Here is a 283,738-nt window from a genome sequence, read left to right on the forward strand (position 1 = left end):
GCGCTCTTGTATTTAGATATATATATATATAGCTAAACTACCAGCCACAAAAATAAATCGCAGACTGTACGTACAACAGCCTTTACGACGATATTGAGGCTAATCACGATCCATAAAGGTGAGTCACTAATAAAACCCGACGTACTCTTCCAAGGGAGATAATTTCTAATAAGGGAAATAAATACTTTTTAAGGAAAATTACCAAAATTTTTAGGACGATTCAGATACTTTGAGATTAATTTATTGACCGTTGCATTATCAAATTGTATATATTACTAATTGAATATGTTGTTGATATTGTGAAACGAATTTAAATGATCTATTGCCCATGAAGGAAACATCCAATTAGGTAAATGGTGTCCAATCAAGGTAAGTTACGACCCAACAAGATAACTTATGAAATTTGCACATTGTTCAAGTTAAGACTAACTCGGGCTAAATTACACTCCGATTAGGTAAGTTAACTAGTAAATATGGACGAGACGTTTTTAAACTTTATCAATGTTTTGAGGATCTCCTGCACTCCTACTGATTAAACTTGACAGGGAATAAATTTTTCCTAAAAAAAGTTACCCAATTAGTCCTAAATATTTAGTACAGATGTCAATTCTTAGCCCTAAAAACTTTTCAATTTTGCAAATTTACTCCCAAACCTTTATGCAAAATTTCAATAGTCTTTTCGGCCAATTTTTACCAAAAACCATTGACATAGCAATCTAATCATTGCCGGCATAGCACACCATCTTATCACCGGTTTCCGTGAAAAATTGGCCAAATGGATTTCATTAAAGTTATGCATACAAATTTAAGATTAAATTGACATATGTATAATTTGTTTATGCTTGATTTGAAAATTTTCCTTGGAATCTGATAAGTGAGATTTCGAGTAAATGTATAGGTAACCTTCTTCTATTCGAAGAAATGATTCATCGAAATAATGAGTCATTTTCAAGAGGTAGCAACTTTCTTCTATTTTAAGGAACCTATATACAACTCACATGTTGATATTACAACAACCTCAATAGACTAGGGAAAATTATAATACAAGTTCCACCTAAGAATTCATTGTGGTCCAATCCTCTATTTATTCCCATTTACTTCACCGTAACCTATATACAACACACATGTAGATCTTACGACAACCTTAATAGACTTCGGAAAATTATAATACAAGTTCCACCTAAGAATTCATTGTGGTCCAATCCTCTATTTATTCCCATTTACCTCACCGACTTCTCTATTGCATTGCAATGCTTGGTCGGCGCCTTAAACCAAACACTTTAATAATGGACAAGTTAGACCTCTATCCCATTCGAACTCTTTATCAAGCTATGGAAAAAAAAAAAAAAAAAGCTTCTCTATTGCTTTTGGGAAAAAACATCACAACAATTTGCTCTATTTTTTTCTTCTAAGTGTTGTTGGGAACTTACTACTGTTCCATCAGGTGAGGTAGTTTCCTTCCAAGAAAAATACTACAAAAAATCCTAAACTTATTACACTTATGTCAATTCAATTTTAAACTTTTTAATCATGTCAATTGAGTCATAAATCTTTTGATAATTTAGCGATATAGTCTATTCAGCCAATTTCAATTGAAAATCGACAACGTGAATGCCAAGCATAGTGTTGACGTGAATAATTTTTAAAAACATTTTTAAGTCTTCTTTTCTTTTCTTTCTATCTTTTTTTTTTCTAACCCCATCCTCGATGGCTACTGGCAAGGGCCTTCAGGGCAAGTCGAGCCCTCATCCAGATCTAGGTTAGGGCCACAACGTCTTCACCTAGGTCCAAGCGGAGGCTTGACTCACTCTCGCTTGTGGCTAGCAAGGGCAACAATGCCCTCGACCAAACTAAGCGAGGGTCGCAAGTCCTTGCTTGTGAACGGGGATGGTAGGCTGGCCCAAAATTGTAAAAAAAAAAAAAAAAAAAAATGATTTACAAAAAAATCTTCCATGGATAAAAACAATAATTGTAAATTAGGAGAAGTCAACTTTTCTTTTTAATAAAAAGGAAATCTCTTTTCATATCTAACCATCAAATAAAGAAAAACTAAATTTTCCTCAAAAATGATTTTTGTAAAAAATATTTTATATCATAAAATTTTCAACGAAATAAATATTCCCCATATTTGTATCGCCGTTAACAACATCTGATAGTCTGGCAAGGGGACGAGAAATATATATTTGGGGAACCACACAATTAAGGAAAATAGGCCAAATAAAAACGAGAAAAGCAAATTAATTTTACCCGATTTGGTTTCTTTTTATCTTTCTTGAGGTCCGCACGTCCGGCCCGTCATTGTGACACTTTCCTGAGCCTTGTCCTTCTCGCACGACAGACACTGCGCGACAGTTTGCTTGAGGTGGGGATCCAAAACGTATGCACCAGCATGCTAGAATCGCGTACGAGAGAGGGACCTACTGCGCACTACTAATGGACGATCACTTATTAGATTAATGGCGTTCACTAGTAAATTGATGAAGTTAGGAAGAACCATATCATTAGTTGACCTACTTATGAACATGTGCGCACAATAGATACACAAAAGTGTCAGCGTACCAATGCCCAATTCAACATTGTCATTTTATGAACTTAATAAATTCGCAATATGCAAGGAAATTTTATTGATTGGGACATGGATTCGGCATCGTGGGGGTGTCCAGTTGATGTGATCTTGCAAAGAATTCACGTGAGATTGTACATCAAGGGACCTACTTTCCATTACCAAGGGCAATTGGTAAAGTGGCTCATACGCAAAGGTCTATCTTGAATTTACCGCATTATTGCGCAATAAGCATCTATCCTTGATCCAAAGTTCAACCTGCTTATTTCATGCCACGTCGAGTTACCAAGGATGATATAAGCTCACACTCCATATGATACAATGACTACCAAGAGAGTCACGGGTTCAAGGTAGAAGTTATACCTGCAGAGGCACGAACTTGATGCATAACAGGAATGAGGGCCATTCACTGCCAAACTGCTGATCAGAATCAAACTGCTTCCTGCTCCATGCATCTTTCAACTACTCTGGTTTAAACTATGGCCAAAACACACAGAATATAAGGAAAAAGCAGACTGCAAGAGCGTTGGTAATCTTCCCTTCCTCTGTAGTTGATCCAATGAAAAATTAGTACTGTATAAACGCTCATAATACATGGACCCAAAACAATTGTTAAGGCCACAACTTCCAACAGTCATCAATTTCATCATCATGTTTAGTCCATAAAGACATGCTTCTGTTGAGTAACCCATCTAAAATATACATCGTCACCTTGAAAAAACCCCAGCAACGGGATAGAGTATAAAGCAGCAACTGCTGCAAGACCTTGTCTATGACCTTTGCTAATTTGTATCACGGAAAGTTAGTGAACTAAGATGCTAAAGAAGACGATCTTCAAATTTATGTTGTGACCAGTAGATATGCAAGGCCTTTTAGATATTCAACGATTTCAGATCCCCCGAGCTTTGAACTTCCAAATACTCTGTCAACAAATGTAATAGGAACCTGCAGATTGATTAAAACATGAATCAGAAGAGGTAATGTAAACATGAAATGGTGCCATGCAATTTACTTGATTAGCTTGGCAGATATATCTCAATTTCGATTAAGTTCTGGTTGTAAAGAGTAACCGTGCATGACAACACAACAGAGACAAGGATGAGAAGGCAAGAAGATGATGCGTTCCACAATACAAGAAAGGTGTCAGTAATACATGCATTGTTCGAACTTCAAAACTTAAAACATCAAACAGTTTAAGTGGACCAAAGTGAAACCGTCAAATTGGAATACTAGAACAGTCTGCATGTATAAATGGTAGGTAGTGGATCAGACAACTAGCTTATACTTTAAAAGGAGGCACATGCTTTTTTATAAATAAAAAAGAAGAAGCTTCATCGTTCAAAGAAGTAAGGTAGTCGTATAAAGTACCTCTTCAATATGGTATCCTTTTCTAGAGGCCCTAACAATCATCTCCATCTGGAACACATAGCCCTTGCTGACGCAGGAGTTAATAAGATCTTCAAGAACTGATTTCCGATAGAGACTTGGAAATATAAACAAACTATTAGTTCCCTCATTATGCAATATAATTTCAGCTGCTGACAATGAAGACAAGAATTTCGTGTACTTCCTACATCTATTATTCTAATCACCTACCGGAAAGATCCAGTTAAATCAGATACTCCAGGCCATAGAAATGTCTGAGCTAGCACATTGGCTCCCCTGCTAGTGAGTTTACGCATAAGATTCCATCCATGCACACCCCCACCTTTAACGTACCGAGTCCCGGTAACTATGCTCGCACCAGTTTCCTGCTGTTTCCTAATAAACATGACGAAGAAAATGACTTAGGAGGATTTCACCAATGTACAAGCATTGGTAGGCATGAGAGCAATGCAAAAGTTTGAGCAAGTTCCTTACTTGATGAAACTCGGCAAATATTTGGGCTGCATAACCAGACCAAACAGATCAGAGAGAGATGAGAAGGGAAAGGAGGAAGGGAAGGAAAGGAAATAGTATTCAAAATGAACGACGGATACTTTATCCAGAGAAAATAACAAAGAGATCCAAACTTAGGCAATTCATCGCCCTGCCATATCCCTACGGTAGCAAGGATAATCGGGAATAATTACCCCACATATGGGTCTCATATTGATACTACAAGGAATGCAATCATGCTATTTCAACAATCAAGACATCTGCCTAGTCTTTGCATGACATCTGTTAAGTATGATAAATCTCTGAAAAAGCCACAAGAACTCCCTCAAAGTTTGAGTCAGAAAGAATGTCCAACCAGAGCTTTGAGACTAAAGTTGATGAATGAAAAGGCATTGTACTATCTACCTAACATTGGCATTCATCCAAAATCCACATTTCAGTGGACATAGCCATGTCCCTCCCTCGATGGAAAAGAGTGGAAGATGAGATTTCCCACCATAATGAACTTCCAATTCTATATGAATGGATTGCGCATACTTACATGGTGAGACAAATCAGCATCCATGATCACAACAAAATTGCCAGATGCATGCTTCAAACCATGACGATAAGCCGTTCCTGAAATTAAACTTACATCAGACCCAAATCCCTTGTACACAGAAGATATGTAGAGTGCCATAGACTCGTCAACTCACCTAAACCGAGCTTCCTAGGCCTTGCTCTTAAAAGCTGCACCAAATAACAACCCGAAAGTAGAAGAGTAAATTAGCAAACAGCAAAACAACCAATCAAATCGAAGCCGAAGTTATCATCCAACGAGTCGAACTTACAATCCTGTCGTCGCCATACACTTGCTGCAACTGTTTAACAATGTCTTGAGTACCATCCGGACTTCCATCATCGACGATGATGATCTCGAAATCGACATCTCTGTATCGGGCAGGAAAGAAAATGCTACAAGATCATCATCACAATCAAGTACGAATTTTTCTTCTTCTTTTTTTCGGGCCAATAATGACACATTTTTTTCCGACTTCTGAAAAACTTGGTTGTGAACATCGAAAACCCAAATTCACGGTCAAAATCCTAACACACTTACTTAAAAAGGAAAGAAAGAACCAAAAACAAAAAACAAAAAAACAAGCCGAACGCCTTTCGGCGCGCCACGATTACACCCACGAACAAGCGCATTGAAATCAACAATCCGCCATCACTCCTCAATGCAGCTACACAACCGGAGCCCATCCGATTGGAGAAAAAGAAAACACGATGTATCCACCCCAAAAGAGAAGACAAAAAACAGAACGGAGCGAAGGAGCAAATAAGTGAGGAGCGCGCGCCCGACGCGCGAGAATCCCGATCGGAAGGGAAGAGCGTTTCGTTACCGGAGATGCTTGAAGACGAGGTAAACGATGAGGGCGATGTTGAGGCGCTCGTTGTAGGTGGGCACTATCAAGCTGTACTTGTCGCCGGCCCCTCCTTCCGGCCGGACGTCCTCCATTGACGAGCAGGATCGGCGGACCTCGAGCTTTGATCCCTCTCGCGAACGACGCGGAAGATGCTTTCAGATCGTCGATCTCTGCCTCGAGCGCGGCTTTGACTCCGCCGTCGGGTTATTCGCCTCCGTCGAAAGTGGTGGCGTCTTTGTCAATTTCAGGGGGCGACGGGTACTGCGGTGTTCGGCCCATGGGCCGTGTTCATCGAAATTGGGCCGGTTTCGGCCCAATACCGTGTGCCTCTCCATTGCAGCTTTTGCCATGAACCCGTGAAACTTTCGATATTATGAGTTCATACCACAAAAAAATTCGAACCCATACAACTATGATAATTTAACCTAACAGCTATGACAAATTTATCCTCCATAAATTTCCGTTAAATTATACTAATACTACAAAAAAATCACATATCGATACACATGTAATAAAAATAAGGTAAAATTCCAAACCGGTACACTTGTCAACCGTCATGTGTCATCCAACTCAAAGAATTTAACAATAAAATTTAATGAAAACTAACTAAAGATAAATTTATCATAAGTGTACTAATTTTGTGCTTATTAATTTGGAGTAAATTTTCACCAAAATACCAATTTGAGATTTTTTATGATGATTAATACCAATATATTATCTTTGATAAAAAGTAGCGATACAAGTTTTTCATAGTTTTCTGTTATTACGATCATTATTCAGTATTACTCCAGAAGTGGCTAAGAAATAATAATTATTTTATTTATATGCAAGAGGTAACTTGAAAGTTAATTAAATAAATAAAAACCAAATGTCTCCAGTATTTCAAAGTTTCTATTGGCGTTGGGGACAAACTTGATTTATTACCTCGCAAATTGGTTAAAATTAGAAAACCGATTGATCGCGTATTTATATGCATAATCGATTGGATTCAATATGCAATTATTACTTCCAAATTTGATACCCATCTTCAACCTTGATCGGCACAGCCAACAAGCGAAAACCAAGGTTCAAATAAGGAAAGACTAATAGTGAATACATATCTTTAATGTAAAATCTACTTGATTTACATTAGAAAATCGTAAGATTTTATGAAATGAAACCATGTATCATGGCTCAAATCCATATTCAATCCAATTTCCCATAAAAACAGTTGAGAATTAAATTCAATTTGTTTTATTATTTTCGTATCCAAAATAGTGCAAAACCCGAGGACGAGGAAGAGCCTAGTATGCGATCGTTCCCTTCTCGGGGATAAGATCGAATCGGAGTTTCCTTAGGTAGCTATTGACCTATGATTATCCAAACTTCCAGAAATGATAATGATTATTCCCATGAGCAGTAGTTCTCTTCCAACTTTGAGACGCAGGACATGGCGAAGCACCTACCGGAACCTACCAGAACCCAAATCACCTCGACCGGAACCTCTAGGAAACAAACTCAACCCCAGCAAGAACCAACGGAGCTCAGCTCAGAGCCTAATTTTCTTTGAATGTCCTTCGACAGATTTTGACCGTGTTAAACACATTTATATAACATTTATATATATATACAATATACATATGTATGTGTACACACACATATATATATATACATATATTGCATCACTACATGCTAGGGCAAAAAGAAAAAGATGTCGGCCGCTGTCGGCCGCTTACTTACACACATAACAACTGCACTAGGCAAAGCCGGCAGGATTATGAAGGCTACCTACAGTATATGAGATTTGCGAGAAGATTGCACGCGCTGCGCTCTCAATCGTCTGATGTCCCCTCTCCAAAATCCACTTCATAATCTCTCATGGCCTTTGGATCAATGTCATCATCCTTCTCTTCTAGACGCAACATTAACTCTTCCAAATCCGCCTGCCTCGCCACGACATCGGTCATAACCGAATCGTCCGCCTCCTCAACTGTGTCTGGGTCATTCTCTTGGAGGTCAATGTCTTCTAGACTTTCATCAACCCGATAATAAGCCTGTAAAAAAAGATTAAACCAGCATTAAGCAAAGGCTACATATAGCACCGTCTACGTGATGGCAGAACAATCAGTGCTGGTGAAGCAGAAAACAAATGAAATAAATGAGGCGAGTCCTTTTAGGGGGGAAAGAAATTCTGTTTGTTCCCTGCTAGATACCTACTACCTAGTGAGTCACTTAATTGTCAAGGGAGGCTAATAGCTAAGCACTTAGCAAATTAGAAGCCTCCCCATGCCAACTCAATATCGACTACCTCATCAAAAACAGCGAATCTGTGATATACTAATTAGTTCATGTCGCTTTAAAAAGTGACGAGTGATCATATCCATAATCATCTTCAACATATATGGGTTACTGCTGCTTGTAATTATTAAATCATGACATTGATGAACAATATTGCACCCAGCTTCAAATTCTTCCTGGAGAAGTTCAGAAGAAAGTTGACCAGGTATTTACACTGAACATAACGGATTTATACATTTTGGATTAGAAAACGAACTTAAAATAGTTTGTACATACCACACAAGTCTGTGCCGGCGACAGTACTTTGAATGAGTTGGGACGATTATTGAAGTTTGTTTCAGGCACTCCAGGTATTCCTTCAGGACAAGTAAAATGGTCGAAACCATGCCCCACCTGCACGAAGCAAGCCACAGATGTACACAGGAAAAAGAAAGAAATGAGAATTGCCGGAGTCTCATCATGAGTGAGGCAGAACAAACAGAAAAACATAATTAAACATCTTGAAGTAACCAGACTGATTGTGGCCATTGGAATTAACAAAAGTTTTGGGCATGCAATCTTCTGTGTTGGAAGACCAAAGTAACCAATTAGGAACTACAAAATAGAAATCTCAACAGCATAGACCACAAAACTAAATCAGAAGATGTACAACTACATCAGTCTCACACATCTAAATATTCCACATGCCCTCACGTTTTAGTAGGCCATACTTGCCACCTGTCTACATCTGAGTTTGACGATAATTTACAAGCAATGAATTACCAACTGCCCACAGTAATTCCTCTCGATTGCTTTAGCTGCTTAAGTGAAGAACTTAAGTTGCAGTTATGCCACTACCTCGAGGGAAGTAGGGAATGCAGAGCTGACAGCACCAAATGACAGATTAGTAATCTGTGAATTTCATCCAAAGATCCACATTTACAAAATATATTCCTTCAACTTTTCTTTGACTCGTACACCAAAAAGGAAACCTACAAATCTTCTTCTTGTTTTTATTTACAATTTTGTTTATTTAAAAGGCACTAACAAAAGAACCAAGTCATATATAATTGGAGTAACTTAAAGTGTTTTATTAATTATACTTCTTCAGAAAAAATTACAAAAGCGAGCCTAATACTCAAGTATAAGTTACATCTTCCAACAACCATTCACTTGGTTATTCTTTGCCACTACTAAATGTGAAGATAATAACATCCATCTTAGATACTTGCAATGTTCAGATATTTAAATCTAAGTAATAGATTCGAAGCAAAGCATATCATGGCTCCTATCATGCGACTGCAAATGAGCAAAAGAATAGAACACAGAAAAAGCCAATCCCTAGGAATAATTTTACACTCATAAAATCAAGTGGGATTTCTTCCTGCAGCCCTGTCACAGAAACACCACTGCCCCAAGCATAAGGCAATGTTACATCTTCTGTTTCATGCACTTCGATGGCCAATTCCAAGTTACAAATCCCCAATTAAGAAAACAAAAGAGGTAAAATTAAAGACATGCAAATTGCCTATATCTATTCACAACTGCTGATTTAAAAGCTTGACTCATTCCAAGCTGAATCGATAGGTCCTGAAACTAGTGGCTGCTATGGACTGGAGTTGAGATCTGGAATAAGAAGGCAAGAAATTCCATACCCTTCCATGCCCACCAAAATCCCAAGCATCACTGTCCAGTGCAACTCTATACTTCCCCGGCAGGTCACACCCGACTTTGTACCTGAATATTCCAGCTCACTAATTTAGAATGTTCTACAAAATTGCAATCAATAAACAAGGGCGGCGTCTTTAAACTGTCTCAGAAAAGGAGTCAGTATTTTTCTAGAAAGGACAAGATAAAATACCCATCGTATGTATTCTCTGGATGGAAGTTGAAAACGAAAACCAAATCTCCATGCTCAAAGACAATAACCTGTCAAGTGGACAATCGATAAATGCTACTCAGAAAACGATGGGGACTCACATGAATTAGTTAGGGCAACACTTCAAGAATGTACTTATAGACAAAGCATACAATAACAGGCTAGACAAAAAAGTGCCATCGCCTCTGCCCAACCAACCCCTATGCCTTTAAACTAATCATCCTAAAAATTGCTCTTAAAATTAAGCACTTTCAAGGAAGATATTCTGCTCTATACACCTCTGATCTCAGTGGTATCAAATTGAGAATCAACAAAATATTCCTTCCGCTAATATTAAGGGTAAAATCAATTTATGTTTTTCCAAATTCTTACATACCTTATCTTCCTCATTTGTGCTGCTCACAATCTGCTTTGTTGATGCAAGAATTGAGAATTTTTCATCCAGCAAATTCATTGCCCGGTCAAATGCATTCATGAACTAAAAACCAAGAAAAAAGATAGCAAGGACATGTCAGGATTTATAGACAGAACACAAATGGTTATGACCTAATAAATAACAATAAATGAGAGTATTGTATACAGCTCTTATGTCGTAGTCAGGATGAGCACTGTTCTCACTTGTGGCATATTTCAATGTATTTTGCAGCAAATGTCCATCTCAATATTCAAAACCAGCATAAGGAAACACTAAGGAACTCGCTTTAGTTATTTGAAATCATCAAGTACAAATGATTGATATGATGTGCAATCATGCGTATATAAGCAATTTTTAGTGGTAAAAGTCAAATGTAACAATGAACATTCCTTAACTTTCAGTCAAAGAAACTGCCAGTGATAGTGCAAGCTGCCAAGAACAAAGACAATCAAAATAAGACCTCAAACCTTATATCTCAGGTGTTCTGCATCCACTAAGTTCCACTGGCGTCTGCATTTGTCATAACTCCAATTATTACCTTCTCTTGGAAAGTCAATCCAGTCCGGATGGCCAAACTGTCAGAAATAGTAAGTGAATACTTTAGGGATGTGAAAACTTGAAAACCAACATCAACCCAAAAAGAGAGATTAAAACTGTTAAGCAATTTTTACTCTAAGGCATAAGTTATTAGGTCAAGAAGGGTCACATGTATATAAAGCTAGACAAACATTGTAGATAAGCGATGTGGGTAATTGTCATGCCCTCTCAATGCAAACTGGACAGATGATGGCACCAGGAATTGACACAAAGAATAATACAGATGAAGCACCATATAACAGTTAATCGGGCGTGAAGAAATCAAAACTTGGCTTTGGTACCATACTAGGCACGCCACCCAAAAACTCAAGTGATTATGTCATGTTTGGTACGTTGTAGTCATCTAGGAAAGGGAAGTTGATTCCGTAAGCAACCTCAATTCCTCCATTTGGTACCTCTAGGTGGAATCAAATTGCCCATTCCCGCAGATTCTCGATTCTTGCACTTTGCAGGAATCAGCGTTCTGCTACCACACCAATGGAATGATGATTCCTTGGCTCAAAAATTGAGGGAAAAAGATTGTTGCCCGTCTCATGTCCCAATATTTGCTTTGTCATGCCATAAGCATCCCTTCATTTTGTTTTTCTTTTTCTTTTTAAAAGACATGAATCCCAGTAAACCAATTATTGATATGAAAATAAATTTATTAAATTAAACATATTTATAATTATGGCTACTCTAATTTTTATAGTTTTTGGGAATTATTTAGTTTATTAAGATTTATACTAATACTCTATAAAATATAACATAACCTTGAATAAAATAATACATGATATAATCTTAATTTACAATAAAGAAATTAATGATGTTGTTTTAATGTATATGTTTTTTTATCATGTTGAAGTGGTAAATTATTTCATAATTAAGTTACAATTGTACTCCACTATAACAAAATTCTAAATTCAGAAAATGCAATTACATTATAAAAATTAAAATTGAAATTGCAAAATCCACATCCATTCCACTTCCATTACAATTAAATAGAAGAATTTTCATTCCATTCCATTCTGGTATAAAACCAAACAAAGATCAGTGAATCATCACTCCATCTTCATATCATTCTATTCCATTTGTTCTTCATTTCATTTTCTCATTTGATTCCATAACGTCATAGCACACACAACATAAGAGAAAGGAGGGTGACATGCAAATAAGGTGCAAACAACCACCAGCCCAGTAGACAGGCAACATAAAATAATTAAAGAATACAAAGAAAGAGAATGTTATCATACAATCTCAGCTCAATTTTGGGCATGAGGTATCAACCTAGTGGTCCACCATTAGGTCTTGAATTTGATTGTTAACTTTTACTTTCTCCCTATTTCTCCATATGAAATGCTTTTGATCTCCAAAGCTTTTAGTTCAAAATTCTTCCTATATGTTTCTGGAAAGAACTTTTTGCAGAGAATAAAGGTTCACTATTTAGCCCACATTAATAAAGTGGATTTGTTGCTTAGTCTTTGTCAAGGCTCTTGATCAACTTTCTAGCATACTCTTTCTTCCTTCTTCTTTCTTCAGCAAAATTTGAATTAATAAAGAATGTGTAAGCTTGATTCTATGGTTATGCATCCTGAATAATTTATAAGAAGGTTAGAGTTAGCAATGACTAGTCAGAAGGCAGCCAGAGAACTAACCTCATTTCCCATAAAATTCAGGTAACCTTCACCCCCTAATGCCATTGTGATAAAATGTATCATCTGAAAGAACAAAATAACAAAGGTTATCAACAGCCACACAAGCGGTCTGAATGTTTAATATTGTGCAATCGACTTCTGTTAACTTTTGGCAGGTACCGAAACATAATAGTACAGCAAATATTAAGAGAAAACTCAATTTTCATGCTTAGCCATGATTGGTCTCAAGATAAATATTCAAATCAAACCACAAGTGCCAGCCACATCAAGCTAGGGTACTAAAAGAACCTAATTGTTAATCATCACTAGGATCCTATTTAGACAGACCTTGTGAAGCGCAAGCCCCCGCTCAACAGAAGGAGATGCATCCGTTAAACAAGACATACCAGAGTACATCTCTTTATCCATCAAGAGAAACGCAATTGTCTTGTCACCAACTATGGCCTGAAAAATACAAGAGTTAGAACGGTATTCATATGCAATGAAGAAGGTCCTACCAATTTCGGACTAGAATTCAAAGTAGATGGCAAAGCAAATAGCTACTGAGGAATAGATCAAGAAAAGGAGGAGCACTCATGCCTGGTCATGACTCTCAGCATATGATATGCACTTTTCACTATATCTCCTATTCGTCAAACTCCATGATATTTCTTTCATAGACCACTCTTCATCTTTCTTGTTCTTCAAGTAATCAATCCACCTGTCAGGGATGGCCATTGCCAAGCGGTAGTCGAAACCTACTCCCCCTTCAGAGACTGGTCGGCCAAGTCCAGGCATACCAGATACATCTTCAGCAATAACAGTTGCATCAGGCAAAATATTATGGATCAGGCAATTGGCTAGCATTAGGTAGACAACAGCATCAACATCTGTTGCCTCACTGAAGTATTCACCATAATTTCCAGTAAACGCCATATTGATCCCATGGTGATGGTACAACATTGAAGTTACTCCATCGAACCGAAAGCCATCAAATTGATACTCTTCAAGCCACCACCTCAAGTTGGATAGCAGGAACCGAAGAACTTCCCAGTTGGCATAGTTAAATAGTCTGCTATCCCACAACTTATGATAGCCACGATCTCCTGTATGGAAGTATGACTCTTGTGAGCTTTGGCCAATGTCAAATCCATTGAGTCCATCAGTGACATTATTACTTGCATGGCTGTGAACAACATCCATCAACACCCGCAAACCTAAGCTATGAGCTTTATCAATAAGATACTTTAGGTCTTCAGGTGTTCCTGATCTACTGCTTACAGCAAAAAAATTGGTGACGTGATAGCCAAATGATCCATAGTATGAATGTTCCATTACAGCCATCAACTGAACAGTATTGTAGTTGTTAGCCCAAATTCGAGGTAAAACATCATCAGCAAACTCTCTGTATGAATTAACACGAGGCTCTGAGCTACTCATTCCAACATGAGCCTCATATATGCGTGGGGCATCTGGTTTTGGAGGACGGGGGTACTTGAATTGATACCTGAAAAGTAAAAGAAGCATAGTTGACAACTCATCATGTATGTGGCGTTAAGTTGAAGAACATAAATCACAAGGCACACTTTCTTCAGGAATCTCAGAACAAGATGGAGGAAGCTATGCCACATTGAAAAACCATAAAAATGCAACGAATCTGAGCTAAGCTTAATTTTATTTTTTTTAATCTCTAGGAAAAGCATGAATGTATGCCATGTTGTCACCTTTCCGAGGGTGGCGGGTCCCAATAAACGCCATCATATGGTGCTGCAAAGCTGGAAGGCTCCACAATTGCATATTTAATCCAAGCAGGTATCCGATCAATCCAAACTCCATTACCAGGCTTGAAACGAAATTTGACCCTTGAATTGTGAGGGATTGCTGGTACCCCATTTATATCAGGAACTTTGATAGTCCACACACCAAATTGATTCTTTTCCATGTTGTGGTTAGAGCCATCCCATCCATTGAAATCTCCTACCAGTTGCGCTTCCCTACATAAGCGGAAAATAGCTTCGTTCCAGAGAAATCAATTGATAGAACACATTATCCTCAAGAAACTAGCAAAATAGCTAGGACTTACTGAGCAGCTGGTGCCCACTCGCGGTACACTATATCACCATCTTCACGGTTAAATCCAAAACTTAAATAACCTATAATGGACAAGGCGAGGACAAAAGCTTTGGAACATGAGGGAAAGGCAGTCAAAAGTTCAATGACACATTACTTTTGTTTAATGCCGTTTGAGAAAGCATATTTGGCATATTTGGTTTAGTTTGTTCAAGCATAATCAGGACTATCCACATGTAGCAGCAGTCAGAAACTGAATTACCAAAAACTGGTTATTGTTTTTGCCATAGTAAGAAGTAGAACTTGACAAGGTACAAGTACAATCATCAACCGCATACATCACCTTTTGCAAATTCTTCAAGACCAACCTCATGCTTTTCAAAGAGCTTTTTTTGATCCACATATCTTTTCACTCTATATTTAAAGTGATCTCTGAATGGTTCCAAGCCTGGATCAACATTTAGGATGCCAATCCTTTCAATTTCATCCTCTATTGGAGTCATTGTTGAGCTGTCATCTGTTAAGACCCCTAAAATTTTGGGATTACGGTCTGCCTGATTCAGAAAGAAATTGCATCATGTCATTATTCATCAGGACTGCAAGAAAAGTGAAAGCAAATGTGTTATGTGACCAATGCATTAAACATCACGTCTTCACCAATCCCCGGAGTCCCATGCTCTACAAATAGCTTCTTAGAACCATCTTTTCATGGAAATAAATAGTTCATTTAAGTCTTTCTTATAGTCCATAGAATATCCAAAAGGCAAGACAGCACTTCCTCTTTCAATAAATAGGCATGCATACCCTCCCCTGTCTCTGAACTCGTGATGGAAAATGGAGCTTGTGGCGCCTAAATAATTGAGAAGACTGGCTGAAAACTCCGCCAAATTGCCGGTTGGCAACCGTCCTGCTATTTCTGGAGGTCTGTCACGGATCAAAAAATACATGTCAGCTTACATTACAAATATCAGATTGATAAGACCCTGATGAATAACAAATAGAATCATGAAAAATACAAACTAAAAAAACACAAAGTACTTAAGAAGAGACTACATTTCAGATTTCCAATCTAACTGGACCTCTTAAAGCACTCCACCATCTCACTGGATCACAAGTCCTGCCCATCCAACTGGGACCTTATAATTACTGAGTCAGCAGGCCCTGAGGGTGCCTCCCAGGGAAATTGTCTTCACTGGGACAGCACATGATGACCACGTCACCTAAGACACAGTCTGGTACAACGTCTTGACCAACTCAACAATCCCTTTGGTTTTCTAAAATCCAACGCCAAAGGTAATTTTCTTCACCGGGACCCAAATTCATGATGACCCTTCCTAAGGCGTAGTAGTCCAATATTGGATCTTAACCAACTTGACAACCCTCATTTTAGAAGTCCTCATTTTAATCATACAGTGCTTCTGGACAGATTGATTGCCCAGGCCACATATGAAGTACCATTATTGCATTACAACGACCCCCCAAAAAGTTCCTAACTTACTATCACCCGCAAGAATAAGTGCATATGAAGATAAAGAATGGGGTTTCTCCAACAGTTTCAGTTCCGCAGAACAAGAAATACGCTGATTTGATGCCTAAAGCACTTTGTCCACGTGATCTTACCATCCACCCCCATTGGCATAGCATCCTTCTCAGGCAAACAAAGTGCTTTAGGCATAAGATTATCGAAGGAACACCAGATCAACCAAAACGCTCTAACCTATTCATAGAGTTCAGCCACCACAATCTGAACTCATGTAAGGCGCGACCCCCTCAAAAGAATTGGCCAAAAAAAAAAAAAAAAAAAAAAAAAGCTAACTGTTTCTTCCTCAGGACAAGCCTCTCGGAGCTGAACCCCATCTCCGGAACGCGGCCTTCGAGTCGAGCTCCCAGCTCGGTCAGGCAGTAAAACACATAGACTGACCAAGAATGGAAAGAAAGGTCGCGATCGCACTCCTCTCCGACGCCAAACCCCGCGAAGGGAAAATGAAAAAAGAGGCAAAAAGCACCGATTGAAGCCGCCACAACGAGTTCCATCCCGACCGCAGAGGAGCAAGTCGAAAAACAGTACGCGCGTCAGCTCGACAGAACGGACGGGAAAATCACCTGCGCGCATTGCGTCCTCGAGGAAGGCGACGAAGATCCCACCGCAGGAGGGACCGAAGCGAAGCCGCAAGAACTGTACATTCTCTCTCTCTCTCTCTGCGTGATATCTTCCTGGCTTTTCTGCTGTCTGTCGAGAGCAAAGCCAAGCGAGAAGCGCCCCCCCGCTAACCCGTTAAAAAAGGACGCCCAGCGAGAGAAGCGTAACGGAACGGGGCGGGACCCGCCGTCCCAACGTGATCCGTTCCCGTCCCTGTCAGCTATTCTTTTCCTCCCCGACGAGGAAGCGAGGCGCCCCCACCTCCTCATCGACGCCTCGCACGTGGCCGACACGTGCGGTCGCGTATTTTGCTCTCGCTGCGATGGCCCCCGCACGTGACGGGACGCTGGTGCGACGGCTGGCGAGGCGAGCGTGATTGATCGTACATCGACGGTGCTGGCCCCGCCACGTGTAAGGGCGTGCACGGCCGATTGAAAATGAAAAATGTGCTGTCCCAAACTGGAAGGATCATCTTTACTTGTGCTGTACGGAGAGCACTTGCGAGGGATCTTACTTGCGGATTCTTGAGATTTTCAAAATTATCGATCGCGATGGGAGGCATCTGAAAATGAAAAATAATGCATGTGCTGGCGAAGCCATCACTTCGAGTAGCACTACTAAGTAAGATGAATTATTCAACACCACGAACAAAAGCCGCCAATATTGACGATTCCTCCTTATTTACTGTAATAAGAAAGGTATATGGATTGTACCAATCTTAACAAGATAAGTGGATCATAGAAGATCAAGTCTAGCGAAAAGAGAAGTGCGATCATTTACTTTCGCGAATAAGAAAAGTGCAGTGCTTCGACTTTCTTGTCACTTTTATGAAACTTGAATATGAACTGAAAATCACTTAAAAGAATGTACTTCGAATCCTACTAGTGCTTCGACTTTCTTATCACTTTTATGAAACTTGAATATGAACCGAGAACCTCTGGAATAAAAATATACTTCGAATCTCGTTACGTTCGTGAACGAGAAAGTTACCAAAAAAAGAGATTTTGACTCTCGCATTGTTAATGTGAACCTTTGAAACAACTTGTACATGTAATTATGAACGAACAAAGAGCAAGATCAACTTCTTTCACAGACGACCAACCGGTTTTCTTTTGTTCCAATCGACACACTTCCACATATTGCTAGTTGCTATACATATATGGAGTTTTTTTTTTTTTTTTTTTTGGTCAATATACATATATGAAGTTTACAGGGCTAATAATTCTACATCTGTAAAGATCAATTACCAGAAACTAGCATGTATTTACAGGGCTGCTGTGCTAAGGTTTGCTAACAAGCCACACAAATAAATTATCTACAAGTGACAAAAGCCCTTTGAATAGAAGAGCACCGATATCTTTTGCCAGCCAACACATCCAAAGAAGGCCATCATCACTCAAAAATCCAACCACATACTATAATACTCACAAGTCATCGGGGAGATGACGCCCCCAGGTGCACAATTGGCTATTTGCGGGCACACACCGCAAGGTATTGAAGCCATTGCCCCAACTCTCGGTTCCTTCGTGGCATCGGGCGACCTCCTACACTTATAACACATCCTACCGGTCGGGACAGAAGCAAACTCCCCCAGTCCATTGCTCCTCATCTCAATCACGTCATTGTCCAAAATCAATGCCCTGACGATCTCACCAATCTCTTGACTAGAGCAGTCATTCTTCAGGACCCTCGACCTCCGGACGGCGTTCGCAACCATGTCCACTGTTGCAATCTTCATATTCCGGATGTGCTTCAGGCACTGGTCCTTAAGGAAGTCGATGAACTCAGTGTCGAGGGTCCCTTGGTCATACCACTTCCCGCCAGTGATCTCTGAGGAGGGCTCAAACTCGGAGGCAAGGAAGTGCTTTCGGCTCTTGGACCAGACAGTGACAACCTCCTTGATCAGGCCTTTGCTGCAGAGGGACTTGAGAGACTTGTCTACGACGTTGTTAGGGAGGCTAGTCTCCCGCTTCATGTCCCTCGACCAGATGCCCAAGTCTTGCTTGCTCTGGATCAGATTGTAGACGATCTTCTCTTGCTCGGTCATGGACAGAGCAGGAACTTTTGAGTCCGGACGCTTCCTTTTTCCCATTGCCGTCACTGAATAGAGAGAGAGCGCACACATAAAAGTTCATGACATTATCGAAATAGTGAAGTCTTAACCAGACAAGAACATAGCTTCCTCCAGTTCCAAAATAGATTAACATGCCAATAATAGATAATTTACAAAGCATATGTCAGTAACTGGGAAAAGAGTTTGCTTATAGCTTCGATCCAAAATGGAACAACCAAGGGGAAAAGTCAAAGAACATTAATCGCTAGCTCAAAAGCGCCATTGGATATTAATCACAAAAAAAAAATTGAAGCAAAGGCAATGAGATATAGGAAACCAAATAGAACGAACAACAACAGAAACATTATAAACCACAGATGCCGACGCATTGGCCACTGTTCAGAGACAAGGAAAAAGTGCAATTTTAGTCCTACACCCCGTAATATAAAAGCTAATCAGAAAAAGTGCAGACAGGAGTTACTGTTCAACCAAGATCTTGGCAGGAAAACCCTTCATCAATCAAGTACAAAGTCATGAAATGTACAAATTAAACTGACCATGCGACATTGTCTTTGATCATTGATTCATAAGCGAAACGAACCGCAAAACATAGACAAAAGAACACATTGACAAAGCGTGGCTCAAGAAAAATGTGTTCCTTTTCTCTTCGTTTGTCTTTTTCTTAAAGTTTTTTCAATAAAATTTCAGATTTTCCTTTTCAATTTTTTTAATTTAATTTAAATAAATTTTGAAAAAATAATAAAAATGAACGTTTGAGGTTAAAAATGAACTTTTGTCTAAATGAAATAAACATAAACACATTGCCGGTGGAGCGCTTCCACCATTGTCACCCATCACCAAAAGGGTCGACAACCTTCACAACTTTGGGCAAAGGTGGTCAGCCCTTACTAGCCCAAGCAAACGCACCCAGATCTAGGCCACGTCAATACTCGCCCGAGCCTAGTGAGGCCATCCTTCGCCTAGGGTTGGCGTCACCCAAATCTAGGCGCCTTCGTCTAGGCACAGTGATAGGCGCAGTGGCAAAAGTGCCCCATCAATTAGCCTACATCCCTTTCTCTTCTTCTTTTTTTTTTTAGTTTTGTTTTTTAATAAATTTTCAGATTTTCTTTTTTATTTTTTAATCTAATTTAAATAAGATTTGATTAAAAAATAATAAAAATGACACATAGGAGAGAAAAATTAATTTTAAGATGCTAACTTACCCGACAAGGAATTTCACTACCTTAGGACCGTTATAGTTACGGCCGCCGTTCACCTAAAATCTTTGGCATAGAGTTAACCGATGCTTATTCCCCGGATACCGTCATTGCTTCTTCTCCGGAAAAGTTCACGACCCGTGGGCCTTCTACCTCCGCGCGGCATTGCTCCGGCAAGCTTTCCCCATTGCGGAAAATTCCCCACCGCTGCCTCCCGTAGGAGTCCGGGCCATGTCTCGGTCCCAGTGTGGCCGATCATCCTCTCGAACCAGCTACGATCATCGCCTTGGTAAGCTATTGCCTCTAACATTTTTCGTTAGTTAAATTGATAATGTTAGCAAAAGGACTTGATTGCATCAATTTTACAAGTTTTAAGACTTGATTTCATTTTTTGAATATTTTATGGCTCAACCGCACTTTCATAATAAGTTTGGGACTTTTACTTGCACTTATCCCTTTCTTTCTATTTGTCTTTTCATTTAGAAAAAATGTTTATTTCACATTTAAGTTGCTTAGTAAAGGCAAATGATTAATAAATTAATTACCAATTAACTTGGCTAAAAATTGCACGATTCGCTCCTCCAAATTAATATTCTCAAAATATAGATAGATAAATATAAATAAAACTCGAAAATTAAATAAATAAATATTAAATATTTTATTAAAATTATTTAAGTAATTATCTACGTCATATTGCTATGCATGTTTAATTTGGTCTTCCAAATTAATTTCGAATAATAGTGGTCTTCCAAATTAATTTCGAATAATAGTGGTCTTCCAAATTAATTTCGAATAATAGATCTCTATGTAAACGATGCTTAAGAAGTATTTCTATAATTTTGAAAATGTTAACTAACATCATGCCATAATGGGATAAATATAGGTTTTTACAGATATTAAATTACAAAAGAACATTAAGAGAAAAGTGTTTAGAAAGAAACTCTAGAAGAGAATGTGCTTTAATTTCTCGAATATTGGGTGATATAAATGAGGGCAACATCTTTAGACTTCATTCAGTCGTCTGAATTCATATTAAAATATGATAGGATAAAGGGAATATGAAGTCCTCTATATATTCTTGGATTGTAAAAATATCCCATCATATGTTTGGTACAATTTAGGATAGGATTTGAAATCATTGAAGAAAAATCGTTAAAATTTTTTGAAAATATACAACCTAAAATAAAATTGAAAATCTTTAAAAATCTTTGAAAATCCCATCTTCCACTAACGCCTTACTCAAACCCTTCCAACCCCGTATCTAGGAAGTCGACCTCAGAGCATAATGACTCAACCAACACGAGTTCGCATAAATCTAGGATAGCCTAATGAATGACAGGATGCACTTCTTGTGGGTCATTCAATCGGACTCCATCGCCAAAGAAGGCGGGTGAACAACCGGCTCGTAAGTCACATGTGAAAGGGCAAGCTCGACATTAAGGACATATGCAATTGGGTGGAAAGGATGATCTATGCAAATATAGCACGACATCATCTTTGGACCCCCTTTCACCTTACTCGTCGAAACACAATTGCCGGCCAGAAGTGATGACCAGCGTGGTCAAAGTCAATAATGATAATGCTGAGGTCAGAAGTGACAGACAACTATTTTGGTGGTGTCCTTGGACTTTTTCAAAAGCTGGTCTCAGAATCACCACTTCCGCAATTAGAATAAGCAAGGACGGAGCTAGCAAGTGACAATTGGCCAAGGGGGCCTTAGGCCACCTCGAAAGGCATGAGCCGCATGTAGGGAGACCCACACATATGGTTGCAGCTATAGTCAAAACTGAACCTAGACTAATTGCGTAATGTTGACCGCACCACTAGGAGTAGAAGCCCGAAGCCGTATAAAGGCAATTCATCTAAGGCAAGTCCTTTAAATGCCAGTGAAGCAATCTCTAATGCGTCACTCTATCACTCTATTAAAAAGATAATAAGAATTGTTAAGTCATATTTTAAATTTTATATTCGACATGGGTTTACCCCACCCCCTAAGCCAAATTTCTTATTTGGCATTTTATCTGGATGTATTTAGGTTTATCTATTTTAGATAATTTGTTATCCTATCTTGACTCAAATTCAAACTCCTAAATGCAAGCTTATATATAGAGTTTTATTCTTTTAAATTATGTTCAATCGTATTTACTACTATCTACTCTATTAAATGTAAGACTATTAAATATCTTAAATACAAATATACATTTTCAAGTAGTTTAAGAATTATTTTGTTTCCTAGGATCATTTCTTGGTACTTCGAGTCTTGAGAATCTTGGCAATGTAACATTGTCCCCCACCCAATTGAGTGACACTCTCAACGGTCTCAAACCAAAGTCTTTCACTTTCCCAATCACATCCTTCTCTTCGAATGTCAGTTTTCTCAAACATCAACAATTCTTCATTTTCCAATGCCACTCAATCTTTCCTTTCTCGACTTGACGAGTTCATGGCACTTTTTTTTTTTTTGGTCAATCCTACTCAATTCTTACTATACACTCACTCTCAGACTTTTGCAATGCCTCTTACAGGGCGTGGGAGTCAAAACTGTTAGGGAAATCCCTTATGATGTTTTGAAGATGACAAAATAAATCAAAGGCTACTAACATGTTTAATGGTTAAGTAATAGACCATGCAGATGATAGAACATGTAAAGGATATTGTTAAAGTGTGAAGACAACCAGAAAACTGAACGTAACACATGTCCAAAGTATATTCTGAAGATTTCCAGACTTCTGTGTCAAAGTCTGAAGACTGTCAGACTTTAGTATCAAAGTCTGTTCTACATCAGAAGTCTGCTCATTTTGACAAATTCTAGATTGAACGTGAATGATGAACCAGAAGACGACTCTATCTTTGGCCGAACTGAGAAGACAGACTCTATGTTGGCCGAACTTATTCATACGGTGTTCAGACCTTAAAGCTAAATCTGTTCGAAGCGCAATATGTTCGACTCGGATTGCAAAGTCTATCGCACTCGCACTCAGATTGTAAAGTCTATGGCTCTCGACTTTACATCCGCACTCAACGAACGTAACTCAAGCCCAATCATATAACGGCTAGTGATCTAGTTTGAATTCCACATCAAGATTGATTTGATTGACGATTGGATCTTGAAGACAAGAACTTTCTATACGAAGAAACTTTACTTATGGAAACCAAGATTCCGTTTGTATGGGCGATCGGAATCAATTTGGGATTTTACCTTTGTCACTCAACGGCTACCAAATCTTCTAGATACGAGCTGTCCAATGGGTATATTGGAAGACGATCCTCAAGATACTGTCCAACGGGTAGTTTGGAAGTGGAGGAGTATTTAAGGAGATGAAGGACCGATGAGCAAGTAAGAGATAGAGCGTAGAATTCATAATTCCAAAGTCTGAGCGACCTTCGATTATACACTTGTCTTTGGAGAGCTTAAACGTTTGTGATTGTGAGAAAAATACCAAAAGAGTGACATAGTGAGATAGTGTGATCTACTAAGTGTTTGCACTCGAAGTTGTAATCTCTTATTGATTGCATAGTGGAATCCAGCCAAGAAGGTTGTTAGCGTGGGAAAGTGGACGTAGGCTTGGATTAAGCCGAACCACTATAAATATTGTGTTCTTATTCTCTTCCTTAACTCCTTTGTTTGAAGTTTATTTTATTCCGCATATATTTGCCAAGATTTATTTTAAACACATATTCACCCCCTCTAGATGTTCATACTAGCACTCTCAATTGGTATCAGAGCCTGTATACTCACTTTGTTTGAAATGTTTTACTTCAGAGTTAAAGATCCATGGCTAGTATCTTGGCACCAGGACTTATGGAGGGACAAAGCAACACAAGGCCACCATATTTTGATAGAAAGGAATACGACGTGTGGAAGAACAAAATGAAAGCATTCCTAAGATCCAGAGATCCCTTGCAATGGGATGTTGTGGAAAGAGGAATCAACCCCATTGCTGCATCTATATCAAATAAGAATGGCAAAGACAAAGAAACCAAACTCCCCGCTCCTATGTCTCGAACGGAGATGTCCAAAAGAGAGCTCTTGATGCGAAAGCAATTTATTCTTTATATTGCGCTTTGTCTCCTGCTAAATATAACATAATATCTTCATGTGAAACAGCAAAAGAAGTTTGGGATAAACTTCATGTTACATATGAAGGGACCGATCGTGTAAAAGAGACAAAAGTAAACTTCCTGCTCGGCAAGTACGAATCCTTCAAGATGAAGCAAGGAGAGTCGATTGGAGATATGTTCGATCGTTTTACAGAAATTGTAAACGGTTTGACACATCAAGGTTAGCCTATTTCTTCTCCAACGAAGGTCAACAAACTCCTGCGAGGTCTCTCAAAAGATTGGAACCATGTCAAGACCTCAATCCGGGAGACTCAAAGGATTATGCCACTCTCCGTTGATAAATTGATTGGCACTCTTCAATCCTACGAAGTGGAACAACTCAACGATGAAGATCCCGAAGGTAAGAAGTCCATCGCTTTAATATCTAATGCTGTTTTTGATGAAACAGACTCAGAAAATGACTTGGACGACGAAGAACTTGCTTTTATGATCAAGAAATTAAAAAAGTCGAGTAGAAAAGGAAGCAAATTCAATGGAAGAAGACAATACCAGCAGAATGGACAGAAAAGAATAATGAAAGAAGATGATGAGCAAGAAAATATATGTTTGACAGCACATTCAAAATTTGAGTCTAACTCATTACGTACTCGGAATCAAAGTCGATTCGAACTGCACTCGAATCCGATGAGGAAATCAAGGTAAGTCATTCAGCAATTCCTTTCAAAGTTTCAAAATATATAAATGAGCTTTGTTCAAATCTCAAATCTTCTCTTAAAAGAATCTTCGAACTTAAAAGGAAAATTTTCGGCTTAGGCAACAGGATATTTCTCAAAAGAAAAGTTTGAAATTTTGCAAAAAGATTTTCTACAAACAAAAGAAAGTCGAGATTTACTTGTCAAAGAAAATAATTCTTTAAAGAAAGAATTTTCAAATATTTCGACAAAATTTTCAAATGGTTCAAAAACATTAGAGCATATTCTTTCTATACAAGTACCTTACTATAATAAGTCGGGACTTGGTTTCAATAAGGAAAGATATTTTCTAATTGATTTTCCTAAAGTCAATGAGAGACTTAAACAAAGACCTTCAAAGGCATTTTACAAAAATCATTTTCAAAAAGTGTTTATAAAACCTGTTGGTCGAAATGCCCTCAAATGTTCAAATTGTGGAGATTCAAAACACTTTGTAAAAGATTGTCCTAAAGTCTGGAGACCTATTAAGAAAAATTTGGTAAAAATAACATATTCTACTAACTCTCATGGACCCAAGAAAAATGGGTACCAAAGAAAAGATGAGTTGTTTTTTGGGGATATAAAGAAGAAAGAAGAAAGAGGATTTGGTAAGGAATTTTTATTCTCAATTTGATTTAGGCAATAATTCTGATATTTGATATATCCTTGGTTGATTGAGATTTTATAATGATCATATTCCTTGATTTGTTTTATTAAAGAAAGAATCGCATGATTTGTTTTTGTGATTTGAGATTTAATTTGATATGTGTGATCATTTTTGATATCATGCTTAAAGACAAATTAATTTATTTGGTTTGATTTTATACTCTCAGATTTAATCATATTTTGCTAAGTGAAAATATGTTTTTACGTGATGATGCAAAATATTCTTAGATATTCAAGAATTTTATTCTCTATGTTTTTATCGTACCATGACTAAGTGAGAATTTATTTTTCAAAATATCATTGTGCATAATATTCTTTCTTTGAATACTTTGTTACGATGAATTAAGAAAGAATATTTGATTATGGAGATTTTCTATTTTACTCTAACATCAAGGAAGGATCCAAATTGATGGATACCAAAAATGGAAATGAGTTGATTGCAGGAAATTCAATAAGGCAAGAATGATTGCGAATCTATGCAAATTTTGGTGCAATCAGAAAAATATCTCCTACAAAGATTGGTAATATTTTTTTTAATCAATGGTATATTTGAAACATATACCATGGGTAAGAGAACATTTTTCATCCTACTTTGCAAATCTCTACGTGCATTTTGGATGATTGTTTATTATATTGCAAATATCTTTTGTCATAAATATAAGGTATTGCAATTTTGGCACGTGACAGAAATATCTATTTTCCTTTTGCAAAATGCATATCTGAAATTTATGCTCAAGGAAATATCTTTGATCTCGAAAGATATTACTGCATATTCATGGATATTCTTGCTATATTCTTAGAAGATATATTATATCTAGCAAGTTTGATCCGCAAATCAAAGGAAGATATTACGTGACATTTTTGCAAAGATTATTATCTGTTATATAAGAATTTGCAGGTCACAAAAGAATCTTCCATATGGATTTTGGAAAACTCAATCAGAAAATTATGGAGATTCTATACTATCTTTTGGAAGTTCAAAAATTCTATTCCTTGTGCAAAGTTTTTGCAAATTGTTGAAGAAATCCCTTATGTGTCGTACGGAAGTTTGTTAAGTTGATGCAGATTGAATTCGAGATGAGCTTGATTGAAGAAAATAATTTTTTGCCTCGAATTTCAAAATGCAAGTGATCGTTGCGGATGTTCACAAGCAACAATTGTTTCTATTCGCAAATGTTGTCATGATCACAGGGGGAGAAAGCAAATCCAAAAGAAAAGGAAAAGAATCGTGATCATCTCAAAAAAGGCAACAAATTGAGGGGAAGCATTGATCAATTATGGAAAATTCTTTTTGGATTGATTGTGATCTTATTATGGATGGAAGGAAAGGTAAATGTGTCAGAATTTATTCTAAAAAATCCGGTTAGTGCATCTTTTATTACCTTTTGTCATTAACAAATCTCTTATTGATATTATCATTTTATCATGACGAAAAGGATAAATGAATTTTATGATGCATCCGTGATTTTTATTGAATGTTTGCTGATATATATATGATCGAAGTGAGCTATATTGCATATCTTCAATATTCGATTTACTTTATAAAAGCTTATTTTTGGAAATTATGCAAGACATATTTGTTATCATTCTCTATGTGATACTTTTTCCATCATAATCGCTTTTTGATTATGACAAAAAGGGGGAGAAGATATGAATATGCATATGTGAAGATTGGTTGATATTATTTATTGCATAATATTGAGCTGCGATTATTTTTCTATATATTGTTATGCTCAATTTATTTGCTATCTTCTGATATCCTTTGATTTAAATTAATATTTTTAAAAGCATGTTTACAAATCTGCATATTCAGAGATTGTTTTGTCATCATCAAAAATGGGGAGATTATTAGGGAAATCCCTTATGATGTTTTGAAGATGACAAAATAAATCAAAGGCTACTAACATGTTTAATGGTTAAGTAATAGACCATGCAGATGATAGAACATGTAAAGGATATTGTTAAAGTGTGAAGACAACCAGAAAACTGAACGTAACACATGTCCAAAGTATATTCTGAAGATTTCCAGACTTCTGTGTCAAAGTCTGAAGACTGCCAGACTTTAATGTCAAAGTCTGTTCTACATCGTGTCTGCTCATTCCGACAAATTCCCGCATCGAACGTGAATGATGAACCGGAAGACGGACTCTATGCTAAAGCCGAACTAGAAGACAGACTCTATGTTGGAGCTGAACTTATTCGGACGATGTTCGAGACCTTAAAGCTAAATCTGTTCGAAGCGAATATGTTCAGACTTAGATTGCAAAGTCTATTGCACTCGACTCGGATTGTAAAGTCTATGGCTCTCAGACTTTACATCCAGACTCAACAGAACGTAACTCAAGCCCAATCATATAACGGCTAGTGATCTAGTTTGAATTCCACATCAAGATTGATTTGATTGACGATTGGATCTTGAAGACAAGAACTTTCTATACGAATAAGCTTTACTTATGGAAACCAAGATTCCGTTTGTATGGGCGATCGGAATCAATTTGGGATTTTACCTTTGTCACTCAACGGCTACCAAATCTTCTAGATACAGAGCTGTCCAATGGGTATATTGGAAGACGATCCTCAAGATACTGTCCAACGGGTAGTTTGGAAGTGGAGGAATATTTAAGGAGATGAAGGACCGATGAGCAAGTAAGAGATAGAGCGTAGAATTTATAATTCCAAAGTCTGAGCGACCTTCGATTATACACTTGTCTTTGGAGAGCTTAAACGTTTGTGATCGTGAGAGAAATACCAAAAGAGTGACATAGTGAGATAGTGTGATCTACTAAGTGTTTGCACTCGAAGTTGTAATCTCTTGTTGATTGCATAGTGGAATCCAAACAAGAAGGTCAAGCGTGGGAAAGTGGACGTAGGCTTGGATTAAGCCGAACCACTATAAATCTTGTGTTCTTATTCTCTTCCTTAACTCCTTTGTTTGAAGTTTATTTTATTTCGCATATATTTGCCAAGATTTATTTTAAACACATATTCACCCCCTCTAGGTGTTCATACTAGCACTCTCAGAAACCCGAGTCGAAACCCACTCTTGAAAAAAGCACATGGATCGGCCACCCTTCCAACATGGAAATGGGAGGTGAGGGGTTCAAATCCTCATCTTCTCAGGAGGGATGGGGTGGGGACGCGTAAGTTTCATGACACTTGAATCCCAACTCATTCCACCAGCAACTCCTTTGGTACAGCCATTTCCATGTTGCTTAGCAAGCTTTCCACTTTTGAAAAAAGCACATGGATCGGCATCTCACTTTGAGTTGGCTTAGGTAGTCCAAACTCCACCTTTGACTCCTCCAAAAGTTGTGGTTTTGACTTGTCCATAGGCTCCTCAACTTTTGGCTTTCATCCACAAGTCTTAACATAAAAATACTCTAGCTCCATCAACCCAAAGATCAAAGGTGCCAACGATAGGCATTTTGGGTTAGTAATAACAATTGACTTGGTTTTCATGTCGATCATGGCATTAGCACTATCAAAGAATTTCAAACTCAAAATAAGATCATATTCATCAAGGAGAACTATCTCGATGGAGAAATTGTCCCTCCAATCACCAATGTATAGTTCCACGTTATAAGCAATGCGAACGGCTAGTACATCATCCAAGTTGACTATCTTGAACCGATATCCGATCGGTTCCACCTAAAGTCCCGAACTCTTTGCCACTTCACTTGACATTCAATGCACTCATGTCAACCAAGGCATAGAGTTTTGTATTACTAATATTAACTTCCCCAAATGGCAAACTTGACCTAGAAGGCTTCTTAGGTGGAGCTTGAATCTTTATAGAGTGAAAAATTTTACGGTTCCAAGCCACACTTCTCTTTTCTCTTGCTTTGCTTTTTCGTCTTCCACTATGGCGAACAATGTCCTAAGTTTGTTCCTGTTTGGACAATCTTGGGTTCAATGGGACTGTCATGAGAGAGGTAGGGGGACGATGGTGACTTCTTTTCCCTCTCTTTAAGGAAGTCACCTTGGGGTCATTTTCAATTTTGGTTGGGTTGTTTGAAAGTCCCTCCTCCCCGTGATCTTTCTTGTCATTCTCTTCAACCATGATTGATTTCACCTTCTTCATCTTCATCACGGTGACAATCCGTTCTCCACCAATTTCCTTTGGACTTGAAAGACTTGGGTTTGGTGAAGTTGGCAAGAGACCCGACTATAGTATATGCCTTTGAGATGCTTCAAACTTCCTATTGTTTGGGCTTGAGTTGGGCCCAAGGCTTGAAGCCATCCACAAATGCCATGAGAGCTTCCTCCTCCCCTAACTTGGGATTTGGAGTTTGAACTCAGTAAACTCCTTCACATACTCCCACACCATGCCTTTTTGTTCAAGGGATAAGTTTGCTGCGAAACTCTTGTTGGGCGAACTCGGGAAAGAGGTAATCCCATAATTCTTTGACAAAATCATCCCACATGTTGGTGGAATTGACACCTCACTTGGTCTCATCACACCTATACTCCTCCAAGAGTCATCAGTAGTTATCAAATCTATTGCCATCTAACATAAGGCTATTGGATGAAATGACAAAGATGTTGAGAAAAAGATGGCTTCGCCTAAATGAATTCCACCGAGCATGGCATTATCGGTCAAGGAACATAGAAACCTTTCTTACCTAGGCTATTTCATCTTGAATGCCAATAGCATCAAAGTATTATTCCCTTCTCCAAATGAAATTGTCCACCTCTTTAGCTAACCAATTGCCTTTGAACTCCATGAGCTTCAGTACATTCACCTTGTGAGTCACTTGAATAGCTATGACACATTTCAATATATTAGTCTTGCACAAGACTAGTTTGGCCTTGAGCTCTTGGAACTCTAACTTCAAAACTTTGACCTTGGTTTTGTGGGAGTTGTTCTCTTTAAGCTCTAGGAATTCCATCTTCAAAGCCTCGATTATGATCTCGAGGGATTTGTCCTTCAAGTGTAAGAGGGCCATGGATTGATTCACAATGGTCGTCAATTGAAAGCAAGGCGTCTCCTTGACCTCATCCATTCGCCCTTTGACCTTATCAAGTCCATCCACAAACTCCACCATGGCAACCTTCATTCTAGCGAACCTTTCCTCAAGAGTCAAAATGACATCTGTTGAGATGGTCTTGGCTCTATAGCAGGTCTCCTTCTCTTGGGTGACCTTCTCTTAGGGAGCCTCGCCAACAATGGCAACAGAGACGTCCTCTTGGTTCAATATTCTTTTGACCACTTGGTTTTTTCCTTGATATCTTTGGACAAACTCTATTCTACTCGTGATATCTTTGGACAAACTCTATTCTACTCGTGCTCTAATACCATTTGTCATGGGCCGATGCTTACGATCAAGACAATGCGGCAACTTTGGCTTCTTTTTATTCGTTGGGTTGCCTAAGTTTAAGCTTTTTCTCAATGATCAATCACTGAGTCACTAACTCACTCTGATCATAGAGAGAGAACATGTTTAGATAGAGAGGAGAGAATGTACATTATTGCTCAAAATGTTGGGTAAGACAAATAAAGGGAAAAGCACCCATTTATGTGTGTGGCAAAATCTACCCTTCTTAACAACCTTCTACCCCATCAAATATAAAATTACCATCTACCTCATTAAATATCTTAAATATAAATATACATTTTAAGAAGTAGTTCAAAACTTATTCCGTTACCTAGAATCATTTCTTGATACTTGGACTTGAGAACCTCAGCACCATGACGCATACATATGATTCAGACATTCGAGAAGAAAGGTGTCGAAGATGAACTCGCGTCTATCTTCTCCCTAGAAGATGAGCCAACCTCAAAAGACACGGGTGCCGTCCAAGCACTACCACAGACCAGTGATGATCCTGATAGGGGTATATTTTTCATCTCTCCAGAAGTCCCAATCCCGAAAAATCCAAAGTATACAGTTAGCCCCCCATGTTCCAGTACAAAGTTTCCGGTCCAAATATGACAGACCAATCTCTGGAGTCGCGTTTTTATCTTTGATCAGAAGATTCTTCCAGAACCATTCCGGGAACCATTCACCAAATATTTCAGCGATATCAAGAAAAGTCCTTACTACTTGCCTAATGGGCAACCATTAAAATTCAGTGTTTCTTCCAGTGCTCCTTCACTAGCAAAAACCTCGGTTCTCCATCACCTGATCGGGACACTGTTATACATACTATTGTCCCGTGGAATTCGTTTCGAAGGACAATGGAAACCATGGCATTCGAAGACGTTATCTCATCCAGCAACACAAACTGGGCCCAACTGCTCAAATTCTAATGGATGCTTGTGTCGATTCCCAAACTGAATTTCTCTAGGAACGTCCTAATCATGGTGGAAAAGCTCTGAATTCTTAATTGGTTTTCCTTTCAAGATGAATGAAGTCATCAATCCCACGAAAGCGAGTCGTAGGGAGATAAAATCCATACCATGCACACGTTCCTTAGAAAGAGTGTGATGAATTAGTCCGGTAACGGTTAATTGAACCATCAGATTCCCAGTGGACATGTGAAGCTTTCTACATCAAGGAAAGAGCTGAGACTAGAGGAAAGATGAGGCTTGTCAATAATTATTAGCCGCTCAAATCATTTTCTACAAGTCGACAAGTTTCTTCAGCCAATTGAAAGGCGTTCTTAAGTCTTTCCCACGCAAAGGTGTACTACAAATTGGACCTAAGGTAGGATTTTGTCAACTTGAAATTCATCCAGAGAAAAGATTTAAACCAGGCTTCTGTACCCCAAATCAACATTTTTTATGGACTATTCTCCATTTTAGTTTCAAAACTGCCTGTCACTATTTCACAAAGGCATGCACAAAAATTTCTCAACCCATCATGACCAATGCTTTTATTTAAATTGATGATATCCTACTATTCGGCCCTCATGAAGAATCTCACTGCATATTACTGGAAACAGTATGCATAATCTCATGCTATAGTATGACATCATGTTTAAAAAAGTACTTGCTCAAAATGAATTTGTATGTCCTGGGTATGCACTAGAAAAATGGATCATACCGCCCAGGTGAGCACATTGCTAAGGAATTATAACAATTCCTTAATGAGAACCTTGCTTATAATTAAATGCAGCAACTCCTTCATATTGTCAATCACCTAAGGGGTTTTGCTTATGCATCCATTACAGAAGCATCCGAAGAACAATTTGCCTCCATGGCCAAGGGACCAAACTAGGACCGCACAACAACTGAAGGAGAAGGGGATTGCGGATTCACCTCCAAGGGCATTTCTTGCAGACATATGCTAGTGATAAGAACCGAGATGCTATTCTCCTTAAGAAGTTAGTGGGAAGGGACAGCATTTACGGTCATAAGAGTGGAAGATTTTCGCTGGCAAGAACCGCATATGGGGACAAAAGGAAATTCCTAGAACCCTTTCGTGTGATGTTGATAGCACATCCATTTCTGAAGTCTCAATCGCAGTAACGAGCAGAGACTCATTTATTAGGTCGAGCTTTGACAAGACCCAGGCTAGCTTTCTTATCCCAAGCAAGGGAATCCAGTTTGCGCTTATCCTCGCTGGTCCCCAAAGGAAAAATCAGAGGTGCTTTTAATTTGAAGTTCAGTCTCCATTTCTCCCTGATTTTCCTCACTAACCAAACTTCGATTGCATAAAGTAAGAAAAAGAGAAAAATCGTACGTGGTAACAACCAAGAATCGTTTTAATTCTGTTGCGAGGAGATCAACTATGGTGACCTGCCGCCTCTTAGGTTGGCCTAAAGGTATAGAACAAAGCATTGGCAAGCTCACTGAATCGTTTCCACGATAACATTTACCTGAACATGCAATTTTTATAACTCAGTAGGCAGATACGATCTCCGGGAGGTTGAATTCTGATGCCACAACCACTAGGAATGAGCTCCGACCACATTGATCATTTGTTCAAGTGTTCTCACTTTTAAACTCATTGAAACCACTGGAATGTCGGCCAAAAAGAACAGAACAAATGCTATGGAGCGGCAATCACAACCGCTTGATGGGAACACCCGGTAAAAGCTGTTCATCTGTTTGACTTTGCTAATATTCAAGATGTCCAAACACATGGCATGAATGACACGATGAAACCACTCAGTTCCGTGTGAGATGAGGCTATCCCCCAGTGGACAATTATACAAGTCCAGCACCATCTTTTTTTTTTGGGGAAGGGGGTGGTTTTATTCATTTATCTACAAGAAACACGCCTGCAGACACATTAGTCCCCATCACTTCAGCGGAAATAGCCATAGAGCTCCAAGAAGCAAATGGAGAAGTTCCAGGGGTTTGATGCACCGGTCGTGGGACCAGTCAAAACAAACCTAAAGTATCTAAAAGGAAGGAGAGCATTAAGGCCGGTTATGGGCCACGACGCAAACTGCCCAGGCTTGCAGATGGTCTGGTCGTTATCATGTGCTCTCAAGTCTGTCCACGAGTTCCCATCCACAGAGCCCTGGAATTTGTCATAAAATGATTTCTTGTTCTGTTTTATTAATATCTCATCCTAATGCAACAGGTGGCAATTTGCTTCGAGATAAATGGACAGATCTTTCAAGGATGCCAATATCAAGATCGGAAGCAAAAGTAAGGAGCCCTGACTTCAACTACAGCATAAGGCCCAGATAAGATGCAACCAGTATGTCATTCGTGCTGTATGCATGCATGATGCCCGCTATAATTGGAAGTTATAATACTTACCTGAAGTTTCCAGGACCTCATGTATGCCCTTGAGCCATCCTGTCTGAGGGTGTAATAGTTGCACATTAGCTGCATCAGGAAAACATTCAAATATTGACTGATATGACAAACTGTCAAAGAATTCCCTGATATCTTCTTAATTATTAGTATTGGAGGTGTTTTTTGATGACGAATTTTGCTAAAATAAATGGATTAGTTGACCATTAAGTGATTTCACTTGTCATGGTACTTACACCTTAATTAAAAGGATATTAAGATAATTATGCAACAAGCACTTTAATTATTAACTCCTTCCCCATTTCCTCACTTTCAATTACCACTTCTCTCTTTCTCCCCTTTTCTTGATAGCATGAAAAGCTATCAAGAAAAGGTCTGCGATACAGACTAGAACTGTTGTCCATGACTGAAATAGACTGCATGTTCCATTGCACAGAATTGTGAACAATTACATCAGTTAGTAGGTGGCAAATTTGCTCTATTACCTATTCCATTAGAAATCACAGATCCCTTTTCTTTTTGGGTGCTCGGATTACACAGTGATGCAAGTAATCAATGAAATCTCCTGCACCCCACCTTCTGTCCTAAAAACACATTCTCGAATGAAAATCAACTCTAACTTGATTATTCATACAATTAGCTGCTACTACATATTAAGCCTCAAAATGAATCACTTTTTATGTTAACCCTCAAGCTAGAGTCCTCTTGCTCTAATATCTAAAGCTTATATAAGAACCTGACCCTGGACAACATGCTAAAGGTATAAAATCATATACAAGAAAAAAGATACTAGTATAACCTGATGATCTTCGCCAATGTCTACCATCCACCATGAGCAGTTATGTCCATCTTCTATCCGAGGCCCAGCGAAAGATGTACCCTACAGAAGAAAGTTAATCTTAGATACCTAAATAAACTAATATTAATGAAGTTTCAGATACAAACTGACTTAAAAAGAAAAAAAGGAGAACCTGAAAATTTCTTGAGACCAAAACTTTTGGATCAGTATATCTTGAAATGGGGCTACTAGCGGTAATAAAAATCCTCTGCATGTTGGAAACGAACATAAGCAATATTCGGAAAGTGGTCTATCTGGTAGAGAGAAAACTGAGGCATTAGGCAATTCACCTTTGCAATGACAGGATTGACCCACTGATGTTCCCCATATGACGTGCCCGCAAAGTACATGACCCCATTGCTGTCACCATCACTTATGTGTTGAAGTTCCTTAAAACTAGATCGCCTATGTTGGAATCTGACAAATTTGAAGAATTCTATTTTAGTGGGAAATCTTATTACATGAAAATGTATAAGTTGACCAATGTATCGACTCATGGAGTGGGAGAGTATCATAACTCACAAGTGTTCATAGTCCACACATTTGATGGTTAGGTGAATTTTGATATTTCTTTTATTCTTTTTCTTTTTGCAAGCGATCCTTTAAAAGTTTCAAAAACTTGCAAAGAATGCCATATAAAAGAAAACTAAAAGAAGCATATATTTAAGGTCCTATAGAAAGCTTAAAAATCTTTTTTTAAGGTGGGGGGACAAAAAAAAATAGCTTATAAAAAAAAATTATAAACCATGTATGGCACCAAGCAATTGTATAAGCCCATCTAATTAACTAAATTCAACTAAATCAATTTTGTTTCTACTTAAAAATGCAAATACGCATGTGTTTGCAGGCATGTGTGTAATGCTTCATGCACACGCACCCATTTCAGAGGAAAAAAAAATGGAGCAATTTTCTTTAGAACGAAAAATCTTTAGAAGATTTAGAAGGTTTTACATTGTTGAATATTTTAAAGAAAAACAATTAAGGGGTGCAAAAATCTACCGTGCATAGCACAGGTTCTATATTAGTAATATTCTCTTGTTGAACAGCATGTAGTTAACGAGGAAACTTTATTTATAATGAAGTTTGAAACAGGGCATAGCTTTAAAAGGATAAATATGAGCTTTGTCCATCAAGTGCTCCAACATTGAATAGAGATGACCAGGGTGAAAACCACGCCAACACCACATCTCCAAATTAGATTTAATAGGCAAGAATATGGGTTTTGTCGATCAAGTGCTCCAACTATGAATGGAGATGACCAAGGCGAAACCATGCTGACACCACATCAAGGAACCTTTTGTAATATAACAATGCAATCCTCAAATGACGGGAAGCACAAACACCAAGTGATGCGGATTGCACCAATCTAAAAGTGAATTCCTCGGTATTTCGACTTATAGAATTAACAAAGCAATTCTACCCAGAATATGAACATAAGACACTTTCCTCCCAGGGCGAAAGCACTTGCTAGACACCTCAACTTGAGAGAAGGATATATCTAAACAGAGTTTCCGGTCCTAAGAAAAAAAATCTTACAAGATTCCATTTTTTTTTTCTTTCCTTCTCAGCAATAAGCTGAAGAGCGTTTGCTTTGAAGTTCTTCTGATACATTCTTGCAAAAAGTTATCTAAACCAACAGTACAGCAATTTGATGACTATTACCTTTTGTCAGTCCCTATATTTGCCAACCCCATTTCTGTATGGTTGAGGGCCTCCGTGACCTACATCATTGAGAGCATTTGGAAAAAGAGAAGGAATTATATGGAAGGAAATTCGTGAAGTGATAGAGACAATGGCACGTCCATTCATAGTATGAAGGTCATGCTTTTTTCCCCACAAATAACACTAACAAAATGAATGAATTGCTTACAAGATTGCCAAGAATAGGAATGCGTTTGCTGAGGTTGCTCATCTTCAACTGCAATACAATCATGAAAGCATTGTGTGAAAATAAGGTTCTCGCATTGAGAGCGAACAGAGACTAAATCTCTAAGTCCAGGCCCTACGCACCTTCTTAAGCAATGCACGTGGTAACAAGGCAAATCGCACAAAGGGCAACAAATCATTTAGTAAGTGAAGCCTGTCAGAAAAATTGACTTCAGGTGTTAAAGGGTTCATGAGCTCGTCCACCGCTTCCCAACCAAGTAATTTCTTTGCCTCCATGCACCACATTAAAATTGCATTGAGAACCCTCTCTTCAGACGTCACAGTCAAGTCTGGATGCTGCAAGGTTTATTCCCTTAGTTAGAGACATTCAACTTTTATCAGACAAACATAAGCAAAAGAGGATATTTTATGGCCCCAAAGCTTCTCGGAGAAAGTTGGCTATTTGTCCAATCTAAATCCACAAGAAGAAGCAACTTCTCACCTATTTCCATCATTGATGACCCCTAAAACTTTATTATGTCAAGTTAATGTATTACGTTGATGACCGCTGCTGAACTAATTACTCTAGTCGCATAAGGGCAGTGGCTGACAAAGAAAGCATTGAAGTTACGCGTGACCTTGTTTCTCAGTCTACTCAGGAAGTACCAAAAAGAACTTACGCGTGACCTTGTTTCTCAGTAGGTAGTAAAGCACAGACTAGACAATCCACACTGTTATCACATATCTTCCATGCATTTCTCTCCATGTTGATCTCTATCACCTCATGAAGTACTATTTGCCTTTGTTTATCAGATTTAAAAAAGCAGAGGAGTTGCGCATTGATGGGGACAACCATCCAGAAAGCTGCACTGACCTGAATAATATGGCTAAAAGTTGTGTCATCTAACAAGATAAAGTCCATGCTCGCTGTTGTACAATAATCAAAGTGTGTAGCGAAATTTCTCTTGCTTGTTTCTTCAATAAGCTTACAAGATGGGATCATCGAAACAGCTTGGAGGATGGGACATATTGAGTCCTGCAACAAAGTTCAATAGTTAGCTTAAATAGCTACAGCCCTATTACAGAGCCAAAATTGTCTGCTTCCTCGTCCATTAAACTTGTGCATAATAGTAAAACTCTTGATGTATGACCATCTTCCAATAGGAGAACTCCATCCCTGCAGATAATATGTACACGAGAGGTGTTAATATCTTATGATTCAATCAACATAGGGATCTCTTCTTTCTTTACAGAGCCTGATACCCGCAAGTCACTTCCCCGTTCTTTCAAATTCAAATCATACACGTGGCATAAATAACTGTGACAAACAAAATAATCAATTTAACAGATAGACCAACAGAACCATATGACTATATAAAGATTGACAAGCAGCTACCTCAGAGAGCCATTCTAAAAGTAATTTGCAGCACTCCTGATGAAGTAGGGTGATTCCAAACTGATCAGCCAGTAAAAGCAGCTGGAGTAATAAGTTCCCAGAATTTGGACCATCTTCCATATTAATTTCGCCACTATACATGAAGTTGACCATATAACTGAATGCTTCTGGTGATACATCCTTCAAGCAAATCTCTAAGGATTTGGTCTCAGCCATTCCATTGGTGAACATCTGTCAACAGCAAGCCTCTGTTAAATCTTATTAAAGGACAGGATAAAATTTCAAGTCACCCCTAATATTAATCTAGACTCAAAACAAAAGGGTACCTATTAAAGTTTAAGCATTTTGCTTCACTTCAGACAAAGGAGCACGTTAAACATTCTTTTGCATCCATTCAGGAAACAATAAGTTGCCAGCATTACTATACATATTTCTGCACAGTCGCCCTTTTCCTATGACAACTTTAGCCATGCTAACTCACATGCACTCGCTTTTCTTCATTTCAATATTCATCCCCACCCTTATAGTCAACCAACGTGACACATTTCAATGGCTACCAAACTTTAGAAGCATTCAATTAAGTGAATACTGTAGGCTCATAGAAAGAAATCCAAGACAGACGAATCAACATGACAACTGTCGTAGTCAATTGGAGGACTTTTATCTAATAACACATTTCTCCCAATAAATGGAACAAAAGTAACTTTCCTTCATATGAAAAGATAAAGCTTGTTCTCATCATAGAACTCGACAGATTTTAGAACTTAAGTGAGGCTGACAAAAGAAAAAATTTAAAGAGGAAGAAAGGCAATAGAGTTATGCTCACCTTTGCAAATGGGATGCTCCACAAACTAAGAATAATTTTATGTGCCTGGGCAGCTGAACGATTACCATCAATGTTGATTTTTACATCACTATGTTCACCAGTTATAGGCAACTGTTTGAGCTTCTTAATGTAGACTGGGAGCCCAAAGGGGAAAACTGTAGAATGGGGCCTTGAGCTTGGATATGATAACTCCACATTCTTACCAGAGTTAAACAATTTTTTATTTGACTTAAAACGATCCATCATTTCCTGACACTGCTTAACCAGGGGCAGCACCTCAAATTGTAAGGCTAGTGCCATCAGAGAACCAAGCTCAGACTCTGCAGCCTAAATCCATCAGCAAGAATTAATTTGAGTTATCTGGTAAAGCTAAAAATTCCATAAATATGCCTTTCAAAAGCTCTATTGGCTGTACTAATCATGCAAAAACAAAGAAAAGAAAAAAGGAAAAAAAGAAGATAATTCCAAGGATTCACATTCACAAGGCAAAAAAACTTCCAATATGAAGGTGCCCTACTGGACAGGAGTCTTTAAAATAAAATCTTGCTATCTCAAAAGAGTCCCCTGACACATGATAGTAATCCTAGTGAATAGTGAAGTCCGTCCTGCTGAGGAGCACCCTCTGCCTGAACGGGTCGCACATCCAGTTTCATTAACCATTGACCGCAATGATTTTAAAAACATGCCAACTCATACTTCTTTATTGGCTGGATATCATGCTGGATCATATTTAACAGAGAACATGAGACATAAATATTGGAAGTTAATGCATTTGGGCAGATTTGGTTAGCAATTATACCTGTGTATGTCCGGTGTACACATACTGAAGAAGAGAATGCAGGATAGGATATTCAACATCTCGGAGAAAAATAACATCACTTGATGAACAAGAACTTAAGTTACCACAGATACCCAAGATGACCCGGTGAGCAGGGACACGCTTTTCATCCTCTCCAACGATAAAATTCACATCAGACAGTTCTGGGCTCTCCAGAAAATTTTCTAGTCCCCACTTCTCATAATCCGAACATTCTTCTCCCAATTCCTCATCATCTTTCCCCTCCTCCCCTTTGTGCTCACTCCAATCCACCTGCTTCCAGAGTGAGATGGGATGTTGTGTTAATGGCAAGACACTGACATTCCTATATCCAACATGCTTGTCCCAGCTGCTAAGCCCAACATACCGAACACTGCGATTCGGGTTGGTGTCCAGCCACTGGAAAACCAGATTCTGAAAAGGGTACCGACCCTGGCCAACGCTGATCAGCCCGTCATATATGCTGATCCAGTAGCTCTGAAACGCCGAAGAGCTGCAAAGGGCCATGCCCGCCTCATCCACGGCGGTTTTCCCATCCACCTCAATCTTGAAACGGCGGTTCCTGTGACTGCCAAGAATCACCGTATAGTGAGGACTGTTGTCCCTCTTGTAATGGTAGTGCTGGCTGCCGACGTTCTCCCGGAACACCACGGTCACATCATTGCGGGCGGAGGCTTCGAAAGCAACACAACCCCTCCCGGCTTCCCGGAACATCAAATCCTCGCTCCAAGCACACTCGAAGGGCGCCACTCTCACGAACTTCTTCTCCTTCTCCGCCATTCCTCCTTCCTGAAAGACAGCACCTTTACCTCTTCACTAACTCCACCCTTCCTCAAACAAAAATCCCAAATGAACATATATATATATATATATATATACGGACAAACCCGAGCAACTAAAGCAAAAAAAAAAAACCAACAAATTCATGATTGATAACAGTACAATCGCCTATGCGTCCACCACAAACGCCACGGGATTTTTCCTGTTCAGGACCTCGCCGTCGGACGTGGTCCCAGAAGCCACTAGAAACCTCTCCCACTTGACGCCGGGAAGAAAGATCCAAACCCACCACGTCCTCCACCGCATCCTCGCCCAACAACACCATCCGGACCCGAAGATATCCTCCACGAAAACCGACAAAACTCGTAGGAAAAAAAAAAAAAACAACAATAATGACAACAAAAGTGCGATCGAAATCGCCACGCACGCGCGGGATCGGGAACTCCAACATCGCAAGAAAACGCACGGCCCAGGTTGCCTCACCTGGCCCGCCCCACCGCTCGAGAAGGCCACGCGTCGCTGGGGACAGATGCTGCTCCGATCGAGCCGGGCCGCGGCGGCCAATGGCGGAGAGCGACGGCGACGATCGAAATCGATCGAGGGAGGAAATTGACAGAACTGGCTTTTGGGACTTTGCTCCTTCGGCTACACCGCAAAGAATCGCACTACAAGATTAGATATTGGAAGTCTTGCAACGAAGGACATGATGACTTTATGATCTTAGATACTTGAACTCTGTATGTCATGGGATCTGAATTTTAATTTATTTAATGTGATTTTTTTAAAATATATATAATTAATATAATCTCTAAATTATAATATTATTTTAAATTTTTTATATATTTAATCTCAAACAATGATATTAAATATTTCCATATCGTATTAGATAAATTAAAAATTCATTAATGATATTGATATTCATCTCATTTTCTCAAAATTAAAATCTAATTCAATTTCAATTATTTCAATTGAGCAAGAAGTCAAAGTGCTAATTAAATTAAGTAACTACAAAAAGATTATAAAAAAAAATTATTCTCGCATGATAAGATTCGCATATTTGGAAGGAATTATAAATTTTACCGTATTTAATAATGATCGAGCTGCATGTACAAGAATTTTTACAGAAAAAAATGTGACGACTTTAAAGTGGAAATTTCATCGGTCGGACCAAACATCAATTATTTTTTAATCATCAAAAATTTATTGGAATTTCATTTTCATGACTACGTGTGAAATTTTGGCGCGTAGCTGATAGGGATGACGATGCCAGCTAAGCTAATGGGAGCAAGTTGGAGATATTTCTTGGAGGCTTCTGGGGGTAATCAGGAGCCGATCTCCTGACTATTTTTTCCTGGCTTTCGTGGACGGATGTGGACAGCCAGATTTGGCACGCTTCACATGGACGGACGGCAGGCAACGACACGGCAGGACCGATGAAGACGGCACCATTGTCGATTTGTCAAGAAAGCTCTTGCTTCGATCATCCGCCTCGATTTTACAAGACACCCATCAAATAGGATGAGTATTAACCCTACCTTAATTGTAATCTAGGTGAAATTGAGTATTTCGATCGGATCCTAAGTTTTATGAGACCTATTTCGTCGATTTTATTCCCGTAACAAAATATATTTTACCAAACGATATATTTCAGCTTTTATTAAAGGAGATTCAGGTTCCGTGTCGATCCGAATAGAAAATAATAAAATACAGATGTTATTTCCAATCTTCGTGTTACAACATTGACAATCGATGACTTGTTAATCATCACAACATCTGGTTCTAACCTATGTTGGACTTTAATTAACAACATAGCTTAGGGATAATTTGGTACAAAGTTGGAATTTAATTAACAACAATGCCCCTGGATAAGAATACAACGTCGAAATTTAATCAATGATGATGAGCTCATGGTACAATATCGGAATTTAATTAACGATGCTACACCAAGATGTAGACACTTATCAAAATCTAATCAACGGCGAGCTATGAAACTAAAGTGCAATAAAGTAAAGACAAAGTAAAGGCATTTGATATGTTACTCGGAGACTTCTTTGTTGGATGACTCACGGTATTTATAAAGCAATGTGATAACCATCGAACAATTATTTGTTCCTTAGTAACCATCCCTGATCTCTTCACATGTTCCTCTGTCTTCCTACTATCATTCACAATTGCCTTGATCGTTGCTCTTGATTAGTCAATTGTGGTTGCATGACTTGGTCATTGAGTAATAACTGCTCCTTGACTTTGCGCGGTCCTTTGTACGTCCGATTATTCACACTCAAATTTTGATGTCAATACTACTCAAATTTAGTAGCCATGGCATTATTCCGATATTTGGACACATGGTAATTCCTTCTCTTATTGTCAAATCATATGCTTCCATTCACAGGTTCATCGACACTTGGTCAAACTTCCTTGCAGGTCTTATCTTTTCCTTTGTTCTCATGACTAACACGTGAATTGTTACCATTTTATCTTCGTGACCGACATGTGATAATATGGGTAACTTTGGGTGTCAACATAATCATACCTCGATAAATTTTATGCGGTAAAAGTGCAACTGGATGTTAAAATCTACAACAATTACAATCGAATGCTAATTTTATCCAATTGATGCAATCGGGTACTTTTGTTATCTCTATCTAATCTGAATAATGGAAATTCTTTGAATGTATTTTGAGAGCATATGTGGCGCTGATGTGTTGCCGAATATGCACCACATCGAGAAAAGGTAAACATTGGGGAAAAAAACAAAAACAAAAATCTAACGACAAAACTAGAGGTGGAGCGGAGCTGGGTGGGAGTAAGGGACTCTTATCGGTGATGGCCCCGCCACCTTAACTTTTTGGGCAAATGTTCAGTATTGGAACCCTAATCCTATACATGCTCAACAAGAGAATTTTTAGGATGTATGTTCTCCTCGGAAAATATATTTACCACGCCAGATGAAAAATTATGAGACTCAATATTGAAAAGGCCAAAAGTAAGAAAATATCTTTAGTGAGTTTAATTAAAAGGTGTCGTAGTAAGATATTAGAACGGAACCCTCTCAGTATTATGTGATTGAGGACGGACCACATGAAAGTTGGTGGGCCTATAATGACCTGGTTCAACTAGGATAGGAATTGATTGCCAAGGCAAAAAAAACCCAAACAATGAGCACTTCTTAGCAAGCTTCGAAAATACCGAAGGGAAAGGAATGAAATTGAATTGTACACCAAACATGGGAAGGTTTTTCCAAGATTATATAGATCAAACCGGAATTACGTCAGAGGATATGCTTTTTGGATATAACAATATTGTTTAGCATTGAAACTTAAATGTGAAGTATGCTTAGGTGAAAAATACTATCAAGATAAGTGACCTAATGTCAAAATGACAAAAAAAAAAAAGAGTTGGTATAGAACAAGCTTAAGTAGACAACATCTCAAGGAAGTTAATTTAAGAGCGTCATATCATCGATCTTGGATCCTAGGGTTTAAAATCTTTGATGCAAACAATCATCTTCATGTCACGGCCACGATCAACTGTGCTCTTCATCTTCTTTGTCGACGCCAGCCCTTTCACCTTATGGAATCTTGCAGTGCGATCCTGTTGTCCAAACAATAGCTTCAGATTGGTGGCAGATGATCCCCTTTCACCTTATTGAATCTTGAAGTTCTTTCTCGACAGTATGCCTTTCGTAAACTTACAGCCAAGAAGTTTATTAGACTTCAATCTTCGTGCGGGTCAGGAGCTTTTCGACTTGATTGAATCTTCAAGTCATTCACCTTTTATACCCGTGCGAGTAAGGAGACTTGGGGGCATGGATTTCATCTTCAAATCTTTCACCTTTTTATACTTTGTACAAGTCAGGAGACTTAGGTCTTGAATTGTATCTTCATATTATAATTAGCAATGAGGGTTGCCCCCAAACATTCATGAACTTCTCCAGCTTTTAGTTTCACCACCATCCAAGATTTCAGGTGAAGGAGTCTTGACTTATATTTGGACATTGTGCGGATCAACGGGTTTCATGAAGTAGACCGTTTATACACATGTCGAGAGTGTTCAATTTCATTTGAATTTATGAGTGTTGCATGCGGATGGTTTAGATTCGTGTCAAGATGTCTTTGATTTCATTTGAATTTGCAGGCATTTAATGCTTATGTCGAAGCATCATCTTTTTCACTGCATATGTAGCTAAGTGTCTTGACTTTGTGCCCCTTCACGGAAAGAAAGTCCCAATCAGAACCGTGTCCCTTTTGCGGGCGGATGTAGCTAAGTGTCTAACTCTATTGGTCAAAGTTTCCAGGCGTTGGGGCCAGTGATTTTTTGCACGCACATGAAACAACCCAACAAAAGGAAAGGATGCCTCTCGGAGCATTTGAGAATGATTCAAGATGCACGAAGGGAAACTCTCAAGTACAGTTTTTCTCTTTTTCTCTTTGGGGGTGGGGGGGAGGAGGAGCCCGACAGTCCCCCCACCGACTTGGCCCCACCCATCCCAACCAGGGGTATGCTGGGATTTAGCATGAATGCCCATATCTAGGAGCCTAAAATTTCATATGAACTTTTTTAGGCCTTTCAAATTTGTGCCGAAGAACTTTGATGCATACAGTTTAGACTTTGATCGAGTATCGTCCTTTTTCACAACATGGGTAGTTGTTTATGCTCGTATTAAGGAGCATTACATTTTTCCCCGGAAAGAGATGGTTTAGGTTCATAATTAGAAGGATGACATTTCAGACTTCGCGAAATTCTCAATGCCCCTTGTTCAACTGAATTCTTCAATTCTTTGAAAAAGTCTCAGCCACATTATACCTAGAATAATATGCCCCTCTCAAGAATTTTCCTCAGGATGATCAACATTTTGTCATGACCATGATACAGAAAAGTCATCGTTTATGCAGCAGCAGATTGTTGATCTACAGTACTGAGTCCTGACATTCTTGAACAGCTGTTGAGGATCGAAATAAGAAACAGCTGCAGAGGTCAAGCCTTTGAAATGTTTTAGAAAATTAGTGGTGATTGTTGCCACGATGAAAGAACGTTGTCTGCTCGGAGTCGGAACTCAAGATCCTTGCTGTGAGTAGTATCCTAGACCACACCGTATTGTGTAAGTACCAGTATGTATGTGCATGTGCATCCATTTTATGTACCTATATCTTTTTATGTGCCAGTGACTACATGCCGTATTGTGGCTACATGTATAAGTGCAGGCATGTGCATGCGCATCCATTCCACTGAAGGGAAATCAACTTCGAATGAGAATAACCAATAAACAGAAAGCTTTTGTCTGTTGACACTGCTCAGCACTGAAAGTAATCAGGCATGACATATGTTCATAGGTCATAAGAACAGAGTTAGCAGTTTAACTAGATTTGACCCAAAAATCTTTGTGAACAGACCAAGGAACACAGAGCGGTATATAAAGAACGAAGACCAGCAGTATATTGAGCCCACTAGCAAATCATCATCACTGACAAGAAATGACATTCGATGAATAAATGCAACTAAGGAACAGTGTCAACAAACAACAGCTACAAACTGTCAGTTTTAGATAAAATGCTGAAATGAATTAACATAAAATAAGTTCAAGGGATGTTATTGCTAGTAAGATCGTCATTGACACTATGTATGTGTCTATCTGGTTGAGCCTGAAGGGAACTCAACTTCGAATGAGAAGAACCAATAAACAGAAAGCTGTTGTCTGTTGACACTGCTCAGCACTGAAAGTAACCAGGCATGACATATGTTCATAGGTCATAAGAACAGAGTTAGAAGTTTAACTAGATTTGACCCAAAAATCTTTGTGAACAGACCAAGGAACACAGAGCGGTATATAAAGAACGAAGACCAGCATTATATTGAGCCCACTAGCAAATCATCATCACTGACAAGTAATGACATTCGATGAATAAATGCAACTAAGGAACAGTGTCAACAAACAACAGCTACAAACTGTCAGTTTTAGATAAAATGCTGAAATGAATTAACATAAAATAAGTTCAAGGGATGTTATTGCTAGTAACATCATCATTGGCAACAATGAAAATCGATGAATAAATGCAACTAAGGAACAGTGTCAACAAACAACAGCTATCCACTGTCAGGTGCAAATAAAACGCTGAAATGAATCGGCATCATATATGTTCAAGGGATACAAGGAATGAATCACCATCATATGTTCAGATAAAACGCTGAAATGAATCAGCTATACACACACTCGCAGGGCAACTTATGTTGCTATATTTTTAAGCCCCCCACCCTGGCCCAAAAGTCAGTTTTTTATGTTTGATTTAGGCAAGGTACACAACGACACACGCAACCCACTACAAACGGAAGTCCAAGAGAAAGTTAGCAGGCTCAGTTCTCGCAGCATGACCAAACTTGGATGTGCTATACTTCCGGTGCACACCAGTGAGCTTCCCCGATCCAGCCCTCTGATGGAAAGTCACCATCAATCTGGCGCATTCCCTACAAAGAATGCAGAACCCCCCAATCACAAATTGCTTGAAATAGAAAGCTCAACAAAAACCAAGCCATCTCAAGGTGTGGAAGAAGGAAAAACTAAGTAACTTACAGAAGCTGTTCTTCTGAGTAGCTGGTGTGCCATTCACATGTTGTACTCCACTGTTTAGTTCCGGTAATTGTACTCAGAGCAGTGTAGATTGCAGAAGCAGCTAATAAAGAGGGTGGGAACTTCAGCATGTCATATTCAACCAGGGAAAGCTCGATGATGAAGAATGACAAGAGCTCGAGCTGGTTTAAAAAATATAATTCTTATTAAAATAAATTATATAAGAGAAAGATGTCAATAATGCAGGTCAAATTCAACAAACATGAATTCATTATAAACCTTCTTGTCAGATTGAGCGGCTTTAAGAAATCTCCTCATGAAAACATAAGGAGTAGGCACTGACATGTTAAAGTGCAAAGTATTCACCATCAACCGCTCCTGCAGGTAAATCAAAATTCACCATCAGTTAAGGTCACACACTTAATTTTATTCAGAATGGATTTTATAGATTATTTAATTCAGTTTACCATTTCTAGAACTTCTTTCCTGCTATAAGCCCTGTCTGAAATCAGAATGAGATCCTCCACTACTGGAACTGAGACCTCTTCATATTTGCATGCCAGAAGCATGGCTGTTACCCCTACTAGCTGGAGTTTTTTCTTCACTACAGGTTGAACAGCTAAGAATCTATCGATGAGATTGACCGTAAGATACAAGGTCTCATCCATCAATTCAAACTTGTAATGAACCTGTTACTTATAAAATATCAGTATGTTACTTCATATATACCAGCTAATAATCCAACTCTTACCACTCTTTCAGAGCGTGTAAGCACTTAGACTCACCTCAATCAGCCAGTCAATTAGTATACCTCTCATCCGCTCATTAATATCCTGCTGCCGATCCATGTAGTTTGGGGGAACGCAACTAGAAGCCTGCATGATAAGAAACCAGTCAATAATGCGCCAAAAGTCAGAATCTCTGTTATTGTCCTAACTTACATGCATTGACCCCAGCATTATCCGCTAGCAATTATGCAAATGGTAATTATTTTTTATCATTTTTTCATTTCCTACACGTCCGAAAAACTTTAAAGCGTGAGTACATGATAGCAAGCATTTTCATGATGACTATAAAATAATTTCTTCACGGTATTTCCACATTCAAAGCAGAAAACAATCATATACCAGAGAAAGAAAGGTCATAATTCATCATCTCAATCGTAAAGTCTAATCTAAGCCAGTGTTAAAAAGATTTTATCAACTCAGCTTTCTCATAGAATTTGCAATTGACCCCCAGCATTATCCGCTAGCAATTATGCAAATGGTAATTATTTTTTATCATTTTTTCATTTCCTACACGCCCGAAAAACTTTAAAGCAAGCATTTTCATGGTGACTATAAAATAATTTCTTCACTGTATTTCCACATTCGAAGCAGAAAACAATCATATACCAGAGAAAGAAAGGTCATAATTTATCTCAATCGTAAAATCTAATCTAAGCCAGTGTTAAAAAGATTTTATCACCTCAGCTTTCTTATAGAATTTGTATATGTCATCTGAAGCAGAAAAACTTCAATATATACCAGCGCAGCAAAAGTGATAATCCGCCTCAATCATAAAGCCTACGCATCTAAGTGAGAAGTGAAAAGATTTTAACACCTCGGCTTTCTGATAGAACATGTATAGGTCATCAATGTACTCAACAACAGCCAACTGGTTCTCTTTATCACCGCTGTCAATGTCCGTGACAGGTTCTTCAGCTACATCTTCCATCTCAACCTCCTCCTGCAAGCAAGTACAAGTTGTATTGTGGGTCTTTCTAGCAGTAAATCAATGCTAATCTGTTAGAGGATGACGATATATATCCATACCATCCGATCAATTTCTTCTAACATTGCTTCGGTGTGTTGCACAAACATTGGCACCGGAAAGTCATCAGCCATCTTGTCGTCATCCACATCTAAGATGGCACAATCTTCAGATTTGCTGGGATTTGAGACTGATTGGGTCGTCCTCTTGTTCTCCTGGTAATTCTTTAACCGTGAGCCTCTTTAACATGAGCATCGTCACACAAAACAACAACAGACTAGACTTTACAAACCACAGAAACGGTATACCTCAGGTCTAAGTTGCTGCTTGTAAGCCATCTGAGCAGCAAACTGCCTAAACAATTAGCAATTTATGAAAGCTTAAGTCAAATGTGACAAGTTCTCAGGTCTATAAACCAAAAGAATCATTGAAAAGTCAGATGCTAACCTAGTAATTGGCCGATGAGCAGCGTTGAGGAGATCGTTTTCAGAGTTGACATTTTTTCTGAATGCAGTAAAGAACTCGAAAAATTAAGACTCGACAAAGTGCGGAAGCAACATGGATCATCAAAGAACTCTTATCCATGTTAATCTTTACTGCGAAAACATATTGAATCCCAGAAGCCCAATAAGGAAAACAGAATCAGTCCAAGAATTTAGGGTTCCAAAGAATTACTCGGACAAGACCCTTTTGTTGACCGCGCATGGATAAGGAGGAGCCCCGATGATGTTGCTGTTGATGTTGCTCAGAGCTCGTCTCTGCTGAACATTCCCCGCCCCCATCTTCCCCGCTCCGACCCGCAAGCCCTCTATCAATCCATCCCCCGAAACCAAGAAAATCACGTTAGGATTTCTAAAGACTACTCAAACATTCCAATTAAAGAAGAAGATTTTCGAGCACCCAGAAAGAAACATGCGAAATTGGAGGTCGCCCGTCATCGGGATCACGTACCTTGAACGTGCGCACCTCCGACAACGCCCGGGTTGTTCTCGTCCGATCCGGCCATCTCTGCCTGCCCACAACAAGACCCATCGATCATCACCCATTCAATGTTCAAGTACCCAATCGACGAGACGAAGAACCAAAAGAAATTTTTTTTTTTAAAAAAAAAAGGGGAAGAGCCCCTCCCCGTAAAAGACGCGAATTTGAAATCGAAGTCCCGAAAGAAACACACGATCAAAAAGAACCCAACAAAGAATCGAAGATCAGAGAGCACGGGCGCGTCAAGAACCGAGATCAGAGCACACAAAACAGAGACCCACCCACCTCCTTCGAAATCACGATCTCCCGCTCCTCCCCCTCCCGAAGCCGAAGACGAACCAGCCCTCCCGGAGATCAGCAGCAGAGAGAGATTCCCCCGAAACCCTCCATCAAAATTTCAGTACCGCCCGGTCTGCGGCCGCTTCTCTCACTACTACACAGTCGTCGTCTCTTCTTCTGATTTGGGGGAAAAGGAGAGAGAGAGAGAGTGTGTGGGGGAGTAGTGAAACTGCACAAGCGAAATAGAGACGCAAACTGCGGATATATGTCCGCACATGATTATCCCTCCCTCTCTCTCTCTCTCTAACGGCTAGTGAGGATCAGCCGTCCGATTCGATCTCGATGCCCTCCCCTTTCCAACGGCTATATGCATGTGCTTTCAAAAAAACGATTACCCTTAGTATAGACGGTGTAGTGAAACTGCACTACTACACAGTCGTTTCTTCTTCTGATTTGGGGGAAAAAGGAGAGAAACAGAGAGAGTGTGTGTGTTTGGGGAGTAGTAAAACTGCACAAGCGAAATTAGAGACGCAAACCGCAGATATATCTCCCGCACATGATTATCCCTCCCTCCCTCTCTCTACAAGAGAAACTTTAAACGCAATGGCTAGTGAGCATCAACAGTCCGATTTGATCTCGGTGGAACAGTCATGTTCCTTCCGAACGTAGAGGCCCCTTTCCAATGGCTACCTCCGCATGTGCTTTCAAAATAACGAATTCCCTTATCTCTTTACAGAGAAGCTTTAAACGCAACAGCTAATGAGCATCAGTAGTTCGATTTGATCTCGATGGAATGGTCGCATTCCTTCCGAACGTAGAGGCCCCTTTCCAACAGCTACCTCCGCATGTGCTTTCAAAAAAACGAATTCCCTTAATATTTTTTTTTTTGGGGGTTGGGGTTGGGGGTGGTTTAGTCTTATATATTAATTTCACTTTAGGGTTGAAATAAAGGATGGGATGAGATGATGGGGTTTTTCTTTAATGCCGGGTCCACGTTTCTGGATGTAGGCTTTCATTTAATGTTGGGGAAATACAAGGCCTCCTGAGGGGTAGGTGGCGGCTTTTGATTGGGCATTGACGATGGCGATGACACGGGCATGTGATTTTATCACTCATGAGCGTTTGGGTCCATAAGGCTCCCTTGCTGTTGAGGCGCCTCACTTGGTTACTTAGGTCAGGTGTATTAGCACTAATGTGTCATTTTATCTTGCACGTTGACATTCAAACTTGACGTGGCGGGTCGAAAAATTAAGGTTCTTTTGCTTGGTTGTGCATCCGTCCGTTGATTCTATTTATTGATGAGATGTTAAAGGAAAAAGATCTATGAATAAAATGTGTTCTAAGAATCGGAAAAATTATACTAGAAAATGACGTTGATTTATTGCCTTACAATCACAGGCTTAATGGCATGTACAAATTTATGACGTATGAATAATGGAAATGTGAGTTTAACTTGTTAGCGATGCTTTTAATGTTGCAAATCGCCATAGATAGTAAGTACGGTTTTGAGATCACAGTCACACATTTTATATAAGAAAATAATGATTTATATTGCAGTTTCGTCCAAACATTTTGAAAATTGGAAATGATTATCCAAGAGTGTATCTAACTATTTTCACCACACGACATGGAGAAACCGTCGGATGAGCATTTAAAATAAAGTTATTGATTAGGGGTGCAATCAATTCAAGCTACTCATCAACTACTCATGCTGAAATCGCGCCTATTTAAGATCAAATCGGTTTTTTTTTTCGGGGGGGAACTCGAGTAGCTTGTCGAACTAAGTTCGAGTCTAAAGATGCTCCACTTGAGTGGCCTACAAGTCTGACCAAGTATCTCATATACATTTCTGATTTTGGCGACACGTAAAGCTAAACCATGTAATTACCTTTTTGGCTTCATTTGTTTCGTAGAAAATAAATTTCAGAATATGTTTTTCAAATTTTTTGGCATTCGATTTATATAAAATAAACTAGTCAGGAAATATCAACAAAAAAAGGTCTTCTAAAATAGGGAAAAAAATTTCACTTTTTAAGTAAGGGAAAATATTTTTCATAACTTCTTTCGTCTTACTTGCTTTCACCAAATACCTTTTCCTCTTTTCTTTTTTCTTTTTGTTTTGTTTTTGTACTTTTTCTTCTTCCTTGGCCAATCGCTAGTCACTGCAGTGGCTAACAATCGACCACGGGCGAGCTCAAGCCTCGCCACAAGCCAGTGAGGTTCAAGCTCTGCACATTTTGACGAAGTCGAGCCTCGCCATCCTGTGAAATGCTCCACCTCACTTAATCGAACTGGAAGAAGAAAAAGAAGAAAAAAAGAAAGAAAAATAATTAAAAATTGATTTTAAAAAATAAAATAATAAAAAATTATTGAAAGAATTGCATTAACAAAAAGATTTCCATATCAAACGGTAGAAAATATTTTATAGTTTATTTTCAAATTTTAGCATAACCCAAAAAAAAATTGTCATTTTCCTGAAAAATGGCTTCCTATGAACATTTTCAAAAGTGCCACATTTTTTCCCGAAACGAAAAAAAATAAAAAATAAAACCTAAATCTATATTTCAGTCAAAAGTGGACCTCTTCTCATTTATCAAACATTCCTAATTTGCTCTTATGTTAAATAATAGAAAGTCCAAACAAGACGTAAGAACACTTCTTCATTAATTTTCTCACTTCATCCGCTCACATGGATGATAATTCATTTTCTTCCTCCACACAATCACCCATCTGTGCACTCGCATAGTGCGTGCGCGATTACTAGAATCGGCTAGTGTGTATTGAACTGAGTCGAGCTCAAGTATGTTGAATTTTGTATCGAGCAAAGTTTAATAGGGAAAGATGTACTTGCTCTTATGTACAATTTATTGATTTTCGTAGTATCCAACTATGCTGTAATTGAGAAATATCAATTGGTAAGATAATTTTACTAACTTTAATATGTATAAACGAATTTAAATTAGCACATAAGTTGTTATTTGAGATTGGCAGTGAAAAATGGGTAGACATAGTGTACATTGGGTGAGATTGATGTACCCCCGAAAAGCATACAAGGCAGTTAGCAAAAGTGAAAATTCACTGAGTTAAGATTACTTCGCCATTCTACAATTCTTGCTAATGATTTTGGTGGTTTTATGATATTTTCCTGACTTATCGGCATTTGGAACGAACACCAACTTTCCTATTTATTTACTGGAATGTAAAATCATTTTAATCATCCATATCAAGCCATTTGTCCCTCACTTAAATCCCCACATGCTCTTAATTTATGTCATTGAATCTAACCCCCAAAACGATACCATTCATAACATCCTGCCCATTAATGCTTAATTTGATTGCAATTCAAATCAAGACTCCTCGTTTGTGCACCTACTTTGTCAATCCAGATCTCTCTTTCCAAACCTCATCCTCAACTATTTTACCGAATTCCACTTCTTCAAATCTCGCCTATCTAAAGAACCCAAGTTCTGGGGGCTGATCACAGTTTTTTAAAATAGTTAGGTTATTTTTAAAAATAACGATAAGTAGTTAGGTTATTTTTAGAAATAGTTGCTTAATCTCAACAATTATCTAACGAAATAAAGTTGGACTTAATTGTGTATTTAATTTAAAACAGGGGTTGTTTTGATAATTTTCTAAAATATGTGGCACGTCCATAGTGCAAATATAATACTCATATGTATTAGATTGCAAATGAATGGCTTTTGGTATTTAATTCAATTAATATGTCTTGATTAAGTGAAGAATGGAAGTTAGGGGTAAAACTTGTAAAATATGAATTTTTATTAATTATGTAATTCTAATAATATGAAATTATAAGAATTTAGTTATAATTTCGATGATTGGGGTGAATCTAATTAAGATGTGGTCTTAGAAATGAAATTTATACGAGTTAGATAATTGCCAAAAAAGTCTTAAACCTTTTGTCTTTGTGCCAATTTAGTTCTAAAATTTTTTTGGTGCCGATTTAGTCTTAAACTTTTTTTTTACGTTGTGTCAATTTAGTCCTTTCCGGCCAATTTTGGTCGGATTTTATGACTGACGCCGACCGGCGACGTAGCTTTGATCGGCGCGATGAAGACAACTTTTAATAATATTTTAATATTTTTAATTTTTTTTTATTTTTCTTTATTTTTATTTATTTTTCTTCTCTCTTCTTCCTCCAGTAGGGTCACTGGACCTCGGCAACAGCCGACAAGGTTGAGGTCAACCTCGCCGGCCACCTCGCTAGTGGCCGTGAGGGCGGCCCTGTGCTAGGTGGGTGAGGCTCACCCTCACCGGATCTGGTGAGGTTGAGCCTCGCCCGACAGATCACTATCGTAGGGGAAAACCAGGCGAAAATCTGGGGCCGGAGCCGCACGACCGAGGACACCCCCAAGCTCTCGTAAAACCCTAGAGACAATGACAACGAACGGAGGGAGGAAATTTATAAGGCGAGATTGGAAACGGAGCGGGGAGAGCTAGCCTCGCACCGAGCTGGCGGGCTTGCCCTCGCCGGCCCTCAAGGCTTGGGCGGCAAGGCTCGCCCTCACGGCCACCGGCGAGGTGGCCGGCGAGGTTGACCTTAGCCTCGTCGGCCGTTGTCTCTAGCTGGTTACTAAGGTCCGGCAACCGGCTGGAGGAAGAAGAGGGAAGAAAAAAAGAAAAAAAAATTCTAAAATATTAAAATATTATTGAAAGTTGTCTACGTCAGCGCCGATCAACTCATGTCAGCCGGCTAGCATCCAGTCAGTAAAATCCGGTCAAAATCGGCTAGAAATGACTGAATTGGCACAACGTAAAAATGTTTATGACTAAATCAGCACAAAGACAAAAGGTTTATGACTTTTTTGACACTTTTCCTGTTAATTAAGTCATTGAAGATTTGTTTGTAAAGGTTAAATAAACCTAAATGACAAATACACTCTCTTCCTTTACAAAGAAACTTTAAACGCAACGGCTAGTGAGTGCGAGCCGCCCGATTCGATCCCGGTGGAATGGTCGCGTTCCTTCCAAACCTAGAGGCCCCTTTCCAACAGCTACCTCCGCATGTGCTTTCAAAAAAAAGGGATTCCCTTAATATATTTTTTTGGGGTTGGGAGGTGGTTTAGGGTGCACATGGCAACATTTCTATTTTGGAAAACTATTTCTTTTCAGAAATAGTTTTTTTTTTTTTTCTATTTCAGCTCCGGGGAACAATTTCTAAGTAAAATAAGGTAGTTGGTAATTATATAAAGTTTCTATTCTTGGAATAGAAAAAGAATAGAAATGCGTTTCGTAAAAATTTATAAATTTTTGTATTTATTTATTTTTTCTTCTTATTCACGGACCATCGACCACCGACCATCGACCGTCGACCACCGCCACATGACTGCTGCACAATCGTCGCACGACCGCCGCACAACCGCCAACCGTTGCCGCCAACCACCACCGCAGGAGGGGGCAGTGGCCGATGAGCCGTGGGCGGCGGTCCTTCAACAATGACGGTCGGTAGTTGTAAGACAGTAGGCAGCGATCGTGTGGCGATTGGCAATGGCAAGCTGCTGGCGAACGGTGGCGGTCGGCCGCCGGTGGCCTATGAGTGACGGCTAGTGGGCTATGAGTAGCAGTAACTGTCGCCGGCGGTCAACTACTAACGATGGTCGCGGGCGACAAGAGGTGGCCGACGGTTGGTAGGCAACCGGCGGTGGCCGCAACAACAAAGAAGAACAAAAGAAAAATATAAAAGAAAAAAAAACTTATATCTAGAAATTATTCTCGGAAACAAAAAGTTACTTTTTTTTTTTGTTTTTTGTTTTTGTTCAAAATCTATTCTCTAGCCACTTTTTAATTCCGGGGAATAGAAAAATAAATTGGTATTATCAAACATATTTATATTCCTTTTTTGTTCCGAGGAAAAAAAAAGAACATAAATTTGAATAAATATAAACGTTACCATATAGGCCCTTAGTCTTATATCTTAATTTCACTTTAGGGTTGAAATAAAGGATGGGATGAGAAAACCTAAATATAAACGTTACCATATAGGCCCTTAGTCTTATATCTTAATTTCACTTTAGGGTTGAAATAAAGGATGGGATGAGAAAACGGGGTTTTTTTCGTTTTTTTTTTTAATGCCTGGTCCACGTTTCTAGATGTAGGCTTTCAATTAATGTTGGGGAAATACAAGGCCTCCTAAGGGGTAGGGGGCGGTTGTCGATTGGGCATTGAGTATGGCAATGACACGGGCATGTGATTTTATCACTCATGAGCTTTCATGTCAGTGATGCCATGTCATGGATATCTTTGCCACGGCCTATTCACTAGAGGGTGAACTCACTCATATGAGTATGTGTAGAAGACTCAGAAAAAAGATAGAAGTTATACCATCTAAAACATGTCTTCACAAGGTTAAGAGGACATAAATTCATGTGGTTCACATACGAGATGATATGACTTGTGTAACCTGATAGGATTTTAGTAGCCTAATATGAGAATGAATATTGAATAGCCATCATTTTACAGTTTGTACAATGGTGTATGTATGTGATGTAGGACACCCATAATAGATGGGTTTGAGGTATGGCAAAGAGTGTTTATGAGTGATAATGACAATATCTCGTTAGTTGAAATGAGTCCTGACCAATAACGAGTAGGGATTAAGTATTTACCTATATTAGGGAGCTACTATGAGGTATTCGTGCATCATGCAATTATTTCATTTTTATTACGTTTCTTTATGTGTATTTGAGTGTTATTTTTTTTTTTTTTGGTTAGAAATGTCTAGTGTTAAATTGAATGTCCACTTATTTTATCAATTTTTATTCATTGCACTCATAACTATAATCATTCATCCATGACACAGAGTATAATATGTTAGATAAACCTATATTAGTTAATTTCCCTATTAAAAATCACATTCGTGCTAGGTAGATCTCCTATTTTGGATGTTGAACTTTGATTTACTGAGCTTAAATCCATTCCAAAATAGTTTACACATTAGTCAAGTTTGGAGCGAAAGGATATTTAGATTGGCATTTTGGAAAGAACTAAATAAGAGTGCAGCAAAAGTAAGATTATATGTTCGGTCAGTACTAGAACTTTTGATTATGTATAGTAATAATAAAAACTGCGTAAATCATTTGAGGCTCAATTATTTATTAATTTGAGTTTCAATTTGGGTGGAAAATTTAGGTTGTGACTTGATCACCAAGTAGCATAGAAATGAAACCTCTTGGGGGCAAATGTAAAACAAAATCGCTAGCCAATTTACATCAGAATTTCCTTATTTATACACATGTAAAAATCTTATACTATCAAAATGTCAAAATAGATCTCGCACATGAAAAATAAGATTCTTTGCAAAAGAAGTCTACTTGGATTATTTATAACGCACTTGAAGAAAACAACAATTTTGCTTGAAAAATTTCCATTGCCATAAGTATATTTATACGCATGTACGCGATGCATACGATACATTGAGAGCTACCACTTCCAAAACTTTTCTTGTTTTATTTTTTTCCCCTGAAATCCGCAAAATTTTTAATCCCAGGCCGGTCCGTGAGTACGCAGTTTAACGTGGAGTCCAGTCTTCAATGATCTGACCAGTCACCATGGTCAAACTGACAACAGAGAATTTCTTTTGGTGACAAAACTGACAATGGAGATTAATCATATGGTCGTTTTTGCAATTTCTTCATTTTTTTTTTCTGCTGAGGGAACACAGTACGACGTTACTCTCTAATTAATTGTTCCATTTGAATGTTTAGGTACGGTCGAATATTCATGGATGAACTTGTCATATAAAAAAAAAAAAAACCCATCGAAGAGCATAAAATAAATCTCAACACTCAAATTTTGAAAAGTTATTCAAAAAGTCCTAAACTTATTCTATTTTTTTCAATTTAATCATAACCTTCAAGTATGTTAATTGAATTATAAATCTTTTCACTTTTTATCAATTGAGTTCATATGGTCAATTTGATTAGAAATCACCTACATAGACACCAACTTTCTTATGTGACGCAATTGGCGATAACATGAACATTTTTTAAGAATTTTTATATTTTTTTATCTCTCCTAAATTTTTGGGGTTTTTTTTTTCTTTGGCCTTAGGCTAGTGATGGTCACCGACCAACCCTTGTCAACCACAGGAGGGCCGAGACACCCTCGCCACCCAAAGCATGAGTGTTATGGCCCTTGCCTAGGGTAGCGATGGCATCAAGCAAGGTGAGGGCCACGACGCCCTCGCCTAGTGCCAATAAAGGTTGTTGGCCCAAATCCAAGAAAAGATAAAGAAAAGAAAAGAAAAACAAAAAATTATAAAAAATTTGAAAAATATTAAAATATTATTACAAAATTCACATTAGTGCCGGCCGTGTCACATATAATGATTGAACATAGCCGGTGTTCACATCAGCAATTTCCGACCAAAATTAGCCAAATAAACTTAATTAGTAAAAGGTAAAAAGATTTAGAAATCAATTGGTATAATTGAAAATTTTAGAATTTAAAACTGAATTAATAAAAATGCAATAGATTTAAGACTTTTTGGATAATTTTCCTCTCAAATTATTAGTTTTTCTCTCTTGCCTAACCCCTTTTCCTTACCCTTTTTTCGAATATGAAAAAGGGTGAAAATCTTTTTTTTTTCCTTTTACTGCATGGCCTATTAATATTAAGTGACACTATAGATCAAAACAACTCACATAAATATTGACTAATTTCCAGGGCCAATTTTGTCTGATAGGGTGAGATTGAAATGGTCGATTTCCATATCCAAACTTGACTTGAATATAACAAGTTCACTTTTTTAAGAAAATGCATGTTGATACCATAAGAACAATTTATGTTTACTTTTTTTTTGTTTTCAAAAAAGGTCTCCTTTCCTTAAACCTTCATTACAAGAGATGGTCCCAAAGAATTGAAAGAGGATTAGTAGTATAACTACAAGAGAGATTTTTCTTTTTGTGAGCCCTAGCAATCCAATCCACCACTTAATTTGCTTCTCTTTTATAGTGGTTATTTGAAATTACTTAAAACGGACCTTTAATTTCTTGCATTCGATGATAACTATAAACGGGCCACCTCCCACGAGCACAGATTGTAATCTTTGAGTGGGCTTATACTTTTAGCTAGCCTAACTCCAAAGTAAAGAAGAGTTCGAATTTAGCTGAAAAAACAAAGTGTTTTCAAACAAGCAAGGGTTTCAATCTGCTCAACTGGACTTGCTTGGACTTGCATCGCGAAACCACGTACACTACACTCCCAGTTTCATCCCCGGCGACACTTCCCACGATCTGCCTGTCCATTAGAGGCCCATCAACGTTGATCTTCATTCGGTGGGTTCCAAATCTCAGGTAAGAGTTCCTGCTGCTGGGAGCTACTGTACTTATAAATATTGTAATTTTTTTTTTATTTTATTTGGGTCTGTAAGCTATTGTGCTTTGAACGAAATAATTATCTTGAGTAATATAATTAGTCTGGTGAGGTTTTGAGGCACCGGCAACGAAATCTCAAATTTGAAGATCTAATTAAGTATTATCTCAAATTTGTCTTAAATCCTATTTAGTTTATTTTTTATTAGACTCCAGACTCATTCAACACATGAAAGCTGATAACAATCTTATTGAGCGTCAAGGGATAAAATTCCAATTAACTCAGCTACCCATCATATATCCCAATTTAATATTCCCTAAGCTGATCGGTTTCAGGGTAAGCCTATCTCTAAACCTATAACTACCGGTTCCAAATTTGAAATTAGAAACCGGCTCACTTTTTATTTTGTTAAAAAAAAAATTATGCTCTTGTAAGAAAAAAAAAAAAAAATAGAAGTGGCTGCACCATTTCGCTGCAAACACATATGTTGGCTACAAAAAGCATTTCTTTTTTTCTTTACAAAAGAAGCTTTAAAATCGGTTCAACTTGAGAGCCGAACCAATAGAATCGGCTCAGATTAGTTCCCAGGTAGAATTGGCGGTTCCGACCTTTGAACTAATTCTGGGTTTGCATGACCAAAAACTGGATTGGTCTGATCCATTTTCCAAATTGAACTGGACGTGATGCTCTATCATATCGTTCACAATGAAAACAATTATAATGTCAACGGCACTTCCTCTCAAGATCCTTCTAGTTGCAATAACAAAGGTATAAAAACACACAGATACACGCGCACGTGACTCAATATGGATCTTGAAAGCACCACATCTAGAGTTTTTGTATGACATCAATAAAAATAGTTTCTTGAGGTTATTAGCCAATTTTTCCGTCTTCTTCCAATTCGTCAATTATTCGAAAAACTATTCCTTTTTAAGATTAATTACCAAGTCAGTCTTAATCTATAATGCGGATAGCATTTAGTTTATACTTTATGATTTTATCAATATAATGATAAACCTTTGAGTGAAATTTTAACGTAACCATTTTAATTAATTGCTGCTAGAAACCACAAACACGACGCCAAATCATTGTTGGCCAGCCTGCACGCACACTAACCTAGATATGTCCTACGTGAATCACCACGTCGGCAATTTCCAACGATAATTGATCTAAATAACTAGGATGGATTTTCATGCAAATGTTAAAGATTTACGGTGGCAATTGGAAAGTTCAAAACTAAATTGGCATATGTACAATAGGTTTATGACTAAATTGATGCTTTTTTCATTAATTCTTACACTTGTTAATTAACAACTTCATGACATTGAACTTTTCTGCCTTACCCATATTTAAATTAGTTGCATATGACAAATGCCGTGCTTTTATTTTTAGTTTTTTTGTTCATCAAAGCCCGAGACTCGTTAAACTCAACAACACATTCGCTTTATGAAGGGAAATCAACCGCTCAAAACTGCTTGCTGCGTAGGAAAAATCTGTCTCCATTACATAGCTCCTAGCCAAGCCACAGGCAACGGAGCTTCTAAAAATAACCAACTTTTGAATTGCGTCCAAGTAAGCCGCGAAACAGAATAACTAACTTTCAAAAACCCCTTCCTATATTCAGTTTCCCGGACGCCTATCGCCTTTTGCGAATCGAATGCTCCGAAATTCCCGGCAAAGCATTGCGCGCATCGAAAAGACACGAACACCGAATCGGTCGAACTCGAAAAGAGGAAGGATTTCGATGCAAGAATTAGGTTTAGGGTTTGGTTTCTGCGTTATCGATCCCTCTCTTCTCCTCGATCCTTCTCCATCTGGATTCTCGATCGCGTTCGGTTAGTAACAAGGGCGAAAGGACGCGATCCCGATTTCGCCATTCGATAATTGGAGCCGCGAAGTCTTTAGAGAGGAAGCGTCCGGGGCTCGACATGTATTGATTTGGGAATGGTAATGGATGGAGAGAGATTGGGAGGCGAGGCTGGAGGAGAGGCCGTGGAGGAAGAGAATGCCCCCGACGAGTCGGTGTCCCCTGACGAGACCAACGTGCTCCAAGAGATTGTGGCTGTGATTGAGTCCGCGGCACAGCTCGGGGATTACCGCCGGACTCAGAGGAAAGAATGTTACAGCCTCGTGAGGCGACTGAAGCTCTTGTTGCCTCTCGTTGAAGAGATCCGAGATCACGACGAGCCAATCTCGGAGACCGGCATCAAGGCCCTTTGGAACGTGAAGAAGGCGACCAGTTTGGCGAAGAAGCTCTTGAAAATATGCAATGAAGGGAGCAAAATTTACCTGGTTAGAGAAATTTGATTGTATGAAACTTGAGGCTAGTTGGCAATACACGAATCGAATCTTAGGGCTTTCGTCTTATGAAATCGCGCCGTTGGTTTCAGGCATTGGAGAGCGAGGCGGTCAAGGTTAAATTTCAAAAGGTTTACGAAAGATTGACGCGAGCTCTTGACGCTTTGCCATATGATCGGCTCGGGATCTCCGATGAAGTTAATGAACAGGTATTATCTCTTGATTCTGACCAAAATGCTGTTCTTGATGCCTCTAATCGGTCCTCTGGGTACCCAGTAACGCAAGCTATCATCGTCCTTCGGTAGGTGTTTGCTCAGTTTATCTTTTGAAATTCGATGATTAAGTCATCGCGCAGTCGTTTATCGTGGGACACATATTTTATCAGATGCAGTTGATGATCATGCAACTTAGAAGGGCAAAGAGAAGAACGGATACGCAAGACATCGAGCTCGCAATGGATTTGATGGTCGTGTTCTCCAAAAATGAAGACCGCAACTTAGACAGTGCGATCTTTGAAAGGCTTGCGAAGAAGCTGGATCTGCACGCTCCGAAGGACCTGAAGAACGAGACTCTAGCCGTGAGGAAGCTCGTCAAAGAGAGGGGGGGCCCGACCACGGAGAGCATCCAGCAAATCATCGATCTCCTAAACAAGTTCAAGCAAACGGCGGGCGTCGAAGTCACCAACATCCTTGAGGAACCGACCATGCCTTACAAGATGCTCGAGAAATTGCCATCCTTGGTGATCCCTCACGAGTTCCTCTGTCCGATCACGCTTGAGATCATGACCGATCCCGTCATTGTTGCCTCCGGACAGGTGAGTCTTTGATGGGCTAAACCGAAGCACCCTTCTTCATTGGAATAGTGTCAATCCAAGTGTCCACTTCGAGATTGCGCATATGAGTACACAAGATGTAACTGAGGCCGCATTTTTTAGCAGATTTTTAAGTTTAAAAGTTGCAATCCCCTTGATTTCAGATGAGCATGGCATATATTGATAATTGAAGATCGATACATTACTTAATATCTAGCACTAAATTCTGGCTTGATTTCCATCAGACCTACGAGAGAGAAAGCATACAAAAGTGGTTGGATTCAAATCATCGGACCTGTCCCAAAACTCGGCAAACTCTGGCTCACCTGTCTTTGGCGCCGAATTATGCCCTTAAGAACCTTATCATCCAGTGGTGCGAGAAGAACAACTTTCAGCTCCCCAAGAAACACGTCGTCTTGGAGTCCGATAACTCTGACCCCGAACAGAGAGAAGAGATTCAATCCCTGATCGAGGTCTTGTCGTTCAGCCAACTGGAGGAACAGCGGAAGGCCGTCATCAAGTTACGTATGCTCTCGAAGGAGAACCCCGAGAACCGAGTCCTAATTGCTGAATCCTCAGGAATCCCACCATTAGTGCATCTCTTATCTTATCCGGACTCGAAAATCCAAGAGCATGCTGTGACAGCTCTCTTGAACCTATCTATTGATGAGGCCAACAAGAAAAGTATAGCTAACGAGGGCGCGATTCCAGCCATTATAGACATATTGCGCAAGGGGACGACCGAGGCTAGAGAGAACTCGGCAGCTTGTCTATTTAGCTTATCTATGGTTGACGAAAACAAGATCACGGTGGGATTATCTAACGGCATACCTCCTCTTGTAGAACTATTGCAGAATGGGACAATTAGAGGCAAGAAAGATGCTGCGACGGCATTGTTTAATTTGTCTCTCAACCAGATGAATAAGGACAGGGCCATCGAGGCCGGGATCGTGCCACCTTTGCTTCAATTACTCAAGGACAGGCATTTAGAGATGGTCGATGAGGCCCTATCAATCTTGTTGCTTCTTGTGTCGCATCCGACCGGGCGCCAGGAGATTGGGCAGCTCTCGTTCATCAAGACCCTAGTTGAGTTCATCAAGGACGGACTCCAAAGAACAAAGAGTGTGCAACCTCAGTTCTTCTTGAACTGGGTTCAAGCAACTCGAACTTCTTGTTGACGGCACTCCAGTTTGGCGTCTACGAGCATTTGGTTGAGATTGCAAGGAGCGGCACGAGGAGAGCCCAGAGGAAGGCAGCTTCAGTACAGCAGCTTATGAGAAAGTATGAACAAATTCCTTGAAGTGTCGAAATTTGATATTCCGGTTCTGCAAACATTCTTTCTTACCCTGTTAGGATCGAAATTAGCGTTCAGATTGAGTGGGACTTGAGAGGAAGATGGTGCTCACTAGTATGAGCAAGCGAATGCATATGATTGTCGTTATATTTGCTAACCGGAAACCACGTACATTATCTATCAGCAGTACCCTTTCTGACTATCGGATGTGTTGCCAAATCCTAAGCCTTTGCTTTCTTCCGTAAATCTGTTCTTCAAATAGTTTCATTTCTGATCATTTTTGTCAACTATGCTTCAATTTCGGTGGTGACACCAGTCTTGCGTTGCACAGTTTTTCCTCCCCATAAAGCTTGGAAAACATCTGATGTCCGACGTTGAGGACAACACATCAATGAGAGTGCACTGTCTGCCTCGGCAATGTGCTACCTCTGAAATGGATCGAGAGTTGTCGACTGTGGTCTTGTCGAACGTTCAGCTTAATCAGTCGATTGATGAAATCAGCTGAATGAATGTATATTTTCTGTGTAGTGCATCTGAAAGGCCAAACTCTTTATTCTTTGAAGTTACCTCCTTGTGATCGAAAAATCCAGATTCTTCTGCCTTTCATGCTGCTGTTCACAGACAAAGTTCTGTTCATTTAATTTGGAGTTTGGTGAGCAAAAAGATCCTCTTCTCGCTTTTAAAGGTCGATAAATATTTTTTATTTGGCGAATGAGGACATAGCTTAAGCTTACTAATTGACTTGGCAGTTTCTTCTCGACTAGAAAATAACTTCAGTAATTTGTCACTTTTTCACACCAACTGCAAAATTTCTTTAAGCCAGAATTATCCTTTTTAATTGGCATATGTCAGTGACCACTCGTGCCACATAATCCTAGTCGTTTTGATCCCTTCTCTGTTGCTGTCGAATAACTCAAATTCGCTGTGAGAGAGAGAGAGAGACGGGCAATTGGTTCATGACAATTCGTGGATAGAATAAGGCCTGGTTTGTTTCGCTGATAACATTTTCGGGGAAAACATATTCTTCATTTTCCAGCATTTGGATTTGCTTAGAAAAATGAGTTAATGAAAAATGTTTACTTAATATCATAAAAGGTTTTTTGAGAAAAAGAATTTTCCTGTCAAAATTTAAATTGAGAAAATTAATTTTCTTTTTAAAAAATAAAAAATCAATTTCAAAGATATTACTAGATAGTGGTGCCTAAGCTAGAAACTCTGCGCTTAGGCATGGGAATATCAACACTTGTTCCTAGGCCCTTGGCAATAGGATCGACCTCGAGACACTAGTGTTTGTGCCTAGGACACCAAGCCCGAACAATATTGGGCTAAGTTTAGTCCTCAGCACCCATACCCAAGTCCATCGAGACCAGACCCTGAATCCTAATGCCCATACCCTAGTCCACCAAGGTTGGACCCAAGACTCTCGTGCCCATGTCTCTAGCCCCCTACACCCGCCCTTGGTCCATCAATGTCAAGCCTAGGCTCGAGTGCTAGGATTGGGGTTTGACCTCGATGGACTCTGGCATGGGCGCCAAGGTCCCAAGCCTAACCTCAATGGACCCAAATTCGAGCATAGGGGACCAAGCCAAGGTGCCGAGTTCAAGGCCCATTCAATGCCCAATGCCTAATCATAATGGACTTGATATTGGAGTCTTGGTCTTAGGCATGGGTCCAGCTGAGGCCCAACGCTAGGCACTCAAGCTTGCCTTTATAGATTGGGTTGTGAGCTAGGCACGGCCACCGAGTTCTTTGGCCCCGTTTCAATGGATCCAAGACCAGTGTCCATGCTCATGCCCAAGAATCATGGATCCAAACTTGAGACCTCGATGCTCGTGCCAAGTTCCTTAATTATCCTTGCGCAAGTCATTAGCGCCCAGAAAATGGATGGCTATTTAGGAAAATCAAATAAGATTTCCAAACCAAATGATGGAAAATATTTTTCAATTCATTTTCAGATCTCAATCAAACACTAAAAAATATTATCTTTACAAAAAAATTATTTTCCAGCAGACTTTTTTTTTTAAATGTCATATTTTTCATGAAACAAATTCAACATGAACTAAAGTAATTCTCCATAATTCACAAAGCATTCTATTTGAGGGTTGCAAGACTAACATCATGTCGTTAAAATATATGGCCGTCTTAACTCAAACAACATTAAAAAAAAAAAACTTATACTTTATACTATAAAGGCAAGGAAGTGTTATGGCTTAGTAATATGCTAAAGGAGTGAATAGGTTATATATTGCAATCTGATAAATTTTTGCGTACTAAGTAGAAATAGTTGATATAAATAAATTGATATATGCAAGAATAAACCGTTAATATTGAGTTTGATGCTTCTATCAAATAGTTAAAGTTAGATGCACGCAGATTTATAGTGATACAGTTTAAATCAAATCCATCTCTACCATCCTTGACTAACAACTACCAACAAAGCAGAATTTCACTATTAGCTCTTTTAAGTCGTAATAATTGTAGCTTGCACTGCTTCTGTCCAAAATTGATAGATTGCACTAGCAAGTTACACGCACTACTACTACACTTGTACACTTCTCACAAGCTACAATTAGTGTATAACTTTAGTAAGTGATTCAATTGATGACAGAATTTCTAAAGTGTTGTTGTAATTCTCATGGCTCGTCTCTATCTAGTTTGGCTTGCATTGTTCCCTTTTAGTTGTCAATCTCCAAGTTGACCATTGAATGATTTTTGAGATAATCAATTTAGCTGCTGTAGATAGCAACGAAATCATCAAAAATCCATTCGCCCATTCAAAACAAATCTTCCGGTAATCTTGTTGCTTCCAACAATAAAAACAACATATAAGGAAATAATCCTTGTCCATTTGTGTAATGGATGATTGATTAATTTCTCCTCGGAGTGAATGAATGTGCAATTCCAAACTTGTAACTAGCTGTCAAATCTTTACATGTGCAATAATGGGGAAAGCAATATCCGAGTATTTGTTGTTTTTTTTTTTTGGTCGATAATAGTGCTTCATACTTTCATTAAAACCACCGAGCTTTACAAGATAAGTTAGAGTCATAACATAAGATAGACAAAAGGGGGCGGGTGGTTCGCGCTACCAATTGGAAGGAAGAGATTTATGGCGTAGTGCCTTTGCAATCCAATATGCGGCATGATTTACCTCTCTCGGACAAAAGGAAACAGTTGCTAATGGTAATTGGGCCAAGATGGCTTTGCATTCCTGTACCTAGTCTTGGACGGCCCAAGAAGCATTTTCGCAGCCCAAAATTGAGTTTACAATCGTGCAGCTGTCACTTTCGCAAAGAACTCTTCTGTTCAGTTCGTGTACTTTCCTCACATGAAGAGTTGTTCTCTCTTTCAGCATCTTCAAGCCATGAAACAGGGCTAGGGTTTCCGCTTGTAAGGGTGAAGACGCATAGATCTCTTTGGTGAACCCATCTATCAAGGTACTGTTGGAATCACGAAGAATTCAAGCAATTGAGCTGGTCGAGTCAATGTCTGTCCACGAATGTCAACATTCATCTTTAGATCTAGCGATTTTGGTGCCGTCCAGGTTGCAGGTAAGGGTTCCTTTTCCCTCAACACAGATCGATTCCTCGGGTTCCATCGCTAATAGGTGTTCTTTTGTGCTGAAGCCATGTCAATCAGGGCCTCGGGTTGGGCTGTTGTTTTCAGGAACACGAAGTTGTTCCTATTTTTCTAGACTTACCAGAGAACCTCAACGACCAGTTCAGTCTGGGACGTGCGTCTTTGCTACAAGGTATTCCGCCACCCATTTGTCCATTATGGTAGCCGAAAGTGTGCTGTGGCTGAGATTTAGTCGGGGATCTGACCAAACCTTCTGGGCTTTTTTTGCAGTGAAAGAAGATATGCTCGACTGTCTCGAGGAATTTGGAGCAAAGAGGGCATAACGGGTCAGGTAAAATCTTTCGCTGGTAGAGCTTTTCTTTGGTTGGTAGGGCATCCTGACAGAGGCTCCAGAGAAAGATTCTCAATTTGGGGGGGATTGACAGGTTCCACAGGCTTGTCCATAGGTTGCGAGGGGGCTAGTAGGAGGATGAAGCCACCGTTACGTCTGTATTAAGGAGGCGTCATTGACTCTGTTATAACCACTTTTGATTGTATATTACCCGCTATTGTTGCTTGTCCAGATCAACTTATCTGCCTTTGGCTGTTGTGCAATAGGAATAGAGAGAATTTCGTTGATTGTTTGCTGTTCAAATAAGTGATTTAATAGCAGCTCTTTCCACTCTTTCCTTTCCTCATCAATTAAATCAGCGACTAAATGAGGGTCTTCTCCGTTTTTGGTCCGCTGAGTATTCCTTGTGAGAGCCAATGATCTTGACGGATATGAATGGATTTCCCGTCACCCATGATCCATTTTAAGTCTGGTGCTATGGCGTCACGTTCCATAAGAACGCTTTGCCATCCCCAGGAAGGGCGGGGACCTCTGTTTGCTTTCCAATAAGTCTCCGTGAGGAAAATATAATCCTTTCAGGATTTGGATCCATAAAGTTGAAGGGGATTGGGATAGTCGCCAGTTGCTTTCTCAACATAGCTTTATTGAACGAAATTAAATCTTTAAAACCTAATCCGCCTCGATCTTTTTTGGATTTCAGAATCTCCCATTTTTTCCAATGCATGCTGTTCTTGGCTTCATTTTGCCTCCACTAAAATGTTGCAATTCGTTTCTCAATTGCCCTGCAAATTGATACAAGTATCTTGAAGATTGACATGGCGTATTACAGCAGTGCTTACACAACAGTTTTGACCAAGATTTCTTTCCCAGCTTTTGACAGGTATTTTTATTTCCATCCTGCTAACTTCATGTTCACTTTTGCCAAAATCCATGCGAACATGTCTTTTTTGGTTTGGCCCCAGTCTGATGGTAGTCCTAGGTATTTCCCAGTTCTGTCAATAGTTGGCACTCGCAATTCTTGGGTCATATTCTGTTTTAAATCCTATGGACAACCATTACTGAAGAACATGCCTGACTTATTTAAGTTAATTGATTGACCCATCGCATAATAGTATTGATTTAGTATAGCCGCTAAACTCTAACATTCTCTAACCGTCCTATCCATAAAGAAAATAGCATCATCAGCAAACAACAGATGAGTTAACGTAGGGCAATACCTGTTTAATTTGATCCCTTTGATGTTGCCATCTGCCGGGCGTTGTATATTATCCATGAGAGTGTGTTGGCCATCACGATGAATAAGTAGGGAGAGAGGGGATCACCTTGTCTTATACCACGTGTAGGACGAAACAACTCATTTGCTCTCCATTAACTTTCACATTTAGAGAAACCGTAGAAATGCATTGCATAATCAAATGAATCCAAGTGAGCTGAAAATCCCATCTTTAACATACTCATACGGAGAAACTCCCACTCCACTCTATCATACGCTTTTTGCATGTCCAGTTTCAATATAGCCTGGAATTTTCGGTTCCTCTTTTTTATCCTCATTTGATGCAACACTTCTTAAACAATTAGTATATTGTCCTGGATTTGGGATCCATGAACAAAAACACTTTGTTCTTGTGAGATGATCTGTAGGAGCCATTGTTTTAATCGATTTGCCATGACCTTCGAAATAATTTTATAGTTGAAATTGTAGAGGCCGATTGGTTGGAACTGGCTAATATGCTCTAGATTTTTAATTTTTGGTATTAGGACAATGAAAGTCTGGTTAAGAATAGGATCGAACTGACCTGATTGAAAACATTGCTGGACCATATCCATGACATCCCTTTTGATTTCATCCCAAAAATGTTGATAGAATTGCCTATTCAGACCATCTGGTCCTGGGGCCTTTAGGGAACCAAGCTGAAAAATAGCTTCTTTTACCTCCTCCTCAGTTAAATCAGCCATCAATAATTGGTTCATCTCCATTGTTACTACTGTTGGGCAGTGATTTAAGATGAGCTGGATGTTCCTTGGTCCCATCAAGTCGTAGAGAGATCGGAAGTAGTCCGTAACGTGCTGCTTAAGCGCCTTGGGATCCCTGGTCTAGTGCTGTTCGTAAATCTTCAACATGATTAGTTTGTCCCTTTGTCTCCTCTGAATTGTAGTTGCATGGAAATACTTCGTGTTTTTATCACCCCATTTGAGCCAAGTTATACGGAACTGTAGTCCCCAGTACATCTCTTCTTGCCTCCATAGATGATCAATGTTCGCCTTTATCGTCTGAATTTCTGCTTTACTGGATTCTTTAGAGTTACAATTTGTTAGATCCGTTAGGCGCTGCTTGGGCTCTTTGATTTGATATGTATTGGAAAATTTCTTTTTGCTCCATTCCACTAGAGCCTCTCTTGCTTCTTGCTGAATCTTTTGTGACATGCTTCTGTTATCTTGGTGAGTTGCAGCCCAAGCATTCTTAATGACATCCATACATTCCTCCTCATCTAACCAGTAAGCTTCAAATCTGAATTCACGTTTTCTTTTGCCATGACCAGGGTGTAAAGAGAGGAGGAGGGGGCTGTGGTCCGACCCCACCGCTGCTAATGCCAAGATTTCAGCATTTAGGAAGGTGATTTGCCATTCCATTGTGCAAACTGCTTTGTCTAAATGCTTTTTTACTAAATCTTCCCATTCTCTATTGTTAGTCCATGTAAACATACAGCCTTTGCTGTCAATCTCCATTAGTGAGCTTTGATAATAATCTTCCCATTCTCTATTGAGTTTGCCTTCCTTCTCCTGAACAATAAGTATATCCCTAGGGCATCATTAAAATCTCTCATACAAAGCCACGGTAAGTGATTGGTTGCATGAAAACATCTTAGTTGTTGCCATAATTGAAGTCTATCTTGGTAGCTTGTTGGAGCATAAAGGAATGTTATCCTCATTAGTTTGCCACTTCGGGGGTCATCACATTCCATATCTATGAAATAGTTTGAACTGCAACTCACTTTCACTTGAATCTCTTCATTCCACAGGAGAGCGAGTCCGCCTACAAGTCCTGTTGGTTGTACCAAAAAAGACTGCTGATAGTTAAGTCTCCTCCTTACCCTTTTCACCATAGATACTTTATTTTTAGTTTCCATCAAGAATACCACAGCAGGCCTTTCCAGAGCCATTAAAGCTCTAAGCTCTTGGAATGTCAGGGGGTTGCCCAGCCCTTAACAGTTCCAACTCAAGATCCTCATGATGTCGCCGATGACTTATTAGGGCTAGCCACCAAAGCCCAATCATTTCTTTATTTCACCTGCTGGATAGGAGTGTCTAGTAACTCCATGTCTTCTATCATTAACAAGCTTGATTCCTCGATCTTCTTCTATTTTTTTACTCTAATAAGCTTTGGCCCCTTCCTGGTGGAGCCTCTTGTGCCGTCCCGCCTTATGAATAGATATAAGGGCTGTTTTCCTGTTGCTGATTTTTATGCTATGGTTCGCATATCTTCTGCTCTATTTTCAAATGATGATGGATTTTCTGCCCTCTTTTTGCTTCGATTAGGTCCGGCCCAAGTCCGTCTCGAAAGAGGAGTTTCTTACTCCTCGACTCTAGGTTAGGTGCTACTATGCCATAAAACGCTTCCTAGTGAGGGCTTTTATCTCTTACCTCTGCTTTAAGCCATGATCCATTTTCCCTACCTTGTTTGCTGCCCATTCCGACTGTTTATAGGGTATTTCTTCACTTGATCAATAACAATTTTCTTAACTCAACCCACGCTTTTTGGCGCCCATATGAGTCCCAATTTTCAAGGGGCTGAGTCTAATTCAACGGTTTAGCATTGCTATCAACTTTCCGCCTATTTTGCTTCATCGGCATATACTTCCTCCGAATCCACCTAGGAGGCGGGTCGAGAATATGGACCCGAGAAATCACACGAGAAATCGTATTTCCAAATTTCAGTTTCTCAAAACAAGTCCATGGACCAGAATTTAGCACTCGCTCTTTATCTTCGTTTGATTCAAACATGAAGGAGAAAAACCCAGGTTCTTTTTGGGTTATTACAACCGCATCTAGTTTCCAAGCCTTCTTCAACTTGTTTACATCCTAGAAGTTTCCCAAAGTCCATCCTTGCTCCTTAAATCTCACTTGATCAATAACAATTTTCTTAGCTTGATATGAGCGGTAGCTTCTATCAACTTTCCGCCATTCTTCCGTAGACCTGTTCACCTATTGGTTTCTCCAAGTCCTCACGCATTTTCTGCTCTCTTAGATCCAAAGTGATTCTTTCAAGCACTTCAAATAGGATTTATCAATTGATGCCACTTGAGCACAAGGAACATTTTGCAAGATTTTGTTAGATTAAATCCTTGGAGATTTTCTCAATAGGAAGCAATCCTATTATGCAGCTCCAAATCCTTTCTTGCCAAATATAGTGGATAGATCCACCCTAAGCAAGTTTTAAGAGAGAATTAATAAAAGAGCAACCTTTTAGATGCTGAAAAACCCAATCAAAAATCCATTGCCATCCTTCTACAACTCTTTGAACCCCACTCAAGCTCAAGCACTGACCCTAAACCTCTTTAGAGAAGAAGGATCATTCACAGAACAAACGTTACCTTAGCTCTGTAGCTGAACCACATAAAACATGAGATATTTATGTCACGCTCCGAACCTCGAGCGCGCGCACATCCCTCGGGGATCAGTAAAAATTGTGACATTCTCAGGACATGTCGTCAACCCAATCAATTATGCACATGCGGAAACGAATTAACTAATCCCCTGACAACAATAGACATGTGATAGAAAAGTAGGACAACCAATTTCAAATCAAACACACTTTTATAAACAATTTGATTTACACATAGAGGCCAACTCTAAGATCTATATACAGGAGGTCTATCTCCAAGCAGAACTACTGAGCCACCATGCTCTTAACCCTTCCGCCTCAAGCTCCAAGTTTTTCACACTAAGGACCTAAAAATAGCAACTCATGACGGGGTGAGATATAAATCTAAGCGAATTCAAGCCCTAAACCCTAATTAGGAAGATAATACACCTAGAGGTAGCCTATACACACAACCAATGAGACTTACCTCGTCTCAGTTCTTTCCTGCACATTAATACAGTTCGTAAAACATATGCATATACTCAATGCACTCATCAATTGGAACATCTCACTATCAAACCAATCAAATATAGGAGTCTCGATTATAAGGCCAAATCGTTATGACACTTATCATACCGTGCCACACAATTTTATCCTATAATCAAGCGCGGCTAAATCACTCAATCAAGCAATACATAAGAGTCTCGATTATAAGGCCAAATCGTTATGCCACGTCCCATTCCGAGTCACACAATTTTCTCCCATAATCAGGTGCAGGTAAATCATATTGGTGGTTCAATCTACACTCTATATTCACTCTCAATATTCAAATTCCCAATTCAACTCAACATCTCCACTCAATAATCCGACTCCACGTTCCAACTCAATACTCAAAACCAGACTCAAGGTTCTAGAGATGCCCCCTCCTCACGAAGTTCCAATATCGTGTGACACTTAGTCCCTGACTACAATCAGCAATAGCTCGAGGTACTAGAGGTGGCTTCCACGAAGTTACACTCTTAGTTCTCGACTATCATAAGCAATAGCTCAAGGTACTAAAGGTGGCTCCCACGAAATCACGTTGTTGTATAGCACTTAGTTTTTGGCCACGAAAAACACTAGTACAAGGTTCTAGAGGTAACTCACACAAAATCTCGCTATCATGTAGCACTTCTTTCTTGACTATGCATGACAGTACTACAAGGCTTCTAGAGATGGCTCCCATGTAACTCAAGTTACCATGTAGCCCTTAAACCTTGATTACAATAAGCAACGGTACAAGGTACTAGAGGTGGCTCACACAAGATTTCATTATCGTGTAGCACTTAGTTGTTTACCGGCCCACAACCCATTGGGTTCCCTCAACACAACACATGTCACATTAACTTTCAATAGTCATCTTGCCTTGACTATAAACTATCACACGATTATTCAATCACGGCCAAGGGCATTGTGCTTTGCACTTAAATGCCTCAACTAAAATAACGGCTTGGTATATTTTCTTCATATTAAAAACACTGGTAAAAATTATCGTGTATGGGTACATGATCAATTTGAACCAGAAATGATCAATTTGAACCAGAAAAATTGATATCCTCCCATTTAAAATCCCGCTATTTGATATGGTCTTTAAAACCATTTTCGATGTCAAAACCCAACACCCGTGATTTTCTAATTAAATATCAAAATTTCACAATTTTGGAATAAATAACCAAAATTTCAATCACCACTCAATTTGCACAAATAAGCACTCAATTGTATAAACTAAGTACATCATTGCAATTAGCACTAAGTTTCGGTCACCGGCTATCCCGATATAATTTTCGGAAAATAATTAAATAATTAAATAAATACCAAAATCAATTAAATAATTCAATTTAAATACAATAAATACCAACTTAGGCTGGAAATGCTAATCTAACCACCTAAACGGGTCTAGAAAATTTTTGAACCTATCTAGATAAATTGTACAATCTAATTAGCTCCTAATTAAACCGTTCTAACCACATAACATGCACAATTGAATAATAAAATCATTAATCCATTTTAACTAACCATATAATCTCATCTTAAGCTAAACTAATCACCCATTAAGCATAATTAATACCTTAATGAGAGTTTAGTGCATAAACTCACTAGTTTAGCGCGAAAATTGGTTCACGGCGATGGCGGCACGATAGTGGCCAAAACTTGGGCCTTCGGTGGCGCCAAAGGAGGCTCAAACCAGGCCAAAAAATGGCCCGCAATGCTCACAATTGTTCTTTGGTCTTGAAGGGGGTTCTTTGGTCGTGGGTTGGCTCAGTTGATCGGAGCTGCAACATGCAATGGAAGCTTGGCAGGGGCACGGCTACTGACTCTGTGGCCACGGATGAAGGGGGATGGAGCTTGCTGAGTCAACTTTGGAGAAGCTTCACTGGGGTTTGACTCAGTGGAGGATACGTGGACGTTGCTGCTGGAAGGGAAACGACGTGAGGAGGGCGGTTTGTTCGCTAAGTTGATTCGGTGGAGTGGGCAGACGTGGGCTGGGGTTGCTGAAGCTTGGAGAGGCGGATGGGCTGGACATGCATGGGCTGCACGGTCAAGCGAAGAAGAGGATAGAAGTGGAGGGAGCTCATGGGTTGACTAGTGGTGTGAGTTGTTAGGCTTGATTCGTTAGGGGTGGAGACATGAGGAAGGGAAATTGGGATGGTCGGTCGAAGATGGGGTAGGAAAAAGGAGCTGGCACGCGGCAAGGGCAGATGAAGAGTGAATGAGCTGAACTTAGCAAACGAAAAATGAAAGAGACGCGAAGCGACTGGTTTCGGTGAGGATGGAGTTCACACGAAAAAGAAAGGGTAGCTGGCCTTGGCATGCGAGAGAAACCGCGGATGGGGGGTGGGGAGAGTCAACAAGAAATATCTACTCAATTAATGTTTGGTAACTCAATTTGGATAGCAAAATAGCCATTTCCCTTACACAACCGAATTTCTTTCCTTTTTCTGAAATGTCCGAATTTCAATTTCTTAACAAATCTCTCTAATTTGATGGCCAAATTGTTGAGGAGGGTGCCCATGCTAATGTCCACACTTGCCTTTATAAATTAGTCCTTTTGGTAGGCCAAAAATCCACTTGAAAATGGCCAATTGAATTTCCTTTCTTTTTCGAATTGTCTGAAATTGATTTTCCATAAAATCCTGGGCTCGCCGAAAATTCTTTGAGGGATGAGTCGACGTTTCTAAAATAAATCATGACACGCCAGAACTTTCGATTCCTAAAACCGGGTTCAATTTCGTGTTTAATTTCAACCGGACGCGATTTTAGTATAACCTAACATTCTAGGTAGTTTTTAAGAATTTTAGTGCAATTGACCTGTGATTGATTATTTTCGAACCATATTGTATATCTTCGACACATTAGTGACTCTCGGTTATCGTAAAAATCTCGAGATTTCAAATACGGACACAGGGCACTAAAATAACAAAAAAATCGATCTAGTGCCGATTGATAAGAATTTTGCAATTATGTGGAATCACCCACACTTAATCACATGGTTTTGTCAAATTTGACCTATCTCCGATCTCTAATTGATTTTTAACTATGCTGTAGTGACCCTTGAAGATTAGCACAGTCGAGCAGTCGATTCCTGATTGAATTTTCAAGTTGATCGTATTTATATTTCTTAACGGCTTCACCCGATAAGCTAGTTATCTCATAAGTGGTCAATTCAGAGAAAAGAACTATAGGCACATCGATGAAAAGCTCATTTCATTTAATCGAAAGTGGGGTTTGAAAATTAGGATGTCACAATTTACGGGCTTCCACTTACACAACCTGTCAAAAGTCAACAACTTAATTAGAATGGTCTTCTCGACTATAAAAGCAAACTTTGGCACATTAAAATTTAAACCATATTAATTTGTGCCATGGAACTTGAGGCCTCCTCTCTCTAACCAACATCTATATACCTACATTAGTAAAAACCTAGAAGAGGATCCTAAAAATATCACACGATCTGCAGTTGAGGAACAAGGCATTAAGCCGTTACACAATGCAGCCTGAATATCAATAAGAGAATCAGATCGAGCTGAGGGCTAAAACTAGGCATCGTTTATATTAACAGAAAAAACTTTAGTATGTGGTGATAAGAGTCATAGATGATCCTAGGTTGAAAAACCTTTGAAAGAACAACCAAATGATGCAAATTAGCACGCTAAAATGAGGTTTGGTTGCCTTCTCAAGGCATAAGTATTATGATGCTTAAGATTAACAACCTAGATAGATTTTGAGCAAACAACATCCAATCCAGGCGATCCAAATAGAGTCTGATTGCAAAAGCAACTTGAAATTTTTTTCAAAGAGACGGGTAGTGTTCCAAAACCCAAGTTTTCCAAGGCCTAAGCCACCTTCACATTTTAAAAGACAAACATCATTCCATATCACTACAAGAATCAGGTCCTCCCCTTCAAAAGGAAAGCAATAGACTTACTCTTCGCAATTTTAATAATTTTGTTTCAAAGGATAAATAAGTGATAGTAGAAGTTGATGAGGCTATAAATCTCTAAATTAATCAGAAGCCTGAGTGCATAACTTTCAAACAATCACTTAAGTATTATAACTTTCAAAAAATATTCAACCAAGTGCCAAAAATCCAACTTGACTTAGCACTTATGGTGATTTTTTTTTTTAATTATGGTTCTCAAAAGATCGATTAAAAATTTATATGGCACTCAAGCGAAAGTCATAAATAAGTTATGACACTCACATGATCGAAAACAATTTATGACACTAAAAAGATCATCATACGAAAGTTACAACACTTGTGGTGTTCTTTTCCCATGTATTTGGATGCAAATGATATATTTTTAAGTTACACTAATGATAATGTTTGTACATTTGAACCAAGAGTTCATGAAAATATGTCTTGTTATTCTAATTCTAGCACAACATTTTGGGTAATTAACAAAGTTATGCAAGAAGTGGATGAGTCAATAATTGTTTCTAAAATGAGTTGAAAGGTTCATGTGCTGATGATAATGAGGAACTAGTGCTACTGCTCTCACGAAATAATCATATAGATTAAAATCAAAAATCTAAAGCACCAAATTCAAAATATACATGATTACCAAAGAGTTAAGAGATACAAATGAAGTCATCTTAAGAATCAAATTCTTGGAGATACTGGAAAAGAGGTTAGGATCGGGTCGTCATTTAAAGAGTAAGTTTGTAGAGCAACCACCATATTCAAAGATCCAAGTAGGATCAACATGTATCAAGTCAAAAAAGCACTTTACGGACTCAAACAAAGGTTAAGAATATGGTATGAAAAGCAAAGTATTTTTATTGTTGATAATGAGTTTGAGAAAGGTAAAGTCGACCTAACTTTGTCCATAAAGATAAAAGATTATGATATTTGTTGATTCAAATATACGTTGACGACATCATCTTTGAATCCACTAATAAGCTACTTTGCAAAAAATTTATCAATATCATGAAGAGTAAATCAAAAATGAGGATGATGGGAGAACTGAATTTCTTTCTTAATTACAAGTCAAACAAAACAAAGCTGGTAGTTTCATATTCCAAGAAAAATATTTGAGGATGAGTGAAGAAGTTTGGGATGGAAAGTTACAAGAAAATTGATATACCACCAATCAAAGCTAACACTATTGCATGCTGCTAATGATGATCTTAAGAAGTGATAGTGCGTACATAGAGGGAGCAACACTATTCTTGTTAATAGCTCATATCAATTGTTAAAATATTGTTTCTCGAATGCCAGATACCCCAAGTATCAAAACTTGGTATGGGTAGACATTTAATCGCTAAAACTTCCAACAGGTACACTTAAGTTCCAAATTTTAGAAGAAATGAACACTTAAATGCCAATAGTAAGAATTTCTAGCCAAACCGCTAACGTGACTTTTTTTCAATGAGAATTTAAATAATGCAGCATTTCTTCTTCTTTTTTTTAAATTATCCACATGGCGCTAACGTGGTTAAATAAAACAAAACGACTTTGTTTTAGTCCAAATTTGATTTTTAATATAAATATTAAATAAATTAAATTAAAAATTAGATTTAAAAAAAACAATGGGTAGCAAGTCAGCGAGGGCCTCTATGGCGCTTACTATCGCTGTCCCACCATCGCCGAAAAGGGTTGGCAACGGTGGGGCGAGAGTCAACCAAGGTTGCCAAGCCTCAACTAGGGTCAATGATGGCCCTTGGCCCAATTTTGGGGGAGTATTGATGACCCTCGCTCGACCTGGGGGAGGGCCGCAACTCTTCACCGCAAATTTGGGCTAGGGTCACCACTAGCCTTCGTTTGCAATTGGTCAAGTTTGCCAACCACTAGATGGGGCTTAGCGACTCTCACCCCACCGTTGTCGGCCCTTTCCGATGATGATGGGGCGGCTGCAACAAGGGCCTTAAAGGCATTAATTGAATTACTTTTTTTCTATTATTTAATTTTTAATTTAATTTAATTTAATTTAATAAATATTTACATTAAAAATCAAATTTGAGGGCAAAACAACGTATTTTGTGATAGGCATTGCTAAGTGAACATTATAGTGAGTTAGATAGACTATTTTTATTATTTTTTTAATGCCACGTCGAATTTTCGGCATGTCTCGCCAAAATGGGCACTTAAGTGCCGATTTTTTTTTTTTTTAAATGTACTTCAGTATACCTTTTGGAAGTTTTGACACTTAGAGTATGTTTATGCTATGGTTTCTCAATGCTTATTTTTTAATAGAATTTAATTTTAATATACTTTTATTTGTCTCTTCTACATCATCATGAATTATGATTGTCTTTGTTATTACTTCGTGCTTATCATTATGTAGGGACTCCAAAATCTACTTATGTGTAAATTGTTGAAATAATATGAACCTATTAAGCAAATATGTATATCTCTTTGCAATATGATATTTTTCATTATGACAATGGTTAGTATACCCTGAAAAACCTCAAACTAGTATACCCGTAATAAATTTATCCCAACCAATCTTAAAAAACCTTAAACTAGTACACTTGTGACAAATTTACCCTAAACTAATTTATTCGACCATCAAAAACCATAAACTGATACATTTATGACAAATATACCCTCCGTTAAATTATATTAATAACACAAAAAATCACAAAAATTATATAACTATAACAAATGGAGGATAAAATCTCAAACCGGTACACTAGTCAACTATAATATGTTATTCAATTTAGTAATTTGACAGTAAAATTTAACGAAAACTAACAAAAGGTAAATTTGTTACAACTATACTAGTTTGAAGTAAATTTTTCAAAAGTATACTAGTTTGGGGTTTTTGGAGGTCAAAAAATTAATTTTTGGTAAATTTATCACAAGTGTACCGATTTAGGATTTTTCAAGCTATTAACCCTTATGACAAAAAGAGAAAGGATAATCGTATGTATCTATATTCCTTGATATATATTTATATATATATTTAATAATGCATATGATGTTTGATCTATTAGACATGAGCTAATGCACTTCTTTTTTCTTCACCTAAGTATGTCGAATATGTTGTTTATAGAAATTGTATTTCATGTCTAATATTTGCAATGAAGATTGTGTGAAAATAAGCTGACTTGTATATACATTATTAGAGCTTTTTCATTATGACAAATTGGGGGAGAGGTTTCATGGAAATATAAATGTGTTTAAATGAGTATTAGTTCACATGATAAATGTTTATTCCTATTTAAAATTCATGTTATTAGGTGACTTGTGTAAAAGTATGAGCTATTGTTAATTCTTATTATTTTGCTCATTGTTTCTACTTACTATAACCCGATTATATTCATTGAACGTCTTGATATCTAGAGATTGCATTAATTGCTTACAATGCCTATATAAGCAAATTTGTTTATTTTTCACACATAAAATTCAATATATTTTATTGCATGTCAAGATATTTACATATTTAGAGATTGTTTTGTTATCATTAAAAATAGGGAGATTATTGGGAAAATCCTTTATGTTGTTTTGAAGATAACAAAATAATAAAAGGCTATTAATGTGTGTGTTTATAGTACCAAGTAATATATGCACAATCCAATATAAAAATGATGTCATAATTAGCACCACTTGGTTCTCATATAATTTGCCGATATTAATGGATCACTATCGATTTTAAGAATGAAAAATATATTTGGCGTCAAGATGTCTACAAGCTAGAAAAACCTTGAGACAAGGCGAACAGAAATATGATTAAGGTGAACAATTCAGAAAGAATAGGGAAATTCGTGATGACTTCGAGGTACCAAAATCTAGTGAGTAGTTAGATAGAGCTGGTAATTGTGAACAAATCTAAAATGAGAATGTTCTGTAAAGCTTGAAAGAACCAAGGTGAATAGCGTGATAGAGTTATAAGCACCAATACACTTGGAAGATTAGAAAATAGAAGATCATATGGTTATTAGAAATAGCAAATTGTTATCAAGAGTGGTTACCGGTATTAAAGAGGTGGAGACGTGAGACGTCCTCTTTCCAACCTCAATTTGGGTAAAACAGGATCAGAGTTGATTAGAAGTAGTTTTGGGATTAATGAGCAGGAGACAAACTCTAACAAAAGTACATAATGACTATTTTGGAAAATCACCTTCTCAGAGAGATGTTGCCGATGTTAAAGAGTCATTCTAATAGTTTTGAGCAATACTCTACTACTAAAGATAGTAGAACCAATAGCTACTTGAGTGTTTGAATGGGGAACGATCATTTGAGGATGGATGACTATATATTCAATACAAGAGAAGTAGTTGGATTGGTTGAAAATGAACAAAACAAATCTCATGCTTTGAGTGTTCTTCTTTATTCTATATTTTGTTGTTAGTTGTTGTGTATTCAAGATGTCAATGTATGTATGGTGTTAGTGTTTGTAATCAATGATAAGAGAAAGTGTGCAAATGGGATAGTAGTACGTGAGTCTTGACAGAGTAATCTATTGGAAATGCCGTACTTGTTAATTTTAATTTCTTTTGAAGATTACTAATGGATTCAAACCTTACTATGGTAGTTAGTGTTGAAAATGGATGTAGTCTTTAGGATAAAACCAAACCACTATATATCTTATTGCAATATGTTCAATTTCCTCATTATTAGCTTTGTTAGTTTATTATCTTTACCATCCGTTGATCATCAACACATACGCTCGATATCTATACTACTGCTGTTTGAAGTTTAACTTGTCATTTTCCACCAGAGCTTCATAATTCCCACACACTCTATTCACCCCATCTAAGTTGGGTTGTTAGCTCCAACATGTGTAAGATTTAAATAAAGAATGTCAAAATTTAAATTTGAATTTACATATAAAAAGAACTTTTTGAACAAAAATTATTGTTTTATTGGTCAAAATGGAAGAACAAAAGAGTTGGCATGTTTGGTTTCCCATCCATATGTCCTACTCTTTAGTTTTATATAAGGACATGAAATTTTGAGATACAAAATTATATCTAAAAGAAAAAAAAGAGTGTTATTTGTGTAAATAAAAAAAATCATTTTTCAACAAATCATTGTTTGCTTTCTTCTCCCCATTTACCTCTCCCTCTCTCTCCTCATCCACTCCCTCTCCCTTTTTGACTTCTCTGCTCCTCTCTCTCTCTCTCTCTCATTACATTTCATCTTATTATTTCATTTTCAAATCTTTATCTAATCCTCCACCAACTCTTCTCTTTAATCTCTATCCTCCCTCTCATCTTCTCTCACCCTCCCTCCCTCCCCTCTCAATTATTGCATTTCTTGTGTTCTTTCTCTTTCTCACTTTCTCTCTCCTCTCAATTATTACAAATCCAGAAGCCAAGTTGCTCATGAACATTATTGATACTAATCACCTCGAAGAGAAAATTTCCACTGATAGAGTCACAAATATCCAAAAAAATCAGCTTTGATGATTCCTCGAGGAGAAATACCAACTCTTTGGTAATGTTCTATCAATTCATAGGCAAGAAGTACATTTCTTGTGTTCTTTCTCTTTCTCTGTCTCTCCCCTCAATTATTACAAGTCCAAGAACCAAGTTGCTCATGGACATTAACAACACTTATCACCTCGAAGAGAAAAATTTTCCTCTAATAGAGTCAGAAATATCCAAAAAATCAGCTTTGATCATTCCTCTAGGAGAAATACCAGCCCTTTGGTGTTCTATCAATTCATAGGCAAGAAGTACATTTCTTGTCTTCTTTCTCTTTCTCTCTCTTCTCTCAATTATTACAAGTCCAGGAGCCGAGTTGACATCAATGATACTTGTCACCTCAGAGAGACAATTTTCTCTAATGAAGTCAAAAATATCCAAAATATCAGAGCTTTGTCATTCCTCTAGAAGAAATACCAGGCCTTTGGTAATTTTCTATCAAATCAGAGGCAAGAAGTGCATTGTCAAGAGAATGTTTCTTTGCTAGAACGACATCATAAGTGGACTTAATGTACTTGACAAAATCAACACAGATAAAAAAATATTCAAGTAAGAAACTTCGAATGTAACCAAAAGAATGAATTCACGTGAAATTGACTTTGTGAAACTAAAAAGACTTCAAGTCTTGACCTTAAATGAATTTATTGGAGCTCTCATGACTGAAATAGCAACTAGTCAAGTGAAAAATCCATTGCATATAAAGTTGACTATTTCCATGTAGATTTCGAAGGATCGTCCTCCAACAACGATGACAATGAGGATGTGCTCCGTCGATCCAAGAATGACTCGCAAAGAAAAAGAACTCAAAAGGCTTGGGCACACGAAAGCTAATTAAAACAGCATGATATTTCGCAAAAAGAGGAACTTGAGTGTCTAAGGAAAGAACTTACTTCGGTTAAAAAGAACAAAATCTTCTTCAAAAGGAAAGTGTTTTCCTTAACGAAGAAATTTCAAAGAATTGTGAATTTCTCTTTCTTTTAGATGAAAAACTTTGACTTGTTGTGCTTAATATCTTTATCTTCATTTTGTGCTTCGTTTCATTCAGAATTTATTTATCTTGATGTGGCGAGTTCTATAACTTTACATAGTTGGTCATGCCAGGAATATTATTTAAACTAAATTTGATTGTTTCGATTTCTAATCAAGATAGGACTGGATACAGAGATTTTACTATATCATATTCATTGTTTAATATTTGCAGTAACAAAGTTGAATATATTCATATATATATATATATATATATATATATATATATATATATATATATATAGTTTAATATAAATGATATATCAATATAAATTAACCATAAATTTTACAAATGGATATGGTAAAATCTCTCACGACAATTTTGTCTACTTTATTTTTATTGTCTTTTTTATTATTTTTAACTCTTTTTTAATTAATTTTTATTTCTTTCTTCCCCTTTCATCATTCTCTATTAAAATTTTAGTATATAGAAAACTGTACTAATATACCTAAAATACTAAAGCACCTAAAATATGTAATAAATATATATTTATGTATTGAATTTATATTATAAGATAGAAGTAAATTTGAATATATAAATAAAAATGAGATTAAATTGAAAACCAAATTGTTATTTTTTGTTATTTTGAATTTCTCATATTATAATTCAAATGTTATTACAATATATTTATATTGAAATATAATTTTAACAAATGTTGTTATTTGAGAATCATAACTTTTCTGTTATGGATATTAGAAATCATATTCACATTTATCTCACATCCCCATGGGATAATTTTATACGGCTTATATCCCCATTATATCCGATTATATCCTATCTTGAGCAGGCGCCAAACGCAAGATAGAATAAATTTTATCATATCTTGTATTTTATTCTAATCTCCAAACACTGCCTCATCAACAAATAATTTGCAATGGTCCAATTCTAACAAGTCAACACTCTTTCGAGGCAACATTCTTAATTGACTCATCTCATATTAGCATACGCAATATCACTTTTTGATTCTTTATGCATTTCACATATAATGCATGATCATGGATTGATTTTGTGCGATTTTGTGAGAATCTGTTGATTCGAAAAAAATATTTTGTTTTGGATGATTTTGCTATAATTTAATCTATTAGTTTGTGTTTTCCTAATTTTTTTTTCAAGAATATAATTGTTCATGAAAATATCAAACTTTAAATTCGCAGTTCACTAAACAATGGATAGGATAAGATACAAGAATATCCGACTTTAAATCCGTAGCTCACCAAATAATGGATAGGATATGAAGAAATCCCTGGATTTCTTATCCTATCATATCCAGTCTTATCCAATCTAAAAATATGGACAACCAAACGCAGCCTAAGAGTCTAATGCAATTTGATGGATTCTGAGATGGGATCAATAGAATAAGAAAGATTGGTTGATATCTTGCTTTGGAAAGAAACAATTCAGATTATGGGACAACTCAAAGATTTTATACTCTCTAATATGTCATGTGCTGCAAAGTGAAAGTCTTTTTCAAAGAAAATATTGTTGAATTATGCATACCATTAGCATGACAAACTTTTTAAACACTCTTATCATCATGATACTGTGGAAAGAATCCTTGGGCATTTAGAGAGATATCATGTTTTGATTTCAGCAAAAGAAAGGATCCAAGAAGGTGGTACCAGAAAGAAATGAGCTCATTGTACGTGCTTGCAAAAGAAGCTTGATTGCAAATCTATGCAAATCTTAAAACTATTTGAAAATGATCTCGATCGAGGATTTCTGAACAGGAGAAATATACTCTAAACATACACCTTGGATAAAAGAATCAAAGTTTTATGTTTATCACCACAAGCCGACGTACCAAAAATCCTATTAGTTAAATCAGTAATTGATATCAAAATCAATTAAATGCTACCCTAGCCAAGACTCGACTAAGTTAAGGTTAACTACAATTTTTTTTTTTTTTTTTCCGATTAAGCAAATAAGGCATTGGAATCCTTACTGAGTTTTACGAAACAAATTATTCAAATATTTTTTCAAGTGAGCGAATAAGGGGCATTTAAATCCTTACTGGATTTTATGAAACGGAATTGATCCAACTTGTTAGTTATTTGAAACGCGCACGTAATTTCCTCTATTTTTCTCTCTTTAGAAGCTCTCTCTCTCTCTCTCTCTCTCTCTCTCTCTCTCTCTCTCTCAATTTTTTAGGATAAGTACATTGGAAATATGAAATATTAAAACTTATCACGAAAGTGGAATTAGATTTTAAAATTTTTAAAAAGTGTAATTCAGTCATAAAACTTGTCAATTTTATGCAATCATATCTTAAAACTCATTTGTCAAGTTATATGGGAGTTAATGGAATGACTTGATTACATCGACTTGATATGTTTTATTAATCGATTATTTTTTTAAAAATTTTAAGGCCCAATTATATTTTCATGATAAATTTTAAAAATTTCATTAAACTCATCATTAATTTTGTCTTCCCATTTTTGGCCTCTCCCAACAAGACACTCTCTCCTCTCTTATTTCTTTCTGTCGACATCTCTCCCTCTCTCTTTCAACTTGCTGGTCCAACTCTCCCTCTAACATCTCTCTCTTGTACTATGTTGCCTCTCCTTATTTGATTAGTCTCCAACCCTCTCTTGTCATCTCTCTGTCCCTCTCTCTCACTATCACCCAATATTTTCTCCTCACTCTCTCTCTCTCTCCCCTCTCAATTATTACATTTATTTGTCTTTTCTCTCCCTCTTTCTCCCTTCTCAATTATTACAAATCCACGAGACAAGATGCTCATGGTATCAACTCTTGATCATTCATGATATTCTTATGACCTCAAAAAGAATATCTCCTCTGATAACATCAACTTTGTCTTCTCTCTTTCCCTCTTTCTCCCCTCTCAAATATTACAAATCCATGAGACAAGATGCTCATGATGTTTAAATAAAATAAAATTGATTATTAGATGATGATTGCTGGATGAGAAACCTACAAGCATTGAAGGAGCCATAAAAACTTTATGGCTGGCTGCATGGATTTGAAGAATGGAAGTTATTGAAGACTTTTGTTACTTTATTGTGCATTTTGAATGTGTTTATGATTACGTGTATGAGGTTGTTTTATTTTAGTTATTAAATTCACATCGTTGACATTTGTGGGTTGTTATGTAATCATTGGTGTTTGTAAACTTCAATTCCTATATAAAGGGATGAAGTCAGGAGTTGTGAATCAAGCCACAAGCCATAGTCCACAAAGGCACAAATAAGAGAAAACATTCTCAATAAAAATTTCTCCCTCAAATTTCTAGTGTTCTTATTCCAAGTTTCCAAAGTTTATTGTTATTCTTTTGGTTCCAACATTTGGTATCAGAGCTAAAAATGGCATCCACCAGTTCTGTTCAATTGCAACTTCCAAAGTTGAACGGAAAGAATTTCAATAATTGGTATGTCCAGATGAAAGTTCTTTTCAAATCGCAAGATTTGTGGAATCTAGTGGAGAATGGCTCTACTAAAGTGGTTGATGCTAAAGCATTCGATGCTTTAAGAAAGGAGGAGAAAGATTTTTTGGTAGAGTTCAGGAAGAAAGATCAAAAAGCATTGTTTATGATCTTTCAATCCGTAGAGGGGAAGTTATATTTGAAAAAATATCAAGGGTGGAGACCACGAAAGCAGTGTGGGATATTTTACAACAATCCTACAAAGGTGATGATTGCGTCAAATGGATGCGGCTTCAAACACTTCGAGGTGATTTTGAGTCTTTATAGATGAATGACTATGAATCAATCTCAGTGTACTTTGATCGCATGCAAACCATTGTTAACCAACTGGGGGTTAATGGTGAAGAACTCCAAGATGTTCGAATCATGGAAAAGATCTTGAGGTCTTTGACTGAAAGATTTGACTACGTAGTCGTGGCGATCAAAGAAGCGCAAGATGTGTCAACTATGACGTTGGAGTAGTTGATGGGTTCAATATACTCACATGAGCAAAGAATGAACAAAAGTCTATCAGTTCGAATTCTGAGCAAGCATTGCAAAGTCAGGTCGATTAATCAAGTCAAGGGAGCCATCAAGCTAGCCGAGATCATGGAGGTGGTCGAGGACGCGGACGTGGAAATTTCAATTCCATTGGAAAATATAAAACATGTGACAAATCAAAGGTCAAGTGTTTTAGATGTAACAAATTCGGACATTACAAATCCGAATGTCAAGCAAAGGTGGCATATGAGCAGGTGGAACAGGCGCATACCATTAATGCTGAGGAAAACGTGGTGCTAGCATGCAAGACGGATGACTCAAGCATCATGGACACCAACCTTTGGTACCTTGATACCGGGTGCAGTAATCATATGACTAGCTGAAAGGAGTTATTCTCACACTTGGACGAGACGGTTCGCAATGAAGTTAATTTTGGGAATAAATCCAAAGTTCTCGTAATGGGCAAAGCTGACGTTAATATCAACTCAAAAGATGGTATTGTAGATATTTATTTTGTGCTAGGACTTTTTTGGAACTTATTAAGTGTTGGGCAACTTTCTGAAAGAGGCCAAAAAGTCCACATTGAAAATGGAGTTTGCACTATTATGCATGTAAACAATAAATTGATCACAACAATGCAGATGACAAAGAACAAGATGTTCCCTCTTACTCTTAAGACAAAGAATCTTTTGAACTTTCAAGCGGTGATGAAAGATAGCAACTAGTTGTGGCATCTTTGATTTGGTCATTTAAATTTTCGTGGACTAAAATTACTGGTCCAGAAAAAGATGGTGACCAGCATGCCTTTGATTGACATTCCAGATCACCCATGCGAAGGATGTCTTGTTGGAAAACAACATCGAGAATCCTTTCCAATTGGAAAAGCCATAAGAGCAAAACAACCTTTGGAGTTGGTACATACAGACATATGTGGCCCTATTGAGGTGGAATCATTCACACAAAAAAGGTATACATTAATTTTTGTGGATGATTTTACCAGAGAAACATGGGCATATTTTCTTAGAGAAAAATCTAAAGCTTTTTCAAAGTTTAAAGAATTTAAAGTCTATGTTGAAAAGTATAGTGGCTTTATTTTAATGATGTTGAGATCAGATGGAGGGGGAGAATTCACTTAGAATGAATTTGATAAATACTGTAAAATTCATGGAGTGAAACGTCAATTGACCGCCAGCTATACTCCTCAACAAAATGGTATAGTAGAAAAAAAGAATAGGCAATATTTGAAATGGCAAGAAGTATGCTAAAGGCTAAAAATATGCCCAAGAACTTTTGGGCAAAAGCTGTTGCGTGTACTGTATTTTTGCTAAACAGGTGTCCAACAAGGAGTGTTCTTGGAAGAACACCGGAAGAGGCTAAGAGCGGCAACAAGCCAGATGTTTCATTCCTACGAGTATTTGGGTGTGTAGCATATCCTCATATACCAGATGAACAGAGGAAAAAATTAGATGACAAAAGCCAAAAGTGCATCTTCATTGGCTACAGTGACATGACTAAGGGTTATAAGCTATATAATCTAGTCACTGAGAAAGTTATCATCAGCAGGGATGTCCAGTTTCTTGAAGATGAAGCCTGGGACTAGAACCAGAAGATTGACAAGAAAAGCATCACCATTGAAGATGAATCATTGGCGGGAGAGACAAAAAAATCTTCAACTGAAGATCCATCATTTTTCTTAGTAGTTCAATTTCTTCACCAAGAGTAGTTTCAGAACCATCGATACGTCGTTCACAGCAATTGCGGGAGACGCCATCAATATTCAAGGATTATGTAATCACGAGAGATGGTGATAGTGATAATGAAGGAATCACTAATGGAACTATGATAAATTTTTGTTTATTTGCATAATGTGACCTGATATCCTATAATGATGCAACAATAGATGAGAAGTATATCCAAGCAATGGATGAAGAAATCCACTCCATTGAAAATAATGACACATGGGAGCTAACTTCACTACTACCTGGTAAGAAGCCCATTGGTGTCAAGTGGGTGTACAAGACGAAGTACAAGCCAGGTGGTTTGGTGGACCGATATAAAGATAGGCTAGTTGTAAAAGGCTACAAGCAAAAGCTAGGTATTGATTATTTTGAAGTATTTGCACCAGTGGCTCGAATGGATACCATTCGGATGATTTTAGCACTCACAACTCAAAATCGTTGGAAGATCCACTAAATGGATGTGAAATTAGCGTTTCTTAATGGTGTTCTTGAAGAGGAAGTCTACGTGGAGCAACCACGGGGTTATGAGAAGAAAGGGCATGAAATTCAAGTTTATAAACTAAAGAAAGCATTGTATGGGCTAAAACAGGCACTTCGAGCATGGTACACAAGAATTGACACATACCTGTTAGAGCATGGTTTTCAAAAATGCCCATATGAGCCTATATTGTATATCAAGTCAAACACTAACGGTGACATAATAGTTGTGTGCCTTTATGTTGATGATTTGATATTTACAGGGAGTTGTGAAGAGATGTTTGTTGAATTCAAGGAGGCTATGACTAGTCATTTCGAGATGACAGATTTAGGATTAATGTCCTATTTTCTAGGCCTTGAAGTGAAGCAGAAAATGATGATGTATTTATTTCACAGCAGAAATATGCTAATGATATTCTAAAGCAATTCAAGATGGAATTGCTTAAACCAATACGAACTCCCATAACAGAACGGTTGGAGTTGAATAAAGAAGGAATCGGTGAAGTGAACCTCACTTATTTCAAAAGCATTGTTGGCAATTTAAGATATTTGGCTTCTACAATGCCAAATATTCCTTATGGTGGGAATTATTAGTCGATTTATGGAAAAACCATACCAATCACATCTGCAAGCAGCAAAAAGAATTATACGGTATGTTAGTGGAACTCGTGATCATGGGATTTTATATTCTCATACTGACAATTTCAGTTTGGTGGGATACACAAACAGTGATTGGACAGGTGATACTGAGACTCGAAAGAATACTTCTGGATATACTTTTTTTCTCGAATCAGGAGTAAATTATTGGTCCTCGAAAAAACAACAAGTTGTTGCATTCTCGACCGCTGAAGCAGAATACATAGCGTTAGCTTCGGCGACATGTCAAGCAATATGGCTTCGTAGGATGCTATGTGAATTGATGCATGAATAGGCAGGTCCTACGAAAATAATGTGTGATAACAAATCGACTATGGCTTTGGCCAAGAATCTTTTTTTTCATGGCAGGAGCAAACACATCGATGTCAAGTATCACTATATTTGCGAGCAAGTCAAAGATTGCGAAATTGCGCTTAACTTCTACAAATCAAAAGATCAGATTGCAGATATTTTGACTAAACCATTGAAGGCAGATTCATTTGAAAAATTGAAGATGATGCTTGGAGTTGTTGAATTCCAAAATCAATTTTAAGGAAGGCTGTTTAAATAAAATAAAATTGATTAACCAATGACAATTGCTGGATGAGAAACTTGCAAGCATTGAAGGAGCCATAAAAACTATATGGTAGGCTGCATGGATTTGAAGAATGGAAGTTATTGAAAACTTCCGTTACTTTATTGTGCGTTTTGATTGTGTTTATGATTACGTGTATGAGGCTATTTTGTTTTAGTCATTAAATTCTCATCATTGACTTTTGTGGGTTGTTATGTAATCATTAGCGTTTGTAAACTTCAATTCATATATAAAGGAATGAAGTCGTGAGTTCTAACTCAAGCCACAAGCCATAGTCCACGAAGACACAAATAAGAGAAAGCATTCTCAATAAAAATTTCTCCCTCAAATTTCTAGTGTTCTTATTCCAAGTTTCCAAAGTTTATTGTCATTCTTTTGGTTCCAACACATGATATCAGCTGTTGATCATTCTTGATATTCTTATCACCTCCAAATTTCAAGTGGACGTCTCCATCCAAAGGCGTGGAGAGAGTCCGACTAGCTCTAGTGGAGCAACGTCTCCATCCAACCAATCGAACTCGCTATCGAAGATGACGTTGGAGACACAAAGCAAGTTGTTGAAACGAATTGTTCAAGATAACGATGGAGTGAGAGAGAGATATCACAATGAAGCGGAGGTAAATTGATGTTTTGAAAAGTTCATTATCATTGCAATCAGGATGTATTGATTCCCGCCAGTCACAACACTATTCGTAGTTAGTAGTCACAGATCGGGACACGCTTGTTACAGCACTGTTAATAGTCGTAGCTTGGAAAATGTTAGTCATGATAATGAAGATAACAATGGAGAGAGATCTAAATTAGAAGATCTTCTCGAGCTTAGAAAAAGATAATTTTTTGAGAGAAAATATTGCTCTTTGCAGAAAAGGCATATAAATAAGCATTTTAGGTGTAAGATGGGTCGAAAATTATCAAATCAAATTGACCTAATTTAATCCGTTTCGATCCATTCTCATATAATATATAACTAACAACTCATACTCAAACTGACCATATTATTAAAACACTTTCATATTTAAACTAATTTATGAAAAATCATATCCATACTAAGTGAAAATGCAGTGAATAAGCATAAGATCTAATGAAGAAAGAACTAGCAATAAGTGAAGATTAAATAAGTGTAAACTCACTTAATATTAATATTATTTTGAATTTTTGAATTTTAAATTTATTTATTAAATATAACTAATTTATATAAAAACTCGAAGCTTCATGTAAAAATCTAACTTTTTACGGAGTTAGATATAGAGAACAAGACGTCAAATGGAGGTTTGAAAAGTCATGAAACCATGGTGAATTGGACGCACCGATACCTGCCAACAGAAATAATATATATAACACGGAAATGGAGAGGCGAAGCAGTAGACGGACACACTCCCACTTCTGTCTCGCCACCATTACTAGCTTCAAAGCCCAAATCTTAGTTTTGTGCTCGCTTCGTCATCTCTGCCTCTTGCCATGGATCCGTACAAGGTACCGATCGGTTCATCTTCTCCGCTTCGACTGTTGATCTTTCTTCCATCTTCGCCCGCGGCAGAAATTATCTTTCCCTTTTTCGTTATCCGATCCGTTGATCATATACTGTATTTACGTTAATGGAACCGAGATCTCCCCAATGCTTGTTTGTTTTCGCTTCATCTCCTGTTTGGTAGAAGAAGAGCGCTCCCTGTTGGGACGTTGATGGCTACGGTTCTGTTTCATCGATTTTTTTATCGCCCGCATGCCGACTTTGCAAAATGCTGATATGTTTTTGCTGCTAAACGTGGATGTCGCAGTATCGCCCGTCCAGCGCTTACGATTCCAGCTTTTGGACAACCAACTACGGTGCTCCCGTCTGGAACAATGACTCATCGCTGACTGTTGGAACTAGAGGTAGTATCGCCATTACGGATCTCCAAGTTGTTTTCTTTATCGAAAATAATGATAATTCGATGCTCATCGTGCATGCGTAGATAGTGCTTGCACTCGAACCGGAATATTTTTTTACGTTGCCTTTCTGTTTTGCTTCATGCGTGTGATTAATTCGTGGTTTGTGGTTTTTTATTCTTGATATAATCATTTGAGTACGTCTTATAGAAAACGTGCATGAGGCTCTCGACTGCATCAATGGGTTCTTTTTATTTTTGTGTTTTGGTGAGTTCGAGGTGTGTACACGCCTTCAACGAATCTGAACTTCTAGGTTATGTAACAGTTTAAGGGCAAAAGCCACCAAAAACGTAAAACTATGCTCACTGAGATATATTTATTCTAAATTTTCTTGTGACACCAAAAATCCAAAATGTGAACATGAATGACATATTTACTTACGTGGACTATAAAAGCTCTGACTACATGGACTTCAAAAAGCAAACGGAGTCATCTAACTTAAGTGAAATTAACTAAAACATCATATGATAGAACTTTGATGGAAATTAAATATATGAGATGTACACAAGTTCGATGTTTTTATGTCAAGAGAAAAAGTTTAGATAAATATATCACAGTGAATGTAGTTTGAGATTTTTAATATCACAAAAAAACTCAGGTGTAATATGTCGCAATGGACATAAGGTTTTTATCGTTTTTTTTTCTCAATATAAAGTATAACTCTACAATTTTTCACTTTTTGTGTTCTTCAGCAACTTGTGACAGGAAGGAAAAATATCGTAGTTCTCTTTTTTTGATAATCTAGAGGCAGGCACGATTGTGGAAACTCGACCCCTAGGCCTTTTTGGGCCGTGAGGGGACCCTGACCCACAGCCGAAGAACCTTGTAGTTATATTAGCTGGTCGCAGGAGTATCCTTCTTGGCTCTTCTTGTGCTCTATACGGACATCGTAGTGAAGACACGAAGCTTAACCATCGTCTAAAAGGAGTTTTCTTTCATTTTACAGGTCCGATTCTCCTGGAGGACTACCATCTGTTGGAGAAACTTGCCAACTTCGAGAGAGAGAGGATTCCTGAGCGGGTGGTCCATGCACGGGGAGCCAGCGCGAAAGGGTTCTTCGAGGTCACCCACGACATCTCTCACTTGACCTGTGCTGATTTCCTCCGGGCTCCTGGAGTCCAGACGCCCGTCATCGTCCGTTTCTCCACCGTCATCCACGAGCGCGGCAGCCCTGAAACCCTCAGGGACCCTCGTGGTTTTGCAGTGAAGTTCTACACCAGAGAGGTAACGAGATGATCACAAGCTTTGAATTCTGCAAATTCCATGTTCTTCGACTTTTTTGTTGTTATTGCTTGGAACGTGTATCTGTTTAACTGACTACGCAGGTACTGTGCTTGGCATTTGTGATTCGGGCAGTGTCTTTGACTCTTTGGGAGCGTATGCTCTAAAGCCTGTGCCGTATAGCCACGTGATGATGGAATTTTTCTTTTTCTTTTTTTGGTCAGATGATGGAATTTATTTCGACACTTTGACATGACTAGTTGAAGATGACCTCATCGGAGGGCTGTAAAACAAAGAGTTTAAGGAATAATGACACCTGATATCATAATTTTTATATGTCGCTTACGTGGATATTATAAATTTTTTTCTGGCCACCTAAATATCATAATTTTTATAAAAAAAATTAAGTATATTATGACTTTTTTTTTATCACTTAAATGCTATTATTTCTATAAAAAAAAAAAAACGTCAACTATAGTGTCATAAATTTCAATCAATTACTTAAGTGCCAAAATATTTTTAAAATATTTACTTAGATATCAAAAATCTAACATGGCATTATGAATGTTTTTAAAAATATAATGCCACTTAAGTGATCGAAAAAAAGAAGAAGAAGTTATAGTACTCAATTAAGCATCATATATAAATTATGGCATTCAAGTGATAAAAAATTATGATATTTAAGTGAATGCCACACAAAATTCACGATTCTTATAATGTCCTTTTTTTAATTAAAATAAAAGAGAAAGCTGAACATCAAAATACAGACAAGTTGTCTCTCTTCACACTATTGCATTGTCTCGCGTTTCTCTTCTCTTCTTTGATGATTGATTTTATTTCGGCACTTCGATGTGACTAGTTGAAGATGAATATTTATCAAAGGGCTGTAATAGAAGGTTCATTTCAAATAAGAGAGAAGTCAAGACATCAAAACATAACTAGTATCTCTTCACGTAATTGCGCTGTTTCGCGCTTCTCTTCTTTCCTCCTTTCACCGTTCGGCTTTTTTCTCTAAACGCAGGGAAACTTTGATCTGGTGGGGATTAATTTCCCAGTCTTCTTCATTCGCGATGCAATGAAATTCCCGGACGCGATCCATGCGTTCAAGCCGAACCCGAAGTCTAACATCCAGGAGATGTGGAGAATCATCGACTTCCTCTCCCACCAGCCCGAGAGTCTGTCCACGTTCGCATGGTTCTTCGATGATGTCGGCATTCCTCAGGACTACAGGCACATGGAAGGATTCGGCGTGCACGCTTTCACCTTCATCAACAAGGCCGGAAAGACGAATTACGTGAAATTCCACTGGAAGCCGACTTGCGGGGTGAAGTGCTTGCTGGAGGAGGAGGCGATCCGCATTGGAGGATCGAACCACAGCCATGCGACCAAGGATCTTTACGACTCGATCGCTGCTGGCAACTACCCGGAGTGGAAGCTCTACATCCAAGTGATGGATCCTGCTCTTGAAGACAGCTTCGACTTCGATCCGCTGGATATGACAAAGATATGGCCTGAGGACATCTTGCCTCTGCAACCAGTAGGCCGCTTGGTGCTGAACCAAAACGTCGATAACTTCTTCGCTGAGAATGAACAGCTTGCGTTTAACCCAGCTTTTGTGGTCCCTGGCATCTATTTCTCCAATGATAAGCTTCTCCAAGCTCGGATTTTCGCCTATTCCGATACTCACCGATATCGCCTTGGACCAAACTACCTTCAACTCCCCGTTAATGCTCCCAAGTGCGCTCATCACAACAACCACCATGATGGTTTCATGAATTTCATGCACAGGGATGAAGAGGTAATAATCTTTATTTTTCTGTTTGCTCAATAACGGCGCTGAGAATGAACGTGCCTCTAGCATGACCTAATAACATGTTTTTAGCTGGTTGTACAGAGATCTGAATTAGCTATAGTAGTCTATTGATGCAACGCTCAACTCGACTCAGTTTGTTTTTTGAAAAAAAGGAAGAACTAACGATGTCATTCATCCATGATGCTGATTCGCAGATAAATTATTTTCCTTCGAAATTTGATCCCGTTCGCCATGCAGAAAGGTACCCGATACCGTCTCAAATCGTGACTGGAAAGCGAGAAAGGGTAAGTTTATGGAGTCTATGCATTTATATCAAAAACGACTCTTACAACATGTTCGTGCCTCCAGGATACCAAGTAAAAGAACGGGAATTGTATGCATGGTATTATTAAATCTATTTTGTGTCGATGATTGAGGGGCGGGCTTGGTAAGGGCTAAAGCAGTTCAGACTCAGCAGAGAATGCCAGAAGAAATAATTACACGCTTGCGATAAAGGCCCGCCCGCATAACAATGGTTATCTGTAGCAAGTCGAAAGAGGCATTGCAGCAGTGGTGCTTCTGTTTGGACCTTAGATAAAATTGATGTGATTCAATTTCTGGTGTGCCGTTGCGATCGTTATGGTGCTATGATCGTTGGCTTTTACAGACTAAGCTAAGAACTTACAAATGAGGAAAGGAATAAGTTAAAACTACAGAAGATAAGTCAATGTTTTCGTGGCTTGAAAATGTAGCTCTCGGGGTTCGCCTTTGTTAAATTATTGATCCAATTTTCTAGAAACTTCAAGATAAATATGAGCTAGAAAATTCAAGAAAAACTCTAGAAGACTCTATAGAATTATCTCTGAGAATGGTAGAGATATTTGCCTTAAAAAAGCCTATTTTTCTAGAAAAAAAAATTGTAAAAGAAACTCCTAGAAGATGGGCTAGGTCAGTGGAGTGTCCCTATAAATAGGGAAGGAGGGGGGAGCGTAAAAAGGCAGAGCAAAAGGTAAGCTCCTTCCCTTCCTTTGTACTTTGTACTAGGGGTGAGCAGCGGTTTAGGTCGACTGGACCGACCCCAGACCGACTCCCGACCGCCCAACCCCGCCTGGGTCTGGTCCGGTTCCCAAGGGACGGGTCGGTCCTTGGTCCTGAAATTCCCGGGACCAACACCGCGCGGATTGGTCCTCGGTCCTAGAGTTTTAGGCCCATTAACCCCTGGACCAACCCCGTATATTATATTATATTATTTATAATTCTTTATATATTCAAACCTAAGTAAAATGTCTATTATATTATATTATATTGAGATGTTCTATCAATAGCACTAATAGTAATTTCAATTTAAAACTTTTGTTAAGTATTAATTATGTGTCGTTTGTTTTGTTTTCAAGTGTTTAGAAGTTCAAGTGAATTAACAAGATGTGAAGTTATATATTCATGGTTTATATTAAGTATTTTAAACTTTTTATGATTTAATTGCTTTTCAATTTGTGTTAAATGGTAGAAGTTTTTGAAGAGTAGAGTAGTACTGCAGTTTCTACGGTGATTTGTTAGTCAATTGGTGTGAAGCTCATTTTTTGGTTGAGTAGACTCTACATGATCAAATGCTAGTCAAGTGGTGCGAAGCTCATTTTTTTGGTTGAGTAAACTCTACATGATCGGAAAAAGCTTTTGCATATGGTGTTATAAATATTAAAGATAGATGATTACAAGAACTTTCCATCTTGTCCCATATCTCGATGAGCGGTTAGCGGATATGAAATTTCTATTATTGTGTCATCTTAAATTTGCTAAATATGTATTGGTATTTTATAATTTAGTTGCACAATATCGTATTGTTGATGGATCATGGATGCGTAATTTGAATTTGTAGGTTTGCTTTTTTAGGAAGTATAAAAATAAGACGAAAAAATTATCGATTGTCCTCCGGGTTGACTAACCGGACCGAACCCATTGGGTCGGTCCGGTCCTGGTCCTGTGCTCACAGGGTCTGGTCCTTTTCCTAAAAATGAGAATGAGGACCGACACCGTAGACGGGCTTGGTCTAGGGTTAGGGGTGCCCATCAACCTTGGACCATGCTCACCCCTACTTTGTACTACAACTAAATAAAAAAAAAAGCTTTCTTTTGTTGTTCCCTTGTGTTCCCTTGCTGCAAATTATTTTCTTACCCATATTGTTCTTTCCTTAGCCCTCTTGAAAGTTCACACACAAAACACACTTGCACACACATCAAACACACGCTTCCGCAAATACCAACAGCCTTGGATTAGATATCTGTGCTGCTAGTATTCATCTGTACGTGAACTTACTGGTTATGCAGGTCATTATTGAGAAGGAGAACAACTTCAAGCAGGCAGGAGAGAGATACCGATCCTGGGCGCCGGACAGGTACCTTTTGACCACTGTCTCCTGAGCCGATGTGCAATTTACTTGGTCACTCAATTGTCTTTCGACTTTGTCGCCAGGCAAGAGCGTTTCATTAACCGCTGGATCAAGGCATTGTCTGAACCCCGCGTCACCCACGAGCATCGCTCCATCTGGATCTCTTACTGGACTCAGGTGAGCCATCACTATTCGCCCGGTTTGCTTCCTTTCATGGTACCGAAATTTGTTTATACTGATGGACCATGACGCATCTTCACCGCAGGCTGACAAATCGATCGGCCAGAAGCTTGCTTCCCGCCTCAGCGCGCGACCGAGCATGTGAATGCCAAGACGGGGCGATTCCGGCATAAGTGGCACCTGGATGCGGGAGCCGGAAGAAGCATGAAAGCTAAGTGCCGGCATATCTGTTAGCTGTTGCTATACTGTAATACTAAGAGGGATCTCAGAGTCGTTCTCTTTACCAAAGATATGTAATTATGCGCTAGTCGTGCATTTATAGATAGCACTTGCACTTCAAAGGGGGCATTTGTTTCTTTTCTCGTTCTAACTTTTGTCGACCTTCCTTTGTTGCTTTATCCGTGCGATCAATTCAGGGTTTTTGGTCATTTTAGAATTGATTTTAACTATTTTTATGCGTTATTGATGAAAAAAGGCGACTCGATTTTTTATCATCCCTGACTATAATAAAATCTCATGATTTGCAGCGATAACTTGGTATATCTACTATATGACCATTAACTAAAATATGTCTCTGGTTAAATATTTGGCGGGCTTGAGGAATAGTTGAAGCCATACCCGATCGGAAAAAGAAGATTTATGTCTTGTAAGTAGACCTCTCATTAGAAGTCATAAATCCATTTCTTAACCCATATTTCATGGGTTGTTATATGGGTTAGATATATTTAATAAATGGATCATAAAAGAGTTTGGAATGGTAAAACCCAAAACTATATGGGTGTTAGATAGGTTCTTGACTTACTTAGACCCAACTCATCTTTATAACCCTCTCATGCCCTCACTCTTGCTCTATGCTCTCACCTCAGTTTTGGTTATGAGTTTTCCTAAATTAGGTTAGGTATGGAAGTATTTTGGCATATGGATCGGGTCACAAAAATTATATCGCATGGAAATTGGTCAATTTGGGTTGGGTCATTTTCAACTTGACCCATCTGGCCGACAAATATTTTGACCGACTGCACAGTTAACTCTAGACATTTTATTTTGTTTTCTTAGGTCTGCAGTTTATGTGCTAGTGTCTTGACTGCATCGATTGTTCATTTTATGTTTGTGTTTTGGTGAAGTCAAGATGTTTGCTGAATTGCTGTGTACTACTCCGATGAATCTTGGTTTTTGACACTTCTATTTAAAGTACAACTCTGTAAAATCTCTCTTTTGAGTTCTCCAGCAGCGTATAACAGAAAGGAAACAGACTATTTGATCATTTCCATTTCTTGGGCAATAAGCAGTTTGGAGAAAATGATCTTTTTCCTTTCCAGTGTGGTTCTTCGGCTGAACTTTAGTTTTTTTTTTATTGTTTTTATTGTTTTTATTGTTACCATTGAGAAACACTATAGGCATTCTTAGAAAAGCGTCATCTTTCTCTATTCAACATAACAAACTTCTGCTTTTAATGAACATTTGCTAGGCCAAGCATTTTTTTTGGAAAATTGTTTTTATTGTTACCATTGAGAAACACTATACGCATTCTTTCAGAAAAGCGTCGTCTTTCTCTATTCAAAACATAACAAACTTTTTTGGAATGGATTCAAAAACCAAAACCAAAAACCAAAAAACCCTTTATGAAGCTTTGCTCAATGGTTATGACATGGGAAATTGCTAGGCCAAGCATTTTTTGCATTCTTGCTGATATCAGATTCTGCTTTTTCAACTTTGATTTAACCCTAACCAAAAAAAAATATCAAACTAATAAATAAATAAATAAATAAACCCCGATCCAAATGCAAAAGTGTCATGGCACAAGAGTGGCGTACAAGATTTTGTTATAGCTAACATGTCTATGGTCCACACAAACCTCTTGAGGCCTAGATTGATCGAGCTGACAATGCATAGAAAAATATGCTAGAAAATGCAATAGTTTTTATTTGACAATCCAGAGGCATAGTCATGGACACTCAACTACCTATCCTGCAAGTGAACTGTTTGTAATCAATGATAAGAGAAAGTGTGCAAATGTGATAGTAGTACGTGAGTCTTGGTAGAGTGATCTATTGGAAATGCTGTACTTGTTAATTTTAATTTTTTTTGAAGATTATTAGTGGATTCAAACCTTACTATGGCGGTTAGTGTTGAAAGTGAATGTAGTTTTTAGGATAAAACCAAACCACTATATATCTTGTTGCAATATGTTCAATTTCCTCATTATTAGCTTTATTATTTTATTATCTTTATCTTTCATCAAGATTACTAGTAGATTCAAACCCGGTTTTCCCGGTTCCAGGGGACCGGTTCCGGTTCCGACTTTTTCTGGGATGGAACCGGTTAGTGTTGAAAGTGGATGTATGTTCTTGACTTGTATGTGATGTTCTAGTTGAAGTTTGGCTTCGGCCTCTAAATGAAAGTTGTAAACTTGGAGTATAACAAAAATTTGGGACAAAACAACAAGTATATAAATCATTATTCTTTGGAAAGACTGGATCTGGAGATTTTGGGACTAACCCTTGATGAATGCATGGACTGTAAGGCAATATTTTTGTCGAAATTTCACTTCGTTTTCTTAACAAAAGTTGTAAATCACATCCTGAGGTACAACATATAAAAAATTAGCTTTATTAGTTTATTTTATCTTTACCTATCTGTTCACATAGTCATCAGCACATTTAATCGTTTCTCTGTGCAATCTGATATCTTGTAATATATATTTCTTTTGTACTTCTTTTGAAATGTGTTCTGCATGAAATATTTCTTCATTTTTCTATTTCATTTCTTCCTAATTTCGAATTTTAACTTTTAACCAAAAAATGTTTCAAAAACTGTCATCTTCCTTTTTAATCAAGAGCTTCATGAAACTTGTGCCTCTAGGTCTTAAATACAATCTTTCATTTTCACATTTAAGGGTTTAATCCAAAACTTGTATCTAACATTCTTGTTCTAGTGGGTTGTTAGCTAATTATATTATATTATCCAACATGTGTAAGATTTAAATAAAGAAGGTCAAAATTTAAATTTGAATTTAAATAAAAAGACTTTTCAAATAAAAATTTCACCCCATCTAAGTTTTATTGGATTTAATAAAGAATGTCAAAATTTAAATTTGAATTTAAATACAAAAGACTTTTCAAATAAAAATTATTGTTTTATTGGTTGAAAAGGGAGAACAAAAGAGCTGGCATGTTTGGTTTCCCATCCATATGTCCTACTCTTTAGTTTTATATAAGGACATGAAATTTTGAGATGCAAAATTATATCTAAAAGAAAAATAGAGTGTTATTTGTGTAAATAAAAAAAAAAATCATTTTTCAACAAATCATTGTTTTTCCACTTTGCTTTCTTCTCTTCATTTACCTCTCCCTCTCTCTCCTCCTCCACTCCCTCTCCCTTTTTGACTTCTCCACTCCTCTCTCTCTCTCTCTCTCTCTCATTACATTTCATCTTATTATTTCATTTTCAAATCTTTATCTAATCCTCCACCGACTCTTCTTTTTAATTTCTATCATCCCTCTCATCTTCTCTCACCCTCCCTCCCTCCCCTCTCAATTATTGCATTTCTTGTGTTCTTTCTCTTTCTCGCTCTCTCTCTCTCTCTCTCAATTATTACAAATCCAGGAGCCAAGTTGCTCATGAACATTATTGATACTAATCACCTCGAAGAGAAAATTTCCAATAATAAAGTCAGAAATATCCAAAAAATTAGCTTTGATGATTCCTCGAGGAAAGATACCAACTCTTTGGTAATGTTCTATCAATTCATAGGCAAGAAGTACATTTCTTGTGTTCTTTCTCTTTCTCTGTCTCTCCTCTCAATTATTACAAGCCAAGAACCAAGTTGCTCATGGACATTAACGACACTTATCAACTCGAAGAGAAAAATTTTCCTCTGATGGAATCAGAAATATCCAAAAAATCAGCTCTGATCATTCCTCTGGGAGAAATACCAGCCCTCTGGTGTTCTATCAATTCATAGGCAAGACGTACATTTCTTGCCTTCTTTCTCTTTCTCTCTCTTCTCTCAATTATTACAAGTCCAGGAGCCGAGTTGACATCAATGATACTGTCAGCTGAAAGAGAAAATTTTCTCTATTAAGGTTTGAAATATCCAAAATATCATTCCTCTAGAAGAAATACCAGCCCTTTGGCAATTTTCTATCAAATCAGAGGCAAGAAGTGCATTGTCAAGAGAATCTTTCTTTGCTAGAACGACATCATACGTGGACTTAATGTACTTGACAAAATCTACACAGATAAAAGATATTAAAGTAAGAAACTTCGAATGTGACCAAAATAATGAATTCACGTGAAATTGACTTTGTGAAACTAAAAGACTTCTAGTCTTGACCTTAAATTAACTTATTGGAGCTCTCATGACTGAAATTGAATCCAACAACTAGTCAAGTAAAAAATCCATTGCATAGAAAGTTGACTATTTCCATGTAGATTTCGAAGGATTATCCTCCAACAACGATGACAATGAGGATGTGCTCCGTCGGTCCAAGAATGACTCGCAAAGAAAAAGAACTCAAAAGGCTTGGGCACACGAAACCTAATTAAAACAGCATGATATTTTGCAAAAAGAGGAACTTGAGTGTCTAAGGAAAGAACTTACTTCGGTTAAAAAGAACAAAATCTTCTTCAAACACTAAGTGTTTTCCTTAACGAAGAAATTTCAAAGAATTGTGAATTTCTCTTTCTTTTAGATGAAAGACTTTGACTTGTTGTGCTTAATATTTTATATCTTCATTTTGTGCTTCGTTTCATTCGGAGTTTATTTATCTTGATGTGGCAAGTTTTATAACTTTACATAGTTGGTCATGCGAGGAATATCATTTAAGTTACATTTGATGGTTCGGATTTCTAATCTAGATATGGAGATTTTGCTATATCATATTCAGTGTTTGGTGTTTACAGCAATAAAATCAAATATATTCATATCATATTATATGTAGTTGGGTATAAATGACATATCAATATAAATGAACCATAAATTTTATAAACGGATATAATAAAAATCTCTAACGACAATTTTGTCTACTTTAATTTTATTTTCTTTCTTCCCCTTCCATCATTCTCTATTAAAATTTTATTGAATAGAAAACTACACTAATATACCTAAAATACTAAAACACCTAAAATATGTAATAAATATATATTTATATATTGAATTTATATTACAAGATAGAAGTAAATTTGAATATATAAATAAAAATAAGATAAAATTGAAAACCAAATTGTTATTTTTTGTTATTTTTAATTTCTTATATTAGGATTCATATATTATTTATAATGAAATATAATTTTAAATTTGTTAGTCTAAGAAAGTTGTTATTTGATAAACATAACTTTCCTATTATGGATATTAGAAATCATATCCATATTTATCTCACGTCCTCATGGAATAATTTTATCCGGTCTATATCCCTCTTGTATCCGATTATATCCTATCTTTAGTAGGTACCAAACACAAGTTAAGATATATAAAAAAAAAAAAAAAATTCATAACTTGTATTTTATCCTAACCTCCAAACGCTACCTTAAGGAATAGGAGTCTAATGCAATTCGATGGATTCTAAGATGGGATGAATAGAATAAGAAAGATTGGTTGATATCTTGCTTTGGAAAGAAACAATAAATATTATGGGACAGCAACTCAAAGATTTTATACTCTCTAATATGTCAGGTGCTGCAAAGTGAAAATATTTTTTAAAGAAAATATTGTTGAATTATGCATATCATTAGCATGACAAACTTTTTAAATACTTATCATGATGATACTGTGGAAAGAATCCTTGGGCATCTAGAGCGATATCATATTTTGATTTCAACAAACGAAAGGATCCAAGAAGGTGGGTACCAAAAAGAAATGAGCTCATTGTACGTGCTTGTGCAAAATAAGCTTGATTGCAAATCTATGCAAATCTTTAAACTATTTGAAAATGATCTCGATTGAGGATTTCTGAACATGAGAGATATATTCTAAACATACACCTTGGACAAAAGAATCAAATTTTTATATTTATCACCACAAGCCAACGTACGAAAAATCCTATTAGTTAAATGAGTAATTGATATCAAAATCGATTAAATGCACGTAATTCCCACTATTTCTTGGAATCCTCAAATATTTTTTCAAGTCTTTAAATCTCTCAAATTTTTTGTTAGGATAAGTACATTGGGATAATACATTGGAAATATTAAAACATTATCACGAAAGTGAAATTAAGTTTTAAAATTTCAAAAAAATGCAACCAACTCTTAGAACTCGTCACAAAAGTGCAATTCAATCATAAAATTTATCAATTTTGTGCAATCATATCTTAAAACTCACTTGTTAAATTATGTGAGAATTAATGGAATGACTTAATTACACAAACTTGATACGTTTTATTAATAAATTATATTTTTTAAAAAAATTAAAGTTTAATTATGTTTTCGTGATAAATTTTAAAAATTTCATTAAGTTTATCATTAATTTTTGTCTTTCCATTTTTGGCCTCCACCGACAAGGACAGACACTATCCTCTCTTATTTCTTTCTGTCGTCATCTCTCCCTCTCTCTCTTTCAACTTGCGGGTCCGAGTCTGCCTCTCCTTATTTGACTCCTTTCCAACCCTCTCTTGTCATCTCTCTCTCTCTCTCTCCCCCCTCTCAATTATTACATTTCTTTGTCTTCTCTCTCCCCTCTTCTCCCCTCTCAATTATTACAAATCCACGAGACAAGTTGCTCATGGTATCAGCTTTTGAACATTCTTAATATTCTTATCCCCTCAAAAAAGAATATCCCCTCTGATAATATCAACTTTCCTCATTCCTCTAGGACATCACACCACACAAGCCCTATGGGTAATTCCCCACCAAATCTTAGGGCAAGAAGTACATCATCAGATATAATTCTGCCTTCAGCAAACGCAGCATTGCTTATAAAATTAGGTAAAAAAAAACTGTTTCGATCTATTGGCTAAGACCTAGGGATACACGGGACGGAAGTCTTACGTATGGGATACCGGAGACGAGTATATATCGCCACTTACCTTCAAAGTACATCAAAAAGGTTCGGCACCATTATGATACAATCGTAAAATGACTAGTATTTTATTCGAAATATCTACCTTTTCTCAAAGAGCCGTGTATGGAAATATTCTGAGAAACTTGGTCCAATTAATCAAACGAAATATGGAAGATAAACCCCGGAGACACAAAGTAGTTGATCAACACGCACCCTCTTCAATCTCGCCATCCATCATCTTCATCAGCCAAGTTGGACTCTAGTAGATTAGCTTGATCCGTCATCTTATAAAATACTAAAGTTGCGTTCGTTTCACGAAAAAATGAATACTCTGAAAAGTATATTTCAAAAAATGATTACTTCTATTACTTTCAAAAATTAATGAATGAAGAAAATTTTCATCTTCCACAAAAGTATTTAGATATAAATTATTGAATTGACTAATTATTTTGAGAGATATAAATGATCATTTTTAGAAAAATGTTTTCCAGATTATTCATTTTCCTTTGAACAAATAAAGCCTAGATAAGATCACTAGAAATTGCATATCCCTAATTCTTATTTCCTCTTGATCACATCTTAATTCTTGTCCGAGAGACCGAATCATATCATCAACGTATTCACAATTCGATGGTAATCGATTGCTGAGGTTCCATTTGTTTTGCATAAAATTGATGTTTTGGAAAACATTTTTTCGAAAAATAATCATTTGTATCATTTACATGAATAAATGAATAAAAAATTATTATTATCATCCTTGAAAATATTTAGATGATTGTCGATCATGAGCATATTTTTTATTAATTAATTATTTTAAATGATACAAATAATTACTTTAGTATTGTTTTTTTCATAGAATAATTAGAGCGTTAACCAAGATAAGCAGGACTCTCTCTACAGTGAGAATCAGAAGGTACACATTACACGACAAGTGAAAATTTTAAAAATCGTTTGTGTCGTTGTCCCCATCGAAAATAACCATGGCCCCTCGAGTAGAACACCAAAAGGTCATTGGGCACGCAGCCTAATGATACAATTTAAAAATCGTTTGTGTCGTTGTCCCTCATCGAAAATAATCATGTCCCCGTCAAAAATTTTCATCTTCTACTAATATATTTAGATATAAATTATTGAATTAGCTAATTATTTTAAGGGATATAGACGATCATTTTTAAAAAAATAATTTTCAGATCATTCATTTTTCGTGGAACAAATGAAGCCTAGAAATGATCACTAGAACTTGCATATCCCTAATTCTTATTTTCTCTTGATCATATCTTAATTCCTATCTCGGAGACCGAATCATATTCCATTTGTTTAGCATAAAATGGATGATTCTGATCATTGATTTTGCTTGTAGGAATAAATAAATAAAAATTATTATAATCATCCTCGAAAATATTTATTATCTAAATAATAAGAATATCTTTGATTAATTAATCATTTTAAGTCGTGATATAAATGATTATTTTTAAAAATACATTAAAAATATTTATTTTTTACGAAATAAATAGAGCGTCGTGCAAAATGCACGCGATAAGTTACAATTTAAAAATCGATTGTGTCGTTGTCCCCGTCGAAAATAAGCACGGCCCCTCGAGCAGAACACCAGAAAAGTCACGGGGCACGCGGCCCAATGGTAAGGGGAATCGGGGATGGGACGCCGGTGCGGCGCACTTCCGAGGTGGGACCCGGAAGAACAGTGGTGTGGCTAAGATCGGGTCCGGGCCCGCCTGAGCTGGCTCCGATATTTTCGCTTCCCAAGCACCCCCACACATCCGTCCACCCACTTATACGGGGCGCGGATCGGGACAAGAGATCTGGCCCTCACGTGGCGGGGCCCTACAAAGACAATTCTTCACGTGCTCTGCTTTTTGCGGTGGTTGGGAGATGGGAGGAGTCGCGAGCGGGGCCCGCGCTGGATTTCCCCCGATTACAAGGGATAAGGAATAATACGGTGGGCCCCACACGCACGGCATACTTGAATTATCAACTTCGCTAATCAAAATCTTTTTCTTTTTTAAATCCGGTCTCGCCTTACGTGTGCGGGGCCGCGGTGGTTGCCTCGCCAATCCGTAGTCTTTGGTCGTAGCACGTGTCGTCGTTTTGTTCCCCACTTTGGTTCGGCCGTCGCTATTATTTTTCCTTCCTTTTTCTTTGGGGGGGTTGTTTTCCTGTTCTGACGCCGTCTCCGACGGCGGCTTTCCCCGTTAGTCGCATGATTGCACTCGCCGCTTCCTCCCAGCAACTTCTTCGGATTGATTGTTATATCTTGCTCCACTAAGTAAATCTTGCAATTCGTACGACCTTTTATATTTGACATGAATTTATATTAAATTAGTATAATCTATAACAAATTTACCCTCCATTTATTCTCGTTAAATTTTATTATCAACAAACATGATCGTTGATAGATATATTGATTTTAAATTTTACCTCCATATTTATCATGGATGTATTAATTTTATGAATTTCGTGATATTAATTTAATTTAAAAATATATATTTATTATAAATATATCAATTTTGGACTTTTCACGATATTAATTCTTTTTAAAATCTTGACAAACTAGAATTTTCACAAAACTTAGATATTAACACTTATTTTCATTTTTTTATAAAAGGTTTTGATTGGGTTCAATCCAACATGTCATGGAAAAAGGGGAGAGGGGGGATGAAAATCTGAATACTTTAATAAATTTTTGAAGCTTTCGTGAGAGAATCTTTCGTGATTTTTCCCCCCTTTTTCACAATGTTACAGACGGAGCATAATCCCGTTGAAAAAGCTGGACCACGATGTTTTGTCCATTCCAATCCACTGAGCCAGAGTTTAATAAGAAAAGATATGGCAGTATGATTATTAAATTTGGCCACGTGAAGCGAAAAACAGAAGCGTTAGTTCTATCTTCTCCACTCTTCTTATAGTCCAACTTGCTCAGGATCTCCAAGAAGATGGAGAAAGTAGAGCTGGTCGCCTTATCTTCTACTCCGTGGGGTCAAATTTAACAATCACATTGCCATCTTTCTTCGTTGTAAATTTTGGCTCAATAGACTAGATTGGACGAACATCTAGGTGCAACTTTTCCAAAAAAGTCATTTCGAACAACTATAAGAGAAAAGGAAACATAATGCTTTTTTACAAAATCTTAGGGGTGAGTGATTTCGAGTTCCATCCATAATTCACCTGGAACCTACCCATCTAAATAAGTTTTTTAATTTTTGAAACCCGAAACCTAACCTATCACAAGTTTCATAAGGTTTCACTCGTACTCTTAATTTAATGATTATAATTAATCATCTCTAATGACTATTATTTTCTACAATAAGTCTCAGTCATGGATAAAATTGGAAATGAAAACCCAAACTCATAGTTTCATATTATACATTCATCTATTAACGCCATAAAAATGCTACAGGACCACGCAAAGGCATATGACAAAAAAACATAAAGATTTGTTTCAGGTTCTTCGGAACTTACCCAATTTAGAACCTATTTTACATATCGTAAAATTTAAAAGTTCTTAAGCTTCCAATTCTACTCTGAAATCATATTCACCAGCGTTACAAAATGGTGCAAAAGAGACTAAAATGCAAATTAAAAAAAATAAAAAATTCAAAGCAAAGGTTTTCATTTATGACGAGGCGCATTTTGTTAATATCATACTGGGTAAGAATGCTTTTATTGAAGGTTTATTTATTTTTATTTTTTGTCAAACAATTGAAGCTTAATAGCTATGGAAAAATTGTAGAAGCACTCCATCGTATTTGCAGGTATAATTATCCAAAACATGTCATCTCGAACATCATTCTAAACGTTGACGTGTTATCATACTTCATCAATTTCAGCGTATTTCATGATAAGAAAAGGACAAATGCAGTTTGTATCGTTATGTAGTTTCATGGTTTGTTAAATTCAAGAGGTGTATCGACAAGTGGGGATAAAATACAACAAACCTCCGAAAAATTTCAAGCGGACGTCTCCATCCGAAGGCTTGGAAAGAGTCCGACTAGCTCGAGTGGAGCAACGTCTCCATCCAACTAATCGAAGTCGCTATCGAAGCAAGTTGTTCAAACGAATTATTCAAGATAACGATAAAGAGAGAGAGAGATATCACAGTGAAGCGGAGGTAAATTGATGTTTTGAAAAGTCTCATTATCATAGTAATCAGGACGGATTGATTTCCGCCAATCACGGCATCCATTCGTAATTAGTAGTCATAGATCGGGATATATTTGTTACGACATTGTTAATAGTCGTAGCTCGGAAAATATTAGTCATGATAATGAAGATAACGATGGAGAGAGATCTAAATTATAATATCTTCTCAAGCTTAGAAAAAAAGAAGTTTTTTTAGAGAAAATGTTACTCTTTGCATAAAAGGCATCTAAATAAGCATTTTGGGTAAGATGGGTCGAAAATTATCAAATCAAATTGACCTAATCTAATCCGTTTCCATCTATTCTCATATAATATGTAATTAACAACTCATACTCAAACTAACCCATATTGTTAAAGCACTTGAAGAAGCACAAGATCTAACGAAAGAAGAACTAGCAATAAGTGAGAATTAAATAAATTATAAACCCATTTAATACTCACATTATTTTGAATTTATTTATTAAATATATTTATTTCATATAATAACTTAAAACTTCAGTAAAAATCTAACTTTTTACGGAATTAGATAGAGAGTACAAGACGTCAAATGGAGGCTTGAAAAGTCATGAGACGATGGTGAACTGGACGTACCGGCACCTGCCAACAGAAATAATATATATAACTCGGAAACGGAGAGGCGAAGCAGTAGACGGGCACACTCCCACTTCTGTCTCGCCACCATTACTAGCTTCAAAGCCCAGATCTCAGTTTCGTGCTCTCTTCGTCATCTCTGCCTCTTGCCATGGATCCGTACAAGGTACCGATCGCTTCATCTTCTCCGCTTCGACTGTCGATCTTTCTTCCATCTTCGCCAGCGGCAGAAATTATCTTTCCCTTTTTCGATCTCCGATCCGTTGATCATATACTGTATTTACGTTAATGGAACCGAGATCTCCCCAGTGCTTGTTTGTTTTCGCTTCATTTCCTGTTTGGTAGAAGAAGAGCGCTCCCTGTTGGGACGTTCATGATGCTACGGCTCTGTTTCGTCGATTTATCTCATCGCCGGCATGCCGACTTTGCAAAATGCTGATGTGTTTTTGCTGCTAAACGTGGATGTCGCAGTATCGCCCGTCCAGCGCTTACGATTCCAGCTTTTGGACAACCAACTACGGTGCTCCCGTCTGGAACAATGACTCATCGCTGACTGTTGGAACTAGAGGTAGTATCGCCATTACGGATCTCTGAGTTGTTTTCTTTATCGAAAATAATGATAATTCGATGCTCATCGTGCATGCGTAGATAGTGCTTGCACTCGAACCGGAATATTTTTACGTTGCCTTTCTGTTTTGCTTCATGCGTGTGATTAATACGTGGTTTGTGGTTTTTTATTCTTGATATAATCATTTGAGCACGTTCTTATAAAAAAAAACGTGCACGAGGCTCTCGACTGCATCAATGGGTTCTTTTTATTTTTGTGTTTTGGTGAGTTCGAGGTGTGTACACGCCTTCAACGAATCTAAACTTTTAGGTTTTGTAACAGTTTAAGGGAAAAAGCCACCAAGAAGGGAAAACTATGCCCACTAAGACATATTTATTCACAAAATATTTTCTTGTGACACCAAAAATCCAAAATGTAAACATGTATGACATATTTACTTACACGGACTGTTAAAACTCTGACTACATAGACTTCAAAAAGCAAACGGAGTCACCTAACTTAAGTGAAATTAACTAAAACATCATATGATAGAACTTTGATGGAAAGTAAATGTATCATATATACACAAGTTCGATATTTTTATGTCACAAGAAAAAGATTAGATAAATATATATAGTTTGAGATTTTTCATATCACAAAAAAAAACTCGGGCTTAATATGTTGCAATGGACATAAAGGTTTTTATAGTTTTTTTTCTCGATATTAAAGTATAACTCTACAATTTTTCACTTTTTGTGTTCTTCAGCAACTTGTGACAGGAAGGAAAAATATCGTAGTTCTCTTTTTTTGATAATCTAGAGGCAGGCACGATTGTGGAAACTCGACCCCTAGGCCTTTTTGGGCCGTGAGGGGACCCTGACCCACAGCAGAAGAACCTTGTAGTGATATTAGCTGGTCGCAGGAGTATCCTTTTTGGCTCTACTTGTGCTCTACGCGGACATCGTAGTGAAGACACGGAGCTTAACCGTCATCTAAAAGGAGATTTCTTTCATTTTACAGGTCCGATTCTCCTGGAGGACTACCATCTGATTGAGAAACTTGCCAACTTCGAGAGAGAGAGGATTCCTGAGCGGGTGGTCCATGCACGGGGAGCCAGCGCGAAAGGGTTCTTCGAGGTCACCCACGACATCTCTCACTTGACCTGTGCTGATTTCCTCCGGGCTCCTGGAGTCCAGACGCCCGTCATCGTCCGTTTCTCCACCGTCATCCACGAGCGCGGCAGCCCCGAAACCCTCAGGGACCCTCGTGGTTTTGCAGTGAAGTTCTACACCAGAGAGGTAACGAGATGATCACAAGCCTTGAAATCTGCAAATTCCATGTTCTTCGGCTTTTTTATTATTATGATTGCTTGGAACGTGTATCTGTTTAACTGACTATGCAGGCACTGTGCTTGGCTTTTGTGATTCGGGCAGCGTCTTTGTGCGCGTATGCTCTAAAGCCCGTGCCGAATAGCCACGTGATGATGGATTTTATTTTGACACTTTGACATGACTAGTTGACGATAACCTTACCGGAGGGCTGTAAAACAAAGAGCTTATTTTAAGGAATAATGTAACCTAGATCGCTTACTTGAGTACCATAAATTTTTTTCTGATCACCTAAATATCATAATTTTTATAAAAAAAAAAAGTTCAGTATATTATGACTTTTTTTTTATCACTTAAAGGCCATTATTTCTATAAAAAAAATGTTTATTATAGCATCATAAATTTCAATCAATCACTTAAGTGCCAAAATACTTTTAAAACATGTACTTAGATGCCAAAGATCTAACGTGGCATTGCACTTAAGATGAATGTTTTAAAAAATGTAATGTCACTTAAGTGATCGAAAAAAAAAAGTTATATCACTTAACTAAGTATCATATGTAAATTATAGTATTTAAGTGATAAAAAAATTATGATTTTTAAGTGAATGCCACACAAAATCACGGTACTTATAATGTCATTTTTTTTTTATTTAAAATAAAAGAGAAAGCTGAACATCAAAACACAAACAAGTAGTCTCTCCACATAATTGTATTGTCTCACGTTTCTCTTCTTTTCTTTCATAATTTTTATTTCGACACTTCGATGTGACTAGTTGAAGATGAATTTTTATCGAAGGGCTGTAATAGAGAGGTTCATTTCAAGTAAGAGAGAAGCCGAGACATCAAAACATAACTAGTATCTCTTCACGTAATTGTGCTGTTTCGCGCTTCTCTTCTTTCCTCCTTTCACCATTCGTTTTTTTTTTCTTCTGAACGCAGGGAAACTTTGATCTGGTGGGGAACAATTTCCCAGTCTTCTTCGTTCGCGATGCAATGAAATTCCCGGACGCGATCCATGCGTTCAAGCCGAACCCGAAGTCGAACATCCAGGAGATGTGGAGAATCATCGATTTCTTCTCCCACCAGCCCGAGAGTCTGTCCACGTTCGCGTGGTTCTTCGATGATGTTGGCATTCCTCAGGACTACAGGCACATGGAGGGATTCGGTGTGCACGCTTTCACCTTCATCAACAAGACCGGAAAGACGAATTACGTTAAATTCCACTGGAAGCCAACTTGCGGGGTGAAGTGCTTGCTGGAGGAGGAGGCGATCCTCATTGGAGGATCGAACCACAGCCATGCGACCAAGGATCTTTATGACTCGATCGCTGCTGGCAACTACCCGGAGTGGAAGCTCTACATCCAAGTGATGGATCCAGCTCTTGAAGACAGCTTCGACTTCGATCCGCTGGATATGACGAAGGAATGGCCTGAGGACATCTTGCCTCTGCAACCAGTAGGCCGCTTGGTGCTGAACAAAAACGTCGATAACTTCTTCGCTGAGAATGAGCAGCTTGCGTTTAACCCAGCATTTGTGGTCCCTGGCATCTATTACTCCAATGATAAGCTTCTCCAAGCTCGGATTTTCGCCTATTCCGATACTCACCGATATCGCCTTGGACCAAACTACCTTCAACTCCCCGTTAATGCTCCCAAGTGCGCTCATCACAACAACCACCATGATGGTTTCATGAATATCATGCACAGGGATGAAGAGGTAATGATCTTTATTTTTCTGTTTGCTCAATAACGGCGCTGAGAATGAACGTGCCTCTAGCATGACCTAATAACATGTTTTTAGCGGCTTGTACAGAGATCTGAATTGGCTATAGTAGTCTATTGATGTAACGCTCGACTCGAATCAGTTTGTTTTTTGATAAAAAAGAAAGAACTAACGATGTCATTTATCTATGATGCTGATTTGCAGATAAATTATTTCCCTTCGAAATTTGATCCCGTTCGCCATGCAGAAAGGTACCCGATACCGTCTCAAATCGTGACTGGAAAGCGAGAAAAGGTAAGTTTACGGAGTCTATGCATTTATATAAAAAACGACTCTTAAAAAACATGTTCCTGCCTCCAGGATACCAAGTAAAAGAACGGGAATTGTATGCATGGTATTAGTAAATCTATTTTGCGTCGATGATTGAGGGGCGGGCTTGGTAAAGGTTAAAGCAGGTCGGACTCAGCAGAGAATGCCAGAAGAAATAATTACACGCCTGCGATGAAGGCCCGCCCGCGTAACAATGGTTAATCTGTGGCAAGTCGAAGGGCATTGCGGCAGTGGTGCTTCTGTTTGGACCTTAGATAAAATTGATGTAGTTCAATTTCTGGCGTGCCGTTGCGATGATTATGGTGCTATGATCGTTGGCTCTTACAGACTAAGCTAAGAACTTACAAATGAGGAAGGGAATAAGTTAAAACTACAGAAGAGAAGTCGATGTTTTCGTGGCTTGAAAATGTAGCTCTCGGGGTTCGCCTTGGATTGGATATCTGTGCTGCTAGTATTAATCTGTATGTGAACTTACTGGTTATGCAGGTCATTATTGAGAAGGAGAACAACTTCAAGCAGCCAGGAGAGAGATACCGATCCTGGGCGCCGGACAGGTACCTTTTGACCACTGTCTCCTGAGTCGATGTGCAATTTACTTGGTCACTCAATTGTCTTTCGACTTTGTCGCCAGGCAAGAGCGTTTCATTAACCGCTGGATCAAGGCATTGACTGAACCCCGTGTCACCCACGAGCATCGCTCCATCTGGATCTCTTACTGGACTCAGGTGAGCTATCACTATTCGCCCGGTTTGCTTCCTTTCATGGTACCGAAATTTGTTTATACTGATGGCCTATGACGCATCTTCACTGCAGGCTGACAAATCGCTCGGCCAGAAGCTTGCTTCCCGCCTCAGCGCACGACCGAGCATGTAAATGCCACGAGGGGGCGATTCCGGCATAAGCGGCACCTGGACGCGGGAGCCGGAAGAAGCATGAAAGCTAAGTGCCGGCATGTCTGTTTGCTGTTGGTATACTGTAATACTAAGAAGAATCTTCTGTGTGGATGCATGTGAATTGCTTTACTGCTTTGGAAGGAGCATAGAAAGCTGTTTTAAGCGTTCTGCTGTACTGTAACACGAGAGATCGTGTCACGCAACTCTTTCACCTGATGTTTCTACTCCAATAAAGGCCGCCATTTTACCTTGCTTGCTAGCTCTTTTGGCTGTGAACTTCAATCTCATCATATAGCATAGCAGCATGCCCCCCGTCGAATCTTCGGCATCATCAGTACATGATTTTTATCGGTTTCTCTAAGGAGGGAACCGACCCTTTAAGGTCTCGGGAATTTTTCTGATCCACCGAACGGCACGTGGAGAATCTACTCATGATCCGATTCCTCTTATCGGTCGTTCATGCTGTAGAAAGGCGCTAACAAACCGAGGGAAAAAAAAAGAAAGAGAGAAAATTTTCTATTTCCGGACGAGTAGTTATTTTAGTCGTTTGGCCTGATTTAGAAAAGTCAACTCTTCCCAAACCTTTTATTGGGGTTTATCAGCCTAGTATGCTAGAAGACAATGACTTTCCTCCGGGCAGGATCCCAACACTAAAAGCACTATGGCTGGAAAGCTCAATAGGGCCGCTATTCCGTGTTTCTTCCCCTCATTTGCCTGTAAATAGCTTATGGGGAGAAGATACCCTGGAATGACATGTTCAGGATGGAGCAGTTTTCAGTTTGGCCTGATTTAGAAAAGCTTTTATTAGAGGGTAACGAACGGTTTACTTTTATTTGGGACAGATAATTAACAGATGCTCTATTTTTTAGAAATTATTTATGACGTAGATCGTGATAAGAATAGAACGATGAGGATAACGACGAGCGAAGAGAGAGATCCTATATAACACACGCCCTCCCGGGGTCACCATCACCATCATCATCATCATCATCATCATCAGTTTCGAAGCCGAGCTCGAGTACCTCGTCGATAACGCTCACCTCCTCCGCCGATCCCCGCCGTCTCTCCGTCGTCTCTAGGCCGCCGACCGCCATGGACCCGTACAAGGTATCGATTGGCCCTTTTCCCCTTTCCCGCTTCGAATCGTCGGATCTTCCGATCTTCGCGGGCGGTGAAATTCTTTTTGTCCCTTACGTTTTGCGATACTTCTGATGGGGCTGATCTTCGCTGATCGAGCGGGAATTTTCAAGTTTTTTCGCGTCTGTAAAGCTCGATTCGTTTCCTAGTTTCCGAGTACTTGGAGAAAGAGTACTCCCTGTTGGGATCCATTAGGGAATTGTTCGTGCTAGGGCTCTGTTTCGTCGATCGTCGGATCTTTATCAATCGCACATGACCGTTGCTAAATTGTTGATGTTTCCGCTGCGAATTGTGGATGTCGCAGTATCGTCCGTCGAGCGCTCACGATTCCAGCTTCTGGACGACCAACTCCGGCGCCCCTGTCTGGAACAATAACGCATCCCTGACGGTTGGAACTAGAGGTACGATTACCTCTACGGATCTCAGAGCTGTTTTCTTTACCAAAAGATATGTAATTCTACGCTAGTTGCACTTCAAAGGGGGCGTTTGTTAAACTTTTGCTTTTAATGGTTATGACATGGGAAATTGCTAGGCCAAGCACTTTTTGCGTTCTTGCTGATATCAGACTCTGCTTTGTCAACTTTGATTCCCCCAACCCCCCCCAAAAAAAAAAAAAAAAAAAAAAAACTCTTGAGGCCTAGATTGATCAAGCTGACAATGCATAGAAAAATATGATAGAAAATGCAGTAATTTTTATTTCACAATCCAGAGGCACAGTCGTGGACACTCAGCTACCTGTCCTGCAAATGAACTGGTTCAGTGCAGGCCTCTTTGGCCTATGTATGTGTCCCTCACCCAAAACAGAAAAATGTTAACAGTAATTTAGCTTATCTCGGAGGCATACTTTTTGTTATCCTTAAGCTTTCCGAACATATTTGTCAAGATACAAAGCTTAACAGCATTTAAACGAAATTTTCTTTTATTTACAGGTCCTGTTCTCCTCGAGGATTATCATCTGTTGGAGAAAATTGCCAATTTCGATAGAGAGAGAATACCTGAGCGGGTGGTCCATGCCAGGGGAGCGAGCGCAAAAGGATTTTTCGAGGTCACTCACGATATCTCTCAGTTGACATGTGCTGATTTTCTTCGGGCTCCAGGAGTTCAGACACCTGTAATTGTCCGTTTCTCCACTGTCATCCATGAGCGTGGCAGCCCTGAAACCCTTAGGGACCCTCGAGGTTTTGCAGTAAAGTTTTACACCAGAGAGGTATGAGATGATTGCATGTTTTAGAATCTGCAAATTTATTCTTTTCATCTTCCTTTGTTGACCAGAAGTGTATTTAGTTTACCGATGATCCAGATACGGTGTAGAATTCAGTAGAGTGTTGGTGTCTGTGCTTTAAATCCATGCAGTTCTTAACCATGTGATGATGGATTTTATCTTGACACTTCAACATGATTAGTTGAAGATGACTTTATCAAAGAGCTGTAATACAAAATTTTATTTCAATTACAAGAGAAGTCAGAACATCAAAATAGAATTAGTGTTTCTTCACGTAATTGTGTGGTTTCTCATTTTTCTTCTTTTCTTTGACCATTTGTTTTTCTGAATGCAGGGAAACTTTGATCTGGTGGGAAACAATTTCCCTGTCTTTTTTGTTCGCGATGGTATGAAATTTCCAGACATGGTCCATGCTCTTAAACCCAACCCGAAGTCTCACATCCAGGAGAACTGGAGAATAGTTGACTTCTTCTCCCACCATCCTGAGAGTTTGCACATGTTTTCCTTCCTCTTCGATGACGTTGGTGTTCCTCAAGACTACAGACACATGGAAGGATTTGGGGTTAATACTTACACCTTACTTAACGAGTCTGGAAAGGCACATTATGTGAAATTTCACTGGAAACCAACTTGTGGAGTGAAGTCTTTGCTGGAGGAGGAGGCAATACGTGTTGGAGGATCAAATCACAGTCATGCGACTAAGGATCTTTATGACTCGATTGCTGCTGGCAATTACCCAGAGTGGCAACTCTACATCCAAGTTATAGATCCTGATCATGAAGACAAATTTGACTTTGATCCACTTGATGTGACAAAAATATGGCCTGAGGACATCGTGCCTCTGCAACCAGTAGGCCGCTTGGTGTTGAATAAGAACATCGATAACTTCTTTGCGGAAAATGAACAACTAGCATTTTGCCCTGCAATTGTGGTCCCTGGTGTCTATTACTCTGATGATAAGCTGCTCCAAAGTCGGATTTTCTCCTATGCTGATACTCAGAGACACCGCCTTGGACCAAATTATCTTCAACTCCCTGTTAATGCTCCTAAGTGCACTCATCACAACAATCACCATGAAGGTTTAATGAATTTCATGCACAGGGATGAAGAGGTAATGATCTTTATTTTCTGTTTGCTTGATAGCGGGCTGGGAACAAATATGCCACAAGCATGACCTAATAACATATTCTTAGCTGGTTGTAATTGAATTGGCTACAGTAGCCTATCGATGCAACTGACCCGGTCGAATCAGTTTGTTTTTATTTTTTTTTAAATGAGGAACTAATGATGTGGTGTATCCATGATGCTGATTTGTAGGTAAATTATTTCCCTTCAAGGTTTGATTCTGTTCGTCATGCAGAAAAGTTTCCCATACCTCCTCCAGTCTTGAATGGAAAGCGAGATAGGGTAAGTTTCTGGGCCTACCTTGTGCATTTATATCAACATTGACTCTTAAAACATGGGCCCGCCTCTAGGAGAAATAATTAACACTTGCGTTGAAGTTGTACATTACGATAGTTAATCTGTGGCAAGTTGAAAGGCATTGTGGTGCTGCTGTTTTCTGTTTGGACTTTGGATAAAATTGATTTAACTCAAATTCCGTTGTGCTGGTGCAATGATCCTGGTGATATCATCCAGCACATTTTCTTCTGCTAGTCTCTCATGTACAAAATTGCCTTTGAGATCGTCCCTACTTGTCCTCAGGGCAATGACAACTCCTTAAAACGACCACTTTATTGAAATGAGGGGGAGTGTAGTAGCTCCGCTGAATTTTTAGACTAAGCTTAAAACTAAGAAAAGAAGGAGCAAGATGTTATAACTAGAAAAGAGATTCTCTGGCTAGAAAAATGAATTTCTTGGGGTTTGCCTTGGATTGGATATTCTGCTGCTGGTATTCATCTCTATGTGAACTTACTGATCATGCAGTGCATGATTGAGAAGGAGAACAACTTTAAGCAACCGGGAGAGAGATATCGATCCTGGGCACCGGACAGGTACCTTTCAACCATTGTCTCCCGAGTAGATGTGTAATTTACTGGTCGCTCATGTGTTTCAAATTTGTCGCCAGGCAAGAGCGGTTTATTGGCCGCTGGGTTGAGGCATTATCTGATCCCCGGGTTACCCAGGAGATCCGCTCCATCTGGATCTCTTACTGGACTCAGGTAAGCTATAAGTATTCACCCCTTTTGCTTTATCCAATGCTACCACAATTTGTTTAGTGTTGTTACCTGGAAATTGAGAACGTCTGTCTAGAACATGCTCAAATGATCATATGCTGATGGCCTACGATGCATTTTTGCTACAGGCTGACAAATCGCTTGGTCAGAAGATAGCTTCTTGCCTCAATGTGCGGCCAAGCATGTGAAAGCGATTAGTGGGGTGATTGGAGGGGCAAGCTGCCTGTTGCTACTTCTTGAAGGAGCATAAAAGCCAGTGTCGGCATGTCTGTTTACTATGATATACTGTAATACTATAGGGGAACTGCGACTCTCCGAGTGGATGTTTCTAATGTAATAAGGTCCATTCGCCGACCAAAAATAAATAAATAAATAAAGGCTGCCATTTTACTTGCTAGCTCATTGCTTGTGAACTTTGATTTCATTGCGACAATTCTCTCCCACTTCGTTCAAATGGTCACATCATTAATCTGTTGAATCTTTGAGATTATCATTATATGATTCAAAGGCTTCATTGAGGAGGAATCAAAATATGCTATGCATGCTTGGGCGATCTTAGAGAGTGTTTATTGATTTATACATTTATATTTATAAAGAAGAAGAAAAGAGAGACGTTTTCATGACGGTGATTGGGCGACTTTCTTTAAGCATGAAATCAGATCTTACGTTGGGGGCAGTGATTGGATTAAGGGGAATTGGTTCTAGATATTCTCCAGTTTCAAAATGGTATCGGGAACCGGAGTGGAAGGATTGGGTCCTAAAATTGGGAAATGGGACTAACCAATTGGTCCTAAGTTTCAAAATGGTATCGGAAACCGGATCGGAAAGATTAGGTCCCAAAATTGGGAAATGGGACTAGACTAATTGATCCTAGGATTAGTTCCGATTTCGATCTAGTATAGTGGAACTAGTTACTTTTTTTTTTTTGTATTACTTGATTCTATATGTTATGAAGAAATAATTAAAAAAAAATTAAAAAAAAAAAAAGCTGATTATTTTTACTTGATTCTATATGTTATGAAAGAAAAAAAAACTGGTTATTTTTATTTGTGAAGGTTTCATTAATTTCATGCACAGGGATGAAGAGGTAATGACCTTTATTCGTCATTTGCTCAATGACAAGCTGAGGCCGAACATGCCACAAGCATGACCTCATAAATATTTTTGGCTGGTTGTACAGGGTATTATACTGTCTATAGTAGCCTATCAATACGACACCTCGTATCAATTTGGTTTTTCATTCGAAGGAAGAACTAGCAACATGGTGTATCCACGATGCTGATTAGCAGGTAAATTATTTCCCTTCAAGTTTCGATCCTGTTCGTCATGCTGCAAGGTTTCCCCCACCTCCTCCAATCTTAAATGGAAAGCGAGATAGGGTTAAGTTTCTGGATTAACCCTGTGCAGTTATATTGGCTCTTGAAACATGTTCCAGCCTCCAGGATATTGAGTAAGAAGGGGAAATTGTATGCATGGCGTTACTACGTCTATTATCGACATGATTGTGGATGCTGGTCTGAGTAGGCTCGGTAAATGTTAAAGCAGTGCAGGCTCAGCCGGGAATGCCAGAAGAAATAATTACCTACTTGCAGTAAAGTCATGCATAACAATGGTTAATTTGTGGCAAGTTGAAAGCCATTGTGGTAGTGGTGCTTCTGTTTGGACTACAGATAAAATTGATTCAATTCAATTTCTAGTGTGCTGTTGTGGTGATTATGGTGATACTGTCGCTGTTTTTCTTTTTGTTACTTTGAAAGGTGCCACGGGATATGAATTCCAAATTGGGCCTTTTCTTCTGCTAGTCTGTTATGTACAAACATTACCTTTAAGATTGTCACCATGCGTCCTCAGTACAATGACAACTCTATATTATGACCACGTTATCGAAATGAAGGGGGAGTGTAGTAGCATCGTTATTTTTTCGACTGAGCTAAAAACTAAGATATGAGGAAGGAAAGAAGATTAAACTAAAAAAGATAACTTGATGTTTCTCTGACTAGAGAAATGTTTTTCTTGGGTTTTGCCTTGGATTGGATATGCGTGCTACTTGTGTTCATTGACCGTTGTTTCCTTAGTAGATGTGCAGTTTACTGGACACTCAAATGTGTTTCAACTTTGTCACCGGGCAAGAGCGGTTTTCTGGCCTCTGGGTTGAGGCATTATCTGACCCCCGTGTTACCCACGAGCTCCGCTCCATCTGGATCTCTTACTGGGCTCAGGTGAGCTATAATTATTTGCCAATTTGCTTTCTCCGATTCTACAGAAATTTGTTCAGTGTTTACCTTGAATTTGAGAATGCATGTCTAAAACATGCTCTACGATGGTATGCTAATGGCCTATGATGCACCTCTGCTACACGCTGACAAATCGCCTGGTGAGAAGCTAGCTTCTCGTCTCAATGCCCGACCAAGTATGTGAATTCAGAGAGCTTGTTGCTACTTTGGAATAAGAATAAAAAGCCAAGTGTCGACATGTTTGTCTGCCGTGCTATATCGTAATTCTAAGAGGAGAGCTTGTCATGCAACTCTTTGACCTGAGGTTTCCAATCCAATAAGGGCTGCCATTTTACTTGTTAGCTTATTGCCTATGAACTTCAATTTCATTATTGGCTAATATGAACTTGAGTTGGAATAGCAACATGTCTCTCCCTCTTCATTAAACAGTTATTTCATCGATCTGTCAACTCGCTGGGGAATTCTTAGATCTTTCTCATGGTATTAATATATGATTTGTAGGCTTTTCTCTAAGGGGGAATCAAAATATTCTATGCATGCTTGGGAGATTATGGACTATATATGGGTAAAATGATACTTTGCTTCATTAATTAACAAGGAGGAGGAAAAAGAAAAGAGGGAAACGGCCGTGATAGCTTTCTGGCAACTCTCTTTTTAGCATGAAATCTTAACCTATTATGGGGGTCGTGGTTGGACTATCTCTTTTTGGCTTAATATTCGTCTTCTCCGCCTCTTTATAACGTGATCTCATTAAAAAAAAAAAAAAAAAAATCTTAAATTAGTCCTGAACTTTTTTATAATTTTCCAAGGCATCCTTCCGACTTAAATGTCGATGCAATATTGGCAGTTATACACGGTCCCATCGGCATATGAAGTGGAATTTTATTAGTGAACCTACATACTTTTCTATAATTTTTTTTTTCTTTTTGCTTCTTCTTTTCTACTTTTCTACGTTCATCTTCTTCTGGTACAACTTACAAGCCAATGCAAATACCGACCACCCGACTTGGCCACTGACACCGTCAGGGAGAGACGAAGCAACAACCCGAGGACCGCCATTATGACTCTACCTAGGGTTGTGCAACCGGACCGGATATATCCGGTTCCCGGACCGGCCCACCTGGAAAATAGGGTCGAGAACCGGTTCCCGTTGAAACCGGTCCGGGAACCAGTTCCCAAAATTCGGAACCGATTTAAACCGGTCCAAGAACAGGTTCTGAGTGATTACCCACCCGAAAACTGGTTCCCGGATCGGTTTTGGAACCGATTCCTGGACTCGTTTTGTAAATAGAGGTCTAAAATCCTTTTTTTCCCCTCGATTTCTATTCTCACTCTCGCAATCACACGATGTTTTTCCTCTTAACTTTTTCAAACACGCATGGCACTCCTCATTTGTCATTCCTCTTGCTCACTTGCTTCCCTCCCTCACCGACTCCCTCTCGCACCGTCCAATGGACGGACAGTGTTTGCCACTATCAAATTCTTGTGTATCACATGGATTGGCTCACCTAATTTATCTTTTGAATGAGGAGTTATGCTTGCATAAATGAGTAGCTTCATGTAGTAGTTGTGAGAATAAGACTAATATTAGACCCACGTTTGTTGCTAACTCTTTGCATTATGATTTTATTTATTATAATTAGCCTTGTGGATCCTTAATTTTTTGTTTAGTAACAAAGTTCATCTATTTATTTATTACAAGTGTTTAATGTCTCAATATAAATTAGGAGAATTACGTTATTTTCTTGCATATTAATATAAAATTCGAAATCGTATAGAATATCGGGAGATTGCAAAATAGGTTCCAGTGGAAATAGAGTTGACCCTAGAACCAAATCAGAAAAACAAGCTGGGTCGGGTATAGGGTCCAATACAAATAAGGTCTGGTATAGAGTCTAGAAAAGAGGAACTGGTTATAACAAGGTCGGGTATAAGGTCCAAGTCTAGACCCTACCCACCCTAGACCCGATCACCCCTAGTATCTACAATATGAAGAATACCACTTACGTTGATTTGCATTAGGCTTCAACTTGAATATTTCATATCAGTCTCATATTGATCAGTGGATTAGATTTGCGTTGGCAAAACGAGTTAAAGTTCTCCAACTGATTTTCAACCCAGCATCTCTGGAGGATTTAATGAATAATCGTGACCCGAGTCACTTGTCATAACTCTTAGGCCGGGAGACACTTATGGATGCTAATGTAGGGTGTTCACAACGGGCTTCATATCTAAATAATTTTGCCTTTAGCCCTTCTAGTTCTTGGCATGTTGGCTTGAGGTATCTTGAAGACTCACCTTGCATTGAATCACTATAGAGGGAGAACTCATTGAGCAATTGCTTGCCAATTGTCCAGTTCTAGAGCGATTGACTTTGCACGATGCTTTTGCTTTGGATAGGCTAAGAGTTTCTGGCTGATCATTGAAGTTGAAATACTTGCTCATAGCATGTTGTGCCGATCTTGAATGCGTTGAGATTTTTGACACAAATCTTGCATCCTTCACTATCATGGGAATGGATATTCCAATGTGTTTGGACAAGCTCCCCTTTTGTCTGAGATGTCTATTATAGGATCTAGCTGTGGGTTTGTGCATGCAGCCTTGTCTTTTCTTTCGAGTATTTCTTGTCTACGGATAGGGGTGTACAACCGGATCGGGTCAACCCGGTTCCCGGATCGCCCACCCGAAAAAAAAACCGGTTCGGTTGAAACCGGTTCTCGGACCGGTTCCAACAACTCAACCCTGTTTGAACCGGTCCGGGAACCGATTCCGAGGGATTACCCACCTGGAACCGGTTCGATCGAACCAATTTGGGAACCGGTTGGAGAACCGGTTAAGCCACCCCCAAAAACAAAACGCGTAACCCTAATTTCTATCTTTACCTCTCTCTCTCACAAGTCTCACCCCCTTCGCGAAGCTGCTGCTGCTTCTCCGCCTGAGCCCCATCCTTCGCGAAGCTAGGCACCACCGCCGCTGCTTCTCCGCCTGAGCCCCGTCCCTTCACGAAGCTGCTGCTGCTTCTCCGCCTGAGCCCTGTCCTTCGCGAAGCTGGGCGCCACTGCCAGAAGCCGAGCCCCTGCTTCTGCCCTACAGCAACTCCAACGTCACCCACCCGCCTTCTATCCTCACCCACGAGATCTGCTTCTGTCCTCAGCGTCGCCCGCTCGCCCGCCGTCTGTCCGCAACCTGCAGCCAAGACTCCTCCGCCGACGCCTGCACCCGCAGTCGCACCTTTGCTCGCCCGTGCCTCCCTTTGCCCGAGCGCTGATCCCGGTTCCATCCAACGCCGCCTCTACCGCTCTCGTCGCACCCCTCACACTCGCACCACCGCCTCACGGTAACAACTTGACTGAGCTAAGCAAGTTCAATGTTTCCTTTAATCCATTGATATATGGCATGATCCCCTCAACAGGGCAGTTAGGTACGTTTGAGATAGAGTCCTTCCTCAGCGACCCTCTATTGGTCCTTTAGTCTTTCCCTAATTGAACACTCCATCCACCGCCAAATCACATGAGATTAGGCCAGAAGAAGCCTCTGAAGTTTAGGGTATTTATGGTACTCTTTGCTCTGGCTGTTGCTTTCTTATCATTCGGGATCTTATCATTCATACTTTTCTCGTCTGTCAAGAGCCCGCTTGACTTACCTGAATACCTAGTAGAAGAAATAAAGTCTTCACTAGGTATTGTTCAGAAGAATTTAGATAAAATTATTCTTGGAGCACACATCAGATTGCATACCTTTTTTCAGTCCAGATACTCTGATTTTGGGGGTAGGATAGTAACGATGTTCTAAACATGACATGAATTTGGACCTAGGATAGCGACAATCTCAGTATCATCAAATTTGAAGCTGAGAATATATGTGCTGCACACATGGGTTGGTGTGACAATCCCCCTTATTTTAGCCCCTTAGGTACTTTTTTAGACTAAGGTAATCACTTGGCAGGTTTGACATACTGGCATATTCAACAGAATACTACTATAGCAAGTTCTACTTTTAAATTGTTTGTGTGCAAGAATTTTTGCATCTAATATGTATACTTCATTACATTATCTACAGGTACATATCCTCAGCAATATAACATTTCGCTCGAGAATCTTGGAGAGACAAGTTCTACTCTCTTTCTTTTCCTTTTCTAGTGATGTTATGAGGTACAAATTATTTGCTACAACGGTGGATGTGCTTATGCCGATCGATATAAGTGTTAAACGCTTTATTTTAAATATGAGTGTTGTACATCAATTTTTGCAAAACATGTTCCAATATAAACAAGGTTGACCCTGTTCCCGGACCGGAAAAACAAAGTGGGTCGAAAACAGGGTCCAGGTCTAGACCCTACCCACCCTAGACCCGATCACCCCTATCTGCAGATTCTCAAACTTGACTATATTACTCTCTCTCTCTCTCTCTCTCTCTCTCTCTCTCTCTCATAAAACTTGCCTATCTGTCAACTGCCTAAATTGCCAAGTTTCAAGCAATTGAAAGTGAGCGTTCAAGGATATGGAAGCCTACTTCCATTCACTCCCGTGATCAAGGCATGTCCTTCCTTTCGAAGTTTTGTGTTTGAGGTGGGATTTTAGCCTCATTCAAATCTCCATCTATTTAGACATTAGACAAATGTAGGAGGATAGAATATAATAAACCAAGCCACTATTGAATCCTATTCAAGTCTCAGCTTCTAGGTGAGTCATTGGGACATCACGTGATTAGTATGTAGGGGTGAGCGGTTCCAGGTTCCGGTTCGGTTCCGTCCGGAACCTGGAACCTACCCTCAGGTACAAGTTCTTCATTTTTTGGAACTTGGAACCTACCCTATCACAGGTTCTAGGGTCGGTTCCAAGTTCCAACAAGTTCTTTTTTTTTTCTTTTCTTTTTAAGAACTATAACGAAAAAGGAAAAAGACAAAACTCCTATGGAATTTAAAATCCACATTACCATTTGCTAAACCCAAAGGAAAAAGGCAGAACTTAAATTTGGATCAACCTCCCTATTTGATTCCTATATTACAGAGTTGATCAAACCAGAATGTGATACATAAATAACTGCTCATTAAAGTTATTGATCATATGAAGTATTTCGACAGCAAAGCATCTCAAAATTTAATGGTTTGGACCAACAATCCCCAATGAAGATGTAGGATAGGCAAAAGACACATGAATTCACAAACTGAAGTATACTAAATAGCATAACAAGCAGAAGCAACCAGCCCAACAGCAAGTTAGATATCTTTTATTTGCACAAGAGTTTTCATAACCAGTAGCCAAAAACTTTACCATGTTAGTTTGCTTAACAATGAGTATATACATTGTTAAGCAACGTAAGAATGTTGTTGCTGCTCCATCAAACATTGCAAGATCTTGCCCTGCTCCATCACGCATTGTGGGGGCTTGCGTTGACATGCCTTCAACGAGGAAGTTGGTTTTCTTTGTGCCCTGTCAATGGAGGAATGGGACCTTGTTAGACATTCGAAACCAAAAACCTAGCAAAACTTTTACATCCTTCTCATATTATGCATCGGATTGGTTTTTATGTGTTAGCAGCTCCTTATTTTGCTAATTCTCTGTATTGAGTTAATCTTTTGTGCACATCGGCGCCCACACCTGTTCAACACCGATTCGACCACATCCCCAAAACCATCAACCGGTCTATGAAAACCATCGACCACTTGAGCTCCGCTCAAGCTCCAACCTTTCTACCCGTAGACACGAAAATCAGACAAAATAAAGAAAACCAGATAAAGATACCCACAAAACAGACACAGAGAGAGAGCTTACGTAGAAGAGGTCAAGGAGGACTTGATCGGGAAGTAGGGATAGATCGGAGAAGCGGGCGAGGTTGAGGACGGCCGACGGTGGAACAACAGCAGCGTCGCGGCCCCCCAGTAGGTCGTCATTGGGACACAGCACGCGCGACGGTGAGAGCTGGCAACATTGTCAAATCGGGCAATGGCAAAAACGGTCGCATCGCGTCAAACCAAGCGAGGCAAAGAAGAGAAACGGTCGTCTTCCTTCTCTCTCCCCTCTTCCTCCCGTCTCGCGCCACGTTAAGGCCCTCCCTCATATGGCAATCCAGCTCAGGAGCGGCTCGCTCCTCCTCCTCCTCCTCATCGCCGTCCTCATCATCATCATCATCGCCACCCTTCTCCCTCATCCCTTTTGGCAGTTCTCTCTTTAATGACCTTCCTCACTTTGCAAGTCTGAAACCGGCAACCGTGTTAGCACCCACCCACCCACCACCCTTCCTCCGCTTTGTCTCACTCCCCTTTCCCTTCTCTCCGCCCTCGCATTCGCAATCGCTCCATCCGCCACCCTAGAGCAAAGGAAGGGACACAAAAAAAACAAAAAACAAGAACCACCACGCCCTGAACCCTAAGAGCCTGAGACTCCCACAATGCGCAGGGCCATGGATTTTGACCTGAACATCGTCGACCAATGTGGGGTCATCGGTGACTCGGGGGTGGAGCGTTGTAGAGGAAATAGGAAGAAGGGACAACGAAGAAGAGAAGAAAAATTAGGGTTGAGCGAAGCAGAGGAAATAGAAAGAAGGGAAAGTGGAGAAGAGAAGAAAAATCAGGTTTCTATGAAGGGTACTCCCAGTCTCGGTTCCAGTTCCAATTTCGGTTCCAGTTCCTAGTGATCCGGAACCGGAATGGGAACCAGGAACCATCGGTTCCGTGAAAAATGGAACCGAGAATCGAACCGACCACTCAAGAACCGAGAATCAAACCGGACCCTCCAATGCGATTCTCCAGTTCCCGATTCTACCCGGGAATCGTGCTCAGCCCTAGTATTTACTTGATGTGACAATCAAGCGTGCATACTTTTTTTGGCAAATTCTCTCTTCCACTAGCATTCTCCAATCCATCAATATCTTATGGTGATCAATAATATAAGGCATTCTTCTTTTTCACAATTGATGTGGTTGTCAAAGATGCTATGCGGGTAGAGAGAATTGAAAAGAGTTGTTATACCTTCCCATATGTACCTAAAGGAGGTTGAATTTTACAACAATTACGGTTGACCTTGTGATCATGCACTGGTGAATTACCTTGTTGAGAATGCCATTGCTTTGGAGAAGTTAGTGGTGAATCCCTGTGAAGAAGCATATTTCCCGGATGGGATGAAAAGACTGAAGGAACCTAGAGAATGTGCTCTGCAACAGCTCAAGGGAAAGTTACCTTCTAGAATTGAGCTGGTGATTAATTAACAAACCATAGCATCATTCACGTGGCATCCACAGAGCTGTTATGCATTGTTTTGATTCTACAACCTCTTCACTTCTTTAAAGTTAGTTTTTCAACTGCGGATATATGTTTGTTTATTAATTATTTGTCACTCTTGATTTTTTTTAGCTGGATTTATAAGTTGCGTAATAGCTCTTCTACATTTTTAAAGGACATGGAATGCGGCAAGGCCGTGAATAATGGATGTTTCCGGTTTGGTTTATGGTTGAACTTCCTCGTGTGTTTCTACTTTTTGAAGTTACAATTACAAGTTTACATCATCAATAAGATCAATTCTCCATTCAATAAAACCCCATAATTCTGCCCAACATCCAATGTAATCTTCCATACACAAGATTGGACACAAAAAAGTCTTTTTTTTTAATTTAGAAAAGCCCCACAAGTCAATGCGAGGCTGATTAGCATGGTCTTAATCTTCGCTTGTTAAAGGAAATTTGTGACTTTTACCACTTCGTGGTTTTCAAAGTGTGGTCCTCTCAGACAACACCGCGATTATATGCTAACTCTAATGTTTGCAACATTAGGCCTATCATCATTCTTGAGTAACATGAACAAAACAATAATACATATCACAAATGGCAAAATCATTGCTAATATCTGATAGTGATCTTCTAAGTTCCAAGTCAACATCAATTGCTCCATTAGTATATCTTGCTGCAATTCATGATCAGATCAATCAAGCACGACCAAGAATCCAAAAGGTCAAGCAAAGCACAAGAAAGTTCGAAAATTGACATGCAACTCAACAACCAATTACACAAATTGAACGGGGAAAGGAATGCCCTTTTCCGATGATCGCATCATATCAAATAGACATAACACTTGAAGACTTCGAACGGGACCAGCTCGACAGGTTGTGGTTTGTCGGTGCCCTCCGAGCTCTACTAATCCTTTAAGTTCATTGGTTTAATGTTGTCTATTCGCTTTCTTTTTACGTGGGTTTCGCGCAGAGTAGAAAAATCGAGGGACTCATGTTAGGTAAATATGATGATATGGGGTGGAGGATTGTTGGATAAGAGACTGCATTGTCAGTCGTAAAAAACTAAAAAACAAGTTTCGAGACTAGAGGTGGCTATTGATCTGCCACCACAAGTCCGAAAGTCAATATGCAGACTCCCAGAAATGCCCGCAAACTAGAACCATCAAAGATTAGCCGAGAAAAGGGCACTTCCCGCTACGAGCGAAAAGTAAAAAGAAAGTAGGACCTTTGAGGTCAGGCTTAAATTCAGCCTGGTCAGCTTATCGGATTGAACTGCTTCAAGGAGTTGAGGTGAATAGAGAGATGCAGCAGTTCGAGTAAATCATACAAATAGGATTCGAAAAGAAAAATCATATACACAAAAGACAAAGCTGTTCTCAGATATACAAGCATATTTCTCTTCATTAGTTTTTTTGTGTAATATAATTTTCATATTTTTTTTTTTGGTCAGAATCCTTATCCATGGTTAAAAAAGATATAGCTGATTAGGAAGTTACCTTGTTAATCACAAGTCAAGGAAAGTTCCATCATGTGCCATTGTTCCTGTTGAAAAACAAATTCCTAATAATCAATCGAACCGATACCTGAATGATCAAATACCAAAAACGAAAACGCGGAAATGTGCCCGGAAACATGTTATACCGATTAAAGGCATATCACGGAGTCGAACATACCTTGATTGCCACAGATTAAGTACCATCACAATTTTGAGGAATTCTTTGAAGCCCTAGTTTTGTTCGTCAAGAGAGAGGCGTACTATTTCAAAGGGGGAAAAACAGATAAACGTATTTCTCTTCTAAAGATGCAATTATACTTCTTATTTTCACCCTTTTTTATTTTTTTTATTTTATATATATTACAGTAACTGCACTCTTTTGTGGGCGTTTCACTTACGGGCCGAGTTTTGGCCTAACATGGGTGGATGGGCTTAAGTTGGCCCATCTAATAAAAATAAAAATAAAAATAAAAAACCATCAGTTCCTATGGCAGTTCCATTCCCTGAAATTGTCACAGGAGATTCATCAACTCTCACAACTAAGTTGCGAGTATCGACTTGTGAAATTATATGGAGAAGATTTTCAATTCAACGCAAGAAGATTTTCATTTCAATGCAAGAGTAGATTTTTTTTTCTGTTTTTGACCGAGATTCTAGCATTTCTTTTATTTAAAAAAAAAAAAAAAGAGAACGGACTAGGCAAAAAGCAGTAGGCAAAAAAGAAATAGTAATATTAATAGGACTAGGACTAGAGTAACAGCAAGAAGAGGGTCCGACCAAAGAAAGGAAAAAAAAAATAGCAGGACTACTGGTCGTAGTAGACTAGAGTGAGAGCGTAAGGCACCGATCGAACGAGTAAAACTATAAAAATAAAATAAACTACTGCCTAGTAGCCAGTAGTAATTGCAGTAGCGGCAGACTACTCAATAGTAAGAACAATACTACTAGCTGTAGCTGCATCTACATTACCAGCTAGCCGAGCAGGTAGGGTAAAACGATAAACCGTATTTGTTAAGTACAAATTTGCACCTAAAACCTTGTGCATGGACGTCTTGATTGATGGGGCCAACTCAACAAACACCTTGACTTGTTCCAATTGGCCGTGATTCTGAAAATATGCCGGCATCATTTTCATAAATGCCTTGGCATCCTCCACATTATGGAGAACCAAGCACGTTGATTTTTAACTTCTTGGATGGTCTCATTCGGAGCCTTCTCAGCCTCTTCAAAAAGTTTCTATGATGCACCCTTTCCGCTTCTCTGAAAAAATAAAGAGAAACAAATAAGAAATCATTAAAAAATTCCAAAAAAAAAGAATAAATAAACTCATGATATTGTCAACTTCTGTTGATACCGCGTCGAATTTCTTTGTGTGCTAAGATATTCATCATTCTGGACATGAAGTCTTGTGCCGAGCTCCATTTCGATGGGGAGAGAGGCTGAGACAAAGAGAGGTAGAGTAGGGGTCGGGAGAGAGGCTGAGACAGAGAGAGGTAGAGTAAGGGTCGATGGAGGACGAGGTGTATATATATATACATGGAGGACATAGAGGATGTGTGTGGAGTTGAGCCGTTGGACCATATTTTTTTTGGGGGGTTACCCCGCACATGGCTTGCACACGCCAGCGCAAACCTTTAACGCATGCACCAACGAGACCGTTTCTTCTAGCCACGCGTCTAGCGACCCCTACAGCAGGCCACTTGTCGTTTTTCTCGTCTCAACGATAACTATGACCCTACACTATCATAAAAACGAGATTTGATTCACTTTAAAATCAAAAGGGGAGGCGAACAGTAGGGGTGTTGGGATTTCCGTCCCCGAGAGTCCGATGGCGGCGTTTCTTGAAATTTCAACCAAAAGCAATTTATAAACATGAACAATGATCGGGAAACATGAACATCATTACTCTGATACCAATGTTGGGAACAAATTCCTAATAATCGATTGAACCGATATTCAAACGATCGAATACCAAAAACAAAAAAACATCTTATACTAATCAAAGGCATATTACGGAGTCAGACACACCTTGATTGCCACATATTAAGTACCGTCGCAGTTTTGAGGAATTCTTTGAAGCTTATGTTCGTCAAGAGAGAGGCGTACTATTTCAAAGGGAGAAAAACAAAGAAACGTATTTCTCTTCTAAAGACGCAATTGTACTTCTTATTTTCACCCTTTTTTTTATTTTTTTATTTTATATATATTACAGTAACTACACTCTTTTGTGGGCCTTTCACTTATGGGCCAGTTTTGGCCCAACATGGGTGGACGGGCTTAAGTTGGCCCATCTAATATAAAAATAAAAATAAAAATCATCAGCTCCTATGGTAGTTCCATTCCCTGAAATTGTCACAGGAACTCTCACAACTAAGTTGCGAGTATCGACTCGTGAAATTATATGGAGAAGATTTTCATTTCAACGCAAGAGTAGATTTCTTTTTTCTATTTTTGACCAAGATTTCAGCGTTTCTTTTATTAAAAAAAAAAACAAAGAACAGAACAGAACTAGGCAAAAAGCAGTAGGTAGAAAAGAAATAGTAATATTAATAGGACTAGGACTAGAGTAAACAACAAGAAGAGAGTCCAACCAAAGAAAGGAAAAGAAAAGAAAAAAACAGCAGGACTACTGGTCGTAGTAGACTAGAGTGAGAGGGTACCGTAAGGCACCGACCGAACGAGTAAAACTATAAAAATAAAATAAACTACTGCCCAATAGCCGTAGTAATTGCAGTAGCAACAGACTACTCAGTAGTACGAACAATACTACTAGCTGTAGCTACATCTGCATTACCAGCTGGGGTAAAACAATAAACCGTATTTATTAATTTGCTCCTAAAACCTTGTGCATGGATGTCTTGATTGACGGGGCAGCTCAGCAAACACCTTGACTTGTTCCATTTGGCCGCGATTCTGAAAATATGCCAACATCATTTTCATAAATGCCTTGGCTTCCTCCACATTATGGAGAAACAGGGCTCGTTGATTTTTCACTTATTGGACAGTCTCATTCAGAGCCTTTTCAGCCTCTTCAAAAAGTCTTATGTGATGCGCCATTTCTGCTTCTTTGAAAAAAATAAATATAAACATATAGGAAATTATTTAAAAATTCCAAAAAAAAAAGAATAAATAAACTCACGATATTGTCAGCTTCTATTGATACCACGTCCAATTTCTTTGCGTGCTAAGATATTCATCATTCCGGACATGAAGTTTTGCGCCAAGCTCCATTTCGATGGGGAGAGAGGCCGAGATAGAGACAGGTAGAGTAAGGGTCGATAGAGGACGAGGTGTATATATATATATGGAGGGCACAGAGGATGTGTGTGGAGTTGAGCCGTTGGACCATTTTTTTTTATGGGGTACCCCGCACATGGGGTGCACGCACCTGCGCAAACCTTTAATGCACGCACCGACGAGACTGTTTCTTCTGGCCGCACGTCTAGCAACCCCTAGCGGCGGGCCACTTGTCGTTTTTATCGTCTCAACGATAACTACAACCCTACACTATTATAAAAACGAGTTTTGATTCACCAAAAATCAAAAAGGGGAGGCGAACAGTAATGGGTGTTAGGATTTCCATCCCCGAGCGTCTGTTGTCGGTGTTTCTTGAAATTTCAACCAAAAGCAATTTATAAACATCAATAGTGATCGGGAAACATGAACAGCATTACTCTCATAACAATGTTGGGAACAAATTCCTAATAATCGATTGAACCGATACTCGAACGATCAAATATCAAAAACAAAATGCAGAAACTTGCCCGAAAAAATGTTATACCAATCAAAGGCATATCACGGAGTTGGACATACCTTGATTGCAACATATTAAGTACCGTTGCAGTTTTGAGGAATTCTTTGAAGCCCTGACTCCGTTCGTCGAGAGAGGCACGTACTGTTTCAAAGGGGAAAAGTAGAGAAACATATTTCCCTTCTGAAGAGGCAACTGTACTTCTTATTTCCCCATTTTTTATTTTTTTTATTTTATATATATTTCAATAACTGCATTCTTTTGTAGGCCCTTCACTTACGGGGGTTAACCCTGCACGGGGCTTGCATACTCTAGCGGTTGCTAGGGCGCGTGGGGTGCATGCGCCTACGCAAACCTTCAACGCACATGCCGACAAGACCGTTTCTTATGGCCGCGCGTGGCGGCTCGTCTGGCAACCCCTAGCAGTGGGCCACTCGTCGTTTTTCTCGTCTCAATGAGAACTACGACCCTACACTATCATTAAAATGAGTTTTGATTCATCGAAAATCAAAAAGGGGAGGCTAACAGTAGGGGGTGTCGAGATTTCCATCCCTGAGTGTCTAATGGTGGCATTTTTTTAATTTCAACCTAACTAAATTTATAAACATCAACAATGATTGGAAACATGAACAACATTCATCTCATACCAATGTTGGGAACAAATTCCTAATAATTGATCGAACCACTACTCAAACGATCGAATACCAAAAACAAAAACGCATTAACGTGGCCGAAAACATGTTATACCGATCAAAGGCATATCACGGAGTCAGACATACCTTAATTGCCACAGATTAAGTACAGTTGCAGTTTTGAGGAATTCTTTGAAGCCCTAGTTTCGTATGTCAAGAGAGGCACGTACTGTTTCAAATGGGGAAAAATAGAAAAACATATTTCTCTTCTGAAGACACAATTGTACTTCTTATTTTCACCATTTTTTTTTTATAAATATTATAGTAACTACACTCTTTTGTGGGCCTTTCACTTACGGGCCGGGTTTTGCAACATGGGTGATGGGCTTAAGTTGGCCCATCTAATATAAAAAAACCATAAGTTCCTATGGCAATTCCATTCGCCGAAATTGTCACAAGAGATTCATCAACTCTCGCAACTAAGTTGCGAGTATTGACTCGTGAAATTATACGGAGATGATTTTCATTTCAGCACAAGAGGAGATTTCTTTTTCCGTTTTTGACCGAGATTTCAGCATTTCTTTTATTAAGAGAGAGAGAGAGAGAGAAGAACTAGGCAAAAAGCAGAAGGCAGAAAAGAAATAGTAGTATTAATAGGACTAGGACTAGAGTAATAGCAGGACTACTGGTCATAGTAGACTAGAGAGAGGGTACCGCAAGGCACCGACCGAACAATAAAACTATAAAAATAAAATAAACTACTACCCAATAGCCAGTAGTAATTGCAGTAGTACTACTAGTTGTAGCTGCATATGCATTACCAGCTGGCAGGGCAGGTGGGGTAAAACGATAAACAGTAATTGTTAAGTACAAATTTGCATCTAAAACCTTGTGCATGGACATCTTGATTGACGGGGCCAACTCAGTAAACACCTTGACTTGTTCCAATTGGCCGCGATTCTAAAAATATGCTGACATCATTTTCATAATGCCTTGGCATCCTCCACATTATGGAGAACTAGGGCACGTTGATTTTTCACTTCTTGGATAGTTTCATTTAGAGCCTTCTCAGCCTCTTCAAAAAGTCTTCTGTGATGCACCCTTTCCGCTTCTCTGAAAAAATAAATATAAACAAATAATAAATCATTGAAAAAAATTCCAAAAAAAAATGAATAAATAAACTCACAATATTGTCAGCTTCTGTTGATATCACGTCAAATTTCTTTGTGTGCTAAGATATTCATCGTTCCGGACATGAAGTCTTGCGCCGAGCTCCATTTCGATGGGGAGAGAGGCTAAGACAAAGAGAGGTGGAGTAGGGGTCGAGAGAGAGGTTGAGACATAGAGAGATAGAGTAAGGGTCGATGGAGGACGAGGTGTGTATATATATACATGGAGGACATGGAGGATGTGTGTGGAGTTGAGCCGTTGGACCATGATTTTTTGTGTGTGGGGGGGAGGGGCGTGTTACCCCCGCACGTGGCTTGCATGTGCCTAAGGTTGACCATTTCTTCTAGCCACGTGTGGCGGCGCGTCTAGCGACCCCTGGCAGCAGGCCACTTGTCGGTTTTCTCGTCTCAACAATAACTACGACCCTACACTATCTTAAAAATGAGTTTTGATTCACCGAAAATCAAAAAGGGGAGGCGAATAGTAGGGGTGTCGGGATTTCCATCCTCGAGCGTCTGATGGCGGCATTTCTTGAAATTTCAACCAAAAGTAATTTATAAACATCAACGGTGATCAAGAAACATGAACAGCATCGCTCTGATACCAATTTTGGGAAACAAATTCCTACTAATCGATCGAACCGATACTCAAACGATCAAATACCAAAAACAAAAACACAGAAACATGTCCGAAAACATGTTATACCGATCAAAAGCATATCACGGAGTTGGACATACCTTGATTGCCACAAATTAAGTACTGTCACAATTTTGAGGAATTCTTTGAAGCTAGTTCCGTTCGTCGAGAGAGGCGCATATGGTTTCATAGGAGGAGAAACAGAGAAACGTATTGCTCTTTTGAAGACGCAATTGTACTTCTTATTTTCCCCCTTTTTATTTTGTTTTATTTTATATATATTACAGTAATTGGCACTCTTTTGTGGGCCTTTCACTTACGGGCCAAGTTTTGGCCCAACATGGGTGGACATGGGCTTAAGTTGGCCCATCTAATAAATAAATAAAAACCATCAATTCCTATGGCAATTCCATTCCCCAAAATTGTCACAGGAGATTCATCAACTCTCGCAATTAAGTTGCGAGTATAGACTCGAGAAATTATATGGAGAAGATTTTCATTTCAATGCAAGAGTAGATTTCATTTTCTGTTTTTGACCGAGATTCCAGCATTTCTTTTTATTAAAAGAGAGAGAGAGAGAGAGAGATAACTAGGCAAAAAGCAGTAGGCATAAAAGAAATAGTAGTATTAATAGGACTAGGACTAGAGTAACAGCAAGAAGAGGGTCCGATCAAAGAAAGGAAAAGAAAAATAATAACAAGACTACTGGTTGTAGTAGACTAGAGGGTATCGCAAGGCTCCGACCGAATGAGTAAAACTATAAAAATAAAATAAACTACTGCCCAGTAGACAGTAGTAATTGTAGTAGCAGTAGCCAGTAGTAATTGTAGTAGTAATAGCCAATAGTAATTGCAGTAGCGGCAGACTACTCAGTACGAATAGTACTACTAGCTATAGCTGCATCTGCATTACCAGCTGGTGGAGCAAGTGGGGTAAAACGATAAACCATATTTTTAAGTACAAATTTACACCTAAAACCTTGTGCATGGACGTCTTGATTGACAGGGCCAACTCAGCAAACACCTTGACTTGTTCCAATTGGCCACGATTCTGAAAATATGCCGGCATCATTTTCATAAATGCCTTGGCATCCTCCACATTATGGAGAACCAGGACACGTTGATTTTTCACTTCTTGGATAGTCTCATTCAGAGACTTGTCAGCCTCTTCAAAAAGTCTTCTATGATGCTCCCTTTCCACTTCTTTGAAAAAATAAATATAAACATATAGGAAATCATTAAAAAATTTCCAAAAAAAGAAGAAAAAGAATAAATAAACTCACAATATTGTCAACTTATGTTGATACCGCGTCAATTTCTTTGTTTGCTAAGATATTCATCGTTCCGGACATGAAGTCTTGCGCCAAGCTCCATTTCGATGGGGAGAGAGGCTGAGACAAAGAGAGGTGGAGTAGGGGTCGGGAGAGAGAGAGGCTGAGACAGAGAGAGGTAGAGTAAGGGTCGATGGAGGACGAGGTGTGTATATATATACATGGAGGACATAGAGGATGTGTGTGGAGTTGAGCCAGTGATTTTTTTTTTTTTTTTTTTTTGGGGGGGTTATTACCTTGCACGTGGCTTGCACACGCCTGAGGTTGCCAGGGGCGTGGGGTGCATGCACCTACACAAACCTTTAAAGCACGCGCCGACAAGACGGTTTCTTTTGGCTGCATGTGGCGGCGCATCTAGCAACCCTTGGCAGCGGGCCAATTGTCGTTTTACTCATCTCAATGATAACTACAACCCTATACTATCATAAAAACGAGTTTTGATTCACCGAAAATCAAAAAGGGGAGGCAAACAATAGGGGGTGTTGGGATTTCCGTCCCCGAGCATCCGATGGCGGCGTTTCTTGAAATTTCAACCAAAAGCAATTTATAAACATCAACAATGATCGGGAAACATGGACAGCATTACTCTGATACCAATTTTGGGAATAAATTCTTAATAATCGATTGAACCAATACTCGAACGATCGTTGGCTGGGTCCACCTTCATGTGGGGCCTAGCCAGCATTAAAAAAAAAAAAAGAACAAAAGAAAAGAAAAAGAATAAAAGAAGGGAGTTATCGTACGTGGTGTGTGTGTCCAAAGAGAGGAGAGAGAAAAACCAGAAAAGAAAACTGCAGCGAAGGAGAAAGAGAAGAGAGGAAGAGTGCTGCAACTTTGCGGCTTTGATTCGAAGGCCAAATATTGTCGGAATCGGCTCAAATTTCAGTATGTTGTTCGTGAGACCGAGGGCTACGAGTTGATGGTTTTTGTTCGTCGAGAACCATCTCCAAATTCTCCAGTTGCAGTTAAGGTTTTCTTGCTCCAAACTTGTTTGTCTACCTATGTGGTGAGAAGAAGAGGATTGTAATGTTGATGTTGAGACTCTAGTGTGTGACTAGAGAAGAGTACTTTGTGTATCCTGCTATTCTTGATGATTAGTGGATGTTTTTAGGCGGTCCGTGGTTTTTCCCGCATCGGGTTTTCCACGTTAAATCCTTGGTGTCGTTATTTGCTTTGTCTACTTATCATTTCGGCGTTATATTTGCATTTTGTGAGGCTATACATTGCTGGTTGTTGCTAGGGGTTAAGAAAATTTTAATTGATTTAGCTTCGGGGGAGAAATCGATCCTGGATTGAGTTTGGCCGTGGTGAATTGTTGTACCCGGGTTCTCCCCAACAAGTGGTATCAGAGCACGGTTGAATTTTAGTGTTAAATGGAAGAAACCAGCAGCACCATGTTTAAGTTAAATGCCTTGAATTATTCTATTTGGAAGCCTCGGATGGAAGATGTGTTATATTGCAAAGACTTATTTGATCCTATTGAGGGTGATGAAGCCAAAGGAGATAAGGAAGACAAAGAATGGGAGAGAATGAATCGGAAAACAGTTGGGTTTATCCGACAATGGATTGATGATAGTGTTTTTCATCATGTCGCTCAAGAAACGAGGGCAGACACTTTGTGGAAGAAATTACAAGATCTTTATGAGAGAAAAACTCCACAAAATAAAGCTCTTCTAGTTAAGCGACTTGTGAATTTGAGATATAAGGAGGGGAGTAACATGGCGGAACACTTGAGTGAATTTCAAGATGTTGTAAATCAATTGACAAATCTTGAGATTGATCTTGGTGATGAATTGCAGTCATGCTTATTACTTGGTACTCTTCCTGATAGTTGGGATACCTTGGTTGTGGCATTAAATAACTCGGCTCCTTTTGGTGTGCTTTCTATGAGTATGGTTAAAGAAAGCTTGTTCAATGAAGAAACAAGAAGAAAAGGCTTGAATTATGCCTCTACATCGGATGCTCTTGTTATAGAAAACAGGGGGAGAAGTCAATCAAGAAGGTTTCAAAGAAATGATACCCGGGGCAAGTCAAGAGGAAGGTCGAAATCAAGACCGAGGAGGAGTGTCAAGTGTTATAATTGCGGCAAAATGGGACATTATGCAAAAGAGTGTTGGTTGCCAAAGAGAGATAGATTCCATGATAGAAATGGAGATCAAAAGAAAGAAGAGAAACAAGCTACAACGACGGTTGTATCTGATGGCGATATTGTGTTTGTATGTGATGACGGATATGTGAATTTTGCATGCCAAGACTCTATGTGGGTTGTTGATTCCGCAGCTTCTTTTCATGTCACCTCACGGCGTGATTACTTTGCTTCTTATCGCAGCGGCGACTTTGGTTGCATAAGGATGGGAAATAGTGATGTTTCCAAGGTTATTGGCATGGGAGATGTTTATTTGAAAACCGATGTCGGATGTAATTTGCTTTTGAAAAATGTGAGACATGTTCCGGATATTCGACTTCACTTGATCTCTACGGGTGCCTTGGATGATGATGGTTATTGTAATTCATTCTTTGATGGCAAATGGAAGTTGACTAAAGGTTCCATGGTAGTGGCAAAAGGTAAGAAGACAGGCTCTCACTACACCATGCAAGCTGACTTGATTAAAGAAGAGGTAAATGCAGTGGAGGATTCCTTGGTTGATTTATGGCATATGAGGTTGGGTCATCTTAGCAAGAAATGACTTGAAACTCTTGCTAGAAAGAACCTTTTACCTTTGAAAGAGAAAATCTAAAGGAATGCACTCATTGTCGACTGGTAAGCAACATAGATTCTCATTTCAGAGTTCCTCTCCACACGGGAAATTAAATGTACTTGATTTAGTTCACACCGATGTTTGTTGCATGGATGCTAGAACTCTTGGAGGTGCATTATACTTTGTGACATTTATTGATGACTGTTCTAGAAAAGTGTGGGCTATTGCTTTGAAATCTAAAGATCAGGTACTTGAGGCTTTCAAGCAATTTCATGTCAATGTGGAAAGAGAAACCGGGAAGAAGCTGAAATGTGTTCGGGCTGACAACGGTGGTGAATATAGAGGCCCATTTGAACACTATTGCAGGGATTATGGTATCAAGCTTGAGAAGACTGTTCCAAAAACACCACAGCATAATGGAGTGGCAGAGAGAATGAACCGGACAATTAATGATCAAATTCGGTGTATGCTTTCTCATGCGAAGTTGCCTAAGTCATTTTGGGGTGAAGCGATGAGAACAGCAGTAGATTTGATAAATCTTTCTCCATCGGTTCCTCTTAAGGGGGATGTTCCGCAAAGAGTTTGGAGTGGCAAAGATGTCTCCTACAGCCATCTAAAAGTGTTCGATTGTCGGGCATTTGTGCATGTTCCAAGAGATGAAAGATCCAAGCTTGATGACAAGTCTAAATAATGTATCTTCTTAGGTTATGGACATGAAGAGTTTGGCTACGAGGTTATGGGATCCAGGTTGCAAAGAAAGTCATTAGAAGTCGAGATGTGGTGTTTTGTGAGTATCAAACTATTAAAGACATTGACAAGGTGGAGAGATCAAAGAATACAGCTCAACGTTCAGTTAGTTTCAGCCCAAATCCTTCTAATGTTGATAGAAATTATGGGGGATAAGTGCAAGGAAGTCATGAAGATGGTGAGTCCTCACATAATGTTGATTCTTCAGCTGACACAAGTGAAATAGCTAAGGAAGAGCAATTTATCCTACCTCAAGTTAGAAGATCTGAAAGAGAGCGTAGGCCTTCTCAAAAATATTTGCCACATGAGTATGTGTTACTCACTGATGCAGGGGAGCCAGAAACTTATGAAAAGGCTATATCATGTGAAAGAAAGAATGAATGGCATGAAGCCATGCAAGAGGAGCTTAAATCCTTGCATGAGAACCACACATTTGAATTGGTGAGGTTGCCTTAGGGTAAGAGAACACTCACAAATAAGTGGGTGTATAAGTTAAAGACGGAAGAAAATAGTTTACAACCATGATACAAGGCTAGACTTGTTGTGAAGGGCTTTCGTAAAAAAGAAGAGCATAAACTTTGAAGAGATTTTTTCACCGTTGGAGAGATGTCTTCTATTCGAGTTGTTCTTGGGTTGGCCGCCAGTTTAAATTTAGAAATTGAACAACTTGATGTAAAGACGGCTTTTCTTCATGGAGACTTAAAAGAAGAGATATATATGGAGCAATCGAAGGGTTTTTGAAGTTGAAGGCAAGGAGCACCTTGTATGTAGATTGAGGAAAAGCTTATATGGTCTCAAGCAAGCGCCAAGCCAATGGTATATGAAGTTTGAATCATTCATGGAAGAACAAGGATACGGTAAGACAAATTCCAATTCTTGTGTTTTTATGAAAAGATTCTCAAATAATGATTTTCTTATTCTCCTACTTTATGTGGATGATATGTTGATTGTCGGGCATGATGCCAAGAAAATCAAGAGTTTGAAAAATGAGTTGAGTAAAGCTTTTGCAATGAAAGACCTAGGCCTGGCTAAGCAAATCTTAGGCATGAGAATTACTCGTGATAGGAAGAATAAGAAACTGCGGTTATCTCAAGAGAAGTATATTGAGAAGGTGCTTGAAAGATTCAACATGAGCACATGTAAACCGGTGAGTACTCCACTTGCAGGCCATTTCAAGTTGAGTAGTAATGAGTGTCCTTCAAGTGAGAAAGAGAAGGTTGAGATGATGAAAATTCCTTATGCATCGGCCGTGGGTAGTTTGATGTACGCCATGGTTTGTACAAGATCGGATATTGCTCATGCAGTTGGTGTTGTGAGTAGATTTCTCTCTAATCCAGGTAAGGAGCATTGGACTGCTGTTAAATGGATTTTGAGATATCTTAGAGGCACTTCTACACTTTGCTTGTGCTATGGAAATGCAAAACCTGAGTTGAGTGGCTTCTCGGATGCTGACTATGCCGGTGATGTTGATTCCCGAAAATCCACATTGGGTTTTATAATAATCTTTGCAGGGGGAGCTGTTTCATGGCAATCGAGATTGCAAAAATGTACCGCTTTGTCTACAACTGAAGCGGAGTATATTGCTATTACCGAAGGAGGTAAAGAACTTTTGTGGATGCAAAAATTCCTACAAGAGTTGGGCTTGAAGTAAGAGAAGTTTGTTCTATATTGCGATAGCATGAGTGCCATCCATCTTAGCAAGAATCCGGTGTTTCATTCAAGATCGAAGCATGTTGATGTGAAGTATCATTGGATCCGAGAAAAGCTAGAAGAGAAGCTCTTCCTACTTGAGAAAGTTCATACCGACAACAATAAGTCCGACATGATGACCAAAGCCTTGCCCGTGATGAAGCTTGATGCTTGTAGAAGAAAAGCGGGCATGACAAATCTTCCCACATGAGGTGGAGGGGAGATTTGTTGGCTGGGTCCACCTTCATGTGGGGCCCAGCCAGCATTAAAAAAAAAAGAACAAAAGAAAAGAAAAAGAATAAAAAGAAGGGGAGTTATCGTACGTGGTGTGTGCGTCCAAAGAGAAGAGAGAGAAAAACCAGAAAAGAAAACTGCAGCAAAGGAGAAAGAGAAGAGAGGAAGAGTGCTGCAACTTTGCGGCTTTGATTCGAAGGCCAAATATTGTCGGAATCGGCTCAAATTTCAGTATGTTGTTCGTGAGACCGAGGGCTACGAGTTGATGGTTTTTGTTCATCGAGAACCGTCTCCAAATTCTCCAGTTGCGGTTAAGGTTTTCTTGCTCCAAACTTGTTTATCTACCTATGTGGTGAGAAGAAGATGATTGTAATGTTGATATTGAGACTCTAGTGTGTGACTAGAGAAGAGTACTTTGTGTATCCTGCTATTCTTGGTGATTAGTGGATGTTTTTGGGCGGTCCGTGGTTTTCCCGCATCGGGTTTTCACGTTAAATCCTTGGTGTCGTTATTTGCTTTGTCTACTTATCATTTCGGCGTTATATTTGCATTTTGTGAGGCTATACATTGCTGGTTGTTGCTGGGGGTTAAGAAAATTTTAATTGATTTAGCTTCGGGGGAGAAATTGATCCTAGATTGAGTTTGGCCGTGGTGAATTGTTGTACCCGGGTTCTCCCCAACACGATCGAATACCAAAAACGAAAATGCAGAAACGTGCCCGAAAACATGTTATACCGTCGAATACCAAAAACGAAAATGCAGAAACGTGCCCGAAAACATGTTATACCGATCAAAGGCATATCACGGAGTCGGATATACCTTGGTTGCCACAGATTAAGTACCGTTTTTGAGGAATTCTTTGAAGCCCTGGTTCCGTTAGTCGAACCTAAGATAGATCTTAGGTCCTAGATCATGTGTGACTTTAAATCCAAGGTCACGCCTTAGATTCGAGGCCATGTGACCTTAGGTTCGAGGTCATGCGACCTGAAATTTGAGGTAATGAGACTTGGAACTGGACATGGTGATCTTAATCGAGCCGGGGAAGAGAGATGCAGGGAGATGATTGTTTCAAGCACAGCGAACGCGATTACGACCTGGCCGACGGCAAGGCAACGGCCCTACCAAGCGTGGTTGAAGGTCATATAGGTCTGAGATTTTGTCGAAGATTCCCATGGAGGAAGGCGCGGAGAACTTGACAGCCTTAATTGAGGGAATTTCATTGATTCTTGGTTGTTTCCGGTCATATCGAATCGATTTGGGGTTTTAGAATGTTGATTTCCTTGATTAAGATCCGGAGTCGCGGCGGCCGTGACTGAAAGTCCCCGAGAGGGCTGGGCCATTTTCCAGATTCGGCGTTCGACACATTTCCAGTTTAAGGATCGTGTTTTTATCTGGTGTTAACGGAAAGAAATGAAAAAGAAAAGGGGTAAGAAAAAGGAAATGGGAAGAGGGGAAATGGTGAAAGAGGAAAATATATATTATAAAAATAAAAAGGGGTAAGCGCAAACTTGTCAACAAAGCACAATTAAATCTTATAGTTTGTCAAAAAGCGCAATTGAATCTTAAAATTAATCAAATTGATTTAATCAAGTCCTTTTGTTGATTACACTTTTGAAAGTTTTAGGACTTAATTACATTTTTGTAAGAAATTTTAGGACTCATTTACACTTTTTGAAAATTTTATGATTTAATTTCATTTTCGCGATAAGTTTTAGGATTTCTAATTCATTAATTTCAAAGTATAATATCTAAAAATCTGTTTCAAGTAAGTAAACCATGTCAGATGTTTGTGGTCCACATACAACCACCGCCGCTAACTGGATCTATTTCTAATCGAAATCGGCCGAAATGACTATATTGATAAATCATTAAAAGGGTGATCGTTGAATTGACAATATTAAAAAAAAAAAATTAAGACTAACTTGACATATGCATAATAGGTTTAAAAATGTTTTGGTGATTGCATGCCGTCTTGTCATATCCTATCCCTCCAAGTAAGGAGCGCGACCTATAGATTTTTGCATGGAACTTATTATTGGTTGTTTGTTTGTAAAACAAGTCCTGCATAAGAAAGTTATGAGAAGATGGACCATTTTATAAGTGTGAATTTTTTTAATGTGTTCAAAGAAAGAGTTGGGATGTGGGTTAAACCCCACAACATCCATGTGCAGGTCTGTAAATAATTGAGCAGCCATTAGGCACACTTACTACTTCATTTTTATTTTATTAGCACTAACCCAATTATTTTATTTTATTTCGTACAGTTATCTTACTAACATTTATTAGTTGAAAGGTTATTTTTTGTTTATTAAATATCTTTGGAAATTATGAAATTCAGAATTTTATTTTTTAAAAATATTTTTTTATTATTCCGAATTTTTATGTGTCCTTTTAGGATAACTTTTGAAATTATACTTATTTAGTTTACAACTTTCCTAAAAGGTTTCATTTGTTCATTTTATAATCTTTCCTAAATGGTTGCCTTTGTTCACTTTGCATCTTCTTCTAAAGAAAAACCTTTTAGGCTGCGTTTGGTAGTCCGGGATTTGAGTCTGGATAGGATAATTTGTTATCCTATCCAATGTTTGGGAATGTCCACCGGATCGGACAAACCTGGATACATCCGAATAAAATGCCGGATAAAAAATCCAGGGGAGGGGGTGGGATAAGCCCGAATTGGATAAGAATTTTTTTTTTTTTTAAGGAAAGAAAGAACTTAACAAAAAGAGAAGATATCATAAGCATCTACGTCAAATGGATGCCTCCGTCTCTCCGATTCATTGTCAGCCCTCTTCTTCCACTTCTTCTCCCATCTTCGCATCTCGCCGTTTTCAATGGTGGCCACAATTCCTAGATCTGGGGCTTTTCCATGGCATTTAATTAATTGAATTTTCTATTTTTTAATTTTATAATTTAATTGAATATCATATTTATTTTTTAATCTTATCCTGAAGTGCGCCAAACACTTGATAAAGATATGTCCACCTTTATTATCCAGTGGATTAAATATCCTACTTGCCTATCCTATCCCGATTATTCTTCAAGATTGGTATACAAATATATGTGTGTGTGTGTGTGTGTTAGTTTTTGGCATGAACAAGTATCAAATTATTTCAAGTCTTTTTTTCAAAATTACAACCATCATTTCAATTATTTTTAAGAAAAACCCCAATAGATACTAAAATTGTCATCTAATATTCTCATTTGAAATTTTATTGTATCTTATAGGATATATGCGATAATCATTAATAACAAATAAATCCTTAAAAAAAATGATATTGCGCCTCAAAGCCGTCTTGATTGCTCTATCTAATTTGAATTTATATTTTTCAACACTTATCTAATCATAGCTGTGATAAACCCAAGACCACAAGAACCGGCTGAAAAACATTTTGATTTCAACGGAAAGACAACGGCTAAATCGAAATTCCTAGGTGCCGTAGATGGGTTCACTCGAAAACTCCACCGTGTCTTCATGTTTGTCCGGTCCTGTATGATTTGACTCCTGGCCCCATTTCTCCATGTATCTCAAGAAAAAGGCACTCGAAAAGGAGCATTTTGCATCATCAACCCTGAAAGAAACAATGAGATTTGGGAAAAGAGACACCACAAGTAAGACAGAATTGCTTTAAGACCTACCCTACCCAACCCACCTTACAATGTGATATGCATCGAAAATCAAACCCCCTCTCTCTATTTTGCCTTTTCATTTTATTTTATTTTCACCACCATTATCAAGAAAACTAAGGCCCGCCTGAAAGATTGGTTTACCAAAAAGAGTCCATCAATATCCTATTCTTCCATCTTTTGCCATTTGATTATGCACAACTTGCCTTTTAAGTCCTGTTAATTGATCCAGTTTCCAGTCGATGTCACTCGAAAGGATAAGACTCATTGCATTTTCTTCTGCTAGTATGTTATGTATAACTTTGCCTTTGAGATTGTCATTACTTGTCCTCATTGCAATAACGACTCTTTACTACGACCACACTATTGAAGTGACGCGGTAGTGTAGTAACACCACTAAATTTTAAGACTAAGCTTAAAACTAAGTAATGAGGAAGGAACGATGTTATAACTAGAAAAGAGATTCTCTGGCTAGAAAAATCTAGTTATTGGTGTCTGCCTTGGATTCAATATTTCTGCTGCTGGTATTCATCTCTATATGAACTTATTGGTTAAGCTGTGCATCATAGAGAAGGAGAAAAACTCCAAGCAACCAGGAGAGAGATACCGATCATGGGCACGGGACAGGTACCTTTTGACCATTGTTTGCAGATGTGCAATTTACCTGGTCACTCAATGTGTTTCAACTTTTTCAGCAGGCAAGAGCGGTTTATTTGCCGTTGGGTTGAGGCATTATCTGACCCTCGCGTTACCCATGAGCTCCGCTCCATCTGGATTTCTAACTGGACTCAGGTGAGCTACAACCATTCGCCCTTTTTGCTTTCTCCGATGCCACCGAAATACGTTTAGTGTAGTTATCTGGAAATTGAGAACGTCTGTCTAGAACATGCTCAAATAATGATATGCTGATGGCCCGTGATGCATCTTTGCTACAGGCTGACAAATTGCTTGGTCAGAAGCTGGCTCTCGTCTCAATGTGCGGCCAAGTATGCGAAAGCGAAGGGAGGGGTGATTCCAGGCGGAAGCTGTGAATATCGAGAGCCTGTTGCTACTTATGAAGGAGCATATAAGCTGAGTGTTGGCATGTTCGTTTGCTGTGGTATTACTGTAATACTAGATGAGAACTTGCTTAGCTTATTTGCCTATGAACTTCGATATCACTGCAGTATGTCTCTCCCTCTTTTACTTCATTAATCTGTCAATTTATAAGGGAAATTGTTTTTTTTTTTTTTTTTTGGGTGAAAATAAGATATGTACAGATTTTGCCTAAAAAGAATACAAAGGAGGAAGCCCGGCACCTACAAAAACAGACACTCAAGATGACAAGAGTCAAAAAAGAATGTAAGGGTGCCGTAATTCCCAAGAGAGACTAACCGGAAAAACAAAAACAAGAAACAAAAGACTAACACACAATAGCAAGAGAACCTCCATCAATCAAAGATAGAAAGAGGTAAATCCCAGCTTTGTTGAAGTTTTCTATTCTTGGGAATGTCCGGGACATGCTTAAAGGTCATCGCCTTGTCATTAATAGCCTTCTGGAGGTGCATCCTCATCGACGGAAGGAAGAGGGTCTGATTTCAAAATATGATATTATTTTGCTCTTTCCACATAATATAGCAAAGAGCTCTAGAAGAGAAATTGTTGAATCTTTGATATTATCATTATTTGATATGGGCTTCTCTAAGGGGGGGAATCAAGATATTCCATGCATGCTGAGGAGATCCTAGAATCTTTAAATATAAAATGATACTTAGCTTATTAATAAACGACAAGAAGGAGGAAGAAGAAGAAAAAGAGAGAAACAGTCATGTTAGCGACCGTCAGCTTTCTTTAAACACGAAATCGGATCATACTCTATGGTTGGGGCTGAACTGTTCCTCTTCTCTGCCTCTTTAGCAAGTAATCCCCCCCCTCCTTTCTTTCGTGTGAGGGTAAGAAATCATAATAAACAAAAAAAAAAATCTATATTATATCTAAGGCTTAGCAGAAAAATCCTCATGCATTGAAATGTCAATTTCGGTGAAGGCTCACTTTAATTGCTGTGCACTCTCTTCAATTCTTACGCAAGCAGGATTGGTATTCATTAATCGTGCTCGTGCCATATCAATGTAAGGGTATACTATAAAAATAGATCGGTTCAATATGATTTGAAGATTAATGAATTGACACAATATATATGTATAACACCATTGACTAACGGATCAACACGGTCACATGACCTACTATGATAAAAAAAAAAAAAATCAATCGGCCAACACAAAATCAGTTCACTTATACAAACCTGATAGGGAATATCCTAATTTTTCCATAAAATTTATCTACAAGTTGCAATAATTTGTTGAAAAAATATTATCAAATCAAATTGAGCGTATTCATCAATTTAATATTAATAGTGACAACCATGGAAAAGATAATATTTTTAGCAAGTCATGTCTAAACGAATCACACACAATATTAACCTGTCAATTTAAACCGAGTCGTATAGGTAAATTTCATGTCTGTATGATTGAATATGAATATGACACTATTACTAATCATGTCTTAATCTAAACACAATTAACCTTAGTCAAAATCCGTTAATTTCATGCCGTCTTATCATATTACGAGCAAAAATCGTCATTGCCTCGTCATTGCCTCCTGGTTAGTGGCAGCGTACATATGTTCGTGGAACTCGTCTAATCAACGATTGTGATAGGCCAAAAACACAAAAGCCGGCCGAAATTTTTTTGCTTTTTTTTTTAGGGGAAACAACGGATAAATCAAAATTCCTCGCCGTCTGAGGGATCACTCCGGAACTCGACAGTGTGCCTTCATTTTTTGTCTGGTCCCATGGGATTTGATTCCCCGGCCACATTTTGTCCCATGCGTCGATAAAGAAAAAGGCACTCGAAAAGGAGCATCATTGCACCATCAACCCTGAAAGAAACAATGAGATTTAGAATTGCAGAGACCCCAAGCGAAGAATGTTGCTTTAGACCTACCCTACCCACCTGGAAATAGAATGTGATGCGCATCGACAATCAAACCCCTCTCCATTTTGCCTTTTCATTTTTCAATTTTCACCAACACAATCAAGAAACACTAAGGCCCACTTGAAGGATTGGTTGCCAAAAAGAGTCCATCAATGATCAAATTCTTTCATCTTTTGCCAAAGTCCCGTTATCATCTGATTTCCAGTCAATGAAGCTTTTCTTAATTAGCAGCCCATTGCTTTTCATTGTTTCTCTAAAGGGTAAGATTCATTTCCACATATTTAATATTCAAAAGGTGATCGACATCGTCAACGGTAGAGCGATCAAAATCGAAATCGAACCACCGGATGTGGAGAATTGCATTTCATTAAGAAAATAAGTTCGTAATCATGAGGTCACACTCAGATATAAAGAAATAGTGCCGTAATAATATTGAATTCTAATTCTAAGTTGAATGAGTGGATGGATCAGATTCCCAGGACATCTTCTTACAGGGAGATATTAAAATATTCTTTGAAATTTCCTGAGCAGAGAAAGAGGAAAATTCCATTGGTCGATCTTGAGGTACACACCTTTCATTGTCAACATCTCCTTTTTCTTTTTCTTCTTCAAGGACATATGAAAGCTACGGTTGGAACTTTTTTCTTCCTTTTACCCGAAGGGGGTAAAGGTGAGGTGCACCGCATAAGAGGAAGGATCTGATGATGGCTGACCAGCGATACAGATTCCATCTTTGTCGAAAACAGGTGGGGGAAAAAGGTGGGCCTGCAGGCTCTTTCTTCAATCTTTATCCATCTGCTGGAAGAAGGATTCTGAAACAGTGAAACCGGGGGGAGCAAAAGAATTTGAGAAAGAAGAAAACACGGGATCCTGTTTAAAGAAAGACCCGTGCAACTAGTACATGTCCTTTGTCACTCTCTCTCCCTCCCTCTCTCTCTCTCTCTCCCCCGTATATAAAGGTTTTGCGTTTGGTTGCCGGAAATGGGGATCTAAACTGGCACGACACGTCCAAAGTCATTCCTTTTGGGGCATTCTGATTCCACCGTATAAAAATAGCACATCACCAGCATCAACAAGGTGATGTTCATCCTCTCTCTCTCTCTCTCTCTCTCTCTTGGGGGGCCGTGAGTTGACTAAGTTATAGCGGGTAATCCAAAGTCCAAAGAGGGCTTGCTTCGTATGTGGGGTCGCACCTCAGAGAGTTGGAGAATCTTGGGCTCACACAATAGCCAAGAATTCGTAGTGCGTTTCGAGATGCAGATGATTACTATGGCCTAAAGAGAGGTTCTTTCTTGTGCAGGGCATATCGCAGCTTGCCACGTACGGGCTCTCTTACAACTCCCTCTCTTTTCCTCCTTTTCTATCAGATGGGATCTTGATTTTGCAAGAGTTTCTTGGTTGAGAGTACTTGAGGAGACCAGGTAAAAAAAGAAAACCGAAGAAAAAAATTTTCGGTTGCCCTGGCGAGAATCTCCAGGAATCTTTCTTCATAGTGTGAGTTGCTTCTCTCTGTTTAATTTCGTTCTGTTTGAGCTGTCAATTCTGTTTATGTTGTGATTCATGGGGCTAGTCTGTGTTTTGGATGGTTGGTGACGTGTCTGCTGTGGTTGTTTGAGTCCTCGATTATGTTTGTGGAGAGCAGGAAAATTGAATCTCTCTTGTTTATTATTAATAGAGCTTAAATCAAATGATAGTAAATCAGCGAATTACTTCCGGAGAATATGTGGAAAAATGGCCTTATCTTCCTGTTTGTTTCAATCCTTGTGATTCGCCACTTGAACGTTGTGACAGACCAAACACTTTATGAACCCAAGTTTTTCTCTCTTGTATCGATAACAGCTTCATTTATTCAAGATTCTCCCCAACTTGGCTCCTGCAGCACATGCATAAGATAGAAGCATTTATCTTCGTTTGGCTGGTAAATTCAAGCTACAATCTGTTGACATTGAATGTTCTTGGGCTTATCTTAGCTGAAAGGCCATTTCCTGCTCATTTCAGATGGAATAACATCTAGATATCTTCAGTGTCACAGAAAAAAAAAAAAAAAAAAAAAATGGAGGACACTGTCTTCTCACCAATCCCAATGCCCAGCACAGCCCCGGAATCCGCCATGGATGTCGACTACATGGATGAACTGTTGCTAGAAGGATGCTGGTTGGAGACTGTGAATGGATCTGAATTCCTCCAACAGAGCCCTCCCAGTTTTGGTGCCTTCTTTGACTCCCCATGTCAATGGTCTGCTCTAGAGAATATTGAGTGCAATTCCAGCCCCAACCAGCTTCAAAAGAACAACCAAGAGTTGATGCAAACACCATTGCATCCTGGAGATTCTCCTATGGAAGAAGGCCAAACAAAACCTCTCGATAATCCTCAGTCTCTGAGTGTTGTTGAGTGTTCTAGTCGGTCAGATAAACATGTCAATGAAGGATCTGATTTAAGAAGAAGGTGGTGGATTGGGCCAAGGGTGAGTTCAGGTTCAACAAGTTCTGTGATGAATAGGTTGATCCATTCTCTTGATCAAATTCGAGATTTGACGAAAGATAAGGATGTCCTCATCCAGGTATGGGTGCCTGTAAATAGAGGCGACAGACATTTTCTCACAACCAATGACCAGCCCTTTTCACTTAATCCTAGCAGCAAGAGACTTTCAAAGTACAGGGAAATATCAGTGAATTATCAGTTTTCGGCCAAGGAGGATTCCAAGGAATTGATGGGATTACCCAGTCGTGTATTTTTGGGGAAGATTCCTGAATGGACTCCCGATGTCCGCTTCTTCAGAAGTGACGAGTATGCCAGGGTTGATCATGCTCAGCATTTCGATGTCCGGGGAACTCTTGCCCTTCCTATCTTTGAACAAGGGAGCAGGACTTGCTTGGGTGTTATTGAAGTTGTGATGACAACCCAGAAAATCCAGTATCGGCCTGAAATTCAAAGCGTTTGCAAGGCACTAGAGGTTTGTCGAATCCTTTTCCTTGCATTACCTAAATTTTCATTGTGCACTGATTAAATGAAAATCGCCAAGGGTACCTTTCCTAGTAGCTTTCTGCACTGATTCAAAGCCACTTGTTTCATAATGAATTTGAAGAGGCTTTCTCAGATAACAAAGATCCCTGTCTTGATATATGAATCCATAGGTAGGAATCTTCTGTCATGTTTGCTTATATTTTTTAAATACGTTGCTGGAGTGATGCTTTATATGCTTATCAAATAATACAGTGCTATTTGAGATCACAGATCAATTAAAGGAAGCTGCACTCTATTTAGGAAAAGAACTGTCTTCTGTCAGTGTCGTGTAGATTCTAATTATAAGACAGTTTTAGAACATATTCACAATTTTGTTACTTAATCTTATTGTTATTAAAATATTAACGCACTCGTGGGATTTTGGTGCCTTGTGGAATTTTCATGATACACAATTGTTATGTTGAGAAGATTTTCATTTCTCAAAAGGGAGTTATAGTTGATTGATGATAATGAATATTTCCCCATTCTGATCTCTGTACTAATGGCTATACGTTCTGGACCTTGAAATTCAGTATTCGTTTTGGAAAGTCTTGGTTTTCATAAGTTGTGAGACATGAGTTCAGTTTTATATATTCAGAGAAAAGCAGGATATTTCAGCTGTCATTACCTTACCAGTTTCCTTTGCAACGGCAATCTTACTTGGTTTGTGTTTTGATTTGCATCATCTCATACAAGAGTATAAGAGCAAATCCTCTTTTCCACGGTTGTCCGGTTTCTTATTCCATTAGTTAGATTGTTCAGAACTCTATCCACTTTGCGAAATTATACTTTTAATCGGAGTCATTCCAGAACTATTGATCTTTTCCCGTTAACCTTTTCTTACTGAAATAATTGTTTCCACCTCAGGCTTTTGATCTTAGAAGCTCTGAAGTATTCGGCAATCTCAGTGAAGAGGTAATTGGATGACTTCGAGCATGGTAATCTTCTTGATGAGACAATACAGTTTTCTTTTGACACCGTGGTTGAACACCTTTTGTTCTCCATTCAGTCACACTGGAAATCATATGAAGCCGCAATACCCGAGATTCGTGAAGTCTTAAGATCCGCCTGCGAGACACATGGATTACCGCTAGCCCAGACGTGGGTCCCATGTAGCCAACAAGGTAAAGGAGGTTGTAGGCACTCCAATGAGAACTATGTTCACTGTGTTTCTACCATCGACCATGCTTGTCATGTGGCTGATCCTCTCCTCCAACCATTTCACGAGGCTTGTTCTGAGCATCACTTGCTGAAAGGTCAGGGGGTTGTTGGGAGGGCATTTCAAACTAACCAACCATGCTTTTCATCGGACATAACTTCTTCGGGAAGAACTGAATACCCTCTCTCTCACCATGCAAGAATGTTTGGGTTGTGTGCTGCTGTCGCTATCCGTCTAAGGAGCATCCACACTGGTACAGCCGATTTTGTGCTGGAGTTCTTCTTACCTATGGACTGTAAGGATCACGACAAACAGAAAAAGATGTTAGGTTCGCTGTCCATCATTATTCAACAGGTTTGTCAGAGTTTGCGGGTCATTACCAATGAGGAACTGGAGGAGGAAACTGTCTTGCCAGAAATTCCAGTGCCTTCAGAAGGCAGGCCTCAAGGAGAATGGTCACTGGAGGTGGAAAGTAATTATTTGGAGAGGTGCTCTGAAGAAGATTTGTCCTGGAGCGCTCATGTTGAAAAAGTTCAACAGAGTGATACAGTTGCCTCAGCCACCCAAAAGGCCAGAGCAGGGGAATCATTTGTCGAGAAATCTCTTGATTTCGGGCAATTCCAAGACTCGAGTACTGAACGTGGCGAAGATTGCTCTTTCTATGGTGAAGGAAGGTGCTCTGATGCGGCCAGGGAAAAGACAGGAGATAAGAAACGTACGAAGGCAGAGAAAGCCATCACCTTGCAAGTCCTTCGTCAGTACTTTGCCGGAAGTCTTAAAGATGCTGCAAAAAGTCTCGGTGGTAAGACTGCCACCATAAGCTTCATAAAATATAATGTTCTAGGCTTAGAAACTACATAAGCACTAGGGATCGCTCTCTCTCTCTCTCAAGATTTATGTGAATATGATGGTAGACTATCTGTTAATTAACTCATACTGTTTCTCTGCTTTATACATGCTTCCCTTTTCTGCAAATTACAGTCGTCTTTTTGACTTGGGAAAAAGATAGAAACTATCGATGCCATCACTCGTGATTCGTGTCTTGATTCAGGATCAGCTCGTCACTTCCTGAATGAAAATATGAGCATTGTGATATTTCCTTTTTCACATGTTTGGGGATTTTCTTTTGGCATTTGTGCTTGTATTAAGTGAGTTTCAACAGAACAATTCACTCATTGTATTGATTCCCGTAGCCGTAAAATCGAGCCATTGTCATTCATGGATATGCGTTCCATCCTTACTTAACATTCGATTTTGCTGTTGGCTGACGTTTTAGCCTGCTTTCTCTTTCTGGATTTCAGTTTGCCCCACGACCTTGAAAAGGATATGCAGGCAACACGGGATCAAACGTTGGCCATCTCGAAAAATCAAGAAGGTCGGTCACTCCTTACAGAAACTTCAACTCGTAATGGACACTGTCCGTGTCCAAGGTGCGCCGGGTCCCTTGCAAATCGATTCTTTCTACACAAACTTCCCAGAGCTGGCCTCTCCAAACCTTTCTATTACCAGTCCCTTATCGGCTTCAAACCACGGGGATCATCTGCAACCACTGGGCACGCAACCTGGAGCCCTGAACTTCGATTCCTGTGCTGCTGTGTCGAAGTCGACGTCATCGTCGTGTAGTCACAGCTCCAGTTCCAGTCAGTGCTGTTCCAGTGGGACAAAGCAGCATCCGTCCATAGTGGACCTCGTCGCCGAAGAAGATCATTTAGTTTCAGAGAACAACGTGGATATTACCCCTTCAAAAATGGTCCAAAGTCATGTGGAATTACAAGGCTCGAGCCAGGAAGAGCAAAAGCTCTTGCCGAGATCCCAGAGCCGTAGATCTTTCAACCCAAATATGGAGAATCCGCCGCGGCCGCCCCCGCAGTATAATTGCCAGGCATCGCGAGAAGGGGATCCCCTGAGAGTAAAAGTGGCGTGTGCGGACGAGAATATCCGCTTCCGCATGCAGAAGGATTGGGATCTAAAGGACTTGTGGGGAGAAATCGCGAGGCGGTTCTGCATAGAGGACACAAGCAAGTTCGACCTCAAGTACTTGGACGACGACTCCGAGTGGGTGCTGCTGACGTGCGATGCTGACTTGGACGAGTGCATCGATGTCAGCAGATCATCCCCAGGTAGCACGGTCAAACTCTCGGTCCGAAAGTCCCATCACCGTCGTCTCGGGAGTTCCTTGGGTAGCAGCGGCCCTCCACGGATGCATGGTGCTTCATGACCCCGTGGTCGAGGTTGCCGCCGGCCGGTTTAATTATATTTTGGCCTCCTTCCACGTGCATTCGCGAGATCTTCGCGGGAGAAGAATTGTAAAGTTCGTACATTGCGGGGTTGGCGCACGGAACAATCAGCTAGAGGCGGCTTCTTATCTTGACTGCGCGTAGGGGATATTTTAGGACAGACCTTTCAGTTACATTTTATCCTAAATACGGTTTTCCGTTTGTTTCGAGTTGTATGTTTTTTTCAGCTGCCTTCGAGTCAAATAAAGATGTTGGCATTTTTACAGCCAGCAAAGAACGGTGATTCCTATTCTGCACTTAAAAATAGACCGTGGCCATGTTCACATGACCAAATTCAGACCGTGTCTAATCGGTTCCTGCCAACCGTTGGATTCCCTATGCCACCTAAATCCAACGCTTTTTATACAACCGGCAATAAAATCTTTCATGTGGGAAGCGTCCGTTTAAACGTGCGAATTACCACGAGTACACTTCTTTCCGAAATTCCCTTGCGGCAAAAAGTTCCGAACCGGCTGTTTCCTAAACTTGAGGGATACTTTCGTGTCTTCGCTGCATACATTTTCGTTTCTCCTGGAAGAGACGGAACAACTGATGACGCTACCAGAGAAGGAAAGGGAGGCTTGCGTTGCACAATACATTAACCGAGACTTTGAAGTACTATCAGCGGGACTATACATTTCTCTCTTCTTTTTCATGTGAGAACATTTTCTTTAACAACATAATTTACATTTTTGGAAGATATCCAACTTCTCATCGCTAATGATACACGGTAAAACTCAATGTATTGAAAGAAAAAGAATGACGTAATCACTGAAAAAAAAAAAAGACAAAAAAGGAAGTGGCAGTCCCAACTAATTGTATCAAGTTCTGAACAGTGATTGAATTGAGGGCCGACCTTCTTGCTTCTCCACAAGCACACATCTAGAAGGAGGACCGAATATGCTCAAAACCACCTGCAAGGTAAATGGTATAAGAACGGCCGTCATTTCGCAGAAGCGTAGGGACTATACTCGCCATTGGGAGACATTTTAAGCTCAGATCAATAGTGTGCAAGAGAAACAGAGAATTTCTTACTGTTTGCTGCAAAACTACTTAGAAATTTCTAAATGAGGGCATAAATTGCTCTATTTCCTTAGCAAGCCATACGTATAAGCCCCAGCAACCATGAAAAAGGTTGTCGATAAGAAATGCATGAAGCATATAAACCGATGAAAAAAAACTCACAGGTAGGAATACAAGTCCATGCAGGAAACCCAGGAGGACCAGTGCAAGGTACATCTGGAAGTAGTATACCTGTAAATATGGTAGCTAAGATGAGAAAATACTTGAAAATCTTGACCAAACAGTCATATTGGAAAACACAACGACATCTACTGACCACGAAAACTTCAGTCCTTGAGAAGCAGAGTACAAGGACCCCAACCAGTTTTGTTAGCGTGATTCCACTGCAAATAAACGTTTCACAACATAAGGTGTAATGCTTCACTTTAATGCAAACCATGCCAATGAAGGACTGCATATTATTCTCCGGTTCACGATATAAATCGGAAGAATTGCCCCAAACCAGGATCAAACACAGTGCCAAACTATAGAAAGGATGTCCTATTTAACAATCTAAAGAGGCATCACATATCCAAGAAGTTGCAACTTAATCATTTCTTCCTCCTTATGCATCTTTTTTTTCCCTCCTCCTGCCATAGGAAATTGTCAACAATTTTTGAGGGGTTTCCACTGTCACAGGGTGTAATACAGTTCTACCCTCTCCAGCCTTCTGCACATGGATAAATTCATCTACATTCCAGTATAAGGCTCCGAGCAAGTGTATGAACATTCAGAACCAGTACATCAATGGTCTTTTCTTTTTGCAGTCAGGTTCAGGATTCAGCAAAAGCAGCTTATTGGGAGGGGGGATTGGTTTAAATTTAGGTGGATCAATTTGGAGAGAAAAGAAAGAGAACCTAAAAACAGAAGCTCCCATTGTAATTAGAGCCTCCTTCATGCGTTGGTCTTTATCCCCACTGCTCACCTGCAACACAAGGGCTCAGTCTGTAATCAAATTGTTCAGAGAAATTTAACTTTGCCTAGCAGAGGCAGTGCAAATCCTTCTCTAAGACACAGAAGTAAACGTCAGTAATTGATTAGTGATGTACAGATGGAGAAGGGAAGATGCTAACCGAGAAAGCATGAGTAATATGCACGCAGAACTCGACAGCAATGCCAACTGACATTATCAAATTAACAACAGAGACAGCATTCAACTGGATTTTCAGAATTGCCATCACCCCCTGCAGATTTCCATCTCATAAGTGCTTCTTGTAACAAAAACACGATAAACACAACCACTATGCTTAATTGGTTATCACTGTCTGGCACAGATAAAGAAATTTATATTGAAGAGAGAGAGAGAGTACCAAAAGATCAATTACAATCATTGCTAGCACCAGTAGGATGATCGCTGAACTCCATAAACTGCACATAGAGTCAGATTTAGCAGTTTGTTTTGAAGAATCACAAGTCTACAACTATGGTTTGGTCATGACCCTCCTTTTAACCTAGTGGACAAAGGAAACCATTTAACAAAGAGCTGATAATGTACCTGCAAGTTATAACTAAAGAGACTACGAATACTGCACCTGTTAAAAGAATTGCAGATTTGATCAGTATTAGGTTCAAAGCAGAGATAATTAGAGGTAATATAACTATGTCTAAAACAGCACAAGGGGGAAGTCTCAAGAGTGTTGATTTTGACTCGGTCTAATTCCATTTTCAAAAATGCATAATGCTGAATATTTGGTTATCACCATCTTGACCCATTCCAGATTGGTGCAAGAATCAGATATATCTAGAGGCACCAACATTTAAACCCAAATTAAACAAGCATCAAGTAAGGGTAAGTGTGAAAACTGATCATATAAAATGCTTCAATAACAAATAAAAGGACTTTGTCGTTAAGACCATACAAGGTTACACATGAAAGAAGGCATGCCTATAGAAGCTTTGATTGTAGAGTTCATTGAATATACTGACCAATAGCAATAGTGAGGTTAACCAGTGCCGTCTTCCAAATGTCAAGGTACTGCTCGAAAAACATATAGAAGACTGAATATGGGAAAATCTCGATCTGCACAGTGAAAGAATTTTAGTCATAACAGATCAAATTAGAGCTGCTAGTATGCAACTCTTGTTCAATTCTTCTAGTCTATGATAAATAACTATGGCTGCATTTGGTAAATCATATATAGCCTCAACAAAAATGCTAATTGTGAAGTTAGCATCAAACAAAGTAAAGGAAAAAACTTTTTGTTGCTGTGCATGCTATTACCTTTAAAGAGTCAGAAACTCTTGAACTGAAATCCCTTGCAGCTCTCAGTGAATTGACATAGTCAACCTGCAATAGATAATAATTCAAATTCAGATTCCATTATAAATGCAAAGACAACTGGAAAGATCCTGCACTAGAAACTGTTGTGGCAAATTAAAACCTGCTTATTGAGGGGGGTGTGGTATGTGCGGAATGAAGATGCTTGGATAACTCCATTCTCGTATCCTAAAAGAGACATGTTAATAGACAGTTATTTTCACTAAATACCTATTGATGGTTTCACTCTGCAGCCATGCTTAATTGTTTATCTTGAAGGCCATGTCTAGCTTTACAGAGTACAGACCTGATAAATCCACACTGGTAGTGTAGGCTCCATGTCCTCCTTTAGAACAATCAGCTGAAGGTAATGCACTAAGGAACCAAGGAAGCTTCTCTTTAAATTGTGACGTTGATGGCCGGTCATTCTGAAGATCTGAGTGACGGAAGCACTGAAAGCATCAAAAGATAGCTATCAGTTACACATCAAACACGCAAATGCCCTTCATTTATTTTGAGTATGATATGCCAATTGCCTATCACGTTATGGCGTCATTAAAAATGTCAAAACAAATTACAAGATCTGGCCTACATTACCGTTGTACAGTCTTTGCATAATCCAACTGCAGCACAGGAAGCCTGACCAGAGGGACAGCAAGGTGGCTGGAGAAGGAAAAAAAAAAAAGTACTTCGTGTAAATAGAGCTATATCTAGCAATCTACAGTACTTTAATGCTACAAAAGTGCAGATGAATATAAGACAAATCATCTTTTCAACCAACACAAAATACCACCAAGTCTAAATCAAAACTTAGATCAGACCGTTTATTCAACTCTCGGTATAACGAAACTCCACATCGCATTTCCAAAGGACTTCAGTTACATAGATGATCATTCATAGTAGCTGACTATGGTCCCATAAACAGAAGAACATAGGCTTCCTATAAATTGCCCAACTCATGGAAATCAAAACCCTACATTATATAGTAAACTACTTATAAGACACCTTTACACATTAAATATCCATTGCGAGCTAGTCAAATGATGTGCTTGTTATAGTCAAAAACCTGATCATCTGGGGGACAATAGCTTCCATTTGTAAACTTCCGACAGCAACCAAAAGCTTCTGGTGATATCCAAACAAGAAAATCATCAAGCCATGAAGCAGCTGGCTTTGCAATGTAGCTTGATTCTGGTACTAAGGATGCCCTAGCAATCTACAGCAGAAAACCACAGAATTAAATTTTGAAACCGAAGAAAATGCCATAAATCTGGAGTGTCCAAAAGACTTATGGAAGATTTGAGCTTGCTGCAGAGAAAATTTTGTCTGCCAATTACACAGTTTGCAAAATATCTCTTATGTGTCCTGAAAATCTGAATTCCATGCAGCACACAGTTTTTCCCTTGAACATCTCTTATCCCAATAATCGCAACCCTTTTCCATGACTTTTTGACAAAATTATGATGGCAACGGTGAAATCAAACTAAAGAAAGATTTGAATTGTCGTAATCAATGCAATTAGCAGTCTAATGAAATGTTTTGAACTTCAGGGATAAAATTTCCTCCGCGCATGCCTATGAGCATATGCAAGGTCGTATATGGAAGTCCATGCATGCACCTTTTAGCATATCATGTCTATAAATTAAATAATAACAAGAAAAATTCCCAATAAACTTTCTTTCTTCAAACAGGAACATTATATTATATACAGTACACTACATCATACGGTGACAAGATGTAAGGGTTTTTATTAAGTTTTTATTAAGTTAGGCAAAGACAGATATCTGGAGTCGTAAGTTCAGGAAGAATAGAAGTTCAAATGACACCTTAGTGAAAATTAAAGAGTCAAAACTTCCTAAAAAGTGAACGCTTCGATATCTTGGCTCAGTTTTAGGACGAGATGGAGAAATCAATAAAGATCTCACCCATTGAAGTACAACAAGCAGACTGATAAAGTGAGAAGTGCATCTCATGTCTGTGCAATAGTCAAAGGCACTTAAGCTTAAGGGAAAATTCTATAGCATGGCAATAAGACCATGCCTTGTGGTGAAGAATGTTGGGAGCTAAACACCACCGTGTGTACAAAATGGGCGTTGCGTAGATAATGTTTCATAGGATATGCAGACACAGTAGAAAAATAGGTACTGGAAATGAATCTATCCATGAAAAAGTAGATGCATCTCCCAATCATGGGCAAGATGAGGAAGACCTAAAAGGACATGGAAGGAATTGATAAAGAAAAGATATATGGAGCACTTGGAGCTTACAGGAGACTTGAATCACATGCTATGGGATAAAAATCATTTCTCTAGCCAAACCCACTTGAAGGATAAACCTTAATTTTTCTTGTTGTATGTGACACAAAATGACAGTTGAAAGGACATGGGCACCAAAGACAATATGAGATTATACAGCCACCTGATCTCCAATGGTGGGAAGAAAACCAACAAAGGATTGAGTGACAAGAAGAACAGGAAAACCCAAAATGAGAATAAGAAAAGGAAGACAAGAAACTCCCTTGTGAAAGTACATGAAGCTCTTGCAGCCATAAGATAATTTGGAATTGATTTTGTGCATTAGGAAAGAGACCAGCATGGACTAAGGATGAAGGGAGCACCATAATATGTAAAGCAAAGGATAGTCAGCACCTAACAAAGTATCTTATAAGCGGAAGAAAAAACCTTTACCTGATTTAAAAGAGAGTTAGAATCACATTGGCTGATGGAGCACAACTGATTTGTTTGTCTTGACTCTGAGCTGAGAAGTTGAGCAAAATAAAAAAAGGATTGATCTCCAACAAGAAACATCCAAAATTTGTTAAAAGTATGTTAACATGCAAAATGCGCATTCAAGAACAGCCTTAACATAAGTATTGGTGCACACATAAAGTAAATGATGATAATCTAGTCCAGAAAAGCTGAGAACTAAGGTTTGTATTAAGTATGATATCCATCAATTTTAGGGATGCAACATCAATTGACCCACATACTAAGAATTGCAAAGGTAGTTATTCGTAATGTCTCGTGCACAAATTGTCAGTGCTTTGTCAAGATACCTGTAATTGTAGTTCTTTACAACAAAATATAGAGGTGCACCAATCCTTAAATACTCCGAGACATTATTGAAGTATCCCTGTGGGGCATAAAAAAAGATTGAGGTACCAGACACCACATTATTATAAGTTCTCTGCATAAATGTTTTTTGACAAGTCAAACCTGAAGGTATGAATCTCGGGGAAGAACAATCTTCTGTTCCAAACCAGGTTCAATCCTGGTACACAAAGCCTGTGGAGGAGGAAAAAAGTTAGATGCTATACAGGTAAGACAACATTGCATATGCAAAGGCAAAAATCCAGAAGTACAAAAAAGAGTTGCATGATAGAACAGAACTACTCACAATACTAGCTACTGCAAAAGCAACGAAAACTGAGACAACCAGAAATTTAACTCCCCAAAGACTGAGAATAGGTGCATGGACCTCCTGCAGAATAATTTAATAGTTATCAGAGAAACATGGCATAGCAGGTATGAAGAGAAATTTCTGAAGCATGACTAGCTTTATCCAATGCCTATGGAGCTCCGTAAATTGCTCATTCAAATAAGTAAACACCAAATACAAACATTGCCGAGGCCAAATCCTGTTAACAAGTAAATCATTGTATCCACATTTTGCATTAAAGAAAAACCATTTCCTCCCCATGAAGAGATTGAGAAAGACATCGACACTGCATATAGAACAATTAAGAGTATCATATGCAACATCGAATTGAACAAAGGACTTGCAAGGGAGCACAACCATTAACAAGTGTAAACTAATCCATTTAATGTCTTGAGAAAATTCCAATCAATTAAGAAAAAACACAGAATTATCTTGAAGGATCTAGATAGGTGAAATCTGACAGTAACTTGTCAGTAGAGTAGCACAGTTTGCTGGGAGGATTGTCCTCTCTGCTCAAAACTCTGCCTCGAGGGTCTCGAGGGTCTCGAGGGCCTCGAGGGCCCCAAGTATTATCACTCTAAGACATTCCAGATTCATAAACATGAGAGAGAGGACCTTCTGTGAACTACATATGTTTGTGCAAAAAGAAGCAAAGAGCTTTGGCAAGTTATGCTTGACATATCTTGCCTAAAAGATTTATGTTTGACATGAAGGTACACTAGTGAAAAATCTATCTCAGTTTAGCTTATGAAAGACTGCTGAGGTAAACATGAAACTATTCAGATATCTAGTGTAGGCAATGTATGAGCTCATCAATCATCATAGAAAAGTTCTCGCACTATATTCGTCTTCATGCAAGATGCAATAGGGACTTCTAGTAAATACTCGTCATAGCTATAGTAATAATGGCCAGGCAAGTCATAACTGACATTTACATATTTGAAAATATGCCTAGCTAATAATTGGAAAAATTTTAACTTCCTCCCCATACTGAAGACATGTTCAGATTTCAGAGAGATGTAGTCTGTGGTTGTGTTCACGTTGCTGACCACATATACCATTGCCGTTGAGAGAACCAGAAATTCGTTTTAATAAATAATGCACCCTTGAGGAGAGGACCACTAAACATAGACAACATGTACTATGGGACAAAATAAGTTGATCTACTAAGCGAATAAATAATTTAAAAGCTTTTCTAAGACGAGAATAAGCAGACAAGGATGAATATGGACCCACTAAACGTAGACTATATGTACTAAGGGACAAAAAATAGTTGATCTACTAAGTGAAGAAATAATTTAAGAGCTGTTCTAAGACAAGAATCAGCAGACAAGGATGAATATTGTGTAATAGTAAGCATCTCATGGCTGATGAAAATTAAGTTACAGTACACATTTCAGAGCAGTCCCCTTAATGGTAATAGGATTACCCCTCCGACTCACAATGTCATATTGGTGAAACTTAAAAAAGTCAATGTTTACTCCAAAAGTTATTTACCCCCTAATTAACTGTCAGGAGAAGTAAATAAAAAATTCACACAGTTACAATAATAACTTCTGCAGCATTCTAGAAAAATAGATACCATGATTAAACAGATATTTACCTTCATGTATCTAGCCAGCAATCCAATCTTTTTTCTCCCAATTCCTACACTTCCACAATATTGATTCAATCAAACTTTAAGCCATAATTTCAGAGCAAAAATAAAATAAATAAATAAAAAGAAACATAACTAGTGCTTATGAAGGTAAGTGAAAACTCATAGGTGCGTTTCAACTTTAGCACCCAAATATCCAATAAGAATAAATGGAACAGACGATACCTTTATCAGAGTCAGCATATGATGAAGAAACCTTTATACATGGAAAACAATCAACCCTCTTGTCCTCGGCTCTCAAAAAATCAAAAACTATCAATGCAACAAAGGCAGTAACTTGCAAGAGAAAGTCCAAGAGAACCGCCAATGCTGCAAAAAGAACATATTTTGGACATTGAACTGCTTTAGGTCTACACAAGTGGAGAAAAGCTAATCTACTATAGTATTTGGAGAAAAGTCACTCTTGTCTAGTGCAACTCAATATAGGATATAGATTGAAGAGAACCTGCAAACATGGAAAACACACGGCATGCTGGCATTGGGATAAAGCTTCCAACAGCAAATGCTAGCACCTCAGACAGACTAGCCAGCGTTATTGAAGGGCCAACTTCAACAAGTGCATTGCTGATTCGTCCTTCTAATGGCAATTCCAGTGGCTGCCGCTTCACAGCATGAACCAAAATGCACATATTATCCACCCCCACCTGAAATAGAATAAGGATGAGCTTCAGCAATGCCAAGTCACTGGTCCCATCAGTGATAACTATGTTGAGTTATAATGAGGGGGAAAAGAAAAGAAAGTGGTCTTTTTCTTAAATTCCTTTCAAATATATGTTGCATTCCCTCAATTTTCATAATACTTTCTTTTATTTCAGTTAGTTAAGTAGAACCAAGGGGGTGTTTGTTTTGGGCAAAATCAATGATATGGAAAATGTTTCTTAAAAATGATCACTGTATTGCTTTAAAAATTAATAAACAAAAATTATTATCATCGTCATTGAAAATGATTAGGCAGAGATAGTTGTTGATAATGGAAGAATTTTTCATTGAATACTTTTTCTGAGCGGTACAAACAATCATTTTCAGGAAATCTTTTCTAATCATTGATCTTCCGTGAAACAAACACACCCCAAATGTCAAGAATTGCAAAGTCTTATTGAGATAATAGTGTTTCCCTTCTTATGACCTACAGAGTCAATAGTAGGTAAGAAATGAATCCGTACATGATAGATGGATGAATAGGATCTTATCCAATAGGCAAGTTGTATGTCAACTTATTAGGGAAAAATTACTGTATCATACCAGAAAAATAAAATCAACAATCTGCAAATAGCCTATATAACAAAAGAGCTCGCTATATGGTTATGTAAGTAAAAAATGTCATGGAACTTGAAGAAATTGCCCCTACGAAAATTTGATCGATAGAAAGTCTAAATCAAAAGCTTAAGTCATACGAAGGAAGACTATGTGCATATAAGGCTCATTGAAACTTGTATTCAGACGATGTGAGATAACACTTTAACATCCCATCTCATGTGCAAACCAAACTGAAATCATATGAAAAACATGTGTTGAAGAACAGGGAACCACAAGCAGAGTAAACTTAAAATGGATTATGAAAGATGCGAAAATATGCTTTGATAACATGATAAGAAGTCTGAACCAAATGCTAATACCATTAGGTGGAGGATGACTACATTCATATCCATTGAAACCTTATATTTAAATGATGTGGGATGACACACCTCTTGGCGGTTGTAGTGATCAAAAAAAAAAAATTAACAGTCCAGAAACCTTTGAACTGTTAGGCATTTTGAGAATGTTAAATCTTTTCTTGGTATTTTTTGTTTGGTCAAAATTTCTTGGGGTTTGTTAAAGCAGGACATATCTGGGCGTAGAAATTTTCAGTGAAGGAAACGGAGGAAACAAAATTCAGCTTCCAAACCATGCGTTATGGAGCTGGGCAGCCTTATGCAGACTCAAAACAAGCATGTCAATGACAGAAGTTTCAGAAGCCAGTGAAGAGGTGCCAGGATGCTCTACTACAATGTTCAGCAATATAAACAAATATTGGAAATTCAGAAAGATGAAGCGATCACATTGTCTAGATATGCATGCATGCAAAGAGGTCCTTGTACTGACACATTTTGATGCTAAAAATGCCTGCCTTAATGCAGTAGCTAATGTTAGCAAATATCAGCCTTAACGAGTACAATTGTACTTAAAATGCCGAGTCAGTGCACTTGTTCTTTCTTCACTCATAGATTCACCTTAATGCTTAAGTTAAAAATACATTTTTCATTCCAAATGTTGAGTTCAATTCAGAAGCGTCATGAAATTAAAAAGGATATGAAGAATGGGACTTACAGCTAGAACCAAGAAAGGAATGACTTCCATGATGATCAATGTTGATTTCACCCCTAATATACTAAAAAATCCCACTGATCCAAGAACAGAGAGCATCACAAGAACCACCCCAGAAAGACCAAGTAATACCTGATCCAACAAATAATATGAAAAATTACAAGTTATTAGGTGTAACTCAGTATCATCAAAACTAAAATTAGATGCTGCTAATGTCGCAGTTTATAACAATAATCAGTACAACAAACAAGATATACCTTCGATGAGATGTAGAAAGAGGACAATCGAGGTGTATCTCCGAGAGTCAGAGATATGTATGCAAACATAACAAGATAGCTTATCTGACACAAAAGGGGCACAAAAAAAATTAGTGAAGCATAAATTCAAAAGCTTGATTCAAGAATGAACTATTCAAAGGCAGTGACAAAATTAAGTGAAAATAGGCCGCCTGATCCACATAGTAAAAAAGAAAAGGATTAATTATCGTGTTCAGTTTTGTTTCCATTAGGAGAAAAGACTTTACCAGTATAGTTATGGCATCTGCTGTACTTTCTCTTTTTAATTCTTCTTCTATGGAGCTTTCAGATGAAAAAGAGAGGGTCAGATTTTTGGACTGCACCATCTGCAACAACTCATCCTGCCAAGCAACAGAAAAGAAGAGGCAAAATATGAAGACGGTTCTAAAATCCTAAGTGGCAGTCAAAATGAAAATGATATAAATTTATTAGTTATCCAACTGGGTAAAAAGGATGGCCTTTTCATAGCGAATTTCTCCAGATGCATAATAAAGGGAAAGTTTTGTTACTAGAACTGTCAGAGCTCTGATGACTTTACCATAACCCACATTCCACATACTAGTTGAGTGCTTACAGATGTTAAGATGCTTAGAAACTTTTGAGCGAATTTCTGTGCTGTTCTATTTGATACACCAAGAGTACCAGAGTGATAGAAAATTTCAGCAAAAACTAGTGAACCTTGTTACTCCACTGAGGTTCAGTACTAATATAAGCCATGCGCACATTTTCTAAGAGAAATAACAAATAGCTCATATCAAGATTCACCATCATAACATATCTTCTGACATGATAGTATTAATCAGAGCTTGCAATGTCGAAAACGCATGTCCAAGACAAAATAGGGAATAAGTTTCCTTTCAGTTTTCATAAGGTGCAAGAGTACCTGTGCAAGCTGGATGAAGGCCTTCTCCCAAGCTACTGCTTTTCCAGTTTCATTACCTTCTTTATCAAGTGCATTGTTCACTGGATAAGTTACTATAAATGCAGAGGCCTGTTGCAAAGAAATTGTTAAAGTGTTACATTTATTTCCATTTTTTCCTTCATTTTCCTTGACCAATGACTAAGGTGCTCAACTCATTTAAAGAATAAAATCTTACCTCTGAATAGTTATTCCCAGAGAAACCACCTAAAGCAGTGCTTGGATCCAGGGGAGCTTTAAAAGCACTCATGCATGCGTCTGCAGATGTAAAATGCTGAAAGACAGCCCATAAATGTCAATGGGTATCCAAATTCTGCATTCAATGATCAATAATACCTATAAAAATATATATGTCATGCTTTAAGTTAAATGGTCTGCATATGCCAGAATACTCAAATGATGTGACTAAGCACTAGAAAACTATGAGCACACTTCAAATCTATGCCTGCTATAAGATCAGAAACGAGTATACAATCCAAGTATAAAGAGCCATTGCAGGAATCAGAACATTTAATTTTAATGCTGAGATGGCGTAATATTTCTCCACAGTTTATACCTATCTCACGAATTCCAATTAATGATTATCCACAATAACCAGCCTGGCTCAGGTTTTTGTTCATGCCATTTGAACCAACTGTTCAGTCAAGTTCCAACGAGTGCAATCATTATTTCATTACTTTTTGTCGACTTCATATGCCTGATCAGTACTGCTTGTACTAACTAGAATTACATCAAAAAGGAAAAGAATAAAAAAAAAGTCCACATCACTTGTCAACATGAATAGTTCATTAAGTTCAGTAAACTTGTGCAGAAAATCCAAAAACTTTCAATATTTGGGAATGATATAATTACCCCCAAATTCCCACAAAGGAAGCAAAGGAAACCTCAAGAATATCTCAGTATAATTCACCAATCCTTATGATTAAGGGTTTAAAAACAATTTCTTTAGCTTCAACAAAAAGGACCTGAAAACAAGTGAAAGTACCTGAAAACAGTAGCTAACATGATCGAACTCCTCCATTATTATCATAATTTGTTGGATCCATCTTGAAATACTGTATGCCAGTAAAAAAATAAATACGAACTTTCATCAATATATCATCAAGACCACAAGACAAGTAAGAAACACTAAAGGGAACAGTTTTAAGCAAGTTGCCACCATCAGTGGGTGTCATGAGTGGTAAGTACTGATGAGAACAACAAATTCCATTAAGTTGACATTAATGGTTAGTATAGTCACTATTTGTCAGTGCTACAACAATGATGACACCCATAACAACTTGTCAATTCAAGTTAAGTATGTCCACCAATTGCAAGGCTGAATTGAAGTTTCAGCTTTAAGGCAAAAGGTGGTCAGAAAAGTAGCACAAGCATTGTGAAAGATGCAATTCAGCAAATTTAACCACCCAAATGGTCGGTCATGTACATTTTCTTTAAAGAAACCTGCAAGATTTTTAAAAAATTGAACTCCCAAATCCTGAGGGAGGACCACATGGTTTTTTGGACAAAATCTTTGAAAGAGTACCAAGCTCATTGAATTTAATGATTTGACCCAGATCCAGGGGTCCTTCAAGCAGCATTGAGCCCATCAAATGTCAACAGTTTCACAATTGGAGTGCATTATGTAATTGATTTAAATTTACATTGCATCAACAACAACAAAATTCAACAAACTAACCTGTTTTTCACATACATACACCTGATTACATCCTCGACATATATACGATACACAGCAATATACAAACATCAGATAGTATGAGAGAACCAATAATTGAGAACACAGAGAATCAATCCATTACCACACAGAGGATACAGCAAGCAATAGCAAGTCAAATATTGTTAGTTCAATAAATGATGCGAAGTTGTTTGCTTCCAGTTTGGAAGCATCAAGGCTTTTAAATCATTTCCTAAAGAAGTCAGTAATCCTTACAGATGTTTTGCTGGATTTAATCCCAATTGGTCAATTATAGTTAATTTACCAAATTATTGGGAAGGACTCTATTCGATATATTTTTTTCTTTTGGTACAGTGTGACAGGAATCAAAATAGGAGAAATTCCCTTGAGTACACCAATAACCAAGTATATCTGAAGGACACTTTTTTTTGGTCAGATACCTGCAGAACACTTTGAGTGGCGCAATCTTGGCCTAGTGGCTTCATGCAGATATCAGTCAAGGATATCATGGATCCAGAATAATTGGCACGAATACCATCAATCTGGATAGGTCAACAATGAAAATGAAAATTCTCAGGGAAAAGCAAATAAAAAACTACAGACAAGATCAACTAACTGGCAAGAGACAAATGCACTCTTGAATGAAATAAATTACCTTCTTTTGTATTTCAAAAAGTAACTTAATGTTATCATCCGTCAGGATACTTGGAGATTTTTCATGCATGCCATCTGGAACAGTTGCTAAGATGAGCTGGGCAAAAAAATACAGGACAATTAGTTCCTTCAGACTCAAACATAGTTAGGCTAAATAAAAGACCAGTTTTACGCCAGGCTAGTCAAATCAAAGAACCAGATGATAAAAATTGCAAACTGAATGTAAATCTCTGAGAATATGACAGTGCAAGCTATTGTTTCATCAGAACTAATATAGAAAGACAGCAGCATAACACTTATTAAAGCTTGTTTTATATCTATGTAATAAGAAAACTACAAGACATCAATTAAAAGAAGCCGTTTTGGCCAATCAGGTGCAGCCGATATAGTCACTTCACAGAAACCGAATAGAAAGCTCGAAGGCAGAACCCTCAGTCTAAATAGTAGTGAACCTGTTCGATCCTGTAAAATGGAGCTAAATGGTTGTCAAAGAACTGTTTCTCTGCTGCAGCTCTGCTTCCAGGCCCTACCCATAGCTGATAGAAGCAAGCATTAGGAAGATAAACGTGAAAATAAGGAGAGTATCATAGCAACCAAAGAAAGCAGCAAAAGTTACAAAAAAAGAACAAACAATTGAAACTCAGAATCTTATTAATAAGAACCAGAAAATTCTTAATACACACCTTCTCGGGCCTCGTCTCCACCTTGAATCGTATTAGACCTAAACAAAGTAGAAGGACTGCAGCCAGTGATGTAAATAATACAAAGATGGGATTTCTAGCAACCCATGTTCCGTATTTCCTGAAATTGAACACTCACTCAGAAATTCAAAGTCATTGAATGCAGAGCCTAAATGCATTAGTGGCATAGAAAAAGACCTGTAAAACTTCGACAAGTATCCTTGCACAAATGAAAGTTGTACCCCATTTCTTATGTGGGGAGCATCCTCAAGCATCTGACAATAAACAATAAAGCATTAATGCCATTCTTAAATTTTCCTAGAATGAAAGACAGGATAGCAATAACAGGATCTTCCAAAAAGCACAGAAGCTGATCCTACAGGACCACATGGATAAAACGATGTCATACAAGCACAACTCAATAAGATTGCAAAGTACATCAAGACATAAAGAAACATTATTGAACAAGAAGTGATGATGTACATCAGAAATCAGGAACTACCATCAAATTTATGCATAAGTACACCGGAAGACTTTAAACATCATAAGGGAACAGCCACACAAACAAACCAACCCACCTTAGTCATCAACCAGCCATCAAACAATTATTTATAGAATAGTAACATCTTTGAAACAAGAGAAGCAACTAAAATGGCTGTAGCATTGGTGAGCTTCCCTAGTGCACATTGAGGCTGAACATTGACCCTGGGTTTCTTAGCCTAATTTAAGTTTCATCATGCAAGGGAGATACTTGAATTTTCACAAACAGATCTAATGTCAACAAGTACAAGCAAGCAGGGTTTTCAGAAGAATTGCAAATTGATAAGCACAATCTCCAAGTCTAAATGAAAACAAATAGGAAGAACCACAACAGAATATTCAAAGACCACCCTATACTTCAAGGTGCTACTCTATTTTCTAGCTTAACAATCTCCATCTTTCACCCTTAACATAAAATAGCTAATTCAGCAGTTGGAGGTCTCATTTTGATTGGATTGTGCATGGTTTCCAATTGCCATTTTCTAGCGATATCAAATGGCTCCGTCTTCCCAATATACCAAGTAATATACAATAACCTGTGCGAATTTCACTCTCATCACAATACCTACAAGAAACTATATCAAACTCGCAACAATTTAGAAAACCAGTCATGAAAAACTCTCATAATGGAAAAACGGCATAATGGACAGGAAGTCAAGGAATTGAATGGCTGATGGATTAGCTCTGCATTGTGGACCCTACTTCCCCTGTTTACTATCCTCACTAGAACATAGAGGTTCAAAGCATTTTACTTGAATCTTATAGGTCATACTCTTCTTAACAAACTACAAGAAAAGCTAAGCATATAATCTGTCGGTCGAACCACCTTCAATGGTTAGATTACAGAAATATCTGAAAATACCAAAGCTGGCCAATTGAAAACATGTTCACTAATCAATAGTCAGTAGTACAAAGGAAAGAGCAAAGCAAGTGGCAAAGCACAGGAGAGAAGGAATTGCCTCAACTGATCATAGAAACTAGTGCTGCTAAACAAAAACTAAATTGTATTATCGCAATGTAATAAATATTCAACATTTAGTGGAACGCAGAGTGACCCACCTCCATGGGAAGGTTCTCATTCTTTTGCCGACCTATATTTTGATACTGGTCATCAGTGACATTTGATGATGCTTTGCTCATAGCTGTTTTCCTTTCTCTTCTTCGATGGAAATATCCCCAACCAAAAAACCCAGAGAATAAAATGATGTACAGTACTGTCAAGGATAGGTCAATACATTTGGCCTGTATTGTTGGATACATGAAAGTAAGTTTCTTGCAATTGAAGTCTTACGCACAAAAGTGATAACATGTGTGTGTCATTCTCTCACCTTAAGAGATCCAATTCTCACTGAACAAGATCCTTCTTTAGTTGAGGGAGGAGGAGCTGAATTTGAGCAGACAGTCGAAGAGGGGCAATCACCGCAAGAACAGCCAAGTGAGATATCACTGCAAGAATAAGTAGATACATTCATAGGCACCATTCCAGAATCTTCTGTCACATTTGGCCTGAACGTAATGGCATAAGGTGAACCAGGAACATTAAGGCCTGCTTGTCTTCCAATAAAAGCAAACCACTCTGCCAAAATTAACTGCATATAAGCACTAGAATTTGAGGAGAAAAAAATAGCATTTGTAAATCCTTCAGATAATTGGCATACTGCAATTTATATACCAAAAGCAGACAAGCATTGCCCTCAACGCCAGTCAAAGTTAAGTCTGATCAGATAAAAAGTAAAGGAGCACGTGATCAGCAGCCAAAAGCAAATTTTCGCATTGCATTAGGATGTAGGCAATCATGTTCAACAGCATATTATCTTCATCAGTATCCTTCTTAAACACCATTTTCATACAATATAGAAGGAACTCCATCCCCTAAAGACACTTTCAACATCAAGATAGGTTCCATATACCAACCCTCTGCCTCCCAGCAAAAGATGAAGTCCTTGCCATGGTAACCCTCCTAAAAATTGCCCCTTGACTAGATTTTGTCAATTAGTTGATGGTACGAAGAGACATTTCTTGCAATAATAATTAGCACACACTAATTTGATGACGTGCTATTCATCTCAATTATCAAACGCATCAAATTAACCCCCGACATTTGACAAAGTCATTAAGAAGCAAAATTAATTAACAATAGCTAACATAGTGAAGTACATGGCACAAGTTCCAGAAGCATCTCTCATGCCTGAAAGAAAAGTACACCAATATAATGTTCTCCTAAAGAGGCAAGCCAATATCCATGAGTGGAAAAGTTTTTTGATGCAGTTGAGGCAGCTTGTTCACTGACAAACTAACTCCTTTTCTGCCTAATCTTTTATCAAGCAAATTTCATGTGCCAACATCTTGCTCTTTTACTCTACTTTGAAACATTTAGCTTTAGGATATATGTAATGAACACAACCGCGCGCGTGCGCACGGGCTTAGGCATGACTTCTTGACATAACGTACCTTTAAAATTCTTAGCGCCAGCACCAATAAACTCTAAAGCTCGAGTGTTCATTGTACCAAATTTCACTTCCTTACAAGAGTCATATAACCCTTCACCAAAAGCGTCAGTTATATAAAGTCAATCCCATCCACGGTCAAATTGTTCTTAACCTGAAAAAAATTGAAAATTAGAACTTGAATGTTGACTCCCTACATATTGCAATTATTTGTATGACACCAACAATCACACTGAGGATTTCTGAGTACCTAGAATTTTTACTTTAAAATAGCGACTTGGAGTTTGACTTTTAAAAAGACAGACCAAAAGTTAAAGAGTAGGAAAAGAAGATGAAACATAAACCACATTTAGTATGGGACCTACTGTCCACCACCCTCTCTGCACTTATACACGTGGAGAAAACCATCAAGCAGTGCATTCATGACGCAGCCACCCTTGACAAGTGTCCACAATCCAAGTGTTGTTGTTGTGGGAATTTGACACAAACCAAAAACCTTCTAAGAAACTTGAAAAACGATATATTCCATGTCTTCCCCATAAATATAACTGAACTTAGAGAAAGACCAGTCCCTCGCCATGGAAAACAAAACCAGGGCAGGGAGTAGACCACGCCTAAGATACAATCAGAAGAGTGAGTAGGATTTCCTCACCTTTGAAATAGAAGTTACATTGATGAAACGGCTTTGATTTGGAGAGCAGGTAAGTTCACAGAAGAGATTCAGAAAGTTCCTCAAGCATGCAGGGCAGCCTACAAGAAAAGGAATCGCCTGCCAAGTAGCATTGAAGAATTAACATATATGCATACTTCCCATCCTTATCCAAAGGATAACAAATATCCAAAATAAAGAAGTTAATATAGTTGAATAATGTCAATTGGAGCAGCAGTAATTTTAGTCTTTTTTCTTTTGCTGGAAACAGACGTTGTGGCCATAATTAATGGTTTTCAAGTATTCAAACAAAGAAGAGATAGAGAATTGAGATACAACTCTCATTTCTCAGACGATAGTCTGAGTTCCTTATGAAGAACAATGGCTCTTACTTGTTGGACTTGTGCCCGCAGTGTGTTAAACTGAGCTTCTGTGCAACAAACGTTCCCAGTAATTGTTGGACAGAGACTTTGTATCTTTGATGAAAGCAGATCATCTGGCTGAAATGAAATGCATTTAAGTCATAGGAGGCATTAAAACCAGTGAAGCTAAGTTACTGCTCCAAACAGATAAGGTGAGATCCTAACTAATGGATGACCTTGCTATTTAATTGAACCAGAACCTAAGATTGCCTGCGTAATCATAATCAACTAACCCAGTACATGAGCAAGATATAAGACCATGAAGTGAATATGAACGGTTAATGCAAACTAAAGTGACAAAAATATCAGCAAGGATTACGAATGAAATCATCAATAAATACAAAATTTTAATTCGTGGAAATGCCGAATTGATTCAGAAATTCAGCTTCAACATTCTTAAATATACCTTCACAGATGGAGAGCCACGAGGGCAGTTGAGAACTTTTCCATCCGATCGAGCTCCACAGATGTCATACATAGCACAATATTCTTCAGAGTGTCGTTCCCTGAACAAGTGCAGGGGTTAACAACAAGTTCCGCTCTGGAGTGAACCAAGGAAAAATGGGCCATCGCAACCACGCAAAATACAGCAGAAAAGAGTGAAGAAACGTTTAGATGGCAGCGCTGTTTTGAGGAGCTGCCCTCCTCTGTGACGCCCGCAATAAGAAGGAATGCCATGTGTTTGAACACCAGGCATCCTCGAAATTACAAGACGAAGAACAATTGCATCATGAGCAGTGGACAACTGATTGACAAAAAATTTCCACACACATCGAGAATTGAAGAGATCGAATTCCAATCATTATTAAATGCCAAAGCAGCTCGCTGATTATTTTTACAAGTCAACCGAGCCGCATCAAAGCCTTTCTCCCAGACAGCAAATGAGCACGAAGTCTCACCCAGATGTCGCATCCGATGTCGCAAGCGACCGCGTCTTGGGCCTATCCGCGCCGATTGCACATACAGCAAATAAAACCTGCACTTGAACAAAACAGAGCGAATTCAGTCAAACTCACACTGACGTGATCTAGTTCTCCTCACTCCCGTAACTCAGAATCGTAAAGGCCACGGCCCACGGAAGTGAGAGCCAACTTGAAATCCAGACGCAATAACGCTCCGAAACCTCCCCAAGCCATGCAACAACGCTCCCCGAAATTCCTAACCTCCCGCAAACAGGTTCTCCAAATCTAACTCGCAGCCACTGAATTCCAAGCCTTCCTCTGAGTTCGACAATAATATGGATCAAAAAAAAAAAAAAAAAAAGGAGAGAAACCAAACGCCGGCGCCTCGCCGCCCGCTCGTCATTTCAGGGCGAAAATCTGGACTCAGTTCGACTACTCCTCGCCTGAGCGAGACCGCGAGACAGCGAGACAGTGAGCTTCGAGCGAACCGGCAGTCCACAATCGGTTTCCGGATTCAGAAAGCGAATCCGCCACGACCGACGAACGCGCATAACATCGCACGACCGTATCGGACGCGTATTCCCTCCTCGAAGAAAAAGCAACCCGAACGAAAGCTCGAGAAGAGAAAAGTACGAAAAAGCAAGGAGGAAGAGGAGGAGCGGAACGAGAGAGAGAGAGAGATTTTCCTGAAACAGCAGAGCGACGAGCGCGAGAAGCCTGGGGGAAGTCGCCATTGCGCTGCGCCGCGAGCTTCGTCTCCGCATCTCGGACGGACGCGAAACCGTACGCACCAGCTCCTTCAGGGAGAGGGAGAGGGAGAAACGAGAGAGAGACTGTGAGTCAAAGCGGGTATTTATAGTTACGGAACCGAGTTGGACTCACTGACAGCGGGCAGGAGCCGGAAGCTCGTCGAGGAGGAGCGAGGCTACCCGATCCAAGGGGCGAAGGAATTTATATATCCGTAACATCATTCGAGTACGCGCCGATTTCGGCGGTTATTTACATGTATGCCCCTTGCTTTCGGTTGCTTTGTCGGGTGCGAATTTTTGGTCCACGTTTCCATTTTTTGTCAACCGGCGGGGCTCGGACTTTTTTTTGAATAATTTACAGGACACTCGCTAAAGAAAAAAAATTTAACGCCACTAAAAATCTCAAATCAATACAGTACTCAGGACATATTTGTACCAAACTAATTTTCGCCACAAATTCCAAATTAGTATCATTTGTCACATCCATCCAAGACTTAATTTCCCAACTACAAAATCTCAAATATTTTCATTATGACATATCCGTTAACTCATTTTGTTGTTAACTGTTCTAGCTTGAATAAGAATTAGAGCACAATCTAAATTTTCATATGATAAGTAATCCGAGATTGATTAGTTACCAATTATGTCATCAATAATTATTACTTAATGTTCTTTATAAATGTGCATATGTGTCTTTGATTTTGTTGTAACACACATGAGTCATAAATCAAAATATACAATTTTCACTTCTTCTTTATTTTTCTGCATTCCCATTTCTATTTACATCTATTCCAAACTAATTTTCCTCTTCCCAGCACACCAGTTTCCCCAATCCAACTCAATCCTCCATTACAATGTGAACATATCTATATAAGTGACTTCTCCACATTGGATCTGTCACTCTCCAAGCCAAATTTGTCTTGTAGTCGTCTGCAACAATTACTAGCATATGCATTTTTTATGACGAAAAAGCAATTTAGGGTAAATATGTCATGGGGTATTGATTTGTGATTTTACGTAAGATGGAAATTAATTTGACACTATTCTGAGATTTAATAATGGAATCAACCCTCTATATACATAAAAGCCATTTTGGATTGAAACTCTTGCGTCAAATTGTTAGTGGACACCACACTGAAGACACCCTAAATAATTTATCACTGTATCTCTCGTGACTGGGTGCGGTTGTCTTGACAAAAACCTCAGTGCCAAATCGCGTTATTTGACTTATTTCCCACCCTTTCTAGAATAACTTAGTGCCGCCGTAGTTGGTGCACGAAATCGGACCCTTGATTTGCAGAATGTGGGGGAGTGGATGTGGCCTTTAAATGCAAGGGATCAGAGTTTGGTAGACGAAAACGACGTGGGCTGACACGCGGATCTCCTCCCTCCTGAACGTTCACATTGAATTCATTGAACAATCTACCGCCCGAGAGGGACGTACAGTTCCGATACTAAATCGGAGGATTCGCGATAAGAAACGTTCGATCGAAAGAGTGCGAGGAGCAATCGTGGCGATCGAGCGTTGCATTGTCGTTTCTGTTGGAGCGATCATTGAAGTGATTGAATAAAATCGGATCGGACTAGCGCACAGCTTTGTGCCACTGCGCCGCAACGCAAGGAAACGCACCAGCTGACGAGCTGGTTACGTGGGTGGTCACGGTTCATCGTCGTAATCGTTTTAACTCAGAAGGGATCGCATTAACCGATCCATTTTTTGCCACTCGATTTCACATCATTTTCGTAGAATAGTATCAAAGCTAGATACGCGCAACGTAACTATTGCTCCATCTGTTTAAGCAAAAATGAATGGTTTAAATCAAATGCTTGTATAACTGGCGATAATTAGTCAATAGAAAAAAATATTATTGAAAATTACTAATATCTAAATATTTTCGTAAGTGATAGAAAATATTTTTCGCTCGTTCATTTTTTTAAACAATACAATTGATCATTTTTTGAAAAATATTTTTCAAATTATCCATTTTCCCACAAAAAATTGATCTTACGAGATATTTCGTGAATGATGAAAATATTTTTCACTCATTTATCTCTATTAACAATACAAACGATTATTTTTTGAAAAAAGAAATATGTCTTCCAATACATTCATTTTTTGCGTAACAAAAATGAACGAATTGAAAAACATTTTTCTCCTGAAAATGATATCTTGCATTGCTTCGCATAATTAGTAAATGCAAATTGCTTTCATTATCAGAAATAATTTATATTTAAATATTTTCACGGGTGATGAGAATATCATTCCCTCATCAATTTTTTTAAGAATTATAAATGTTCTTTTTTAAGGAAAATAATTTTTAAGTTATTCATTTTTGGCAAAGTAAGGGCACCCTACGTTTCAGCAATTACTTGGTTTGGGGCCATACGTTCCCACGTCACGGGATCATTCAAAGAGCGGCGACCGGCGGCTACTCGATAACTGCTGGAGAAGAGGACAGGGAAAGAAGATGGGCGAGCGGCTTCGATGAGATCACGCCTCTAACCGAATTGAGAGAAGGACAATTCTCAACTTGGATCCCTAAAATGCAAAATGCATGACAGTCTCAGCCTAATTTGTTCAAACCAAAAAAAGACTGATATGGCAAAAAAAAAAAAATGCACATCAAATGCTAACAAGAAGCATGCATGTTCAATATGATATCTGCCAACCATTGGGGTTCGCCTCAGTGCCACCCTTCCAACTTGGAATGGGGAGGTTGGGGGTTCAAATCCCCACCTTCCGGGGAATGGGGTGGAGAGGATTTCACCGGGAGTGGGTTTCGACTCCCACGCCCGCAGGAGGCGGGCAAAAGTCTGAGAGTAAGTGTTAGAGTAGGATTAAAGTAGGACTGACAAAAAAAAAAAAATGATATCTGCCTAGCAATCTCATCTATCCCTATAGATATATACGTATCACTTCGCCCTAAATGAAAGTGACAAATTTCATGACGTTTAGAGTTATTTCCATAACAGGGTTTAGTTAAAAAATTGTTCATTGTCAGAAAGAAAAAAAAAAAAAAAAAAAAAAAAGGGGGGAAAAAAAAAAGTGGATAGATTTTTATGCGGTTTGGACTCTTGTGGCTCCCCATAAATTGAGAAATGGATTTATCTGTTATATGGGAGTCCCTTGCCCGCCTCGTACAAGCACGCAAGAGAAAAAAAACATGGAAACAACTCGGTGAGATCCCTCATGCTCACGGGTCACACTGCTGGTAGGAATGGAAGCCCGACCTTCCCTCAGAGTGAGCAATTTCAGATTTCGTATAGAACATGAAATCTATCCGTCAGAACAACTTTGAACTTAACTTATCACTAGTTCCAAGATCTACTCAAATTCCATATATATTATTAATTAAATTATTGCAGTGAATCATCATCTCTAATAGCCATCATTTGTTACAATTCATTGATTACAACTATTATTTAGATATATGAAAGTCGTAAAATATTAATAAAGTGAAAGTCTCAATCATAATTATATTTGGAAATTGAAACTTAGACTAATGATTCTAAATTACACACCATTGAACGTCATGGAATACCACAGAATCGCAGTGAGGCATAGCATAAGAAAAATACAAAGACTCGCTTACCCGTCAAAATAGGTATGCATAAGTAAATAAAGATTAAAGTGTGATTGCAGCGGAAGTAAAAATGCTTATACACGTATTGCCGAAACATTTTCATGCATTATAATAAAAACACATAGAAATGAGAAGTAGACTAATTACATTACCCTTGATCCTTGCTCAAGGATTTGGTTTTAACGCTCTTCAAATTCTAAGTACAAACGTTTAAAATCCTTGCGGTAGTGGTTATGACGTTCTTTAGATTCCAATTACGAATGTTGATCTTCTAGTAACACCAACTCTATGCTTTTGGAATTTTAACCTTGAATGTCTTATATCTTTTGGTAATAATAATTCTGACGTTCTTGGGATGCGAACATTTGATCTCTTTGTAATGTAGGTTCTGACGTTCTTCAAACCCAACCTCACGAGTGTCAAGCCTCTAGTTTAGACATACTACCAATCTCACATTAAATAGAAAAGAGAAATTGAAAAATCCCACAACTACAATTGTGCTAGCAATTACTCTTATGTATGAATGACTTGGTTGATCACTATGAACATTCTTAATTGTCGATTCTCGATAATCTGTAATCTACTCTCACAATGACCTTTTCATAACCAGTCCATATCTGAATCAACTCATTAACTCTAAAACCATTTTAGAATTAATTCGATCATGACGTCTGACATAAGTTTTGATACTATTTTAGATACTAATTTGGGCATAACTCTATAATCGTTACAAAGCATTATTCCAAGCATTAATTTGTAACCATTACAAGTCTTCATTCTAGGCATTAACTTTGCAACCGTTATAAATATTAATTTGATTATTACATCCGAAACCGTTTCATAACATTAATTGATTATTTAAATATGAAACCGTTTCAAATCATCAAAATGCCTGTTGATTCTAAAATTGTTTCAAATCATTAAAATAAAATTTAAATCTGAAATTGTTTCAAATATTTAATTTAGCTATTAAGTCTGTAATCATTTCAAACCATTAATTTTGTTATTAATTCCGAGCTCACTTCAGATCATTAATAATGTCATTAATATAACTATTAATTATTAACTCACTTTAGATTATTAATTCGGTCATTGAATCTAAATGTGCTTCAAATCTTTGATTTGGCTGTAGAGTCTAAAACCCACTTTAAACTTTGTAAAATCCCAAGCCTCTTTGTCAGATCTTTTATTTTTAGCCCGACTCAATTTAATTGACTCAACTACAAACATATTTGCAATATTATCTCTCTCGTTCAAACATCATCCTAATTTGTTATAGTGCATGACAATTTTAGGTTCATCATTGAGCTAGCAGTAACACTGGTCAAACCACTAATTCAATCATATGCCCAAATCTAATTGGCATATATTCTACGGGACATGAATCTTGTATATCTATAACCATGGCCGATGATTTCAATACAGCATCACGATTAAATTACAAAAGACATCAATCTTTTATATCTATATATAACAAGAAGACAGATTTCATATTGCACCATGCATGTGTCTTCGCATGTGAACAAATTATAACCATTAAGTACAGATATAATTCAACAAAGTATCAATATGCGTACTTGTGAACCACAGCTATCCAACATACAAGTCAATATGAACGATTAGACATTAACCCCACTAAAAGTTTTCATGTTGTCGATCGTTATATGCATGTCTCGTTCAGTGAACTTGTCAAAGACAAACACCCTTGTTCTAGCTTAGATATCACAATACCCAATGACTTATAACTCATTATCCCCTCATGTATCTAATACTGAATAGTGAAACTTGAGAGCACACTGATCTCAACAGAATCATCAATATCTTCTCAATAATCCATTAACTAGGAACTGTTTAAAGATTTAGTACAACCGTAAATTTCCCACACATTATCTTAATGCCTTAAGAATATGGTTAATCATAATTAATCTTATGGACTCATTCATATAAACAGAACAATAAATGAATATATATTTGCCATTAAATAATTCGTAACATGTAACTATTACATAGTTATTTTAGGGTATATAGTTAACAATAGGTTCCCAAGTTTTTTTAACCTCGAAATCCACCCTGACCGTTCTAGAATCGTGCTCATCCTTATCCTCCCTTCCAGCAAGCGAACTTGGTCCAAGGGCAAGTGTCGAGTGGCGATCGCCTATCTACCTAGGCGTTTGAGTAGGTTACACATGAATCGTGCATGTGTAAGACTTGGCTTAGCCAAAGAAACGGGAGGCGTGCCCCTCCAAATTTGAATTTGCATGAGGCCTTGCATTGTTATGATGGTCGTGCCAAAAGCGTCTCATTTTTTATCTATGTGTCTTTGCATGATTTCGCATGCACGAAGTTTGTACTCATTGGCAATTTAGCAAGCGAAAGGCCCCCAGAAAACATTATTGTCCCCCCTAAAAGAAAGGGAAAAAAAATTATTTTTACTTCATCGTTACGCGATACGATGCAATCTGCCCCCCATCTGCTTTGACTCGAGTGTATTTATTGTCTCGATTGGGACCCCCTTGGTATGATGTCCGAAAGTCAAATTCGAGGTCAAATCCTGTGGAAGAATAGTCAACCCTTTTCAAAGCGTGGGTATTTGGCGTGCGCTTAGCATTCAAAATTTTCAAGATTTGTTTTTTCAAAATTTCTTTTGGGATTTTGAAATCGTGAGATTTGGCGGTTCTAATCTTTATAAAAGGTATAAAATGATAATATACTTAGAATCATCGTATTGTGTCAATTTTTCGTATATAATGTTTGTGTCCATGTACGGTAATTTCCCAAGTCCCACAACCATCGAAGCTTACGACATGCATCTTTACTCAAGTGTGATCGATAGGACATGGATCTTTACTCCTCAAGTGTGATTGAAAGGATGGGCAGTTGCGACAATTTCAATCCAAAACTTAAATGAGGAGACCTCGCACATGTCTTGCTAGATGATTGATGGGGACTCGTATACTTTTGAAAGTTCTTGATGTGATCATCTTTTCTATGTCGTCCCTATTTTGCTGATATGATAAAAAAAAAAGCGCTATACGTGTCAAATTCAGGTGTTGCAGTGCAAGAAAAAAAGTCAAGATCACAGTGATTGTATGATTTGGATGATTAAAAAAAAAAGATAAAGACTAGACACGCCTAAGATTTTTAATATGTCAAGAAAGTTTCCAAATGAGCTTTTTAAGCAAGAGTCGAGGTGAAATTTAGGGTATGCTTTATCTTGTGGGGAGATAAAATAATTTGAAAAATATTTTTCGACAAAAAAAAAAAGATTAGTTATATCATCCAAAGTAGCCGGCCAACAAAAAGATAATTTACATTATTGATAATGATTTATGCCTAAATAATTTTTATAAACAATGAAAGCATATTCCGTTCATTTTATTTTTATAAGTGATACAAACAAGTGATGATTTTTAAGAAAGTATTTTGTAATCTCGTTAATTTAATTTAATGGGAAAATGTTTTCATATACAGTATATATGATATTTTCCCAAGTCCCATAAATATCGGAGCATATGACGCATATCTTTACCCTTTGGGTGCGATCGAAAGGACAGGGCCAACTATGAACGATTTCAATCCAAATCATAAAGGAGGAGACCCCGCTTTTCTGTTGCTAAATGATTGATGGGGACTCTTGATACTTCTTGAAGTTCTTGATGGGATTTTCTTTTCCATATCGTCATATTTTGTCAATAAAAAATAAAAAATATACATGTCAAAATCAGCTATCACAACATAAAAAAAAAAAAAAAAAAAAAAGTTAAGATCTCAATGATTGCAAGATTTGGACGATAAAAAAACAGAAAATAAACGCTGGACACGTCCTTAAGATTTAAGAAAAAAATTAATTTATTTTTAACCATCATCAAAAAAATTTCAAAATCAGCTTTTTTAGCGAGACTCCAGGTGAAATTTAAGGTCTGCTTGTTTTGTGGGGGAAACGAACCATTTAAAAAACATTTTCTAAGGAAAAAATTGATTATATCGCTCAATATAAACAGCCAAAAAAAATAATATTTATATTATCAATAACGGTACGCACTTAGATAATTTTCGTAAACTGGCGAAAGCATGTTCCGTCCATTTCATCTTTACAAAAAAAAAAAAATACGAGCGATCATTTTCAAAAAAAAAAAAAAAAAGTTTTATCCTCGTGAATTTAATTTAATGAGAAAATGATTTCGGGAGCAGGGGCAAAATAGTAAAAGAACATTGGGGGGAGTGGGGATTAAATGCGGGCTGTGAACTTCTGGCGGAAACAGAACGTTTGGTGTGGGGGGGAAGGACGGAAAGGGGGAGGTGAGAGTGGGAGTAATGATGGTAGGAGTGATGGGGGCGGGGCCCACCAGCCAGGGAAGAGATTAATTAGTGAAAGGCAAAGAATTTCCGATGAGGAAGAGAGAGAGAGAGAAGGGGGAGGGGAGCAGTGAGCGTCATTATTGCCGATCCTCTGACGTAATCATATCTCTCTCCCCCTCCTCGTGCTAAAAGCAGATTCCCTCGTTCCCCCGCTCGGTCCGACTCCCCCCTCATTCCCCATCCATCCCATGTTTTTCTTTATTCCCGTTTTTCCCTATTTTTAGGCCCACGTGGCAGGACCCTCCGCTTTCTCTCTTCCTTTTTCCCGGCCGAAACTCGAAATATTTATGTAAATCTGTAGGCGTGAAGTTCGTGGTAATTCGCAAGATTAAAATTCAGCATGCGGCCTACATAACCAGGGGCCTTGAACTCCCTGGCAGTCGAGGGGTGTTCCCATTAACGAGGGCAATCTTCAGTAATCTCCTAATAGAGTGCTATGTAGTGTAGGATTGTGTTTCTTATTTTTATTTATCGGTGCTCGCAAATCTCATCCCTCTTTATTGGTAGTGAATATTTTTCTTCCTCGCTATCACCTTATTAGGGAATACCATTGATTAAAGTGGCGATAAACGTTGGCAACACCTAACTTCAAATCATCTCCATCATTAGGTTCTCCCTGGAGGATTTTTAAATATGTTAAGAAAAAGCTTAAATGAACAAATTTAAGAAAAAGCCGATCTGAGCAACCCTTCAATCTCACCGTTGGTAAATAGGGAAAGCTGTCGATTGTTGTTTTTACACCTATTTTCGTTCTCTTTACTTCCCTATATCGTTTAGAAAGTTTTACTTATTTAAAACGTGTTTATTTCGTGAAAAATTAATAATTAAAAAATATTTTATAAAAACGATTAGCTCTATTATGTATAAAAACAAACAAACAAATAAATAAATTACATTAAACATAAATTACATGTAACATGTAAATTTAAAAGAATTTCCACACTCTACTTTAAGGTCAATATAATGAAAAATTCCAAACTTATATATTTGTGATAGATTTACTCTAACCCCAAACCGGTATATTTATAATAAATTTACCATTTGTTAATTTTTATTAAATTTTATTTTCAAATTCTTAAGTTGGAAGACACGTAGTAGTTGAGGGATGTACCAGTTTAAGGTTTTACCCTTCGTTTGTTATAGGTTTATTGATTTATGATTTTTCATATTATTAATTACATTTAATGAAAGCTAATGTAAAAGCATAATTTGGGATAAATACAGCATAAATTTATTAATTTAAGTTTTATCCGATATTAATTTTAAAATATAACAAATTTATTAGTTTAGGTTTTTTTTTTTTTTATATTAACCCTATTATATAAGTCTTTTTCTGGTCGGATACTTATCGATAAGCCGGATGGTTGAGTAACCAATGGTGCAGCGCCGGGCGGAATTTTCACATGGCTTCTGTATACCCACGTGGCCGACTTTCGTGTTTAAGGAACGACGGATACGGATAGAGACAGGACGACAGGGGTGGCTTTCACACACCCAAAAGTCTATCCTAGAAAGTATCGCTTACTTCTCCGCTTCAAATGTTCTTTTCCAGGTTTCTTTTGAAAAGGAATTAAAAGCGAAAAGTCCCAGTCGACCGGATTTCCTCAGATCTCGCTAACTGAGATTTCCTTGTACGAAAGCAGAAACAGATGAGGGTGTTTAAACAAATAAATATCCAATCCAAACCAAACCGAATCGAGAATTTTAGGCCTTTTGAGATCTAGTCTCTTACGATTAGAGCCACATATAAAAAAAAAATCAGATCTACTGACTGTTGGATTTAGTTAGGATCATAAATTCGAGCCGAACCGAAATACAATAGTCTCTCTAACACTTTCCTGTAGAAGATTGTTTAGATTTCTTTCTTCGAACTGCAGCTTTCTCTGTAGATTCGGTTTGGGAATCAGAGCAATCGGACTTGGCTTTGGGTCTGGAGACATCGATGACAAGCTGGAAATCCTCTATCTATTTGTCCAAAGAATTGGAATTATTGATTGACTAATGAAGATAGAAGGGAGAGATGGATGCTTGATATGCTCTGATTTCTATGGGTGGCCTCTGTGTATGGTTCGGTTCGAGAACCGTGAATGCCCAACTCAAATCGAATCGTTGACACCCCTAGAAAAAACAACATAAGAAAACATAAAAAATTCAAAGCGTGTTTAAGTACAGAAACATAGGTAATCACAAGTAAGAAAATATCATCACGAGCTAAATAAAAATTAATGAATACAAATCTCTTTTCTTTAATCAATGCATTTTGACTAAGATGATGTAAAACTAATGAAAAATTATTTTCAGAAAATTTTCCAGTTTTGGATGACATAAAATCAATGGATCTACATAAATGTTTTCCATGACTGTAAAAAAGAAATCACTCTCCCTAACTCATAAAAAACAAAATGAAAACTCATCATTTTAATTAAAAATAATTTCAACAGAAAAGACCTTCATTTATTATGGAGTTTTCAGTGAAGCAATTGCACCTCGAGTTAAACTTTAATAAATCCAACGCGGTGCTCTTAACCTTACTTGGTCGGCATAATCTCAATTAACCTCTATAGTTCTCCATTTTTCTGCGTTCTTCTTTTCCCTGTGGAATTTACTCTTAGTAAATATTAATTAAAATAAGATTAGATCTACGTAATGTGAATCTACAGGAGAACATAGGGTGGTGGGATTAGCGAAAAGTGCGACGTTTGAATGTGATTGAAATAAAATGCTTTGGACTGTTCGTCTAATCATTGAGGCTCGTGAAAAAAAAAACGAGCTTTTTCCCGTGCCTTGCTCAGGATGCGGCTGCGGATCTAATCCAGGTCAATTTCCGCCCGTTTACATTGAAAAAAGGATTTAACGAGGAACACCAATCATTGTTTGGAACCTCATGCCCGAACGAATGAAGCTCTTGATAAAGCATTAATCAGTAATTTATATTTCACAAAAAATAAATAATCTGAAAATTTTTAAAAGAATTTAATTAATAAAAACTCAAAACTAATATACACATGATAAATTTACTCAAAATTAATTTTTTAAGATAAAAAAACTATATTAATACATCCGTAACAAATTTACCATTTGTTAATTTATATGTCAAATTGTTGAATGCTAACTAGTATTCTAGGTTAGAATTTTATCCTATGTTTGTCATAGATAAACCAGTTTATGATTTTTCGTTTTCAACTTCACAAAATTAATAAATAATAAATTTGTTATAAATGCATTTGTTTTTGGGTTTTTTGTAGTTAAAAAATAAATTCGATATAAATTTATCATAATATATCAATTTAAGATTTTTCATAATATTAATTTTTTCAAAAATATCGCTTATAAAATTAAAGAACGAAAAATATTTTCATTGCCTTAAAAAAAGTCCAGACATAAATTATTTTGATAGTGAATATTTTTCGTAGTGATTATTTACTTCAAGCGATATAAATGAATTATTTGTAAAAAAAAATTATTTTCAAATCGTTGATTTTACAGTCAATCATACCTAAGTGTCATCGGCGAGGTTTCTTCACACTCGTTGAATAACGTTAAATTTGAGTCAGCGATCACTCAGCACCGCATGTGATCAGAGAATTTACGATCGGCTGTCGGTGCGGACTTAAACAGGATGCTAGGCGTCTAGAAAACCATTGACGCAAAGCTAGTAATAAGTACATCATGCGCTGCTTTCGCAAAGCATCGTTTACCTCGTGAATCGTGATCCAACCCGTACCGGTGGATCACCACCATCGGTGGAAGTGACCTTAAAAGAAGGAAATATTTGATTTCTAAACTATTGATGGCATGTACCAGCCAAAGGGAGGAAAAGAAGGACGAGGAGGAGGAGGAGGAGGAACACTATTTTATATGCTCCAGATAAAAATGATCTCACTTTTCAGTAAAAAAAAAAAAAAAAAGCTTTTGCCCAATTCACAAAAATATCACTGTACTTTTCCAAGCATAGAAGTTTATGTGACCCTTGACATGTTGACGTGTTCAATGGAAAACGTTTGCTAGACCGAACCGACGGCATGTTATTTTAAACAAAAATGATGTTGTTCAAGTGGAGTTTTGGCTATTCTTTACGAATAACCAAGGGAGAAGGAGGTTGGCTCCAAATTGACAAATTGGATGGCTAGGGCTTTGTCCCAAATCATGTTTTTTTCTTATTGTTTTTGGGCAATTTTTTGTAGTCCGAGCATATCATGAAGCTTAGTTTAGGCATGGAGTTCACAAATCATCCGTCATAATTTTTAGCCGTTATAATTGAAGCAAAATGACATTATCTTGACTCATACGACAATTGTATAGTACATGTAATTAGTTTTAGCCTCATCATTTAGTACTAAACTTCTTTGGAGGATAAAGTTAATTTTGGATTGTTGTCCCTAGAGCAAAAATATTAGGCTCTGTTTTGGCTTTTTCGATAGTTAGATCATTTTTTCAGCATGATCGATCTGATGAATATTTTTGTCCCTTAGACAAAAATATGCTTTTTTGGATTGCTAAAAAAGTTAAACTACTTATGTTATGAGGAAATAAGCTCATGCCTTCTCTTTTGTTGCATTTGACTGATAGATATCACAATAAAAATTAGTACACTAGAAAATTGCAATTTGTCTATGTTGTCATTGAAACAAGTGTCATAGAAATGTTTTCCTTCTCTATTGTTCTCAAATTTTCAAAGCGTGATTTTGAGTAAAATAATCAAGATGGTTAACTATAGAGAGATTCCAATCAATTAGTATGATAATTTCGTACCTGACAGATCACCCATCAAAGTGGCTAATTTTCCTTTCTTAACTGAGGAAACTAGTCAACGACAATTGCCCAAGAAATATATATTCTCAATTGGTTAATGCTTTACGAATCCCTTCGTCAACCACAATTGCGTGCGTTTTAATTGACTTTTCGTTTTGAAGTTTCCTATACAACTGAAATCATACGGCTCACGCACTTTGTCATTTTTTTTTAATAATTCCGGAATACCTAAATTTTCACAACATATAAGGGCTGACATGTAGATTTATTCATATGGTTCTATATTCTATTAACTTCAAATAATTTTTGAATCACAAGAAAGTTATTAAAAAAAAAATTATTTCTACTGAGAATCTAAAATGAACGAAACAGTTAAAAAAAAAAAAGGGTTTCCTAACACAATATTTTAGCAAAGAAAAAGGTCGAAATGTCGGCAAAAAGGATAATTTATAATTCGATTTTGCACTGTAATTATCAATTGAAGACACATTAGACAGCTAGCTGCACGGAATCTATATATGAGTAGGGACATGATTGGGTGTAAAAGCGAAATTTACATAAATAAGTCCGAAAAATATGTTATGAACTGCTCTTTTTAATTTTTCCCTAACCTTTATCCTATTATACATGCTCAATATTTTTTTTTTTCAAAATGTGAAATATATGACATTAAGCATGTTGAACTTACTTTTTCCTAGAGAACAAAAACGAACTTACCATTTTTTTTTTAGGTGAAAAACTATGAACTGCTTTTAAAGCAGCTCAACCACCGCATCTAGAATGGCAAGCACATCAATGCACATCGAATCGAGTGCATCTCCCAATTAATCTCGATTTGTATTATTGTCCTTCTGACTTCTCGTTTGGGGCATCACTGATGTGACGAAGACTATTCATGTAAATATGGTCCAGGATGACCAGAGCATCGAAAGTTGTAGAATTTCTTTAATTGATTTTTTAATGAGTGGCTCGAGATACTCTTTGATGAAGTCCAAGCGGTAGGTCGATTTTTGTCAAAAAGAATTTATGGCGACATACTAGAGGGATCGATGAGTTAAGACAGGCGGCGCCAACTTTAGGCTTGGTACTATTGTCATTGTTATTTTCTCATTGATAAACAAAAAACCAAAGTCTTCGATTTTCCAGTGTTGTAGCCAACTTTCTTGTACATTAATTAGGTCCACCTCTTCTGTTCCAAAAAAAAAAAAAAATTAGGTCCACCTCTTCAAGTGATTTTGTGCACTCATCTGCATTAAACTAGATTCGAGATGATATTCGTGGAGCGCTTCTACCGAGGCTCGATCCCAAGCCCATGAGAAGATTAGCTCACACCACAAAAATCTTAAGCATATTGTATTAGTACTGATTTAGTCATAAACTTTTTAATTATATCAATTCAATTCTAAACATTTTTATATTTGTACAAATTCAATCTATTCGACTAATTTTGACCAAGCAGCGTTGATAGGACACTAGTTGGTACCAGCCATCCGACTAACGCTAACATGAATTTTTTTAATAAATTTTATACATTGATTTTTTTTATTAATCTTTTTTTTTTTTTTTTCTCTCTTCTTTCTCCTCTAACTTTCGCTATAGTGGTTGGCGAGGCTTCAACGTGAATCATGGCCCTCCCCTAGCCTTGCCTTGGCCTTGTCGTGGGTGAAGTGAAGGTAGCCTTGCTTGCAACAAGGCCATGGCGAAGCCGCCTTGCCCAATAGCCAGCGAGCCTCGCCGGCCACTTTGAGGAAAGTCCAAGAAGGAAGAAGAGAGAAAAGAAAAGGAAAAAAAAGATTAATAGAAAAATAACAATCGTTTAAAAAATTGCTCACTGGCTGGCGTTCACGTTATTGCCTACCGGCCAAAATTGACCTAATGGAATTAATTTGTACCAATATGAAAAAGGATTTTGAGTGAATTTGTCCAATTAAAAAGTTTAAGATTGAATCAGTACCAATGTAATAGGTTTAAAACTATTTTAGTACTTTTCTCCCATCAAAACCAATGCTTTATATCAATTTTCAAACTTTCAAAACATTGATAATATGCATCGTAAGAAAAGTTAGAATGCTAGCCCTGTCTATTCTTTAATAAATATTTTATAAAAAACAATCCATTATAGCACTTGGAATAATTGGTCAATGTGAAGTGTATCATCATTGACAACAGACCATGTTTAAATATTTTTATAAATGATGAAAATAATTTTTGTTTATCATTTTAATACACGATATAGGGAATCGTTTTAAGAAAATTTATTCCAAATTATTTATTTCTACGAAACAAATGGAGGGAATGTTTGCTTTGGGGAATATTTCATGATAAAGGAAAATGCTTTTTGGGAAATCATTTTCAAGAAAATGTATTTCCCTTTTCAAGTTAAAGAATTCATTATCCTAATTTAAAAAATGTATATTTTATTTAACCGTAAAGGATTTTCTATTGATTGATCATTTTCAGCAAATCAAATGTGTGAGAATCTAGAAAATAGTTCGCGCAAAATTCTTCCACCAAAACAAATACATAGGTTCATTTGTTTTATTGAAAATGTCATGATGAAGGAAAATATCTACCAAGAAATTCTTTGTTTTTTTTTTTGGGTTAATACCCCGAAAAATCCTAAACTGGTACACTTGTGACAAATTTACACCAAACTATTTTTTTGACCATGAAAAACCCCAAACTGGTAAATCTATGACAAATTTACCCCGACTAACTATAAAAAACCCTAAACTGGTACATTTATGACAAATTTACCCCAAATTAATTTATTCGACTGCAAAAAACCCTAAACTGGTAAATTTGTGACAAATATACTCTCTGCTAAATTGGATTAATACCACAAAAAAATCACAAAAATTGTAAACTGTGACAAACGGAGCGTAAAATCCTAAATTAGTATACCGATTAACTGTCACGTGTCATTTAACTTAATAATTTGAGAATAAAATTTAACGAAAACTAACATATGGTAAATTTGTCACAAGTGCACCAGTTTGGGGTAAATTTGTCAAAGGTATACCAGTTTGGGGTTTTTGGTGGTCAAAAAAATAGTTTGGGGTAAATTTGTCACAAGTGTACCAGTTTGGGGTTTTTGAGGGTATTAACCCATTTTTTTTTTCATAAAAATGGTTATTTCTAATTTGTTTTGTAGTTTAAGGAAAGTGATTACCTTGTCCTTGTAAGGGGAAATATTTTCCCCAAATCTAAATTTATTGTTTTCTAAAAATATGATTAGTTTTCATTTAGGGTTAATATCTTGAAAAACCCTAAACTAGTATACCCGTAACAAATTTACTCAAAACTATTTTTTTTACCACTAAAAACCCCAAACTGGTATACCTTTAATAAATTTACCACAAACTAGTACACTTATAACAAATTTACCCTCTATTAGTTTTCGTTAAATTTTATCGTCAAATTATTAAGTTAAATGATACGTAAGAATTGACTGGTATACAAATTTGGGATTTTACGCTCCGTTTGTCACAGTTTACTGTTTTTGTGATTTTTTTTTTTTCGTGAAGGGTATATTTATCACAAATTTACTAGTTTTTAGGTTTTTTTGCAGTTGAATAAATTAGTTTGGAGTAAATTTATCATAAATGTAACGGTTTTGGGTTTTTTATGGTTAATTAGGGTAAATTTGTCATATGTATACAAGTTTTAGATTTTTTATGGTAAAAAAATAGTTTGAGATAAAAATTTGTCACGGGTGTACCAATTTGAAGTTTTTCAGGGTATTAACCCTTTCATTTATTTTGTAGATTAGGGAAAACAATTAACTTATTGTCGGAATGGGAAATCGTTTTCTCAAGATCTAAATTTGTTGTTTTCTAAAATCTTGCCTATTCGGAACACCGTACAGTCAGGAAATTTTTTCCCGAGACTTCATTAAGTACTTCGACCTGTAACGAAACCTTGCAATCCATGGTTTTTCTTCCTCCTAAAAGAGTTCGACAAAGCAACAATCAGTTGGGATGACCGAGAGAAATCGATTTTTTTTCATATATTTAAAATTATATGCATACTTGAACGTAGAAAGAATAAAAAAATATTATTGTTAAATTACAAGAGGAAAAATCATAGACTTCCACTCACGACACTTATCTAATCTTCTAATGTGATATTACGTGACGTGTTACTTGATTGTGCCTATGATGAACGGAGCATGCGACAAAATCGTTCAATCATAAGCCTTCAAGTCCGCATGGAGCTCACCATTGAATAAAAAGTCCCCATTCCTTTTCTTATTTTTTTTAAATTACAGCTTTTTAAAACTGTTGATGCGGATGAAATGGAAAGTGGCAGTTTGACCTGGTAAGTTTATAGACGAAGGGAAATCGAGTATACATAAAGGGCACATAAACTTTATAGACAAGTTATACAGGATACCTAAAATGATATTAGGAATACGGAAGCGTGCATAGGAAATAAATTGGGGCATAACCTGATTATGATATCCTATTTATAAGTCAAACCTGAAAACTTAAACTTATGGAGAGGGGTCACGTGTAAACCCATCAAATAAGTTAGTCGGGTTGAAAATGATCCAACCTAAATTGATTCATTTAACTAGTTTCAACCAATTTCCCTTACAATACTAATTTAGTGACTTATACCCCATCCGATCCATACTCAACATATACTCGACTTGATCCATATTGCTAATATACCTCAATATTTGATCCAATCGAAGAAAACTCATACATAAATTATTTGGGTTTAAGTAAGTTGCACACTCATTTAATATTTATACTATTTTAAGTTTTACCATTGTAAATCTATTCATAACTCATTTACTAAATGTAACTAATCCACATAACAACTTATCATGCATTTGGTAACATTTTTGTTTCGGGAAATAATTTATTTTCAGAATTAGTTTTTCTTATATTTCTATTCCTTAAATAATTTCTAAGTAAAATAACACATTTGGTAATTATATAGAATTTCTATTCAAGGAATAGAAAAATAACAGGAATGTGTTTAGTATAACTCACAATTTTTTTTTATGTCATAAATTTTCTTTCAATTTTCTAATATATATTTTTTTAATTTTCTTTTTTTCTCTTCACTTTTTCCTCCTCCTCTAGCCGTAGGAGGCGGGCGGCGAGTAGCGATGGAGAAGAAGAAAAGAAAAAAGAAAAGAAAAAAATGACTTACTTCTAGAAATTATTTCAAAAGTGAGAATTTACTTATTCTTTTTTTAATTTCTGTTCTACATCTACTATCCGACCACTTTTCTATTATGAGAAATAGAAAAATTAATTTACATTATCAAATAAATTTATATTATTTTTCTATTATGGGGAGTTAAAAACAGAAAAACAAAATAATAGGAGCGTTGCAATACGCGCTCTTAGCTTATTAATTACACGTATATGAAGTGGATATAAATTACGGAGAATTAGTGGGGTCCACCTATGATTAATTTATTGGAAGTTTTATTATTATTATTACTGTTTTTTTGTTCTTGGGTGATAAGAGCTCCAGAAAGACAGAGATCGAAAAAGCTTTTATCTTTTGAGAGATCCAAGGAACTAGAGCTCCTAGGATTACCGATAGGCTTTTATCCTCTTCAGCTTTTGTTTACCACTCAGGTTCCCATGGAAAAAAGGAAGTCGCTGCCTCCGGAGTAAAAGAGAAAAGACTGCTTTTTCTGGTTACCTGGAAATGAGAAAAGGCAGAAAAGGCTTTACTTTTCCATGATTATGATTATTAATTAGGTGATTTATCATAATTATTTAGTGAATTAAGGGGGCCTCGGGGGTCTCTTTCGTTGAAACAATTATTACCCCGACTGAGTTTTTGCTTGTCGTCTTGCGAGCTGGCAAAAGAAAAATTTTGTTTTCCTTTGGAGATTGCGTTTTGTCCCATTGCCCTCCCATCTCGAACACTAGTCTAAATTCAACTGAAATTGCAAAAAACATTTCCTAAGGTTAGTGTGATTGACAACACCACTCGACTCTCGAGAAAATGATAAAAATAATTTCAATATGTAATAGCATTCCCGAAAGTTTAATTTTTCCAACGTAGCCCATCGCTGAAATATCTATAAATGTTCAGTATCGTCATTCATTTAATTTAAGTTAATAGAATATGTCAATATGACTTCTTATATATTAAATTTGAAACGGCAAAACCAAATGATGTTGTACATGACTTGTCCGAATAGTATTTCATATCAAAATAGGAATAATAATTCACGTCATCAAATAACTGTAAATATGTTAATATCTTAATTTTTTTTTTTCATTTTCTAAATTAGAAGAATAAAAAGATGGACGTGTTGACTCATCATTTTCGAAAATCCAATCCAACATATAACAATCAACGTCATCGAATAAGGTTTGATTTTTTGTTTGAACAAATGGAACGGTTACATTAAATATTTATTAATAATTTTCGGGTCACATTAAATAGATTAAAAGTCTAGGAACGACATTATATATTTAAGTTACAATATCATTATTTGGAATATATACAAACCTATCTAATCAAATCGCACAAGTACATCCAAATCCTTTGGATTTCTGAGTCGTTTTTCTTTCTCCGAAAAAAAAAAAAAGATGCATTTATCTAGAACCTCAAAGTCACGTTTACTTGCCAACTAATGTTTTATTGGCTTCCAACAAAAGGTTAAAAAAAAAGAAATAAGGCAAGGCCAAATTCATTTCCTCAACCCAAAAATAAATCAACAAATAAATAAATAGAGAGTTCGATCCTTCCTCGCATTCGTTCTTTGCTGGAGAGTGCCATGATGGTTTTCCGTTCATGGAAGTCACACCACACTCACCAACCTAAAATTCCGAACCCAATCGCCCCCCCACATATTATCATAATTAAAAATAAAATTGGAAAAAAATTCCCACATTTTAACCAGATTATAAAAAAGCGAAAATAATGATGGAATTAGAAGGGAAAAAAGCAAAAAAGCTCGCGGGTCAACGGAGAATCTAATGAAGACCATAAAAAAATCTTTTCACTTTAAATTAATCTAATTATAATTAATCTAATTAACAATGCTGGGGCATGAGGGAAGACCGTTTGATCGATGATATTAGCAATGATGATCACTCGAGAGAAAAAGCAACACGAAAGGGAAAAAAGCAATCACGACACGCTGGACAGCATGCCGCATGTGGAATCATATTGCGTCCTTTCCTATCCTGTCCGAGAGATGACCGCAATTGATTCAATAAATTATTATTATTATTATTATTGCTATTATTGCGTTTCCAATTTTTATAATTTTCCTTCTAGTTTTTTTTTTTTTTTAAAAATAAGGTTCTTACATGCGAGTAGATCCTTCACGTGTGGGAGCACCTGGATTATGCACTCGACAACATGCTCTTCGCGTACTAATTAATCCGAAAAGAAAAGAAAGGGGACGGCGCCGGAGGAGGCATGCCGTGCCATGCCGCGCCTTTTCTGTTTCTTCCTTTTAATTTTTCGAAAGTTTAATCGAGTTCAGGACTCGATTGAATAATCGGGCGCTCAGTTCGGTTTCCTCGGAACCTATGGAACAGCTAAGCGTGCGCGATAATGCTTTTTAAGTCTGGGTGATGAGAGTATTCTAATCTTTGGACGGGGCCCGAGACAAGATCGTCTGTCGAGGGTCGAATCGAAGTTCGAGAAAATCCGATGGGAATTCGCTGTTCACCCACGGTTTTTTGAGTAGGGATTTCGGTCGTGATGAAGCGCTGAAGAATCAACTCCTATTCCTCAGCACACCAAATTGGGAACGTGCACGAGTACATGGGAGAGACATTCTTGAGGCGAACATGGGCTTGAGAGCAAGCCCAAATCCGGTCCGGACATCAGCCGGGCGGACCGGCTGGCCATGGTAGCCCACTGTAATTCGAACACACGCTGAGAGGGTACTTGGCGTGGCGTCTATTTCATCGGGAGGGTGGAGGGAAGGGACGAATTCATTTAAGTCGAATGATTGAATTGCATTAGATAGAAACATCGATATTCGTTCGACAGAAAGAGAATGGGATTCGTTTGGTCTTTGATCTTTGTAAAGTAAAATAGGGACTCCAATAGATCTGCACGAACTCGCTGGTAATATCCATGAATGTCTTGTTTTTTTTAGTAAGAGATGGACACTATTAGATGTGAATTCAGGTGCACGACACAAATTGGTACTCACAGTGCATTTCTCCATTTGGTTCAGAATAAATATGCTTTCGAATCCTCCTTTTCAAATTAAAAGTGTATGTTCCGCTCGAATTCCAACCCTTCCATCAATAGGTACTCTCAGAGCGTCGACGACGGGCATTCAATATGATTTGGTTGCGATCGAACCGCTCTAGCAAAGTAGGATCAAAGATGAGCTCGATTGCTCCGAGTGGATCCGAAGTTTCTATTTAAGAGGGCGGAGCCTTTTCTTGCTAGGGAGAGACAGGAGCCGCCAATCGTTTCGCTATACATGTAAGTATTCATCGGATCACTTTATTGCACAGCTGACATGACTCGGCACGCGCTAAACTACACCTCTACAGAGATCGAATACAAGTGACGCCAAAATTAGTACATTTGCTTTCGCTCTCTCCACATCTAGAGAGATCTCATCGATGAGAGCCCGCCCTCGCGGCCTTCCCGGTGGTGCATCGGAGATCGGTGGGGGTGGTGGTGGTGGTGTTGGCAGCGGCGGTGGCGGTCGTGCGACGGTGACCGTGCGTCGCTGGCTCTCGTCGTGAGGTCCTCCGACCGAGGCCGGGCTTCCTTGGGCTTCGACTTGATCGTGTTGATTATCTCCAGGGTCGCCAAGACGTGCTCCATAGAGGGGCGTTTCCGCTGGTCGCTCTCGAGGCACTTGAGGATGAGCTCGGCCGCCCGGGCCGCGGCTTTCAACGGGTACTCGTTGTTGAGCCTCGGGTCGACGATCTTCTTGAGCTTCCTCTTCTCGGACAAGGACGGCTTGGCCCATTCCAGCAGATTGTGCTGGCTGCTGGGCCGCTTCGAGTCCAGGGCCTGTAGGCCCGTCAGCAATTCCAGGAGCACCACTCCGAAGCCGTACACGTCGCTGTTTATGTAGAGATGTCCTGGACAAAAAAAGACCGGAAACCACAGGCGTTGAACATCGTCAGCATCCGATAACGGAAAAATCCGACACGACCGTCGAATCTGATGGATTGCACGACGGCTCGACCGATCGGAGCCGAGGGCCGCTGGCTTACCTGTGGCGATATATTCAGGGGCCGCATAACCGTAGGTGCCCATTATACGAGTGGAGACGTGGGTGTTGCCATCAGTTGGGCCCAACTTTGCAAGCCCAAAATCCGAAAGCTTTGCATTGAATTCCTGGAAAATGAAAAATCAAGGCCCTAATCAACACCCGCATTAAATTAACAAACTAAACCGGTTCAATTTTTTAAAATAGAAAAAGAGGATTGCTCTCAAGCCATTTGTACACGTAACATAACGGTAGATAAAAATGTTACCGAATCTAGCAAAATGTTGGAGGCCTTGAAATCGCGGTAGATCACGGATTTCTCCGAGGTGTGGAGGAAGGCGAGCCCCCGTGCCGCACCTATTGCAATCTTCATCCGGATGCCCCAGGGCAACGGGTCCGCGCCCTCTGCAAACGAAGCACGGATTCCATTTTCTAATTAGCGCGTAAAACGGACCTAAAGAATACTTTCGCGGCTCGGATTTGAAATAGCGATCCATATATTTGAGTGAACATATTTCTTGGGTATAATCATAATGAGAACTATTAGTAAAATGGGAGAAAAATATAAAAATGGAAAATAAAGAGGATGTCTTACTTTTGAAGAGGTGGTCTTCCAAGCTGCCTTGTTGCATGTATTCATACACGAGAAGGAACTGCGCGTCTTCCCAACAGTAGCCGATCAATCTGACCAGGTTCGGGTGTGAATATTTGCCCAAGAACTTCACTTCTGCCTACGAAAAATTCACCGAGAAATTTGAAAAATTTGATTGATCTTTTTGACTCTTGAAAAATCCAAGAACGGCCATTAATGTGTCTCTAATTCTGAGGTTGAATTTGCACAAATCGGCGCCCGCCATGCTTGAAGATGTGTTCGTCGTGTAGAAAATTCAAAGATGGAGATAAATGTACTACCTGCCATTCCTGCAATCCCTGGGCGCTATCGGGGCTCGACTTCTTGACGGCGACCGGTATCCCGACCCCGACCCGCGACGGCTTGTACGTCCCCTCCTCGACCCAGCCCTTGAACACCCTCCCGAAGCCGCCCTCCCCGAGCACCGTGTCGGGCCGGAAGTTCCGGGTCGCGCTCTTCAGCTCCGCGAACGTGAACATCTTCAAGTTGGGCAGCAGGGCCTTCGGGTTGGGGGCCGGCAATGGGGCCTTCTTCTCGTTCTTCACGCCGCCGCCGCCGCCGCCGCCGCCGCCGCTGCCATCGCCATTCTTGAGCGCACCGTTTTGGGTGCTGTTGCCGCCGTCGCCGACTTTTTTCCTCGGCAGTGCGTCATGCTTGTTGTGGTCATTGTTGTTCCACTTTTCTGCAACGTTCGCGCATCGAATCAGGTCGAACAAATTCAAAGCTTGACGATGAGGAAGAAAGACGAGTTCTTTCGAAGCAACTTGAATAGCGTCCATCTCCAATTCGACGTGATTCGTTTAATCATTGCAGCTAAAACAGGCGGGCGTGTGACTTAGGGTTTCGTGCAATCATCATCATCAACATCATGATGTCGAGCGTTGACTTTCCCGCAGTTTCACACGCGATCGTCGAAAGGAAACGCCACGCGAACGCGACTTCGGAAGATCCGAAAGGAACTCTGATCAACAGCGGAGCTCAAACACGACCCATGAACCGATTTCGAAAATTACCTGAAAGGGACGGAGGCCGTTTGTCGCCGGCGTCCGATGAATAAGTGGCGGCCGACGGATCTCCCCAGCAGTTCCCCATCGTCGCTCCAGACGGCTTCTCTCTCTCTCTGGGCTTCTGGGTTTCTAGTCTTTAGCGAGCTCTGAGAGAGAGAGAGAGAGAGAGAGAGAGAGAGGGAGACTTAAGCGAGGGATCGAGGGAGTCGTTCCATGCACGAAGCTTGGAAAGCTTTGACAGCAAAACCCTCGGGGGACGAAAGCGCGGCGAAGAGAAGGTGGAAGACCAGACCAGGCGCGTAGACTTCTCCTCCTTCGTCGTCTTCTTGCTGAAATCGAGGTTTGCTATTTTTGTTCTCTTTTTTTAATGAAATTCTGAAGTTGTTAATACCACGAGTCGAGCTGAACTTGTCCACGTTCGAAGCGGAAAAGCTCTTCTTGCAGAGGGAGAGATGGAGAAAGTCAACGGTCGCGTAAGCCGAGCTGGACACCGACGTGGGTCCCCCTCCTTCCCCCCATTCCACCCCGACCCCGACCGACGGCGGTGGGGCCGGCGTACCCGGTCCACGGCCAAAACGGACGGACCCGATCCACCCGCCACACGTTGATCAGTGGAATAGCCTCGCCTCGCCTCACCTCACCTTACCTGACCTCCATCCTCCCCACCTCTCCTTTCAACTAATTCCACGCATTCTTCCATTTTTTCTATAAATAAATCTATTTTATTTTATTTTATTTCAGTTTTTGCCTAATTAGATTCTTTTTTACCATAATTTCTTGGAAATTTAGGTCGCCGTTTGAATTTCGGTGATAAAGTAAGGGAAAAAAAATGCTTTTTACTTAAAATTGAATTCTAAATGAGCAAGTTTGGTTGACTTTCGCTTAAAAGAAAGAGAATCCCTAGATAATGTTCACACCCGCCGGAATTTCGAGATAGGAGGGTTTTGACCGAGGGAATAGACTCCAAGTTTTAGATATTCATATTTCCTTAAATAACTCAAAGTTCAAGGTGAACGCACGAGGCCTTGAAAACTCCTGTCTAGCTTCCGGGATCAATGACAATGCTAGTGGAAACGCAATCAAAGTCAAAGATCTAACCACGTCACAAGAAACACCTCCCCCCCCGCCTTCTCTCTCCCATGTTGTCGCCGGTGCCGTGACATTCGTCAACCGTTCCCTACTCTATTCCACCGTGCTCGACTCTCTTTCTAAGCCGCCTGCTTTTGCCGCCGAGCTTATGAGTCCGCCTGCTTTAATATTCCTATTTTACACTCACGGAGGTTATGAGTCCTCGCGTCCTCACCCCATTCCCCGAGAAGGTGGTGATTTGAATCCCTCACCTCCCTTTCATGGAAGGGTGGCCACAAAATGAATCTTGAAAGTTGGCCTATTTCACGGCATAATATTTCCGCCACTGTAGAAACATAACATAAGCGAGAAAATATCATCATAAATAAGTCGTTTTACTTATCCAGAATTGGTGTGACAAAAGAAAAAATGAGGTGTTGATCCTAAATAATCTTGGCAATTTATGGAATATTCTTCTTCCGACATCGCTTGGTCGAGTACTCAATCACTGCATGATATACCTTAATCAATCTCTAATGATGGTCTGACTTTGATGAAAACTTGACTAATTTCAATATGCTTACGGGACGGCTCATGTTTATTTGCACGCACGGATAGGTTCAGTTCAAGAGATGCTGGTCAAAGGCCACATCTAATTTCCTAATCATTTTAGGCAAAGGGATGAGCTGGTACTCGAAATCCTTGACCGGGTCTCCTTCGGCTCTTTAAATATAAGCAAACTTCTATAATCTACACTTGTACTCATTCAAGAACATATTACATGTGCAAATTACGGTACGAAAGCCCTCCTCCTACCATAATTCGTCACAATTCCTCACCTTTTCTTCATAACTCCAATATAAAATGTCATACCGCATAAAAGAATTCGAAGTCTTAGTGATCAATACGCGGGACTTACTCCTTTCTCTATCCAATGGTCATCGAGAGGTTCGGGATTGTTCACCTAAAAGATTCTTAAAACTCCCGAAAGATGACTGGTCGACTAGGTCAGAAAAGGGCAACCACGTGCTCCCCCTTCTCCACGAATGGGGACCACAAGGTACCATTAATTTAGAGGCGAGGACATGCAAGTAAAGGACGAATTTTTGTTACTTTAGACTCAACATTTAAATGTGAACAAGGTACCTTTTCGGCCGATTGATATGACCAAGTACAGGCCAAGAGCGTCCCGCCCCAGAAAGTGGGTTGGAATGGCCACTAAAGTGGCAGAGGAACAAAAGTGACGAGTAGGAAATCTTGCCCTACTTTGGACAAATCTTTTTTCTTAGCCACGTCTCGGGAAGATGCGAGGAACGCGGATATTTAGCCGCGTGCATTGCTGCAGGAGTCTTGCACGATATAAATCGTGGGAGTCGAAGAAAGTGCGAAGTTGAAAAGGCAAGAAGTGCATCTTGGCGAGTGAACTGAGCAGGAGTCGATTGAATGTTTGCTAGCGAGGAAACTCAAACATGCAATCTTATACTCGAATTATTTGTATCTCAAACGCTCATGAGAAAATGTAATGTCTTGATCAGATCAGTGATTGGCCTAACTACTCATATAAAAGATCATTGTATGAAGGCAAGACCAAGAGTCAAAATAGCTTGGAATAGGAAAATTATTCAAAAAAATTTCAAATCTACTGGACAATGATCAATTTATTCCTAGAATTTTTAATTGTACAAATTTAGTTTTGAACTTATTGAAATATTATCAATTTAATTCTAAACTTTTTGACGATTTGTCACTGGCTAACAAGGCTCGACCCTCACCAGCTCACTAGAGACTAAATTGACAAATCAAAAAATTGGGAATAAATTGACATAATTGAAAGATTTAGGATTAAATTATTCATCGTATAATAAGTTGAAGACTTTTTGATAATTTTTCCGTCAATAATGAAAAATAATATGCCCATTGTTTAGGTTGGAATTCAAGCTCCTTCTCATCAGGAGAGCTGAGTCTCCAGCCTAAGTAAAAAGAAGGAATTTCTGAACCCGTTCTATGTGATTTATTAGGCCTTTTTTGATAACTATTTCCTAAACAATTGATTCTATTTTTTCGTTCTCTAGAACAAAAAAAGAATAAAAGTTCATTTGGTAAAATTTTTATTCTTGAAAACAAAAATCTATTTTTTTTTATTCTCAAGAATAGATTTAGAACAAAAACAATAAGTAGAAAAAAATTGTTTCTTGTTCTTAAAACAATTTTTAGAATCAAGTCTAAGTCTTTTTGTTCTCTTTTCTCTTTCCTTCTCTTTCCTTTTTCTTATTTTCTTCTTCCTTTTGGCTAGCAACCTCACCGGAGTGTTGCCGGCCTCCAATAGTGGCTAGGTGAGCCTTCGGTGAGCTCGCTAAACCTCACCGAGACGATTGCCAGTCACAAGAAAGAGGAAGAAGAAGAGAAAAGGAAAAAGGAAAAAAAAATTATAATAAAACTGTTAAAAAATTTAAAGAAAAAAAAAATTAACAATCTTACTAAACGTATTTTATTCTAGGAATATAAATTTTGTGTATCTATCAAATTCATTTTTTACTCATAAATTATTCTCGAAAATAGAATAAAAAAAATGTTTTTGATCATAAATTATTTCTAGATATAGCCTTTAATGACCTTAAGTGGGAATGAAAGTGGCGGCAATTTTTAGGGATTGGAGGGCTCCGTGGCCAATAAAATCCAAATACGTCGACAAGAGAAGCGAAGGAGAGAAAAGCAAACCCCACTAATGAGAGCCTCCAAAGTCGCGACCCCCCCCCCCAAAGAAAATAGTGCATATCCACGACAAACGTAGCTCTTGATGCCCACATGAATTCCTGACGACTTTCTCATCCACCGCCAGAAACGGACGCTGCTGATCGAGACGACTCTTTCCCAAAAGTTCAGACAAAGAGACAGCGACGGAGGAGGCCCTCCACCGGAGAAACGTCTATCCTTCGCTTTACCCTAGCCTTACTTCATTGACTCGCCCGTCGCGGGGTATTTTTGTACTTAATTATGACGACGCGTTGTTAGACGATGTGTGCGTGGTACGTTCATGATGCTTTATGGCACGGCTCCAGCGCCATAGAAATGTCACCCATCTTCCAAAGTCGTCCGAAAAGGGGCTTCCTTTCCTCCTTTTCCTTCCTCTATTGTCCAGCTTTTCTTCGGCACCCTATCATGACTTCCATACAAAGCAAAGCGAAGCAAATTTCCACGGCGAATTGTCACGTAGACACGCCGACATGCACACGACGCTCGATCTACTCCTCCCGTCTCTCCGGGAGAAAACCATGCGTCGTACAGACCACAGAGACTATACGAAACGTTGTACACTGCCAAACTTTAAGATCATGCGAGGGCGAGATTTACTGTTCTTACATTCGACGGCTATCGAGGGATTGGCGATCCGTTCCCTTCCTTGCTTTTTGTAGTTCACAGCTGCTTGTTTGCTCTCTCTCTCTCCCTCTCTATACGCCCGGTTCTTGAAAAAGTCAATGCAAGAACTCAACCTAAATGTTACTAATGAAGACATAAGAGCAAGAATTCACAAGTATTCCATATCACTGAAGGCCACTATATAAACATATATTGAAAAATCAAAAGGGATATGAACGACCCATCTTTCGCCCCATCTTTTCCACAAATCTTTTTCCATACAATAACACATCAGGAAGCCCCTATGCCACATGCTTCGACAACCGTCGAAGACGGTACTCCACTGACTCCATTCCCTCTGTTGGCAGCGAGCAAGCGAGCATTATCAAGCCCAAGAGGAGGACAAAATATGAAACAGATGTACATGTAGTTGTCACACACGACCACAGCTTGTGACCTGTCAAACCGAGATCGAACTAGCTCTGGAATCCAATCTTCTACCAGGCGATTGAGAGGATGGACTGCGAGCCATGCCACCACCATTTTGAGTTGCCAGGTACTCGAGTGCGACGACAATGTCGCCAATGAGTGGACGGAAATTAGGCTGTTCCTGGAGACACATTGCGGTGATGGCAATCGCATGATAAAGGCAGCGTACAGGAAAGTGTCCTTGCAGTAGAGGATCAGCCAAATGGGCAAACTTCCTTCGGTCCTTCAGATACGGCCTAGACTGCAAAGTGAAGAAAAGGGAAAATGAATCAATGGTTAAGCAGTAAGCAGCGAGCAGCGAGCGGCGAGCAGCCAGATGTTCTGTTATGTCTAAAAATTTGAGGCCCATTTGAGCTGCATTGTACTTTTCTGTGTATTTTTATGGCCAATTATACCAACTGCCTTCCATCAATCTGATAATAAGGTAAGGAATGGAATCGTCCTCAATTATCAAATATAAAAGTCATGGATACAATCTATGAAACAGATGAACTAAAGAAAAAGGCAAGACAGCTGACAACAAAACAATTCCATGTTTATCCAAACAAGATGACACATCACACTTCCTATGTCACTGCTACTGTCACAGAAACGCACAAAAATCTCACTTGCCACAATAGATTATGACAATGGAGCAAATAATCAGACGTAATTTGATCTCTCAACACACTTTTATGTCCAGTTAACAGAATGGGGGTCAATGGCACAGAATACAGAGTACTAAAAATTGATAGACAGACAGGAGTACATTCTTTCCTCAACATGCTTTGGTATATCAAAAACATGACTGCATGGATACTTCACAAGTAACCATTGACTAGTATAGAGACACCTTTGATTAGCAGCAGCTAAAATATCACTGGCAAACCGGAGAAAAGAAAATGAAAGCACTAAGCACTCACCCAGGCGATCAGATTTTGTTCTCCCGGCTTCTTGGTGCCATCTATGGCTTTTCGTCCACTAATGAGCTCCAAAAGAACCACACCAAAGCTATAAATATCAGATTTGAGAGTCAATTTGCCGCTCATAGCGTACTCTGGGGCACAATACCCATATGTTCCCATCACTCTCGTCGAAACATGAGTATTATCACCAACAGGACCTAATTTAGCCAGCCCAAAATCTGACAACTTTGGATTAAAATCATTGTCAAGCAAGATATTTGCTGACTTCAAGTCCCTGTAAATGACAGGCGGATTTGCTTTGCAGTGTAGGTACTCAAGGCCCCTTGCTGCACCTACAGCAATCTTCATCCTTGTGCCCCAATCAAGAGGTGCCTTACCAGGATCAAGATCTACAAAAAAAACGCACATTATCTGACTCAGTATGGTTATTAAACAAAAATAGATCAAGTTCACATGATACACTAGGTGGTAAAGCAGTATATCAATATGCAGCCCATGCATTAAATACATCAACTAATTTGACTGTATAGTGCTGTAAATTTCGAACACAGTATACACTCTTGCTAACTTTTTATGCAAGTATACATTAGCCTACCATAATTTACAGTTTTGAAACAGGGCCTACCAAGTCTGGCCAAGTCTGGGGACATACACGAGTTACAGGATCATCATTCTTTTTACTTGCCATAATCGGACTTTTCTACTTAGGTGGAAAGCATATAGCCGTTAATTCACGAGGATCAGCTCGTCCCATTGCCATGACATTGCTCTTCAATTTACAGTAAGAATTTGCGAATAGAACCTATAATTAGTTTTAGAGTTTTGATACACAGGTACTAGGGCACTAACCTCAACATATTCATTTTGTCAAGCATGCTGAATGTTTAGATCAAATGAGTTTGTTGAGTTAGTGTGACACACCTGAACTTTAGGAACTTTTTATTGCTATAGCATTTCATCCGATTACCGAATGGATGATGTGTAACTTAAAGAAGTAGAGGCAATATAGAGTTGTATTGACAGTCATCCAGGAACAGCAACACATAATGTCCTCAAGACTTATTTGCAATTGTCTACTAGTGTTAATTAAATCTATGTCTGTGTGTAAAGCTCGAGCCATCTACTAGTAACATAAAATGCCCGAACAGAAGATTTTTCTTAGACTCCGAGCTTTTGAAGGCGAACTGAAGTCATTCCAATGCTCAAACAGGTTTTCTACATCTTCCCCTTCTTATGAACATTGTTAGAACAGAATTTTCCAATAGGAGTTGAAAAGAAGAGTAGCATTATACAGCAGAGACAACACTTTTTTGCTGAAACATGGGGTTAGATTCAATGTAGAGTTTACAGAAAATTGCAGATAATGGAAAAAGCACACGAAAATGCCAGGCAGAACTTTACCGAATAGATGATCTTCCAAGCTACCCATTGGCATGTACTCGTAAACCAATAGTCTTTGATCTCCGTCAGTACAATATCCAAACAGAGTCACCAGATTGGAATGGTGCAATAGACTCAACATAAGAACCTCCACAATGAACTCCTGAAATCCCTGGAGACCATCATGATTGAGTTGTTTTATTGCAACCACCTGCTCCCAAGAAATAAAGGATCTGTGTCAACCAATGATGATACCGATTTAATCCAGGTTGACCTGATACAGTGAATTAATAAGTGACGCTAGAAGAACCATTTCAACTTTCGAATGGCAGCAAGAGTGTTCCTGCAGCCTCAGCAAGCTGCAGTGGACACAAACCTCAAGCGCAACACAATCAAAGATTTTGAGATCAAAGAGACATATAATGTGATGCAACTTGCCTCGCCTGTTTCCAATCGTCCCTTGTAAACCTTTCCAAACCCTCCTTCACCAATTAAGTTAACTTCCTTAAAATTTCTCGTCGCTGTCGCCAATTCACGAAACGTGAAGCTCCGTGCTGGATTGCCCTTCGGAACACTACCATCCTTGTTCTTTCCATTTCTAGATCCTTTTCTCCTTTCGCTCACTACATATAACCACATAATTAACAGCAATACACACAAAAATAAGATCTTCAACGATTTAAAAGCAAAGGTATTGAATTTTCTCAAATGGGTATCCAAATCATACCATCATTATCATCACAATAAGCCTTGCGCTTCCCGGTGGCTGCAAATCAGCGACCATTCGAATTCAACATGAGAAAGCAAATCCACTCGGGCCATTTACGTTTCAATCACATCCGGAAGGTACAAGACATAAATGAGAAACAAAAACAAACTAGAGCAAAACCTGAGGTGTCCGCCGAGTAGCGAGAGCTGGATCGAACGCCATTATCGATTTCAATCCGGCTACCCTCCTTACGGCGTGAGCTGATACAGGAGAAGCAGCTCATCTCTTTCCACAGGCCCAGACCCCGCTCTAAACAAACGTATCGACACGGGACACACGCCGCCACCGAAGACAACGAAACGCCCACGAATCGCTAGTCCGAAACGAGGATCATCCTCGACGGCAACAGGGCCTCGCAGCGAACCCAAAATGCGATTTTTACAGAGGAAAGTAACCCACCGGAATTCCGGGCAAAAAGCGAAAGGAACCGAGCAACGCCCCCAAGCTGCAAACTTGGAGCAGAAAGCTCCGTTCCCCACCACCCTCCCCCCCCCTCCACGGAAAAGGGGAGAGAGATCGAGACGCGAAGCCCTTAAAAGGGAATCGCCGTTCGCGAAAGCTCTTTCAGCCTTTAGGATCTCGCTGAACACGCCACGGCCACGCCAGGAGGTAAGCGAAAAATCCCACCTCCCCAAAAATAGCAAACGACACGAAATTAGAAACGCACCCCACTTCCTCCCCAACCGAGAAAGAAAGGAAGAAAAACCCAGTAAAGCCCGCGTATTGTTATACCCCGGCTCGCAGGAAAAGCCCGGACGCGCAGAATATACTAATCAAGAAAAGGGCAGCAGAAGAGACCACCCACGGAGGAAAAAAGGCCAAAAAAGAAAACTAAAAACCGCAGGGGTGGCATCGGGAGTGGGAGGGCAAAAGCGAGGAAATCACGGGCCTAAATTTGGATCCACGACGACCCCCGAGCGCGCGCCCCCCGCGACCATCTCCTTTCCCGAGACGCGCGACGCGCACGCGGAGGCATCGCCCACATTTAGCGGTCGCGACTCGGAACGACGAGCGGGGCGGTCTCGGGTCACCGCCAGCGACCAGCGCACGACCGCAACGGCCCGGGGGGTGGAGGGAGTGCGCCGTTGCGCTCGCAGCTGGACACCGCAAACGCCAGGACGGGGAGAATGCGTGGGGCCTGCTCCTCTCCCTCTCTCCATAACCCACTCTCTCTCTCTCTCTAAATGTGCCTTTTTTTCTTGTCTTTGCATTTATGGTTGTGTGGATGCGCGTGAGATCGTTGCATGTCGCTCTCCGTCCTGGTCACCCCCACCATTCCCCTTTTGTATTTTCTCTCTCTCCCCTTGTTATAAGTCTTAAGCATTTAAACGGGATCCTCGACCGGGGCCCAAGCGAAATTACCCGCCTCGCCACGGGAGTTCCCGATATTTACGATAACGACACTGAACTCGAGCTGGTTCCGCGCGCACTGGATTAGATTAGACCCGTTGGGATTTTCCCTTTACGTGTCGGCCCGGGGAGGCTTGGGGGGACCGACGGGTGTCGGGCGATGATTGGGCGCCGCTTCCTGCGGATTAAAAATATTTTAATATCACTTTTTCTTTTTTTTTAGCTCTCGGATATTTTCTTTTTCGGATCTCGTCGAACGAAAGTCTTCGCAGATTTGGTAAGAAATTACTTTGCCACGACATTGCTGAAAAGAGATCGCACCGAGGGCGAAAGAGATCGATTTCGAGACTGTTTTTATTTTATTTTTTATTATGAAAAGGCTCGTTTTATTTTATGGTTGAGCCAGAAAAAAAAATCGTAGAAGGAGCATAAAAAAATTCGTTTACATTTTAAGTCTTCCATCGTGCACATTTACAATCGAGATTAGTCCATCCCCATCTAGATTTTCCATTTCTTGGCGTTCGGTGCCAATTTCCCAACAATTGGACAATTGGTCCACTCCTCAAGTAATCTCTTGTGTCAATCCCATTACATCCAAAACCCCACTTGCTCCTAAATGAGCTCGATTGCAAAAATCTAAAAAAGAAAAAAAAATCTTTCTCGATAATTAGGGAAATATATCTTTAAAATAATTGTTTATATCCCTTACAAAAATTCAAAAAGAAAAAGAAAAATATCTCTATTTTTAAGAAAGATACTTAGATACAAATTAAATTGATTAATTATTTCGGATGATAAATTGGTGATATATAATAAAACATTCTTTAGATTATTTATTTTTCCTCGATCAGGTGGGGACTGAACCAGGATCCCGGCAGATAAAATAATAAAGTAATTGATGTGAAGCGAGTTGAAAGCAGATTGGATGCGTTGACGTAAGCCGTGATGCACCGCGTGTTGGAGCGGATTTTCTACGCCGAGTGGTCATATTCTAGAGAGAGGGGGAGGGGCGGGGATCTGGACTGCTTTTGATTGGATTCTCATGTTGACTTCGGCGGAGACAAAAACGAGATTTCGGACGTAATTTGGATTGTTTAAGGTCTATAAATTTGAGGGGATCTATGTAGGCTATCATGATGTCCACTTGACTCCCTTTTGTCCCTTTTTTTTTATTTTAATTTTTCTTTTTTGTCCTTTCTTTGACGTGAGATCTCTCGCCTGTGAACGAATTAGGTATTAGCTTTAGGGATTATTTATTTATTAATTTGTTTTTCACCCCACCTTGGAATTTACAAAAATGCCAACCCCCGAGAGAGAGAGAGAGAGAGAGAGAGAGAGAGAGAGAGATTGAGGGAAAAAAGGGGATTTTTAGGGTGATCTTTTGATGTCCGATTAAGAGAGATAATCTTGCACGCATTTCCAACGCATTGACAATGTTGATTAATTATTGCTCCATCGTAATTTATCAGGATCACATCGGGATTAGACATGAATTAAATATAAAACTTCATTAGGACTTTTCATTAATTCAAGCGCGTGGTTCTTGACTCGAGGGGATGTGATTTTGATCCTCTAACGTGGTCAATACAAGGTTGTAACATGCATAATTCTTGAACTCTATGTATAGTGTTTAATGTTGTTTTTGAACTTTTCTCTTATTCGATTTAGTCTTTGAATTTTTCAATTTTGCTCAATGAAGTCATTTCGCCAACTCCAATGCCGTATCATATGGATTTTGCTGATGTAGACTAAATTGACATGATCAGTCACATTATGTCCTTTCGTTCTAGATTAAGAGAAATTTTTCTACTCTTTTCATTATTCTCCCATTTCTCCTTAAATATCATCACATGGTCATCTACACATCCATAATCACTGTTGACACATGTTTGACGACCTTGTAGCTCCATGACCTCCGGTGCATCGATGTAGCGTTTGTAGCATGTCGTTTCTCTGTTTCATAACTACAATTGGTGGGACGTTGGGCCCAAATTATAACCTAAGGTCAAGTTGAAAGTTGTGTGCTTTATATTTGTATTTTGTAGGGTGCTGCTAAGTGTCATTGAGAACATGGGAGAGATCTCGACGGGCGATGGGCGGTTGATCTTCATGGTGGCGATGGTGCTAGAGCGTGGCCGTGAAAAGGAGATGGTGGGGCGCCAAGTTTTGTAGCAGTGTTGTTGTCGAAGTGTGACAGGGAGGGGTGCGATGATAGGTAGCGGCCGCTAGGGGTGAGCAACAGTCTAGGGTCGACCTTGGAACAACCCTCGGACCGGCCCAACCCTGCTAGTCTTGGTCCGGTTTCCAATGAGACCAAGTCAGTCCTCGGTCCTAAGATTTCAGGACCAGTACTGTGCAGGTTAGTTCTCGGTCTTGAAAGTTTATGGTCGGTCCAACTCAGACCAACCTTGATAAAATATATATATATATATATTGGTAAAGGAAATATATTTATAATAAAATTTTATATTTAGATATAATATTTTTTAATGTTTTTCTTATAAATAGCAAACCTAGCCATGTTCTTACGCCGTGAAATGGGTGAATAGTGTTGTGAAATGGCTTAAAATGTCCTTAGCCTCTTGTCTTATTCTTCTTATGGTTTAATGTTTAGTTGCACTTTGCTTTTGAGTTTGTGTCAAGTGGAAGAAGTTTTCGAATAGTAGTATTGCCGTTGTTATGATGATGTGCCTATCAAGTGGTGTGAAGCTTAATTATTGGTTGATTAAACTTTGCTTGATTGAATGTATGAATCATTTTTGCATTTAGTGTTACAAGTATTATTAATAGATGATTGCAGGAGAAGATGCCTAGAAAACATTTTTTGGCCTAGAATTCTTTTCTCTTAAACTTCTCATCTCATCCCATTTCCCATTTCCCATTTCCCGAAGGGAAGAATGATTCAAAGACAAATCAAAAACAAGAAAATTATAATATGCTTCAGCGATGGAAACACTTTATCTCTATTAGCAATCTCGATCATTTATATAGTTTGTTGTTTTTAACTAGTATGAACTTTTTATGATAACCTTATCTTAAATTTATGTTGAATATGTACTTATATTTATAGTTTGGTTTGATATGTAATTTGAATTAATGAGTTTTACTTTTTAAGGAATAAAAAATGAAATAAAAAAAATTATCGGTTGGTCCCGGATTGACCCTGGGACCGGACCTAACCCATAGGGTTGGTCTGGTCCTCGGTCCCAAAAATTGAGGACCGACACTGTACGGGTTGATCCTAGGGTTATGCATCAGACTGGTTTAACCCGGACCATGATCACCCCTAGCGGTAGTAGTTAAGGACAGAGCTTTCTCTAAACCCGTAAGCATGAAAATTTTAATATACATAACTACAAGAAAATATTAAGCAAATCATATGATTAACCGATTAGCATTAAACAAATAAAAAGATCAAGGGGTAAATATACTATATTAAATTTCCCAAATAAAGATAAAGAAAATGAAGAAAAAAATTGAGATTAGGAGAGAAAAATCAAACTCTAATCAGATTAAGGTGCTCTTTATAAAGTGTTCTCCGTGTGCTCTAAATCTACTCGTATAAAAGTAATTTTTTAAGGCATGGTTGGCCTTTAGGCGGATTTTGCCCCTTTCTCCTCTCCACCATCCTTGGTCACGTCGCCAGTAATTTAGTGACTAATCTAAATTATAAAAAATTTAGAGATGATATGGAGCACTAGATAAAAGCTCAGGGATTACTTATATCATTACTCCTGTCGATGAAAGGAAGAACCTAACGACGAGCTTGAATATAGAAAATGCAACAACATGCCGGAATAAGTATGGGGCAATCAAATCTCTCGCCTTAAGCCTCTAGCCACTAGAGGAGAGAAGTTACCTAGTGAAGATGAAGAATAAAACTTATAGTCTATTGATTTCATGAAAATCAAAAGATTTATTAAATATTTTTTCAACAATAATCACTTATATAACTTAAAATAATTAATTAATAAAATTTATTTATCGACAAAAATTTATGTCAAAATACTTTGAAGACAATTAAATTTTTTTGTTCATTTATTATGTGAACGAAATAAGAGATCACTTTTAAAAAATTATTTTTTAAATCGTTCATTTTCCGTCCTCGAATTCACTAATCTCCGTCAATAATCATTGTTACTAGCTGGCCCGTTAATTTTTAATATCTTAGTGGACTTTCGGCTAAGTTCACTTTAGGATGGATTGATGATGATCAGAAGGCTTCGCCACTCAAGTCAGTGGACCTTAGCTAAGGTGACGAAAATGCCCATGACCTTGAAAAGTAATTACAGTTCTCCTATTGTAAGCACTGAGCTGGATAGCAATTTTAACTCCATTGCTACTTCCATTTTCTTGAGTTGGGTAAACGAACACGACAGAAGAAATGGCCGAGAAAGGATCGCCCAATCAGATGTTTGGCACAACGACGCGCATCGCCAATCTGGATCCTCCCAAAGAGGAAGGCGAAAAAAATCTTAGCCAATTATAGTGTTAGATCCCGACCGCGTCAACCACGCATCACACGCCGATGGCGTCCAATTCGAAATGCAACATTGGGGATGACTTGGAGGAAGGGAGACTAGTGGATGTATTTGAACCTCGAAAAGAATAAATAGTTTCGTCCATGAAGATGTACACAAGTACATAGTCGAAACTCCAGATATGGAGACACCGCCCTTACTTTTGCTATGCACTCTCGTCAAGTCCTTAAAGAGATATTAGGAAGTACTAATCCATATGTTCCCAGACTCTGAACTTGACCAATATGTGAGATATTTTGGATTGAGTGTAAGCTTGGTAAAAGAAATCTCTAGTTTAATACAAGAAATCATCTCACCACTCGAATCCATGTCACTTACAAAACATGAATCCAAGACAAGTTCAAAATACTTGCCTTTACAAAATAAAGACGAATAAATGCATTAGCACCCTACCATGGTATGTAATTGAAAATGACTCATCAATGTGATATAAATTATTCATTTAAAAGCAAGTATAAATGCGCAATTAGCACATGACAGCTCCCTGATATACACAGGTGAGAGTATTTAACACTACTTGTGTCTAGCTAAGATTCATCTTGACTAATAAGACATTGACATCACCAATTCACATAATCATAAGCTCAGCTAGCCATATCTCAACCTCTCCATCATAGGTGTTCTTTACATTGATGAAGATAAATACACCATCATTGTACACTCATGATGATTATCTCATAACCAGCTACTCAAACTGGATCATATATCATGTATGTGAATCATAAGCCCATCACATGTAAGAAATCATTGGACCTCATGTGCCCTAACTCTGTAGAGTCAATGGTAGAATATATGTATTTTTCAGTGTCTTATGCACATGCTTATACAAGGGATTTTGCTCTCCTACAAATAGGCCATGGCATGAGTATTTGGTACATGGCATCATTCATGTACAATTCATTATTACACAATAAATGTCACTTGTATTTCAGTAAGCATGATTGTCAATAATAGCATACTAACCTCTTGACATTTCTAGTGCAAATACCAACAATCAAATAATTATATGCATTTCAACATATAAACTTCATTGTCTTTTCACTGTGTCATCATAATTTAGTGTCGCACTCTTGCAAATTCACAGAAATATTGAGACAAATTTTTCTTAGACGATCAAATTTTAAGTAAGCAATTGTTTTTCTATTAAAGATAGGGCCTTTAATATGTTTGCCTTAATCATGAAAACAAAAATAATTTCCTATAATTAATTTATTAAATTAAATGTTTTATTATTTCTAAAACTAACTTAACCACATATATCATAAAGTTTAAAGTTCTGTGATCAGCCCCCATAATTCTCAGTTCTAGCAGATTAGTCCCCTAATTTGGTAATATTACAGTTTTGCCTTTAAAATTTCAAAACTAGTTTTATTGAACCGGTTTAATTTCCTTTAATTGATCTAACTTCATAATTTATTAATCGACACTGCAAGCTACAGAATAAAACTGTTAAAAGAAGCCTCTCATTTCTGTAAGTTCTCTAAATTGCACCTAAAGAAGCGAAAGTTATTGAAATGCCCCTTTTAGGTCTAGTCTTGACATTTTCACATTTGCAACAGGACCCTTTTAGTAACCATTCAAGCTCGTTCTGGGGATGTAGAACACTCTGCCATTTGAGCCAAGAAATCTCGATAGCTCAACATGCCATTCTTGAAGTCCAATCACACTTAATATAAAATTAAACTAAATGAACAAATATCAATCAACCAAATTCAAATGCCAAGTAGATCGATATAATTTAATCTCTATGTTTACTTACCTTGATTGGAAGATAATCTCCATTAACCTCGAAAGCAAAACATGCAATCAATTTTTTTTTTTTGGTAAAGAAAAACAAAACTAGTTTGATAGAGTCCATGATTTACCTTGTAAACACTTGATATGTGAGATTGAAAACCCAAACAACTCGATTGAATAGATTTTGAAGGTTAGTTGACATTTTTCTTTCTTTCTATAAGAAATTGGAAAGCGAAACAAAATGCAAAGTTGATGGGGTGACAAGTCATGATTGATCGCATTTAGGGTTTAAAACTTGAGGTGAAAAAATGAAGAAGAGTGTTCAAGTAAACAAGTGACAAATGGCATACTTTAGATGATTGAATGAAGATATTTGATATTCAAATGATATTTTACATTTCACTACATAAATAGAAAACTAACTATCTGTTATCCGTTTTAGATTCTAGTAAGTAATTAGTTATTGAGAACCCATTAAAATATCAATAGCAAAAGTTATTGGACGTTAGGGAAATCTTAGCACAATAAATTTTAATTATGACAATTATTTGATACGTGATCTAGAACATATCGATCCCTAATTCTCGTAATCACAACTCACATCCATCTAATCTAAGGGCATATATAATTTAACTCACATGCGTCGAGTGCAATCAAATATTTTTATTAGAAAGCCCGAAGGGCATTAATTATTTATTGGTATTTTCCGAATACAAGATGGGCATCGAGATGCTACTCGAGAGGGGAAAATGCATTGAAATGTGGGGGCAATGATTGCTTTTGACCCAACTTTTTGGGGGCAACAAAGGAGAGAAGAAAGTGAGTGCTCGATGTCCACCGTTCGCATGCCACGTATAAAAATGCCTTTTAGTTTTAGCCCATCGCCCGCCGCTCCCCCAATCCCTTATCTTCTCCATGTCTCCTGCGTGGGGGTCCTCGCGGGGATCGGCTGGGGTTTCGTATTCCTGGCTTGGAATCTCGAAATCGAATATGTGTATATGCTGGAATCATTCCGAGTGTAGGCCTATTGTGTCCAAAGGCATTACATAGGCTATGTTGCCTGGATCATATATAATCTTAAAATAAGATTATTTGTACTTTGTCTAGCGTTTGGTATAGGATGAAATATGAAGGCGTGCAAATAGAGTTTGAATATAATTTAGGTCAAGAATCTCATCTAGGGAGTGAGATATGAGGATATGATATCTACTATTCCGTATAGGTAAAAGGAAGCAAAATTAGGGAAAGAAACGGCTTAGACAAAGACCATGACAGAGAAGAGAAAGGAGAGAAAACATTAGCTTCAATCGCAACAAGGCGATTGCAAGGAAGGTAGTTGCCATCTTAGGTGCTACCATGACGAGGGGTTCCGTTGTCATCTTTCGGGATGAGCACGATGACCACCTCCTCTCCTCCCTCCCTCCTCATCTAACAGAGTGCGTATCTAAACCTACATATTTGTGATTAGCAATAAAGCATGGCGAGTTCACGCGACCTTGCTTTGGCTGCCGCTGCCATTGAGCCCTAACAACTCTGGGTTGGCTACACAAGCAACTCTAGACCCTTAGTAACTTGGTAGAAGCAATCTTTCTTTGTTACGATGGCCGCCACCTCAAAACAACCACAGCCATGGTGGTTGCCCTTGTTCCCTTTGGAGTAATTTATTTCAGAATTTGATTTTTCATCCAACTCTATTCTAGATTCATCAAACATTTCATAAGATTGGATTAGGCCGTGACTATGGTATAACCCAATATTGATAGAACATGGAAGACCAAATAACTTTATATCTACGGGATTTCATATCCTATTCAATCTCAATCCATGCTTGAACAACCAAACGCAAGGGATGTGCGAAAAAGCCTCGGAACCCAAAAGCGCCGGACCCATTTTTTGGGTGGACTAGGCCGGGCCACCGGGCCGAAGTTCTTTTAAAAGTTCGGGCCGGTCGAACCCTAAAAAAAAAATTGTGCAATATTAACGAATAAAAACCCAAACCTCGTTCCTTCTCTTTTTACTCTCCTCATCTTCCCCCTTGCGCCTCCCTTTCCCCAGTCCCTCTCATGCCCTTCGCCGTCCCACCACCACGCCGGGGAAGATCGGCGCCTCGCCGTTCCGCCACCGTCCCAGTAGACCGCCCGAGTGAACGCAGGCGGCGGCGGGCGGCGGCGGCAGTAGGGCGGACGCCGTTCGGCATAGCCGTAAACCCAAAGAAACTCCCCCAAGAAAGTCACGTGTGCCTATTTTTTCTTCTGGGTGTGTTTATGTGGGCTGACTTACTGCGCAACGGGTCTTTGAGAAGTGGTCGGATATCGGGACGAATGCCCAGAAATCTTTAGCGCGTATTCTGAGTAGAAGTATGTGTGGGTCGTCTAAGTTCTGGAGTTCTTGTGTCTGGATTAGATAATGTCCGGTACACGCGTGCACGTGCTGGGTTCTTGTACTGGATTGTGTATTTGAATCGGGCACTTGAGCTGCGACCAGTTGGGAGACCAAATTCCAGATTCATTCCGAGGTGTCTTCTCTCTGCAATACTTGTATGTTATCTGATTCCTCCGCATTGTCTATTGCGAAAGAAATGGCTTTCATCAATGGTTTATTGGCTCTGTTTTTTTTTTTTTTTTTTTTGGGTCTTTCTGCATAATTATTTAGTCATGGATATCAGCTTTCTTGGTAACAACAACTTGGCCGGGAAGCTTCCTGCGAATATCGTCGGTTGAAGCCTCGATGCCATGTATGCTTCTATGTCATGGCGATTCGAACTTATAGACGTGAGTCGTACATGTATGTTTCTGAGCTGCACTATGCTCAAATCTCTGTTTTCCCTTCTTAGTTGCGTTCTTTCGTTTTGGTTCTTCTTTGATTTACGTTTCTTTCGGAGGTCGTGTTCCGTCCTTTTGTCTCCTGTATACGGGTCTTTTTTTGCTGTGTCAGTGTAGGGCTCGAGCCTGTTATCTATCATGGTGCTTTTGATTTTTCAACTTGCTAGTTCTGGCAACAATTGGTTTCGTCTTGCATCCACCATATTTTTCCTTTTCTGTTTTCTATTGCTATGTGGACTTTGCTGCGTTCATAAATTTATGGGCGATTTTGTCTATGGTGCAAAGATCGGGCATATGATGGTTTACACTTGATCTCTGAACTTCAGGTAAGTTTGCATGTTTGACAAGTTTACATGCTGATGCTTTGCGTCTTTGCACCTTCGGGAGGAGTTCACTTTGAATCATTTCGCTGCTTCTGTTTTGCTTGAATTAGTAGCAAACATAGGAAGAAATAGAGAAAACAAGTCAAGGGTGGAATAGAGAAGTTTTTACCTATAATTCTTGTCTAACCAAGATCATTTGAATGCTCACAAGGTTAGTCGTGGAATGACTAAATGTTTTCTGGTCGGATGTTTTGAACTTTTAGAGTAATTGATTAGACCAACTGTTGCTGATTGTCTTGCATCTACGAATTTAATGGGTGGCCATTGAAAACTGTGATTGCAACAAGATTCAACTTCTTTATGTAGTTGTATGCTGACATGGTTTTCACAAATTCATGTTGTTTTTAAAAGTGTATTGGAACTCAAGATACCATGAATTCGGTAACTCAATTTCATCTACGGTCAACCTGTATTCTTAAGATTCATCAAAATCTGCAACTTATAGATGGCTTGCTTGCTTTGGTTGCTATTACTTTCTAAATACTACGCTTGTCATTGTGAAATGTTAGTCCTTTAATTTTGGAAATTAACTTGTCATTTTTGTGAAGTTGCTATGGGCTTTGACAAAAGAAAATTTCAATAGGTTCGACAGAAATAACTTATGTCCCCCTTGGCAAATGGTAGCAAAGCAGCATGGGATCAGAATATTCAGTAGATGACCTTTCCACAACAGCAACATGGATCCAGGGATGCACCATAAGATAATCTTTAATCATAAGAAAGCATTATAGGGTACAGTGTAGCTTTGCAAGCTAAACGCTCTTCACATGGCATTTCAATTTTGGTCCTACCAGCTTGCAGTGCTTCGGGTGCGTCACAATGGAGGAAGACATGTTCACATGCCTCACCTGCTTTCCTCTATGGCATCATTTTCTAGTAAAGCGCCTGGTGGTCCTTCAAATCATTACCATAACGATTTATGTAATAGTTATAAAGAGAAGCATTGCTGCCCTACTGATGAGAAAAACATTCTCAATGAACTCTCTGATTTGTTGCCAATAAGTTGGCCTAATGCTGTTTCCAATGTGCGTAATGATGATTATTTAAAGAACGAGATGGGAAGCAGAGAGCATCATGGCTTCTTATCCCCTGAAGAGAAATTCCGGGGGGTTTTTCTTCAAAAGCTGAGAAGCAAAACTGCTGTGGAACATGCTTTGACAAATGTTCCTGCTGTTTTGAACATTGACATTGTTGCTAGAGTTGTGAATCGTGGGAACTTAGGAGGGAAAGCTATGACAATGTTCTTCAATTGGGCGCTAAAACAGCCTACAGTTAGTGTGGACACTCATAGCTATAATGTGATTCTGAAAGCACTTGGAAGAAGGAAATACTTTGGTTTTATGGAGGAGATGATGCATGAAATGAAATCAAATGGTACAACTGCCACCTTAGAGACTCTTTCAATTGTAATGGACAGTTTTGTGCGTGCTCATCGAGTGAACAAAGCAATAGAACTTTTTGGCAAGCTGGAAGAGTTTGAATTGGAACGTGATACAGAGTCTTTAAATGTGCTTTTGCAAACACTGTGCCAACGGTCCCATGTGGGTGCTGCCAACTCACTTTTGAATTCTGTGAAGGGGAAGGTACCGTTTGATGTGACAACTTACAATACTATCATAGGTGGGTGGTCAAGGATGGGTAGAGTTGGTGACATCGAAAAGAATTTGGAGGCAATGGCAGCAGATGGAATTGCTCCAAATTGTTTGACTTTTGGACATCTCATTCAGGGTTTGGGGAGAGCTGGTCAGATTGATGATGCTGTCCTTATATTTGATGGATTGAAGGAGAAAGGTTATGATCCTGATGTGAGTGTCTACAGTGCCATGATTTATAATTTTGCAATCATTGGGGATTTTGATGCATGCATCCAGTATTATAGGAGGATGTTGAGTGAAAGATGCAATCCTGATTTGGATACATACAAAAGTATGATCAACTCCTTGCTTAAGTTTCGAAAAGTGGCTGATGCTCTGGAAATGTTTGATGAGATGTTGAGTAGAGGGCTTGTTCCCACAACTGGGATGGTAACCTCATTTATTGAACCTCTGTGTGGTTATGGTCCACCTCATGCTGCACTGATGATCTATAAGAAGGCAAGGAAAGCTGGATGCCTCGTGTCTTTGAAAGCTTACAAGTTACTTCTCATGCGGCTTTCTAGATTTGGTAAATGTGGAATGCTGTTGACTGTATGGGATGAAATGCAAGAGGCTGGTCATTTATTGGATGCGGAAGTTTATGAGTACATTGTCAATGGACTCTGCAACATAGGACAGCTGGAAAATGCAGTGCTTGTCATGGAGGAGTGTCTGCGCAAGGGTTTTTGCCCTAGCAGGCTTATTTATAGCAAACTAAATACCAAATTATTGGTTTCAAACAATGTAGAGAAAGCTTACAAGCTGTTTCTGAAGATTAAAGAGGCTCGCCTCCATGATAATGCAAGAAGATACTGGCGTTCTAAGGGATGGCATTTTTAAGTTTGCTTAGGGTTTAGGTGTGCCAGAACATACTTCTTTTTGCTTCTCAGGCAGTCTTGTCAATGGGAGGGAGATAATTGTTGAGGTAATCATCTCGTAAATCTCTTCCTAAAGAACACGGCGATCCACAACCCCTTTAACCTTCCTATTGTTTAGGCTAGCACCTGTTTAACAGTATACTTTCACAGAATGCTTAAATTTTCTGGCATGGTCAGGGCACATCTTCAGAGATCAAACGAAGTACATCAATATTGCAGCTTTTTTCTTCTTTATATTACCATGTGAATATTCATCTCTGTTTATGACATTGATAGAATACATACCTCCATTTAGTTATTGTCATCGCCTATTTTTTGAGCAACTTCGGTTTGCTTGCATTATTCTAGACTCTTTTGGACAAGGAAAGGCAGAAAAGAATGAGAAGATGGTGAAGGACACTCAGCTAGCCTAAGTTCTGTTTTTTCCTTTGCTCACTGACAAGCATGCGAATGTTTGTCGTGGTTTTTATATCAGAGAGAAATGCCCAGGGTGGTTTCTCCTTTCCTTTATTTTGAGCTTATACTCCACCTTTTATTCTAGTCTATGTAACATGATTTTTTATTGGAGTTTGCTCTGGAGCAAGTAGAATGCTGAGTGTAGATTAATTCTTCATTCTTTTTTTGTTGGATATAAGTTGATTAGCAAACAGTGTGCTTGAGGTGTTGACACTTGGAGTCAGAGGTGTTCAACAAAATTTGCCTTTCTAATTGTGGGTGCACCTCTTGAGTTCTTGTTTGCAAATTTCCACTGGTTCCTCAGTCAGTCCCTGGATTGTTGTCTCTGGAAATGGATCTTCTTCAGATCCAATTTTCGGAGGTGATTTAGTTTCTGCAAAACCCTCTCCATCTAAACAAGAATCTTCTGCACTAACTAATCCAGTTGTTGGTGCTCCTTTGTCCTCTGCTGTAACATCAGTTTCTGGAAGCCAACCTTCTGTGAGGCCCAATGCACTGAATGTTTTGCGGAGATCATTCTCTATGCTTTCTTGTGGCAGTCAGGTTCAGTGTCCCTATATGCCTTCAAACCCACGAGAGCAGGTTCCATCTCTAGGTTCTTCGCCATTCACATTGCCTGGAAGTTCAGTTAGGATAGCTAATTCTTCTTCCAGTGATAAAATAACTTGCTTGGCCCAAGATGAAGCCATCTACATGAAAGTGTTTATGGAAGTAGACATGGACAGAGATGGGAAGATCACTGGCTAGCAGGCTTGCAACTTATTTTAAAGTTGGAGGCTACCAAGAGGTATCTGAGGATAGGTGTGAGGTAGTTTCTCCACTCAGTTGTACATTACTTTCCTTTATTACTGTTTCCTTTGAATCGGTTTTATATGTTTAACAACATCATAGGCTGAGTTACTTGGCAAAGAGTATGAAGAGAAGTACAAGCAAGTTGCAGAGATAGAATCTGAGTTAACAATCGAGGAGGCAACCTTTTGAAGTTTACTTACTGAGACTTTTGGGCTACGGTGGTGGTTGTATGTCTATTTTGTGGAATAACTGAATCAAATATATGATGATGCTGTTTTTGCCCTTGGATATTTTTTTACAAACGAATGAGTTTTCATGGTAGACATAAATGGTTGCTCCCTGAATACTTTATATTTCAAGTTTGCTTCTAAAGTGCTCTAATCCTATTGCCCTTTCTGAAGGAAACGGGTTCAAATTCGTTACATATTGTATAATGCTTGTAAATAGATGCTCTAATATTTACTTTAATCTGCCCATTTGCCCTTTGCCATTCTGATAAGATTTCTCATACGATTTGTATTTGTTTCGTAGGATTTACTGTGATCAATTTACTTTACATCATGTCGTCACCACTGTTTTTTGCCCTTTTATGGTAATATGGATTCATGATTAATTGTCCACATCGTTTCCAGATTATTTCTGTTGGTTCGTATTCCTGCTTTAACTATTCCCTGGCAAAAGGCATTAATATGCAATTGTTCATTGGACTTTAGTTCTTCTTCTTCTTCTTCTTCTTCTTTTCTCTTTTTTTTCTGTGCGTGAATACTTTTCTTTCAAGAAAATGTCCTGTTTCCTTTCTGATTGTTGAAAATATTCTTTTGTGGTGTTTTGACTTTACATATGTTCTCTCTTTTTGTGTTCAATATATTTTATCATGAATGAGGTCCTTCATATTAATTAGTAAGGTTTCCACTTGCTAGTAGCCATGGTCCCAAGAAACTCCCCAAAATTGTCATCCTCTTTCTGCGAGTGCGTGTGTGTGCAGTCTGAAGTTCTCATTCTCAATGGTAAGCAGATTTATGAACATGGTGATTTAGACTTATAGACAATACCGGTGCACATATGTTTCTGAGCTGCATTATACGTGAACTTCCATTTAGCTTGTTGTTTTCTTTAGTTTTGGTACGAACCGATAGTTCTTGTTAATCGGAGTTGATCCATTTCTTCTTTATATATCTTTCTCAACTCTTTTTAGGTTTGGTTGTCTCACATACATGGATTAATGCTGTGACAGTATTAGGCTCTAGCACGTAATCTACTACAGCGCTTTTGATTATTCAACTTGTTAGTTCTTGTAACAATCAGTATCATCTTGCATCCATCATGTTTTTTATTTGCTGTTTTCTATTGCTATGTGGACTTTTCCGCGTTCCTGAATTTATCGGGTGATTTTTTTTTCCTATGGTGCAAAGATTGGGCATATGATGGTTTACACTTGATCTCTGAACTTCAGGTAAGTTCACATGTTAGACAAGTTTACATGCTGATGCTTTGCGTCTTTGCACTGTTGTGAGAAGTTCATATGTTCATTTTGTGGCCTCTGTTTTGGTCAAATTAGTAGCGAACAGAGGAAGAAAAAGACGAAACAAGTAAAGGATAGAATATAGAAGCTTTGACTTATAGAAATGTCTAGCAAAGATCATTTGAATGTTTAGGAAGGTAAGTAGCGGAAAGTCTAAATGTCGTCTGGCTGATGTTTTGAATATTTAGAGGAATTGAAAAGACCAACTGTTGCCGATTGTCCTGCATCTACAAATTTAATGGGCAGCAATTGAAAACTCTGATTTCGACAAGATTCAACTTTTTTCTAATTTGACCAAAAAAAAAAAAAAAAAACTTTTTCTAATATGTTGACATGGTTTTCTCAAATTTGAATCCGATAAACGTGTATTGTCACTCAAGATACCGTGATCTTATTACCTCAATTCATCTGCCATTGATGGGTATTAGGGAATTGTTGGTGCTCCGTTTGAGTTTTTTTTTTTTTTGGGGGGTTGGTTTCTGAGTGCTCCCCTTGAGTTTTTGTTTGGAAATATGCATTAAATCCACTGTTAGGGCCGAAATTCCTAACTTGAAGTCTTCAAGGCTTGCATGTGGATTTTGTGGACCAAGTGTTAATTGTCTTCCTTGTAGCAATTTATGCTAATGTCTATTTACAATAAACCTTCTTCTTTGGACTGCATTTTCCCTCCTCTTTATCTTGAATAACTAGATTTAATGCCAGCTTAGCTTGGCCTTTCTCTTCACATGAGGTACTGGCCACACAATTTATAACGAGTTGAGCAAGTTCGTTACTTTGTAATAGCCTAGTTTGCCTACATATATTAAGATTTTTTATTTATGTTGACATCTGTGTGAAATTTTGGTAACTTTCAGGTACCATTGGGCGCTTAAACTAGTGGGGAATCTTCATGGGCAACCAGGGATTCGAGCCAGCAGCGGAAGATGTAGCCACATTTCCAAAAGGCGGTCAGTGATTGGTTCAGCTTCAGATTGGTTATCAAGTTTTCATCCTCAACAAGCAGACTCGGAGCCGGGGAGTACAAGACCTGAGCATGCAAATGGCGACGTCTTTGCCGGTTCTCAATGATAGCTTTGTCCAGTTTGAAATGAAAAGGCAGTTGTTTTCGCCAGCAGCTGATGCTGAACCAGATGATCAGGCAGAAAGCTGAAATCGAGTGCCCAGAAGAGAAAAACACAAAACGCAAACCTCTGTACGGCAATAGAAGATTGGAACTGTGTCATGTTCATATTGAAATCTGGGTCCACTTCTGCTACACGTGCATATATTCATTACTGGGAATAAAACCCGTTTATTTTAGGACACACTTGCACTGGCTGAACATACATGGTTTTCGGTTTTCGGTTTTGCTTCAGAGGTTTAGAGGGAGGAACTGAACACGATATGCCGTCGAATCGATGCTTCACTTATTCATCGGTTGAGGTTTGAACTGACTAATCTGTTCTCAAAGGTGATAATTATTTGCTTGGCTTCCAAAAAGCATCAGATTCATACGATATCACATGATTCCCTCTTAGGGTAACACGACGTTTGAATTCGGGACTTATATCCGGACTTGCCATGTCTAAGGTACATAAACAAAATACCGAATCAGATAACTTTTATTCTATCCAATCTTTTACCCTTTTCAACTGCCCTTCGGTGTCCTAGGTTAGGATACATTTGCTTGACTGCAGAGGTGATGTCCGGTCATTCGCGCTCGGTTTCTCAAAGGCCAAATCGCCGTATATACTTTAAGATTTTCAACATCGAATTAAACCCCATTAGTTTGTCGATCGACTTTATTCCAACTCGATCATTTAATTAATCTTTTTTCAGAAATAAAAAAAAGGAAAAAAATCACCCTAGTCACCTAATCTATGCCTTACTTACCCGAGTTAAAAAGTTCGGTTTTTCTTTTCCGCTATTTTGCAAAAAAAAAAAAAAAAAAAAAAAAAAAAGAAGAAGAAAAAGAGAGAGGGATCTAAGTTGATTACAAATGTGTCGTTAAAACTCATTTTTATGAGTATGCAAAAAATTTTCGTATTTTTATGGACCGCTCTTTAGATCGGAACTATATAGTATTCCTGCTCTCTATAGTCCCCCATCTCGTTGAAACGATTTTTTGTCGAATTTCCGGAAAGGTTCTGGTTCGCCCTCCTCCCTCCCGTCCCCGTCCGCAGCTGCTCCGTCGACGGCCATTTCTCTCCTCGCCATTTCCCTCCTCGATCGCGCGCGAGCGAGCGAGAGAAAAGCTCCGATACCCGACCGATTCGCGCCCCCACCCCCGAAATCCAAGGCGAATCCGTCCTCCCCTCCCGCCGTCTCGCCTCGATCTGACCGACCCACGGCCGGCCAATTCGATCCGCTCCTCGCCTCTCGGGGATTCGGCATCGTTGCGCGCTCGGTTCGATCGGATTCGGTTCGCGGCCGCGGTTGGTGCCGCCGGTGGGGCGGGGCCTCGAGTTGGCGAAATGGCGGCGCAGGGCCAAGGGGCGGGCGCGGAGCAGTTCGAGGCGTACTTCAGGAGGGCGGATTTGGACGGGGACGGCAGGATCAGCGGGGCCGAGGCCGTCGCCTTCTTCCAAGGATCCGGCTTGCCGAAGCACGTCCTTGCTCAGGTCACTCCCTTCCCTGCGTCTTCCGCTTGCGTTCTGTGTGGTCAACTGGAAAACTTTTTATTTTCCCCCAATTGTGGTCGGTGCTTAGTTCATGTCGCGATCCACTTTGTTCGGGAGTCCTTGGTGATGGCCTTTTTGTCTGATTTGTGTGAGTGGGCGGATTAGGAGATGAATCCCAACGGTCGAGGCGAAACTCCGGTTCCGTTCGATTTGAATCGCTGTCGTTGGGACCTGGATTTTCTGGTCGTTTGATTAATCTGCGAGCTCTCTCTTGTGTCAATGCTGGAACTTAGTTGATTGGTTATCGGACAAGGTAGTAGTGAGGGATTATGGGCTTGTTAAGTTATGGGTGTTTCCTTTAGGTCCGATGATGGAAGTTTGCTCGAGCTTTTTCTGCATCAAGTAATGGATTGTATTGCTGAAAAATCACACAATTTCTGGAGAATTCACGATGCACAATTGAAACGAGGCAGTCAGGGATCCATCTGTTTTAAGATCCACTGTCAAGAACGAGGTTCCTTGTTTTGTTTACCCATTCTGCCTGAGTTAGCTCTGATTGTTTGATTGTTCTGATTCTTAGTTGTTAGGATTATTAGCTAGCATTTGTTTGTCAAGGAAGTCATTAAGGCTTTTGTTTGGTAACCATTCTGTTCCCAGAATTTTTTTTTGCCTAGAATTGATTTTTTTTTTTGCTTTCTGTTCCCTAGACGAGTTTCTAAGCATTTGAAGGCATTTGGTAATTGTTTAAAATTTCTATTCCCGAGATAAAAAAGACCTCAAATTCTTTTGTGAGTTACAATTTTTTTTTAATTTTTTAATAATGGCGACCGGCCAAATAGGAAGAAGGAGAAGAAGAAAAGGAAAAAAAGAAAAGAAGAAAAGAAAATAAGAAAAAGATGGACTTGATTCTGGAGTGATTCTGGAGTTATTCCTGAGAACAAAGAAGCAACTTTTTTTTTTTTTTTTTTTTTTTTAAATTTCCTGATTTTTTCAAATCTATTCACGGGAACAGATTTACTCCCAGAAACATAAAATTTATTAAACGGATTTATTATCTTTTTATGTTCCGGAGAATAAAAGAATAATATCAGACACTGTTTGGTCGGTTACCAAACAGGCCCTTAGCTTTGCATTTTTGCTAAAGGATGCTCATTGTGATGTTCCCATTGCCGCAGATATGGATGCATGCTGATCAGGCTCGTACTGGTTTCCTCGGTCGGGCAGAATTTTACAATGCTCTGAAGCTTGTCACAGTAGCACAGAGTAAAAGGGAATTATCAGCAGATATAGTCAAGGCCGCCTTATATGGCCCCGCTGCTGCTAAAATACCCCCTCCACAAATTAATCTTGCTTCTGTACCTGCACCACATGTGAGAAATGCACCTGTTGCGGCAACCCCGCAGATGAGAGCAGCAGCTCAACCAACATCTCAGAGTGTTGGCTTTGGATTTCCTTCACAACAACAACAACAACCACCTGTGAGACCGCCTCAACCTATGCCTGCTCCTACTGCTTTCCGTGCACCACAGGCAAATACAGGTTCACAATTTTCCATGGGGAGTAGTTTAACAGGTGCTGGGGTTCCAAACGCAAACATTTCAAGTGATTGGACCGGAGGAATGAGTGGCGGAGCATCAGTTGGACCCAGAGATACTAATTCTTCGGTTCTGTCAGCTTTATCAAAGCCACAAATTCCACCTTCTTTATCTTCACAGACAATGGCCGTTGATTCTAAAGCACTAGCTGTTTCTGGAAATGGATCTTCTTCAGATACTTTTCTTGGAGGTGATTTATTTTCTGCAAAACCCTCTCCATCTAAACAAGAATCTTCTGCACTAAGTAATCCAGCTGCCGGCACATCTCTCGCCTCTGCTATGACTTCTGTTCCTGGAAGCCAACCTTCTGTAAAGCCCAATGCACTGGATGCTTTGCAGACTTCATTCTCTGTGCTTTCTTCTAGCAGTCAGGTTCAGCGTCCTCCTACACCTTCGAACCCACGAGCGCAGGGTCCATCTCTAGGTTTTTCCTCATTCTCATCGCCTGGAATTTCAGTTGGGGTAGCTAATTCTTCTCCCAGTGATAGTCAGCTTAATTGGCCAAAGATGAAGCCATCTGATGTTCAAAAATACACGAAGGTTTTTATGGAAGTGGACACAGATAGAGATGGGAAAATTACTGGCGAGCAGGCTCGCAACTTATTTCTGAGTTGGAGGCTACCAAGAGGTACATCTATTTCAATTATTGCATACAAAAGATTCGTTTTTTTGATCAAAAGCACTCTTTCTCTGTGTTGGTTTATTTTGTTACTCTTGATTTGCTAGTTTTGGTGCCCGTGATACTGTCCTGTTGGACTTTCTATTTGATGTTGTGTCGCCATATGTTTGGTGATATCATCAAAATGTCTTTATGGTTTACAACCAACACAAGCCTGAAAGGTGTTGCTATCTTGAAGGGAACATCCACAGGGAATATAAAGGATAAGTCTCCTTAAGAGGTAGAATCAATGGGGTAGTTGAATTTCTTCTTGCTAAATCTCTACAATGTCCAACCTTGTAGCTCTCTCTTATTTTCCAGAGAATTGTTTGCTTGCTGAAATCATTGAATCCCTCTGTCCCTGGTGGAACTATGGAGTTCATGCCATGATGCCATCATTTCCCTTGGTCTTATGATAATTGGAACCATAACGTGGTTGGGCCCTCAGGAAACTACCTTTTGTAGCTGAGTCTGTTGATTAGTCATTTGTTATGCCTTTTGTTTTGCTTTCTCCATTTTTTTAAATTATTATTTTGAGTATGACAGCAAAAGATAAAAGTGAAAAGTACTTCCCTCTTCCCCTTTTGTCTCTTCTGTTTCATCACACCAGTCTATTTGTATATATTACTCCATCATGTTAGGCAGCATGATCATTAACCAAGACTGGTGTCTGTTACTTCATCATGTGAATCAGCATGATCATATAAGGCAGTATCTGTGGCTTAAGTGCAAGAATAAGCTTAAGACTGATGTGTGTGTCACATCGTTATAATTTAGAAGCTTAAAGTTGTTCACACTTTTTCTTTATCCATGTTCGTTATATTTTAACTGCTGTTTCTCGAGGAAGGTCAATCACGGTTGTTGTTATTCTTTTAGTTAAATGTGGACTAAACGTTAAGTTAGTGAATTTATTTTTAAAAACTATCATCAACTTTGCATTCATAGGAATCTTTGTGCATGCTTTTTGCAATGAGATCTTGTATAAGCTCTGTGGATGCTTCTTTTTAGATTCTTATTGTCTTGTATCTTCTAGATGATATGTGATCTCCTTGTGGTGACAGAGGTCTTAAAGCAGGTGTGGGACTTGTCTGATCAGGATAGTGACAGCATGCTCTCTTTGAGGGAGTTTTGCTTTGCCCTATATTTGATGGAGCGACATAGGGAGGGTCGTCCTCTTCCCACAGCTCTTCCTAGTAATGTCATGTACGATGAAACACTATTGTCAATGACAGGTTTACCAAATGTTGCTTATGGAAATGCCGCTTGGGGTGCCAATTCGGGTATTGTCCATAATTTCCTTCTTATTTGAGAGATGGTCCTTTGTTGGACAAGGCATGTGATGATACAGTGTTTGGTGGCTTCTGTATTAGGTTTTAGGCCACAGCAAGGAATGCCAGGTGCTCGACCATTGGCTCCTGCAACTGGCTTGAGGCCAGGAATGCAGGTTCCCATTCCTAAGGCAGATGCTGCGAAGCAAACCAATCAACAAGACTTGAGAGGACCAGCTTTAGGGGACCCATTTGCAAACATAGCTGGCAACACTGAACCAAATTCAGTTGGTTCAGCACCTCAAGACGCAACAACTGGGGGGCAAAAGGCATACACATTATTTCTCGTCGCATTTATCATTTTTTTCCCTTGCTGAATCCGTGTCATTTCTTTGGTGTTTTGACACGCGTCTTCTTTTTTTTTATTCTTACTTTTAAGTAATCTGGGATGTTGCTGAAACAGTGAAGGACAATCGTGGTTATCTTTGGTTCACTTTTGGTTGAAAGTTTAACTTTAGAAGGATTATGATGTGATATCAAAATATTGATTATGATGCTTTTCACATCCTTTGTTCATTTATATTCTTTTCAAATTAGAATTGATTTGGCCATTTGTTAGAAGTAAAAGGACTACTCTTTTCCTGATGACAGGTGGAAGAAAAGGAGAAAGTTATATTGGATTCAAAGGAGAAGATTGAGTTTTACCGCACAAAAATGCAAGACCTTGTGAGTATTTTCTTATGCATATTTTGTTAATGATATGGAGAAATTGACAGGCTTAATGGTCTGGAATCATGCAGAGGTTGTTGCATTGTTCATTGTATATTTGCCCCTGTTAGAAGATTTGCCTAGTATTGACTCTATATTTTTGAACTTGAAGGCAGAAGCCTGGAACACAGTGGATGTTATTTTTCTTTACAGTTATCTTTCTCAAAAATTATTTTTCAGGCATCACGAGACAAATGGCTGCTGTAATATTACATGAACTTAAGTAAGAAACTAGAACATTTTTGAAATCTTATGGTTGCATGTTGTTTGCTCAAGCTTGTCCTGATTTCTTTGCCTATTATTAGTAGGGTGCTGGCAATGTTTAATACAAAGAATGTGGGAAAGGCCTCGCCGTCGCAGAGTTTGTGGGCACCATTTCCCCCTTTTTAGATCACATTTGACACCAATATATGATCGTTAAATCTATATGTGATAAACAAAGGACACAAATTTATGATTTCAATGGAAGGGACGATCTGCTTTTAGTACACAGATCCCTATTCCTCTTGCGGCAGTTCTGTGTGATGAGGTCCCAATGAGAGCATAACACTTTGCACTAAGCAATCTGGAATCTTTATTTGATAAGAACATCACAATTCATTATCTGGTCGATGTTCTGTTACCAATTTCATATCAGGACCACTGGTCAAGTTTTGGCATGTTTTGGTTGGCTGTGCTGCAAAGGTCATGGTGACTCTTGAGTGTCTGAGCTCTATTTTTATGTGGTTTTTCTTTATTTTGTCTTCCCTTTTCTTTTGTTCCTATGCTTTCTCTTGTTGATATTTGCTCTTCATTCCTCAGGTTTTATTTAAAAGCAGATGTGATAATAAATTGAATGAGATGACGGAGAGGGCATCTGCAGATAAGCGTGAGGTGCTTTCTCCACTCAGTCGTACACTACTTTCCTTTATTATTGTTTTCTTTGAATCAATTTATTCATTCTATTTGAGTAACTTTGTAGGCCGAGTTTCTTGGCAAAAAGTATGAAGAGAAGTACAAGCAAGTCGCAGAAATAGCATCTAAGTTAACCGTTGAGGAGGCGACCTTTCGTGATCTTCAGGTGGTTTACTTACTACTGAGTATTCAGGAATACTGTGGTGGTTGCGTTTCTGTCCTGTGGAATAATCCAAACAAAAACATGATGATGCTGTTTTTCCCCGTGGATTTTGTTGCTAACCAATATGAGGTTTCATGGTAAACATAAATGGTTGCTCCCTGAATACTATACTTTTCAAGTTTGTTTCTAAAGTAATCTTATAAGCCCTCTCTAGAGGAAATGGTTCAAGAACTTTACATGTAGTATAATTCTTCTAAATAGATGCTCTAATCTTTACTCTAATCTGCCCCTTTGTCCTTTGCAATTCTGATAAAATTTCTAATTCAATTTGTATATGGTTTGTAGAATTCACTTTAATCGATTTACTTTTCAGTGCATGTAGTCACAGCTGCTTCCCCCTTTTTATGGTAATATGCATTCATGACTACTTGTTCACATCTTTCACAGATTACTTCTGTAGTTTCTGCTTCCTGCTATAACAATTCTCTGGCAAATGGCATGAATACACAATTGTCCCTTTGACTTTTCTTTAAATAAAATGCCTTTTTGTTTTTCCTTTCTGATAGCTGAAAATTATTCTTTTGTAATGTTTTAACTTTACTCACGTTCTCTCTTTTTTGTGGTGGATATATTTTATTGCGAGTAAGGTCCCTTATATAAATTGGCAAGCATCGTTCCTCCACCCTCCTCGAAAATTTGCATCTTTGTATGATTGACCTAACATTCAGTACCTGAAACCCGTTAAACGTTGTGGGAGGAAATATTTATTTTTCCTTATTTTCATGTTTCTGATCTGTTGCACTTACAGGAAAGGAAAATGGAGTTGCATAAGGCCATTGTCACAGTGGAACAAGGTGGCAGTGCAGATGGCCTTCTTCAGGTACTTGTTTCTATATTTGCAAGCTGTTTGATTTTAGCTTTTCCTCTGTGGATGCTCTCCAACTTTTCTACTAACGCTTTAGTATTTCATATTAGGTCCGAGCTGATCGCATCCAATCAGATGTTGATGAGCTTATGAAGGCTTTGACAGAACGTTGCAAGAAGCATAGTCTAGATGTCAAATCAACTGCACTATTTGAGCTTCCGAATGGTACTTTTTAAGCTCTGTGCTTCACTGTTTCGAATCTCTCACATTGGAGAATTGGTTTACTTTTTTCCAGAGAGATTTTTCTGTTCCTTCTGTTTAGGAATAAGGATGAGATCGGAGTTAATCATTTTTTTTATTTTTTTTTATTTTTTACTTGGACTCATCCATTGGATGTTGTTGTATTTAAGGAAATTAAGGGGGTCCTTTCATGCATACTTGATAAAAGAGAATCCACTCAGCAAGAGAGCTTTGAGTTGTTTAGTCAGGAAGTAACTAATTGGTTTTCCTTCATTGATGTTTTTCTTAATTGGTTTACTTGTTTGGATTTATTTACCTTCTGATCTTGCCTTCTCTTCCTGTTTGCATTCTATGGTCTGGAAAGAGTCTACGTTGGCATTTAAGGATGTTTAGAAAGTTTACACTTCCTTTTTAAATTTGATGCTGAAGGAACTGGTAGCCTGGTAAAGCTAGCAGTTTCGTCACTGAAATGCACTGCAAAGTATAGTATTACCACTTCAGCATGATGTTAAATCAATGAACTACCCCAGTTAGGATTTAATGTTAACTGCTTGCATTGGGCTTGCAAGGTCTATTACGTTTTTGCTTTCATGTCAGATTGCCACCGTAACAAGCAAAGTTGGTCAATTGTTTTATGCATATGAAGTTTTTAGCTTTCTCTCTGTCAATGTTTAGTCTGCGAGCACCTCGATAATTTCATGTGTGTTGAAGAACTTCCTTTCTTTCTCCATTAAATGCAGAACATGCTTCTTGGATGGGTTTGTACTAACTGGACCAGTATCACAAGACTTATTCTTTTGTCTAATTGATGAAAGCAAACAATTTAAACAATACATATTTTAGACAATTTCATAGACACGGTTCTCCTTGAACAACTTGGATATTAATGACTCCTGTGGCTTTTCCTATGACGTCCTTCTCATCTTACTTGTATACCAACCTCAAAGCAAGCATCATGGGACCCCTGATTGCTATTTGAATTTTAAATCTCTATACTAGCCGAATTTTCTCTGAATTTTTTTGTCCTCACTGAAATTATTGACGAGTCTGTCGTCACTATTATATTTGCACTTATGTTTCAGGCTGGCAGCCTGGGATTCAGGAGGGAGCTGCCGTTTGGGATGAAGATTGGGACAAGTTTGAAGATGAAGGTGCATTATTGGTTTACGATTGTGACTTTTTTCTTTTGAATGTACCAGCACTGTCTGCTTCTCCTTCAGAGAGTGATCTTGGGCTCTTTTAATCATTGAAAAGTGGGCTTAAATAGCATGTGAACTAAAGATTGTAGTTTTCTCCTTCAGGCTTTGTCAATGACCTGAATCTGGATGGGAAAAATGTCTCTGTTGAGAGAGAGAATGCTTCTACTGAGAATGGTTATGCCCATGATTCTATCTCAAGTCCAGGTGAAAAGCATCAGAACTCTTTGGGTACCATGGAAAATGCTTTTGAGAATGAATATCAATATGCCCATAGTGAAGATGATTCAGCACGAAGCCCTCATGAAAGTCCGGTTGGTAGAACTTCTGTAGGGAGTCCATCCCAAGTATTTTCAGGTGCACATTTTGAAAAGAGTCCTGAAGCAGATATTGATACACATGGGTAAGTTGTCTATTTTTTTCTTCACAATTCTGTTATGCCTTACCAACCTATTACTGAACCTTTTGATTTGGCCCCATGATGACCTGGGAATATCTTAAATTGCTGGAGCAGAAGTTTTGATGAATCAACCTGGGGTGCCTTCGACAATAATGATGATGTGGACTCCGTCTGGGGATTTGGTACCAAGGTGAGACGGTGCTAATTGGTGGATGTTTCTGTTAGGTCGTGCATAAAGTTTTTGGCCATTGAATATCTGTTGAATCAACCTGGTTAAAGATAGCTCTGTTATGAAAATTTATATATTGGAACAAGCAAACCGGATGTTGTTTCTTCCCCATCTGTTGCATTTGACATCCTTATTGCTTTTCTGGAGCAGTTACAAGAGAGTCCTTCCAAAGCAATTTCGACACTCTGTGAAGTGACTAGACTACATAATATGATATTCCTTCACAATCTTCTGATCCATAATGAGGGGGGGCTCTGGATCTCGGGTCCTTACCACTATTATACTTCTCCAACCTAGCTGACATCTTCAATTGATGTGTTTTCTCAAGGGTTATTTTTGGCGTGACCTTTGTGGATGTCTAAAGTCTCTGCAAAGTCATCGCACCCTTTTAGAAAGAAGATATAATTTGCATCTCTGATTGTAATTATTGGCTTTTGCTGGTATGTTCCGCTTGCAGACAGTGTGTGCAGGTTTTGTAGATAGAGGTTCTTCTTTTTGCACCTTGCATCCTGGTCGACTCATTAACAATTCTTCTTGCTTTTACCTGGAAAAAGAAAAATCTTCTCTCTTTTAATTGTTTTCCTGTGTTGAGGAATTGCAGGACTCGAAGCATGGTGATTATTCCTTTACAACGAGTGACTTTGGAGCAAACCCAATACGAACAGGCTCCCCACGAGAAGATAATGCTTTCCAAAGCAGGAGTGGTTTCGCTTTCGATGATTCTGTCCCAGCCACTCCTCTATCTAGATTTGGCAACTCCTCGCCGAGATACAGCGAAGCAGGGGATCACTCCTTTGACAACTTCTCGAGGTTCGATTCCTTCAGAACCCACGACAGCGGATTTTATCCCCAACAACCTGAGAGGCTTACTAGGTTTGACTCCATCAATAGCACCAAGGACTTCGGCCACAGTCGTGGATTCTCTTCTTTTGATGATTCAGACCCATTTGGTTCGTCCGGTCCATTTAAGGTTTCTTCGGAGAGCCACACTCCAAAGAAAAGTTCAGATAACTGGAACGCCTTCTAGCCGGCCACTTCCGTCCTGTTTGTTACAAAATGTTCCTCGTCTTTTTTCCCTGGGCTTGGCGCTGTTTAGTTTGTTATGTAAGCCGATTTTTTTTTTCTTTTTTTGCATGCTGTATAGCAGGAAAACAGAGGGGGTTTTTGTAATGTGATTCGATGTGGCCTTGTATTTTCGCAGGGACAATGTATTCATTCTTGTAGGATGCTGAGACAGAGGAGAGAGATTGCTTTTCTTTGGCGTGTCTAATACTATTTATACGGACTCTTGTGAAATATATTCCGATTTGTCTTCCCTCGCTACCCGGCTCGGCGGGGTTTTTGCCCGTTATGTTGCTCTCCATGCATCCTGCTTACGGTGATCTGTGCTTTGCAGGTGGACTGAGCAGTCGGAGGATCCTTCTTTGTATAAATGTTAACCACCTTTAGGAACGAAAGTACCCAAAAAAAGAAGAAGGTATTCTACGAGCGGAAATCTAATAAAAATCTTATCGTTTTCTTTACCTAAGATAGAATTCTTTCTGAGATGACGAGTGATGCATGATGGGCCGACATCAAACGTGACAAATCTGATTCTTTTTTCGGGTTAAGCGACGTAAATAGGGATAATTTTTTTTTAAAAAAAAAAGGAGGCCTCAATTTACAGGGGACGAGATCCATGTACGAATCTTGCGATATAGCCAGTATCATGCTCCCCGAGTTATACGCCACTCTGTGCTCAAGTCCGAGTCGAAATCACGGCTAGAGAAAAGTCAGATTCCGTCCATGCACGTACGAACTTCCCTCGCTAACTATAGTAAATGGGAAATGAGTTGATCCCTTGAGATTATGAGGTCGATCTGTAGTAGAATCCTCATAGGAGAATTTGTTGTACTGTCAATGTCAAAGAGTGATTCACCATTTAAGTTTTCAATTTGTTGTGTCAATCTAATTCTAAACATTTTGAAAATTTATTAATATAATTATTCCGATCAATTTTGACAAAAAAATATTGATGTGATAATATAGTTAGTGTCGATCATTCTATATAACATACCTGCTCTAATGCGAATAATCTTTATGATTTTTTTTCTTGTTTTTTTTCCTTCTTGCCGGTGGTCGATCTCAAGAATGTCATCCTATAATCCGGTCAATATAATAGAGTTAGTCACCTAATAAAGAAATACGCATATATGACATAACTCACCGTTGGTGGAATTGTAAACTTTCTCAACAAAGGATTTGAAGCTATCTAGGATTCTGTAATAGTGCATTATGTAAGATATAATGATTGCAAACCTTTTTCATTGGTAAGACAAGATTGTCTACAAGAGCACTCTTCATCCAGCTTAGACTTTAAACAATTGGAAAATCTCTGATGCTTGAAAGCTTCAATATAACAACTCTAATTAATCTATAATATTTTTCATTCTTTTGTCTCCTTAGTCAATAGGTGATTTCTCCCTGTATCAGGCACTTTCATTGTCATATTTTTACTCTATAGTAGACATACCAAATTTGCTTCCACATATAATATAAACCTTAACATATGGTAATGTTTAAGATACAAGGTATATATATATAATGTGGACATATTTTTTAACAGCTTAAATTTTTTAATGGAAAAAGTTTTTCTAACCTTGTATCAAAACATAAATGTACCTTTCAAATTGCAGCACTTAATTTATTATAGTTATGCCTATTATCATGTTTTGGTACTCCTGTCTCCAGTTATGAAACTGATTTGAATTTCACATATCAGGCTGATTTATGCATGACGTGAAGTACTAAGAAATATTTATGTATACATTGTGAGCCCATTTCGAAGTACTTTTTATGTTTTTAAGGAAAAAATGTTGTCTAAAGTGAATGATAATCACTCAAATGCAAATTTACCATTTTGATTTAACAATGAGAAACATAACTTTTGAGAATGAGTAAGAATATTATCTCTCATTCTAGTGGCATAGTGAGAAATTCTAGTATCTTTGAAGCCTCGAAATACGCCTCACATTGCAAAAGAAAGAAGAATAGCAGGAGTCCCTAGGGATCTTAATTTCAAGTACCTTTTGACAAGGGTTAGTATGGGAGAACCTTATTCAAACGAGTAACTAATGTAATTAATTAAAATGATGTCAAGGTAATGTAAGTTATTATTAGTTTTAAGTGACCTTAAATATACTAGATTGGATTCTCAGACTGAAATGATCATTTAGTAAGTGGAAAATGAGTATAGTGAGACAAAATATCTATAATGTCATCGTTATTAACCTGATGGTAGAAAATGATAAGGATTAGTTGGCCTAAACCACCTGTATTTCATTGTTATTTGTCTTTGTGCACATGCAAACTATTACAAGCATTTTTCACAATGTTTATTTGGGATGTAGTTGCTTTGTTGTTTATAGTTAGGATAAGAAGAGGTTTTTAGGTAATGAGGTACAATTCTAACTCTAACACGTTCCCTTAGGGAGACACCCTAAGAATTGGAACTTGTGAAAGGTATTATGCATGTTTTGTTTTTCAAATGTTGTATCAAACAACTAGAACTTTGCACTCATAGGAGCCAGGAGATCTTTAGCAGTTAAGAAAGTTCAACAAGAGATAAAATCAAAACATTTTATAGCTATTACACTCATAAAACCAAGAGGGTCGCAACACTAAATAATAGAGACAATGTGTGTAATAGATCAACGACCCCGCCAACTACTAGTGCAATAGATGTGCAAGAGAAATGTTACTTTTTCTTGCTCAATTTGGCTTTATTTGTTTGTCATTGATTATAGGAAGAGAGTTACATGTAGTTGTAAAATTTGATCAACAATATGTTAGAGACCTAATATCACACCAAGTCCCACATTAATTGGTGAAACTTACAACATGAGAATCGAACAGAGCACATGGATTAAAATTACCAAAATCTATATCTCTTTTGGAATACCTGCTTGAAGGGGAAAGGGGTGGGGTGTTAACTTTTACTTTATTTTGGAAATTAAAAGAGAACATGGAAAAAAGATAATGGATAGACTCATTCGATTTTTGATGGGGTACATGGAGTCAATCTTACTCTAGAGTTATTGCCATGGAGCTCAATTTGTTTCCTAATCTTTTTTACCTAAGGTCCACTATCATAATTGCTATTTGAAGGGTGATTAGTTTATTTGTAAAATGAGTTCAGGTCATTTATATTTAGAAATAACGTACTTTCTATTGAAATTAGATCTTTTACTTTATAGTTGGCAGTAGAATCTCATTACAATTTCTCAAGCATCACATTATTGGACATTAACTCTCATTTCTATGTTCTTAGTTAAACAATTCGTAGGATTATCATCTTTGACTAGTTTAGCACATGTTTTTTTCAATAATTTCCTTTTAGGCAACGAATGAAGTTGTTGTACATGTTGGATTGTATGTGGTAATGTTCAAAACTTGATTAAATATAACAATACAAACTCTCACAGCCTATATTGCACGCAGATTGCATGTATATCTCATTTTCATTGTGCATATTTTGATTGCAATATTATTTTAGAATAGTTATTTGATAAAGCTTATATTTTACTTCACAGCTTATTGTGGAACCTTTTTTCAATTTCTCAAGCATTTCATCATCCAAGATCAACTGTTTTATTTCCATGTTCTTAGTTAATCAATTTTTAGGTTTGTTATCTTCTACTAATTCAACACATGTTTTTCCAACAGTTTCCTTTTTTGCAACAAATGAAGTTGTTATATGGGTAAGATGGTATGTGGTAATGTTCAAAATTGATTAAATATAGCAATAGAAGCTCCTATAACCTATATTGCACGTATGTTGCACGTATATCTTTTTCTAATTGTGCATATTTTGGTTGAGATATTATCTTAGGATAATTATCTAATATAGCATATAATAGATTGAAGTATTGTTTTTTTGGTAAAGATAGACTGAAGTATTGTTCATTAGCATTAACACTTAAAAAGTTTAACAAGAGGCATAATCAAGACATTCACAGATTTTGCACCCATAAAAGCCATGGGGTTTTAGCACCAAATAATGGATACAATGTTTGCAAGAGACCAAAGATCCTGTCAACTACTAGTGTAGTCGATGCAAAAGGGATATGTTGCCTTTCCTTACTCAATTTGGCTTTATTTATTTTGTTATTGATTATTGAAAAAAACTCACATGTAGTTGTTGTAAAATTTGGCCAATCAAAAGTCCAGTTATTAGAGACCTAACATTGCACCAAATTTTATGGTTAATTAGTGAAACTAACAATATTAGATTGGAACAGTTACATAGATTGAAAATGTCAAGATCTGTATTTGTTTTGGGGCATCCATTTGTATGAGGAAGGGAGTGGGGTGTTAACTTCTACTTTATTTTGAAATTTGAAAGAAAAAAATGGGGAAATAATGATAGATAGACTAATTTGACTTTTGATGGAGTACATGAAGTTGATCTCACTCTAGAGTTAATGTATAAAACTCATTTTATTTATTGTTCTTTTTCTACTAGAGGTCCAAAGCCAATCTCACTCCAAAATTAATGTTTAGAGCTCATTTTATTTATTGTTCTTTTTCTAGTTGAGGTTCAATAACAACATTGTTGTTTGAAGGGTGATTGGCTTAGTTTTTGAAATGAGTTTAGATCACATATTTTTAGAGATAATGTAACTTTTGCTTGAACTAAATCTTTTACTTCATAATTGTTGGTAAAACCTCTTTCTAATTTCTTAAGCATTTCATCATCAAGTATCAACTCTTTCATTTCTATGCTTCTAGTAGCAATTCTTAGGGTTACTATTTTTTGCTAGTTTAGCACATGTTTTCCTAATAGTTTCCTTTTTGACGATAAATGAAGTTATATAGGTTATAGGGTATTGGGTGGTACTCAAAACTTGATTAAATATAGTAATAGGAAGTTCAATAACATATTGAACGTATATCTTTCTTTATTTTGTATATCTTGATTAAGATATTATTTTAAAATAGTTATCCAATAACGTCTATAAATAGCTGGATGTATTCTTTATTAACATTAGCATTTAAAAAAGTTCAATGAGAGACATAATTAAGACATTTACAGATATTACACCAATAAAAGCTGAGGGTTTTATCATCAAATAGTGAAGACAATGTTTGCAAGAGAATAACAATCCGATCAACTACTCATGTAGTGGATGTGGAACGAATATGTTGTATTTTCTTGCTTAATCTAGCTTTATTTGTTTTGCTATTAATTATTGGAGGACACTTACATGTAGTTGCTATAAAATCTGGTCAACAAAATGTATAGTTTTTAGAGACCTAACATCATGCCAAGTCCTATAATTAATTTGTAAAACTAAAAACATGAGATTGGAATGGAGTGCTCTATATATCTTTTGGATTACTTGCTTGCAGGGAGAAATGGATGGGTGTGACATCCAGAATTTCCCCTATTCAATAATAGTATTTAAAATTTATTTTTGCAATTGGATGGCTAGGAATTAAAGTGATAAAACTTCGTGAATAGGTTTTGATGTGTATATATTGGTGTAAAATGGCAACTTTTAATTCGCCATTAAATTATTGTAGAATTTGGTTGACATGTTCTTAATTTCACATTGAGATATTTGAATTTTAAAATTATTATTTTGAGATTTTCCAAATTTTTTATACTTTTCATTAATTATTATAATGGATTCAAAATGTTTTTGGACTTACAAATATTCATAATTAAATGTTTAGAATGAAAATATTTTTGGATGAACAAACATTTAAAATGAGATGTTCAAAACGAAAATTGACTTCCTAAATTTCTATTATTTCTCCATTTACATGCCACTTCTCATTTTTCTATCAAAATTTTAAGTACATGCTTTAATTTGATACATTGCACAAGGTAGTCTTGACCTATGAAGCACGAACACGTTCGGGAACCTTCCGTGTCGTGTCGGACACGTGTCGGCCTGTCCGACATGCTCAGACACGTGGTCAATACGTATTGGAAAATTTGACACGTGGTCAACTCTTCTTGACACGCAAGTTGAAGCGTGTTTGGAATTGCAAGAGGCTGGGTTTCTGGAGCGGGTCTGCAAGTGTGAAGGAAGAGTGAATCATTGTCGAAGGTGATGGAGGGTGGCGAAGAGGGCGAGGGAGAGGAAGCGAGGCTGTGGAGGTGAGGCCATAGCGGTGAGGCCGTGACGGTGAGGCCGTGATGGGGAGAGAGAGCTGGAGGAAGAGAGAACTAGGCGATTGAGATGGCTGCGACGGAGGACCAGAGACAAGGCTATTACCACAAAAGAGGGAGGACCAGAGGTAAGGCAGTGAGCGACTGCAATGAGGCGACCAAGAGAGGTACAGATTGAGAGGAAGAGGATCGTACTATGAAGGAGGAGGGAGCAGCCAGCGTTTCCCGAGAGTTTTCAAGGTTGCTCTTTTTGTTTCAGGAAGAAAGGTTTCTAAAAGATAAAGAATGGGGATGCCATGCAAGGAGGAGGAGGCTACGGTTTAGGTTTCCAAAGAAGGCCAGAAAAAAAAAAAAAATGAGGGGTGCCGTGGAGGAGGAGTCTAAGGAGGGGGAGGTAGCTAGGTTTGGGTTTCTAAAGAGGGCAGAAATTTTTTAGAAATGAGGTGCTGTGCAAGGAGGAGGCACCTAGGAGGAATAGTAGGCAGTTAGTGTTTGGCTTTTCAAGGAAGAGCAGGAAAAAAATTAAAAATAATGGTGCCATAACGAGCAAAAAAGACTTTAAAATGGGATTCTTGTCCAATTGGGCGGGATTTGCCTTTTTTTTTTCTTTTGTTTTTTGGAGGGAGAGGGTGGAGGGTGATTTCAAGAAAGAAAAAAGATTAATAATGTTGAATAATAATAAATTATGATCACCATGAAAATTATAAATTTATTTAAATAAGTTGACTCTATTTTTGAAATAATCATATGTATATATAAAAATATTTATTTATTATATAATGTGTCTCCAACGTGTCAGAATTCTTTATTTTTTGAGAAATGACGTGTCGGCATGTGTAGCGTGTCCGTGTCGATGCTACATAGGTTTTGACTTCATGGATTATATCACTAATTTTAACTTTAATTCATTAATGCATGGAGGAGTCATACACACACTTGGCCAAACGAAAGAAGTTTATCTTCATATCTTCCAAAATATATTCTTATGTCAAAATTCTATTGAACTGTTTGTGCTTTATCTGGTTCTATAAGGACACTTGAATTGCATTAATTGGGTCACTTAGTATCTTATCCTCAATCTTATTATGATTTTTTTTTTAACTATGGTTAATGTTTCTTTTCTTTCTTTTTTCTTTTTATAATTTTTTTTATAACTCCTTGGCCGAGTAGAAGGATTTTTGAGAATACCAAAGATCCAAGGTTAAAAACTTTTGCTCAAACCATCATCAATCATTAACTCACTCTCCAATAAAAAAAGATAAAAGAAAATGTCACACTCTTGTAATATCAAGATTATGTCTAAATTTTTCTAGTTCGGGTGAAGTAAATCATAGATTTTCACTATTTTTGTCAATGGATTTTATTATTTTTGAAAATCAAGTTTTGCTAATTTCAATTGTGTTGTTATATTTGAAGATAACTTAGATTTTGAATTTGAAGTTGCTTTTGAGATAAATGAAAACTCTAGGAGTTAAGTTTGCCTAATCTACTAGTCTTTTTGACTTGGTTGATTGGTGATTGTTGATTTTCATTTTAATTGAACTTTATGGTAAGTATGAACAAGTTACAATAATGGTGTTTTGATTTATTGTGGTGATATATCTTGTTTTTGTTGAGTTCTTTTATGCAAAAATGTGTTTAATTAATTTTTATAAAGTGTGATAATATGTTGAAAGTTTAAAATTGTGAAAATGACAAAAGTTGGGTTTAGAAGTGTTATTTTTGTAATTTTACCTTACTAGCTGTTGATTATATTCACTTTCAACTTACTAGTTGTTTATCATATTCACTACTTATTCCTTGCTCATATTCACTTTTGAGTATCATCATATACTGCTCACATTCACTTATTAATATCATTACATACTATTCATATTCATTTTTTATCAATATATTACTTATTTTTTTTGACATATTTACGTATTAAATATCATCATATAATGTTCATATCCATTTTCTAAATATGACCACTTAATACTCATATTCACTTGCTGAGTATTACCATACTACTTACATTCACTTGATATTTGTCATTTGCTGAATATATTAACATATCTTTCCATTGAAGAACAAAATAATGATATGTATGAAAAAAATATTGAGTATTAAATATATTTGCATGAGAAATGGCAAAAGATGTGAGCATGTGAGTATCATTATGGATGTATGTGATCATTGAAAGAATGATGTGAAGATATGTATAAAAATGTACTGTGAAATGAATGCCAATTGTTGAAATAAGTATTGGTTTCTTGATTTCACTAAAAGTCATGTAATATTAATGACGTGTGAATGATGTGTGCATGACATGTTTCCATTGAAGGATAAGACAATGATATGTATGAAATAATGTTGAGTATTAAATATATTTACATGAGAAATGGAAAAGAAGTGAGCATTTGAGCATCATTATGGATATATGTGATCATTAATAGATTGCAATGAGAATATGCATAAAAATGTATTGTGAAATAGAATGTTGATTGTTAAAATAAGTGTTAGTTTATTTTTCTTTTTTTTTTAGGGTTAAAAGTGTTGGTTTTTTTAATTTTACGGAAATTCATATAATATTAATAATATGTGCATGATATGTGCATAATTTTGAAGTATGAAGTAATTTTGTCACTGATATGATAGTGCGTGATGATATCTCGGATTTGAGATGCCCTATTGTGTAAATGAGATTTTTTTAGAGGTGTTTCAAGATGCATTGGAAGTTGAGATGCCCATGAAATGAGATGGAATATCTCATGGGTAGATGGTGCGGGATACCTCAAAATTGAGATGCCATGCTATGTGATTAGGATGCCCCGGGAAGTGTCTTTGAAGGAAGAGTGATGATAAGCATAATGTATGCTAATAAATAAACATATATGCATGTTAATAAGGCACCAAATAATATCAATGGATCAAGAATTGCATGTTTTACGTGATGGATTATATCATACATATGTGTGATGCACTTACAAAAGAAAGTAAGATGTATGCTTATGCATTGATAATCTTCTTCTAATGCTTGTGATTGTTATCTCAGGTTGAATACTAATAATGTGATTTACTAACTTAAACCCAAAGATTTCATTCACTAGAGTTTAATGCACTTCTTTTTTCCTTTTTCAAAGTTGTAGGACGGATCTACATTTTGTGCCATGTTTTAGAGTTCCATATATATAGTCGAAATATCAATATATACTTGTCTCAATATCCCAAATAGTGTATATTAAGCATAGCTTGATTGTTTGGTGGATGTAGGTTTACCTAAGCTTCTCCCTCATCATTTCGTCGCGTGGTACATTGAGGTAAATGGCAAGACAATTGACCTTCGAGAAGGTTTTGTGGTCCTCCAAGATGCAATGATAAATAAGACGTAAATAGATCCTAAATTCTGGAGCTAGGTGGATGGTTAAGTAATGTATAGGCTCGCTTTTGGTTAATTCATATGTTTTGGTATTAGGTAATCCTAATTCTTTCCAAGACTATGTATTGATTGTGTTTAATAATGTATAAAGAAGCGTATGTATATGAATAAAATTAGATGACTTTCTTGTATGGTATGTTATGATGCATTGACTCATCCATGGTTAAAGATGAGTTTTATTAGACATTGTTCACTTGTGAACTAGTCATGAAACTCGGACTCAATAGGGTCGTTAATCGTGGATAAACATAAAAAAATTTCATTTGATGAGTCAGTGCACCAAATTAGTTCTTTCTCATGAAGGTCTTAAATTTTGGAAGTTAGCTAATTAGAGAGCAACAAGCTTGTAAGTGAAGTATGCTTGGTAGTTTATAAGTGAAGTAGTCTTGTAAGCTTGTAAGTAGGGGTGGCAAAATGGGTCAATGACCCATTTTCTAAATCATATTTTAAACCAATGGATTGTATGTGGATTGTAAAGGTATAAAAGCCCAGTTAAAATGGGTCCAAAATGTTTTAAGTTGAATTTATATGGGTTGAAAATGGGTCAGACGTTATGACCCATTTTCGACCCATTTTCCACTTAAGCGAGTAACCTAAAAAACAAAAAGTTTTTTCACTTATCAGCTACTCGACCGCAACTCCAACTTCGGTGCTCACCTTTGCAACTTGCCTCCGAGCCTACCTCTATCGCTCATTTCTGAGAACCCTTTGTTGCTTGCCTTTGTGGCTCGCCTCCACCGCTATCCGAAGATTGATGAGTTCTAGACTATCATGTTGCACATTGTGGTGACACGAGCAAACATGGTGAATCGCCTCTAGATGATCATGGTAACTTTCTCGGAGCTTTGCTGACCGCAAACCTAAAAAAAGAGGCACTATCTTTCTTATGCAATTGCGTTGTTTTGCCAGGTTTTTTCCACTTTTGTGTTCATGAAGTTTGATGAATGTTTCCTTCTTTGTTGGTGGTCTATAGAATTTCCTCGGGGCTTTTTATCTAGCAACTTAGAGTATGAGTATGCTCTCTTTGTCTCTCTTTTTTGGGCATTCTCTGTTTCATCTAAATGCACACCGTGTGTGTTGGTAAGCTTTGTGGGTTGACTTTATTTTGTATTGGGTTTGTCATAGGGTCATAAATTATCATTCAAGGTGATGAAATGTGGGAATATCTCTGGCAAAAATCTTGATTGTGGGTTGAGTCATTTAGATTACGTTCATGGAACTTGCAACTTTGCATAGAAATATTGGATTTTTGAAATTTGCATGTGCGTGTGTGCTTTGGGGGGTTTAGTTAGGATTGAATAAACTTGGGTATTTTATTTAGATATGCAAGATGCAGGTTGCTACACAATTCCTGTTAACCCCACGGAAGTGATAGAATCATGTTGGAACTATTGTTTAGTTAACGGGCCGCATCATTGATGATACTTTGCAGAATGGTTGCTTAGCAATGAGCAATGAGCCAATGTTTTTGTGCCAGAAAATGAGAATGTCTTTTATTCTAGAAGGTGGATGTCTTGTTGATTTACTTTTTCTCTTTTATACATTATGATATGTTGCTTTTCTCTTTTATGCCTTGGATTATGGTGAAGTGTTAAATTGTTGTGGCCATACAAAAGAAGAAGAAAGAAGTATTAAATTAATTGTTGCATTGCCATAATGAATGAATAAAATTAGGTCTTTGTGATGTGAACGGAATGCAAGTGCAAGTTTTTTATGTAGATGATTCTTGATTTGCCTATTTTGATATATGTAAATCTATGAGTGAAGAGCAAAGTTATTCATGATTCAATTAGATTCTAAGTACCCTATTTCTATTATGGCAATGCTACCCCTTTTAAGTTTCTAAGTCAGTTTAGAAGATGGTATGGTTACTAGTTAATCAATTTATATGTGTGGGTTATGTTTGGAGGCTAATAATGAGAGTTTCTAACATCTTTCCTGCTAGGTACCATCTATTTTAATTATCACTGGAGTATCTTTGTAATGGAATATTAAGTTGTTAATTCAATATCACCACAATGAATCAAGTAAATTAGTTCTTTAGGATCTGGATGCAAACGCAAGTTGATTTTGAGAGAGCTAAGAATTTTTGTGCTTTGGATAATGATCGGTAGGAAGTACCGATGACGTCTTATGCCTTTACTAGTGTTGATTCAATGAATAGGGTCTTGTTTCACATGATCATAAATTATTACTATACATTTAAAAACCTCAAGTATTGATTTGACTCTCTCTTTTCGACATTTAGGAGTTTTTAGTTTTTGTTGCATATGAATTAACTTGCCCTGGTCCTTGTTGATAAGTAATCCTTAGTTTATTTGCTGACGATTTTGCTTGTATGAGAGTGACTTGGTGTAATCATTGAACTTTTTATTTGCGTGTGAAGTGACAGCATTGTTGAGTCATTTAATGGAGCTTTATATCTAAGCATATTATTGTGATATTGGATATTGAATATTTCATCATCAATTGTATATTGCATCTTAGAAAAGTATCTTGAGAGTGCTTAAAGTTTTCTTACTAAAGTGTGGGAATATTTCGTGGAATAGAGAATGACAAATCTACTTGATGCTTCTCTGAATGAATTGATCTTAATTTCAGGCAAGAAGAATTTGAGAAGTCCGTTGCAAGAAAAAATTCAAGTTAGTAAGAGCTAATTCATATAGGAGAATTTGACGATGTAGGTGGTGTATGTATAAAAAATCTAACTCAAATATTGGAAGTTGAAAATTTACTCTCATTTCAATTCTTGGCTTTTTTTAGGTTTGAGATTTCGCCTTGTATTGTATAATGTAGTTATAGGAGTTTGCTTTTATAGATGTTGGGCTCATTGGAACCATTCATGAGATCTTGTGAATAGTACAATTCTTATAATTTTTAAGTTCTTGTTCAATGTGTTTTGAATGAATCTGTTTTATGGTGATTGTTGTTTAATAAGGTGTGGTATGAGATGATGTGTGGTTATGTGCATTTTAGAGAAAAGAAGGGAATTCTCACTTCTAACTGACATTTTTGCAATGTTGGGCTTGTGATAGTACCATGCAGACTAAGATTTTTGAAATTTATCACTTGATTGTTATTACCCATTTGGTTGCATGTTTTTTTTTTCTTTTGTACTCTACACTTAAAGGGGAATGAAAGTTGGAGATGTTTTCTTTTAGTATTAAATAGAAATATAATATGTCATATTCTCTTTGAGTAAATAACTTGTTTTAATTCACGTCTTCTCTAACTAATTAGTTGATAAGTCAAGATCTAATGAGGATTAAGAAAAATATTCAACTACAAAAGAGTTTAAGAGATAATAGAGCTACATCCTTAATTCATGAGGATGAGGAAGATAACTCTACTTGCTCTAGACGATTGAAAAATGCACTTTTGCTGTATGGTTTGAATTCGAAAAATTCACAATGAGGATAATAAGAAAAATGCCAAGTGTAAATGGTGAGAATCAACTTACATGGTTAGCCATGGGACAAAAAATTAGTTGCGTCATTTATGTACTTGTCTCAATCGAGAGGCCAATGTTGTTAATTCCATGGAATGGTTTGATTTTACTATGTTTAGAAGTAAGCTAGCAAAAACAATAGTCAAACACAATTACACATACTCTTTTGTAGAGCATGAGGCCACCATAGAGTTGCTTAGTTATCTTAATCCCAATGTGAAGTACATATGAAGAATTACAGCAAAAAGAGATGTGTTAAAAGTTTTTGAAAATGAAAAAAGAAATTTGAAATCAAATGTAGTGTCACTTTCTAATAGAATATGTTTAACTTTTGACTTGTGGGCTTCTATGACGATTGATCATTATATGACCGTCATTGTGCATTAGATTGATGAGAATTGGGAATTGCATGCAAAGATTTTATGCTTCTCCTACGTGCCACCTCCATTCAGTGTTGCTATTTTATTAGAAAAATTATTGACTTTGTTAATAAAGTGGGGTATTGAGAAGAAAGTTTTCAGTATCACATTAGATAATGCATCATATAATAACAGTGTGGTTGATATTTGGAAAAGTACACATTCTATGAGATCTTCTTTGTTGTGTGATGGGTAGTTTTTTTATGTGCATTATGGTGTACATATTCTTAATCTCATTATACAAGAAGGTCTAAAGGTGATTGTGGATCATTACAAAATATTAAAGAATTGTCAAATATGTAAGAGCTACACAAGGGATGAGAGCAAAATTTATTTAGTGTACATCACACTCTTGCTTGAAGATGTGTAAAAAGGTATGTCAAGATGTGGCTACTAGATGGAACTCTACGTATCTAATGCTTGAAGGTGCTTTAGTTTTTGAACATGCATTTTCCCATTTGAAGTTAATTGATTGTAACTTTCTTACATGTCCATTACCTAAGGATTGGGTCAGAGTCAAGAAAATTGCATTCTTGTTACAACATTTCTATGATATTTATACTTTTTTTTCGGAGTTAAATATCCCACAGCAAATTTAGATTTCTATGGAGTATGGCAGATTTAGCTTCGTTTGATAAAGGCAAGGAATAGTGAGGATGTAGCTAGTAAATCTATGGCTATGGCAATATTAAAGAAGTTTGTAAAATATTGAAAGTATTACAGTGTCGTCTTATCTTTTGCTGCTATGTTGGATCCTCACTATAAGCTACATTTGTTAGAATTTTGCTATTTGAAGTTAGAGATGGATGATAATGTGAAATTTGTAGGGAGCATCCGAGAAAAGCTTTTTATGCTTTTTGATGAATATATGACCTCTACGTTGAAAAATGATCACTTTACATCTTCGATTAGTTGAGGTAGCATTTCAATTGAGGACATTGTCGAAAACATTTGGAACAATCTTGATAAGTATGAGGTATTTGAGAGTGAGCACTTTGGCTCCTAATCTACTAAGTCACAATTGGATTTGTATTTAGAGGAGAATAGGGTTGATAGAAAAAATTCCCATATCTCAATGTCCTTGGTTATTGGAAAGCTAATTCACATCAATACCTCGAGTTCTCTCTCATGGCATGTGAATATTAAGCATTTCTATCACTACTGTTGCCTCGAAGTCAACCTTTAGCATTGGATGACACATACTAAATAAATATCGTAGTTCCCTTTCACTTGAAATTGTAGAGGTTGAGCTGTGCATTAGAGATTGGTTATTTGGAGTTTCGCTTGAGGAAGATCTTGATGATGAGTCTCTTATTGTCGACTTCCAAGACTATTTGCATTAGCTACTTTCTTTTATCTATAAAGTTCATGATTAAATTATCTCATTTGTCTCCAGATTTAGAGTAGCATTGTTAAAATGGTTTTTGTCCTATTCTTGCAATGTTGTAAGCCCTTAATGATCAATATGTTGAGTTGATGTCTATAGAAATTATCCTAGATTCGTGATCAATGTGGTAAACCCAGTCATAACGACAATGTGCAGTGATTGTTGAGATTCTTGTAGTCTTCATTGAATGTAAAGGCATCTCGAAAAGCATTACTTTGGCATTCTTCAATTACAAGGCTATTTGTGGAGGCTTTCTCCTCAATTGAATTGATCTTGACTTGTAACGGTGTTAAAGTTTGTTGTCCCTTGTTCATCTCCATTTGCCAAACGATGAAATTCCATGAGTTATATACACATTCATCTCTAGTACAATCGATTAATGTTAATAGCTTGAGAAGAGCCACATATTCATCTCATAATTCAAACATATTCTAGTCTTAGTGTCGATTATCTTATTTGCTTTTGGCTAATTGAACTTGGAAATCGTGTTCGGAAAATGAGTCGAGTTCTTTGTTATCAAATTTTAGAGTCTCCTGATGCATTTGCTTTTGTTGCTCAAAGGAACATTCAATTCTAGATTTGATGAAGCTTGTGTAAATCCGACTTGCGAAAGACCATTTTCATTTTGGCCTTCACAAATGCTTCATTAGATAGTGTTCAAGCAGCTAATACTTAGTTTCACGTGACAGTTTTCAGTTACTCAATAGTATATTCACTTTAGATAAGAGAAGCATGCGCATGGTCTAATTCTTTATAAATATTTCAATTAATAGTTTTTATTTTAATTACTATTTTTTAATTTTTTTAATTTGAAATTATTATTATCCAATTAGTATATAGCTTAACATGGGTGTGGGTTTTCCTAGAATATTAATGGGTTTTAGCAATACAAATTGGGTCAAGTTGGGTTTGATATGGATTATTAGATTTACACTACATGAAAATGGGTCAAAACGGGTTAAATGGGTTAAATATGAGTTGACCCATTTTCGTTGATCTAAACCCAACCCAACCCACTGATTTAACGGATTTACTTGTAAGTGAAGTAGGCTTGGCAGCTTGTAAGTGAAGTAGTCTTAATAACTTGTAAGCAAAGGAGACTTGGGGGAAGGTTCTAGATAATCGAAACTTGGAAAGAAACTTAGTAATTGAAGAAGGGATGGCTTATAAAGGCACCATCCCCCATTTCCTCACACTACCTCCTCCTCCTCTCTCTCTCTCTCTCTCGGTCGCCCTTGCACCCATCACCTCACACCGTTGTCATCATCGCCATGAGTCGTGAGTTGACCCACTGTTTGTCTTCATTTTTGTCCCAGTTTTGTAAGTAGAATCCCTAAATGTGCTACGTTGTTGGGCTTGACTATGTTCTCATTCGTGCTTAGTTATATGCATGTTAATGGTTATTTGTATGGTTTGCTCATGTCATTGGATTTGCAAGTGAAATTCGGATCCTCTATGCTATGTTGGTTTGCTCGTCGTATGAATCAATAAATTTGTCTTTTAATGTGCTAGTTTTGATATGTTCTTGAATTGAAATTCGTGGGATTGAAGTTTTGAGTGGTTTCTTAAGTTTTGACTTTGATTTCAGTTTCGAAACTATTGGATCACTGTTTTTTGATTTTATAGAGCTTGTTGTCGTTTGAATTTGGTGAAACTTCATTTATAAAAGTTGTTCAAAACATTTTGGGATATGTCCAACACAAGTCTTAAAACTTACAAGGAAAGTGCAATTGAGTCTTAAAACTTACAAAAAGTGCAATCGAGTCTTAAAACTTGTCAAATTGGTTCAATTAAGTTCTAAAGTTAACATCGTCAGTTTACTAACGGAAAATGCTGACGTCATATTTTAAATAAATTTATATTTTTCACGTGGCTTTTTAAAATTATTTTTTATTCAAATTTTTTAAAAATTAGATTAAAAAACTAAAAATGAAAAACTAAAATTTATTTAAAAAACAAAACTGTTAAAAAATAAAGAAAATGTCACCGGCGGGCATTTACGCCACATAGCCGCCCCTCGCCGGAGGGGCTGGCGACGGTCGCTGGCCCTGGGCGAGGCCGGGCGAGGCCTCGCCGGCCCCAGGCGAGGCCCGACCACCCCCGCCGGGTCGGGCGAGGACGCCCGGATCCGGGCACGCCAGCCCTCACGGGGGCCGGCGACCCTCGCCGTCCCTACGGGAGGCCTCGCCGGCCCTCGCTGGGTCAGCGATGCTCGCCCAGATTTTGGCGTTTCGATTAAGCTCCGTCGCACTCCCGACGCCGTGCCTCGACGCTATCCAGATCTGAGTGAGTGGGTTCCGGAGGGCGGGGTTTCATCGCCGTCCACTTTGCACCGCACTACCGAGTTGTGCCGCCGTAGCCCCGACACCGTCCCTAGCAAACCAGCTGTGACCCTTTGCGGTGCTGGGCTACCACCGTTCTCCGACGTCCTACCGCTGACCCCGACGCCATCGCTGCACCGGACTACCGTCGTCGCCTAGCCGCCACCAACGACTCCACCGATCCAGGCGTCGGGGACGCCTGAGATCGGGCGAGCATCGCCGACCCTAGATCAGGCGTCCTCGCCCGACTGCGGGGGTGGCCGGCCCTCGCCCGGGGCTGGCGAGGCCTCGCCCGGCGAGGGCAGGCCACCCCGCTCGGGGCCGGCGACCGTCGCCGGCCACTCCGACGATGGGCGGCGGCGGAAGCACCACCGGTGCCTTTTATTTTTTTGCACAGTTTTGTTTTTTGAAATAAATTTATCTTTTTATTTTCTGTTTTTAAATCTAATTTAAACAAGAATAAAAATAATGTTAAAAGCCACGTGTATAATAAAAAATCATTTAAAATGCCACGTTAGCGCCACATCAGCATTTTCCGTTACTGAGTTTAACGGTGTTAACTTTAGGACTCAATTGAACCAATTTGACAAGTTTTAGGACTCGATTGCACTTTTTGTAAGTTTTAGGACTCAATTGCACTTGTAAGTTTTAGGACTTGTGTTGCACATATCCCAAACATTTTAATCTACGATACACTTTAATTTCAGATTTTTTTGAAAGGTGAAATGCTTGGTATGAAAGCCTAATTAATTACCATGTTAAAATTGTCCAATGTAGTAAAAATAATGACCTTATCGTCTTTTCAATTTTTTTTAAATTTTTTTTTTCCTTTCGAATTTGGATATACTTCCTCTATAAAAGTTATAAAGGACATTCATGTTTACAATATATAAATATTTCAAAGTGTTTTATAAAGATTTGGATTTTGAAATGGGTTTTTTTCTACAATCGTTGAATTTATCCAACGGAGAAATTTTGGATTGTCCTTGGTGATTTGCTGCTCTTTCCACAAAATGAATTAGGTTTGGCTTCCTTATAATTTTTTTTTATTAAAGTCTTCTTTACAACATATTAGATTTTTATAATTTTTTGAGTCCATTTGATAAGTTAATGATACTAATTTCAAAAATTGCTCGAAATTGTTTTGTTTTATTCAGTTTATTTTTGGAAATTCACGAATTTTTATTTGAGCCTCGATCATGTCATCGTACAGGCCTTGTTTGCATCGACTAAGATGAATGATAACGGATTGGCTTGTGCGATGCACAATGTGTGATCGCCTAATGAAAGATAGGAACTGTGGCCACATAAAGTGGCAACGGTGCCCCTACACCAATGGGATATTGTCGCCAATTGAGATGATGGTGATGCCTCGTTCATGAGAATGAGATATCTCCAAGCTAGCGGGATGCCCTCACGCCAATGGGATGTCTCATGAATGAGAATGAGATGTCCCCATGCCAACCGGATGCCTTGTCGGAAGGATGTGATGCCTCGTTCATTAGAATGGGATGCCCTGGTTGAGATAGGAAACTCTTGAAAGTATTGGAGGAACCGTTTGAGATGGTTAATGAACCTTTGTACATGTTGCTATGGTTGTTTGATGCGTTTATTTGATATATTGAGGTAGATTGTACATTGATGATAAGCAAGAATTGATTACATGCATATAGTTGAGGTATAGCACTAGACTAGCTATTGATTTGCCATCAATGTTTTTGCATGAGTAATGTTCACATGTTAAGTTCGACAATGAGACATCCTCCTATATGAGGATTAGTGATTTTACTTACTGAATTTTGGACCACCCTGTTATTTTTCTTTGGATTTGTAGGTATGAAAGTCTTCCCCTTTGAAGTTGCAACCTCACTAGAGGAGCTAGGGATTCCCTAGCCTATGTCTTTTTGAATGGTGTAAAATAGAAGAAAGAGAGCCCATAGAGAAAGGGCTTGTAAATGTACTATTATAAGATGAAATAATGTGTTTTGTGTGATGTATGTCCCAATTTTATAGCTGTTGTTTATTTGGAGAGTTTGTTTGTTCATGTTTTTGCATGTGCCTATTAATAAGATTAAAAAAAACAAAATCAGGATAGTGACAAGCCCGAGACATAGCAAAAATAACCCCAATCGCTAGTGATCTTAGAGACTATGAACACGGACACGTTCTATGAGCTTCCGTGTCATGTCGGACACCTCAACACGTGTCTGACATGTTTGGACATGCTCTAACACGTGGTTAACACGTGTTGAAAAATCCGACACGCGATCAACTCTTTTTGACACGCTCCGACATGCGTGTTTGAAATTGTGAGAGGCATTGTGGTTTTTGGGGTGGGTCTGCAAGTATGAAGGGAGAAAAAATTATTGAAGAATGAAATGGAGGGTGGAGGCAAGGGCAAGGGAGCGGAGGCGAGGCCACAACTGCAAGGAGGAGGGTCGTGATTGTGATACCGCAATGGAGGACCGGAAGCAAGGCCGCATCTATGAAGGAGGGAGGACTGGAGGTGAGGTGGCAAACGATTGCGATGAGGCGATCGAGGGAGAATAGAGATTAAGATTAAGAGAATCGGGCAAGGAGAATGAGGAGGTTGCGGAGGAGGGTTTTAGAAAGAAGAGTAGATAACAAAAATTAAAATAGGAATTATGATGTAGAGGGATGGGTGTGGGGGATGACTTCAATTTTCAAGGGAAATGATAGCTTGACAGTTGATGGGGGAAAAGAAACAAGGGAAAGAACCGATGGCGGAAGGAGGGGTTTGGTGGTGTTGTGGGGTTGCGGAGAGAGAAACAGGGGAGGGAAATAATTTTTGGGGACGGCGGTTTTTGTGTGTTGGGGAGGGAGGGGGAACGAGGGAGGAAATTGGGCGGCGAGGACTTTTTGGTTAGAAAAATAAAAAAGTAGGGCTAAAAAGTGATTTCAAAAATTAAAATACTAAATATTAAATAATGATAAATTTGATCATTATAGAAGATTATAGATTTATATAAATAAGTTTATTCTAATCTTTTGTTAATCATTAGTTTTATCGATAATTTTTATTAAAGTTAGAAACATGTTCCCAAATATGGGTACGCATTAACTATAAATATGTTTTTCGAATTTCTTATGAATAGATTTATCAATGTTATTAATGTAAGTTCATTATAAGCTCTTTTTTATTAATTACTTATTTGTGAATTCGAATCAAATTAATTAAAAATAAAAATATTTATTTAATATATAATGTGTTTCAACGTATCGAATTCTTTATTTTTGAAAAATGACGTATCGGCTTGTTATGTCGTGTTGTATCACGTGTCAATGCTATTTAGCCTGGAGATGGAGTTGGGGTTGTTACGCCAACACTCTCAACTCTATTCTTGAAACCAAGGTACTTGAAACTATCTGTAATGAGTGAGGCTGAAATGAGTATTGTATCAAATCTCAATAATTTGGCCATTCGTTCCCTTCCATGATCTCCATTCAGGGATATTGATGTGCGCTTGTTCACGTTCATGTATGGTTTCCAAGGAATTTGAAGAGTTTGCAATTATCGTATAGATTCCTGGTACGCACGCTGTTGATAATTTATTCTTGTATGGTTCACACTATAGTGCAAGTGGCCTGCATGCACTCCAGCAACTTTTGGTTGATCAGCCTAACATTCCCAAAGAGGAAGGTACGTATTCATGTTGGGTGTATGAACGACTGTCTTATATGGTGAGCCATCTTATGCTGATCCTCCCAGTGATCTGAAACACTACAGAGAAATTGAACTAATAAGCTATCTTATGCTGATCCTCCTAGTGATCTGAAACACTACAGAGAAATTGAACTGATGAGCTGCTATTGACAGTATTGAATCATGTCGGCATCAGTTGGCCACCATTTCTTAAATGATTGAGATTTCAATGTTCTTCAAGTTTCCATCGCTGTTTACGTATAAGATTTAGGAACCACAGCTCTCCCTTGACTGAGAAACTGAGTTTGTTAGTTTCTGTGTTAATGAGGCGTATGGGCTGACAATCGACCTAAAGAACTCGAGGTGTGATTGACGACAACGATAACGATAATGGTTTTTCCTGCTTCTAAATCTTCGTGCCTCATTGAGCTTGAAGTTCTGATTCAGTTAGCATTAGGATTATCGCTTACCTTTTTTGAATGGCTACTAGGATTTTCATGTGCCATTGCTTGTAGTTGGTCTATTTGTATATTGTTGTGTCGTCAACATGTCTAAACTTTCTGCTTATTACCATGCACCCAAGGCATCTGTTTTCTTTCTTTCCTTTTTTGCAGTGCACTTCATCTATGACCATATTTGCCGAAGAAATCTGCTGATGCCCAATATTATGCGGTCATGTGCTGTATATCCACAGTTTCGAGTGGTTTTCTTCGTGGAATGCTCTTCGAGATTCCAGGATAAAATGGTTTTTTTTTTTCCTGGATCTTCAAGAACTTCTGTTGAGTTTCTCCCTTCAACCCATTTGACTACCCGAAGGAGCACTTGGGTAACTCCTAATTTCTTGAAGCCTCCGATGAAAGCCAGCACGCGGAAGATGATGTTTCGGGGTTCAAGTTGTCAGAAAAGTAGAAAGCTTGGGATTTGGGAGAATTGTATATTGCTTTTCTATATTCCTTTCAATATGTAATTACAATCTATTTATAATACGTAGAGTCTAAAATAATAAAGGAATAAAAATATAGACAATATCCCAAAGATGTACATAAAATATTCCCTATAATCAAAGAGTCAATTAGGATCAATCGACATCGGCAACGGTATCTTCAACACTCCCCCTCAAGCTCGGCGGTCTATACACATCGAAGACACCTAGCTTGTTTAATAGATACAAATGTTGCCTCTGCCATAAAGCCTTGGTAAAAATGTCTGCAGGTTGCTCTGTTGTTCTTATCTCTTTTGTTCTAATCAACCCACTCTGGATCTTGTCTCGAATGAAGTGACAATCAACCTCTATATGCTTTGTCCTTTCATGAAATACTGGGTTCATTGCAAGCTTAATTGCAGCATCATTATCACAGAATAAGACAGTGGGCTCTCTTATCTGTACACCAAGGTCTTGAAGGAGGCCTCTTATCCAGACTATCTCACAGCTAGTCTTCGCCATTGCTCGGTATTCTGCCTCAGCGGATGATAAAGATACGATTGACTGTTTCTTTGTCTTCCATGAAATCAGAGAATCCCCTAATTTTATACAGAATCCTGTGACTGATCTTCTACTCATGGGACAAGTAGCGTAATCTGTGTCACAATATGCTGTCATCTCCAAATTGTTGTCTCGAGACAGTAATATTCCCAATCCAGGACACCCTTTTAAGTATTTTATGACTTTCAGTGCCGCATTCATGTGAGACTGTTTCGGAGCATGCATAAACTGGCTAAGAATCTAAACTGCATAAGAAATGTCTGGCCTGGTCATGGTCAAATAAATAAGCTTTCAAACAAGTCTTTGATAAGCTGAAGGATCTTTAAGCAAAGGATCCTTGTTTACAGGTGACAACCCTTTGTCATATTCAGCTGTCGTTAATCTGATATTCTAATCGATTGGAATAACAGCCGGCCTAGATCCTGACAAACCTACTTCTGACACAATTTCTAAGACAAATTTCCGTTGGCTAAGACAAATGCCTTTATTTGACCGTGCAATTTCTATCCCAAGAAAGTATTTGGGAGAACCCAAATCCTTAATATGAAATGTAGAATGTAAATACTCCTTGAATCTCTCAATGGCAGGCGCATCGTCAACGTATATAAGTAAATAGATTGACGACATACCTTGTTTCCATGTGAATAAAGCATAGTCATGCTTAGATTGCTGGAATTTTGCAGTTGTAAGTGCATTGGTGAACTTGGCATACCATTGACGAGAAGCCTGTTTGAGTCCATATAGGGATTTCGAAGACGGCACACACTCCCTCCCCCGTCTCGTGAAATCCCGGTGGAATATCCATATAAATCTCTTCTTCAAGATCTCCATGTAAAAAGCATTGTGAACGTCCATTTGATGAAGGGGCCGATCACGGATGGCAGCAATGGAAAGAAAAGACCGTACGGTGACTTCTTTGGCAACCGGAGAGAAAGTTTCCGTATAGTCAAAGCCTTCCTTCTGTGTGAATCCCTTCGCAACCAATCTGGCCTTGTAACGTTCAATGGATCCATCTGCTTTATATTTGATCTTGTATACCCATTTGCATCCTATGGGTCGACGATGGGGAGGTAGATGAACAATATCCCAAGTCTCATTTTCGATGAGAGCTTGTAACTCATCTTTCATAGCCTGTTGCCAACGAGGATCCTTGGCAGCCTCATCATAAGAGGAAGGTTCCTGCTGTGCAGAAATTCTACTAACACAACATCTATGTTCAAGAGAGATTAGCAAACCGACATAAGAGGAGATGGGGTATTGTGTACCACGCCTTTTTGACGATGAACAAACGTAATCCGCTGTCCATGTTGGTGGTCGGACTGTGCGTCTTGATCGCCGGAGATTAGTTGGTTCAGATGGAACATCAATTTGTGAGGCTGCAGAGATATCATCCCCCGGAATATTGGCTTGCAAAAAATCAGGTCCTTCAGGTGTACTTGATGAAGGAAGACTGGAAATTGCATTGTCCCCATCTAAGCTGATAGGTGCATCGATACTTGAGGATGCTATAGGAGATATCATTTGTGGAAGCATCATCATTGATCCTTGTGGAGGATCGTCTTCATGTAGAAAAGGACGAGAAGATGTCAGGGGATCTTCATGCTGATATGATGGTAGCCTATCTTTGAAAGGGAAGACATCTTCATGAAATGTGACATCTCTGTTGACAAAGAATCTGCCAGTAGATGGATCAAGAACCAAATATCCTTTTTGAAGGGTAGGATATCCCATAAATACACAAGAAAGGGCACAAGGACCAAATTTGCCCCGAGGGCCTGTGGTAGAGACATAGCATAAGCATCCAAAAACACGAAGATGACGAATGTCCGGACGTTTTCCAAACAATGACTCGAATGGAGTCTTTCCACTCAAAATTCGAGATGGCATTCTATTGATCGGGTATCTTCTTTGTGACCACACAGTCTCCCCAAAAAATTTCAGGAATTGAAGCTTGATACTTAAGAGCTCGAGTGACTTCTAACAAATGACGGTGTTTCCTTTCTACAATCCCATTTTGTTGAGGAGTATAAACACAGGAGCTTTCATGAAGAATGCCATGGGAAATGAACAATGAAGAACATTCATGATTAAAGAATTCTCGTGCATTGTCAGTACGAACTCGTTGTACGGATTTGTTAAACTGATTTTTGATCAGGACAATGAAATTTTTGAGATGTGAAAGAACTTGGGCTTTGGATTGCATAAGAAAAACCCAAGTTGCTCGAGTATTATCATCTACAATAGTAAGAAAGAAGCGTGACCCATCACGATGAGGGGTGTGATATGGGCTCCAAATGTCCATGTGCAATAGAGAGAAGGCTCTAGTAGCACGCGATGTACTTTGTGGAAAAGACATTCTAGATTGTTTAGCTAATTGGCATATAGGACACTTAGGATGAGGAAAAATGGCGCTGTGGCCTAAACGCTGATGAGATAAAAAAGTATTTTTATTATGATTGGCATTACATAAGATGCTCTTATTGAATGAAAAATTCTTTGGGAATGCCGTCCAGAAATAAAGTCCCTCGAAATTCCTACCCGAGCCCATCAGTGTCCCAGTCAAAGGGGCCTGGAAGAGACAAGTGTCGAATGAAAATGACCCGACGAAATTGTCTTGACAAATCTTGGATACGAAAATGAGATTGAACTGAAAATTTGGAATGAAGAGGACATTTTTAGTGTGATGGTAGAGCTCAATTTAACATCCCCAATTTTACTACTAAAATATCACTACCATTCAGGAGGCGAACGGAATTGTGATTTGAGGATTTTTCTAATTTAGAGAAGAACCGTTCATCACAGACTATATGGTCACTAGCACCTGAATCAATAATCCATGCGTTGCTCGAAATATTGCAGTTCAAACAATGAGAAATACCTGCATAGCTAGGCATTTTTTCTTGAATGCCCATCTGGCTTAAAGTCCTCATGATTTGTTGGAGTTGGTCATTGCTGATGGGCTGATTCACCTTAGCATTTGCTGCTATAGAATTTCCAATAGAAAATTCTCGTTCCTTCTTCTCTCCTGGTCTTCCATGCAATTTCCAACAATTTTCTTTGGTATGATAAGGTTTTTTGCAATAATCACAAAATTTACCTTTCCATTTGTTTGAACTATTTCTGGTCGAAGACATGGCCAAGTTTGGGCCGTTGGATCGCTTTAAAACGGACGCTGATGGTCCGTCCGATCGTGGTCTTTGCAAGGACGAAATTTGAGCCGTCCGATCGCGCAAAAAGAACCTCCACCGTCGGATCCGAAGATTGGATTTCGGCCATTCAATCCGCGCGAGCTACCTCCACCGTCGGATCCGAAGATTGGATCTCGGCCATTCAATCCGCGCGAGTTGCCCGAGCCGTCCGATCTCCCGAAATGATCCTAGCCGCCCATTTGAGATATATAAAAGGCCTCATCTTCTTCCTCCCGAAACCCTAGCGTCCCTGCCCTTTTTGAAAAACCTCCATGGCCGGACCTTGAAGACCCGAGCCGCTGCTCCGACGAAGCCTTGGCCGCGAGAACGACGCTCGCCACTCTTCACATACTCGGACGACGCCCGGCCTTTGGGATTCTTCTTGAACCGCAAGCTGTATATGCGGCCGAGCGGCGGGACCGGATCCATGGCCAAGATCTGGCTCCAAAACGGTAAGTAGGTTTCATTTAACACGAGTAGGAACCGTGTAACCTTCTCCCGATCTCTCATGGCCCGTGTATTGAGCCAAGGTCGCCTCGGGTCCCTCTAATTTCTCCTCTCGTCATGTCGATTTCATTCCATAGGGCGAGAGAGTTTGTTGTAGATTGCTTTGAGATCGACAAATTTCCTTGCTTGAGGTCCGATAATGCCTGCATTAGGGTGAAAATTTTTGCTCTATCGAGCTTGCCATACATTTCCCTTAAATTTTCCCAAAATTTGTTTGCATCTTCGGTCGGTGGTGCTCCGGCCGAGACAATTTCCAACCCAGGTCCGGACAAGTTGGTTGCACTTGCGCCATTGTCGTGCAAGCCGCTCATCGGACGGTATTGGGACGGTGCCGTCCAAAAAGCCGTCTTTATCTTTGGTCACAAGCGCTCGCCGGAGCTTGCGAGACCACAAAGAGTAGTTCTCCGGCCCTGACAGTCGCTGGGAGATCAGGCACAGCTCCGGTCCGTCGGCGGTCGCGGTGTACAGGCGGGTCTCCCGGTTCCAGTCGACCGCCGAGACACGCAAAGGAAAAAAACCGGGTCCGTAGGTCGGGTAAGGATTGTTCGCCCCATACCCAGGACCCGAACCACTCTGACTCGGGAAGGACCAGTTCGCCCCGTATCCAGGACCCGCTCCAGGTATGTGCGATGAGCTTTCCTCTAGCCCACCGATCCTTCCGGGTTGATTTGAGGTGAATTACAGTGTCGAACCTCCTTGATTTGGTTGGATTGATACAAAAAAACCGAACGTATGGTCCCTTTGGGGGATTTCCAGATTGAATCCTCAGTTGAGTCAAGTGCGGTTGCACGAGGCTTGTTTGACTTTCCGATGGATTTATCTCGTTGTTGTTCTCGGGGATGACTTGTGGATTTCCCTCAATCCCCACAAACGCCGGAAGTTGAATCTTCGCTTTTGACATGATTTCTCCTAAGAAGGCGTTGCGGAAGCTAGGCCAAGGTGGGAGGCTCGATACCATGTCGAAAAGTAGAAAGCTTGGGATTTGGGAGAATTGTATATTGCTTTTCTATATTCATTTCAATATGTAATTACAATCTATTTATAATACAGAGAGTCTAAAATAATAAAGGAATAAAAATATAGACAATATCCCAAAGATGTACATAAAATATTCCCTATAATCAAAGAGTCAATTAGGATCAATCGACATCGGCAACGGTATCTTCAACACAAGTTTGCATTGTATGTCCGTCTTGTGTTCTGTAAGTCACCAAGCAGACGGATTCCTGAGTTCGCAATACACAGATATCGCCAAATTTTGAGATCGCTTATGCACAGTGCTTGCATTCTCAGCACATGGCGTACCACATTCATTGTCGCAGCGACGTATTGCCGTAGAACTTTAGCACTCCCTCTCTCTTGGCGATAAACATCGCAAACATTTATGAGCCGCTTGTTTTTTCTTTCTTGAGCATTTTAAGGATATGCTCAGGTCCAATAAACTTTAGTACCTATACTCAAATAACATGGAAAACACCAAGCTAGCTAGGGATTATCGGTTCTCGATTCGGTTTGATCTCATCTAATCTCACCTAGAAACTTGGAACTGGATTGGGAAGGTTAGTTTCCAATTTCTAGGACTAGGGACCGAACCGGACAATCTTGGGAGCGGGAATTGGTTACTTAACCCAAAAAAATAAAAATAAAGAAATTATAGAGTTGTTATCATTTTAGGGTTTATTGCTATTTTAAGAAATTAAAAATATATTAAAAAAAGAGTCGGTCTAGTCCATCAATTCGATTTTCCCTTGGAATCAAAAACCATACTGAAAATCATCGATTCCATTTTTATGGAACCAAGAAGCAGGTGGGTGGATACCCCCGAGAATTGTATCAAATTGGCCAGTCTAGTCCGATTTGGTCTAGGCAATTCCTAGTTTGGTCGATTCGATATGTTCACCTCTAAAGCTAGCTATTATTCGAAACACTCAAATTTTGACAAAAAAATGCATATGATGTCCAAGGTTAATCCCGTTTATACATGATGGGGCCATTCAGAGACCAAAGTGATTACGGGCCATTAAGGGCATGTTTGATAACATATCAAACAATATTGCATCACTACATAATGTTTGATTCTATTCTTTTGTTCTAGGAAATAAAAAAAAAAAAAAAGAAATCCATTTGATAACTCTTTTGTTTTTGGAAATAGATTTAGAACAAATTCAAGAGGTAGAGAAAAATTGCTCTTTTATTTCCAAGAACAACTCTAAAATCAAGTTAAATCATTTTTTTTATTTTGTCTTCTTCTTCCTCTAACTGGTCGCAAAAATATAGTAAAATTATTTAAAAATATAATAAAATTATTAAAAAATTAAAAGAAAATTTTGAAAAATATAATAAAATAATAACATAAAAGTACATTTAAAATATAATAATAAATTTATATTAAAATGATAAATTAAAAAAATAACTAAAAATATAATTAAATTATTTTAAAAATTAAAAGAAAATTTAAAAATCTAATAAAATAATAAGATAAACTAATATTAAAAATATAATAAAATTACATAATAAAATATTTAAAATATGATAAAAATATTATAAATTTATTAAAAATTAAAAGAGAAAAATATAAAAAAAGTATTAAAAATTTAATAGAAATTCTAATTCACAAAAAAATTAAGAGTCATACTAAACACATTTCTATTCTGGGAATAGAAATTTTGGGCAATTATCAAATATCTTCGAAACTTGTTTAGAGAACAAAATTAAAAAAATCATTTCGAGAACAAAATAGTTACCAAACACAAATTAAGCTTTCTATTTCTTTTCTTCTTCTTTTTTTTTTTTTTTTTTTAAGGAAAATTACAAATAAAGGCCTAAAGTGCCATCATTTTTTCAAAAATGGCTTAAAGTAGAGATTATTTTAAATAAGAATTTGAAGTCTCCATATCAATGTCAAATAAGGACATGAACTCATTCGTGAAGGGTAATTTCGTCTTTTTAATTTTTTTTTTCCTTTTTTGTTTATTTTTTATTTTCATAAAAATTAAATAAAACTAAAACTTGAAAAAGGGATTCCCCTTTTAAAATTTTTCTTTTTTAAGTTTTAATATAATTAAATTTAAATTTAAATTATGCTTGGACAAAATTATCCTAATCAACTAAAAATTTTTACTGATCAATGAGTTGGCGAGACTAAACCCTTATTTGAAATAGTTATAAAAACTTCAGGCATTTCACTTATTTTATTTGGAATAAAATTTACTTTAAATTTTTATCCGTAAAAATGATGACATTTCTGTTTGGAATTTTCCTTTTTCTCTCCTATTCTCCTTTGTTGCTCTCTCTCTCTCAACCGCTGTTCGCGCGCTTCGCTCCCTCCTTCACCCACCCTAGGCCCTAGCCCTTTACCCCTCCCCATTACTTCGTCTCAGTAATTGCGAACACCAGTCATCGCAGCCGTCGTCGCTTCAGCTCGCCGTCCGCCGTCCGTCGCCCGTCGCCGTCGCCGTCGCCGTCGCCGTCGCCGTCTTCGACTGCGCGCCGGCTCCATCGAGCTGAGGATAGGGTTTCCGTGCCGCTCCCCGGGGGAATTCGCCGCGAGGTAATCGCGTTCCCGCTCTTCGGTCCTCTCCCCAGTCGTCTAGTTCCTTTTTTTTTTGTTTCTGTTTTCTGTTCCCGCGGTTACGATTAGAATGGAAAGTGGGTTTTTTTTTTTTTTTTTTTTTTTTTGAATTAATCGCCTCCGTCGTGCTGTGCAGCGGCGATCGAAGCCGCGCCGTTGATGATCGGCGATCGAGAGAAGAATGGAGGCGGCGGTAAGAAAATTCCAGCAGAAGTTCAAGAAAGTCCGGGAGGAGATGGATCGTTGGGGGGAGCTTCAACTTCGTCTAGTCTCCCAGTTCAGGAACGCCTCTTCGATTATGGACAGATTACAGGTATTTTCGTTGGATTCTGTTCTGGGAATTCAACGTTTCTTGTTTCCGTTTTTGTCGTGGCTTTTTCCCCCCCCTTCTTTCGTGGGACGGTCAAACTGAATTAGTAATCTCGCCGTTAGGTGATTCGAGATGGTAAGAACTACGGTCCCCTGAAAGCTGTTGATGGCATTGGTGAAGCTGTTTGGACTAAGCAGGTGGAGTCATTGGAAAACATTATGCTTTCAATGAGGAAGACCATGTAAGTCTAGACAATGCCCACCAAGTGTTTGGCAAAATTTCTGTGCTGGTTTTAGAGCTACGAATCCATGAATTCTACCGCTACGTAGTTGGTCTAGGGGTAAGGGGTCACTTGTCTTCCATCACTGTCATGAATTCATACCTTGTGTGAAGAGACTTTCTGTCTGCTAACACTTTGTTGCTCGTGATGGGCTTGCGAACCTCAAACTTCCTGATTGAAATTTACCCCTCCCAATCTTTTTTTTTTAGGTATAAAAATGATAGAATTCACTCTTAGCTTCCACCAAGCCTTACAGATTTAGGACAAGAGATACTTTTATTTGCGACTTTCATTGGACTGTATGTCATTGGATTGGTGAAATTTTCAGGGAGGAGTTTCATGGTGTTGTCATGTCTCTTGAAAAGATCCATCGAGACAGCAAGCAACTAGTTAAAGGGGGATCCGGCCAGCCCAGTGTCAAGTATCTGCAGCAGCAAGTGGGAGTAAAACCATGTCTTCAAGATTGCTTGGATGGGCTTATGATTCTCTATGAGATGCACCGCTCAGAGTATGCAACTTCCCTTTCTGGAAAAACAACCTTTTTCCTTGCTGATGCCTAGTTTGTGGGGAGACCTTATTTTGGGAGAAATGCTTGAGGTTTTTAATGAGCAAAGCGGTCAGAGGTTGAATATATCTACAGTCTAGCCCAGGATTTTATCCCAGCCTCCTGGGCCATGGTTGTAGTATTTCCATGAATTAAGCAAATTGCAGACCAGTTTTGAACTTGGGAAGACAGTCGTTCACCTGTATGGTGCTTCAGCTAGATAAAATTTTATATGAATCTAGCATGGCATCAGGCACTTGAATAACCACAATGACTTTTTCCCCATCGAGAGGATTCTATTAGATGCTTGCATCTGTTCATTTCTGAGGTTCTTTTAGTTCTTATGATTTTCTATGTCCTAGCATTTAGCTTTCTTCACATGCTCCAATAGCATAGCCTATAGTCCCCTGCATCTAAGTATAAGCAATTTGAAGTCAATATGTTTATTAGAACATCTTCCTTTGTTTTGCCAGGTATTTTCTGAAATCCTCAGTTGTATCAGCACTTTCAACTCTAGCCTTGAAACCAAGGTACTTGAAACTGTCTCTAATGGGTGAGGCTGCAGTGAATATTGTATCATCTTAAGTTTGTATAATTGTATGTTTACATTGAAAATCTCAATAATTTGGCCATTCATTCCTCTTCCATGATCTCCATCAGAGATATTGATGTGCACTTGTTCATGTTCATGCATGGTTTCCAAGGAATATGTAGAGTTTGCAATTACCGTACAGATTCCTGATATGCACACTGTTAATAATTTGTTCTTGTATGGTTCACACTGCAGTGCGAGTGACCTGCATGCACTACAGCAACTTTTGGTTGATCAGCCTAACATTCCCAAAGAGGAAGGTATGTATTCATGTTGGGTGTATGGACAGTCTTGAACAGTGAGCTATCTTATGCTGATCCTCCCAGTGATCTCAAACACTACGGAGAGCAATTGAACTGATAAGCTGATATTGACAGGGCTGAATCACGTTGGCATCAGTTGCCTTCATTCTTATGTGATTGAGTTGTTCTTCAAGTTGCTATCGTTGTTTACATATAAGATTTGGGAACCACAGTTCTCCCTTGACTGAGAAACTAGGTTTGTTGGTTTTTGTGTTAATGAGGCATATGAGCGTGACCTACAGAACTTGAGGTGTGATCAATGAGAATGATAACAATAATGGTCTTTACATCTTCCAAATCCTCGTGCTTCATCGAGCTATTGAGACTTTCACTTGCCATTTGTTGTAGTTGGTCTATATGTGTGTTGTGCTGTCAACATGTCTAAACTTTATGCTTATTACTATTCACTCAAGGTGTCCGTTTTCTTTCTTTCTTTCCTTTTTTGCAGTGCAATTCATCTATGACATCATATTTGCCGAAGAAATCTGCTGATGCCCAATATGATGCAGTCACATGCTGGATATCCATGGGTTCGAGCAGTTCCCTCGTGGAATTTTCCCTTCGGGATTCCAGGAAAAGATGGGTTTATTGAGGTTCTTCCTTCAACCCATTTGACTACCTGAAGGAGCACTTGGCTTAGTTCTAATTTCTTGAAGCCTCCCATGAAAGCCAGCACGTGGAAGATGATGTTTCGGGGTTCAATTTTGTACCGACATATGTCCGTCTTGTGTTCCAGGAGGATTCTTGAATTCGCAATACACAGATATCACCAAGTTTTGAGATTGCATATGCACAGTGCTTGCATTCCCAGGACATGGTGTAGCTCATTAATTGTCGGGATGGCTTATCGCCATAGAACTTTAGGGCTCTCTCTCTCTCTCTCTCTCTTCTCTCTCTCTTCGAGATGAACTTAGCAGACCCTTATAATAAACTTAAGTACTAACGCTCAAATGACATGAGGAAAACGCCAAGCTTGCTAATATTTGGAACGCCTGGATTTTGCCGAAAAATGCATATGATGTCAGAGGTTATTCTCGTGTATACACGAGTAACACGATGGGGCCATTTGGAGACCGAAGTGATCATGGATCATTAAATGGAGTTAATTCAATTGGACCTTCCAATGAGAAACTGCCCGTTGGCCTTTATTTGTACGATCGCGTGTTCTTCCAACATGTCACAGCAAAATTAGAACTCCACTTACTCCCAAACATTACTTCGTCTCATCACTTCTTGCGCATGTCCCCAAAGCTAAAATACACGAGCCGGCGCCGCCGTTCCAGTGGGACGACCACATCGATCTGTGGATGGCTCGTGAATGACCTTGGCGAACGACCCCATTCGGAAAGGCCTGGCTCCCTTCCTTTTTATGCCTGGCCCACCTACTTGAAGCGGATCCCACGACTTTTGTAGTCTCTTGAGACTATTCATGATCACGACGCATTGTATCCGAATACATTTTCCTCGCAATTCCCTACATCAAGCATTCAAGACCATGACCACTTAACGGCCGTTTATTGAAGGGATAAGATTTGTAAATCAGTGATTCGGTTTGTAACGACAAGGGTGGGAGTAATTGTCGAGATTGGAGAGCTTGGACAAATTGCGACTTTGGCGACAGAAGATAAAAATGAGTCAAATTCCATGTGTTTTGATATAGTAAAATGGAGTATCGTATATGTGATGACACTTATATTAATTTGTAATGAAATATTTTTCGATTCATAGCACAAAGTGAAAAATATGATTAGGACAAAAACCGACCCCAACACGTTGGGGTCGGGGGCATGGATTGGGTGCGAGAGTCTCTCCGTCATCTTAACTGATGCGGAAAAGGGAAAGGAGGGAAGGAGGACGACAAAAGTTGCCAGGCCGAGCACAGCCACCCACCCACGCCCCCCGGGCACAGCCAGCCTGTCTGACCGTCCCTCCGTCTCTCCACGTTTGATTCGTTCGTCCGCGAGGCTGCAACGACGACTATTCCCCTCTCAGTCAACCCTCCCCTCACCCTCTCTCGCTCGATCCCGAGTCAAATCGTGAAGTCGGGATTGCTCTCCTCCTTTTTTTTTTTTTTTTTGTTTTTTGTTTTTACTTTTCCTTTCAAAGCTTTCTATTTTCTTTCCATCATTTTTTTTTTCTCTCCGATTCTCCAGCCTTGTCTGCTCCCTCTCAACTACTGTTCGCGCACCTCCCTCCCTCCTTTCTTCGTTCCTTCCCCTGGCCCCTTCGCCTACCCCTCCCCTTACTTCGTCTCGGTAATCGCGAACGCCAGTCATCGCGGCCGCCGTCGCTTCAGCTCGCCCTCCCCGCCGCCCGCCGCCCGCCGCCCGCCGCCCGCCGTCGTCTTCTTTGACTGCGGGCCGGGTCCGTCCGGGAGAGCTGCAGCGATCGCCGCGCCTTGCTCGCGATGGGTTCCCGTCCGCGGGCCGCGCGATGGCTCCGTCGAGCTGAGGGTAGGGTTTCCGTGCTGCTCCCTGGGGGAATTCGCCGCGAGGTAATCGCATTCCCGCTCTTCGGTCCTCTCCCCGGTCGTCCTGTTCCTTTCTCTTCTTCTTTTTTTTTTTAACCCTTTTTTTCTTTTGTTCCCGCGGTTACGATGAGAATGGAAAGTGGGGTTTTATTTATTTATTTATATATATATTAATTGTGTCGGTTGTGCTGGAATTGGGAAGTGGATCGTCTTTTGCGCGGTTTTTGCTGGTCCGGTGGACAAGCAATCTCGTGCCTGAGCTGTGCAGCGGCGATCGAAGCCGCGCCATTGATGATCGGCGATCGCCGGTGAGGAAAATCAATTGGGTCTAGCTAGGAGGGGACTATGGGGGAGTTCTTGACTCGACTGAATTTTAGTTCTAGCTTTGGAAAGCAGTGTGATTCGACCGTAATTTACGCGTGACCAGGGAATTGGCTGAGACGGTTTCTGGCGGTTGTCTTGCATTGGGTTTTTTTTCACCTTTTTTTCCTTTTTTGGGTTGGTAGCTTGATTTAACTCATTCCATATCGGTTCTCTTCTAAGAGGCTGCAAAACTGTCCCTTCTTTGGGATTTATTCGTATCAACCCGTGCAATTGGATGTCATGAATGGAATCTTACCATTATCCTCTATCTTTATAACCTTATGTGCCTAATGTGCAGAAACTCGTGCGAAATTATTGTAAACACGCAGTTCCCCAGAAAAGACCATTCATTGATGATCATCATTCTGCGGCTAGGGCATCAGATGGGGGTTGCATATTGGTTTTCTTATGTTTACGTGGAAGTCTATTATGGAATCATAAATTGTTATCACCTGACAATTTATCTGGACTGACCGCGTGTGACGCAATGGGAACTTGCATGCACGCTCATAGCTCCACGCGAAAAATCGAAACTGAAAGAATTCTCAAAATCAGCATTTTCATAGAGAGGTGACCAGATGCTTCAGCAGAACAAAATTGGAAAAAAATTCATTTGAAACCCTAATTACTTGACAATATAGTCTAAACAATGAGAAAACAAAAACAATAAAAAAATAACGAATTAGTCAAAAAGTGCTGAAAACAAGCCTAAAAATAGAAATTGCCCTCAAACATTTCAAACTAATGAATATTGAGACAGCGTCTGTAAAGTATATTTGGAATGTCGACTTTACTTGATTGAGTAGCGAGATTATACACAAAGAGACATATGTTAGTCTATATGAAGACCCACAGACTTAATTGTACCAGTATGTGAACCCTTGTAGTTGTTTGAGATATGTCATAGGCTCTATGGAACGATTGATGTGGCACTAAGGTGTGTTCATGATGTATATGGTGACCAGATTGTGGTATAGACAATGGTAAATGTACTGTTTGTGGTTTGTATCTTTCTTATTATGCTTGATTCTAAACTAAGGTGGTGGTTTACTTGTTCAGTCGATGTTTGCTTACTCAGCTATGAGGATGAGCTATAGCGTTTCCAGGTTTGTTTAGCTAGGGAGAATATGGGGATTGGGATCCTGATTAGAGTCGCAATGGAAGCATTGTCGGTATTTATTTGTTTTGAACTTGATCATTTACTAAGAGTAATAATATAAATGAGGTTATTTGGGGGATATCTATTTTGGCTTCATTAACTAGCGATCCAGGAGCATACTTTATGGAACCTGAAACTCCTTCCGGATCAAAAGTTGTGACCTCTTCCCTCCATACTATACACACCTTACTTCCAGGCCTATTTTATTGATTTCTGCTTCTTGTACCACATCGGGAACTTTTCTGCAATTGTGTCCACATCAACATATATGCACGACTTAGGAATAGCATAACTGCAATGGGTGAAATGGTTTAATACCAGCATTAAGCAGCTTGTATAACTTATCCAGATAAGTTATTTGATGCATGCCATTATCAATTATACATCTGCCAGCTCATGTTTTGCACCTCTCAAACCAGAAACTTACTGTTCATGTCTGTTTTGCATATGGACCATGACACCTCTGGCTGCTGGACTTAGAATTAGCCACCCATATAGTGTTCATCCATGCATGAGTTTTCTCTTAACAAGAGTTATTGCATTTAGGGGAAGAAATGGTGGTATTGAATCACCAACATTCTATTTGCACGAGGTGTGGTTATTACGCATTTTCTGTGAGAGGATTTATCACCTTACGGATCTTATTTGGTGATAATCTTGCTACTCTTCTTTGTTGTCAAAGAAATTAACATGCAGCCTTTCTCTGGTTTCATTTCGCAGTCAGATATTTGGATCAGATGGCAGGAAGTTGGGATGGAAGCCATGACACTGGCAGCCAGTCAGATGAAAGCCATCAGTTTGACAGGCTGCATATTGAGCCTCTCTATGATGCATTTGTATGCCCTTTGACAAAACAAGTTATGCACGATCCTGTGACATCAGAGAATGGACAAACTTTTGAACGTGCGGCCATCGAGAACTGGTTTAAAGAATGCAGAGAGAACGGAAGGAAGTTGGTTTGCCCACTGACGCAAAAGGAATTGAGAAGCACAGAGCTTAAACCTAGTATAGCTTTGAGGAACACAATTGAGGAATGGACTGCTAGAAATGAAACTGCTCAACTTGATATGGCACGGAGGTCATTAAATTTGGGTAGTTCAGAAAGTGACATTGTGCAGGCGCTAAGGTACATTCAGCACATCTGTCAAAAAAGCCGAATAAACAAGCATGTAGTGCGCAATGCAGCTCTCGTACCTATGATTGTTGAAATGTTGAAGAGCGGTAGTCGTCGAGTCCGGTGCAAAGCTCTTGATACCCTTAGAATTGCGGTGGAGGAAGATGAAGATGTTAAGGTTCTGAATCTTTTATATTACTGGTGAACTTTGAGGAATAGCAAGTACAATTAACAGCATGTTGATTTTGTTGCCTATTTTCATTGCCTGTCTGATGTCTTGTAGGAAATAATTGCTGAGGGGGACACTGTTCGCACAGTAGTTAAATTCTTGTCTCATGAGCAGTCTAAGGAGAGGGAAGAAGCTGTTTCTTTGCTGTATGAGCTCTCCAAATATGAGGTCTTGTCTGAAAAGATTGGCTCGGTAAATGGTGCTATACTCATTTTGGTTGGAATGTCTAGCAGCAAATCAGAAAATGTTTTGACTGTTGAGAAGGCTGAGAAGACGTTAGAGAATCTGGAAAGTTGCGAGAACAATGTGCGGCAGATGGCTGAGAATGGTAGACTGCAGCCTCTTCTGACACAACTGCTTGAAGGTGCTTTTCTGGATACTTGTGGTTACATGAACGCCTTTGTTTCTCTGTTGACTTTATCAAACAAGATGATGCAAGTTGTGAACTATATTTTTTCTTGTGCTTTTAAGAATAAACTTCAACACCCCCCCCCCCCAAAAAAAAAAAAAAAGCACGCAGCAGCAGGCATTGACAGAGATTCTTAAGAATTAGTTTTGTGCTTTGCTCATACAAAAAATCAATTGACGGTATATTGTTTTTAAGGCAGTTCGTACTCTCCATTTTTATTTTCTGGGGTCAAATCATACTCTCCATTTCAAGGCACAGGAATTGATGCTTAATGATTCGTAGTCTCTTCTAACTCCCAGCTGAAATAAACATTAGGTTTCTGAGAGATCAGAGAGAACAAGGTGTGGAAGTTTGGACATCATTAGAACAAGATGACTTCCAAGATGGTCGCTCTAGTTTCTCAATGAATTTAAGTGCAGAGAAATTCCAGTGAGGACATTAGCACTTAGCATTCTCCTATCTTAGATATTTTCTCAAAATATATCCAATGCCTGCTTTCTGTGTCTTCTGTGACTGGGACTGTGTTAATGAGCTAACAGTCCTGCTCCTAATGGGAGTTTCTGTTTGAATTTTCTGCTTTAATTTTAATTTGACTATGGTCATTATGACATATTCGAACCGTCCTGAGCTTTATTGTCTTACCATTTTTAATGGGAGTATGGATATGCTGTTGATTTTTGGATGCAGGGTCTCAAGAGACTAAACTTTCCATGGCTAGTTTTCTTGGTGAGCTGGCTCTTAACAATGATGTCAAGGTCCTTGTAGCTAAGAGGGTGGGCTCTGCACTGATCAATTTAATGAAAAGCGGCAGCATTCTGTCAAGAGAAGCTGCTTTAAAAGCTTTAAACCAGATTTCCTGCGAAGCAAGTGCCAAAGTGTTGGTAGATGCTGATATTCTTCCTCCTCTTGTCAAAGATCTCTTCACTGTTGGTGCTAATCAACTTCCGATGCGCTTGAAAGAGGTGTCTGCAACAATTCTTGCCCACATTGTCAACTCAGGCATTGATTTTGATGGCATACCTGTGGGACCAGACCATCGGACTTTAGTCTCAGAAGACATAATCCATAATCTGCTCCACCTTATTAGCAATACTGGTCCGGCAATTGAGTGTAAGCTTCTTCAGGTTCTTGTTGGGCTCACCAGTTCTCCTGCTACTGTTCTGAGCGTCGTAGCTGCCATCAAAAGCTCTGGTGCTATTATCAGTTTGGTTCAGTTTATTGAGGCTCCGCAGAGAGATTTGCGTCTAGCTTCTGTTAAACTTCTGCAGAACCTTTCCCCACATATGGACCAGGAGTTAGCAGATGCCCTTCGTGGCACAGTTGGCCAGCTTGGGAGCCTAATGAGAGTGGTCACTGAAAATGCAGGCATAACTGAAGAGCAAGCAGCAGCTGCTGGACTTTTAGCTGAGCTCCCAGAGAGGGATTTGGGTCTCACACGGCAGATGCTAGACGACGGTGCCTTTCAGCAGATCATTTACAGAGTGCGAAGGATACGACAGGGAGAGACTAGGGGCATCCGCTTTGTGACGCCCTATCTGGAAGGGCTGGTACGAATCCTAGCTAGGATCACTTTTATTCTGCCTGATGAACCGGGCGCTGTTCAACTCTGCCGAGAGCACAATGTCGCTGCACTGTTTATTGAATTGCTTCAGTCCAATGGACTTGACAATGTACAGGTGGTTTCTGCCATGGCCTTGGAGAACTTGTCTAGAGAATCCCGAAACTTAACGAGATTGCCAGAATTGCCCCCACCAGGATTATGCTCTTCCATCTTTCCATGTTTTAGTAAACAGCCTGTAATAACAGGATTGTGTCGGCTTCACCGAGGAACATGTTCACTGAGAGAAACATTTTGTCTTCTTGAAGGACAAGCTGTAGAGAAATTGGTGGCGCTTTTAGACCACACGAATGAGAAAGTGGTCGAGGCAGCGTTGGCAGCATTATCCACATTGTTAGAGGATGGGGTTGATGTTGAGCAAGGGGTTGCCATATTGTGTGAGGTGGAAGGAATTAAACCTATTTTCAACGTGTTGCTGGAGAAAAGAACAGATAGCTTGAGGAGATGGGCAGTTTGGGCAGTTGAGAGGCTGTTACGGACTGAGGATATAGCATATGAAGTATCTGGCGATCCTAATGTGAGTACAGCACTAGTTGATGCTTTCCAACATGCCGATTACCGAACAAGGCAGATTGCTGAGAGGGCCTTGAAGCATGTCGACAAGATACCCAACTTCTCAGGAATCTTCCCGAATATGGGATAGGCCTATTTAGATACTTCCCATTTGATCAACACTCTCCAACCTTGTATGTAATTTCCTTTGCTGCCTTTCAATTTTGAGGTCCAGTGTATTGGTTGTGATCGATAGTATATGGCAGTGCTATACAGAATTCTTTGAGGGATTTTAGATCTTTCCTTTTGTCTTTTATATTGCCCCTTCTGCCAATCTTCTGTTTTCTCGCATGATCTGCATTTGTTGTATCAACATAATGTCAATGTTATATATGATTTGACTTCAGAGATTAATTACAAGTAACGAGATGTATCTGCATGATTGTATTGCCTTTATTCCCTGTAAAAGTCTAATGCTCTTGACTCTTAAGCTGAAGATTGCTTCGCAAATGACTTCATCAAATAGTTCCAATCTTTGGCTCTCTAGTAAGATTTACCACCATTTATGACACCTCGAGGAAGTGTATTGATTGTGAAGTTTCTTGGAGAAGTTTTGGCCATACATTTCCTGTTCTCATCTTTCTTGGGAATCTATATGTCGACTGCCATACACCACATTGGGTTTTTCTCCTTTGGATATCTCCCCAACCTCTCTCGCTGCCACGACAGTTTATGGTGTAATTGGTGAATGATAGAAGCCTACGTTTCCTGTAAGTTCCGAAAATCTGATGGTCATCCTGCAAGTTGGCTCATCATTATACAAGTCGTGATAAGAAGCAGCATGCAAAGTAAATACGGACTGCGGTGGCCTTGTCCATCTTTCTGGTTGTCATCAGAGAAAAAGCTAGTTTGGCTGCATCTGGAGAATGATATACTATCATCTGTGCAGCTGTTTCTCTCTGTTTCCTTCTCTCAACAGACGACGCCAAGATGTAGAGCATGTGATTCCTGCTCAGAAATGTACATTCCTGTCATTTGGTGCGATACCGCCTTCTACAAGGACTGTTTCAATCCCAATCATCCAGCGTACAACCCTGCGGAGTTGAAACTAGCAGGGTTTTGATTTCAGGAATTGTCTAGAAGGTTTTTGACGTGAAGTCGGAATTGTCCTCAAGACCAATGACTGAGAAAGTCACTATTTCTGAGCGATGTAACGAGGAAAGAAACTAATCGCCTACACAGCAACACATACTGATCATGGCATGAACATGGCACGTCGCACATCCTATTTTTTCTTTATATGAACCGCAGGCATTGCACATCGTACGTCCTAACAGTCTTGACGAATGGATTGTTTCTGCTCGAGTCCTTCACCTACAACTGAGTGAAATTGCTTGGCAATATCACTGAATGTTTGTTACGTCTTTCAAAAGTCCAGAATGGAAAAAGGGCATTGCCAAGTATCCTGCCGAATTCAATTGATCCTCCCTTAGGGCTGGTTTTTTGTCTTAAGCACAATTTGTGGCCATCTTAGTGTTAGTGTATGTAACCCACTTGACAATTGTCATTGTGGCATTGTATCTAGAGATTTATCCCTCACTTGGTGGTACCTGTTTTATATTGCCTAATGTCTTCTTCACACCTAGATGTTGTCTGGATAGTTCTGGATAAAGGTATGGTATCAGCAAGGAGTAGCACTAGTGTAATAGATGATACCTGCGGACATATGGATATTGTGAATCTCAGAGTCGGATTACTGCTCTCTGCATCAAACTACACGTAAACACTAACAAAAAAAAACGGACAAGAAGGAGAAACTCGGTCGATAGCTGCACAGACAAATATGTCTTTTAAGGGTTGGCACTGAAACCCAACTACGAGACCTTGGTTTGTATGGCTCCGAAACTACTAAGAGAAAAAATCAAGTACGCTGGAGAAAATCCCCATTCAATCAAAGTCTGAACAGAACATTTACAGGCTAAAGCATTCCAACATAGTTAAATTACTATTTTAAGGAATATGCCTTCGGTGGCTCCATTAGACACTCTGTTCATTTGTTTGGAAATGGACCAGTATGGCACACCTTCACCGTACGTTCAATCAACAAGTTGCTGACTGTTTCAACAAGTGCTGTAGGCTACTAAACCCCGTACCGCGTATCTGTACATAATTTTAAATGGCAATGGAAAACAACAAGAACAACAGAACCATGTAGCCAGTAAGTCGGCATAATCACTCCTCTATGTACCCCTTTCTACCAACGTGGAGCAACGCACTGATTACAGCCAGAGACACTCAGATTAGAAATACACCCCATTTTTGTGTTCTATCAGACGGACTTAACAGCATCGATACTGGACTAGGCTTTCATTAAACCAAATCAGCATGAGATTTTCACAGGTCAAGTAGGCAATTTGGGAACTAGCAAGACCAAAGTGAAGAAGCAATGGAGAGCATATATATAAAATGCGAGAGAAAGCAACAATTAAAGTACAGAATTAGTCTGATACTGGAGAAATCAAATTTTACATCAAAAGTTACATGGGAGAGTTGCGCCTCCAGTACAATCAATGTGAGAAACACAGCACAAACGGAAGGAGTGATGAGAGACTGGAGGAAATCGCCCATGCAAAAATCATTTTCATCAAAGAATTAAATGCAGGACCCAATGTTGCATCTGCAATGCATGATCAAAACCTCTGCACAATGATAAATAGAAATCAGAAACTATCTGGGTGAGTAGCAACTTCATTAGAGGGATGATTTCACAAATAAGCCACAGCTAGAGACTTGGTCATGCAAGATGAAGCATCGAGTTCATGAGCCATCTGATTCCTTGATATATGACGCCAGTTGGGGCCCTTTTCTGAAACGTCACACATTGTCATGAAATCCAACACCTGACCAAATATTTTGAACATTTCGACCCCAAATATGGAGTTTCTATCGGCCACAAATGTGGCATTCCAGTCCATCGGAGCATCGGGATGTACAGACACCTCACTCCAACCAAGGCACCTGAGATCTAACTCCCACAATTTTCTCACAGCCTTGTTTCTCCTGCCAATTTGACCATCCCCCTCACACCAAGAAACTGAGAGCATAAAAAGCCGGCCATCACAAGAAACAAGTTTCGGGTAATACTCATGAACACGTGGAGGAAATGGGCTAGTCTGTATCCCAATCCAATATCCCCTTTCTACATCATATCCTGCAAGCTTGTCACTCTCTGAATAGACATAAAAGATGCCATTACAAACAGTTCCAGAGCAAACAATCCCAAAATCTGGTGGCAGCTTCTGGATTTCTGTCCACTTATTAGATACAGAGTCGTATATTTCTCCAGAATCTAATGGCTCGTCCCATGAACCAAGCCCTCCAACAGCAATAACCACGAACCTTCTAGAGCTCTTTGAGCTTGATTGATCAATCTTTTGCCTGACCAACTTGTGTGGCTTTCTAGCAGAACAAACCGACAAATCATTCTCATCAAAAGTGTTTCTTTGTTGACGTCTTAGAGAAAGCCTGTGAGGATCCTCATAAACATCTGATCCACCACCCATCCTTGACCTATTAAAACGCCTCTCTTGCCGGATTTGATGGCCCTGAGTCGCTGAAAAATCTGGATGGACCTCGGAAGCTCCTAAGATAGGCATTGACCTGGCGTATTTCATAGAAGCAATTTTACGCCAAGATTTAGTCAATGGACTGAAAACAAAGGCTCCTTTGTGTGTCTTGAATGAGCTTCTATCCACTCTGCCGAAATTGGTCAAGCTAGAGCAACCCCCTACTATATATACATCTTCTAGGATATTGGCAACAGAAAACATGAACCTTCCCTTTAGGATATCGGCGTCTATCTTGTGCCATTGATCCTGATACACATCCAGCGCATGTATTTCGGCAGAGCAATAGCCATCTTTCACAGCACCAAACAAGAACAGCCATGGATTATGATGCAAGCCTTCTCGTCTCATCTGAAGGAAGCGCGAAGTAGAAGTCAAGTTTCTCCACTTCTTGCACACAAGGCGTGCACTCATGAGGCTGGTTAGCGGCAGCCTCACCAAGCACATCTCTAGAATATCATCTGGAAGAAAAACGTGCATTCTGCTGTTAAAGGTTGATTCTTCAAGTTCTAAATCCTTTCTGGTATTTTTTTTCCAAAATCTCTCTTTCACTCCATACGAGAAGCAGTCTACTCCAGTTTCTTCGGTACCGCATATGGTACTGTATCCTCTGCCATCTTCACTGGCACTCGACCTTCTCCTACTACTTGGGTCCCCATATTCCTCGCCCGTGTCAGCACCCACCTTGCAACCCCCACCTCTGCCATATATAGTTAGACATCTCAACGAAACCCTTCTAACACTATCGTCTTCATCTTCACTTTTGAGGCTCTTCTTCCTCAATTTTTGACTGACACTCCGCATGAGACGTTTTGATACACTCAAGGCCTCAAAATCTTGACGCAAATGGTTTTCATCTGCCATCTACTCAGCATGCTGATCTCCAGTCGTCTTGCAGGTCGAAGCAATCATCGTCTCACTGTATTACACGACGATCCATTCATGTTATAACATCAACCACCATCCAAAAGCAAAGCGTGAAGAAATTAAGCTGAAAGGAAACACTTCGAACAATCTATCATAGCCACAATCACAGGAAAGCAAATCACATCAGTCTCAAGAATGCAGCAACCACAGACACCCCCACACTGCACAAACAACTTTTGAGAACCATACACACTCAAAGTTCAGGTGATGAAGTACCTTATGTCGGTACTGAGATCACCCCAGGCATTAAATCCAGAAATGAAAACAACAATTCAAATTCTTCATCCTTTCACAGCTAAATTTCTTTTCTTTTCTTTTTTTTCTTTTTTTCGACAAGCAACTAGATGACCACATTAATTACTGCCGATGAAAAAAGTTTGAATTTCAACACAAACCAAGAAGAGGAAATGCAGGAACAAACATTCCATAAATACCACCAAAAACTAGATCCGCAGATCCGAAGCTACGAATCAAACCCAACCCACATGAACAACATTCAAATCCACGCCACACGCCTCCGAATCAAAAGTTAATGGTCTTAAGCAACGATTCCCTACAGACAAATTTCAACCCAAGAACGGGGGCGCAAAGAGAGCCCGGATCGCAACGACAAGAGGAAGCGACAGCAACGAGCGATGACCCACATTAGATCGAGCCCATCAGACGCTCAAAGACTCTCCAAAATCACCTGAAAGCGACGTCGCTCGAGGAACCCAGAACGCGATATCCCTCAAGAAGCATCCGGGGACGACGGAAAGCCTCGTCCGGGAAATGGGTAATGCCGGCTCGAGCTCCAAAGGTCCTTGCTTTTCGAGAGAGAGAGAGAGAGACGGAGGAGGTGGGTGGGGGTGTGCTGTGTGTGTGGGAGTTTCTTAAATGGGGAAAGTGATGGATCAATTCGTTCGGACAGCGAGAGACACTGTCGATCGTTAAACCTCGAGCTTTACTAAATCCAAACAAAAATTTGAGTGGGTCGGAGTGGAATTAGCAAAAGCGACGCAGCGTTCGCTCCTCCAAAGTGACTGACTCCCCACCTCTCCTCTTTTCAGCCCCGCCTCCCTCTCTCTCTCTCTATAATTTGTTTTGTCCCCTGTGTCTGAGGAGGAAGGAATAAAAAAGACAACTTTTCTTCTGTCAATCGCCATTTTTGTTGGCAACAGTGAAATTTGATTTCTTAGTTTCCCCATCGAAATCCAAGATACCATTTAAGTTCTCGATTTAAAATTTTTATATTTTAGTACGGTAAAGATTTCGGGATTCTATCATTAAGATCTGTCAATTTTGAGCAAAATTCGTTATTAGAATTTTTAAAAAAATGAGAAGCTAAAATTTTGGTGCATTCCACAAAGTGAGATTCGGAATTCGAATACATCATTCTCCTACTGTCTCGTTCCGTCGCTAACCAATTTCTTCCACTAAAAATTGATCCCTCACAATGCTCTTAAGTTTTTGTTCCGCTTAATCATTGTTGCGAAGTGGGCACATCTTTACTTGTTTTCTTTTAATTCAAAACTTTCACGGTATACAAATATGTGTAAATTCTTTTCTTTTTGGTTGGTATCAATTTGTAAATTCATGTACAACTTTCTAGTGATTTTCCAAGACTCAAATAACATCTTGAATTTTGATGGAAACATACGAAAGTCTTTTCCACTTTTGCTTATATAAATATTGGATGTCAAATGGATGGATCAAGTCAAAATGGTCCTACCCATATTAAACCATTTTAATACAACATAATTTCGACGATTCATACTAGACTTGACCTCGATTCAACACATACCTGACCCAACCCATATTAGTAAAACATATCAATACTTAATCCTAACTACAAAAATAAATAATAACTCATTTGACTCCATAAGCTCTCCATGTTAATTGGTTACTTAGGTAAATTTTATATGAAATTAAAAAAGAAAATAATAAAATACGAAGATGCAAGTAAATGAAACAAAAAATGTAAATCAACAAAAAAAAAAATAAAGAGACCAAAGGCGATTATGGTCTTTTATTTTATTTTATTTAAAAAACAATTTTTATTTTTATTTTTCATTTTTTTTCCTTCTTCTTTACTTGGTAGCCGTTGTAGCGATGGTTGATGATGGGCTACACATGAGCTTATGCCAATGGCAAAGGTTGGCGAGCTCGAGGCTTGCTAGAGGCCAGATTAGTGAGCTCGAGCTTTATCAGCCTTTAGCTAGATTGTCTCTTGCCTGATGGCCAACTATCGTCGTGGTCAATCATTGGTGAAATGAAAAAGAAAAAAAGAAAGAAAAAAAGAAAAATAAAAATAAAACAATAAGAAAATAAAGTGGAAAAATCTAAAAAAAAAATTAAATGAGCTATTTATAATTAACTAAAACTTGTTAGGTAACTCATTTATAACTCATTTGAAATCTATTTAAGACTCATTAAGTTCTTATGTAATTTGTTTTTTAAAATTTAAAGCAAACTTATGAATGACCCATATTATCAGATATGAGTTAAAATATGGATTCTAGACCATCTTGCCTTTTCTATATATAACTAATTGCGCCCAAAAAAAGAGAACAAAGAGGCGGTGGAGGCGAGAATGAGCAATTAGTACGTGCCGGCCTGCGGCACGTGCGAGGCGAAGCGGCGGAAAAGCGGAATGATGGGCGACACCTAACGAGTGCGGAAAATGAATCTCTTTTTCTCGGGGTAGTTTTACGGAATGCGGGAATAGTGGGGCCCATCGCCTAAATTAATTCCTGAACGTGATTATTAATATCATTTATAAAATATTTTTTTTTTATCATGCTGTCCAACCACTACAGAGTGGAGTGTGGTGGTGGTTGGCAATTTGTACCTCTTTTTTCCCTGTTTTGGTGAATAAAAGAAATCGGTTTTCCCTCCATTTTTAGGTGAAAAAAAGAGAGGCCAAATTCATATTAAGAATGTAACAACAATTTCAATTTTCCACTCGGAGCAAATAAATGACACGAACCCAAACAATTTTTTTTCGAGAGAGAAAACGTGACTTGTGTTAAAATAAATCCCGCACCTACTTTGACCCGGTTACTAAATCTTAACTCCATCATTATAGGAAAATCGTCTAATAAAAAAAGGGTAAATTTGTATATACTTTTGTGTCGTATTCCATGAGTACCAAGAGATGACGTTGGGATGAGTGGGAGTCATTGTATTATTAGTCTTGGGGTCATTCGCATAATGACGGGACGTGGGGTTATAAAAGACGGAGAAATTTTATCGAGATTGGACCCACCTAAAGCCCTCCATGTGATCAAACAAGGGAAGGAGCT

The 283,738-nt window shown here is 38.6% G+C and overlaps 18 protein-coding genes, 2 non-coding genes and 1 pseudogene across 51 annotated transcripts; 12 read left to right on the forward strand and 9 right to left on the reverse strand.

Moving 5' to 3' along the window:
• Nucleotides 1–3,089: 3,089 nt before the first annotated feature.
• Nucleotides 3,090–6,072, reverse strand: LOC104448921 (dolichol-phosphate mannosyltransferase subunit 1). Its single transcript, XM_010062859.3, has 8 exons — nt 5,827–6,072; nt 5,272–5,371; nt 5,137–5,170; nt 4,983–5,059; nt 4,424–4,449; nt 4,160–4,324; nt 3,932–4,046; nt 3,090–3,508 (listed from the first exon to the last, which is right to left on the reverse strand). The coding sequence occupies exons 1-8, from the start codon at nt 5,940–5,942 to the stop codon at nt 3,404–3,406; spliced, it is 738 nt and encodes a 245-aa protein (XP_010061161.1). The 5' UTR covers nt 5,943–6,072; the 3' UTR covers nt 3,090–3,403.
• Nucleotides 6,073–7,434: 1,362 nt separating this feature from the next.
• Nucleotides 7,435–16,944, reverse strand: LOC104448922 (1,4-alpha-glucan-branching enzyme 1, chloroplastic/amyloplastic). 2 transcript variants are annotated; one of them, XM_010062860.3, is made up of 14 exons: nt 16,784–16,944; nt 15,485–15,604; nt 15,024–15,234; nt 14,694–14,763; nt 14,335–14,604; nt 13,211–14,117; nt 12,959–13,075; nt 12,632–12,694; nt 10,868–10,975; nt 10,362–10,463; nt 9,968–10,035; nt 9,762–9,843; nt 8,404–8,520; nt 7,435–7,883 (listed from the first exon to the last, which is right to left on the reverse strand). In XM_010062860.3, the coding sequence occupies exons 1-14, from the start codon at nt 16,862–16,864 to the stop codon at nt 7,662–7,664; spliced, it is 2,538 nt and encodes an 845-aa protein (XP_010061162.2). In that variant the 5' UTR covers nt 16,865–16,944; the 3' UTR covers nt 7,435–7,661. The 2 variants fall into 2 exon arrangements, with proteins under 2 accessions (XP_010061162.2, XP_010061163.2); XM_010062861.3 differs by lacking the exon at nt 16,784–16,944 and having other exon boundaries at nt 15,024–15,230.
• A 1,082-nt stretch (nt 16,945–18,026) lies between these two features.
• Nucleotides 18,027–19,500, reverse strand: LOC104448923 (DNA-directed RNA polymerase III subunit RPC6). The gene has a single exon (XM_039315054.1). The coding sequence runs from the start codon at nt 18,943–18,945 to the stop codon at nt 18,217–18,219; it is 729 nt and encodes a 242-aa protein (XP_039170988.1). The 5' UTR covers nt 18,946–19,500; the 3' UTR covers nt 18,027–18,216.
• Nucleotides 19,501–33,411: 13,911 nt separating this feature from the next.
• Nucleotides 33,412–41,412, reverse strand: LOC104448924 (BTB/POZ domain-containing protein At2g30600). 3 transcript variants are annotated; one of them, XM_010062864.3, is made up of 13 exons: nt 41,209–41,412; nt 39,928–40,734; nt 39,129–39,455; nt 38,303–38,533; nt 37,781–37,942; nt 37,051–37,263; nt 36,911–36,958; nt 36,703–36,761; nt 35,331–35,457; nt 35,174–35,248; nt 35,002–35,082; nt 34,206–34,274; nt 33,412–33,960 (listed from the first exon to the last, which is right to left on the reverse strand). In XM_010062864.3, exons 2-13 carry the CDS (start codon nt 40,723–40,725, stop codon nt 33,742–33,744), a joined length of 2,409 nt encoding a protein of 802 aa, XP_010061166.2. In that variant the 5' UTR covers nt 40,726–40,734; nt 41,209–41,412; the 3' UTR covers nt 33,412–33,741. The 3 variants fall into 3 exon arrangements, with proteins under 3 accessions (XP_010061166.2, XP_018731616.2, XP_010061165.2); XM_018876071.2 differs by lacking the exon at nt 41,209–41,412 and adding an exon at nt 40,865–41,065; XM_010062863.3 differs by lacking the exon at nt 41,209–41,412 and adding an exon at nt 40,888–41,047.
• Nucleotides 41,413–46,765: 5,353 nt separating this feature from the next.
• On the reverse strand, nt 46,766–50,537 carry LOC104448925 (G2/mitotic-specific cyclin-2). Its single transcript, XM_010062868.3, has 12 exons — nt 50,309–50,537; nt 49,994–50,054; nt 49,718–49,850; nt 49,490–49,546; nt 49,351–49,396; nt 49,105–49,257; nt 48,893–49,018; nt 48,076–48,165; nt 47,758–47,979; nt 47,570–47,668; nt 47,294–47,472; nt 46,766–47,187 (listed from the first exon to the last, which is right to left on the reverse strand). The coding sequence occupies exons 2-12, from the start codon at nt 50,046–50,048 to the stop codon at nt 47,043–47,045; spliced, it is 1,305 nt and encodes a 434-aa protein (XP_010061170.2). The 5' UTR covers nt 50,049–50,054; nt 50,309–50,537; the 3' UTR covers nt 46,766–47,042.
• Nucleotides 50,538–61,588: 11,051 nt separating this feature from the next.
• On the forward strand, nt 61,589–64,047 carry LOC104448927 (U-box domain-containing protein 15). Its single transcript, XM_010062869.3, is given in 5 exon segments — nt 61,589–61,930; nt 62,029–62,145; nt 62,322–62,750; nt 62,993–63,851; nt 63,854–64,047. Coding segments are annotated over 5 exon segments (1,941 nt in total).
• A 28,103-nt stretch (nt 64,048–92,150) lies between these two features.
• On the forward strand, nt 92,151–98,741 carry LOC104431515 (catalase isozyme 3-like). Its single transcript, XM_039315046.1, has 8 exons — nt 92,151–92,311; nt 92,614–92,710; nt 93,711–93,988; nt 95,007–95,783; nt 95,993–96,082; nt 98,102–98,169; nt 98,247–98,340; nt 98,429–98,741. Exons 1-8 carry the CDS (start codon nt 92,297–92,299, stop codon nt 98,486–98,488), a joined length of 1,479 nt encoding a protein of 492 aa, XP_039170980.1. The 5' UTR covers nt 92,151–92,296; the 3' UTR covers nt 98,489–98,741.
• Nucleotides 98,742–110,097: 11,356 nt separating this feature from the next.
• On the forward strand, nt 110,098–115,173 carry LOC104448928 (catalase isozyme 3). Its single transcript, XM_010062870.3, has 8 exons — nt 110,098–110,258; nt 110,564–110,660; nt 111,660–111,937; nt 112,909–113,685; nt 113,896–113,985; nt 114,508–114,575; nt 114,653–114,746; nt 114,835–115,173. The coding sequence occupies exons 1-8, from the start codon at nt 110,244–110,246 to the stop codon at nt 114,892–114,894; spliced, it is 1,479 nt and encodes a 492-aa protein (XP_010061172.2). The 5' UTR covers nt 110,098–110,243; the 3' UTR covers nt 114,895–115,173.
• Nucleotides 115,174–115,818: 645 nt separating this feature from the next.
• On the forward strand, nt 115,819–119,852 carry LOC104448931 (catalase). Its single transcript, XM_010062873.3, has 8 exons — nt 115,819–116,021; nt 116,356–116,452; nt 116,981–117,258; nt 117,608–118,384; nt 118,591–118,680; nt 119,200–119,267; nt 119,342–119,435; nt 119,579–119,852. The coding sequence occupies exons 1-8, from the start codon at nt 116,007–116,009 to the stop codon at nt 119,636–119,638; spliced, it is 1,479 nt and encodes a 492-aa protein (XP_010061175.1). The 5' UTR covers nt 115,819–116,006; the 3' UTR covers nt 119,639–119,852.
• Nucleotides 119,853–120,069: 217 nt separating this feature from the next.
• Nucleotides 120,070–147,929, forward strand: LOC120294376 (annotated as a pseudogene).
• A 2,620-nt stretch (nt 147,930–150,549) lies between these two features.
• LOC104448932 (protein NLP4) lies at nt 150,550–156,575 on the forward strand. Of its 7 annotated transcripts, none has more exons than XM_018876011.2 (7): nt 150,550–150,966; nt 151,190–151,383; nt 151,729–151,807; nt 151,914–152,842; nt 153,760–153,807; nt 153,902–154,853; nt 155,353–156,575. In XM_018876011.2, exons 4-7 carry the CDS (start codon nt 151,943–151,945, stop codon nt 156,267–156,269), a joined length of 2,817 nt encoding a protein of 938 aa, XP_018731556.2. In that variant the 5' UTR covers nt 150,550–150,966; nt 151,190–151,383; nt 151,729–151,807; nt 151,914–151,942; the 3' UTR covers nt 156,270–156,575. The 7 variants fall into 7 exon arrangements, with proteins under 7 accessions (XP_018731556.2, XP_018731557.2, XP_039171328.1 ...); XM_018876012.2 differs by having other exon boundaries at nt 151,190–151,209; XM_039315394.1 differs by having other exon boundaries at nt 151,190–151,807.
• Nucleotides 156,576–156,893: 318 nt separating this feature from the next.
• Nucleotides 156,894–177,142, reverse strand: LOC104448933 (NPC intracellular cholesterol transporter 1). The gene is given in 41 exon segments (XM_010062877.3): nt 156,894–157,241; nt 157,513–157,581; nt 157,667–157,733; nt 158,247–158,314; nt 158,463–158,573; nt 158,700–158,757; nt 158,885–158,921; nt 159,316–159,409; nt 159,611–159,676; nt 159,771–159,835; nt 159,954–160,098; nt 160,244–160,309; nt 160,713–160,862; nt 162,334–162,403; nt 162,702–162,778; nt 162,862–162,930; nt 163,043–163,126; nt 164,688–164,731; nt 164,907–165,050; nt 165,187–165,385; nt 167,049–167,177; nt 167,303–167,386; nt 167,569–167,682; nt 168,225–168,332; nt 168,439–168,534; nt 169,246–169,269; nt 169,271–169,315; nt 170,376–170,477; nt 170,591–170,686; nt 171,042–171,125; nt 171,273–171,390; nt 171,468–171,544; nt 172,869–173,051; nt 173,138–173,385; nt 174,261–174,374; nt 174,377–174,410; nt 174,909–175,025; nt 175,298–175,405; nt 175,734–175,833; nt 176,227–176,303; nt 176,916–177,142. Coding segments are annotated over 41 exon segments (3,912 nt in total). The 5' UTR covers nt 176,994–177,142; the 3' UTR covers nt 156,894–157,148.
• Nucleotides 177,143–198,005: 20,863 nt separating this feature from the next.
• Nucleotides 198,006–200,886, reverse strand: LOC104448935 (probable serine/threonine-protein kinase PIX13). Its single transcript, XM_010062879.3, has 6 exons — nt 200,502–200,886; nt 199,770–200,170; nt 199,453–199,588; nt 199,126–199,262; nt 198,862–198,985; nt 198,006–198,726 (listed from the first exon to the last, which is right to left on the reverse strand). The coding sequence occupies exons 1-6, from the start codon at nt 200,578–200,580 to the stop codon at nt 198,239–198,241; spliced, it is 1,365 nt and encodes a 454-aa protein (XP_010061181.2). The 5' UTR covers nt 200,581–200,886; the 3' UTR covers nt 198,006–198,238.
• Nucleotides 200,887–205,046: 4,160 nt separating this feature from the next.
• LOC104448936 (probable serine/threonine-protein kinase PBL21) lies at nt 205,047–209,631 on the reverse strand. Of its 2 annotated transcripts, XM_010062880.3 has the most exons (6): nt 208,584–209,629; nt 208,422–208,460; nt 208,133–208,317; nt 207,716–207,905; nt 206,312–206,703; nt 205,047–205,650 (listed from the first exon to the last, which is right to left on the reverse strand). In XM_010062880.3, exons 1-6 carry the CDS (start codon nt 208,684–208,686, stop codon nt 205,381–205,383), a joined length of 1,179 nt encoding a protein of 392 aa, XP_010061182.2. In that variant the 5' UTR covers nt 208,687–209,629; the 3' UTR covers nt 205,047–205,380. The 2 variants fall into 2 exon arrangements, with proteins under 2 accessions (XP_010061182.2, XP_010061183.2); XM_010062881.3 differs by lacking the exon at nt 208,422–208,460 and having other exon boundaries at nt 208,584–209,631.
• An 8,487-nt stretch (nt 209,632–218,118) lies between these two features.
• Nucleotides 218,119–226,015, forward strand: LOC104448937 (putative pentatricopeptide repeat-containing protein At5g43820). 21 transcript variants are annotated; one of them, XR_005551870.1, is made up of 3 exons: nt 218,119–218,628; nt 218,757–224,509; nt 225,433–226,015. XR_005551870.1 is itself a non-coding variant. In XM_039314940.1 (3 exons), the coding sequence occupies exon 3, from the start codon at nt 220,064–220,066 to the stop codon at nt 221,768–221,770; it is 1,707 nt and encodes a 568-aa protein (XP_039170874.1). In that variant the 5' UTR covers nt 218,119–218,628; nt 218,757–219,447; nt 219,880–220,063; the 3' UTR covers nt 221,771–224,898. The 21 variants fall into 21 exon arrangements, 14 of the variants coding, with proteins under 14 accessions (XP_039170874.1, XP_039170875.1, XP_010061187.2 ...); XR_005551873.1 differs by having other exon boundaries at nt 218,757–224,063; XR_005551874.1 differs by having other exon boundaries at nt 218,757–223,072.
• LOC120295211 lies at nt 219,213–219,277 on the forward strand. Its single transcript, XR_005552569.1, has one exon. It is a non-coding gene; the product is annotated as a small nucleolar RNA snoR101 (small nucleolar RNA).
• Nucleotides 224,483–224,547, forward strand: LOC120295210. The gene has a single exon (XR_005552568.1). It is a non-coding gene; the product is annotated as a small nucleolar RNA snoR101 (small nucleolar RNA).
• Nucleotides 226,016–226,651: 636 nt separating the features above from the next.
• Nucleotides 226,652–236,770, forward strand: LOC104448939 (epidermal growth factor receptor substrate 15). The gene is made up of 13 exons (XM_010062891.3): nt 226,652–227,178; nt 228,354–229,401; nt 230,493–230,711; nt 230,802–231,028; nt 231,351–231,425; nt 232,269–232,340; nt 232,429–232,527; nt 233,333–233,404; nt 233,500–233,614; nt 234,712–234,780; nt 234,931–235,228; nt 235,340–235,415; nt 236,056–236,770. Exons 1-13 carry the CDS (start codon nt 227,032–227,034, stop codon nt 236,479–236,481), a joined length of 2,943 nt encoding a protein of 980 aa, XP_010061193.2. The 5' UTR covers nt 226,652–227,031; the 3' UTR covers nt 236,482–236,770.
• A 28,973-nt stretch (nt 236,771–265,743) lies between these two features.
• On the forward strand, nt 265,744–268,918 carry LOC104448940 (uncharacterized protein At5g43822). The gene is made up of 7 exons (XM_010062892.3): nt 265,744–265,998; nt 266,156–266,332; nt 266,452–266,570; nt 266,938–267,117; nt 267,627–267,683; nt 267,941–268,005; nt 268,496–268,918. The coding sequence occupies exons 2-7, from the start codon at nt 266,201–266,203 to the stop codon at nt 268,537–268,539; spliced, it is 597 nt and encodes a 198-aa protein (XP_010061194.2). The 5' UTR covers nt 265,744–265,998; nt 266,156–266,200; the 3' UTR covers nt 268,540–268,918.
• Nucleotides 268,919–270,165: 1,247 nt separating this feature from the next.
• LOC104448941 (U-box domain-containing protein 44) lies at nt 270,166–276,340 on the forward strand. 2 transcript variants are annotated; one of them, XM_018876363.2, is made up of 4 exons: nt 270,166–270,541; nt 272,764–273,331; nt 273,437–273,746; nt 274,479–276,340. In XM_018876363.2, exons 2-4 carry the CDS (start codon nt 272,777–272,779, stop codon nt 276,050–276,052), a joined length of 2,439 nt encoding a protein of 812 aa, XP_018731908.2. In that variant the 5' UTR covers nt 270,166–270,541; nt 272,764–272,776; the 3' UTR covers nt 276,053–276,340. The 2 variants fall into 2 exon arrangements, with proteins under 2 accessions (XP_018731908.2, XP_010061195.2); XM_010062893.3 differs by having other exon boundaries at nt 270,167–270,541; nt 272,760–273,331.
• A 1,997-nt stretch (nt 276,341–278,337) lies between these two features.
• On the reverse strand, nt 278,338–281,492 carry LOC104448942 (F-box/kelch-repeat protein At5g42350). The gene is made up of 2 exons (XM_010062896.3): nt 281,143–281,492; nt 278,338–280,446 (listed from the first exon to the last, which is right to left on the reverse strand). Exon 2 carries the CDS (start codon nt 280,389–280,391, stop codon nt 278,667–278,669), a length of 1,725 nt encoding a protein of 574 aa, XP_010061198.2. The 5' UTR covers nt 280,392–280,446; nt 281,143–281,492; the 3' UTR covers nt 278,338–278,666.
• Between the last annotated feature and the right edge of the window lie 2,246 nt (nt 281,493–283,738).

This window comes from Eucalyptus grandis, chromosome 6 (assembly GCF_016545825.1).
Source record: "Eucalyptus grandis isolate ANBG69807.140 chromosome 6, ASM1654582v1, whole genome shotgun sequence".
In the NCBI taxonomy this organism is placed as follows: domain Eukaryota; kingdom Viridiplantae; phylum Streptophyta; class Magnoliopsida; order Myrtales; family Myrtaceae; genus Eucalyptus; species Eucalyptus grandis.

Coding starts and splice junctions, on each gene's coding strand:
- LOC104448940 (XM_010062892.3), top strand. CDS start 266,201: ATGGAGGCGGCGGTAAGAAAATTCCAGCAGAAGTTCAAGAAAGTCCGG. Junction 266,571..266,937: donor CTTTCAATGAGGAAGACCAT/GTAAGTCTAGAC, acceptor TGAAATTTTCAG/GGAGGAGTTTCATGGTGTTG. Junction 268,006..268,495: donor TAACATTCCCAAAGAGGAAG/GTATGTATTCAT, acceptor CCTTTTTTGCAG/TGCAATTCATCTATGACATC.
- LOC104448925 (XM_010062868.3), bottom strand. CDS start 50,048: ATGGCCGGATCGGACGAGAACAACCCGGGCGTTGTCGGAGGTGCGCAC. Junction 49,258..49,350: donor AGCAGCAACTTAGACCTGAG/GTATACCGTTTC, acceptor AAGAATTACCAG/GAGAACAAGAGGACGACCCA. Junction 47,669..47,757: donor GGAAAGAAGTTCTAGAAATG/GTAAACTGAATT, acceptor ATTTACCTGCAG/GAGCGGTTGATGGTGAATAC.
- LOC104448924 (XM_018876071.2), bottom strand. CDS start 41,050: ATGGTGTTGTTGGGCGAGGATGCGGTGGAGGACGTGGTGGGTTTGGAT. Junction 40,735..40,864: donor CTGTTATCAATCATGAATTT/GTTGGTTTTTTT, acceptor GCTGTCTTTCAG/GAAGGAGGAATGGCGGAGAA. Junction 38,534..39,128: donor GGAGCATCCCATTTGCAAAG/GTGAGCATAACT, acceptor TGCTGTTGACAG/ATGTTCACCAATGGAATGGC.
- LOC104448942 (XM_010062896.3), bottom strand. CDS start 280,391: ATGGCAGATGAAAACCATTTGCGTCAAGATTTTGAGGCCTTGAGTGTA.
- LOC104448937 (XM_039314937.1), top strand. CDS start 220,064: ATGGCATTTCAATTTTGGTCCTACCAGCTTGCAGTGCTTCGGGTGCGT.
- LOC104448941 (XM_018876363.2), top strand. CDS start 272,777: ATGGCAGGAAGTTGGGATGGAAGCCATGACACTGGCAGCCAGTCAGAT. Junction 273,332..273,436: donor AGGAAGATGAAGATGTTAAG/GTTCTGAATCTT, acceptor GATGTCTTGTAG/GAAATAATTGCTGAGGGGGA. Junction 273,747..274,478: donor TCTGACACAACTGCTTGAAG/GTGCTTTTCTGG, acceptor TTTTGGATGCAG/GGTCTCAAGAGACTAAACTT.
- LOC104448939 (XM_010062891.3), top strand. CDS start 227,032: ATGGCGGCGCAGGGCCAAGGGGCGGGCGCGGAGCAGTTCGAGGCGTAC. Junction 229,402..230,492: donor GAGTTGGAGGCTACCAAGAG/GTACATCTATTT, acceptor TTGTGGTGACAG/AGGTCTTAAAGCAGGTGTGG. Junction 233,405..233,499: donor GTGCAGATGGCCTTCTTCAG/GTACTTGTTTCT, acceptor ATTTCATATTAG/GTCCGAGCTGATCGCATCCA.
- LOC104448931 (XM_010062873.3), top strand. Junction 118,385..118,590: donor TCATGCACAGGGATGAAGAG/GTAATGATCTTT, acceptor GCTGATTTGTAG/GTAAATTATTTCCCTTCAAG. Junction 119,268..119,341: donor CGATCCTGGGCACCGGACAG/GTACCTTTCAAC, acceptor ATTTGTCGCCAG/GCAAGAGCGGTTTATTGGCC.
- LOC104448936 (XM_010062880.3), bottom strand. CDS start 208,686: ATGAGCTGCTTCTCCTGTATCAGCTCACGCCGTAAGGAGGGTAGCCGG. Junction 208,461..208,583: donor CTACTCGGCGGACACCTCAG/GTTTTGCTCTAG, acceptor GCTGATTTGCAG/CCACCGGGAAGCGCAAGGCT. Junction 205,651..206,311: donor AACAAAATCTGATCGCCTGG/GTGAGTGCTTAG, acceptor TTCACTTTGCAG/TCTAGGCCGTATCTGAAGGA.
- LOC104448921 (XM_010062859.3), bottom strand. CDS start 5,942: ATGGAGGACGTCCGGCCGGAAGGAGGGGCCGGCGACAAGTACAGCTTG. Junction 4,047..4,159: donor GATTTAACTGGATCTTTCCG/GTAGGTGATTAG, acceptor TATATTTCCAAG/TCTCTATCGGAAATCAGTTC. Junction 3,509..3,931: donor AAGGATACCATATTGAAGAG/GTACTTTATACG, acceptor ATCAATCTGCAG/GTTCCTATTACATTTGTTGA.
- LOC104448928 (XM_010062870.3), top strand. Junction 111,938..112,908: donor TGAAGTTCTACACCAGAGAG/GTAACGAGATGA, acceptor TTCTGAACGCAG/GGAAACTTTGATCTGGTGGG. Junction 113,986..114,507: donor TGACTGGAAAGCGAGAAAAG/GTAAGTTTACGG, acceptor CTGGTTATGCAG/GTCATTATTGAGAAGGAGAA.
- LOC104448935 (XM_010062879.3), bottom strand. CDS start 200,580: ATGGGGAACTGCTGGGGAGATCCGTCGGCCGCCACTTATTCATCGGAC. Junction 200,171..200,501: donor ACGGCCTCCGTCCCTTTCAG/GTAATTTTCGAA, acceptor CGAACGTTGCAG/AAAAGTGGAACAACAATGAC. Junction 199,263..199,452: donor GGAAGACCACCTCTTCAAAA/GTAAGACATCCT, acceptor CTTCGTTTGCAG/AGGGCGCGGACCCGTTGCCC.
- LOC104448932 (XM_039315394.1), top strand. CDS start 151,943: ATGGAGGACACTGTCTTCTCACCAATCCCAATGCCCAGCACAGCCCCG. Junction 152,843..153,759: donor GCGTTTGCAAGGCACTAGAG/GTTTGTCGAATC, acceptor TTTCCACCTCAG/GCTTTTGATCTTAGAAGCTC. Junction 153,808..153,901: donor TCGGCAATCTCAGTGAAGAG/GTAATTGGATGA, acceptor TTCTCCATTCAG/TCACACTGGAAATCATATGA.
- LOC104448923 (XM_039315054.1), bottom strand. CDS start 18,945: ATGTGTGCGCTCTCTCTCTATTCAGTGACGGCAATGGGAAAAAGGAAG.
- LOC104431515 (XM_039315046.1), top strand. Junction 96,083..98,101: donor TGACTGGAAAGCGAGAAAGG/GTAAGTTTATGG, acceptor CTGGTTATGCAG/GTCATTATTGAGAAGGAGAA. Junction 98,170..98,246: donor CGATCCTGGGCGCCGGACAG/GTACCTTTTGAC, acceptor CTTTGTCGCCAG/GCAAGAGCGTTTCATTAACC.
- LOC104448922 (XM_010062860.3), bottom strand. CDS start 16,864: ATGTACAGTTCTTGCGGCTTCGCTTCGGTCCCTCCTGCGGTGGGATCT. Junction 14,764..15,023: donor TCTTGAAGAATTTGCAAAAG/GTGATGTATGCG, acceptor TGTCCATTATAG/GTTATTTAAGTTTTGGATTT. Junction 14,118..14,334: donor GACCCGCCACCCTCGGAAAG/GTGACAACATGG, acceptor TTTACTTTTCAG/GTATCAATTCAAGTACCCCC.